This window comes from Esox lucius, chromosome 6, assembly GCF_011004845.1.
Source record: "Esox lucius isolate fEsoLuc1 chromosome 6, fEsoLuc1.pri, whole genome shotgun sequence".
NCBI classification, from domain to species: Eukaryota; Metazoa; Chordata; class Actinopteri; order Esociformes; family Esocidae; genus Esox; species Esox lucius.
Window position 1 is genome coordinate 13,280,999 of NC_047574.1, and position 280,085 is coordinate 13,561,083.

The following is a 280,085-nucleotide window of genomic DNA, read 5'->3' on the forward strand; positions in this document are numbered from 1 at the left end:
GACTTAAATTAAAGTAAATCAGTTGTAAAACACTACATATTAAGACACAGCATGTGACATAGACAAACCGTTTGACATACAGTAGACACAGCACAAGACAAAGTCAGAGCTCATGACACAGCATAAAAAAGCAGTCTGTGCTATAGTGTGGCATTATTTGTCAAATACATAATTTAACAAGAAACAGCTGTTACAACCAAACATTTGGTACAGAATTTGATACACTCAGTCCGTTCTTATGAGCAAAGAGGTATTGGTCTTTTCTCTGTGATGCACACAAGCTTATGAGGAACAGGGTGAAAGTTAGCATCATCATTTCTAGTAGAAAGAAATCGATATTGAACACTGTAAAACAATTGACTATTTTACCAGGCCAATTGACTATTTTACCAGGCCAATTGACTATTTTAACAGGCCTTTCATTTCAATTAAAGTAATCGACTGTACAGTATTCTATGAACCATGCACGCCAGCATCTATTCCCCTTGAACCGCATCTCTTCCCAGAATGCAATCCCCAACAACAACAATAATCGATCTGCATAGCCTTTGTGATAGGCTGAGACATGTAAATGTGCACACACATTACAATACAATATATTTGCTTTGCACAAACTGGAAATAAAGGGTAAAGAGATGCCTTAAGTATGAGTTTCTGACACATTTCTGACAGAACTCATTGTGTCCTGATTAATCTCCCTTGATGAGGGCCAGTAGATGCCTTGCCCTTGAGCAGCAGTCTGGATGGAGGAACAAAGGGGCATCTATGTGTCGCTCTCCAGGTCCACTGTAACTTTCTCACCCCCCTGTTATTGTAAGACAGCGGGAGCAGTTGAAGAACAATATGCCTGGGAGGCTGGAGCTGCCTTCCCTGGGGTTTGTCTCTGACACCCCACAGAGACACAGGAAGAGGGCCAGAGCAATGAGGCTGTCAGCTCTGTTTTTTAGAGTTGCTTCAGGTCACCAGCTCCAAAATGTCCCTTGTCCTCACAGTGCCCTTGTCCTCTCCAGTCAGTCTCCCCTTCAGAGTCTGCGTACGATCGGTGACTGTGATCCGGGGGAACTCAGATAGAGCAAGATTCTCCTTTTCCCTTGAGTGTCAGCCCCTCTCGTTGTCACAAACATGGCCTGTTTGTAGACCCAAGAGCTTCTTCAAGGTCAGAGCAGAATCAGTCAGCAAGAAGCTTCACAAAAGCCTTCAACAGTAATCCACTGAAGCCGTCAGTATGCCCTCCCCAGCCTGAGCCTGGTCATATGAATGGATAAGAGAGCACCAGTCTGTAAAAGGATTTATGCAACCCAATACTTAATACTTCCCAAATAACAATGGACCCAAGGGGAGAGGGATTCATAAGGAGCAAAATCTATGCATAATGTATCAAGTCCCACAGCTACTGTATGTAACCTGCTGTATGTGACCTGCTGTATGTAAACTGCTGTATGGAACATGCTGTATGTAACCTGCTGTATGTGACTTGCTGTATGTTAACTGCTGTATATAACCTGCTATATGAGACCTGCTGTATGTAATCTGCTGTATGTAACCTGCTGCATGTAAACTGCTGTATGTATTCTGCTGTATGTAACCTGCTCTCCTGCTATTGCTTCTTCCTTGTGCTGTTTATATTATTAGTTAAAATTAGAGTTTCTAATGAACGTAGCCACCCTGAATGGCCCTTGGGAGAGACAGTTGCACCATTATAACAAAGATAAATTGCTACAACAACAGGATTCTGGCAGGATTCTGGCTTAGCTGGCCATGTAAGCTATCTTACTGGTAATGATATTGGTAGTGATACTCACTGACCCTCTCTGTGACTGTTATGAATTGGAGATGCCAATTCAAATCAACCTGTTATTATTAGTCATCACATAATGTTTGTGTGTGTGTTTCCCACTCTCATACTTCCCACAGTCCACCACTCAGTCTAACCTGTGTGTGTCTGTGTGTGTGAGTGTTCACGTTTTGGGCATTGTCACGAGGATCGTAAAACAACTAAAATATACCTTGTGGGTATAAACGTTTCTTTCAGGTTTAGGGGTTTAGGCAAAAAGTTACAATAAGGTTAGGGTTACTGTATAAGGTTAGGGTTACTGTATAAGGTTAGGGTGACTGTATAAGGTTAGGGTTACTGTATAAGGTTAGGGTTACTGTATAAGGTTAGGGTGACTGTGTTACTGTATGTACATCATAGCCTTTCGGTCTGATGATACACGCAGAGCCTAATATTCCCTGACTCTGTAATTAAGGAGCAACTTCTGATAATGTCTGGCTAGCCCACTAATATACAGGTGCTGGTCATATAATTAGAATATCATCAAAAAGTTTATTTATTTCAGTAATTCCATTCAAAAAGTGAAACTTGTATAATGTATACATTCATTCCACACAGACTGATATATTTCAAGTGTTTATTTCTTTTAATTTTGATGATTATAATTGAAAACTAATGAAAACCCCAAATTCAGTATCTCAGAAAATTTGAATAAGGTTCAATATTGAAGACACCTGGTGCCACACTATAATCAGCTAATTAACTCAAAACACCTGCAAAGGCCTTTAAATGGTCTCTCAGTCTAGTTCTGTAGGCAACACAATCATGGGGAAGACTGCTGACTTGACAGCTGTCCAAAAGACAACTACTGACACCTTGCACAAGGAGGGCAAGACGCAGCCGTCTACCAGGAAGTTCTTGAGCACTTCATGCTTCCTGCTGCTGACCAACTTTATGGAGATGCAGATTTCATTATCCAACAGGACTTGGCAACTGCACACAGTGCCAAAGAAACCAGTACCTGGTTTAAGGACCATGGTATCCCTGTTCTTAATTGGCCAGCAAACTCGCCTGACCTTAACCCTATAGAAAATCTATGGGGTATTGTGAAGAGGAAGATGCGATATGCCAGACCCAACAATGCAGAATAGCTGAAGGCCACTATCAGAGCAACCTGGGCTCTCATAACACCTGAGCAGTGCCACAGACTGATCGACTCCATGCCACGCCGCATTGCTTCAGTAATTCAGGCAAAAGGAGCCCCAACTAATTATTGAGTGCTGTACATGCCCATAATTTTCATTTTCATACTTTTCAGTTGGCCAACATTTCTGATTTTTTTTTGTATTGGTCTTAAGTAATATTCAAATTTTCTGAGATACTGAATTTGGGATTTTCATTAGTTGTCAGTTATAATCATCACAATTAAAAGAAGTAAACATTTGAAATACATCAGTCTGTGTGCAATGAATGAATAAAATATAACATTTTCACTTTTTGAATGAAATTACTGAAATAAATCAACTTCTTAATACTTGTACATTTCCTGCCCCAACAAAAAGTATATGATTAGCACCTGTATGCCGTACACAAACACCAACAAAAATCCATTGGATTGAAGATGGGCACTATTTTGAATTATTTTATTACATCAAATTATCATGACACCTACATAGAGACTTATAAGGCAATCAATACTATCAGAAAACCCCACAGAATGTGGTTTGCATCCAACAGCAAAGATATGCTACATCAGCACACACACCACATTGGGTAATCTATGTACATTAACATACCCACATAAATCCATCAGACATAGTATAGACCGCACTTTACAATTTGCACCTACATATTTCCGGAGATTGTTCTAATGCAAACCTACCCATCCGTCTATCGTGATGTTCAGGCAGGCGGTGCAGGTCTCTTCGTTCCCGCACCAGCAGGCTCAGGAACAGTTTCTTCCCATCTACTGTTACCCTGCAGAACTCTGTGACCCGACACTAACAATACCCACCCGCCCATTGCTTGGTACTGCCTCTCAGGGACCTTGTTGCACTACGCCCTTGTACTACTGGACTCTGACACTGCCTTGCAAAGTATGATCATTTCTCAGCTGTTACATGTACGTGTCTACCTCAGGAACCTCATTGCTGTTATACCTACATTTCAGTTGCACATGCCACCTTACACCTTCAATTTACTAGCATTGCACATTTAGAATTGACATTGCCTTTTGTACTTGCATTTGCCTCATCGCACAACTGTTCATTTCCCACTTGTACATACATATACTTAATACTTTTCCTGCCCTCCCCTATTTGCCTTCATTGCTCATTTAGAATTGCCATTTGCATTGTATTTGCCCTCATTGCTGTAATGATACCAGATGGAGGCAGGTGGTGTGCTTCCACTCGTGGTGTGGACCGCTTTCATTAATAGCAGGGGCAGGCTGAGGCGCAGTTAGAGGCTGGGGTCAAACACTGAATGGCACAGATACAGGCTGAACCACAAAAGGGGTGGGCAGGTCTCAAAAACACGGGCAGGCAAAAGGTCAATACACGGTAGTCCAAAAGGCAGGTAAATGTACAGACTGGGGCTAGAACAGGAATCAGACTCACAGGTGAACTAGGCAAAAACTGGTCAGTACAAAAGCATCCAATAACGGTTGTAATTCCAGAAAAGGGCTTAGCAAAGTTGCAGTGAGAAACGTTCAATACCCCACAATCAGAAGGCTGGGAGTGAATGAACTAAATATTGGGAGAAAACAAAGCTACAGGTAAGTGACAGGTAATCAGTATTCAGATGATTGTGAGGCAGGAAGAGGGTTGCGTTCAGGTGGAGTGGAAGGTTGAAGTCTGGGAGATGCGCTTATTCCTGGCGAGAAGCGACGTGAACAGGATACAGACCTTACAATTGCCCATCTGTACATTCCACTTGTAACACACACTATACTTAATACTTGTACATTCCCTGCCCTCTTCTATTTGCACTTCTGTTTAGGTGCTAACTGCATTTCATTGTACTGTACTCGTACTGTTCAAAAACAATAAAGTTCAATCTAATCTAATAATTTTCCAACAACATATCCTTCCAATTATAAATCCCTCCCATATCTCTCAAACACATATGAAACACTCCCTCTGGCACCTGACCCTAAAGAAACAGGAGAGTCCATAATAAGTACATTATGTTACCCTGCTATTGGCCTTGTTGCCAGGATACGGGGTTACATGGAATACAAGACTGTGGAAAAATTATTGGAGCCAGATTGGGTGGCATTCTGTTGAGTGGTGTTGAGCACAGATCTGCAGGATTACTGAATGTATGATTACACAGTTTAATGCAGACTAAATACAGTGGGGAGAACAAGTATTTGATACACTGCCAATTTTGTAGGTTTTCCTACTTACAAAGCATGTAGAGGTCTGTCATTTTTATCATAGGTACACTTCAACTTTGACAGACGGAATCCAGAAAATCACATTCTATGATTTTTAAATAATTAATTTATATTTTATTGCATGACATAAGTATTTGATCACTTACCAACCAGTAAGAATTCCGGCTCTCACAGACCTGTTAGTTTTTCTTTAAGAAGCCCTCCTGTTCTCCACTCATTACTTGTATTAACTGCACCTGTTTGAACTCGTTACCTGTATAAAAGACACCTGTCCACACATTAAATCAAACAGACTCCAACCTCTCCACCATGGCCAAGACCAGAGAGCTGTGTAAGGACATCAGGGATAAAATTGTAGACCTGCACAAGGCTGGGATGGGCTACAGGACAATAGGCAAGCAGCTTTGGTGAGAAGGCAACAACTGTTTGTCAGCAGTGTTGTTGTAGTGTTCAAGAAAGGAGCCAAACGCAGGGAGGTAAATGATAATAATGACACCAAACATAGAACAATACCTCACATAGACAAAGTATGAGTACAACCCCAAGAACACCATCCCAACCATGAAGCATGGAGGTGGAAACATCATTCTTTGGGGATGCTTTTCTGCAAAGGGGACAGGACGACTGCACCGTATTGAGGGGAGGATGGATGGGACCATGTATCGCGAGATCTTGGCCAACAATCTCCTTCCCTCAGTAAGAGCATTGAAGATGGGTTGTGGCTGGGTCTTCTAGCATGACAACAACCTGAAACACACAGCCAGGGCAACTAAGGAGTGGCTCCGTAAGAAGCATCTCAAGGTCCTGGAGTGGCCTAGCCTCAGACCTGAACCCAATAGAAAATCTTTGGAGGGAGCTGAAAGTCTGAAAGTTTTGCCCAGCGACTGCCCCAAAACCTGAAGGTCTGTATGGAGGAGTGGGCCAAAATCCCTGCTGCAGTGTGTGCAAACCTAGTCAAGAACTACAGGAAACGTATGATCTCTGTAATTGCAAACAAAGGTTTCAGTACCAAATATTAAGTTCTGCTTTTCTGATGTATCAAATACTGATGTCATGCAATAAAACGCAAATGAATTACTTAAAAATCATACAATGTGATTTTCTGGATTTTTGTTTTAGATTCCGTCACTCACAGTTGAAGAGTACCTATAATAAAAATTACAGCCCTCTACATGCTTTGTAAGTGGGAAAACCTGCAAAATTGGCAGTGTATCAAATACTTGTCCTCCACACTGTATGTCACTTACTACTATTTGGGTGTAAAATCCGATGATAATGTGCTTAACGTGTCTTTAGGGTTACAACTGGATGTGCTATTTTCTGATTGTCACAACGTCTGCTACAGAGATTCCGTTTGAAAGCATATTATTGGAAACGTTCGCTGGTGTTAGAAACGGATCCTCTGATTGTCTAAACAGCAATGCCAAGCATAGGCCAAATTAACTCCAGCAAGGAATTAACACACAACATCAACACATCTGATTACTCCATGTGCTTCTCAATGTGCTTTTGTTTATACGATCATGTATTTCTCCCTGTGGTACATTTACCCAGGGACACAGTAACACACACAAATGCGGAAAGTCAAGCCTATGCTAACTATAAAGACCTCAGTAATGTATTCGTCATTTCAGCCCACGGGAGTCTCTCACATTACAATACAAGCCCACCTCACTCACCTGTATCCACTGGCTTATTCAACCGTGCTCATCGTACTACATCTGCATACACCAAAACGTCTGTACCTCTGTCTCACGAACAGTCCACTACAAGTCTATAAATGTACTCCTAAAATATTACTTACAGCTAGATAATGCTGTTGATTGGTCTAAATAGCCTAAAATGAACTGGGTAATCAGCACTTGCTTTAATATGAAGACCACTCTGATAAAAATACGTTTTGGGGATCTTATATAATGGCTCTGGACTGGTTCTGACCAACATTTTTGTGTACAGCACTCTCTGTGAAAGTTCTCCCCATTTAGTGCTGTCAATGAAGAGGCTGGTTAAGAATGTAGTGAAAAAATCAGTAATGCATTTAATTTATTAATTGAACTTCTACCGCATGTGTGAATATGAATGTAATGTAATTTTGCATTCAGCTTAAAAATGTATTTTCACTTGATATGAAATGCAGAATGCAATACATATATGTACTATAATGTCCAATTCCAACATGCCTATAAAACATCACGTAAATGTGAAATAGCACAAAACCATTATTATATGGAAGGGGGTAGAAAACATTATTGGAAAACAGTATATCTATTGTATAAAAGTAGCAGTTCTTTTCCATGTGGTGCTTCCATTATTCCATCCTCAATTCCATTCCATCCTCTATGCCATTATATATATTGTTGTTACACCATCTGATGATTAAACATTACTCTCTGAGACACATGAGTCCAGGGTCCCGTCAGGACAATTTGGCCACAGTATGAATTGGAAGAAAGTACTGTAGGGACATTTTCAGACATCCTCCAAGGTCTGCATAATTTGGTCAGATCAGATGCAGACTAATAACCTTCCAATAAAAGACAGATTTAACATAACATTCCTTGGCTGGTTAAATGTAGCTAAAAAAAATATTTAGATGTTTGTGTGAGTAATAGAACATACTTTTCGTGTGACTAAAATAAAGTGTTATTTTCTGTCACAGGTCTCTTTTCAACAGCTGCAGATATACCAACCTAAACATGTAATTTACGATAACTCTACCTAACAGACTGAAGGACAAAAATGTGGAGTGTCTGTTGTTGTTAACCCATCTGATGATTAAACATTACTCTCTGAGACACATGAGACCAGGGTCCCATCAGGACAATTTGGCCACACCTTCACTTCAACTACAATAAAAAGGCAGTTTATTTAATTTGATTTCAAGGGCACTTCCTGAAGCCCAACACAGTTGAACAAAACAAGTCATCAAGCAATTTAATGAGAAACTATGATCCATTAAATTAAATTGATGTTGGCTCTTGTTAATGCCTTTGGGGGAAAAAAATGTGTTTACCAAAAGTGAATCATTTGTTATAGGTCAGAAATACAAAAGACCCCTCCTCACCAGAAGACCCCTCCTCACAAGGAGCCCAGAAGACCCCTCCTCGCAAGGAGCCCAGGAGACCCCTCCTCGCAAGGAGCCCAGGAGACCCCTCCTCGCAAGGAGCCCAGGAGACCCCTCCACACAAGGAGCCCAGAAGACCCCTCCTCCTAAATGCCTACAAATACCAGCACCCACAGCCACAGTCTGATCCAGGGTTCATTTTTAGGACTATATATTGAATCGTACAGTACCAGGAGGCAGGTGCTACAAACACATGGGTCAAAGTTGACATCTACCAAATGCTTCTAAAATTCAAGTGGTGGGAGTAAGTGAAATGTGAGGGGGCTGTAAATGTTTAAATGCGTGAGTACTGAATGCATGAGATGGAATTCAGTCAATTTTAATCATATAGGCTACATATGTTTAAGCACGCTAGAGAGAGAGAGATTTAGGTCTACTGCCTGGTACTCAAGTGGAACAATGGTTCCCAGCTGACTGCACCTTCGGGTAAGTCGAAAGCTACCCTTGTGCTCATCTCTGACTTTGTTGGATTCACTGGCATAGTTATTTCTGGAACATATTTGAGAGCTACTGGCCAGGCACCAACACTCTACTGCTTACATCCTCCCTTTCCAACTCTGAATTTGAGTACACCTGTCAGGTGCTCTTCTGTGGCCTCAGGCAGTTGTGAAGAGCTGTTCTGGATAAGGATAGTAAGTTATCAAGTGAGACATAGTTTACCTATACTTGTAGACTCCAGAGCAAGGAAATGTGACTTGGTTAAATAAATAAACAAACCATTTAAATGGAAAACGAATTGTATGTGACACGGCCTCATGATTTAATGTTTAAATACCCTTGCAAGATGAACCTTTATGTAGCTTGCTTTTATTACTCATCTGTATGTGTCACGCATGAGGTTGTGGTAGGACATAGGCGCAGGGTCGATAAAGTGGAAATAACCCATGTTTTATGCAAAAAGAAGGCGAACCAAAACAAAAGCCGCAACCAGTGCCGTGGGCTAGCCTATACAGGGACAAAACCAAAATGAACCACACGGTTGTGGCTACACAAGGAACATAAATAGGGTCCCTAATTGGAGGAAACGATCAACACCTGCCTCCAATTGGGGAGACCAAAAGGGTCAGTGGTGGCTAGAGGTGCCACCTCCTGTCCTGTCCTGACTATGCCCCCAGCCCAGCGCAGAGATGGCTAGGGGCATAGCCAGGACGTGACAGTATGTATCTGGCATATTCTGTCTACAGTTTATTTTCGCTGGCCAACAAAATGGCTGCCATTAGCATTTTGGGCTGGCCTTTTCCTTTAAAAAGCAGGATTTCTGTAGATGAAGAGAGCAAATTGAGAAATGTTTGGGGTGTACCTGGCCAAGACATTCTGCTGAGATTAGACAATTTCTAGACTGCATCTTATATTTTTTTTATAGCGGATTATTAAGCACAAAATGAGCAAGACATGCCAAGGATTACTGTTTTATTTTGGGTTGAATGGGAACTCCATGAATATTATGCCACACAAAGAGACTCTCCTCTCAGCCTGGGTACAAGCAATTGTTCCCACCCTTGAAGGTAGTCATTTTCAAAATGGGATAGGTAAAAAAAAAAACAGATTCTCAAGCCTGCTAGGAAGCAAGTCTTTTCGAGATTTGGAAGAAATGACTGTTTCTGAAAATTCTGGAAACTGAGGTTTTATTACAACAAAGAGATATAGAAAGCATTTTTCGACAAATGGTGTCTAAAAGAAAATCCCCCAACTTTACGATAATATCGGCCTCTACAAAAAGACAATCCCCACTTTCCTTCAGGTGTCACGCCCAGTCCCCACTCATGCCTCGCAGTCCAGTAACTTGGGGGGAATACTATCATATTCTCTGCTTGCCCTCCTCTAACGTGTGGCCAGGGACCTGGACATAAAGTCATCAAATATTGATTACAGAGAACTAGTGACAGCCCTTCTGCTAATACAACACTCTTAAGCATAATCAAAATAAAGCAAATTATAATCGAAAACTCATCAACACACAAATTAGTAATAAAATAGATTACTACAACAAAAAATATGGTGTCTTAGTTATATTCTACTCAGGTGATTTTGACCTTCTGCATGTACTATATATTGCTGATAACATTTTATCTGACCTGGTCTAGATTTTTTTTTTCATTTTGATTTTACCCACATGATCAGTGGACATTTTGTACCTAGCTGGCTTATATTCAGCATATTCAGAGATAACAAGACAACATTGTCCCATTAAGAAAATGCTTCAAAACGCTCTGCACCATACTTTAACAGTGATCTACATTCTATAGAAGCTTACAGTATGGGGGGAACTAGAGAGAAGATAGATGAAACAAAACTATGCATGCCCAGGGCCTTTCACATCATCAGGCTGCAAATGAAGAAGCACTGCACAAAGTACTTTCCTAATCTCAAATCCCATTGGACCCTAAACCCAGATCACTCATGAAATTCTACTTTTCAGTCTAACTAAAACCAAAATCATAAATTACTTTAACTTCAGGCACTGTGTCAAATTCCCTAAAAACTGTCTTGATTGCACCAACCTTGAAAAAACCTGGACCGGACCCCAGCATCCTAAGTAGTTACTGAACAATTTCCAACATGCACTATCAAAGGTCCTACCTTTGATCTCAATACAGCCAGTACCCTACAGCCAGCAATCATGAACCTTCCCTGTCTGGCTTGTGTTCACAGCCCAGAGACAGGCCTGGCTTGGGGTCACAGCCCAGAAACAGGCCTGGCTTGGGGTCACAGCCCAGAGACAGGCCTGGCTTGGGGTCACAGCCCAGAAACAGGCCTGGCTTGGGGTCACAGCCCAGAGACAGGCCTGGCTTGGGGTCACAGCCCAGAAACAGGCCTGGCTTGTGTTCACAGCCCAGAGACAGGCCTGGCTTGGGGTCACAGCCCAGAAACAGGCCTGGCTTGGGGTCACAGCCCAGAGAAAGGCCTGGAGTGTGTTCACAGTCCAAAGACAGGCCTGGTGAGTGTCTCACATCACTTGTATATATCAACATACTCAAGAATGTACTTCTTTTTTTTCTGGAACAGCAATACAGTGGTTTCTCTTCTGTCTTACTGACAGACAACAATAATGTTAGCATTGGCAGTTATTACCCCGGCCAGTCAACTAAGGGGGCCCACATAGCTCTGTTTAGGGGCCACCCCTGTTTTCTATATGTGTTGTCACTTGGTATACTAACTGATCAATCTAACTGAACTTCTTTTTCCATGCTGAAGGCACATCTATCTGAATGTAATGCATGATCTCACAGAGCGAGATGGTCACATTTCAGCTTCACCTGGATATTGAACCACCCGCAGTTTCCCATACCACCAGAGACACTGGTTTCATTTCTTTCTCTAACCTCTAATTTGAATGACACCATTTAACAAAATCAAGAAAGTGTAATTTTGATATCTACATCACGTAGCTGGGTTCAGGTCATTTCTATCCTCTGTGGATACTGAAGAGCTTGTGTATGCCCTGGGAACATCTCTACTTCAATACGGCAATGCACTGCTGACAGGAATATCTGGATGTCTCCTTTCTCAAATTAAGATGATCCAGAATTCAGCTGCCAGGATCAATAATCCTAATCAATGTTATTAAGCCTCCACTGGCTGCATGTTCCATATATTTCTATCTAATTCAAGACTATTCTGCACACCTTTAAAAGGTAATCCAGCCCAGGCAGTGCCGGCTCTAGACCTTTGGGGGCCCTAAGCAAATTACATTTGGGGCCTCCCTCTCCTATCGATCGAGGGCTCCCTAGCAGTCAGAGCCCCCTTAGCATTTGGGGGCCCTATGCAGCCTATGCCTGGAGCCAGCCCCTGTCCACAGGAACACATCGTTATCACTTCTGTCAAGTTGGTAAAAGCTTTTGTTCCATTGGTGGGTAAAATACACGGAAATGTTCCGCATACTTTAACTTCTAAGTTGTCCATTAACATGAAACAAGTGTGGTTTCAAAGTGTATCAAATTGTGGGACAAATTCAGAAGTACATTACACATTGTGAAACCCACAATACAGGGTAGCCTGTCTTCTCTCTCTTTAGCAAGGGGAACATAGGCTGGTCCACCCAACAGGCCGCAGACAGTCAGTCTTCCATCGAGCTATCTTCAGATAAATGTACCTGAATGTCAAGATGACATGGTTTTCGAGCTCAGTGGTATTGAATGCTGCTACCAGGCTATCCAGCATGTCTGTGTCCAAGTCAGACGGGTTGGTTACAAACAGCCATGACTTGTTTTGTTGTCAAAATACGAATGAACCTTACAGTCCACAAGCCACACCCTGAAATATGGGTCACATGGTGTGTTGGCTCATAGTGATTTTCGACATAATGTCCACAGAGTTGAAATATTTGTTGTAGCACTGTAGTGATTGTAGTTTCCTGTGTTATCACACTCTTTCATCCCTCCAACCCTTTTCAAAAAATTTCAGTATACAACCTTATCTACTTAAATATTTAGTAATTTTTTGTGATCTTCTCTTAGGTCCTGATTGATCATAAATAATTGGAAATCTTAGATTCACAGACAGGATCTTCAGATTACCTTTGTCCATCAAACATGTCACATATCAATAATATGCATAAAGTGTATTGAAATTTCAAATGATACATTTTCAAATGTGTTTGACAATACACCCATCAACCCTAACATAATGACCACTGAAAGGTGAAGTGAATAACACTGATTATCTTGTTATCATGGCACCGGTCTGTGGGTGGGATATGTTAGGCAGCAAGTGAACATTCTGTCCTCAAAGTTGATGCGTTAGAAGCAGGAAAAATGGGCAAGCATAGGGATCTGGGCGACTTTGACAAGGGCCAAAATGTGATGGCTAGACGACTGGGTCAGAGAACCTCCAAATCTTCAGCTCTTCTGGGGTGGTCTCGCTCTTTATGACAACGGTATTCCATGATGGCATTGCCCTCTTTCAAGCAGGATAATGAGCCCTGCCACAAGGCAAAAACTGTCTGAACAACAAGTTCAAGGTGTTGACTTAGACTTAGGCATGTGCTGGACAAACAGGTCTGATCCATGGAGGCCCCACCTAACAACTAACAGGACTTAAAGGATCTGCTAACATCTTGTTGCCAGATACCACAGCACACATTCAGAGGTCTAGTAGAGTCCATGCCTTGACGGGTCAGGCCTGTTTTGGCGGCAAAAGGAGCTACACAATATTTGGGCAGGTGGTCATAATGTTATGGCTGATCGGTGTATGTTGAAATGTCCACTTGGTCTGCTCAGAAAAAGAGCAGAGTTGTGCAATTCAGAATCTCCTGAAGGTGCCATATCAATACGATAAAAAAAAAGAAATGTCACACCCGATGACACCTGCAAACCCTTACGACGGGTCAGTGTTGTTGTAATAAGATTTCATTAAGTTTAATTGATCACTGTGTGGTCCTGCATTCACTAATTAGCAAGTGAAGTATGACAGACGGCCAAAACGTACCTTTGATAGTGGTGATACAGTGGCCTTGCACAACATTGTGTACTATTAAGTTGTAACATCCAAGAGGGCACTTTTTGAGGAATATTTCTGCTAGTTAATATGTCCACTTGCCATAATCATGACCCTGAAACAGGTTTTGGTGAAACGCATCTTCTAATTATTTTCATAGGACTTAAAAGTGTTGAGAAGCAGGGTGGGTGAAGTGCAGTTGGGAGAGGGTGCAAAAAAGATTTCCCCAAGCTGAACATTATGCAAATGTGAGGCAATGTTGCAGGGCGAGTAACAAATCTAAGCTCATCATAGCTTCTAACCCCAATTGGATTGACTTAACATGGCTGTTCATTTCTAGCACTATCTAGCCTTCTAGCTAGGTTATTTCTTTTCACTCAAAAGATGGTTTGTGCGCATGCGAGCATGGCCCGGCTGTAAGCAGAGCAGAGCAGAACGTCTGGACACTTCAGGGAGGAAGGTCACGTGCTTGGTTTGAAGCCAGGCAGGAAGAAGCAGCTTGACATCCATTACCAGTGTTGCCTAGTGACTGAGATGAACAGTTTTGCTAAGCTTGACTCTTAAGTTGCAGTTGCATAAGGTTGAGAAGGGAATGTAGCACAGGGTGGTGAGTAAAACGTACTCCATAGCCTTAAGTAAACTGCATCTTTCCCCCAACACTTGAGGAAAACGCCCTAGGAAAATCAAACCAATTCCTCTTTTTTTATTCAATTGAATGTGTTTGTAGTGTACACAAACACATTAAATATTACACAAGATCAATGTATTTTAGCTATGTTATGTTATATTAATTTATATTGTGTGCATATTCTTATTTATTCATTTCTAATGTTTTTATAGTAAAGATAACTTTATTTAGTGTTTTATCTTATATATTAACACTTTAGGAAGCCTCTGTAACAAACATTGTCAACTTTCCCCCATTTCCTAACAAAGATAATATTTTCATGTCTCCTCCCCCTGGGACCTGTAACAGATTCATGTGACCGATCCATGCTAAGCATCATTCCGTATTTAACAACATTTTTGATGAGTTTTTTGTTGTTGCAGGAAGGATAGAGGAGAAAACAAAAGGAAGGATTAGTTACCCAGCTTGCTGATTAAACAAAAGTAAGAATAAAAAGTCAAGGTTGATGACAGAGATGACAAGTTGGCCCAGAAGCAAGACACTTAACCTTAATTGCTCCTATACATTGTTCTGGATAAGGGTAACTGCTGCAATAGCCTATGATTTTCTGTCTCGCTCCATCTGTCTCAAGGATTTCCAAGGGGCAACACAGTTAATGTACAGTACTTGTTAGGATTGCAGACTATAATTTAGTGGAAACCATAGGTTCTATCTAATGGCTGCCTTTGTTTTTAGAGTTTCTAAAACATGCCAATGACCGAACAATGATCCATGGCCACCCACAGTTACTTATTCAACCACATCGGAGGGAAAGTCAGTTTCTCCTTCAAATAACTGTGCAGTGATAATCACTCTTTTTAAAGTTAATGTTCAGTTAACTTGTACTCATGAAGTTGTTGACTTGCTCGATACTAACATTTGGAGCAAAGACATATATTGGAGAAGAGGGGGGAACTTTAAAACCCCCCCTCAAACTTCTAAGTTCTAAGTGTTTTTATATTCTCTTTCATACTCAGATTCTTAGTGGGTATTGATTCCTTCTTCCCAACTTGGAAAAGCTATGTTGGTACGGATCTAGTTCTTTCCCGCTGTTTGTCTCGGTCGCTCACTCAAACTCACAGTGCACAGTTGCTGAGAATAATTATATTTATCACATTTCTACTTTTACGACACATGCTAAGAAGGCATTTAACTAATGAAGTGGGAAAGGAGTGCTTGACTTATAAACATGCAATTAACTGTCTATCTTTAGCACTGCACAGAATTCTGGGAGTGTACACAGTCGTGTGAAGGCCCACATATGGTGGACACACACATTTTTTAAGATAATCTTTTATTTGTTTTGTCTTTTAAACTTTTTAAGCACATCTTTACAGCCACACTTCAGTGCTATTTAAAACACATTATTTCGAACAGGCTATTCAGTATGTTGAACGACCATTCAGTACAATTTTCCCCCTGAGCATGTCTTCGAGTACTTATTGATTTGAGTGTCAGATACACAACACATATGAGCGTATGAACTGGTAAGGATCTTTCAAAACAGCAACGTCGTATGAGCCTAAAGTTAGTTAAGAAGCTCACATTTGAGATGACATATTGGGAGTATGCCTGATCCCTACCCACGACTCTTGATAAGAATTGGACATGCATTTGAGGAATACGGGTCAGAGCCTGTGATGAGCTTTCGGGTGACCAGAGCTGCTGTAGTGCCACAGCTACATTGTGACTAAGTCCAGTGACTACACAACCCCGGTTCCTACAGAAGAGGTGTACAAGGTCATTATTAGACTCCGTGTATGTTCAGCCCACCACCTTGAACCACTTCCTAAGATCACACCAGGAATCTTATAGAACACATGTACTCTATTATTTTATATTGTTGACAAAAACTATAGCTAGGATACTAATTACTAATAGAATATTCTGACCTTAGAACATGGTTCCATCATAGTCCCAGTGATGTTTACCAAACTTTAGGCACTGATGTTTTCATAAGAACAGCGGGTTCTTTCTGCACAACATCCAAATAACTTGTGACCTTAAAATGCAACACTCTTTCGGCAGTTCTCCAATTGTGATCCTTGGATAATATTTTACATCCTGTCCTGTAGAACCACATGATGTGTTATTTGGTTTTCTTCTTTTGTTTTTCATAAAAAGCTAGACAACTAGAGAGGTTGATGTGTTGCAGGCCCTCTGGAAAGTATTTTATATGCCCCTGACGTCTGTGGTGAAGTACACAATGAATTTTTATGCACACGTTTCTCTTCATCTAAGCTACAGGCGAATGCTTTTTCAGGAATGTAATTTCCTAATATTTATTTAAACTTCAATTTGTTAATGTTGTAATACACTTGTCTTCCCTGCAAATCTAACCAATCGTAGTGCCATTCAAAAGAACTACTACAATCCATAGGGTTGTCTATTGTATATCTGTAGGGTTGTATATCGACTACAATATCGCCTGCTCTGATAGGGGGTTCTTGGTCAGGATCTATGTACCCTGTAACAACAAAATGATTAATAACTAAAGACCATCAGCCATTATACTCTTTCTGGTGTTCATTCTACATACGTAATGTCTGCAGATGTGCTATGAAACAATCACTGAAAAACATCACTGAGAAACATGAGTATGTCAGTCCTTCTCTTATTGAGCAATGCAAGAAATCCTAATTGCTTCAGTAAATTAATCTGGATAACAATTTTCCAAATTCCAAAACTGCTAAAATAAGTTTATCTGAGGTATTTATTGGTTTATAGGTCTAAACTTCACGTCAAAAAATGAATGAATTAATTCCTAAGCAATTTTGTACATAACATGCAGGCAAATAGGAAAAACTGACACTACGATAAATAGGAAATCCCTAGCACACAACTATATAACGGAACAGGTAATTTTTTGCAAGACAATCAAAGTTGACATCTGTGTATATGTCTTTTAAAAGTGGTTGTGGATTTGTGGTTTGAGATTGGTCTTTAGATCTTAAATTGTCTTTGAATTTGACTTATGCACACATTTTATACAATCTGTATACACAAACACACATCCACACACAAGTCTTGATAATTGTGGGCATGTGCTTTCCTTGATTTAAGGAACAATTTTGGGATTACCCTCTGAGTTATCCTATCCTTCTGTTCAATGCAAGTGTCCTCAACTTTGAATCACCTGTAGCTTCTTTACGTCCTGGGATAGCTGTTGAAGAGTAAGATAAAGCCAAGCTTACTGCCTAGAGGAAGAGATTGTTTTCAGATAATATTTTTTGTCTGTTCCAAATTCAAATCATAGCTTTGGTTTGAATGTGAAAATAAGAAGAGTAAGCTAACCATAAAAGGCTTGTGTTGAGAATACACCAGTAGCATGTGTTTGTTAACCTAGAAGGACCTTTTTGCTCTACATTATCTAGGTGTCAATGGAATTGTGACCTTGTAGTGAAATGCCCTGTTTTTCTCCTTTTTGTTTTGTCAGTCTGGGGGACTTAAGAGGGGGTAAGGGATTCACTGACAGCACCATGGCAACAGTTACTGTGGAGCCCAGGGAAGCAGGGAACCCATGGGATCTGCTAAAACTGGTTGTAAAGGGCATATACAGCACCACTCATACATTTGGACACACCTACTCATTCAAGGGTACAGTTTTTCTTCCACATTGTAGAATAATAGTGAAGACATCTAAACTATGAAATAACAACCAATTGAAATGGTTTGGTAAGAGTCGGAACACAGAGGGAATAGCGGCCAACCAGTGTTCAGCATGTGGGAACTCCTTGAAAACTGTTGGAAAAGTCTTCCAGACACATCATGGAGCTGGGTAAGAGAATGCCAAGTGTGCAAAGCTGTCATTATGGAAAAGGGTGGCTACTTTCAAGAGTCTAAAATATAACTTGATTTAGATATGTTTAACCCTCGTCACAAGATGATTCCATGTGTTGTTTCATAGTTTTTGTGTCTTCACTATTATCTTGATTTGTGCTAATTGACAGGAGGTTTAGGATCCGTCAAGAACCATTATAATAGCAAGCAACTGAGAGAGGCAGTACATCATTTTAATGAATATGTTCTGTCACTGTGTGACAGTTCATTGTTAAGAATGGGCATATTTCTGTTTCCCATCATACATTTTGATGACATGTTCAGGGCCTTTATCTCTCAGTCATTCAAGGTAACTTGTATTTTCATTTTATTTACCAGTTGTAAAAGCGGATATTTGGATTTCATAGAGTGGGATTTGAGCAAGGCTTATAAAGACATTCTATTATCATGCTTTGTCATCAATTGTTTCACAGAACAAAGGATCACAGACAGACATACTTACTGTCTATAAAGACAACTGTTATTCATTGATTTGTCACAATTCCCAGTCACAGAAGTGTACCATACAATATGTTAGTTTCATATGTATTTCATTGTCATTAAGAGACAGAAAGACATGGGAAGACAAGAGTCAAAGGGCAGAATGCTGGATTCAAACCCATGCCAACTCATGCCTGGGTCAACAGTTTAACCTAGACCACCTCATAATATATCATTTTTCATTGTTGTCATATAATAGACCCACATCCAAATCGACCTACAGTTAGTGACCTGGCGCTGCAACTGTCTGTGTAAATGTGTCTCCGTGTGTGCGATGGCATTAACCTACTCAGTGTCAAGTACAAGTTGAAGATGGGCTTCCAACTGAGTTGGATAATGACCAGAGCCATCTCAAAAACATGTCTGTCATCTCCCATGATTACCACAGGACAGACAAACACGAAAGGCTATTCGTTCATGTGTTTAGCTGTGAGGAGGCAATTCATTTTTCACTTCCCTTCTCAAATGTCCACTCTTCTCGGTTATTCCCCTTAAAATAACCGGGAATGAGAATTCAACTGTCTGACAGATTATCTAACTTTACCCAAAAGAGCATTGGCCACCTAGATTGGTCAGTGTAGTCTGTAACATACATTATAATGCATGGAAAAGGGTGAACGACTGTGCAACAATTCAACAGCCTAGCAATTCATACAGTCCAGTCATACAGAAATGAACCCAATGTCTCCTTCACAGCCAGCCTGTAGGTGCAGGATTGATAGCTCTAATCAGTAATGAGGTTACCACCCAAGCATTCTGAACTACTCTGCTATGTTCCACCTGTGTTCCCCTCTGCTCTATAATGGTTTTTTATATTATTACTTTGTTTAGTTTACTGTAATTGTACAATAATTATATAGGGAAAAAGGTAAGACAAGAAAGTGGTCTATCCCTACAATTGACACTCACTACCAATTGTTTATAATTGCTCCTTTCTGCATACCAAAAATCGAGAGAATAGAGATGGAAAATGAGAGAGATTGAGTGATTGTTTTACATGATAACCTTTTTCATGTGTAGAGAACACCTGTAGATTTACACAGTCTGTGCACATCCAGTGAGAAAAAGGTTGCATCCATCCATCGCAGCCTGTGTGCGTGTGACTGTTAAGTATTCTAAAATGCACTATTCAAATCACCTCCACTTGCCCTCTACTCCACAGTCAATGTATTTAATTAACAGACTTTATCATCAGAGAGAATCTGTGCTCCATTTAAAGTCTTTGAGCAGCATGGCATTGTATAATGAGACACACACTCCACCTGTCATGTTCACTTAATACTCTTCACTATTCCATCCCGTCTCAGCAAATGGGAGAGTCATTAACTTACCGCGCCATTTCTTTGTCAGGTGGCTTTTCCCCTTTACTCTAGCTCTTTTCTCTCCTTTCTCCCTGTTGTTCCAGTCCGTTGTGAAGGAGAGAGAATAGGATCACTTAAGACATCGAAAATAACACCTCTCTCAGCTCTCTTTCTCTCATTTAGTTGCACTTAAATCTGCACTGGTCATCTGAACATTTAGGTTACCATCATCTGTTTTACATCCTAACTATTAAACCTGGATGGCCAGGTTTTAGAGGACGGCAATGTTCCTCAGATCTGGTTCCTTAATGTTGTTTAGTTTCACCCCAGAGAAAGTTCCTTTGTTGGAGATGATTTAAAGGTGAAGTTAAAGGAAAAACTTAAGCTTTTCTCCACTCCCGTTTGAAGATTAATCTTTCTTTCATTGCAAACTGCCCCCCGATTAACCTACCGGCTTCCTTATAACTTCCCCAAAACCTGCAACAACTTCAGTGAAGATTGTTTGGTTTGAAAGTATGGGCTTAAATATTTGAGTCTGTCAATATTTGACTGCATTGGAGTGTCAGGGAATGACATAATCAGGAAATTATGTAATATCACGTGTTTTCCTAATTAAAAAAGTTAGGTTTTCAGGGTGACTCATATGACTCCGAATTAAGCATTTGGACATTGCATTAAAGAGGCTAAATGCTATTTTGGCAGAGTGAGAACTTCTATTAATTGTCAACAAAGGGATCAAGAAATGAAAAAGACAGTCAACAAGGTGGCTTCTTTTCTTGCCTCTGACTTTAACCAGCATTGTGATATAATAATTCATTATACATCTCAGGTGCCAACTGAAGGTAGGAAAGATTTGTTGGTATTTTAATACCTGGTTGCGTTTCACTTAAAGAAGCATGAAAATGGGAAGCTTGTCCAATTTGGGCACAGATAATGTTTTTTTGTTATTATTTTAGTATTTATATAATAATTCAACAACTTGATCTCTAGGATTTTTTCTAATATCTCTTTTTCACTATAAACATGCTCTGTAATATGAGTTTAGAGCACCTTCAGAAAGTATCCCGAACACAGCTTTGAATCCTCTTGGGAATGCTTCTACCAGGTTTGCACTCCTGGATTTCAGCATTTTGTACAATTGTTCCTTGAATATTCTCTCCAGATCTGTCAGATTTTATGAGGAGCATGGTTGAACTGTGATCGTCAGGGGCCGTATTCACAAAACATTTTATCTTACCACTAGGAGGACTCCTAAACAGCACAACAAGTTCCTAGCTAAGAGTTTCCTCTTAAAACCTATTCACAAAGCTGCTAAGATCAACTTTTACTAAGGAATGGGGAGAAGTCTTAAGCTAAGAGAATGGGCGGGGTTGAACCCGTTGCTATGGATGATATCGTGTTCCATGAACAAGACTACTTACAATGCCCACAGTGATTGGCTGATAGGGCAGGGGCATCTGTCAGTGAATTCATCATAGCAATACTCTAGAACGATGTGTCATGTTGCCATATTGAAATAAAGATATAAAAAATGTTGGGTGTCACTGATTAAACATTAAACCAAGAATGATATACTGACTAGTAAAGAAATATTCAGCTAATTGTCAGCCTCTTACATGTCGGGCAGCTTGGAAAGAAATGCTTTGATGGTGCAATAATTTGTGCAATTATGTGTCCCAGTACCAACTACACCAGGTGGTCCAGCTATGCCCATGAAGTCGGCTTTGTTTCTTTGTACTTGGCGGAGGAAACCGAATGATTTGTCAGACGATATGGGGTCTGAAGAGGGTATTTTTAGTTTGATGTAATATTCTACTGACAGATGACTGTGATAGACGTGGTTTGTCTGCACTGTATTTTCCCTGTGGCCAAGTAGCATAGAGTTGTCACAACCTTGATCTCTTACTTTGACTAGCTCTACTATGATCATAATACACTTGCGATTAAGCCGATACCTTTTTAAAAGCTTGGTGTCATTAAGGGTTTCTAAAATATTCACCGGATTACGAGGCGGATTGCCGGCAGCAGCACTTATAGGATTGTTAATGACTTGGTCTTAGTGACTTTGGAGTCCTCTTGACTACTCCTAACTTTTCCCAGATTTAGGAGTGGGTTTTAGCGCTAAAATGCTTTGTGAAATAATCTTAGGCCAAACATTTGCTAGTCCTAAAATTAGGACCAACATGCCCATCAAGTTAGGAACTACTTTTAGCCTTAAGTTGTTTTGTGAATACGGCCCCTTGTCTCCCCATATATTTTCAATGGGGTTCAATTCTGTGATTTGGCTGGGCTAGTCAGGACATTCACAGTAGTCACTCCAGGGTTGTCTCGTCAGTATGCTTTGGGTCATCTTTGTGGTGAAAGTTTAACCTTTGCCGCAGTCGGATGTCCGGTGTGCTCTGGATCAAATTCATCCTTCCCTGTTTCCTGACTAATTTCCCAGTTCCTGCAGCTGAGAAACATCCCCGTAGCCTGATGCTCCCATCACCATACTTAACTGTAGGGATGCTATTATTCAGGTGATGAGCACTACCTGGATAATTGTTTTTGTCAGATATAGCGCTTGGTATTCATGCCAAAATATTTGTTATTGGTCTTATCAGACCAGATCATATTTTTTCATAGGCTTCCACCTAGGCCTGATTGATGGAAAGCTGTAGGGATTGTTGTCCTGTTGTAAGTGTTTGAAAAAAAAATATCTGCAGAGGAACATTGATGCTTGTTAGCGTGGCTATTAGGTTCTTGGTCACCTCCCTGACCAAGGCGTTACTTGCCCAGTTACTTAAGTTGCCTGCTATTTCAAAGTGTCTTGGTGATTCCACACTTCTACCATTTCCCATTAAATTATTTTCAATACTTCAGCAATTTCTTAACTTCCCTTGATTTATGCCCCGACATTATGTATACAAAGACCTAGACATCTACATAGATCACCAGAGCTAAACTTTGTTTAATAAATGCAATACAGCACATATTGCTTCTTGATGTGAAGTTACTGCTCTATTGTAAAACCAAACCATAACAATAAACAAAACACATCTGTACCAGTGATTCATTTCTCTCCTGTAGATCTCATTTTGAGATAAGTACAAACTGCATTTTAGGAAACTGTGTGGGTGTTCATTCAGCAGAGGTTTTATGTGAGTTCTCTGAGTAAATGTGTACCTGATCCAATCAAACTATAAATCCTTTGGGACACGAGGAGAATGAGAAGCATTTGTAAACATTTATAAGCATGAGGGATGTCTTTCCTAAAAGATTACAATCTTCAGTGAGGGAGAACAAAACCTCAAACAAACAAGAAAAGAGCAGCTGGTAGCAAATAGATGTGTTTAATCTCACACTGCTCCCTTACTCTAGCTAATATAATAAATGCTACCGACATGCCTTCGAAGGTGGTTCAGGAGTTTTAAGTGGGCCAGGTCCCATCTGGAGAAAAATATTGGACCAGAATCAAATCAGCTATTCAACTGAAATTATGAAGAACTCTTAAATGTTACACTAGCATGACTTAAAATGTTATGAACTGCATTTATAAAACACATATCTCCTGTGAACTAAATGTTTATCATGTGTGGAATCCCTAAAACAAACACTTGAAATGCCACAAAACAAATGATGACACATGCAAGGCTTTATTGTGAAGGTCAGTGAATACTGAAGTAATCACTGTGCTGCTCCAGTTTCATCGACTTTTCTAAATAGTACAACCCTTCAAGTGATTCTGCAGGTTGATTACTTTTTGATCCAATTTTGTTGACTGGTTGATTGAGTATTAGGCTGTTGGTTGACGAAGATTTCTAGTCGAGCAGTCAAATAATTTATTTTATTACCAGACACCTGTCTGATGCACGTCTGTATAAATGGACTCATTCATTACATTTCACTATACAGTAAGCCAGGCCAGGGGGCTTTAAAGTGCCGGGGTCACAAGATGGTATGGTCCTTTTGAAATCCACATGAAACATCTCACTACTGTATGCCTATGAAAATCTCACTGGCTTCAATATTACAGGACGAAAAGCAGGTATCATGTTCTAGGGAATATTTTATGATCTGAAAGGTCTACGCAGTTGTTAATGAGCACTGCCCTTTAAAGTAAAAAAAAACAGTGGAGAAATGCAAAACCTCAGATACACACGATTAGACTCTATGATTCTTGTAGTTTGGGACACCAGTGACATGATATCCCTACATAACGTTTGTTGTGTAATAGAGTTTTATTTATTTGTGCAGTGATTGAATGAGAAAACTGTAAGTTCATGACCAGGCCCGACTATATAGATCTCTGGTTTCTAATATATTTCGAATATAATGACTTCTCTTGAGTAATTTTTTAAAGAATCAGACAAGAACAATCCATATCTTTGATTTTATTGATTGGGTGTTTTTAGACTATGGAAAAATATCCAGATAACATTTTCGACTAATCCATCGGTCAAAAGAATGATTGACCAATATATAAATATATTTTTTTTATTTCTATATATATATATAAATATATATATAAAATGTGTATATTTATATATATTATTTTGTTGGGGTTAGCCATAATTCTTGTTGTCATCTACCAAGACATATGCAACATTCAGACATACAGCATGCTTATGATAGCATTTTGTGATGTTACTGTGATGGTGACAATCTGTTCTGCCAATGTTTTTGAAATGACTAGGCACATCCCCTCCTTTGACTAAAGTAATGTAATTCAATATGAAAGCTGGCAGATCCGTACAACTGTAGTCAACAGAAGGTTAGTGTTCAGGGCGTGAATTGTCTGCTGTGAGTGCTCTGACTGTGAGTAGGCTTCTTTCACTACTTTTCTCATCCACTGTATCCTGACAGTCCTCCTGTTCCGTGTATTCACAGATAATTACACAGCAGTACTTGAGATTTTTTTTCTCTTACTGTGAAGATAATGATAGCTGTATTATACGTACAGTACATCAAATAAAGGCTTTGTAGTTACAAGCATTTTTTTCAGTGTCTCATTTTCTAAGTACTGCAGCAGCCTATTACTGTTAGATAATGGCAAAAGCTCTTTACATATTCTAAGGCTGATGAATATCTGAGTGACCCCCAGAATCTCTGCCACAGTGCAGCTGGACTGAAGAGTGTTTCTGCAGATTGCTGTGTAGGTATTTGTGTTTATGCCTGAAAGCATGTGCAAGACTTTTCTGCCATCAATCTTATCAGGCATTATTGTTTATTCGTCCAAACAATTCTCCCATTATTATAATTATTAAAGGGGAAACGTGTATATGTTCTGCCTTGTAATGTTGGAAAATGTCCATAAGATATCGGGATTTCGCAATACTTATTCACCCAGAAAATACTTTCTATTGGACAACAATGCTCGACTAGCATATTCCATTGGCGAGACTATTTCATCCTTAAGCACAAACAACAATAGACTGTGTAAAGTGAAATCCCTCTGTAATTTTCAGGTTGCTAAAATTCTACAGAGTTCACTCAGTTTCTGTTCACATGAAACATTAAAACATCGCCTGCTGCGTTCTTAGTGCACCAACGTATTCTTAGTTGGTGTAGGAAAATGCCAGAAGGTGCCTGAACATTCCGGCGGCAGCTAGCGGGGCAAGCCCATCCCCTGCACAGCTGCTTCCCATCAGGATCTCGTTAGAGCGGGTATTTAAGCGGTCCAGATCGGCAGCTAGGGACAGAGGCAGAGACAGATGACGGAGAAACTGAGGACACAACGAGGCGCAGCGCCCAACCACCCTTCATGCTACACTGTTCAAGCAATGCAAAAAAGCTTCTTTAAACTGATGAACCAAAGTAGAAGTAAATCACTAGCACAAGTGAGAAGAAGGTGATGGCGTAGAGTTGGTTTGAATGTAAACTATTGTTGCTGCAATTCACTTAGCTCCCACACGGAGAAAGATTTCTACACATTGATCCTTAAACGTACATACAGAGACTTAAACTTACAAACTGAAACTTATATTAGGCTGCATTCATCACGGTCACTACAGCTGTATATTTAAATAAATCCACAATTTACACAACCAGTCTGCGTAGTACTCAATGGTTACCCGTATGTCTACAACAAATTCCTGGACGCTGTAGAATTCATAAAAATAACATGCTATAGTGGAATGTTCTGATCATTCCTGACCTTCAGAAAACATTTCCTTTTTCATTTCATTTCATTCTCATGATCCATTCTCATGATCCATTCTCATGATCCATTCTCATGCACCATTCTCATGATCCATTCTCATGCTCCATTCTCATGCTCCATTCCACGCCTACCGACTAAGCCAGAAAAACACCCTGTCATCCATTAATGTTTCTGGGTGCATGCTTACATTTCCTGTATAATGTGAAAGCCTTTTGGGTCTGTGCCATCATACCCTGTGTCGACGGAAATTAGAAAGAGCCTGTCCCCTTATCTCCTCCTACTCTACATCTCCATTCACGGCAGTGGGCATCTCTGCACATGACAGCACACAGCTGGGAGTGAAGCCTATGTTCAGATCTCAACCTTTGCAATCCTTTATTAGGACTTTAATGATCATAAAGATTAGTCTTATTAAGATATCCCTTTGTCTATGACGTGGATTGCTGGTCTCCTGGTAGTGCAGACACGCTTGAATGAAGATGAGATTTAATTCACAGCCTCAACAACAGAGCGGCTAACAAAGATAATTAATTAGACCGTTGAGGGAGACAGAACCGGTACTGCTGCCAAATCTGACAATTAATTTGGGATTACCTTATTTGAAGGAAGGAGGCCAATTTCCTGTTGTACTAGCACTTTTCAACGGCATTTGTTTGAAATGTACTGTATCAGAAAGATCTCTCAAGCGCAAAAACCCTTCCTTTGTTTTTGATCAGTGATTCTTAAGTGTCACAGCGGGCGACCTCTTGCAAAACCCAAAACTTTGGGGCAGAACTTTGACACGTTGAGTGGAAGTCTCAGTGATTTTGACGGGGTCCCCTTTGGGCTGGGGGAGTGTCCCGCGGTGCTGTCTAGATCAGTGACAGACTCCCCCAGAAGTGCTGACACCCCCTGCCCTGCACTGTCCACATAGACACACTGTGCATACTGGACTGCTGACATTGGGGCTTTTGCAGCGGTCCAATGACACGCCACAAAGTATAGGCACAACTGCTCCAGTGGAGGTCCTGAATGATGGCGACCTCATTAACCAGTGGGAAAGCAGGGGTCACGCTAACACAGAATTCTATGTTTTTACATGCAGAAAAAAAAAGAAGATGAAACGAAGATGAAACAAAATATTGTATCTTGCTGTGTTTTATGAACACATAAAATGCTACTTATTGCAACTTCTGTTTCAGCTTCATGACCCTGTTTTGTTATTGCAACTCCCAACGCGCTTGGGAGAGTTTAAGATCATGAGTCAAGAAAATCTCTGCTGACTACTACCCCATGACCCAGGCGACGCTTGGCCAATATTCATCGATCAATGAAGGTCCCAAAGCTAGACTGTGGGGGACAGCTTGGCATTACAAAAGAGTGCCTTGCACTCTGCGCTTCTTGAGAGCCCTGGGTTCATTCAAATTCTGTTAGAGGAGAAGTATTTGCTCTCATCTATAGACCAATAAATTCCCCATGAACAGGCGTTCTATAGATCCATAGCTGGTTACACTAATTAAATAAAAAAACACAAGAACTCTAAATACATTACCGTTTATTGTACAATCATTTACTTGCTTTTATATTGCTGTTTGCCTTTGAGAATAAGTGATTTTGATATCATCTGATGAAATTATAGTTACTTTCTGCCAAATGTTACACCGTCATTTATTTTCTGCATATAGAAATTCAAGTTGTTTGCCACTTTTAACCTAGATTAAGATTTTGATTGCTGGGTAGAATTTGAGATCCACAGTAGGGGATCTGTACTTTTTTTGAAGGTCTTTTCAGTTTCTCAACATTTTGTTCTGTTATATATTTACTTTTTAATTAATTCAATACAGCCTTCTGCCATCAATTTACCCACAATACCCCTTGACAAAGCAAAAACACGTTTTTAGAAATCTTTACATATTCATTGAAATCAAAAACTAACTTCTAACTCTAAAATGATCTCATGTACAGTGGGGAGAACAAGTATTTGATACACTGCCGATTTTTCAGGTTTTCCTACTTACAAAGCATGTAGAGGTCTGTCATTTTTAACATAGGTACACTTCAACTGTGAGAGACGGAATCTAAAATAATGCTTTTTTAATAATGAATTTGCATTTTATTGCATGAAATAAGTATTTGATCACCTACCAACCAGTAAGAATTCCGGCTCTCACAGACCTGTTAGTTTTTCTTTAAAAAGCCCTCCTGTTCTCCACTCATTGCCTGTATTAACTGCACCTGTTTACACTCGTTACCTGTACAAAAGACACCTGTCCACACACTCAATCAAACAGACACAGAGAGCTGTGTAAGGACATCAGGGATAAAATTGTAGACCTGGACAAGGCTGGGATGGGCTACAGGACAATAGGCAAGCAGCTTGGTGAGAAGGCAACAACTGTTGGAGCCATTATTAGAAAATGGAAGAAGTTCAAGATGACGGTCAATCTCCCTCGGTCTGGGGCTCCATGCAAGATCTCACCTTGTGGGGCATCAATGATCATGAGGAAGGTGAGGGATCAGCCCAGAACTACACGGCAGGACCTGGTCAATGACCTGAAGAGAGCTGGTACCACAGTCTCAAAGAAAACCATTAGATACACATTATGCCGTCATGGATTAAAATCCTGCAGTGCATGCAAGGTCCCCCTGCTCAAGCCAGCGCATGTCCAGGCCCATCTGAAGTTTGCCAATGACCATCTGGAAGATCCAGAGGAGGAATGGGAGGTCATGTGGTCTGATGAGACAAAAATAGAGCTTTTTGGTCTAAACTCCACTCGCCGTGTTTGGAGGAAAAAGAAGGATGAGTACAACTCCAAGAACACCATCCCAACCGTGAAGCATGGAGGTGGAAACATCATTCTTTGGGGATGCTTTTCTGCAAAGGGGACAGGACGGCTGCACTGTATTAAGGGGAGGATGGATGGGGCCATGTATCGCAAGATCTTGGCCAACAACCTCCTTCCCTCAGTAAGAGCATTGAAGATGGGTCGTGGCTGGGTCTTCCAGCATGACAACGACGCGAAACACACAGCCAGGGCAACTAAGGAGTGGCCCCGTAAGAAGCATCTCATGGTCCTGGAGTGGCCTAGCCAGTCTCCAGACCTGAACCCAATAGAAAATCTTTGGAGGGAGCTGAAAGTCTGTATTGCCCAGCGACAGGTCTGTATGGAGGAGTGGGCTAAAATCCTGTGTGTGCAAACCTGGTCATGAACTACAGGAAACGTATGATCTCTGTAATTGCAAACAAAGGTTTCTGTACCAAATATTAAGTTCTGCTTTTCTGATGTATCAAATACTGATGTCATGCAATAAAATGCTAATTCTTTCCTTAAAAATCATACAATGTGATTTTATGGATTTTTGTTTTAGATTCCGTCACTCATAGTTGAAGAGTACCTATGATAAAGACAACAGACATCTACATGCTTTGTAAGTGGGAAAACCTGCAAAATCGGCAGTGTATCTAATACTTGTTCTCACCACTATATATCAGTATTCAAAACATTTGCCATGACATTCCAAATTGAGTATTCTTGAGATGTCTCTAGGAAAAGACTTGTTCTGATCATCCTTGAGATGTCTTTTCATAGAACTGGCCATCCTGCCAAACCTACTAACTGGGCAACAAGGGGCTTGGTCTGAGAGGTGAACAAGGACCCAATGGCCGCTCTAATAGAACTTCAGAATTTCAATCAAGCATTTAGGGTTAGACAGAAGTCTGATAAAAAGGCTTTTGGCCTGCTGTCTTAAGACTCTGAAAGCATGGGGATGTTTCAGAGAAGCAGGAAGTGGGAGACTGGTCAGGATATATATCCAAGAAAATTCTCATCTGTGAATGCTTCCAAAACCACTTCTATAAGTACAGAAAAAAGGATCTGATTTCCTATGACCATTTCCTATGTAGATATAAAAAAAAAATAATTGGCGAACATTCGTCCTCTGAGGAAACACAGCTGTTTATCTTTGTGGGAAGACAGAGCCCACTTCAATGACAAGCTATCCCTCTCATTGTTGATAGGGCTTCTTGCTTGTGTCACCAAAGCCCTGTCTGATGTTTAACCTTCCCAAGATGTCCCAGGTCACTTTTCTCCTTCGCTCCGCTGATTCCAAGTTAAAACTCACCTCCTGTACAAAACCTGGGTGCTTACCTCCTGGCATTTCCCGGCCATCCCATTCAAAACCCATTTCTGTCCATGCACCCCAGTGGTGCAACCTGCATCCCCTTGAAGCTAGGACAGAAGAGACCCTGCAAATCTAGAGAGAACTTCTGAAACCCTACCTTTTGAAATAGTACCTAAGAGAACTCTTCCTTCTTGCTACTTCACTGAGCGAGGTGTATTACTGATTTGAGTGCTTGTCCCACCTAGCTATCTTAATGTGTGCACTTTGTATATTCTGAGGCAATTTACCTACGTTTGAAAATATCTGGCATGCTGAAACCATAATCAAATTCTAAATTGCACCCATCATATGGGATTCAACTGTAGTGCCTTGCCTGCTGTTACGAATGCTGGTCGGTCACTCGAACTGTGGGGGTTAGGCCACAGCATTATGGGTGGGGGATAGTTGTGAGAGTGAAGGCTTGGAAAGCACACTCCTGATTCCTGTATACTTTCCTACAATTGTTGAGCATTTGAGAAAAAGAAAGAGAACACTGCTGCTGTTCAATATAAAATACAAGTGTTTTTTTGTTTTTTTCATGGTGTACATATAAAAAAATTGACATTTCTGAAAGAATATCCTCTGGAACCAGTCTCCCAGCAGGTAGAACAGTAACCAGAACCAACAAGATGATATTAATATTTGGGCAAGGCACAAATTGCTCCAGCAAGTCACTTGGATAAGAGTCTCTGCTAAATGACTGAAACGTAAATGTACAATGCAGGAAGTGTCAGTTTAACTCTTTCACTGAGGTGCTTCCTAACAGCCAGTTATGGCTTTCTGGGATGTTGGTGTGCCTAGGCAGCCATTAAGATGCAAGCTGCAGGTTCACTGTTAAATAGGGTGAGACAGTCTCATCAGTGCCTTCAGAGAAATGCTGACCTAGTGTGTCGAATAAAAGTGCATTGGTAATGAACTGTGGGAAAGCTGAGCTGTGGATGTCACAGAGGGTGATGAACACTATTTTATAATTCACTATACTCTATAGCCACCCATAAATATAATCACTTAGTTATTTGTGCAACACGTATGGAGTTACTAGAAATTCGGGTAAACCTTCACACATTTCATATTGTGCAGTATTGCCTTGTAAACATTATACTTACAGAAAATTGGGAATTTAGCAGTTTTGAAATCTCAGCAGTATTTCCATTTCTTTCAACATGTTGTAAATAATAATCATTGACTGTCCTCTGTTACCATAGATTGCTTTCTGTACAGATGTTGAATAATTAATAAATGTTTACTTTCAGATAATGCTGAAACATTTTGATGTCAGGAAAATTGCTGTTGATAGATGTTGGCAGAAATCTCCAAAAACCCTAAATAAATCATGCAGTTGTCAACAACATCAATAATTATGCTTTGAGTGTAATGTTGCACAGAAATGAATGTCCTTCAACCCAGACCAATGGCATGTCTCTATTTCCTAATGTAAAAGAGCTGAGCTACATTCATCATCAACTGAAGAATTAGCTAAATATGTCTTTTGACCCCTCTAGAAAAAGAGAGGAGTGCTCAGCTCAATGTCTTTTTGATTGAATTTATTGTTCCACCTCCTATTTTCCCAGTAGTTTGTATCGTTATAGGGAATAAAACTGTAATTTATTTTCAAACCCCAAAAGGACTTCATCTCCTGATTACACATCACAACATACATCATAATCCAGACTGGTACATTATTTACATTATTCATATGCTCAACATTGTGCTTAATTTCAAGGCGCTGTTAGTGGTAGAACAACATAGAAATTGTTTAGCAAGATATTATTACACAAAATCCACTTGATAGTCAAATCAGTGAATGTGCTTTGGTCCACATACATTCATAAAGAGTATATATGATATCACATTTTTGTACAGCTTTGCAATTGTTGTTTACTTAAAAAAATGTAATACACTCTTTACACACATTCCACGTTTACCCCAAGAACTTTAACAAAAACAATGAAAACATACAATAGAAATGTTATCCCAATCTAAACAAAGATGCTCCATCTTGAGTTACTGATGCAAACACAACTTTAAGACAAACACTAACAGAATGTCAGAACTCAAAGTAACACAGCAAGGAGTATTTCGTTAACTGAAGGAATTTCCTTCATCATCCGTTAAGCTGGTAGACAGAGCAATTGGAAAGGCTAATGTTGGGACAGTGTGACAGTAAAAGCTAATACCTGAGGGTTTCCTAAGACTGACCTAACTGTAGTAATTGAGGAGACTTGCTTTTCTCTCCTTTTCTCTGTGGGCTATAACACTCTTCCTGTCCATCTCTCATCCACTCCAGTCCTTCTGAAACTGGGTCCTTGTTACTGCAAGGGGTCTGTCGGTAGATTAAAACACGTATTGTAGGGCGCTAAGAAACCATTCTTGCAATCGCTTGCTTTTCCACGGGCAGAAAAACAAAGGCTTGCCCAGGGGTCAGCAACCATTGTTTTCGGGGTGCCAATGTCCTATTTATCCTACCATTGCTACTGATCTGTGGGCCCACCTAGCTGGAGATAACGAGGCAACCCCTCAGATGCTGAATCCAGCACAGACTTTTAAAAGGCATGTGTACGCATTTCTTCTGCAGGCTACTTTGTTAATTTAACCGTTGTTTTTTGTATTTCTGACAATGTATTAAATGCACCCGTTATTTTGATGTAGGCAATTAGCAAGTTGTCAGCCTACATTTTGCCGGGCTAACTATGGTGTACAGTCTGACATTGACTTGAGTATGCTTTTGTCAAATGAATCCATATTCTTCAGGCGAAATAGCAAAACTCAACAGCGCAGTTTTGAATTTAGTAGGGATGGAAGATGCAAGTTAAGTGGAACTAATAGTTGCACATCATAGACGTTCCGTCTTGATTACCTAATCAAGATACAAATGTTGTGGGAACTATCACCATGCAGTGAAAACCAATGCAATTTCCATCATAGAAATAACTGGTGAAATTAATTATAAAAAAACTAACATTTTAATTAATAATGAATGTTATTATTATCATTAATGTGGAAACTGTCCAATTTTTGCTCATCAACCTACAGTGCCTCACAAAAGTGATCACCCTCCTTGTGCATTTCAACATGTTATTGTGCTGCAACATTAAATCAAAATGGATTTCATTAGTCGTTTTTGACACTGATCATCACAACAAAGTTAATAATGTCAAAGTGAAAAAACAAATCAGCAAATTGTTCAAATTTCACTGCAAATATAAAACAGAAAGTTATTGATTGCCTAAGTATTCACCCCCTTTAGTCGGTATTTGGCAAAGCCTCCTCTAGCTTTGCACATCTGAACAATGCAATTTCTACCAGCTTTCCACACATTCTCAATTGGGTTGACATGTGGGCTTTGCCTCTGTGATTTCCATTGACTGTATATGCAGGCATGACAATGAGCAGCTTTTGATAAAAATCTGTTAAACAGTATCATAATTATATTAATGTATATGCTATTGTCTCACAATCCAGTGAAACCAGGACTGACTCAGTCTTTCTTTAATGAGCAAACACACACACACACACACACACGCACGCACACAAAATCATTCCATCATTCATACACACTCAACTGGTTGCGGATCTGAGCACTTCATATCTCTGTGCTTCATCCCTCCTTGTGTCTGACGCAAGCATATTTTGATTGACAACTTCTGCATGTAACCCTTTGGGCCCTTCTGGATTTTCTAATTTAAAAACTAGCCCAACCTTGGACTCAGAATGGAGAATGTGGGCTCAAGTTGGGTGCATTTTGCCTCTGTCAGCAGACACACTTAGCCGACTGCATACACCAGCCTATATCTCACTATAAGAGGTTTGCCATAGCTGCGCTCTGGGAATGCAAATGCAGGCAGATGTCAGTCTGACAGCTTTATGTTGGTTTCTTCACTCAGCCTCCACAGGAGTTGCGCAGGCCGAAGTTCATCATCTGTCTGACGTGCTCCAGGTGTCTTCAACCAAGTAGGGTGCATTTGCTGAATATCTGGCCTAGGATATCTTGGCCCAAGGAAAGCATCCTTAGAATTTCTTTGGATGAGACCTGTGTGTCCGGACCCTGTCTCAGTCCCTAATTTTTACACTGCAATATTTTTTTTGTCACAGGACTTGGTTCGGTCTGTCCTGTCTCAGTATACATTTTTCACAGTGTTTATGTTTATGTGACTTGGATCTAGATTCAGTCTGAATTCTATGCTGAGGTTTTCTGCTGGATCTAAGGAACGGTCCAAGACATTTTTCCACCTTGTCGCCACAGCACACCTCATCGTCCTTATCCACCTGGTTGGATCTGGATTGTATGGGTAGGTATTGACCATCTGAACATGCAAAAACATCTTGATCAATTTCTCTGAAAAAGCTAGTAAATACTGTTGCTAATTCAAAGAGTTCCTATAGAAGACATCTGAGGCCTAAATGCCAAAGATTCTGACCAAGTTAATGTAAGTTTTATGTTCCTAGATCTGACTCCACCCGTTGTACACTGGCTAAAGTCTGAGGGTGGTTTTGATCTCACTGGCTACAGCCCTGGGGCTCTCTTTATGATGCATAAGTAATTTTACTTTCTCATTACCATTTTCTTCCTCTCTTTTCCGCCCCCCCCCCGCCGCAACCACGGAATGTTACCACAGCAGCCATGATGACCCCTGTCGCAGAGTTGACCTGGAAACATTATCTGGACATGTCTGAAGTGACTAGTGCCTCGGTAAATGTCACTGCTGTTTGCAGTTCGTGTAATGCAGAACGTTCTGTGGCAGAGCCGAGGAGGATACTCTCCCCTTGTGTTCATAACACACAAAGGTTGAGTTTATATAGGACACGTTGCACCTGAGCAGAGCATAAATGCAGCTGTTGCCTGACAGTGCTATTTCCACAACCGGCAGTTAATATTTAAACTATGGCCTTAATTGTGTTACAGTTGTGGAGGTGAGTTGGTGTGGCAGTGGTAATTGGTCCTAGCCCATCTATGATGACCTTGTGATGTACTTGACACTGATTTGTTTGCTTGTTCAGTCTTGGCACAAAATGGTCTACAAAGCATCAAATAGCACACCAATCCTCACCGTACAGTATATTCAACACACATGATGTTCTATGCCTAATCAAAGCTATGTTGACACCCTGTGCTATGAACTACTATCACTCAGTAAAAAAATATAATAATAATAATTGACTACACCAGTGTGTTAAGGAAACTACTGCATCCATGTTTGATCTTTTTCTGAAACTTTTTCTGATGTGAACTTTGACACCATAACTGTATATAGGCTGTATAATCACTGTGGTACCTTTCATACGGACAGAGAAACTCTCAAAACTCTTTTGTTTGATTTTTGTTTATGTTCGCTGGAACATTCTGAAATGACATTTTCATTGTACTCGCTCTTTTTATTTAAAGTACAAACAGGTTGGATGTTAGAAATTGAATGAAAGTGCCTTTCTTTGACTATTTCCGTGACTGTGATATTTTCTCATCCTGGTCTGCTCTCCATGTAATGGTTGAAAAAAGAAAAAAGATTTTCCATATGGTCTCTTTTTTTACCCCTTTTTAGATAGGGGTAATTTTAGATTTTTTTGCTGAACTGAATTTGATAATGTTTATATTGCCTTCCAATTATATGGACAAACGTTTACTCCATTCTTGGCAGCATGCACATTATATATGACCATTCCTGTAGATGGAATTCTGAGAGGTTTGAGGGATTTATACCAGGTTGAATTTACACCAGGGTCAATTCAATGACAACCCAGCGTTGGAAAGCTACAGTACATTTAGAACCATTAACACATGCTGAATGTACAAAAATGTAAACAATAATTCAGTAAATGTTGTTGAAATTTTTTGATACGCAAGTCTTAATTGTGCAAATGTATTTCTTGACTCTATCAGTGACAGAGCTGGACAGGGCTGTAGAAGGGCATCGACCCAGCAGCAGGACCGATATCTGCTACTTTGTGCTTAGAGAAACAGGAGGACCACTGCCAGAGTGGTCTGGTGAGGCATATCCTAGGAGGATTGCATAGACCTCCACACGCTAGCCAGTGATACCCTGACTGTTGTTAGGTACCAGGATGAAATCCTCAGACCCATCGTCAGACCTCACGCTGGTGCAGTTGGCCCTGGGTTTTCTCCTGGTGCAGGGCAATGCCCAGCCTCATGTGGCCAGAATGTGTAGGCAGTTCCTGGATGTTCGCCAGACCTGAATACAACTGAGAACCTCTGTGACGTTATGTATCAGTGCATTGGACGCCGCCAAGTAGTGCTACAGACTGTCCAGGAGCTCACTGATGCATTGATCCAGGTCTGGGAGGAGATCGCCCAGGACACCATCTGCCGTCTCATCAGGAGCATACACAGATTTTTTTGGGACTGCATACAGGCACGGGGGGCCATACATAGCATTGAGTCAAATTATGATTTGCTGTGATGAAATTCATGCCAGTTGGAACAGCCTGTGATTTCAATTGTTTTCGGTGTGAGTTTGAACATTCTGTTCAGTTTGTTCTCAACTAATTGCACAATATACAATAAAGACTTTGATAATTAATGTAAAAAAAAATATTTAGACCACTGCACCTTTTTCTTTCCTTTTCAGAAAAGTTGAAAAGGAAAGTTTTGAGTGAGGAACAGAAGCGTTCAATTTGCAGTGGTCTCTTGATTTTAACCCTTCTGTTCCTCAATCAAAACCTTCCCTTTTGACTTAAAAAAAAGTGCCGTGGTCTCTTAATTTTTTTCCGGAGCTGTATTTCGTTCATTAAGACGCAGTGTGTAATTTAAGTGTTCCCTTAATTTTTTTTAGCAATATATATATTTTGAAAATGCCCTCAAAAGTCTATAGCATGGTGTACATAAGTGGGAAAATAATCCCAATTTAAATGCGTGATACCCTGAGTTACTGACTAAGGGGAATACTTTTTATTGGCACTTCATGGCTGATGTTTGTTTAGCAATGCCTTGCGGTTCAAGACATTGTTTACTGTAATCAATCTGTCATCTCTCAAAGTAATTAAATTACATTTGCTTTGAATTTCTCCTTTCATGACAACTATAATATTTCAACTATAAATATCTTTAGAGTCAAATATAGTGTTCATTCATTTCCATACTCTTGTTGGGATCATTTATGAATGTTTTTGTACGCTTCCTCAAATATGATTACTGAACCGTTTTTTAATAGTCCCCACTGCCAACAGGATTCGCTGGATAGTGAAGCAGCCGCCATTCAAAGTACATTAGGGCCGGTATCCTGCCGAGTTATGACCTTAAATGCTAGTGTGCAGAAAACTACATCCCCTTAAAGTCCATATGATGAGTAATCTGCTGTTAACTGTGCTCTCATCGCCATTGTCATGGGGAGCACTCTCCAAATGGATGTGTGGTTAGGAGAGAAGTAGGCGCCACATGCTTGCACGATTAGCATTGGTTTCAGACATGGAGGTATGAAGAGTTTGAGTTCCAACATTACAACATTGGGCCGTAAAAAGATGTGGGGTCAGTGTGTCTTGGAGAACATTAAAGACTCCAGGCTTCACACATTCCTCAACGTCCACCCACACGTCCCAATCTCCCGGTCACCTCACAACCAGAAAGGCCACCTGCCATGAAGGGATAAGTCCTGATGGTGAGCTGAACTGACTCTGGAAGATGTCTGGAAGGTTTTTGAGGCACGATCACTCACCTACAGTCGGCGGCTGATGTCCACGTTAAGCAAGACATTTGTCATGCAACATGGCACAAGTGGCCTTTGAGGAAGATGTTCTCAATGTGTGTCACATGTCAAACGGCTTCAAGACACACACTGCCAAGGCACATGAGTCATCACGCTCTCTGGAGATGAATGGAATTGCTCATTAGTATCAGTAGCAATCTGTTACCCTGCTGCCATTGCTGTGTTTACCCTCTAGTATGTGGAAATTGTCTGTATATGTGGATTGTTTACAGCAGGGTTGGGATTGCCATAAAATCAAAATGGCATAACCTCCAATGAAATCAACTCACGAATAATGTTCCTAAAAGTAAAATGGATGTGGCAACACTGTGTGAATGTGAATGTATGCTGGGTTAGCATGGTTTTGTGGCACCGTCGATGCCACTCTGGGTTTACCACCATGGTCCAGCTCACTCTTCTTCCTGTCTCAGTACTCTGCCATCTGAGCTGGTTGCAGGCAATGATCAGCTTTAGGGGGAACCCACTTTTCCAAATGTTCATGCTACAGTGTACTAACAATTACAGCATATAATATATACAACAAATTTCTGTCCCAATGCACCACACAATCAATAAGCAACACATAACTGCATATTGATTACATTAAGTTCTTCAACATAATTCTTTCAGCATCATCATAACATTTTCATAAAAAAAAACTGAAAACACTTCCTGCTCCTCAGACAAACTATTTTTTTTTATCACATCCCATGAATGACACAGATGTCAGTGTTTCCAAATTTGAAAAGTACTGTATAATGTTGGTTGCTTACCATTAACATATATGGGCTTGATGTTGTCAAAATCCTCAGGGGATGGTTCATTCAGATCTATTGGTTTTGGGTAGTAAGGCCGGGTCCTGTTAAAAATGGCACAATTAAGGCATTTTGGAACTTTTTACCAATAAAGTGATTGTTTGAAACCTTTTTGCTCTGTTTTAAAGTACCCCAGTCAAAATCTGCCTGTAGAAATCAGGGAATTATTTAAAAAAAAACATATATTTTAAAAATGTCTTTAACCGGGCATTCTTTGCTGTAACGTTTTACTGGTTTGAAACTCATCTTCCAGCAAACAAAGGCACTATACTTATCACCCCTATTTTTACATTTCAAACTCTAGAAAAAATATATACTGTTCAAACTATGACAGAATATGTATTGCAATGTAAAGAAGTCCCTATTCCTCCAGCCATGAGCTGGTGTGGTGATGTCATGCTGATGAGAATGTGCTCCATCCTCAGTTTCCAACTCAGCAACAGAGTTAGTGGTCACCTACAGCTGCTCCCATCGCCAATATTAATCCCTTTTCTGTATTATGGTAGCTCTGTGAGCGTTATTGTCAACAAACGACACGCACATACACATTTAAAACTATTGCCAATATTCTTAAGGCTACCAATATTCTTATGGATAACAGTTTTGGAGTATTTTTTCTCGCAGAAGACCCAGGGGATGGAATTGCCCACCCAGCACATAACAAACAGTATCTGACATTCTACATGCACTGTTATTTTTTATTTTTTTTTATTGTCCTACCATGCTCTCCCTGACACGAGAGATGCACACTTTCGCAGACCATCCATCGCTAAGTCAAGGAGTTAGCACATAGACACCTTTTCATAACGTCAATCTCCAACTAAAAAATTTATTCACCTTGTCTTTAAGTGAACTTATCTTGTCTCAGGCATATCAAATCACCATCAGACACAATCAAAATGAGGTTCAGCTGGGCATGCAGGTTGCTTGGGGAGGGTTGTGCATTGTTGTGATTGTTTCAGTTGTTTTGTCCTTTAAAACAATGATTTGTTCGCAAGGTTTCATTTTTTAGATGGAAAGACATTTCTGATAGACAATTATGTGTTCTGTTGTTCCACTTTAGGTATTAAAGAAACCGTAGTCTGGGAGATTATATGTTAAGATGCCAAGCTATAGGGAAATACAACGCATGATGAGACTATGATGAAAGATGTCACTTTTCCTTATCTACTGTATCTGCTATGACTTTATAGACATGACAACGTCCCATCTAAATGACCGTTTTAACATAGTCCAGGTTTTGCTACCTTCGACAGAAAATCATAGAAAGGTAGACCATATACCGATTGAAACCCACCTGTCCCTTGAAACTCCTGAGTCTCTGTCAACTTGAGCTTTTCCCGAAAAATCTCTGAGGTCTCATGGTGATAATAGTGATAAACGGTGCACAGAGCCGCCGACGTGACAAGACTCACCGCATCTTAAAGCATCTCTTAGATCCCCGTCCAAACTATTATGGTAGCCTACATTATTAAAAAAAATTGGAAAACAATATGTAGGCATATGATGCAATACACTGACTTTACCAAGTTTGCTGAACTGTATACATTAACCCTAAGTTTTCAGATTAGAGCAATGGGAGGGAGGGTCTTAGTGTTGACAGGCACCGCTGCATTGTGCCCAGTAAGCAACGGCAATGTCCATAGACGTTGAAAAGATGTTGCACCTTGGTCTGTGTGCCCTGGATGTGATTTCAACATCCTCAGGTGTCCGGCAAAACTGACCCAGTCAACGATCTTAATGTTTAACAAGTTTGCTGTGCTCTACTGTATTGTGCTCTTCAGGGTATGCTCAGATACAACTAAATGCCTTTAAACTCATTGGACGGTGCTTCTTTAGGCCGCAGGACAATGAACCCAAAAACACTGCCATAGCAATCAAGGATATGCGACCAAATACTAAAAGGTAGATTATATTAATTTGGACAGATATGTCCTAATATTTTTAATACCCTGAAATAGGCCTAACATTTTCTTTAAATGTGTTGTTATTTCTAAATAATGAAACCCACAATAATTTAACCTCATTAAAATGTTGGGATTTGAAATCAAAAGAAGTAAAAAAGGCTTACTAAGCCAGAAATTACAGAGGGCACTGTACACTCACCTAAAGGATTATTAGGAACACCATACTAATACTGTGTCTGACCCCCTTCAGAACTGTCTTAATTCTATGTGGCATTGATTCAACAAGGTGCTGAAAGAATTCTTTAGAAATGTTGGCCCATATTGATAGGATAGCATCTTGCAGTTGATGGAGATTTGTGGGATGCACATCCAGGGCACGAAGCTCCCGTTCCACCACATCCCAAAGATGCTCTATTGGGTTGAGATCTGGTGACTGTGGAGGCCATTTCAGTACAGTGAACTCATTGTCATGTTCAAGAAACCAATTTGAAATGATTCGAGCTTTGTGACATGGTGCATTATCCTGCTGGAAGCAGCCATCAGAGGATGGGTACATGGAGGTCATAAAGGGATGGACATGGTCAGAAACAATGCTCAGGTAGGCCGTGGCATTTAAACCATGCCCAATTGGCACTAAGGGGCCTAAAGTGTGCCAAGAAAACATCCCCCACACCATTACACCACCACAACCAGCCTGCACAGTGATAACAAGGCATGATGGATCCATGTTCTCATTCTGTTTACGCCAAATTCTGACTCTACCATCTGAATGTCTCAACAGAAATCAAGACTCATCAGACCAGGCAACATTCTTCACGTCTTCAACTGTCCAATTTTGGTGAGCTCATGCAAATTGTAGCCTCTTTTTCCTATCTGTAGTGGAGATGAGTGGTACCTGGTGGGGTCTTCTGCTGTTGTAGCCCATCCGCCTCAAGGTTGTGCGTGTTGTGGCTTCACAAATGCTTTGTTGCATACCTTGGTTGTAACGAGTGGTTATTTCAGTCAAAGTTGCTCTTCTATCAGCTTGAATCAATCGGCCCATTCTCCTCTGACCTCTAGCATCAACAAGGCATTTTCACCCACAGGACTGACACATACTGGATGTTTTTCCCTTTTCACACCATTCTTTGTAAACCCTAGAAATGGATGTGCGTGAAAATCCCAGTAACTGAGCAGATGAAATACTCAGACCGGGCCATCTGGCACCAACAACGATGCTACGCTCAAAATTGCTTAAATCACCTTTCTTTCCCATTCTGACATTCAGTTTGGAGTTCAGGAGATTGTCTTAACCAGGACCACACCCCTAAATGCATTGAAGCAACTGCCATGTGATTGGTTGATTAGATAATTGCCATAATGAGAAATTGAACAGGTGTTCCTAATAATCCTTTAGGTGAGTGTATATGTACCACTTATTAACTCATTCTCCATTAATTGATTATTGTTTGGTTGAGGGGTCTGCAGACAAAATTGGAGTCCACTACAATGTTTATAAAATTGAAAATTGTTAATTCTTAAAATTAAAAGTATATATATATATATATATATATATATATATATATATTATATTATATTATTGCCTTCTTATCTTCCAAAAAAGAGTGCTTCTTATCTTCCAAAAACTTGCATAAGGTCTCTTTCTTTCAAAAAAATTTTGTTCTGCACTTCCAAAGAAGCATTCTTTGGTTATAACTGTTTTGGTATAATCCTGTTCTTCCAAAATGAACCATTATTTCTGAGAGCCTGTATGTACAACAACATGTAACAGTCATTGCAAGAACATTTCCTGTAACCATTAATGAGAATATTATTGCAGTAAAATTGTAGTTTATTTTATGTTGGTCTGAAAACCTTGAACATCAAAGCTTGTTCTAAAGCTTTTGAAAAAGCTAACGTGAGCTGGTGAACGATGGGAGATATTTAATATTCCTCAGCCCTACTGCAATCATGTATTTGCTCCATTTTCCTTTCTAAATTGTAATAAAAATGTTTACATGTTATGCTTATTTAAAGTAAATACTTAGGCTATAACCTAGATATCCATAAATGTCAATGTTTGGGCCATATCAAGTATGATTAGGACCAGATGTCTCTGGATGTTCAAATGGACCAAATTAACCAGTCTTAGATCTCTAGTGTATGTATTGCTGAAAACTGGTAGGAGATACAATAATTCAACAAAATACTGTTAAATGTTTTTTAACCTGTACAATAGTTTTGTATTTCAGTTTCTGGAAACTAAGTTATATAAAGCATGAGCGAAATATGTTTTACATTCTTCATCAAAATGATGCTGCTGTACTGCAAGAGCGTGACTAAGACAGTTTGACCATTCGGAAGGGAAGTTTATAAACCCTCTGACAACGTCAGATCCACCCTTTTGGTAAAACGTCTATTCTGTTATCTGTGTGCCACTTCATTGATGAAGGACAGTGCTTTATTGTCTAACTATTTACACTAAGTGTTATTTATATTATGTTTTTCCTATGATATTGCATGATTTTCGTTCCCATCTATTAAACATTAACAACCCCTATAATGATGTCACACTAACGAAACGAACAGAACACGTGATGTTTTGGTATATTCGAAGGTATATTCTAAAAGAAATGTCCATCTTCGCACGATGTCACTGCTGCTGACTTCTGCCTCCATATTTTCAACTTTCATTCAGAACCTGCAAATAACCTAATTTTCACGTCCAGACATACTTCCAAAATACGTCTTAGTAACGTACGTTTGCTCACTAGGTCTTCTAGTTTTCCTACGCTCTCTGAATTTGATGTGGATGTGAGAATATCCAAGCCGAAGAGCTGTGGGAAAGATTGCAACCCGGGAGTTTGTCCGCCTCCACCGAAACAGCCCGCGTTGTGAACTCAGTGTGTGGACTCGGTCTGGGTCTGTTCGTGCACGGAGCTCTGTGGCCACACTTCGAACAGGATAGGTTGAGTGAGCGAAGGAGTGAGTGTGAGAGAGTAGATAAATAATGAAGAAGAACTCTTAGCGCACCTTTTTGTCCTCTGATATGCAGATTTGCTGATAAAGCATCCGCTATCTGGTCATCTCATACAGGTCGTGGAAAACTGCGCGTGCATGGAAATCTTAAACTTTTTTTCATCTCCAGGGTATTTGTCCTTGATTTCGTATAAAACCCAAAACGAATGTGAACAGTAATACTAGGCTGCTGACAGCTCTTGCGGTTTCGTATTGAAATTCTCACGTCTTCTACAACTAGGCTACTATTGCTGACTTCTGCTTGTGGATTTTACCGTTGCGTCTAGGAAAAGGTATGATACTGCTACTATTGTTGTCTTTAGCAGAGCAATATTGTGTATTATTGTGGCACGGTATTTTTTATGGCAACTTGAGTAGCCTACCGGCGATCATCCGAAAGTCGATGGAGCAGTGGGGTCTGCTTACTTCGGGAAGATACTGTTTGGCCGCATGTCGTACAGGCATTATTGTTTCATGCTGCTGTACTGGGACTGGTTTACTATTCTGTCCGAAATTAACCTGGTGAAGCAATTTATGGAGACTTTTTTATATATATATATATATTTTTTTTTTTAGTTGTAGAGAAAACATCGTTTTGTAGGAATTGATTTCCCTTCTTGGGTTTCTTCCCTGCCTGCAAAATAAGATGGGGTCGTTTACGCTAAGCATTGCCCATAATATGCATGCTTCCAAATATGCACGTGAAAGTTATGTAAACGCGGATCGATTTTTTGTGTTGCCAAGACTTACACCGCACATGACCACATACATTCGCTTTACTTTGGAGTTACACATTGCGTCAAAGGCATTCACGTAGCCTATGATGGTAATTGTACAGGTTGTGCCGACGCATTGTGGTAATGGGGTTTTATGCGTATTCCATCTATGGGTAAGGGAATATGGGTTTCCCATGTAATCATCGAGTTCTGTAGGTATAGTAATTTATATGTATGAATTACTTGAACTCATGCGTAGAAAGCAATACAAATCAACAGTCCTTTTACAAGTACAGGCTTTTCTATACTTACCTAAATAGTACAATAAATCCCTATCATTTCTAGGCGCGGGAGCTATTGTATAGGTTACAGCCATGATCGTCCTTTCATAATTTCCTCTTAATAAAGGATTATGCCAGCCGTGGTCCAGCCCTGTGAGCAGTGTCGCATCACTCCCGCTTCACTGGATGCTTCCCTTACCTGAGGTGTATGGGCGCATTTAGCAGACAATGTCTAAATATGTCGTTATCTCATAATTCAAATGATGGACAATCGTCTCTCGCGCGTCCAAAACGTTTTATCGCTTCCACTGTACGGAGAATGATAGCTATTTCCCAATTCAGTTGTACTATCCTTTTGGTTATTTAGCCTCTTGTCGAATGTTCCGGATGCAATCGATCTGTCATATGACAAATGCACATGAAGTATCTGCATAATGTTCCCGACTATGCAAATGAAGTATGTGAAAATTTACTTTTCCCAAAAGAGAATCAATAAAAATTAACCTGCTGCTTTCTCTCTACCTTTCAACTAGTGGTAGACCGCATTGCTATATCTGACCTTAGCCTCTCGTCTGGGAAATAATACTCTGATAGGCATTTAATATGAAATGTGTAATACAGTCATATAACAGCATCGTTAATGTGAACTAGGCTACTCCATAGTTTTACACTATTACTATTATTGTTTTAAAACCTACAATCAAATCAACCCTTTTAATTTCCTTACTCTCTGCAGGTTTAGGGAGCAGCGGAAGAGAACCACTCCAGAATCATGGGACGTTTCCGCGTACTATCACTTGGTCTTCGGCTTGCGGTTGTCGTAGCAATCCTGTTTCTGAAATTCCAACATGTGACGGCTATGTCTTCAGACCTGGACCTGGACCTGTTTGTGTCTCCTACTGCCAGTGGCAATGTTACTCCATGCAATACAGCTGGCACAGCATGTGAAAAGGGGGTGATTCTGCCGGTCTGGGAACCTCAAAATCCCTCTTTCGGGGATAAAGTGGCTCGGGCGACAGTCTATTTCGTGGCTCTGGTGTACATGTTCCTCGGGGTGTCCATCATTGCTGATCGTTTCATGGCGTCCATTGAGGTAATCACCTCTCAGGAGAAAGAGATCACCATCAAGAGACCCAACGGAGAGACCACCACCACCACCGTGCGGATCTGGAATGAGACTGTGTCCAACCTCACGCTTATGGCCCTGGGTTCCAGTGCCCCTGAGATCCTACTGTCTGTCATTGAGGTTTGCGGTCATGGTTTTGATGCGGGGGCCTTGGGTCCCAGCACCATTGTGGGAAGCGCCGCCTTTAACATGTTTGTCATCATCGGCATCTGTGTATATGTGGTCCCGGACGGGGAGGTTCGCAAGGTCAAGCACCTGCGTGTCTTCTTTGTCACAGCCTCCTGGAGCATCTTCGCCTACCTCTGGCTCTATCTGATCCTGGCTGTCATCTCCCCTGGCATAGTGCAGGTGTGGGAAGGCCTGCTCACCCTCTTCTTCTTCCCCATCTGTGTGTTGTTTGCCTGGGTTGCCGACAGGCGCCTGCTCTTCTACAAGTACGTCTACAAGCGCTACCGAACCGGCAAGCAGCGGGGCATGATCATCGAGACGGAAGGCGACCGCCCGCTACCGTCCAAAGTCGACATTGAGATGGACGGAAAGATGCTCAACTCCCATGCCGCGGACTTCCTGGACGGGCCTCTTGGGTTGGAAATAAACGTGAAGGACGTGGACGAGGAGGAGACCCGGCGTGACATGGCCAAGATTCTCAAGGAACTGAAGCAGAAGCATCCCGACAAGGAGGTGGAGCAGCTGATTGAACTGGCCAACTACCAGGTGTTGAGTTCCCAGCAGAAGAGCAGGGCCTTCTACCGCTGCCAGGCCACCCGGCTCATGACTGGTGCAGGCAACATCTTGAAGAAGCATGCGGCCGACCAGGCCCGTAAGGCTGTCAGCCTGCACGAGGTCCGCTCTGACATAGCCGATAATGACCCCGTCTCCAAGATCTACTTTGACCCCGGCTCCTACCAGTGTCTGGAGAACTGTGGCACGGTGGCGGTGAATGTGCTACGGCGAGGCGGTGACCTGAGCAAGACGGTGACGGTGGAGTTCCGCACAGAGGACGGGTCGGCCAACGCCGGCTCGGACTATGAGTTCACCGAGGGGGTGGTGGTGTTCAAACCCGGCGAGACTCAGAAGGAGATCCGTGTGGGCATTATCGATGATGACATCTTCGAGGAGGATGAGAACTTCCTGATCCACCTCAGCAATGTCAAAGTGCTGTTATCAGAAGGGGAGGAGGTGGAGAACTCAGAAACCAATCACGTGGAGGCGGTGGCCTGTCTTGGCATGCCCTCCACGGCAACCGTGACCATCTTTGACGACGACCATGCCGGCATCTTCACGTTCGAGGAGCCAGTGGTGCACGTGAGTGAGAGCGTGGGCATCATGGAGGTGAAGGTGCTGCGCACTTCTGGGGCACGTGGGGTCGTGATAGTGCCCTACAAGACTGTGGAGGGCACGGCACGTGGAGGTGGAGAGGATTTTGAAGACACTCACGGGGTCCTGGAGTTCCAGAATGATGAAATCTTGTAAGTTAATATTTTACCTGTGTACAGTGAATGTTTTTATTAGTGTATTCATTCATTCCATTCGTGGGGCTGACATTACACTGCTTATGAATTTTTTTTTTTTTAGATGAGAACATTTCAAATTGAAATTCTTAACCCCAAATTTCTTAAAAATCATGTGCGATAAAATATGTAGTATGACGACTATGTTTGAGTTTGTAGCCACAAATGCAGTTTATTGTCAGGCTCTTTTGTATTGCATGTTTAGTCAATACTGATGCTGGGCTTTGGTTGTCTGTGAATGCCTGTGATGATAATTATGTGGTGGATGCTCACTGTGTTAGTGTCACGTCGTCGTGCAGTGGACAGCTCATGTGCCAAAGTAGACATCATCAATTCCCTTTGTTTCCACTTCTCTCCCTGCTTCTTCTTTCCTTCATTCTTTCATTTTCTTATTGATGTATTTATCGACTGTGTGATCTCTGCTAAGTTTTCAAGAACAGTGTTTCGAATTGCTATTGGCTATCAGGTTCATCCATGTTGGATTTGCTGCTCATTTGTTTCTGAGGCATAACTCGACTCTCAGCATTGACTATTGCTGACGTGTTTTGAATTGATTTATGTTATTTTTGTTGCTGAATTGCCACTAATGTGGTTTATGTTCATTATCTCATGCCTCCCTGTAATGAATCAAGCTATCTCACAGATTTAGTTATACATGTGGAAAGTTTGTAAAAATAAAATAAAACAACAAAAAATATATACTACCTCAAATACAGTTGCTACTTACCCATGTGTTTGAATAGTAGTTGAAATAGGTTTTTGAAAATCCTTTTAAATTAAATTAGTTTCACTAAAAATAACCATTAAAATAAATAAATAATATTTTGGGCTGTGATTTTGAGAATATTTAAATACACATCAAAAAGGATTATTTAAATTTCATGTACTCTAAGAGTTTCATTTGGGACATTAATTCCTTTCTAAAAGAATAAGAGAAGCTTGCCTCTATCTCTCTATTTCTCTCTTAAACCCACTCTTTCCCCATAATCATGCTCTTTGACATGCAGGGGACAAGTGAGCTAGATTAATGAAAAGGGCTAGTTTTTAAACAGATTCAAAGCAGATGTCTATGTTCAACTTTCCGAAGCCTGTTGCATAGTTTCCATAGTGTAGCTCTCACAGCACTACTAAGTGGATTTTAATAACACTTGTCTAAATGAAATGATGGACTGTCAGAGGCGAAGGGGCAGTGGCTGTGTAGGGTAGGCCTTCCCCATCCTATAGGAACCTGGAGCACCTCTGGGAAATAGCGGAAAAACCTTTTTATTTTCAGGAGTTTTAGTATTGGAATGCGGTTCAGTTAACTGCTTGCTGGCAATGTTGGGGGTGGCAGGTAGTCTAGTTACAGTAGAGGAATATGTTGTTCAGTCCCTGATCAAGGCAGTTAATCCTTTTTGCTCCACAGTCCATAGTTTCCAACATAACGTAGTTATACATTACATTTTAACTTTGAATTCAGTATCGTACCACAGTAACTTCACAGGGTATTAATTTGATTCTAGCAATATTTGGAGCTAAGTATATCCATTTAGAGGGTACAGTAGGAGTCCGTATCACAGTTTTATTTTCAGACGATAAGCAGGCTAAACCTCTTACCACCAGAGAGCTGGAAAAATATGAGTTACACGCCTCCCAACAAGCCCTTGAACACATCCCAGAAGGAGAGAGGACACTTTAACTCTGGAAAAATCATTTACAAAGTAGATGATCTAAATCTGAGTGCCCGGGGGCTGCCTCTACCCTAATTCAGCTGCCAGCTCCCTCCCTTTTTCATGTCACGGTGAAACCAGGAGAAGAAACGTTTTAGCCCTCACCTTTTTCTCCAGCCCTTTACTTTCAGAAAATAAAGTCATTTGTCTCTAGAGTTGGTTGTTAGGGCCTAACCGTTTTTTGAAGTGATGGGCTGGTGTTTGACTGGTGCACTTTGTTTGACTGGTATGGATTGTAAGAAATGACAGCAGAGAATAGGGCATATTTCAATGTTTTGAACTCTTTGCTTTTGGCCTCTGTGGAACGGAAAAAGACAATTAAGTGTGAACAGAAAAGCAAAGGGATGCAGTATGTATAATTATACAATTGCCTTGTGGTAAAGCACTTTCATGCACCTCCATTTTCCATCCGAATTTCAGGTTATTTCTGTCAACGGACGTGTACGCATCCCATCTTATCTTAGCCTCTCATGTCCTTAGAAAATACATGTACTGCATGAATGTGTGCACTTGGCTCCAGCCGAAACTACAGATATCCAGAACGACTGTGGCATAACAGAAACACTGACATAGTGTCTTTCTCTGGGCATGCTCATGTTGAGACTGGGCCGCGACTTCTTCGAAACTCGGGTAATCTGCAACGATGTATGTGCGAGGTCTGTTTTGAGGGCCAGGGTTTGAGAAAGGGGTTAAAGTGCTGTCACAGCAAGGCCAAGGACTAGAGAAGGGCAGTGACCATGGAGATGTGTAATGATTAAGGCTGGAACAATTACAGGATAACTGTAACCACCGGTCATAAGAGCTTAAAACGTATTTATGAGTGGAACGAACAGCTCACTGAGGATGGGAGTGGGGCGGCCTAGTATTGTGCAGTCGAGTTGTTTCGGCTGTATCATGGCGAAACTTTGTTGAGTTAGGAATGAAAATGTATCTCTTTGGCTGATACAAGCAAGCTTTTTTTTCTTTAGAAACAGATCATAGTCGCCACTGTCCTTTGGGGGGGGGCATAACCAACTCCAAAATGCCATGAACATCACAGCATTTGTGAGGTAAAGCCCCCATTCAGCCGATGCTAAATGAATACTCATCAAACACTGGCTGATTGAGAAAATATCCCCTATTGTGTTTTTGAATGTGTTAAATCACTGCACGTACCTGAGAGTGAGCTTCACATGTGCCTTTGTCAGAAAATGACAGTTTGGGTTGAGCAACACATTAGCAAAAACATACTCTGACACACAGGTAATAGCAAAAAAACAAGCAAATTTGTGTTTCCTTAGTACTTAATGCTCTTACATTTCTTACACATGTTAAATGACACTGAACCCTCACTCACTCAGATTCCTAACCCCCACCTATTAAGCTGTTACTCTAACTCTAAAACAAACATCTTATGACACCAAATAAATCCTTTTCATCCAGGGTGGATATCTACCGCCCCTCTGCTCCAAAAACATGAGAACAACCGAAAAGACAGACCTCTCAGTTTCACAGTAAGGGAAGCTGGATAAAGATTTTTATTAACAGATGCATTTCTGTTTGCTCATGCTGCCATACTAGTAACTGATCTGTCCATCCATCCCTTGCAAGTCTTCATCACGTCCAAAGGCGCCGTCAGCCCTGAATTTAGTAGTCCCTCGGTAATGAGGCTTTTGGGAGGTCTTTAGGTCTGTGTTACAGCTTCCCTTCTCTGACAGGCCCGCTGTACCGGAAAACACATTGATTTAATTGGCGTGGCTTATCAGCGGGCAGACATTTTGGAGATGTTCTGTCTGTTTTAGGGTTATGCCAGCGGTTGTTGTGACACCGGTTACCGGAGCTGCTCTTCGGTTGGCTTTACAGATGACGTGACTAGTGGGGGTCAATGAGATGAATGAGCATACGGATTACTGTGACCCTGTGGGCCGGTTTCGCAGACACCGCTTAAGCCTAGTCTGGGACCCGAAAAACGAGCTCAATGGAGTTTTCTATTGAACGTGACTTTTTTGTCCTAGACTAGGCTTAAGCCGTACCTGCGAAAACGGCCTTCTGCTAAGGAACTGAATCCTCAATCCTCTCCTTAAGCTGAACATTTTAGGTTTGTGTATATAAGATAAAGTATGAGATGTGATCTTGGATGCCCTGTATGATCATTTTCTGTGGACCTGCGGCTGTTGGTTCAGTCTGCTTGGTTACTGTGGCTAAAGTACGGAAGGTCCAGTGTGCAGTTAAAGTTTAGATGGGATCCATTTGTAACAGCCCACCTCCGATGTCTGTAAGAGAAGAAACAGGTGGAAATAGCTCCTGCCAAAGTAGTGCTATTACCGTGTCCTCAGTAACCAGAGAACACGTGCCCTTCACTCACATGGTAACCCCTGCTAGTGGTGTCTTTGTGAGGATCTATGGCGTGTGAGTGAGAATGTGATGTGTGGGAGAGTAAATGCATGCATACGTGTGCAATCATTTGGTTTGTCATGGTATTTTTACTGTATCTTTCCAGATCTGTGTGCAGCAGGCTGCTAATTCTCAGGTGTGTGACGGCAGGGGTTTATTCACTGGACTGAATTCCTGGCTTTGTGATCTCCCTGGGCTGTTTCCACCAGCAACATGGCTGTGTGAAATGACCTTACCTGAATTTCACCTTGCTAGTTAGATGCACAACAAGGTCATGGGATATTCTATTTAAAGACAGACTTGGAGCGTGGCGTGTTTGGTAATTGCTTCAAAATACATTACATTTTTGGTTTTCTCTGGCAAAATGTCTTGTCCTCCTGTCTCTGCTCTCTGAACCTCCACCATTTCTTAGTGGATACTGAGGAGAATGAGGCCAGGAACAGAGAAGACATTTCTTTTGCTCTGTCATGTTGTCCTGGTTTTGCGCTGGTTCAGTGAGGCAGCACAGCCCGGTCAGTGGAGAGGGGATGATGAAGAGGGTCAGCCGTTTGACAAATGAGCCCCAACCCGCTGCTCCACAGAAAGGCCATTGCTAAGCAACAGATGAGATGAAGGTGGACTGGAGGACACTTTCAGGTGCATGAAACACACCGGAAGACATAGAAAAGGAGAGAAATGGAAGGACATAACATAGAAAAGGAGAGATACGGAAGGAGCGGGCAAAGAACAGGAGAGACATGGAAGGCGAGAGAGAGAGAGAACATGCAAACACAGAGTGAGAGAGACAGAAAGAGAAGGGGGATGAATAGATTGAGTTAATGAGTAAACTAGAGGCTGAAAGCTGAAACAAATCAGTTGGCATGGATATGAGGCTGGTCTCTGTAGAGGATTAGTGGCTTTAGAAAGTGCTGTTTGGTGGGTTTTTCACTGAGCTGCCACAGGGGACAGATTAGAGTACAGTAACTTGGGTCTTCTGAGCCTCCTACACCTTTTCCATGGGTCCCATGTTAGACTGCTGACAGAGCACAAAGTTCCTCTAATGACATGCTGGATGTAATGGCCATTCCTAGCCGGGCATACACGCATCCTCTCTTTCTCTCTCGCTCCGTTGTCCCCCACTTTACCTCACTTGCTGTCAGTCTCTCAGGCCATTCTTTCTATCTCTCCCTCAGTCACTCACTCTCTCAATCTTGCCCTTTCTCTCTGTACTCCCCCCGTCTCCGTTTTTTCCATCTCTCTCTCTTTGTTCTCCCCCGCTCTCTCTCCCTCTTGCTCCACCCCCATGCGCAATTGCATACACACACCTCAATTCAGTTGTCATGTCGCGATTCATGGGCACCCGAGCGTCAGCACATACATTTGTTGCAATCGTGCTTATACACAATACACACATGCACACATACTGACTGTTGCATGAGCACGCACACACACATAAACACACACATGCTCATGTGCACGTCCACGCAAACGCATTTCTGCCAAGTCGTTAGGTACTTTACTTCCAAACCTCAATCCACTTGTCATGTAACTATTATCTCTGAACTGTCGGTTAGTGGCCTCTTTTTCTGAAGTGGAACTTTTAAGCCTGCCTGGATTTTCTCCTGCTTTCACCAACCGTCTTTCTGACAGGATTAAATATGGTGAGCTGAGAGGTTCCATCCGGACTCCGCTGACTTTCTCTCGCCTCCTGTGCACTTAGTATCTACAGTACGGTGGCTCTGAAGGGACACTTTCTGCAGTGAAATGGGATATGCTAATGCATGATGTCAAATATATCTGATAGTGATTCCTTCAAAAAGCCACTGAATATTCAACAGCCACCTACCAGGACAGTCACATACTGTGGAGCTGACCTCGGTGAGGTTGTATACTGAGGATGGAAAGGGTCTGTTGGGGTCCTTCCCTAACACAACCGTAGTCTGGAGATGGACCGGACACCATTTGTTCAGTCGGCGAGACTTTACTTCTGGTCTCATTTCCAAAACTGATTGGTTCTGGTTCTTTTCCTGAGGTACTTAAAGACCTGGACCTTTTTAAAGGGAGGGACACATGGAGAATCTGTCTTATAAAATGTTTGCTTTGTTTCCATGCCTGCATAGTTAAGTAGGTTTTATAAATGGATTATGGGCCCACTAATGCATTTATTTTCCTATACCACTGTGAGAAGACATGCCATGGTACTAAAGGAATGAGTGTTGGGAACTGTGCCATTATGTATGTATGCATGCAGTATGTATTTACATGTATGTGTGTGTTTGAGTGCCACTTTGTGTTGGCAAATGTGTGCGTTTAAATGATCTGTTGTGTGTTAATGAGAACACATACTGTAGTTGTGGTGTGTGTCTGTGTGTCGTTTTGATCTGAATCAACCTCTGCCAGTAAAGACACCTGCCACTGATGCAAAACCCCCAGCTCAGCTTATTATTCTGTTAGAGGACTGCTGAGTGGAACCACTGTAGAATGTGGACAAGTTTTTCTTCTGTAGTAAAGCTAAAACCATTTCACGCTTTGTTGGGCCTGGGTGCCTTTTATTTGACTGCATTTTCAACATTCCCAGACACAGAGAGAGAGAGAGAGAGAGATAGAGAGACAGAGAGCAGAAATGAGAAAGACAGTATGAAGTAAAATCTGGCTAAATGAGGATATTTGGCCAATCCTCACTGACAAAATAATGTTTTTAAGGCTTTGGGTTAAAGTTAGGGTTTTGCTAGGGATTTGTTTTAGGGTTAAAATAAGAATCAGGGGTCAGATTTAAGGTTAGGGGAAAAAAACAATGTATGGCACTCGATTGCTGGGCCTCAGATATAATAAAACCGTTGTGTGTGTGAGAGTGAAATAATTATATCAGTGCTGCAGCTTTCCGAGCTCAAGTCTCCCTGTTGAATCCATAATGCTGGGTCTTGTCCCAGGCAGATCCAGGACCAAGGGACAGATTCAGACGGGCAACATGGCTCCTCTATTTCCCCCGACCTCTGCCACTCAGCAAGAAGGAGCTCTTCTCTGTTTACATACACCACATATCTGGAATAGTTCCTGTAAATTTGGAACAAGAACGTACCAAAAAAGGCTTTGAGACGTACCCTATGTGATGGGAGATTGGTTTCCTGTGCTAAAAGAGGATGTGGGTCTGTTTTGTCCCTTTATCTGTACTGTGGGTCTTCTTGTCAGTATGTGTTCACACACTTCCTGAATTATGTTTTAAACCCAATGGCTTGAGAGATTTCAGTAGCAGCCCCTGATACCCCCTCCCCTGATACCCCCTCCACTGATACCCCCTCCACTGATAACCCCCCCCCCCCCCCCCCGTCCCCCGTCCCCCGTCCCGTCCCGTCCTTCGAATTGCTGTACATATCTTCCACATGCCTCTGCTCCATGTCCTGTGGCTCGGCGACACCTTCCGTCTCAGACCATCTGTGTCTGGTCCAGTCTCATCTCCTCCTCAGCCGTTTGGATTGCCAGGCATGGAAGGAACCCGTGGGGCCCAGCTGACCTTTCCTACCCGTCAAAGTGTATCTCACTGAAACCCACATCCTTTTCCTGTCCGGTCATACCGTATTACCGAGGTGATGCTGTGTTATGGGGATGACTAATGATGGGAGAGGTAAGGTTTGACCTCTAGCCTCAGTATTCCCATCCATACTGTCACTCCTCAAATAGGGATGCCTGAGGGAATCACACTGTCAATTACACTTGGCAGAGGAGGTGGAACAAATAGAAGCAAACGATTAATTTTTCACATGTGCTTTATGTCAAGGTCATCTTGTTGGATGTGGACCCTGTGTTTTTCCTGATAATGAGTAGGGAGAGCCACATATAGGAATTGCTTTGGTCTTTAATGACTGGGGACTATGACAAGATTTCACCAACAAGATTAGGATGGTCCTGTTTTCAGTCCAGTTGTGTATCACAGATTTCCAAGAATTCCAGTTAACACCTTGGGATCTTCTCTTTTCAGCTAAAGAGTTTTCACCCCCCCACCCCCAAAACACACCAAATAACCTGGTAACTAACTGGGTAGGTTGGTGTTTACACATCTGGAACGGTGACATTTACTGCAGCTGTGAAAGTTCAGGTCATCTGATAACTGTTTCTCCCATAGCCCTTGTTCATAGAGGTCTGCCTCATAGTGAATCACCCACTTACATGTGAGAGAGATAGGTGGGATTGCGAAATAGGGAGAGTGAGCACGAACAAGAACCAGGGAGCAGTAGAGGTAGTGAATAAATGAATGAGCACGTTTGTTGTTGCTGACAGGTAGCAGATTTGTGGAGAAGATGATTATCCTGTATCGTCCTTCTTTCCTCCAGCCTGTCACTATCACAATGAGCCTCCTGAGTGTGATCAGTGAAATATGGAACATTCTTCAAAGCTTTTCTGCCTCTTAATAAATGACTGAGAGTAGCCACTCTGCAGGACTCATCCTGGAGGCTTAATGCATATGAACTGATACACACATACACGCAATCACACACACAAGCATTTCTTTACCTGAAAGCACTTTACCTGAAGAGTGTCTGAGTGTAATCTCCCTGTGTGTGTGTGTGTGTGTGTGTATGGTTTTGTGTGTGTGAGCATTTGTTTGCCTGCTGTATTTGGGATTGTAGGTTTTTCCAGTCTTTTTTCTTTTATTTTACCAGACACATGTTGAGTGCGAACAAATTGATATTCACAGCAATGACCTGGGGAGTAGTTATTCTCCTGGGGAGTAGTTATTCTCCTGGGGAGGCGAGGGAATAAATGGGTGAAATAATATCTTGTGATGCTCATGTTAGACATTTGGCCATGACACTACTCTTACGATCAGGGGGATCTTTAGTGACCACAGGGAATCAGGACACCTGTTTAATGTCCCAGCTGACAGACAGAACCCTACGAAGGGCAATGTCCCAGAGGCAACAGTGCCCCCTCTGGCCCTCCAACGCAACTTCCAGCAGCATCTGGTGTCCCACCCAGAGACCGACAAGGACCGGACATGATTCAATTTGGACCTGAGGAAAACCAGCAGTGAGATGTAGGGTGCTATACTGCTTTATTTTATTTTCCACCCAGAGACTTTCTTTGTGTGTCTGTGTGTGTGTGTGTGCATGAGTGATACACGAACTGACAAATACAGTAACTAACCATCCCCTTAGGGGCTTATATCCACAGGGCAGCCTGGTTCAGGGTAATATAATATTGTCTGGATTACTAAGGCAGGTGGGTGGCAGTCGGCTTCAATGACACAAGTAGCCTATTCTTCATTTTATTATCAGTTATTTGAAAAGTTGAAACATGATCTGCTGCATGCACAAACTGTACCAAGCAATATTTGCTCTATCTCTATTGGCAATTTCTGCTGTCTGACTAGAAATAGGCGGGTTATCGGTTCAGCCGGCTGACATGATTGGATTAGTGTGGCTCACCCGCCTCGCTCCTCTCACTTTAGACACAGATGCTTGGCTCCAGTCCGTGTAGCTCACTCATTCCACGGCATAACTCTGCTATTCGGTGTCTAGCACAAATAGCATTTGTGAATTGTAGGTAGACAGTGTTGCTCTAGTTATCAGTCTGTTTCTATTTCATCGTAACTTTTCGTAATTGTTTACTTGCCTCTGTCCAATATATCCTTCTTAAAAAAAGAGACCGGAGTAGAGCGTTTCTCAGCTGTCCTATTCCAGTCTGTCATTATGCAAATCATTAGGAGATAACACGGCAAAAGGCCTGTTCTCATTCATGAAAGTTAGTGAAAGCTTATGTGCTGCGATTTTCTATTATAAAACATGTTATTGCCCACGCTAATCTTGCAAAAAATTCCTGCCAACCTCTACGAAATGTTTGTATTGTGATTAGGCCCAAACGCAATGTCTAGATAGTATGAAATTCCTTTAACCAGTCGTATTATAATCCTTGAATAATGTCTGGAGCTAAGCTACTACAATGCATTTTCTACATTATGCCAGTTAGCAATGGGTGCAGGCTCCAGATTTCTCCTTTAGCACCCATTAATCGGTCGGCTGAAGGTGAGCTTTTGGAGACCCATGCTCCACTAGTGTGCACGTACCAACTGTTTATGTGTGTTCCTATGTGTGTCCATACGCGTGTCCTACACTTTCCTTTGATAAATTACACTGGGAATTCAGTCAGTAAGATGAAGGCCTATTGGCTGGCGGTCAGTTGAGATGATATCATCCATTAAGGACAACCCACCCACCTGAGGTTATCGCACGTTGATCCACACTCCCTGGGCTTTTTGTGGTAAAGCCTGTCCAAGCTTAGCTCTTATCTTGAGTATATCTCTCTAGTTTTCTCTCCCTTACAGAAATAGTATATATAACATACCACACCTTACTGCTCTTTCCAGGAGTCTGGAATAAACCTAGTCCTACACAGAAATGCTCACCAAGCTCTATGAATATAACAGGGGGATAAGGTCAGTTTTTTAACTTTTTTGTTTATATCCAATTTGTAGTTAGAATTGTTCGTTTACATCCAATTTGCATCTTGGCCACTTCCAACAGACACGTATAGTGGATATATGTTTACCAAAGCACATCCGATTCAGTTGCACAAACGTATGGTGGTGCTCCCTGAACCAGGAAGTCAAGACCATAACCCTTACATACTGGAAAGAACACTCACAGGCACCCAAGCCTCCACAAGGAGTCGCTAGAGCAAGACAACCATATTCAGTTACTGACCCGCCATGACTCAGGGCTGCCCTGTTGCCCCAACCTCAGCCAGATCACTGGGCTAATCCATGCACGGGATTCGAACCTCGGCTTTGCAATGACACAGCTAACTGCGAGTAGGTGACTAATTACCCCAGGTAAGTGCTATTTCAACACATTTCTGTCAGTACAAGTCAATTCTGTTGAAATTCAAACTGACTAGTAAAACATGTTCTGCCCTCTATGTTCCATTAGGGAGCAAGGTTCCAATAAATCTTCTCAGTAGACAGAGATGACATTGAATGGAGCACCTTCTCTGTACTGTAGCAGAGACAAAGTGCACAGCTCTTTGAAGACTGCTGTGTGATTGACATGGCAGACCTGAGTTTGTCAGCCGGTTTGCCTGCCGCTATTCTGAGCTGGTGATTAATTAGTGAATCAGTGTTGTCGTTCCTAATGGCCTCTTTACTTGCCAGTCTTTATTGTCTCTCAAAGGTGCTGAATGATTTTCAGAGGACTGAGGGCAACCCAGTGTCTTCTCTGCATGCCTGCCTGTAGAATAACCTGAAAAAGCATCTGAACTCATTGCAATGTAGCACATGATGTCCCAAGATTGAACGAAAAGTACAAAGTTGAACGAAAAGTACAAAAAGTTATGTCGGGCTGTTCTCTATCTTTCCTTTACTTTCATATTCTATCTCTTATCAACTCTCCTTAGATCTTTCTCTTTCACTCTCACACACACAGATTGACGTGCTGTAGCTAACATGGGAAAGGGTGGGTATGATTCAAGAAAAGATATATGCCTGGGCCCCATCACTTATGGACAACACTGACATTATTAGGATCAGGGGCCCCTGCCAAGCCCTGCTGGATACCTGGCGATGGCCCTGCAGACAGACACACAAAGACACTCACAAACACAGACTCCTGTTTCAGCAGAGCCATTATGATGAGAGCTGTGTTTGGAGACAGAGAGACACCTGATCCTAACACAAGACTAACATTAAGAATACGATGTGTAAACTGTGCCAGCTCTGCCCTCCTCTCCCCTCTCAGCTTGGATCAACAGCATCCCTGTCCAGGCTCTGTGTGTGCTTGTAGTTTAGACCTTTCCCTCTGGCCTTTCTGGGAAAAATTGCTAATCTAGGATCAGTTTGGCTAATAATGATAATAATGAATGACTTTATATGGACAGATTGGGGGTCAGGAATGGGAGACGCTACGTGTAGGCCATTCCGTGCCTCTTCATTACACTGATTTACAAACTTCCTGAGCAAGATGTGGCAGCTAAATTAGATTAACACACTGCACTCTTTTTACCTCAGCATTCACTCAGCTGTCATCTGACCCCGAAACAAATGCTAGCAGACGATGTCCATGCTTTGCCTTTTAAAACAGTTTACAGCAAGCCTTCCAACCTGCCTGCACAGCTGTAGAGGTGTTACAGCATTTATACACAGAATGGATTAGAAATACTCAGAGTCACCATCTACTAAACACCACAGATTGTGTGTGTGTGTGTGTTCCGTGTGTGTTCCGTGTGTGTTCCGTGTGTGTTCCCTGTGTGTGTTCCCTGTGTGTGTTCCCTGTGTGTGTTCCCTATGTGTTCCATGTGCGTTCCATGTGTGTGTTTATGTGTGTAAGCACGCTACTTTTTCTATCTACAGTATACTGGAAGGTCATGTGAGTGTAGAGGCTGTAGGGAGGACTAGGCTGGCTGACTGGTATAAAATATTAATGGCACTGCAGTGTTTAGAGCTTTGTCTCACAGGCAGCACAGCAGTTAGCCTGCTGTATAGCTGGGTTGCTAGCCTCAACAGCTATGTTCAGTTAGACTGCTGTTGGGCAGACTTGTCCATTGTTTAGGCTGTACAAATTGTGTTTGGATGTCAATAAATATAATTTCCTATAAAATTCACTGGTGAAGAATGTTAGTCGATTTTGGCTGAGCAATGTTAGTGCGATATATTATCATGAATGCAACACACTTAAGGTACTTTTGTGTGATTAGCATTAAGACTACAGCTGCTGTAGAGCTGAACGTTAATGTTAAAAGCTTCACCTCTTTTATTATCAACCACAACCGCTTCAGTCTTCAATGCTCCATCATGGTTTGCTCTTCAGAACACCACATTGAAGTTCATGTATTTTTATGGACCCTGAAATAGAGATCCAGTCCTCAGGAAACTATGATCCAAATGGGGAAGACATAGCGTAGAGCACTGGTTCCTGCTGGTTCTCCGCAAATATAAAAATAAATACTTTTCTATACCACTTTTCTATTTTCTCTGTTAAAAATAAGAACAATTTCAGAGTACTAAATGTTTTGAGCAATTGTACATGATTTTTACAATGTAAATGAATTACAGAAATACCATTCTTATTTAAAATAAGAAAAAGATTAATAAGCCTTTAATTTCTAATGTTCACTGAAGAAATGTCAAAGAAATTGTTTGGCAAGATATTTTATATAAAAATAAATCAACATCTGTCCAACTGTTGGTCTGCAAGATCATTAATTGTGATTTTGTGGTCCCTGGAACTGCTGGGGTGACAGGCAACCTAAACCCAACTACTGAGAGTAGGAGCGCGGGCTGTAACAGGGAGCATGCTGTGGTTAATGAAGGACGTCTCAGGGAGGCCTGATTGCAATGAGGAGCCACATGGGGCTTCTCCAATGAGAGAACACCACGCATTCAATCCACATCAGATCCAAAAGAAATAGGCTGCTGACATGCTTGTCAAACACAGGCAACCGGCCCTCCTCAGATGATTCACTTTGTCTCACTCACCATGTTCCCACCCAGTCTGATTAGTATGTCCACTGGGTGAGAGAGCTGGACTGGGTTCAGAGGGAGAATGAGAGGAGGAAAGAGGCTGGAATGCGAAGGGGGAGGGAAAGATACATGAGATTAGTGGAAAGGGGCGAAGGAAGAAAGTTGGAAGGGATAAAGGAGAGAAAGAAGGAAGGGTGGAATGGAGAGGACGTGAGAAAAGCAGAAGAGGGGAAACGAAGATGGATAGACAAGGAAGTGTGTGTGACTGTCAGTTTGTGGCACTCAGCCCATGGACGGTGTATCCCATCATGCAGTGTTTATGCTTGTTGTGGGCTCTGCTCATTCTCTGGGACTGTCTTATTAGGAGGGCAGAGGGACGATGCGAAGCACGATCCGTGTTTGCACTGGTCCTCATTTCATGAGCTAACTCGCTCACCAGGGCTGTAACACTGTATGGAGGGGTAACGGGGGTGGGGGTGGGCGTGGGCGTGGGATGGGTGTCACTGTTTTCCACTGCTTCACCGAGAGAGGGAGAAAGAGAAAAAGAGGGGGAAGAATAACGGAGAAAGTGTGTGGACAAAGGCCATGCAATTAGGTCTTTGATTATGTCGTCTTGGAAGTCATTCTTCCCAATTTGCTGTGTTGAACTTGGCCCCTGGCGTAACTGGGATGTGAGAAAGTGCATATGACATCATGGCGTGTATGAGTGATTGGGTATGTTTCTGTGTGTGTGTGTTGCATTCACACAACCACAGCCGTAAATGCCCACTAACATTAGCTGTGTGTTTCATGGTCTGTGAAGATCAATGCGCAATTAATCACGACCACCTATTGTTTGTCTTATTGACTTGTTCTGTCGGATTTAAAATGTGTGTTATACGCAGGTTACAAATGGAGATTACACGGATCTTTGAGCTAAAATAATAATGGTTGCAATTAAATAAAAAAACACCCAGGATTTTTTTTGTTGACTAGCTGATCCCACACTGTGTCAAGCTGGCTGCAACTGTAGGACACAGGAAGTGGTCATGGATTTTGAAATAAAATCTGATGAAATACAGGATAGTTGTTGTTGTGTCAGAAACAACAATGAAATGAAAATGTGAAAAGCATAAATGGAAAATATAATATGGGAAATGTTTTGACTGGAGATGTAGCTTGTGTCAGATATAATGACCATTCAACTGGAGACTGTTCCTGATCCAAATGATCTCCTCACCACATTTCTATCCTTTTGAGTTCCTTACTAAGGTGCAACATGTCACAGTGGTCTTACAGTCCCCAGTGCAACTATCGAAAGGTTTGATTTTGATTGAAGTTTATTTCTTTTACTCTTCAGAAATCCTTTCTGCTAACAACACATTAGATGTTGGGCAATTCTTCACCACACCAGCCTAACCATGAATAGCTTGCTCATCAAACAAAGTTTTTGCAAGTTAAGTTTTTGCAATGCCATATCATTCCTTTCAAAATGCAACGCAGTAACTATTTTGTTGTGTATGTGTAGCCTTCAGTTCAGGAATAATATAATGTGTTAGGAAACAGCTGCGCAGGTTAATTTAGTGCTTTCTGACGGTCTACTGAGGGATAAGCAGGTGGTAATCTACTGTTACAGTCACTTCAACTACACACAGCGGAGTGGGCTGATCCAGGACCAGTGAGCAGCTGGCCGATCGGGGACCACTGGGGATAGTGTCCCCCTGGGCACCTCCCTCTCCTGTCTCTTCTGGCTGTAGTCTTAGGAGGAATTCAATTCGCTGCTTTGCTGCTTGCTAGCTAACTGCATTTAGAGAGCTGCACCAAATTAAAATAAACTATTATTGCGTTTTTAATGATTGCAGGGCGACATTCTCTTTCAACATTGTTGCTTTTGGGGTTTGGTATAGGCAGCTATTATCTTGTTGGGGCTGTTTGCTCCTTGCTTATTTGGTTTTTATCAAGTCCACTTCTAAACAGTCCTGGTGGTTTATAGGTTTTTTAATAGTGAGAACATTATTCATTTCAGTGATGACCCCAAACGGTGCTTGTAAAATACTTGCACGCAGTCATTCATGTATACAAGTATATCACACACACACCCACACACACACACACACACACACACACACAGTCAAACATATTCTAATATCATAAGTGAAACACTGAGCTAGAACGCAGATCTGCCTCGAGGAAAAAATCAAGGATTGAGTGGCCGTTTAATATTGTTCCATTGGCTCACCTGCTGTGCAGCTCTTTGTGCTTTGCTTTGTGCTATTATCTAAGATATGCACACAAACTGTTTCCAGCCCAAGCGCACTATTTTCTAAGACATGTCAACTCAGTTATAGAATTAAGCAATAAATAAAATGTCCTGGAACAAAGTCCAAAAACACAGGTCCAATGGAGCAGGCAGGAGCCGGAGAAGATGACTGTCTGTACGGAATTTATTTATTGCCGTAATGAAAAGTCTGGAGAGCCCGGGCCACATCATTCCACTGTTCATCCATTTTAGCACTCAGCCTCTGCAGGTTGCCGATGTGGTGCGGTGGCCACAGAGTGCGGTGCCGCGGTGGGGGGCTGCGGCCTTTTATGGGCCGGTGAAATATGACAGCGCGTCGGGGGTCTGCCCAGCAGGGCTTCCACCACAGGATATAACTGGATACTGCTGAAGACCAGAGGAGGATGTTGCTGCGTTCTGAAACCCCTCCATGCAACATCACGCTGACAGTGAACCTCCCAAAGGAATTTTTTCCGATTCCCAAAGATTAAAAAGGGAACTAAGGGCACATGGGTCAGTGTGTGTCAGTTTGTGTAGTGTGTGTGTGTGTGTATGTGTGTTTGTGTGGAGAAAGTGAAGGGGTGCAGGGATTGTTTCCCTCTTATTGATCAGCCATTTCCCCTGTAGTGCTGCTCCATCTTGCGTAATGCGACACTACCCTGGCTAGGGCCGGGACACAACATCTCTCTCTGTCTGTGTCTCTCTCTCTCTACTGTCTTGTCTCTCTTCCTTCTATGTCTTCTGTCTCTCTTTCAATCTCTTCTTGTCTCTTTCTTCTTCACTTACTCCGGTTTTTTTCTATCTGTTTTTGTCCCTCTCTCCCTGTCTCCACCTCTTTCTCTTTTTTGTTCTGTATTTCTCCTTCCATCCTCTCTCGCTTATTCTCTCTGTAATACGGACCAACTGAATATGTTCAATGTTGTGTGTCTAATGCAATAATGTGAATGTACTTCCGGGAGGGTGCTCCATAAATTTAATATTAAAATTAAGAAATATTTTAGGTGTGTGAAGTGCAGTATCTAGCCACTCCACTGAATATAATAGTAACTAACAAACGTGTTGTGAATTGGAATGAAGGTCATTTAAGGGAGACTGCTGAATAGAATAAATTAGAGAGTAGGGTTGCTACATCGAAGAAACCGGTTGTTCTGTCCCTGAGCAAGGCACTTAAAAATATTCCCTTTCCCCAAGTAAAATAGTCTTAAACGTTTGATCTTAAATGCCTTTAATGTTGATATTATACTAAGCCTGAATCCAGCTTTCTGTTTCCAAGAGCCACAGCCTAGTGTAGCCATATAGTCCTCTATTACACAGTGTGAAGATGAATGGCAGGCTCAGGCTGCACCTGTAATAACACCCGCCCCCACACACACACACACACACACACACACACTAACAGCGCTACACCCTTCACTTCCTCTACAACGCTGTTGGTTTTGTATCTGCTAATGACAATTGTGGAGTGATAAATAGCATCTACCTCATGGACCACCAAGCTTCCCAGAGTGTGGCTCTGTTTACTGTTTCCTAGTTGTTCTTGGCAACGCAGCTTTCAAAGTAATTTCCCCCAGAGTGTGTGTGCGTGTGCATGCGTTTGTGTGTGTAGTGACATGGGAAACCAAGGCAATATGGGTGTGAATGTTGCATATTATATAAAATGCCTGCATTAAAGACTCATTGAAATGCTGTTAATTGGGGATTAAATCAAAACAAATAATCCGGCATTATTTTTGTATGTAATTTTGAAAGGACCCCCCCCCAAATGCACACACAAAACATAGTCCCTGCTCTGGTGTTTCATTCATGAACAGTGTGTGTTAGGCAATGGTTCCCGTCATTATTCCTGCTCTAATGGGGGCAACCTTCCCCATCCCAACGGGTCCCAGACTGACCTGCTTTCTCTCCCAATTTCCGTTGTCCTGGTTCAAGTCTTTATTTTTAGCCGTGTGTCACTGAGCTCCTGAGGAGGTGGAAGGCCCTGCTGATGATCGTCATCGTCACCATCAACACACCTCTCCTCAGAGACGAGGGGCTATTGCCAATGGGAACAGGGTGTGGAGATGTAATTGCGTAGCGTGTGGTATTCCTTACTCAATAGATATTGAAACTAAGAATTTCAGTATCTGCTGTGTTTGTGTCCTTTGTTATGGATAATGTGTGTTAGTGTTGAAGTAAAGCACATTTTATGTATTAGCTTTAGATCAGCCTTTTTTTTAAAACCAGTGAAACGTGTATGGGAACCTGCAGTAGATCAATGTCTCTTAAATCCCCAAACCAATGAAATGCTTTTCTCAGCAAGAGATCCAATGGTGCTTACTGGTTAAGGGCAGGTGTAGATGCAACAGTGCACGAGAATTTTAAGAATGTTAACAGTGCACGAGAAGGTTAAGAATGTTAACAGTTCACGAGAATGTTAAGGATGTTAACTGTGCATGAGAATGTTGAGGAAATCACAAATTGAACTAAACTTCATCAATCATGTTTAGATGTATGCCTGTTTTGTACACAAACCTCCTTCTGGTAAAAACAGTTTTTCCTCCAGGATTTCTTCTCATTTCTGCTTTGTGTCCTTCGTACCCCTTCAGAAAACCATGATAACACGTAGAAACAACAGACATGTAAGGGAGCATTTGTGAAATGTAACATCCCATAAACATGCTGCTTCTGGGAGCCAGCAGTCCATTCAAATCAATCGGGCATATTTAAAATGATCCACAACTCCAAGGGCAGCGTGACAATGCTCTGATATGGGGGCTTGGTAATGCAAGGCCAGCTGTAAATCTAAATATCAGATAATTACATATTTGTTTAATTGGAACCCTATGTGTCATGCATTAGTGGTGATTGGCATCAGTCATCAGCCCGGCTGACCGTACGATTGGTAAAACCACACAGTGTTGTTCTACTGCATTATTACTGAGGGATCAGGGGACGCGCATACACACACACACACACACACACACAAACCTCTGTCTCATTCCCTGGCCCAGCCCACTCCCTGTCTCTCCGCTCTCTTCAGGTTGACCTCTAATATGCTAATGCCCTGGGTGTTGAGTGTTTATGAAACGCTGCCTTCTTTGCTTTCCTTCTGTATTAATGACACACAAGCACACACTGGGCACGTTCTGTGTCCCGTACACGCACAAATACACACACGTACATACAGATGCTATATTTTCATTTCACCCAAGTTGTCACAGCGGGAGATAATCCTGCAACGAAAGGACATGTAGATTATTATGTGGCTTATGATTAATTCTGTTTTTTTTTTGTAGCACAGCACGTTTAATGTGACTCTTGCCCAGTGTGTACAGTAAGGGTTCATTCTTTTCCATGTTATATCAACTGTGTGCGTAGGGCTTATAATGTTACACTTCAGCAGTGTTACAGAAAATAACATGTGTAGTGTTATACAGTGTTGGTAACACTAGAATGTGTAAACGGTTCGTGCAAACAGTGTTCCGTAACCACACTTCAGTCATATAGTATTTTAGAAATGCAATGCTATAAAGTCAGTTTAAGTGGGGCATGTTTTACTTTATTAGAGTGGCCTGGGTTGCAAGATTCCAGGGACAAATCAGCTGGCTCACTTGTTTTTGCAACCTAGATCAGTCCTTGGAGAGATGCTCGCAATTAAACAACAAGTTTGGGTATCCTGGCAACCAAAATTCCTTGATATACTTGTCGAATAATTCTGGTACTTTTTCCAGGATTTCTTTTTTTGGGGGAATTTCTGATATTATGGTCGTCAACCAGAATTCAGCAACCTAAACTGCAAGTCACATTATGCTGGCTTGCAAAGTCATGTGTAATTCCTATTGGAATTCAGCCAGAGTCAGGATATCAAACAGCTGGCGTTTATTTTCATCCGCGTTCAAAATGACGGCTGGTGTTAGGAATAATGTGAGGAGAAACCTAAGCCACCTACACAGCAATTTGAGTAACTGGTGCAAAACGAAATCGAACTAACTCATCGGGAAATGTGTTCTTTACATTTGAGTAGCATGAGATCAATCAGTCAATCCATTTACATGAAAAGACCCACAGGCAAATACCCTTATGGTCAGGAGTGTTTTGCCATGAATGGAAAGGTTCCTGGTTATAATCAGCTGACAAGATAAACCCAACCTGTTGTTGAGTCCTTGATTAAAGCAGTTAACCCTAATTGTTCCTGTTCGTAACTCTCGATGAGAACTTCTTACATACGATACGGTCAAGCTGCTCCTACAACAGCTCACTTGGGTTGAGATCCGGTGACTGTGCTGGCCACTCCTTTATAGACAGAATACCAGCTGACTGCTTCTTCCCTAAAGTGTTCTTGCATAGTTAAGAGTCATTGTTCTGTTGTAGGAAGAAAATGGCTCCAATCATGCGCCGTCCACAGGGTATGGCCAATTTGAGCCTGTAATTGAACCCGCAATTGTTGATGCTCCAGATACTCAACGAGTCTAATAAAGGTACTCAACGAGTCTAATAAAAGCAATAAAACCTCTAATAAAGGACAACAGTTTTCTGCTGTGCCAACATAATTGCAGAGTGGTTTTCTAATGATCAATTAGCCATTTAAAATGATCAGCTATGCAAACACAATATGCCATTGGAACACTGGACTGATGGTTGCTGATAATGGGCCTCTGTATGCACATTATTGATAGTCTTCATTTCCAACATTAACAATGTCTACACTGTGTTTCTGATCAATCAGATGTTATTTTAATGAACACATTTTTTTTGGTTTGTCTTTCAAAAACAAGTGATTCCAAACAAGTGACCCCAACCGTCTCAAATCTCCTTGCAGTGGAGAATGACAGGGTGGTTTTAATGGGTTGTTTGGGGTCAAACTGACACAATCACATTTACAATTTTCTTTGCTGATATTTAGACAACAACCAACTTTAGATCCTTTTAAAACCCTATACACAATAAGCTTGCATTTCCTGCCATGCAGTACAACCTCTGCAATGAGGATGTTCCAACTAAGACTTTGGCAAAATGCAAATAGAAAAAAGACAAGCGCTAACATTAATAAAGGCCGCTGCACACTTAAAATTAACACCGCCCTGGTTTTGGTTTCACACGTTGTTCAAATTGCCTTTGTGTGGTTGTTTTTTTTCCCCAGTCAAAAATCTTGAAATGGAATGTGCCATAAATTATGCAGCAGTCTGTCACTCTGCGTGAACAGTGTAGTGACCATAAGGGCCTGAATTTGTGAGAGGAAAATACATTCCCATACAAGTGAAATGTAGTTTATTTTGTGCCTGTGTGATTGAGATGGAGGTGTTATGAAAATCGCAGCTTCAGCTATGAGGCCTTGGGTCTTTGGCTCTTCTTCCACCAGACTGAAGGAGATGGTGATGGTGAACTGTTCTGCTGGAAAAAACGCTCTCTTATGTAATAACTGTGGCTGCAATGTGGAGGACATGCTCAGAGGAAAAGGACATGCACAGAGGAAGAGAAACTGGACCGGCAAAGAGCTAGAATTATTACTGACACCCACACACTATAGGGCCCAGCATACACACAGCCAGCAGGGAGTAGAAGACGCAGCAGCGAATTTGCCTTCCATCTTGTATGAGGAAGAGGTGACGATGGAGGAGGTCTTAGGAGTGATGAAGATGGAGGAAGTCATGGATTGACACTTTAGATTGTGCTGTATTTTATTCTCTCAGGGCTAATATCTGGCAGGGTGAAGATTTGAAGATTTGAGAAGGAAAACCTGAGGGCTCTTAGTTGGTGGCTCATATGTCTGTTATCGCAGGTTTAAGCCAAGGACTTTCATTTGGAATGTTGTATATTTGCTGCTTTAATTAGCCAGGGATGCTATAAGGCTCGTATTTGGCATGGTGTTTGTTTGCTGCTTGTAGCCAGAGATGCTATAAGGCTCGTATTTGGCGTGGTGTTTGTTTGCAGGGTAGAGCCAAAGATATTAGTGAGGAGAGACAGTGATGAGAGAAGGGAAGCTGGAGGGAGTTCCTCTGTAGTTTAATCCTTTTCCACTGCCATACATCTAAGGGTTAGCTCAGCCTCTCTTCCCTCTCCCTCTCTCTCCCTCTCTCTCGCTCTCTCTCGCTCTCTCTCCTTTCTTTCTTTCTGTCTTTCTTTCATATCTCGTTCTGTTTTCCTTTACCTCTCTCTCCATCTTCTGCTCCCTCTGGCGTTACATGTTATCTTGCTGTGCAGGTTGCTTCAGGGTGTATGGCGATGCTCAGCTCCATGCCTGTCTGTCTGTCTGTCGTCTGTTTGTCCGTGGCTCTCATCGCCACCATCTCTCAGCCCAGTTACAGTCACAGCGCAGAGAACAATGCGTTCAGTCTGTCTGTCTGCCAGGTCCTGAACTCTGAAATAATAGAGGCCACAGAAGCAGACATCAAACATATACCCCATTTCAGTTGTATTTCACAGAAAATGGGCCATAGATTAACCCAATTCTCCTGCTAGCGGCCCTCCTATCCACCCATTTGTAAGCAGCCACCGCGGAAAAAAGCATTTCTGGAACATCGTAAGTGTTGTTTATTAAACGCCACAGTAGCTGCCCTACTTTAGGCCAAGTCAATAGCAGCTGACTCCTGCTGCTCTGTGACAAGCATTGCTGCGCCATTAAGAAAGCCGTGGATGTTTTATTGTTCTGATTGGCCTGTAAACAGTGTCTGGTGCCCTGGTCTGCTCTGGCCAGGTCTGGCTGGTATCACTGCTGCTCAGTAGTGTTGCCTGCTCCCTGGGGGAACCATTGTTTGTTCAGAACATGGTAAAAGGCAGGCAGGTGAGAGAGATGGCCTATATAGGAAAGCAGTGTGCTGTGTAAAGTGGCCTCCCCTAGCATGTCCTCCCCCACTGAGTGTTAGGGATTTGTACCTGGGGCTAAGGTGTAGGGACAGGTGGGTGGATGGATGGAGGGCTAGAGGAGGCTGTCTTTATGGCACCTGGTTTATTCACTGTCCAACTTTTATAGCAGTGTGTTTGTATTAGAGAATGATCTGGCCAATAGCTGTAGGCGCTACTTCCCGCTTGAAGTCTTTTTTGTTTGTGTTTGTGAATGTTTTGACTCATACCTGACCCCCCCACACACACATACGCACACACATCCCAATGCCTCCGCCCTACCTTTCTCAATGTGAAAATGTATGTTTGTTCCTTTCACATATAGTTTTGGACACACATACAGACATGTAGTTCTGTTTATAATATGGTATGCATAATATTTTTTAGTTTTTTTTTGTTTTTGGCCAAGTCTGTCTGGAAAATTACATTTTAAATAAATTGTATATACTTTAGAGACTGAAGTACAGCATCCAAGAAAAATCACCTAGGAAGGTCAGAACCAGAAATACAGAGTGACTGAGGTTGTTTTGGGTGACCTGGGTTGAGTTTGTGGTTTGTGAGTTTTGGAGGTGATTCTTGTTGGCTGCACTCTACTTGTGATTGGATGGCCTCGTGTTGTTGAGCTGCAGTGCTAATGCGTCCTCATGGGTGTATTCATAGAAAGGAGTGTGTTTCACTGCAGTGAAAACCTTGAGCTCCAAGTCCCTCCTCTCCCTAACTCTGTCCTTCCTTCTCCTGCCTTCCTCTTTATGTCCTTCTCTCCCTACACTTCCCTATACTCTACATCTCTTTCTCCTTCCCCTTTTCTCTGCATTTCTCTAAGGTGCCTGTCAAGAAATGTTTACAGGACAGCCTATATCCCCTCACCCGAACAATCACTGAGACAAACAGCCATACAGCAGCCAGAGAGGAGGAGGTTTGGGGCACAATTAGGATGATCAGAGGGCAGCCATACCGCCGAGATGGGATCCTCTTATCAACGATCTGCTTCTCCACTGATAACAGCAGACAGTTAGTCTAGAGAGGAGAGGAGAGGGGAGGCGACCAGGATGACGGGGGAGAGAGGAGGAGACATAGATGGGCTCTGCTGAATCAAATACTACACACACCCCCAGCTTATATAGGCATCAGTGCTGGTGATAGTCATACTGTAGTAACCCACACTGTGTATGGGTGATACTTAACCTCTTTCACTGGAAGTACACCAGATGACTCCTATATCTGCTAGATGACTCCTTATACGTTAAATGACTCCTGAATCTGCTAGATGACTTCTGATACACTAGATGTCTCCTGATATGCTAAATGACTCCTGAATCCGCTAGATGACTCGTGTGTAATCAAAGCTGCTGTCCAGTCCAGAGCTGTAATGTTGTGTTCCTGGGTGGCTGATACATTAAGCATCACTGACCTGCTATTCTCACAGACAGGCATGTTCACACAGATTTTACTGAAATGCTGCCAGAGAACGTTAAGATATTGGACATACAGCTATATACAACTGGTCGGTGAGCAAGTAAGTACAAGGATGAGACGAATAAATGACAAACACGGATTGGCTGTCGTTTTACACAGAGTCCACACAGACTTTATAGTGCATCTTGTTGCGGGGAGCTGGGCACAAATGTGCGCACGCGGGCACGCGGAAAACCAAAGCACACATACGTCTCACGCAGTGAACCGGAGCCCCTTCATTAGCATATTCCTCCGCCCCAAAGCCCTGCCGCTGTCCCGATGACTCAGTCCTCTGAATATGAGAGGGAACCAGCACTGTGGCACCAGCGTTGGTGTTTATGCATGGTCTAGCACCAGCAGCATACAGGCTAACTCACCTAGACACTCAGAACACTGCCGCTAAGTCAGAATGAAACTCTGGCATCCAAAGTTGTACTTGGTCTTGTCCGTCTGCCCCCCCCCCCCACTAACTAGTGAACTTGCCACTTTCATTGACTCGGCCTCTCCTTACTCCCCTCTGTGATCACCCCCCTAATCTCCACACTGACATGTTCAACTTACGTCCTGCCTCCTTTCACCTCCTCTCTGGAGGTTGTCTTTGACATCCCCCACTTGCAAAGGCAGAATACGTGACCACGGGACGGTGGGAGACCGGGAGGGACAGATACAGTTCAGGACTATCGTCCTGTTGTGGAATTGTGTTGATGTCTGACCTCTGTTTACAGTATTGTAGGTGTCTAGATACGTTTTTATTTATATGGATTTTGGATGAGTTAGAAAACGATTAGTCGGCTCGTTGTGAATCTCTATTTCTAACTACTCTGTCCCTCCGCCTGGCCTGCGTAACCAGGAGGAGTATTCAGCCTGCTGACTGAGGGAGTTTCTCGTTGAAGTGCGAACTATAACAGGAGGAGCTGTTAATAACATAGTCAACGTTTATTCCTCGCTTTTGCAGGATTCTAAAGAGAACTGTGAAAACTATGTCTGAAATGAATGAATAATACAGATGATAAAACTGAATCTCTGTCAGAGTTATGGGAAACTGGTCTGTCCTGACCTTTGACCTAACTGTATTAGGCAGATGGACAGTAGTTATGGATATTCACTTGATCTTAACTGTATGTCAGTGATCAGCTGCGTGTGTTTCTGTGTTTAGACTGGGGGAGAGACTCCCTCCCTGTCCCCACCCTCCCTGCCTGCCTCCACGCGTCCTCCCTGCCTGCCTTGCGTTCTTGGAAACATATGTCATAACCCCATAGGAAAAATGAACCATCCATGGCTAAATTGCTCCATTCATTTGTGTAATTGAATAATTTAAATGAATACATCCATTTAACAAGTGTTTTAGATTGTGCCTAGAATCATATTGATATATTTATGTAGCCAGTATGGTCTTTGGAGAAGGAAAGGTGTTTTTTTTTCTTCTTGCCTGATGGTTTCACTGACTTTGTATAAACATTCCTTTAGGAATGCCTGGCCCGCTATTTTGTGTGTCTCATAGTTATATATATATATATATATATATATATATATATATGTGTGTGTACGTGTGTGCGCCTGTGTGTCTGTGTGTGGTAATTTTAAGATGGATTTAAATGGTTGTAACGTTTGCGATGTGTGTGGACCTGTGGTGTGGTGTGTTGTGGGCATGTGTGAAGGACTGGACTGAATCACCCTGTCTCTGTCTCCTCCTCGCCTCAGCGTCATTTCATATCTACTATATATGTATGAGTGTGTCTGAACAGGATGTGTCTGCTGGTGTGTGTGTGTGTGTGTCAATGACACCAAAGGACGAACACTCTATCTTTCTAAATTTCCTTCTCCTTCTCTTCCGTCGATTTTAATTTATTTTCAGGGGAATAATCAGCACCCAGTTAGACCCAGTCACATGATGACACCTGTGCTGTCCTGCTTCTCTGTCTCCTTTCCCCCCTTCCCTGGCTCTCTGCTTTCAGCACCTTGGATCTGTGGGCATGGTTGGGCCACTGCAGATGATGGTGTTTTAGCCCAAGACTACAGGGTTCTAATCCCCAGAGATAGACCCTGTGTGGGTCACATCACTGGGCATTATGGGATAGATGTTATCCCTGGGCCGACCAAATTGATTTTGCCGCAGAGCTGTGTGTGTGTGTGTGTGTGTGTGTGTGTGTGTGTGTGCAGGGAGAAAGGGTATTGTGAGGTATTACCAGTAATCTTATCCGGATGTGATATAGATATTTACCTGTGCTTGCCGGCTCCTGATTGTAAATGTGATTTCCCCTCTTTCCTCCTGTCTCTGGGGAGTGAGGATATGGTTCATTTACATGTCAGGATTATAAAAAAAGACTTTGCCAATCATTCCATCCATCTCTCTTTATCCCCTACTCCCTCTGTCCGGCCTAGAGCATATTGTCCAATCAGCTAACTGAGCACTAAATGGCAGGGCATAAGACTGATGTCTGACCTATGACCCCCACCTCTCTGTCTTTTGGTATAAACCTTTAACCCTTCACCCTCCGCCTTGATGTTCCTCTCAACTCTGTCTCCTCTCTCTGTGGGACCTGTAAGCATCCTCCGTGTTTAGATGGGTCATTGTGGTGGTCATTCCGCTGAGTTCTGTTGTGTAGCATTGCAGCCCTGGTGTACTCCAGCCCAGGGGTGTGTAGGCATAGTGGGAACTCCATGACTGCTATACTGGCCTTAAAGTGCTGTCTTATGGAGACATCCAAGCCCAACATACACAGAGTTTTGGATTGTTGACCGACGGCTTGTCCGTTCAGTCCGTCTTGTGAATTGAAATAATGGGGAGGAAAGGTTGATTTTGGTGGCTTTCTGGCGTTGCCGGTTTAAGTGACAATGACGTTGATGCGACACTTTTTGCGGAGCGGAGGTTTCAGGGATGACTCAGGAACAGTGCTTGTGACGCCAACAAGAGGTTTGAAAGTTTAAGCGTTTATCCTCAAGGACAAACATCCATCTGATACTGTAAGTGCTCATTTTAAAAGGTAAATCCCTAATCAAATGATCTCTCAACCTGTCACCGCGCTGGCGGAGGATTACGACGGAGGGGGCGGGCTAAATGGAAGCGGGGCCGCTTGCGAAGAGAGGAAATATGCGGTATTTAGGAGTGGATGAAGTTCAAAGAGGAGAGAAGGAAGCTGTAGTTAGGTGCTGTGTGAGACAGGGCTGTGATTTTAGCTGGAGTGTAATGGATAACCATGTGCTCCCTCTGTCACATCCCATTTGATCATTGCCAGATCCTGCTCCTCTGGCAGCGAGCTGTCTGTGACTGTCTGAACAGAGAGAGAGAGACCAGGGGACTTGTCAACCTCGCTGTCCAACTCTGCTAACACACACTCAAGCAAGTGCAACCACACACACACACACACACACACACACACAAACCCTGTTTATGTTTTTATGAGTTTGTTTATTAACCATGAAGGAGGAGCGGACAATGACTCAGCCTTTGTATTCCTTTCCGTTTATCATCTCTCTGATCATTTCATCTTTTTTTTTCTGTCCTTTCATCTCTCCCTATTTCTCTCTCTCTCCTTTTCTTCATCTTCACCATCTACTCCAGCCTCAACTTTGACCTCAGTCCGATGACGTCAGTCTCTCCCCGCAGCGTATTCAACAGGCTTCTATTTCTGTGTGTCTGCGTGCTCCCCAAAGGCCGTGTCTGTCTTGTGACAATCTGCGTCTGTCTGTTTGGCCTCTGGGTGGTCTCTGCCTCTCACTCTGTCTACAGCAGGTATCTGATTAGCTATGCTAAAGGCGCATTCACTGCTAGCTGGCCACGCTACTCCCATGCCTTTTATGGGCCAGCCACACTCTTAGAAGTAAAGGTGCCTGGGAGAAGCATTTGGGGGTTCTAAAAAATGCTGTGCCAACCTTTCTGTGTGGTGAAGCCACTGCTAAGAAATGTCTTCTTGGAACCTCTATATTAATGTCCAATACCAGAACTGGGTTGTGATGGGAGGCGTGGCTTATTCCAGCCATGGCTTTTAGCGTGAATGTCATTTGTGTTCAAACTGTTGCCTGAATATTTCTGCACGTTTTATATATGTAATATTATAGCATTCATATTAACAGTGCTGTTAATATTTTCTAGGTTCTTAGTTTTCTTTTTCTCTCCACCTCTCCCCCATTTGAAAGGAACATGTGTTATCTCAAATACCTCCTCCGCCATATCCACAAGAATCTTCAGAACCGCATTCCTTCTTTCCAACTCTGAGTCATGTTGACAACCAAGCCAATGTATGTCATTTCTAGTCATTGTAAATGAATACTTTGAAACAACACATTAGTAGGAGCAGACACATTTCTAGTTCCTTGTAGATCCATTCTGTACTTCAGGAGCAGCCATATTAGCTTTCCCCTCTGTCCTACTCAACAACCTTTTTGGCTTCAATATCTTTGGATATCATCCATAGACATTAATAGTAAGACACCAGAAGTGTCTCTTCTCAAACTATCATAAGCTTCAGACCATCTGGTCTTATCAAACACCATCAGAACCACCTTCACCGTCTTTATGTTCTACCGTTAAAGATATTAGTGGACGTGCCAGATATGTCTCCCATTGTAACTCCTTCCGTCACACAACCGTCGCCTCTTCTCTGTGTCCATCTCAGTGCATTCTTGCTGGCTTGAGGCTGAACATTCCATCATCGCCATTTGAGTTCAGGTCAACCCTAACACGTGATGAAAATAAAAAAGAGTAGATGAACGGGAATGACATAGATTCTAATGGGCGGTCATCTGCCTTAAAGCCACGCCCCCTCCGCAGGCTTTCCCATTTACATTACAGTCATTTCCCGGAGCCACATACAGTGGGGGTTACAAACGTATGAGTGATGACTCGTAAACACAAGCCTGCCGTAGCCAGCGCCATGCTTTAACTACGGAGCGACATCACGCCGTTGATAAACGGAACCCTTAAAGGTTCTTGTAAGGATCCCCTTAACTAACCAAAGGTGTGGATGTGAACCGCTGACCAACAATGGTTTGTTGGGGCGTCCTGGAATCCACAATCCTCATTTGAAGGGTTTCGTGACGAGGGTCTGGACGGCCGCGACTCCCCGTGCAGAACAAGGGATTGTGTGCATATGCCCGCCTGTGTGAAGGTGCACGTGCTTGCATGGCTGTGCGACATGCTGTAGGAATGCACTCAAATGGCTGTTAGCCCCTTTCGGCTGCAGAGGGAACCAATGCTATTCCCCCGGGCTTAGTGGTTCCACTGAGGCCTGTTCGATATGTTCTTCGGTTGCATCAGAGACGTGGTAGCGTATGTGATGTTGTCCAGGTCTGGAACTGTCAGGACATAGCCCAGGTTTGGGCAGAAAGGTTGGAAGGACAGGGCCGAGCCGGCCCGGGGGGGGGGGGGGATCCAGCTGCAGACAGGGAGGGAAAGGAGAGGAAGATGGTGTAAAGGCTTGTCTGTTTGTGTGTTTTGGTGTTGTCGCAGCAGAGTGGTGGGTTGCGTGTGTGCGTGGGATGGTTAAAGTAGACCTTTCTGTGTGATGTCTCTTCTTTCTTAAAAGTGTGTGTTTAGGTTATATCAGAGAAGTGTTTCTTGGATGACTCTGACTATATAGACACACACACACAGTGCTAACCTCCCTGAGGCAGGGCCGCTGCTCCCCTCGCTCCTAATTTGTTTGACTTTCCCCTCCTGTGATTCCAGCCTGTCACGTCCCTCTCTGCCCCAAAACCTGAGTCTCTCACTCGCTCTCTCTCGCCCTCACCCTCTCTCCCTCTCTCTCTCTCTCTAGCATTAAAGCACAGACAGATGTTCTGACTGGGGAGGCTCACACACACAGAGACACACACACACACACAGAGACACACACACACACACAGACACACGCACAGAGACACACGCACGCTAACAGACACACGCACCTCTCAGGACGATAGTGGCCAGTGGCCAAAACAGTCTAGTGCGGGAGATGTCTCAATAAAGCAGTCAAGCTGCTAACGCAGAAATAGGGATGATGTTTCCCTGTGCCAGATGTCTGGGAAACCCTTACATCACTTCCCCAATCACATTACCCTGAAAGGGAAATCCAATAGGCTGTCCTGCTCGCAGCTCATTCTGGTCAAACACTGGACGCGTTCATATTGTGAAATAGTAGCTGCTTCTGTCTGGGGAGAAGGAGTATTATAATGTCAAAATAACAAAGCACGTAGCTAACAACATTATGATCAGATGTTCTCCTTCCCCTTCTCTTTTTCCTATGTCCTCTTCCAGTACTTGCTCCGTCTCGCTGGTTCATTCCCTCGCTTGCTGTCTGCAATTTCACTTCCACTGCTTTTCTTCTGCTTTTTTCCCCCTGCCTCCTTGTCCCTCTTTAAATCATCCTAAAGGGCATGAGTCTGAGATTTTCCCTAGACATGACAGAATGTGTGCACAGATTCCTCATAAAGAGATGTACTGATGTACATGTGCCCTAAGGTTACCAAGCATTTTGTTTTTATATTCAGAGTTGAGTTTGGATCTCTTCTGTTAGGGTGTATGTTGGTCTGACTGGACTGTGACAGTCATGTCTCATTCATCCATCTCTTATTTATTATTCTCTAGATTGGGAAGTGTGTCAGACACTAGCCCAGGATGGGCGTGATGTCACATGTGCAGAACACGTGATAAAAAAAAAACTTGTCAGGCCCTGGCTGCCACAGCCCCAGTGCATTATGGGTGACAAAATAACAGGATTGCCTGCGGTCAGCTGATAGACTTGCGTGCAATGAAGTGCAGGGTGTTGGATACAGGCTTCTCCTCTAGTACGTTAACATAGAACAGTCAGGTTTGTCCACATATGACATGACACACTTAATGGTCGTCAGGTATAACTTACTTAAATGGCCTTTTGGTTTCACACACACACACACACACACACACAGCCGAAAGAAACACATGTCTACATGACTCCTGTCAGTTTGATGAACATCCCTGACTCTAACGCTAATCACTTGAGTCTGGCTTTTAGCTAAGCAAACATTGTTATAAATCAGTGAACTATAACCAAGACGTTGGGCTCAGACCGTCAAGAGGGCCCACTTGAAGGAATTGAAAACTTTTGATTGGAGGGAAGTCATGTTTTAGATGAGCCGTCGGTAGCCTTAAGCGTAGGCCGTCTAATTATGTCTATTATTATGCCGGCCTCTATTCTTAACGGGGGCTCCTTCTCCAACATGGGACGTTCGTGAGCGTTGGCCCTGTTTTGCTGCGGCTGCTTCCGCCCTACTCCGTCTGGCGCCACAGGATGCTGTCCCTGGAGGCGCTCATATCACCGGCACTACCACCATGGTGCACAGGCTGACCAGCTTTACACCGCACCTCTCACGGCGACCCCCGACCCCCTCGAACACCGAGTCTCTGTTCCAATCGAGGAAGAGCTTGTGTCGCCCCCCGGGGCTGGGCGCAGCGGATCCACGTGAGATGTTCAGTCGGTGTCTCCGGTGCCATCAGTCTCCATGCTTCCCGTGTGACACCTCCTTTGTGAAGTGACAGTGAGACAGATGCTGCCCGTGAGTATTCAGGAATGTTTGGGTGATGGATATTCCAGATTGGTTTTTCTGGGTTGTGCCGTTTTGCGTGATGAATGTTCACCCGGGGTATTTGTGGGATGTGCACTCGGCATGAGACAGGGGATGATGTATGCGTCGGGTTGTCCGTCATCCCTCTGGAGCTAGGCCGTAATCTGCCCTCCAGCCTCCTGAATATTAGATGAGTGTTCAGTCCTCAATCATCACTCTGACACGGACAGTAATGGCACTCAACATTTCAGTGTGCGCCCCTTATCCAGGAATCATTGTGGAAACTCAGACAAAACATGTTCTGTCTGTTGTCTTGTGCTTTAGGGACTCTCCGATTGAACATTCCATGATCTCTGCCTTAGCCTATGTCTTTTATCGGCTCTTTTTTGCCATTTCAGTCCATATCTATATCGATCACGCTGGCCGCTCTACCTCTCCCTCTCCCTTCCTTATTGTAACGCCTTTTTCCTACCTCTACATGTCAACTCCTCTTTTATCTGCGTTTATCATATCTTTCTTCGGGCTGATGCTGTGGGACATTCTCTCATTTGCATCGGCCTGCTCTGAGACAGGGTTTACGTGAGGTTGTGTGGGTTGGGTTGGTGTGGGAGGCTGTGTTGCTTCCATGACGGTTATGGTTCGCTCGAGTTTGCCTGGAGGCTTTGAGGCTGACGGTACAGGGCTGCGTGCTGCTGTTGTCATACCAAATGAAGCCTAGATGTTGACAATACATTTCCGCACAACAGCTCTCCACCGCATTCAATCTATCTCCCCCTCTTCTCATTCCGATTTCCGAGTCAGGTGAGAGAGAAGCCAAGTACGTTTCTGGCTTTTGGGAAGCATGGTGTTTACAGTATGTCTGCATTTATAAAAGACACGATGAGGAAGTTGTGCGTGGCAGAAAGCTTCTTGTGGGATGAAATGACTCTGTTGTCTTGTCCCACGCCATAGGCTACCTCTCATGAATAAAACATGTACAGTGGCCTTCTGCCCCTGTCATCCCTAATCTGTCCGTCTTAACCCTGCCCTGTACCACAGACGGGTGAGAGCTGCCTGTTACTGTGGCAACCTGCCTTAATTGGCAAGGAATGACTGACACCTGATCTGGACAGAGCAGACGGGGTCCTCAGTGAATAATCAGTTGTGTGAAAATGAGAGTGGCCGGCCATAATTGCCCGGTGATAACTAATGCCAACGCCATCCTCCCATAACCATCAAACCCCTGAGCTTCATCAGGCTTCAGGATCCCTGCCAGTGACTCAGATCAATGACTAACCACAGCAAAACACATCATGCCTAACTGCCATGGACCAACCATGATCCAGATCTGAGTTAGTGAGCAGTGACATTAAGGGATACAGTGCATTTCTATGGCTGTCAAACCACATTGCACATTGTTTGTTAAAGGCCCTTTGTACTTCCACACAGTTTTTTTTCCAGCCCATCCATCATCTCCTAGACTACATGCCTTCATTACATGCTGTAGCTGACATGTTTTGACAGTGGTGCTGGAATAAGTGCATTCTAATCCGGTCTGGGTTCCCCGTTAGGCTCCTATGTCTGTCCGTGATGGTACCTCGTTTCCGTTCATGGTGCGCTAGCTTTGGTCAAAAGCAACGCATTATACAGACAACCGAGTTATTTATGGGACAGAGGCTATTATGTAAATGTCCGCTACTCTCTGCCCAGGTCATGTTCATGTCAGACTGAGAAGACTTGATGGATCAGGGTCTGATACCTGACACCGATCTTTCCCACCCAAACATGTTTCTTTTTTCCACTCGCTCCATTTCTGTCGATTTCAGCGCAAAGGTGTAGCTGTTCGCCTGGCTACGCTCCAAATGAGTCACCCATGAACTCTCTCTAAATCTCCGGTCTCTCTTTTTCCTCTCTCTTGCTCTTTTGGTACCCCAGCCTAACATGGTTTCCACGGAGAAGGTGGTGTTGGAAATGAAATGATCGGTTCTTAAGTGAAGGAAAAATTCAATAAATGAATTGGGAGGTATTGCGCTGAGCGCAGACAGAGATAGGTCAAAGCATTTATTTTTTATGCCTTATTTGAGTTGTCAGAGGTATCTCACAGCTGAACCCTGCACCGATCACGTATGTGTCTTGCTTTCCAGCTCAAGTTTCCAGGCTAAGGCGCACGCTCCAAAAATAAGAAATATTTTCTTCTCTCCCCTTGTGTACAGCACATGTATTGGATATGATTGTCTTGTGAATGACCAGTTACATAATCTATTGATGACTGCAGTCTGCTTCATGCATTACCCATGGACCACTGCTGATGATATCAGCGGAGAGGAAGTTGCTCATGAATGTTTGGTTTTCCTCTTGTTTTTCGTCAAATAGCCCAGCTACCTTGGCCTTCGTGTTCTCTCTCTCTCTCTCTCTCGTATGGGCGGTTGTGGAAAACCCACAGTCCCTGTAGAGATGGTTAAAACATTCCCCTTAGCCCTGGTTCTGTTTCTGGGCTCCCAGTAACAAACACAGTCACTTCTGATTGGTTCCATGTATGGCCCTGGTCCTGATGCCCAAGAAATGACACCACTCTTTCCCCTTCTATCTCTCTCTCTCTCTCCCTATCTCCCTACCTCTGTCTTTCTTGGGATTTTAAAATTCTCTCTTGGTTTTTACCTCTTCCCTGCTCATTGCCATACCTGGTGTATTTTCATAGTCTTTCATCGACCCTCTTTCTGCTCCATGCAGGTTAATAACAGCACAGCAAATGAGCAACCATTCATTTGTTCTCAGCAAGCCAGCTCCAAGAAAAACAGACTGCCCGAATCTTTCCTGTGCTGTTTAATGTGAAGTGAAAAGAGCTTTTATTTAGGATTTAGCCTTAGTTTTCCCTACATCAAATGAATGCAGTGGATTGTATGAGCGGAATTCTCAGTCCAGAGAACAGGGTTTTAGGCAAAGAACCAGAACATGTTTTTATTTGGAGGCCATTCCTCTGTGTCTTTTGTTCTAGATTAAAATCCCAATCGATAGTAGTATGCCGGCATCTGAAAATGTGTGATGTCTCTATTATATTAACATCATGGAGTCGCAATGTTATCTAGGGTCCATAAAGGAAGACTTAGTGTTTATTTAATGTGAAAAACACTGAAACAGTGTGTTTGCTGAGTAAGGTCAACAGGCAGCCAATCAGCCAGCCGGCTCTGGTTATAATACACGTGGAAAGCGCCCCACCGCAGCCAAGGCCAGAGAAAGAATCAGACTGAAGGCGAGTTTTCCCTCACATCTCTTGCTCTTTCCCACCTTCCTAGTGCTCATCTATCTCTCTCTTCCTTCCCATCTCTCTCTACCCACTCCTGACCCCCCCCCCCCCCTTTATTTTATTGGCACAGCTCCTTGTTTTGAAAAGCTACATAAACTTCGGCATATTTTCCATGACTTCAGCCGTGCTCAGAAACCTGCTAGACCCGTCTGGACCAGCAACTGCCCAGACCCGGGTCTGAAGTGGGGAGGGAGGGGGGACACAGTACTGCCCCATATAGACTCAGCCCTGGGAAAATGACGAGAAAAAAAACTGAGGAAAGGAAGAGGGGGTAAGCGGTGCATCACCAGGGCAACCGGAGCCAAGTCAGAACGTTAAATGTTTACGTTAGCCAGAGTCTTCATCATGGAAGGAGATCTCAGTTGTTTACAGGCTGGGGAACGGGACAGGAGAAAGGACTACAGTACTTGTTACATAAACACCTGCGCGCCTCACTGACAGCCACACACCTCGACAGCACAGTCTGGCTGAGGTAAAAATGACAGGGGAAGGAATACGGTCTGTCTGACTCAAGACCTATGGGATGTTTTCCAGTCTGATCTGGCTCAGAGCTCTTCTGTTTTAATTAGTTGGTCTTACAGGATGTTTAAGTTGTCCTTGATTCACGGTTTGTATGCCGTTCTGTTGATTTGTGTGTTTGGGTATAGACAAAACTGGCCTATGGGGAGTATATCAAATCCATGACTATCTATTTATTCAATGTGTAGCCCCAGCAAGGCACCAAACATTTAGCCAACAACACCAGCCCCTTCTTAGTCCCCTGGTCCTATCTTGGAGCTGAGAGTTGTGAGTTAGTGGCTTGGTTAAGGGATTTGTTTCTGGACATATTTTCACTCCCTCTTTATCTTTGATATGGAAATGATGGCTGAAATGAGGTGGGAGTGTGAATTTTAATTTCCTCTGGAGTCATAGACTTAGTGCTGTTCTATCCTGGCGGCAGCTTCAGCCCTTCATTCATCTCTTGCTCTCCCTCTCTCTTCTCTCTCCCTGTCTCTCTCTCTTCCCTCTCTTTCTTCTCCGTCTCTCTTTTAACTCCCTGTCTCTCTCTTCTCTCTCTCTCTTTCTTCTCTGTCTTTCCTCTCTCTGTCCCTCACTCTCTTCTCTCTCTTTCTTCTCTGTATCTATCTTCTCTCCATCTGTCTTTCCTCTCTCATACTATAGCTTGCGTTATTCATCCACATGCTCTTTCTTTCTGGCATAGCCCTATGCTAAATACTGTTCCCTATGAGGCAGGCCTTTTATCTGATAATTCTATGCATCTGCTTACCAGGCGAATCCAGGACAGAAGAAGGAGGAAAACTCATTATCACCAATGAGGTTCTATTTGTGAATTTATGAATGTGTGTGTGTGTGTGTGTGTGTGTTAGTGATGATATAGTAGTCTATAATGTGGTGCCTGTCCTTTCATGTCCCTTCTATCTGTCTGTATCTCTGTGGACCAGATAATTGGCCAGTGTGTTCAGTGTCTGTATTACTATAGAGGAGATAGAGATGGTTGGTTATAATGAGCTCAATGCTGCTGTGTCCTTGTCTCTTTATTAAGACCAACACATTACTGACACTGTAATGTCATAACAGGAGGGCAGAGCTGTACTTTGGTAATCTACTGTGTGTGTGTGTGTGTGTGTCTGTGCCTGTGTGTATGTGTGTGTGCGTGTGTGTGTGTGTTTGTGCCAGGTGGTCCAAACCAGGGTCAGAGAGCAGAATAAGAGGAAAAATGAGCATTTGGAGCTTATGTTAACTCAGTTACACAAAAGTTAAATATCGCAAAGTATCCTTTAACATCACAATCACCTGCACTAATGAGTACGGCCTAAATAAACAAATATAGTGACGTATTTGCGCTCAGAGCAAGTCATTGTAGTTTTTTTTGTGGTGAATTTAATCAGTCACCACAAACACTGCCATGTCGAGTGATGTCAAACCTAACGTGTACTGTACTTCTTGGAGCTCTCAAAAAGCGTTCTGGTTTATTCTCCCACTTGGAGGTCTGAACTTTCCCACTTCACAGTTGCTCATGAAGGCACCTTGCAAAATTGAGCAGTTTCATTCAGTTAAGTACTAGTTGGCTATCTATCGATCAATGACTAGCTAGCATGCCTGCCTGCATATAGTTCGTTCTTGTGGTTGTTCTTTTGTACTCCTGCTAGTGGCTTTGAATGATGTGATGTGTGACGCTGCAAAATCATCAGATTGTGATATTGATTGGTTGTCCATGGTGAATTTGTCATAATGTGTGAACAACAAAGTAACTTTTTTGTTTGGTTTAAGACACACTTTACACTCAAACTTACAAAACAAACTCACTTGTGACCGTAATATATTGACAGTAGCAGGGGCGCAAAGGCCATGGTGGCTGTAGGGAGTACAATGATTTTGGGGGCATCACGGCTGTTGTGAAATTCCTACCCTGGTGGAAACTCCTTCAAGACTGTTGGAAAAGCATTGCAGGTGACTACATGTTGACAGAATGACAAACATGTGCAAAGTTGTCATCAAGGAAAAGGGCGGCTACTTTGGAGAATGTAAAATATGAATGTATTTTAATCTGTTGAACACCTTTGTAATACATGATTTCTTATGTGTAATTTCATAGTTTTGAAGCCTTCACTATTATTCTACAGTGTGGAAAATGATACAGCTTAAGAAATACCCTTGAATGAGTAGGTGTGTACCAACTATTGACTCGCACTGTATAAGCCATAGCCTGTCTGCTACATGCATTCTTACACACTACAAGCCTTTTTCCTCAGGAGGCATGTTGAAGCTTTGTTGACAGTATAAACTATCAACTATCAACTATATGTGGGCCCCACTGAACATGTCGCCTTATTCACTTCACCCACAAACCATTGCACAGAAAATGTGTGCGTGTGCTGTTAAACCGCGAGTGTTGTTAAAGCTGCATACCACAACCACTGACAGTGCAGAGCAGAACAGGGCTCAGGGGGAGTGTGTGGGAGCCAGAGAAATCCCACCACGGAGCAACCCAGAGGGACACGTCCCTCGACGGACCGGACACTTTAACGTCAGCCTCTGGGACGTGAAGGACTTGCAACACTTTAGCAGTCCACGGTTGCATTGTGTCAAGATGATTTATTCAACTTTTTTATAAAATCTGTACGACTCGAAATACCTTCCACGCTACGCCGATTTGCCCGTGTAATTATCAGCGTGGAAGGATACAGTGAGTGCATGGGGCCGAAACCTGGTGTGTATATGCCCTGCGCTCTGAGCCTCATTCATTACTAAGTAGCGTGCAGAAACGGTTGGATCACCTCCAGTAAGAGTGCATTCCTTCTGCGTGAGGACACCCTCCTCACGTAACTGGCCTGAAGAACGGGCCAACGGCCCGGCTTGCAACGCCGGGCAACACAGCCAGGTCCGCCATAAGCGGGGATACGTTGGGAAACAGACGTTTTCATCGCATTGGTCGGCTGAGCTGTACGTAGCGTGAGGCCAGTTCAACTTTAATTTAGTTGGAAAGGTAAATAATCGCCGTAAAGGCTTTGGGGAGGTTTGGTTATACAGATTTAACCATTTCTAGCCTTATGGAGAATTACCATACACTGTACACGTTATAGTCATTTGACAGAATATTCACAAACCATCATTCTGTGCAAACCGCTGTTGGCCATGTAGATAAACACAGTGGTTTCAGACCGCCCGGTTAGGTCAATATTGTAATAGCCAGAACAACAGGGCAACAGCAGGACAGGGCCTGTCCAAACAAAAGAGAAAAATAAATGTCAAACACTCCGCCCTCTCTGCCAGCTCTCTTCTTCCCCCTCTCGATGAGAGCCATTTTTTACTCTGTGATCCGCAGCGTGTGTATCCCAAGTTAAGTCAGTGCTCATTAATGAACGGGGGACATTGTACAGCTCTGTTTGACAAGCGGGGTGGCAGCAGGTTTGCCTCTGCATGGACGGCAGGACTGAGAGTTGTTAGGGCGGGTATAACTGGCTGGAAAGCAGTTCAAAGGGTTCAGCCAGGGCTGGTACCCGTCTTCGTGTCCTCTGTATCTGTGTGACTATCCACTGATGGAAAATGTGGACGCCCCCTCACTCAAAGAACCCCCACCCACCCACCCACCCCCACCCCTGGCTCTGATGTCATGGCTCTCAGTCGGTGCATGAATAATTGAACAAACAAGTTGTTAATTTAATTAAAAGGCCTAAAGACCCTGTTGGCAAGGAGAGTGTCAACGTGGGAATATATGGGGAAAAATAATGGATAGGTGGACGGGTGCCCAGCTGAACCAAGTCAGAACTGGGCAGGGGATGATTCTCACCCATCAGCAACCTATGAACCCAAACTGAACTTCGGCTCAGTGCTTCATTTTACTGTCAGTTTGATTGAGTCAACTACTGTCAAATTCAGTGTGAAATCAACAAAAACACGAATCACGCAAAAAGACTTTGGGAGCAGAGAGAGGGCAGGTATTTGAGAGAGGTATCAGAAAACGTTCCGAGAGGTGTCCCACAGAGGGCGCTGCGATTGGCCAGCGTCATCTGGGTTTGTGTGGTTTGTAATCGAATACGACTGCCTTGCCTCGTCGCACTCCAGTGACTCAATCACTCAGTCGAGGGGGAGTGGCCGGAGACTGCATGCCTTCCGGCGTGCAAGGATTCTGTTGTAGACTTCCCAGTTGAGTAAGCAGTGCCATGAGAACCAAAATGGCTACGAATGTGCACGTGTCTCAACATCGACTGTCCAGTGTCCTATATCATGTGACTGTGCCATGTCCAGTTTCAAGGGACTATTGGAAAGGAAGGTGTGTAGGCATTTGCATGTCTTTCTGTCTGCGGTATGACAGCGCATCCACAGCTTCCCGTTCAAAGCTGGGGCAAAACAGTTCACATCAAAGTCCTGACGAGGAAACCCCCCAAACCAAAGGAAAACAAACGGCATGTGAAATGTTTCCCTCTCCCCTTCGTGTCAGTGAAGGTCTGAATTACACACAAAGAATTTCTCACATACATACATAAATACATACTGACAGGATGTTGAAGTAACCACCGTAACAATTAAAATACATGTCCTCAAAGATGGTGGACAGCCGACATCCAGGGATGTCATGTAAATCGGACCGCTGTGAACAGGAACCAACAGCTGACTACAGGACCAGATCACTCTGGACCAGAACGCCCGCTAAATTACCCAAAAATACCCAATTTATTTGTGGTCGATTTTGACAATATAATACTTACATGTTTCGGAATCTAATCAATGTCACAAACTTTTTATATACATTTTAAATCAAATAACTTTTTGTTCATTCGCTTCGGTTCCAAGCCATCAGTATTATTTCAATAATGGGGTAAGAGAAGAGCACTGGGCATGGAGGGCAAGCAGCGTGCTAACGATGGCAGGCAAAGGGGCCTGATTAAACATTGGTAAGGAGGGCTGAAGTGACATTAGAATGCATCACGTCTGCCATAGGGACCACTGCTGTTGCATTGCTATGCTGTTTGGCTGCCAAAATGGCCACTTCCAAATCAGTGTGTTGCCTCGTTAGTCCCTGAAGGACAGTGACAGTACGTGGCTGTGATGTGCTGTGCTGGGTCTGGGATGTTTTACACTCGGCTCTTTTAGGCTTCTGTGTTACTGTTAGGTAAGACCAGAATATAGGCTACAGTGTGAGAGAGCTCACATTAATATTTGTGACATTCCAGAATATTCTCTTATACCTCCGCATCTGCGTACGTACCAAATCGACCCAAGCAAATCAGAGACACCACCATGGCAGCAACGTTGTGTAATCCTTCCACGAGTATAAATGTTATCCCCAACGTATCCCCAACGTATCCCCAACGTATCCCGCTTTACTTGTCCCCCTTAGCTTCCGACTTCCAGGACCATAACGTTCTGCCTGTGTGGTGGTGGGGGGTGGGGGTGGGGGGGGGTGGGAGAGGGAGAGGGAGGGGGTTGCTGTGGTAAATGGATTTTGGGGGGAGGTAATCACCTTCATGAATTTAGAATAGTTTGTGGAGTACAGAGGCAGAGGGGGAGAGAGATGCTGAGAGAGGCAGAGCAAGAGGCAAAGCAAAAAAAAGACAGAGGCAGGGAGATAGAGGCAAGGAAAGAGAGGAATGAAGAGAAATTGCGAGTCAGGAATAGGTTCCAGGGAACAGCCTTGATGAGAAACTTCAATGAGGAGGAAAACAGGGATGATGTATGTCTCCAGGAACAGAGGGAAGATGAAATTTTAAAAACCATGGAGCATGTTAATTTCAGAACCAGAAATGGTTTCCATCAGTGTGAGTAATGGCTCACTCTCTCACTGGGCCTGTTCTACAGAGACGATTAAACAGGAAGAGAAGAGAAGAGGAGGGAGGGGCAGCATTTAGAAAGGAAAGCCCTGATTGGCTGCCTGTCAACACGACATGTTTAGTTAATTTGCAACAAGATCATAGCATCAAAAGCTACTCCATTGCTGTCTCTTTCTCTCTCACTCTCTCCGTTTGGTTCCCTTTCCTCCCTGTCTTTATCTCATGTGTTGTAGTCTGAGTTTGGAGCAAACAACCAAATCAACAGATTAGTCAACCCAGGAATATATATTGTGGCTAAATGTGAATAACTCATTATTGTTATTATACTGCACTAACAGCCAGCTACAGCAGAGCCAAATAGCCAGACAGTGATCATGTACAGCAATGCTAATGAGTCGAGATGTTTTTTATATTGATTAATTATTCATTTTTACTGATAATGAGGCTATGTAAACATCACAAATATGTGTAGATAGCAAACCTCATAGTCAAGAGTTCACAGAGGCTCTCTTTCTAAGATTCTGATTGGCTGGGATGGGACATCACAGGTGATGACAGGTCATCTCAGTTAGCTGTGTTAATGGACACAGAGGGATTTTTGATTCGGTAATGTCATGACATGTTATGGCAATGTTAAGGCATCTCAAACCTACTGTACCTTCAAAGTCTTGTATGGCATGGACCAGTTTATCGGTTGGTTTTGACTATCCCCTGCACTCCATACATACTCCTGGAAGCAAACACAGCTGAAAAATTGTCTTCCAGAATTTCTGTTTCTGAGTAGCAAACTGTAGTTACAGTGGCTGCTGTCTTTCTGTTTGATCCTAGTGAGAAATCTCCTCTGTAGTTACAGTAGCTGCAGTCTTTCTGCGTGATCCTATTGAGAACTGTCCTCTGTAGTTACAGTAGCTGCTGTCTGTCTGTGTTGTACTTCCTTCTCCAGGGTCAGCTGAGGAGGTTTATGGTAAATCGGATGTCATAACCTCAGCTCAGTGAAACTACATCTCAAACATTAGCTTAGGCTACTGGAGCTTTCATTTGTCAACCTCATCAGACTATTACATCTATCTTTCTCTCTCAGACACACTCTCCCGCTTTCTTTGTCTAAGCTGGCTATGACACAGATCATTCCTTGTCTTTCCCACACAGTGAGATTAGAACGTATCCGGGTCTGGTAACCGGGCCTGGTAACCGAGTCTGCCACAACCATCTGGCCATTGCATGTTCCACTGACTCCAGGATAATGCTCCTGATATGTTTTGGGGTCAGTGACTGCAGATCTACAGAACGCAGCCACAACTACCGGATCAAAGAATCCCAAACAGTGTATGCTATTTCACTGATGGCTTTACCTGACGCATTATGATGTTATCACTAGATCACCGACGACAGGAGAGGTGATACTCTGTAAATAATTACATTTCTGTGACACACACACTGTTTCTTTGGGTGAGGTTTCTGTGGTGGCCAGCTGGTAGTGAATGACCGGATCTCAGTGGTGGTCACCAGAGGCCCGCAGAAGATGAAGTCCCAGCCCCCCCCCACAGGGCTGGGGAAGTCAATTTCTTCCCCAGCCCTGTCTCCAAAACCCTGGAGCAGCAGGTAGAGATATGCTTACTGGAGAAACCACAACACACCAGCAACTGGCAGCATACTCAGCAGGCACACAAGTCACTCGATGGTACAAAAACTGGACATCACAGAATGTTGACAGCGGTTTCGGTTGAAGGTAATGGACTTCAGATGTCAGTGTAAACACGAATATAGCGCATAGTTCCCTTGCTGGGGGGACTGAGTGAAATGTCAGTTTTGGTCTGTATTAGGGGTAACTGTCGTGTCATGCCGCAGCAGTACAACAGAGACAGATCCCGGTCTAACCCGGCGTCTCCCTGTTCTGTTGAGTAATGATATCACTGTGAGGTGAGACCAAATGCTTCTCTTTCTCAGCTCTGCCAATTCAATTACACTGCCCTTGTTTCAGGTCACGGCATTTAGTGGCGTCCCTCTCAAGGTAACGCAAGGAAAGGAGATATGACCGGGCACTCACATTTCTGTTTGGGTTAAGTGTTTGGTTATGTGATTGGAGGAGGCATATACGTTTGCCTGTGTCTTGTGGCGGTTGTAGAAACAGAACACTGTATGTTGTACACAAATAGCTTGGGGGTTATATAGGCTTACGTGAGCTAGGCATTGTATTACAAGACGAGAGTCATGTACTGCATGTTCTAAGGAAAGATAAACATGAGAAGGACAAAGTACCAATGGATTGTACATTTGACTACTTCTGTCAGACAGGCTCCATTAATAGTGGTGTGAGCCCCTCGTCAGGGAACCGAGAAAGTCTCTTGGTTATTGTGTTGGGTCGGTCAGTCGTTTATTTGATCTCAGTCTTCTGTTTAGCTTCACCCTGGTGATGTACATAGAGAATGTTACATATTTGAGGGAGCTTGAAGCTCCACTGCCATTTTATATCAAAAGCATCTCAATATTTCAGGCTGGTCCTGGTCTCTACATTGGCCTGGTACCTGGTTGCAGTTTGTAATCTTGTCTATCTCTTTTCTCTCTGCTCCTGAGTGAATGATTGGGCTTCCACTTTCCAATCCTCCCATACACCACACAAAAAACATCAATCTGAAACATTTTATTTCTCTTTTTGTATCCTGAGGTAATTGAGAGCCATCTGACAAACATATTCTTCTAAACTGAAATGACAACCCATCAGTCATTTTACTGGCAGAACTCAGAGGAACAAATCTGTAAGGGATAGTGTCTTTCAAATTTTGAGGTACAGACTCTTTCAAATTACTGGTAGCAGGCATGATTCTGCATTGGTGATTATTTTTTGTATAAGAGGAGGTTTATTACTTGCCATCCTTCACCTGTGTGGGTGTTTGTACTTGTGTATGTGTGCATATTTGATTGTATGTGCATGTGAACAGGTGCCTCTGGGCATGTGGACTTGAGCTGTATTCAGAGGATGGAATCTCCTCTCTATTCCTCATATATAAGAGCCTGCTGCAGTAGGAGACTCATGACTAAACAGGAACCACGCTGTTTTGTAGGAGCGTTTTGTGTGGTCTATCTGTCCTGTATTATCCTGTCATATTCACAGCAGTCCGGCAGCTTGACAGCAGCTGTGTCCTGGAATTGCCATGGGAACAGCTTAAGAGCCTCTGGGCTTCAGGGATCTGGAAAGACAGAAGTCGACACTTGATCAATGGTCCCACACGTTGACCATATGACCCCTTTATACAACATCACAACATGGCCGTTGAGGGAGCCAAGCAGTTGGAGGAGGTCTCTTGATGCGTAAGAAGGCGAGTGGAGATGAGCTGGCCTGTGACAGCACAATATGACACAAAGAAAGTGCACACCGAGCCACTTTTTCAGAGGACTGAAACAAGAGCCCAGCCCCCTTACTTACTGAAAGTGTCACACACAGAGCAGGAACGGAGGGTGAAGGGAAAGGATGAAAGGAGAATGGGTGGAGAAGTGTGGCGGAGGTTAGAGTATTTTTAAACAAGCTCCCAGTTACGACTTCCTCAATGTATTACATTTACTCTACATTACATTTTCTATACATTGCATTTACTTTACATTACATTTTATCTACCTTACATTTACTCTACATTAAATTTTTTCTTAATTACATTTACTCTACATTACATTTACCCTACATTACATTTTCTCTACATTACATTTACTCTACATTACATTTACTATACATTACATTTACTCTACATTACACATCAGTCAGATAACAGATGTTCTTTTCCAGTGACTGTGTGTGTTTTTTACTTATTTGTGCTGGTCCATATGGGAATTGAACCCGCAAACCTGGAGTTGCAAGCTCTATGCTCCCCCAGCTGAGCAGTAGAACCTCCCAGGTGTGACATGAAATGACAGTACAAGTAATCTTTGAACGGGATCCCAGTTGGTCTGAGTCTGGTGTCCTTCCTGGAGGGGCAGAAACACCCTCATATGTCTTCCCCTTATCTCTGCTGGCCATCGGCAGTTTTGAGGAAAGGAAAGGGCACCATATGAGACGATGAAGATGATGAACAGTTTTCATTTCTGTCTCTTGTTCCAACCCCCGTGTCTCCCTGTACTTTCAGAGAAATCAAAGATGTATTTATCTTTGAGTTTTTCTGTGTTCCGTGTTTTGTCTTTACAGAGCACAGAGACAGGGGCACCACAGCAGTAGATGACTGTATAGGTGAAACACTGGTGGCCTGATCCTGAGCAAGGTGTTGAAACCAAACAAAGCTCACCCACTGACTGTAAGGCCACTCTGTCCTGTGGTAATTCCACTTACCCCTGACCTAATCCCTTGATCCGATTCCCTAATCCTCTGGCATCACTGTCCAGACATTGGAGGACGGTTAGATGAACATTCCTGGCACATGTGTACTTCATCCAATAACCCTTCACTTTCGTTGTATTTCCTTTTGTAGTCTTTTGTCGTATTGCGGTGGCTGGATTTCCCTCTGTCTCTCTCTCTGTCTGTCGGTCCCGCTCTCTCTGTCTGTTTGTCGGTCTGTTTCTCTCTGTCTGTCTCCCTCCTGGCAGGGGTAATCAATAAGAGCAACACTTCCCCCATTCTAATTGTCTTAATGGATCCTTGGTCCCAGTGGAGTCCTGGTTTTAATAGTGCTGGGCTTTACCGTCTGAGCAAGAGCATTGGATCTCATTTGTTTGTGTGTGTCTGTGTGTGTGTGTGTGTGTGTGTGCATGCATGTGTGTGTTTGCCTGTGTCTTTGGTATTATATGCATTTGTCAGTGTTAAATGTAAGTGTTTTTATTTGTCGGTGCGGTAAAGAATAATTAATAGACAGAGAGGATGTTGTCAGCAGTCTAACTATCCACTCTCAAAAGCATTCCTGTCTGTCTGTCTGTCCGTCTGTCTGACACAGTAGGTCAGACCTGTTTGAACTTAAACGCAATGGACAACAAATTAGATTGTGTAAAACAACTCTCTCCCGCTACCTTCTCTCTCTCCCCTTTTTCTCTCAACCTCTCTCTCCCCTGTCTCTTTCTCCCTCTTTCTCTCCCTTTCTCTCTCATCCTCATCCTCCCACTCTCTATCCCGTTCTCTCTTTCCCTCACTCTCTCCCTTACTCTCACTTCCATATTGTTTGTATCAGCTTAATTCAATTAAAGCAGTGACAGCTTTCACAAAGGACCACATTGAAATGCTACAAAAGATTTGTGGAGCTACAAAGAGAGGGAGACATCAGTCAGAGAGAGAAAGAGAGAGGGAAAGAGAGAGAGAGAGAGAGCAGAAAACAAAGCAGGACAGAACTGTTATTTAAGCTCTCTGAAATCATTTTAATCAGCGGCAGGGGCATCAAAGGCTTATCTGGCGAAGCATGTTGCTCTGCTGATGTCATTGTGGAGAAATCCTCCAATATGAAAGGGGGCTACAGTAGTAGTTTAACACCTTGGCTATGTGTCTGGTGGTAACACAATCAGGATTAGGGGGTCAGAGGGCACCGGTCCCAGAGATAAGGGCAGGTCTGCAGTTTGGTTCCTCTTCATTCAAGCAAGTGTTTATTGCTCAGTAATTTTGATCCTATAATACTTTGTTCTTATAGGTGACTCGTGTTTTGGGATGGAATCTGATTATTTTAAGTTTGAGGAAGTCAATAGTCATGTGTTGGGAAAAATCTGTAGTGATGTATTGGGGACAGTCAGTAGTGATGTGTTGGGAACAGTCAGTAGTGATGTGTTGGGGACAGTCATTAGTAATGTGTTAGGGACAGTCTGTTGTGATGTGTTGGGGACAGTCTGTAGTGATGTGTTGAGGACAGTCAGCAGTGATGTGTTGAGGACAGTCTGTTGTGATGTGTTGAGGACAGTCAGTAGTGATGTGTTGAAGACAGTTATGAATTATATGTTGGGAACAGTCTGTAGTGATGTGTTGAGGACAGTCAATAGTGATGTGTTGGGGACAGTCAGTAGTGATGTGTTGAGGACAGTCATTAATGATATGTTGAGGACAGTCAGTAATGATGTGTTGGGGACAGTCATTAGTGATGTGTTGAGGACAGTCATTAATGATATGTTGAGGACAGTCAGTAATGATGTGTTGGGGACAGTCTGTAATGATTTGTAGGGGACAGTCAGTAGTGATGTGTTGAAGACAGTCTGTTGTGATGTGTTGGGGACAGTCAGTAGTGATTTGTTGGGAAAAGTCTGTAGTGATGTGTTGCGGACAGTCTGTAATGATGTGTGGGGGCAGTCTGTAGTGATGTGTTGGGGACAGTCTGTAATGATGTGTTGGGGACAGTCAGTAGTGATGTGTTGAGGACAGTCAGTAATGATGTGTTGGGGATAGTCTGTAATGATGTGTTGGGGACAGTCAGTAGTGATGTGTTGAGGACAGTCAGTAATGATGTGTTGGGGATAGTCAGTAGTGATGTGTTGGGGACAGTCAGTAGTGATGTGTTGAGGACAGTCAGTAATGATGTGTTGGGGACAGTCTGTAGTGATTTGTTAAGGACAATCTGTAGTGATGTGTTGAGGACAGTCAGTAATGATGTGTTGAGGACAGTCTGTAGTGATGTGTTGAGGACAGTCTGTTGTAATGTGTTGAGGACAGTCAGTTGTGATGTGTTGAGGACAGTCTGTTGTAATGTGTTGAGGACAGTCAGTTGTGATGTGTTGAGGACAGTCAGTAATGATGTGTTGAGGACAGTCTGTTGTAATGTGTTGAGGACAGTCAGTTGTGATGTGTTGAGGACAGTCAGTAGTGATGTGTTGAAGACAGTCAGATGTGTTCGGATGTGCCATATTCAAATAGGGTGAAGACTGCTGAACAATCTTTTCACTGACCTTTACAAATCACTTTTGCTAACAGTCTAGAAGTTTTCATGGATCTCTTTTTGCCAATAAAAACATTGAAAACTTTATGTGCAGTTGGCTAGTTGCAGCTTGTACTCCCTAAATGTTCCCACCCTTCATGTTTCTTGCCCGCTGCACTAATTTTATCAACCTGATAATGCAACCCACCTCTACGCTTTTATGCTTCTGAACATTAGAAATGAAACTCCCAAAAAATGAACCTGCAGCTATTTGAACACGCTTAAAATAAACTACGTTTTCTAAGCTAATTTACGTTGTAGGAATAGTATCATAGACAGCATATGATGGGCATTTCCTTCCCTACCTCTGGACAGACACACCGCAGCAGGTTATCAGAGTCTGACAGTGGGCTTGTTGTTTCGGCATGGCCCGCTACCCTGAGTGGGCATTCCCATTCAAACCCGTTCTCTCACCCAGGGCACAGTTTGTGTGTAATCTGGCTTGACACAAACATTAAGTTACTCCGTGTGCTTCCTGGTTTTATTCTGTTTGTTACTCCCCATCAAATGTATTAAATGTGTAAGACCAGCCCGCTGCTTAGACTGCCTACTGCTGTTTGTCCTATCATTGCCTGAGTTAAAGAACACTACTGTGAACAGCCTGCTTAGCTCCTTCAGCCAGAGGCTATGTTTATTTTTAAAATGTTCTATCAAATAGCCGCAATGTTTTTTATTTCAGCTGTTTTATCTCGAATTAGGATAAATGTGAAGTAGAGACATGGGCAACATTATCAGATCGATCTAACCAGAAATGTGAATGGAGTAATTCAGCAGCATATGGGCAAGAGTGGTTAGGGTGAATGAGCTGCCACCAGCTTACCTTGCATAAAGAGAGTAATCGAGGAAGAACACATGCACAGAAGCTTCTAGTTCTTTAGCGAAAAATATACAATTTCTCTAAAGGTCAGGAAAATGGACCTATAGCCACCCTGTAAAAAAAAAAGTTTAAAGGGATACTGTAGGAACCTGCAATGAATTCCGGTTACTAATTTTACTAACCGTAGATAGCAATATTCTTGAAACTGCATGTAGTTCTCCTCTAAATTGCCAAAATGCTGAAGTATCCCTTTAATTGATAGTTTCTCATATACAGTAGGCCCTGTTAGAGACCAACACTGAGTGTTTATCTGGTCTGAGTGGCTGTGTTTGCATCTATGTCTGATCCACATGTCCAGAACCAGAGCTGGAGCTACATTATTCACACATGTGTAACATCTTCAGTCTCCCCAAAGACACTGTTCACTGCTCTAACACTAATAACCACTTACCACTGTGTGTTTGTTCTTGTGTGTGTTTGCGTGTGTGCTCGTAAGTGGAGTCTTGTAAACACAACATGCAATTACAGTAACTAGATTTGTCATAGCTGCTGACCCAAAGCATCTCTAATTGGTTCCACTCTTACCTTAGAAACCTTTGATTAACGTACATTACTATATAATAAACACATGTTCAAATACACACACACAACAGTGCAGAGGAGAGGTGTGTGTTTGTTCCGGAGAGCTCAATGTGTGTGTGCGGCTTATATCTGTGTCTGTGGTTGCGTTGTTCAGATACATGTAATGTACTCACTTGGAGCCTTAGCCCATCTGCACCCCCCCCCCCCCCCCCCACAACCATGTACTGTTCATTCAGCAGTAACCCGAATGAACAGATCTTATCGGTTGCAAACTAATCGCCCAACTGGTGTGTGTGTGTGTGTCGGTGGGTGAGTGCGCCTCACATTCTCGAATCAGTATTCAAAGGAGAGAAAAGTTTAAAAGAAACCGTCTGTATGTGAAGGATGAGAACTAGACGAATAATGTGGTCCCTGTGCAAGGATGGTTTTCAGATGATTTAGGTTCAGTTAGGAATTAAGGTTAGGTTTAGGTATTAAGTTAGGGTTAGGTTTTATGGTTAGGGTTAGGTATTAAGTTAGGGTTAGGTTTTATGGTTAGGGTTAGGTATTAAGTTAGGGTTAGGTTTTATGGTTAGGGTTAGGTATTAAGTTAGGGTTAGGTTTCATGGTTAGGGTTAGGTATTAAGTTAGGGTTAGGTTTTATGGTTAGGGTTAGGTAGTAAGTTAGGGTTAGGTTTTATGGTTAGGGTTAGATATTAAGTTAGGGTTAGGTTTTATGGTTAGGGTTAGGTATTATGTGTTTAAGGTACTGGAGTGTCTGTGAGTGCCTGCATCCTGTGTTCACTCTACTTGTGCTTCATGTAGCTTCAGTAGTAGATCCTTCTAATGATGTACATCTCCATATTTGCATATTCTCCCGTGCTGAGAGGACAGTGTTCAGCAGATGGGCCAACTGCACAGTCATTTAAAGGTTTGTTGATTGCAACAGAATGTGATCATGTACAGAACGTCTCATCTGGCTGTTCTCTACAAAAGCGTTTCAGTACCACACAGCACAATTGGGGTGTGCGTCATTCCGAATGGCTTCAAAGATTTGGCCCAATGCTCAAATCGTTTTGTCATTTTCTTTTGGTTTTCCATTTTCTAATTCAAGGCAGTTCTCAGTATTGTGTGAGACTTTGTGTGTGTTACAAACTTTATGCTTACTGCTTATTTCCATGGCAGTGCTACAGCACCATGGCCTTGCGTCGACAGTAGCACTGCAGTCAATATTGTCTCGTGTCCAATGAAATCCAATAGGCCCTGCGGTCCCCCTGTGGACAAAAACGATCCAGTAGTTAGTACACACCCTGCGGCCCTGTATGTTCAGATTATACCAGCTTCACATTATGAAGAATTATTAGTGACTCTCTATTAGTGATGTGCAGTTTGTGAACGATTCATTATTTTTTTGGACCTTTTTACTGACCTTAAGCCTAAAGCGTAACCCCTAACCCTTATCAAATCTCTAAATCTCAACCAAACCATTACTTCTAATCCTAATTCCAACCACTTGACTTCACAAAAATATTGCCTGAAATGATTGCCTGGGTTGCTATTGTTTTTATGATCTGGTCCTCGCAGGTGTAGTTACATGTGTACATACAACTTCTCCTCACTGAATGAATGGAACACATTTTTCACCCACAACAACACATCTCCATCCCTCTATCAATCAATTATAAAGCCCTTATTACATCAGCAGATATCACAAAGTGCTTTAACAAAACACCTGGTCTTAAACCCCAAGGAGCAAACAACAGTAGTATTGAATTTCAGTGGCTAGGAAAAACTCCCTAAAAATGGCAAAATTTAGGAAGAAACCTAGAGAGGACCCAGGCTCAGAGGGGTGGCCAGTCCTCTTCTGGCTGTGCCAGGTGAACATATTAAGATTACAATTGTAATAATTAATGAATGCATGTGGGCTGAGTCTATAGTCTATTTAAACTTAATCCACGTCGGAAGCATGACCAGATTGAAAAGGAAAGGGACACAGTTGCAGCTGAAATCGTCAGGTATCGTCTCGATCTGCAACACAACCAGAAGGACTCTGGACAGGGACAGCAACTGGTCCCCCAAGCCAGGTACCTCATGTCTCAGGACCTCATGCCCTCCTAATTTCAAAACTGGAGGAGACTGGGAAAATTCAGAAAAAGCATTTCTCATATCATCTAGTGGAGAAGGAGAACTTTGTGGAGGAGGAAAACTGACCCTACTCACCCAGCACAATAATATAGCAGCGTAAGACCTTGGGACTGAGACAGAGGGGGCACTGTGGCCCTATCTGGGGGAGGCCCCGGACAGGGCCCAACAGGAAGGAAATCAATCCACTAAGAATTGCTAAGAATCAACCAAATGGACACCCACCAACCGCAACCACCCTGAATGAGAGCTGAGTATTTCCAGCAGAGTACAGCCCAATGCACAAGTGCGCAAAAGAGAGACAACAACAAGCCAGTGACTCCGCCCCCAAGAGGCATTGGAGGGAGGGCATCCCAGTGGCAATGAGAGCCCATCTGGCAAGACAGCAAGGGTGGACAGTATCAAGCCTTTCTGGTCACCTTCTCACCTCTGGGCCAGACTACACCTAATCATAGACCGTGTTGTAGAGATGAGTCTTTAGCAGACACAGAAGGTGTACCTACCCTGTCTATCAGATGAAATGCCAAGATGGGGTTGTGGCGTGGCCCAGGGGTTTGGAGATTGGTTAGGCCGCTGGATGAAGCTGAATGCATATTAAGAACTGTGCTTTAGATCTAGGGTACTGTTCTTAATGGCTAAGTTACCGACATATTGTGTGCTATACATAGGACAGGTAAATAAATGTCTAAAGTCTGTACAATAGAGCCTGCTCTATTGCCCCATACAGCCTAGGCCCCATTCATCACAGATACAGCGCTCTCCTCAGATATAAAAGCCAGATATTATACTTTATATGAATAATTTGTCATTTGTCCGGTCTTATTTTTTTTACATTTATTTAACCTTTATTCATACTAATAAATCAAGCTGAGGCCTATATATCTTCAACGGTTGAGCCCTGTATTACAGCAACAATAAAATATATTACAAATATTCAGATATGAAATACATTAACATTACACATTAAGCAAAGCTATGGATCAGTGAACCATGAAAGGTAATACATCAAACATTTAAATGGCCTTATAGGCACTAGATTGTCTAGCTTAAGTTACTCTGAAAGTCATTGCATGTGGGGGGCATGGTAGACAAGGGCAGTTTCAGAAAAGCTTCACCAGAACGACGCAGAACCACATGTTATTTAGAATTCCATAGCCATTGAAACTCCTCCCAGGTGGAAGAGGTGTGGTTTTGAGCTCACGACAGGTCAATGTGTTGACCTTGTAGTAGCACCTACATGCTCTGGGTGTTATGTTACGGCTTACCAGACAGCCATAAGGCTGACACGTGGCTCGGTCCAAATGGAATTTTCCACACAATTAACTCTGACAGTAACTTGGTTTTAGAAACTCCTCACTGAGATAATGATTAAACTCTGTCTCTCTCACTCTTTCTCCATCTATTCATGCTGTTAGCCAGGCTGCCCTCCCTGTAATGGATCCCAAACGTTTCATGTGTGGTGCATCACAAGAACATTGTTTTTTGTCTCTAGAGGTAGTTCCTGTTGCTGGTTGTAAGTGTACTTGTGCAGAGAGCTAGAGCGGTGTGGAATTGATTTGTTATTGGATTGCTGTGGCGAGCTGGCATATCATATAGTGTCATCAGGAGGACTGACTGCAGAGACAAGAAGAAACCAGAAGGTATTGCATTCTGGGAACAGATGGATCAGCTTGGCTACTGATTAAGACATTTGTAATGAATCTGGTGTTAAAGGAAGCAATCTTTGAGGCTGTCACATAGAAAGAGAAATACAGTCACAGGTTTATCTAAATGTTTCTGAAATTAAAATTCTTACAGACGTCAAGAAATACAGTTGACTTCCTTCAGAGAGAAACAATTACTGTGAAGTCTACAGATTAGCATTCACACATACTCATTCACCACAAGACATTACGGTCTGGGAAATGTCACTCTCTAGCTCGCAGTGACCTTTTGCTGGTTCAGAGTAAATATTTGACTGTGGTTTTGAAAAGAGTTCTACTTTAGTCCTCAAGCCAGAGGGGGTCGGTCGGGCTTGTTTGGGGCGGCAGTGTCATGTAGTGATTTTCTTAAAGGTCTTTAGCGTTGAAAAATATGTGACATATATGTGATATTAGTGCAAAAAAAGTAACTTCCTGTGTGTTATTGAGCTTTCTTTCATCCTCCTCATGTTCCTGCCGGTGTTTTACTCTATGACTAAGACCCAGTATATCATTGGTTATGGCTACCTTTTACCCCTTAATCCTAATTCAGAAAACATAGAAAGCATAGATTCACAGCTATCCATCAAATGTTTGACCTCACCGGTACATACCAGCCTTATGGCTTTTCCAAGGAGATCCTTATTTCTGAACATCCAAGTGGTTCAGAGGTAACAAAATTACTTTACAAGTGATGTATGACATAAACTTTGAAAACACTAGATAAAACTCTTGTTAAAAAAATTTTATGTAAACATTATGCTAGCGACATCAGAATATTGGAATATACATAATATCTGGCCAAATTAGGCTGACAGCTGCCTCATGGAATAACTGTCTCTTTTCCCTTTATTGATATGTAAAAAGAGAGCTGTTGTGTATTTACCTAGATTTCATTTAGGTGTGCATTGATATACATAGCAGGCTAGTCCTTTTTCAATTGTGATTTTTTTCTACAGTGTTTAGCAATATTTCCATTTGACATGCATAGGTGAGACAAACCACAGATAGCAATTCCCTTGTCATATTTATGGCAATGACATTTTCTGACTTGCACTGTCATATATAGAACCAGAGATCGCCTATAACTTCCTAGACCATAAACTGTGTAGAAGCTAGTAATTTCAACTATAAACCTATTCATTTGATTTCCTCATAGGTGATTCATCTTAGTATATGTTTGGGTGTAAAGCTGACATTGATGCATTGTGGTCATCTGTGACCTTTGTATGGTGTCGAATAGGAAATTGGAAGGGGTCAGATCAATCAATATTTATATTACCAGTCTCTTGACCCGGCACCTCAAGAGGGACCATTGGCATGTCCCTGTTGAGGGTCTTAAGGAAATAGGAAAAGCTTATATTCACTGTAACAGGCTTTTAGCATTATCTGGCAGCGCAGCTGAACAGGTCTCTGTTGAGTTTGCGTGGCGTTGTATAAAGACGCGCGTATGAGCGTCTTTGTTCCTCTATTCTCACTGCTTTTAAGAGGGGGGGGTTGAGTAGTGGTGGGGGGCATTTAAGTGGTTTTCCACCTATTTCTCCAGCTTGCCTTTTTTGTTTGGGCTTAGATGTGTTGGGGCTTTGTGTGTTGTTGCCATGGCAATGAAGTGGTGACCCTAAGTAATGGTTGTCATGTCTATGATGTAGCGTTATGGCAGCGTTAATCTCTGCTTCTCTTACAGGAGCAGTGAAGACTATTACAATATAATTTTATTTTTCTTCTAAAGTTTATGTAAGTTTATGTAAGTGCTAGTTTTCATTAATCATTGCCTTTAATCTATTAGGAGTCATTTACACAGTGGTTATGGGCCTAAAACATATGAGTCATTGTTTATTCTGCTTCATTAGGAGAGTAAATAGGAGTTGGATTGTATTCCATCCCACAGAGACAATGTTGTTTTACCTTAATGAGGACTGATAGCCATTATGTTACTTCATCTCCTCCTTTTCCTTTTCTCGATCTAGTCCAGAGGTGGTCACTACTAGTCCATGTTTCAAATCTATCATACTAACTAAAGAATTCTCATACTAATGTTGATCAATCACAAATGCACTGCAAGCACATTGTATAAAGGACTCTTTCACAAGTCGCTGTCCATAATTACAGGTCATATATGTCCACTACACTCAATGAAATATGAATGAGAGGCTTGCTCACTGGTGGTGTGGTCTGGGCTTTCCTGACTTAAATAAACAAAATCCATCTATAGCTTTTCAAAGTAGTCAAAAATCCCATCACTAAGCTAAGCTCACATGCACGGTAGGAAGGACACATACAGGTACAGAATCAAAGTCATGACTCTTAGGTTGCTGTCTCCTGGAACGGTGCTGCATAGAGCACCTCTGGCAGGACACAGTCCCAATAAGGGATATCAGGCACTTGTAGTCTAAGAGCCTGTGTGTGTTTTTGATATATCGTTGCATCTGCTTATCAATGTCAAGTCTCTATAGATCCTGCCCTAGGCTGTCTCCCTTCTGTCTGCCTGGCAGTGTTGAAGAGTTGATGTACAGCTCTGTGAGAACTCTTTCTCTAGTCTAAATCATGACCCCCGCACACACACACACTCACCCATTATCTATTTTAACCCACAGTGCACTTTTCTATGAGGTGTCAGGGCTTTTGTGTATTCCATCACAAATATTCCTTGTGTGTTTGGAACTGGATGTTGGTAATTTATACCGCTTCACACAGGTTGTGGTAATATTTGTGATGGAATACTTTTAATCATTCAACTCTAAATATTTCCTGAAGCTAGATTGGGTTTTGACGTTTTAGGAACAGTTTCTCTTTTGTGTGCCAAGATTAATTTCTAAAACAGGATGGTTGTACCAGTATGTATGTTAACCTAGAGCAAACCCTTCAAAAATGCTATGTTGATTCATGCATAATCACTGATTGTCATCTTTCCATGCATATTCATATGAACAGAGTGCTCTGTACTGACTCAGTGTCTGTTAGGGCCTATTGGGTTTTTTAATTTTATAGAATAGTCCCTGAGGTGAATGCACTCTTTGACTACTACATCACTCTCACACCCAGGGCTAGTCCCAGATTTCTATTAACCTGGGTCCAGGAAACTGTCTAGACATGTCTGACCATCCCAAATTGATTCATCCCATGAATCTGAGTTAACCATCTTTAATGTCACACATTGCAGTTGGCATTCTGAAACATCCTTTAAATAATATGAATTCTTAAACCTTTCTCTCAGACCTCTCTGACATCGCTGGTATTTCAGTGTCTAAATCTTTATTATAATAAACTGTTCAAACTTAACATTTAAGTTTAAAATTACATTTGTGTCCAGGTGGAATAATTTATTTTATCGGGACTAGGGCTATGCACTGTTCCCAAACACTGTAGTTAACAGTGGATCAGAGGGAGGCTTGAAAAAGGAAGGTATAAGAGGAATATGGTCTACTCTTTGGACTAGGGTACTTTTCTTGTTTTCTCTTCTGAGAAAGTGTAAAGCCTTTCACCTACAGACATTACAGCGCTCCTATTCACTGGCAGATCTCCATGGAGATGTCTAAAGGCAATTTGCCCTCTCTTCTTTGAGATACCTCCACAGGAATTGATGTGGATGTGTCATAAACCTGCACTGCCAAAGTGAGGGAATCATTTGCTGGAGGCGTTGATTGTCAAAGTGTTTTCTTTAACTGCAACCATCACACAGCCAAAGTGCCACTTTATCTCTTTCTGATGGGAATAGCTGGATTGATGTACTATTTGTTTTTCATTCTTAGATTTTTAGCTGGTTACATTTCATCCACACAAATATTCACCTTAAGAATGACACAGCAGAATTAAGGCTCCATTTATGCTACTAGCCGGAGCCATACATTTTCAGTACTCATCACTAGGTTGCCCCAATGCCTGTAGGATTCCTTTCATATTGAATCAAATGTCTTATAATTCACAATATGGTCAAAGGGTTCAGGCTGGATATGAAAGTAACATCACACACCATCCTTCTTCGGTCTTTCTCCTGGCCAGGCCAACTGTTGAGTCATGCCTTGTTTCCCTCCACTGATTTGCTCCCTACCTAAATAGGCACCACTATTTGTAATAGAAATGTGTTGATCTTGATTTTAGTGTAAAGGCCTGTCAGGTCTATATGTCCAAGTCCTGTTCCGGACCTCTTTTACTTCACTAAATGGCAAACATTAGGCTGTTGTTCTAGTTTTACATTAACGTAAACTGCCAATAGGTTCTGTTTCAAGCAGGGAGAGCTTTAAAGATACAAAGCAGAATGTATGTATATAATTTTTTTAAACAAGTAACAGTTCAACTTAACGTTTAAATTATCTGTCACCTTTCCTTTGTGGATCTGGAGTGATTCACAAACAGAAAGAGAATGATTCGGAAAAAACAACAAGACAGCGAGAGAATGTTTTCGACATTGAGAATCAGACGGAGAGAAATTCGGAGACACGCAGAGAGGGAATGATTCAGACGGAGATGCACAGGGAGAGAATGATTCCGACAGAGACAGACAGGTGACTCAGACAGATGCAAGGAGACAGAGGGAGAATGATTCAGACAGAGACACACAGAGAGGGACAGAGACAGATAGATGGGGAGGACTCTCCCAGTTTCATCACTTTTGATTACTCTGTTCTATGTGGCCCATGTTTGTCATTGAACAAGGTCATCCGGACAATTAAGTCTCTCACTCTAGATCTTTCTAGATCACTTTGTTGGACATCCTGTCTTGTTCTTTGATTTGGCCTCTACTCTGCTTTCTCTCTCCTTCTTTCTGTGTCTGTCTCTCTTTCTCTGACACTGACTATTTTCTTCTTTCCAGCCTTTGTCCTTCTCTTTGTGTCTATGATAAGCTGAGCCACCCAAATCCTCTTTGATCACAACTCCCAATTATTTCAGTAGCTTTTATTGCCGTGGGCTGGGTCTTTATACACACAGGGATTCCTTCGTCAGATCACCGTACAGTCGGACCTTCTTAACACACGCCCAAATACTCTCAGACGTAGTATATGCCAAAAAAGGTGACTCTCCTGACAACAGCTGTCTCTGCTGTCTCCTCCTACCATCTTGATGATGATTGGCTGACCTCCATTTGACCCCTTACCACTCCTGTGTGTCTCTCAGGGGCATCTTAAATGCTAATGCTGTTATTCCCGCTCCTCCCTCCAATCCCTCCCCCTCTATGCCTCTCGTCTTTCAAAGTGTGTGCCGGATTGCTCTCTCTTTCCAGAATTTAATTTACTGTGCATGGCTCTGTGCCCACGTGTGCTTGGTGTAATCCTTTAACACCAGCTGACATGCTAACTTTAGCTAGCTGCGGTGGCTGGCAGGTGCCACACAGGTCGCTGTATTGGCTCGTGTGCCGGCATGTTCCCTTGGTAGCCCTGTGCTGGGGTCAGGTTTCCCAGGCGTTCAGAGCATGGTGGCTTTCATAGCAGGAGGTATCACACACAATGCACTTCCCTCTTCACTGGATCTTCACTTCAGAAGCTTTTATCAACTTAGCTCCTATATTAAGTTTAGAAATATGGTATACTACTCATACTATCACTGATTTCTAGGTCTGCAACGAACAGCCATTTTGAAATTTGATTAATCTGACGATTAATACTTTCTAATTTCTACAGCGTTTATTTCAAGTTTCAGTTTCAAGTGTTTTTCTTAGTATTACACAATGAAATACAGAAATTTGCACACTCAGATTAGCTGAGTCCTCTTTAACCTCTGTCGTCATGGCTCCGATGTGTTCTCATAGGTTCCCGTGCACCACTTGTGTCCACCCGTGCCAAGTTCTTTTTTTGCAAATATTGCAGCTATCTGGCTTTCTGCAGTTTCTATATATAGTGCAGAAGACATGGGTTGTACAAAACATCCCAATGATATACCACAGCCACTGCCATTTTTCAACCTTTTTTCTTTTCTTTCTTTGCTGTGTCTCACGTAGACCTAACTAAAGGAGAACTAAATTATTTCACAACAATTTTTTATTGCCAAAATTATTGATTAGTTTTTGCAGCCCCACTGGTGTCTTTGACACTGCACACACATGCATAGAAATGAAACACGATCATTATGTTACATTTCATTGAAAAAGGCAGCGTTTCCACAACTGACGATGTATTTTCAAGGACACTCTCAGTCATTCAGAATATTGAATGGGGAAGCTGAGTATGGCTTTACAGAGGGTCATGTTACCACCTGGGAGTGGCCTCAACAACATCAAATGGAATTGAGGGGAAGGAATTGAGAATTAGTTCATGGTAGTATGGGATAGAGGGAAAGACAAAACCTCTGTCCAGCTCTGTCCAGAGTAACTGTTATAATTGTTGTTTTGCTTATCCATTTACTGGACTGTTGAACATTCTCTTTCAGGATAAATTAAATCCTGTTAATTCATTGTTGGGTATTTATGGACCTCTGGGATAGCCTAGCTGGCCTTTTTGTCTTCTCTCTCACTCTGTGTGTGTTTGTGTGTGTGTGTGTTAATTATTCTGGATGTCCATTGTGTGTCCTGAGCCTTTCAGCTTTGGAAACTGTTTCCATATCAACAGTGTATACATTAATCATGTGTTGATATATGGGCGTGTTAGTATAGAACAGAGGTGACAAGGTCTCACTATAGTTTCACTAAATTGATTTCAGCTGCCAAGAGGACACTAGGCTATATTCACACCCTGACTGTGTCACTGCAGTACTAGTGATTACTGTAGAACCTGGACTATGTTACAGAAATACTGAGTACTGCTGTAGACCCTGTATTAAAAAACTGCAGTACTGACTATTACTTTAGAACCTAGACTATGTTAATGAAACACTTAATATTACTATGGAAACTGGAGTACGTAACTGCAGTACTGACTATTACTTTAGACCCTGCATTACAAATCTGCAGTACTGACGATTACTCTAGAACCTGAACTACAAAACTGCAGTACTGAGTTTTACTGTAGCACTTTGACTACATAACTGCAGTAATGAGTATTACTGTAGAACCTGGACTATGTAACTGCAATACTGAGGATTACTGTAGCTTATAGTGCATTAGACCAGCACAGTATCGCAATGTGCCCAATGATTATGGTAGTTGTAGCAGAGGAGGCTGGTGTTTCAGAATGTTATTGCTTAGTCATATTTACACAGTGGTTATTTGCGGTTCTGCAGAAATAGGTTTTCTCACAGTCTGACTAAAATGTATTCCGTTGTCCATCCAAAGCCGTTAGAGTAATGTGAGAAACCACATTCTAAAATACACAATTCTGTCATACCAACTGTTTAGTTTTATGCCTTAATTTAACCATCTGTTTGGCATTTGGAGCTCAGTAATTGAATCCACAGTGAATGAACTGTTTCAAACCATTTTCATGAAGCCCATCACCATACCCTCATCTGTCTGTGTAGGACAACGTGCTGCTCTTGTTATCATTTTGGATTCTCTGCTTGTATTTGCAGATCATCTCTTGTTTGTTCTACTCTCCTTTTAAATGTGCGTTTGTAAAATACTCGCATAGTCATGTTTTGCGTTGTGTAATGTCTTATGGGGACCATAGAAAGAGTAACTGCTGCCTTTTTGTTGTAGCTAATTGAGATCCTAATATAATATTGATCCTTATAATGTTGATACTGTAGACTGAGACAGAGAGGGAGAGAGAAATAGAGAGATGATCAAAAGCTGGAAGAAAATGTGTGGAAGATAAAGTTCTGGCTGATTGAAGAAGAAGTTTAGAGAAGAAGTTAAAGAGAAATAGACACAAAAAGAAAGAGAGAGAGAGAGCAAAGAACTGAAAGAGTAGAGCAGGAGATTGCCTGTCAGATGGAGAAGGTGTTGGTGTGCCCTGCTGGAGGTTCCTCCATTGTGCAGAGAATCTGAAAGGTTACCTCAATATCAAGAAATTAAAGACTGCAGAGTGCCTACAGGATAGGGGGTCTCGCCCTCATTCTCTCTCTCCTTTTTCTCTCCTTCTTGCTCTCTCTCTCTTTCTCTGTCTTGCTCGCAGCACTAAACCCAGTAACCTTAAACATCAATGTTTCAATGTTGTCTCTAATGTAATGATGTTGCAATGACATTTTCATGCGACGATGATAACGGAAATTGGATCTGCTGATACTGTCTGAATCAACTGGCTGATTTAAAGAAGAAACGACAAAAGAAGGCACTCATAACTTCCTAATCATATGAACTGTCATGTTTAATCTTCTGCTATAATGATGTTTACATCCCAGATATGACGTCAGTGGGTCTGCTGTGTGTCTCAATGTGCCTGTCTGTGATTGGCTGTCCCTTGGGTATGTGTGGCTGTTGATTGGTGAACTGTGTGACAAGGACTGGTTTATCTCCATGGAGATCTGTAATGACAGACAGTCTGTCCACCTGCCAGTTGATGTGTTTGTCTTTATGTACAGTGTGTGTGTGTGTGTGTGTGTGTGTGTGTGTGCGCGCAAATGTGGTTAGTCATTGTATATGGGTGTGTGTTGGGGGGGCAGTGGAGGGGGCACATGTGTGTTTGGCATGGCTGCTCAACTGCTACCCAACTGCTTTATTCCAAAATCACTGGTCAGAGCTCTGCGCAGTCATTAATATAATATAGTAGTTAGTCCCCTCTATCACAGTGGTCCTGGTCCCTGTCACACACTGGCCAACCACAGGTCACATTAACGCCAGTCAGTCAGCGACTTGGGCAGCTATGAATGGACGACTTGACAGGGTCAGAGACCACACATTGCCCTTGTCCTGGTCCCAGTCTGTGTGTGGAAGGACTCGGTCAGTTTCCGCCAGGGGCGTGGACAGTAGGATGGTCTGTCCGGCTTCATTGACGTCTTTTCTTTCAAATGCTAATGTCTTCTGTTTCGATGACAGACAGAGACAAAGAGAGAAGAAAGAGTGTTAACCATCCAGTTGGTGAATTAGTAAGTCAGTTAGAGTGTTTGAGAACAGGATAGGCCTGTGTGATCATAATGGAAAGAGGAAATGGTATAGTCTATTTGAGTCACAGGAGCACAATACCACATATTATTTATTTGTAAGTTCTTCAATAGCAGCTGGTTAAGAATAGCTCCAGGTTGGCAGTGTGGCAACTCATGGGGGAACCAGCTGCTATACTTTTGGAAGTCAGCAAGATTCTGTCCTGTAAATCCTGCCTTTATACTGTAAGCCAGTGTTTCCCTGACCATGGCTCAGACTTGGATAACTCTGGGATACCCCACTATATTTCCCCCTTTTCCCTGCTGATTATCGACTCTCTGCCCCATGAATATAGCCGTGTGTCATCTTGGCAGCTGAAATCAATTTAGTGAAACTATAGTGAGACCTCGTCGCCTCTAGTAATGTTTTATTTTTGTGCCACAGGTCAGCCTGCACTCACACAAGATGTGCCACTGAATGACTTGATTATAAACTATGGATTCCAGTCATATTTGAAGTGTATATAGACATGATACAAGCTACGCAGTGTTAGTTAATGTTGAAAGGCAAGTAGCAGGAAGATGGCCTGGGGGCATAGAAAGAAGGGGGCATGGCCGAAGAGGGAGCCTACTGGTTAACAGGATGGAGAGAGGCAGGCGTGTCTGTGTGTAGGTCTTAACTGTCACCTGTGTGTCTGTGTGTAGGTCTTAACTGTCGGCTGTGTGTCTGTGTGTAGGTCTTAACTGTCTCCTGTGTGTCTTTGTGTAGGTCTTAACTGTCGGCTGTGTGTCTGTGTGTAGGTCTTAACTGTCGTCTGTGTGTCTGTGTGTAGGTCTTAACTGTCTCCTGTGTGTCTTTGTGTAGGTCTTAACTGTCACCTGTGTGTCTGTGTGTAGGTCTTAACTGTCGCCTGTGTGTCTGTGTGTAGGTCTTAACTGTCACCTGTGTGTCTGTGTGTAGGTCTTAACTGTCGCCTGTGTGTCTGTGTGTAGGTCTTAACTGTCACCTGTGTGTTTCTGTGTAGGTCTTAACAGTCACCTGTGTGTCTGTGTGTAGGTCTTAACAGTCACCTGTGTGTCTGTGTGTAGGTCTTAACTGTCGCCTGTGTGTAGGTCTTAACTGTCTCCTGTGTGTCTTTGTGTAGGTCTTAACTGTCACCTGTGTGTCTGTGTGTAGGTCTTAACTGTCGCCTGTGTGTCTGTGTGTAGGTCTTAACTGTCACCTGTGTGTCTGTGTGTAGGTCTTAACTGTCGCCTGTGTGTCTGTGTGTAGGTCTTAACTGTCACCTGTGTGTTTCTGTGTAGGTCTTAACAGTCACCTGTGTGTCTGTGTGTAGGTCTTAACTGTCGCCTGTGTGTAGGTCTTAACTGTCACCTGTGTGTCTGTGTGTAGGTCTTAACTGTCGCTTGTGTGTCTGTGTGTAGGTCTTAACTGTCATCTGTGTGTCTTTGTGTAGGTCTTAACTGTCGCCTGTGTGTCTGTATGTAGGTCTTAACTGTCACCTGTGTGTCTGTGTGTAGGTCTTAACTGTCACCTGTGTGTCTGTATGTAGGTCTTAACAGTCACCTGTGTGTCTGTGTGTAGGTCTTAACTGTCGCCTGTGTGTCTGTGTGTAGGTCTTAAATGTCACCTGTGTGTCTGTATGTAGGTCTTAACTGTCACCTGTGTGTCTGTGTGTAGGTCTTAACTGTCACCTGTGTGTCTGTGTGTAGGTCTTAACTGTCGGCTGTGTGTCTGTGTGTAGGTCTTAACTGTCACCTGTGTGTCTGTGTGTAGGTCTTAACTGTCGCCTGTGTGTCTGTGTGTAGGTCTTAAATGTCACCTGTGTGTCTGTGTGTAGGTCTTAAGTGTCGCCTGTGTGTAGGTCTTAACTGTCGCCTGTGTGTCTGTGTGTAGGTCTTAACTGTCACCTGTGTGTCTGTGTGTAGGTCTTAACTGTCGCCTGTGTGTCTGTGTGTAGGTCTTAACTGTCACCTGTGTGTTTCTGTGTAGGTCTTAACAGTCACCTGTGTGTCTGTGTGTAGGTCTTAACAGTCACCTGTGTGTCTGTGTGTAGGTCTTAACTGTCGCCTGTGTGTAGGTCTTAACTGTCACCTGTGTGTCTGTGTGTAGGTCTTAACTGTCACCTGTGTGTCTGTGTGTAGGTCTTAACTGTCACCTGTGTGTCTGTGTGTAGGTCTTAACTGTCGCTTGTGTGTCTGTGTGTAGGTCTTAACTGTCATCTGTGTGTCTTTGTGTAGGTCTTAACTGTCGCCTGTGTGTCTGTATGTAGGTCTTAACTGTCACCTGTGTGTCTGTGTGTAGGTCTTAACTGTCACCTGTGTGTCTGTGTGTAGGTCTTAACTGTCGGCTGTGGGTCTGTGTGTAGGTCTTAACTGTCTCCTGTGTGTCTTTGTGTAGGTCTTAACTGTCGGCTGTGTGTCTGTGTGTAGGTCTTAACTGTCGTCTGTGTGTCTGTGTGTAGGTCTTAACTGTCTCCTGTGTGTCTTTGTGTAGGTCTTAACTGTCACCTGTGTGTCTGTGTGTAGGTCTTAACTGTCGCCTGTGTGTCTGTGTGTAGGTCTTAACTGTCACCTGTGTGTCTGTGTGTAGGTCTTAACTGTCGCCTGTGTGTCTGTGTGTAGGTCTTAACTGTCACCTGTGTGTTTCTGTGTAGGTCTTAACAGTCACCTGTGTGTCTGTGTGTAGGTCTTAACAGTCACCTGTGTGTCTGTGTGTAGGTCTTAACTGTCGCCTGTGTGTAGGTCTTAACTGTCTCCTGTGTGTCTTTGTGTAGGTCTTAACTGTCACCTGTGTGTCTGTGTGTAGGTCTTAACTGTCGCCTGTGTGTCTGTGTGTAGGTCTTAACTGTCACCTGTGTGTCTGTGTGTAGGTCTTAACTGTCGCCTGTGTGTCTGTGTGTAGGTCTTAACTGTCACCTGTGTGTTTCTGTGTAGGTCTTAACAGTCACCTGTGTGTCTGTGTGTAGGTCTTAACAGTCACCTGTGTGTCTGTGTGTAGGTCTTAACTGTCGCCTGTGTGTAGGTCTTAACTGTCTCCTGTGTGTTTTTGTGTAGGTCTTAACTGTCACCTGTGTGTCTGTGTGTAGGTCTTAACTGTCGCCTGTGTGTCTGTGTGTAGGTCTTAACTGTCACCTGTGTGTCTGTGTGTAGGTCTTAACTGTCGCCTGTGTGTCTGTGTGTAGGTCTTAACTGTCACCTGTGTGTTTCTGTGTAGGTCTTAACAGTCACCTGTGTGTCTGTGTGTAGGTCTTAACTGTCGCCTGTGTGTAGGTCTTAACTGTCACCTGTGTGTCTGTGTGTAGGTCTTAACTGTCACCTGTGTGTCTGTGTGTAGGTCTTAACTGTCACCTGTGTGTCTGTGTGTAGGTCTTAACTGTCACCTGTGTGTCTGTGTGTAGGTCTTAACTGTCGCTTGTGTGTCTGTGTGTAGGTCTTAACTGTCATCTGTGTGTCTTTGTGTAGGTCTTAACTGTCGCCTGTGTGTCTGTATGTAGGTCTTAACTGTCACCTGTGTGTCTGTGTGTAGGTCTTAACTGTCACCTGTGTGTCTGTGTGTAGGTCTTAACTGTCGCTTGTGTGTCTGTGTGTAGGTCTTAACTGTCTCCTGTGTGTCTTTGTGTAGGTCTTAACTGTCGGCTGTGTGTCTGTGTGTAGGTCTTAACTGTCGTCTGTGTGTCTGTGTGTAGGTCTTAACTGTCTCCTGTGTGTCTTTGTGTAGGTCTTAACTGTCACCTGTGTGTCTGTGTGTAGGTCTTAACTGTCGGCTGTGTGTCTTTGTGTAGGTCTTAACTGTCGGCTGTGTGTCTGTGTGTAGGTCTTAACTGTCGCCTGTGTGTCTGTGTGTAGGTCTTAACTGTCTCCTGTGTGTCTTTGTGTAGGTCTTAACTGTCGGCTGTGTGTCTGTGTGTAGGTCTTAACTGTCGTCTTTGTGTCTGTGTGGAGATATTAACTGTCGTCTGTTTCTTTTCAGAGTCTTTCTCTATGGTCTCATTATATATATCTCTATCCATCTCTTTGTATCTCTCTCTCTCTCTGTTGACTCCCTGTGACTTTGAGTATGTGCCATGAACGGCATCTTTTTTTCTCTTTCTCTACTGGATCATTCTCTGTCTCCCAGTTCTTCCTTGTTTTAAACAGGGCAGTTAAGCATGGTCAATGTAAACACAGTTGATAGTGGCAGGTTATTAATGTTTAGATGTGTAAACACAGAGATATAACCGTACCACACCGGACCACAGCCTTGTCTTTCTCATAGTGTGATATTAAACACACACCTGGAGTGTCTGACACACCACAGTCCCCTGTCTACAGCAACACTTACTGCAACACTCTGTCACTCTGCTGAATTTTGGACTAACATAACTGTGTGTGTGTGTGTGTGTTTGCGTGTGTGTGGTGTGTGTGTGTGTGCTGTACGTTACAAGGAAGACTCCAACTTAAAAACCTATTTTGTGTTTTTCCGTCTCCCTTTATGATTATGATTTGAGGTGTTTCAGGCATAATTATGCACCACAGAAGCACCTTAAAGATGTTGCAGGATACCCAGGTTCAAGCATTTTCTCTGTCTCTGTTAAGAGTACAGCCTGAAGGGAGCCCTGTTCCCAAACACGAAGGCGGGCTTCTCAAAACAGGGACCGTACCAGTTTTTACAGACCCTGAGGAGCTTGCTTGGTGCTGAGATGGAAGTGTGAATGAAGTTTCTGGGTCTCTGTAAAACCGATGGCCAGTGTCTCTGCAGCTGTCCATTGTGACGAATAGCTGCGGTAGATCTCTGTGAACGGCCTGGCTGTTTCCCAGGCTGACTGATTGATGTGTCTCCAGGTTTTAACTGGGCTTTACTCCCCTGGTGGAGCCCTCTCAGGGGAGGTGCTTAGACATGGAGCGCGGTGGCTGACTGACTCTGCTCTCAGTACCGGGAGCAAGAATCCCGATCACATCTGTATGGACGTTGAGCTATAGGATTACAGGCTACCGCAGTCATGAATAAGAATTAGGTGGAGGTCTGCAGCAAACTCTTGATTTTGACTGTGTTAGCCTAGCCGTAGCACATCGCATAGTATGCATTGGACGCTGTGTGGTGGTAAGCTAACTCCCTGCCAGTGGAATGAGAGGTTTCAGTCCACAGGCTGGGGAGGAGAGGATCAACTGCAGCTCCTGGGGGTGCTACATAATTAATGATCATCTAAACAAGCCCCATCAGTGTGTACATGCTTTTATCTCCACCAATATTAATGGGAGTTTGGCAGCATTGTTGCAGTGAGTGGAAACTGGTTTAATTTGAATTAAGTTACTTAAAGTGTGCCACTTAAACTCAAAGACTTTTCCCTAAAGTGCCTCTTTTTAACAAAGTCTAGGCAAAAGGAAGAGAGCGAAACCAAGACAGCGGAGAGAGGAGTTGGAGACCTAGCCAGAGAAGATGTTTGTGCCAATATCAATGCACTACTTCCTTTTCTGATATACAGATATATAAATATCTATTAGTAAGGTCACACGCACGATTGTGCATGTACACACAAACACAGACAGTGAGAGTTAAGCCAGGCTGTCATCTTGGCTTAAGGTAGCTTCCCTTAGGGAGGTGGATTGAGGCAGTGTCTTGAGCAGCTGACAAACACACACACACACATATACACCCACTGTCCCTCGAGACTGGAGTTTTCCCAAAATACTGATTGAAGGATCCTACTTATTCTCTCTTTATTCTGAAAATCCCCAAACTGGGATTTTGGGAATACCAGAGAATTGACTGAAGTTCGGAGAATTGGTTGAGCAACATTTCTATTGACGCAGTTGGTGACGGGCTCGAGTCTGTGTGGAGAAATAACTCTTGTGACTGTCCAGCTCCATGTGCTCATCCTCTCTGGGACATAAGTGATGCTCAGCCCTGTCAGTATTGTATAATGCAAAGCAAAGTGAAATTGATGCAAAATGGTGCTAAGCAGTTTAATGACAGGGCCATATTAGATTCACATCCCACCTGCTAACCGGAGGAACCGTGTGTGTACTATATGTGAGTGCGTGGTGGAGAGGAGCAGAGAGCTGCTCCAGAGGAGAGGCAAGGAGAGAAGAGTTACAGCGGAGAGGCACAGAGGAGAGAGGAGCGGATAGCAGACGCATAAACAAAAGCCATAAATGAATGTGAGTGCTCACTTTCAGTGGTCAGTCCTTAATAGGCTTCTCACACCACATGTTGAGACAGCTCTTCAACATGTCTCTCTTCCTGTCCCTCCATCTTTCCCTCATGTCTTCCCTTCACCAGTCCCTCACTCTCCCTCCTGTCTGAATCCTCCCTGTGATACTTGCCCCCTGCCTCCATCTCTGTCTGTTTTCCTGCATTATGTAAAGATAGTGTTGATGTATATCGTAAGCCCCTGTCATAACCCCCTGTCATAACCCCCATCATAATCTTCTACCATAACCCCCTGTCATAACTCTCTATCATAACCCCCTGTCATAACCCCCATCATAATCTTCTACCATAACCCCCTGTCATAACTCTCTATCATAACCCCCTGGCATAACCCTTTATCATAACCCCCTGTTATAACCCCCTATCATAACCCCCTGTCATAACTCTCTATCATAACCCCCTGGCATAACCCTTTATCATAACCCCCTGTTATAACCCCCTATCATAACCCCCTGTCATAACTCTCTATCATAACCCCCTGGCATAACCCTTTATCATTACCCCCTGTTATAACCCCCTATCATAACCCCATGTTATAACCCCCTATCATAACCCCCTATAATAACCCACTATCATAACCCCCATCATAATCCTCTACCATAACCCTCTGTCATAACAATCTATCATAACCCCCTGGCATAACCCTTTATCATAACCCCCTGTTATAACCCCCTATCATAACCCCATGTTATAACCCCCTATCATAACCCCCTGTAATAACCCACTATCATTACCCCATCATAATCCTCTATCATAACCCCCTGTTATAACCCCCTATCATAACCCAATGTTATATCCCTCTATCACAACCCCCTGTAATAACCCACTATCATTACCCCATCATAATCCTCTATCATAACACCCTGTCATAATCCTCTATCATAACCCCCTGTCTTAACCCTCTATCATAACCCCATGTCATAATCCTTTATCATAACCCTGTTATAACCCACTGTCAAAACCCTATATCATAACCCCCTGTCATAATCCTTTATCATAACACCCTGTTATAACCCCTATCATAACCCCCTGTCACAACCCACTATCATAACCCCCTGTCATAATCCTTTATCATAACACCCTGTTATAACCCACTGTTATAACCCACTATTATTACCCCATCATAATCCTCTATCATAACACCCTGTCATAATCCTTTATCATAACACCCTGTTATAATCCCCAAGCATAACCCCCTATTTTAACCCACTATTATAATCCCCTGTCATAACCCCCTGTCATAACCCTCAAATAATAACCCCCATAATAACCCACTATCATAACCCCGTCATAACCCTCAAATAATAACCCCCATAATAACCCACTATCATAACCCCGTCATAACCCTCTATCATAACCCCCATTATAACCCACTATCATAACCCCCTGTGATAATCCTCCATCATAAATATATTGCCCTGTATCATAACTCTCTATCTTTACCATTTATTATAACTCTTTATCATAACCTACTGTCATAACCTTCTATTACAACTTTATGTCATAACCCCCTATCTCTGTCGGAGTGCTATGTAAATTTGTGTTTAATCTAATGCTGTGACTGACTGACTGCCCATGCACAGCTTAGCAAAGCTTAGTAGGAAAACATCTGAGTCATAATCGGCAAAAAATATATATTTCAGGGAGGAACATGTTAATGCAAATTCACACTCAGTCAATAGTAAACAGGCTTACTGTAGTCTATTCTGGGACGGCTAACTAGATGTAATTTACATGATGTATGGAGGTAGCTTAGCTCGCCTCTCTTGCTCTTCCTTTCAGGAATTCTTCAAAGAAACTGGTCACATCAGTTTTTCCTTGTTTTCCTTTAAGTCCCATCAGTACAGTTACAGCTTATTCAGCACAAACTCAGGGCGTCCTCTTACATGAAAATAAATGTATGTGAATAGATAAGAGATCAATACCTTGAGTAAGATTGTATAGTGATCTGCTCTGCCCTCACTGTTTCTCTAATGAGATTGCATATCGGTGTCCCCTTTCCATTCTTTACACCCAGACTCTATTGATTTGTGCTCCTATTCCCATTGTGGCAAGTTATTGGGCTGTGACAGCTGATGAAGTGTGTGTGTCTTTCTAGGGTCACAAGAAATAAGAGCCTATTGTATGTGTGTGTGTGTGTGTGTGTGTGTTTGTAAAATGTGCAGTATGTTCCTGGATAGATGGAACAATGAAGGATAAACTCGACCATGCTCATCCAATCTCCCTTACAAACATGTTTCATTTTCTTTATTTCATTCTGTCCATCCATGTGTGTGTGTATGTGTGTGTGTGTGTGTGTGTGGGGGGGTGTGCGGACAGGTTGATTAACGTCTGATAATTTCCCACTATTTGCTCTATCTTCTCGCTATGATTACAAGTTCAATCAGCCAGTGTCTGTTCATTGGTTTTGCCTTCATCCCTCTGCTCCACTGTACGCTAGTCAGTCTGCACTGAGCATCCAACTACACTGGAGAACCTGTCGGTCCACCCCACTCATGACTCTGGGACGGTCTGCAGGGTCAGCAGGATCAGCCGGGTACAATCAGGGGCCAAAATGATAAGGTCTTTTTTTCAGTAAGAGGCGTTTAAAAAGAAAAGCTGGCGTTGCAGTCGGTTTGGGTTGGGGCTGTATTTTTGGTTAACTGCGTGATGTCCCCGGGCAGATTTGATAATAGTGACTGTTCAGCTAACTGGAATGGTCCGTCAGTGACGGCCTGCCAGAGGTGTGTCTGTTGAGGAAACCTTCAGTGGATAGTAATGCCACTCAGTCCAGTAAGTTCCTATTTCTTAACAAAACTATTCGCATGCATTTCTGTCCATACAAACCACATGCCTGCATTCTACCGATTCGCATTTGGTTGACTAGATTTAATGTACTGCTTGCTCTCTCTCATTCTCTTCCTCTCTGCCCCTGTTTGCTTTTGTTTTGGCTCCTCTCTCTTTCATTTTTGATTTTATCACTTATCCATAACTCTCACTTGGCTCTGTCGGGTTGTTACACCTCTCCATCTCCACAACTCTCTCTCGCTATGGCCTTACTGTCTGAGAATCCAGATTCCCATTTGGGATATTGGGGGCTATAGTAAATGTAAGTAGCTAAGTATTGACTTTTCTGAAGAAAAACACAGATGAGAAACAGAAGAGAGCAGGAAAAGATCCATCTTGCACCATTAGTCTCCCTCCTCATTATGGATGTTCTCTACTGGCCTTTGCAGCCAGGGGTTGTAGGGATGAGGCCAAGCAGGAGATCATATGTAGAAATTCATCCAGGAGAATTTGGACTGGGACACAAACATGATAGCTATGAGGGGAACTAATCTGAGGATTCCAAATGGATTTCTGGCCACTGCTGAGTCCCTCTAATGATTTTACGCTGCCAGTCGGGATCAAGAGATCTGATATGCACGCACACATATACACAAGCAGACACTTAGTGTGTTTGTATTCAAACACTCGTGGTCAAACACTCGCCCAGCATGTAATTCCTAAAGGGTGGATGGCAAAGATTTGCGCCTGTTTCAATAATAATCTGTGTATATCTGGTCTATTTTGGCATATGTACGTGGTTGCTAGGCAGGCCAGGGGTGATTCTAGGGAGGGGTTTCTATTTTGCCATATATTTGGGTGTCTGTCAAGTAACTCCTTCTTGAACTGTGAATGAGAAACCACCAACAGTCTTTGTTGAGTAAAACCTATCGTGGAAGTGTAAAATACTTTAGGGTTTACCTGTTTAAGCTGTTACCCGAAGCACAATTGAACCAATGGCGGTCTTGTCTTTCACCAGTTAATCACTTCTGTTAGGATATAAATATAGCATACTTGGGGTATTTACTGTAGAGTGGTTAATAAATGTAATACAAGATGACCCTCGGCCCTCCTGAGATCTGGCCATCCGGTCAGCCATGCGGTTCCAGGTGTTCTGGCACACCAGATTATATTTAATTGGTGGATCCGGAGTGGTTCGACCAACGAGGGTGCATAAGACGCTCCTGGCTTTCCGTCACAGCGGTTTACCTTGACCACAGTGACTGAGATATCAGTGTTGACAGGGCAGGACAGGACTCCGATTGGTGTTGACAGGTGAAGATGTGTTGTGCTACACTGTGTCTCGGTTAAGTACAGACGTCACCTTGACCCAGTTGGAACAGAACAGCAGATGGACTTGTAGCCTTCTGGGACTCGTCCAACTCCACATGTGATGACTGGGATGATTGGGATGACTGTACTCCCTCCCAGGCATCCTGTCAACAGAAAAACACAAAATATATGAGCACCTCGCCACGCACAGCCAGTAGCAGCCGCCCCATGTAGAGCCTAGCCAGCCGCCTGACAGCCCTGCTTTAGTTTCCGTTGGCTGACGGAGACGATCTCAACGCTAGCCATTCCTGGTTAAAGCTTTGAGGATGATAGTTAGGATATCTAACTTGGAGTGCCCTTGAATGTTTGTAAATGCGCTGGTGGTTAAATAGCTGAGCACTCTCTGGCATCTCACCCCAGTGTTGAGGACCAGTTTGGAGACGGCTGGGGTGGGTAGAGTTTCGTTCAGAAGAGTCTGATTTGAATAGGAAATAGGGAATTAGGAAAGGGATGGGTTCAGTTGCCTTTATACATTTTGCCTGGTTATTATTGAGAGCTATAACATGTCAGTTTGATATAGTTCTGGTTATAGTAGATCTCCTTTGTATCACAATTTCATAATATGGCTTAGTCATACATGGTCATCATTCCAGTGTCCAATGCAAGGGTCTGGTGCTCTGCATGAGATTTGTGAGCTAATGTATGTCCTAGTGTGTGAATTAGTGGGTGAGCTAGTGTATGAGTTAGCGTGTGAGCTAGTGTGTGAGCTAGCGTGCGAGCTAGCGTGACCATGTGACCGGCTCAGGGTCTACTCCCCTGAGGCTTGATTGTTCACACACTTTTGCCCCGCCCTTTGAGCATGGTCTACGGTTAAGGATTCTGTTAGTTTACTGGTGCTCCTTTTGTTCGATCGGCTTGTGTTTGTTGTGTAATATGTAACAACCACATCCCATGAATCACTGTTCATTACTGTACATTTGATCCCAATCCTTTCCTAAGAAGACCTATGGGAAGTTTGCCGTCAATCAGTCCATCCCCTGAAGACGAGAGTTACTCATGCCTGGTCTGACTGCTGTACCACTGATGGCTGTTCAGTTGTGTGTTGTCCATTGTGTGATTTTCCTCTGTGTGTTGTCCGTTGTGTGATTTTGCTCCTGTGTGTTGTCTGTTGTGTGAGGTTCTCCAGGAGACCTGTGGGAGGAGGACCAAGCAATATATTATGCGCTTCTTCAGTTTTCTGGGAGGGAGTGTGTTAGGAAAGTGGGCCAGCAAACATTTATGTAAGGCTGTGATGAGGGATTCAGTAGGCCCCAAGCATTTCCCACAAGTCCCTGCTCTAACAAGGCTTTTTACTCTGGGATATGTTGAACTGTTAGCACAAAAAACTGAATCGTTTTTCAAAATGAGATGAAGTCTCCATGAAACAGACTACTCATCCAATTAACAACCTTGAAACAGGCTCACTGGGACATTGTTACACACAGCACCGTTGGACCAAAATATTTCATTAAAAGGCTGATTTTCTGTGTTAAGAAAGCATTATCAACGCTTTTCACGCTGTGTTTAAATCAAATAAATATAGGTAACACACAGACATTTTCCTAATGCTGATTGAAAAACCCATGTCTGTTGGTGAGTCCTTTCTTGTTTGTGGAGCCGCGTTTTTCTGTGAGAGGGAGTGCGTGTGCTTGCTTGTGAGTTGTGTGTCTGACACGGTAACTGACCAGTATTGGTGACTGGGTTCTACTGGTGGTGTCATGTTACAACTGATGTTGTAAACCGTGGGATCGTCTCTCACTCTGGGATCCTTATTAGGGCAACTCCTTCAAGGGGAAAAGGAAAAAGATGGAGAGATAGAAAGAGTGGAGGAAAAGGGAGAGAACTTATTCTGGTTACGGTCACCTTTATCCCAGACTATAGTGATTAGACCTAGCCATCAATCTGAGAACAGACAGCTAAGGAGTTTGTACTGACTTAAAGAGGCAATTTTAGGTCTGATGCAACATTGTGTTATTATATGTGTGTTATTGTGCCAAAGTAGAAACTACCTCCCAAAGACAGGAACGTTCATTAAATTTAACAGATTGTTCACTTACCGTGGTCATGCTTCTCCATTAATGTTCTCTAGCATTCTAGATTCACATCCATTCTGCAATCTATAAGCATGAGAAGTCTAAAAACAGACAGAAAGAAAAACACAAAGTGTTTCCAAGAAATGACCAGCTGCTATGAGAATTAAAGGATGCTCATTTAGACCCCGGAATACGTTGAGAGTAAAAAAAGAAATGCAGTTGATTTTGCATTATAATACACACGGGTTATTCATATCAATAATATTGTCTTATTGTCTTCTCCCATAGTCATATGCAACGATCAATTCACACATATCTCGTTCTTTTTCTGGATGATTCTGTGACCATCCATTTCCCTGAGGGTTAATAGTACCGCCCCCTTTCTGGGAAGGATAACAATACTGTTTTAACTGTATCTGCCACCGCTGTGGATTCATATTGAGTTTAACAGTACCAATAATGTTCTTGTCGTGGCCTAAGCATGGACTGCTTTCAGGCTGAGAGAGGACCACAGTTATAATTCAAAGATTATTGGACTAGTTATGCCATATTAAACCACAACATGAAATCAGAACACCCCCCGCACTCAAACTTTGCACCTACACTCACGCATGCACACTCTTTAGCCTTTGTTTTGTCTGAATCTAACATCCGCCCACCCGCAATCTGCTCGCACAAACACCAACATTTAATGGATTAGCCGCCCCAATGGCCAACCTTTGTGAAAATGCAGCTACTTGATGGTAGGTTTTTCGTTGGACAAGGATTGGGTTGTGTTTTATTACTGGGCCATTAAAATGTCTGGTTGAAACCTCAGTAAATACGGAGAGCCACTAGCAGCCTGTGGTGTGGTCAACATGACGGAATACTGTCTAGCCTAGGTGAAAGCACTTACAAGCCTGAGGAACACCAAACTGACACACTGCATTTTTTCCAAGCTTAAAAAAAAAAAAGTGTTCCTTTCTAACCTGAATTTTCCGATCCAAATACGTCCCGATCTGTTGTGTGTTATGTTTTATTGCTTCCTGTGTGTGACAAGGGAAACTCCTAGCTCCTGCTCTGGAGAGAACTGACTCCCTCGCCTGCCTGCATGCTGCCTGCTAACGCTCACAGCACCATGGCAACAAGCTGGACAAACCACAGGGCCTGGCTCCCTCTCTCTCTCCCCCTCCCTCTCTCACTTTCTCTCCCTCACATATTGGTCCCTCTCTCTTCTCTTTCCTTCTCTTACCCCCCCTTCTCTCCCTCACTCTCCCCCTATCTCCCCTTCATTCTCCCTTCCTCCTTCTCTCCTCTCTTTGCTCACCCACTTACTGATCTCTCTCTCTCTCTCTTTTGTGGAGTCGGGAAGGTGTGTGTCAGCATTTGAATTAGTGTTTCATTAGCATAGTGCAGTCATACTATATCATAGTAGTAATCTGTTTTATAAGTGTTGTGGGGCTGTTACAGTTATTGTTTGGTTTGGCTAGTCTGCTGTAGTGGTGGCCTGAGGTTAGCTCCTCGTTTGGCTAATTGTGTTTTGCCAGTACTAGCTAAATGTGTAACTTGTATGGCTAGTATTATTCATATTTATGTAGCAATTAGAAGTACGGTCCTGTGGGTTTCACCTTAGTGGTTCTGTCTGTATGGTTAAAATGTTTGACAGTGTGTCTGTGTGGATCGTCTGTCTGTCAGTGTAGACTGTCTGTCTCTGTGTTACGTCTTTCTGTCTGTGTGGTACACCTGTCTGTCTGTGTGGTAGGTCTGTCTGTCTGTGTGATATGTCTGTCCACGTGGGAGTTAGTGTTGGGTCTATGTTATGTGATGGTTTGTGTTGGGTCTATGTTATGGGATGGTTTGGGTAGGGTCTATATTATGTGATGGTTTGCATTGGGTCTATTCCTAGCCATCCCATAAGGCATGTGTGGGGATGTCATCTAGCGTCCTCTTAGCCCAGCGTTGTCTGAAATGCGGTTGCAGTGTGTGTGTGTGTGTCACACACTTGACAGGGTATATTCCTCAGACACCAATGTCTCCCGGACACAATGCTATGATATTGACATGCTGCTCATTTCTGAACACTTTGGGCTCTCTGTGGGAAAAGGGCTTTCAAATGAATAACGTCAAATGCAGCAAATGCAGCTCCTGAGGAAAATGGGAGAGGATGTGGTTGCTGTGGATATTTGGGGTGTCCAAAAGTCAGCTGAAGGTTTGCAGTCCATTGCTGTGTGTGTGTGTGTGTGTGTGTGTGCATTTGTGTTTGTGGTGGCTGTGATCCCCTTGAAGCACGGAAGGGCAGTGTGCCGCCCGAGTGGTACCACACTAGGGGTCAGAGGTTGATTATCCTCCCGGCCACGCCTGTCTCAATGTCACTCTATAAAAATATCCCTGTTTGAGTCCAGCTGACAGCAGCACAGACACAGAGACAGACAGGCAGAGAGGGAGATTAGCAGACAGACAGACTGTGTGGAAACATGTAGCCTACTCTGGGATTTTACACAAGCTCAAAACTGCTTTCATTATGTATACTGATAAAAATTGGCCAGATGAAAAGGGGATGTGACTGATGATATTTTAATTAAGCTTTGAAATCAAGCCAAACCCTTTATTGACTGTCTTGTCTAGACTAATTAATGATTGGGCTGGACAAAAAAACGTCCTTACTTGCTGTGCTTGATTTTTAATCTTTTTTAAATCCAAAGTTTACAGGCACCAAAAGGGAACATGACCTGTACCAAACTCTTATGGGCTGTGTGTATTTCTCCTGTATAGATAAATACCATAACCAAATGGGTTTCCGTCTAAATAAACATTATGCCCAACCAAAATAAAGCCCCTGGAGCATGAAATAACTTTGACTTAATATTAATTTAATATCTAAATGGATCTGAACCTGACCAATTTTTCTTCAACTACATTAATACTCCTACTATGTTCTTATCTGCCCTCCTACCGCCACACATCAACTCAGTACTGCTCCTCCCTGAATACAGTATATAGCCAGGCTATTCCTATTTGTATCGTGGATTTATTTGATATTCAGACTTGTCATTGGTTTCACTCTGTACATATTCCTGATGTTACTGCTTTTTTTTTTTCACCTTTTTAATTCTGCATTGTTTTGGAAAGAGTCCATTAGTCAGCAGTTCACTGTTTGTCACACCTGTTGAATTAAATAATTAAAAATAATAAAAAAGTTTCATTTGAACAGATATGTTTTTGGAGCTCCAAAAAGGTACTTTAAGGTTGTCACATGCAGGTACCATTATACAATATATAGTACAGTGAATAATTTAGAATGTGTATTTTATAAATTCATGTTAAAATTGTGTGTGTATATATATATGTGTATATATATATATATATTTGGAGAGGTGTTCTCTTCACGGTTGAATCCCGGTTTTCACTGTACAGGGCAGATGGCAGACGTGTATGGCGTCGTGTGGGTGAGCGGTTTGCTGATGTCAACGTTGTGGATCGAGTGGCCCATGGTGGTGGTGGGGTTATGGTATGGGCAGGCGTGTGTTATGGACAACAAACACAGGTGCATTTTATTGATGGCATTTTGAATGCACAGAGATACCGTGACCAGATCCTGAGGCCCATTGTTGTGCCATTCATCCACAACCATCACCTCATGTTGCAGCATGATAATGCACGGCCCCATGTTGCAAGGATCTGTACACAATTCCTGGAAGTTGAAAACATCTCAGTTCTTGCATGGCCAGCATAATCACCGGACATGTCACCCATTGAGCACGTTTGGGATGCTCTGGATCTGCGTATAAAACAGCGTGTGGACCAACATTCCACAGGCCACAATCAACAACCTGATCAACTCCATGCGAAGGAGATGTGTTGCATTGCGTGAGGCAAATGGTGGTCCCACCAGATTCTGACTGGTTTTTGGACTCCCCTGGACATCCCCGGACCCCCACCAATACATTGAAACTGCACATTTTAGAGTGGCCTTTTATTGTGGCCAGCGTAAGGCACACCTGTGCAATAATCATGCTGTCTAATCAGCATCTTGATATGCCACACCTGTGAGGTGGATGGATTATCTCGGCAAAGGAGAAGTGCTCACTAACACAGATTAAGACAGATTTTAACAATATTTGAGAGAAATAGGCCTTTTGTGTACACAGAGAAAGTCTTAGATCTTTGAGTTCAGCTCATGATAAATGGGGGCAAAAACAAACGTGTGGCGTTTATAATTTTGTTCAGTGTATATTTAAATATATATATACGTATATATGTACATCCACACATACATACATATTCAAATGGGACACAATTCCTTCATAAAATAATGAACAAAAATACATTATTTAACATATACTTTATGTATTAATTGGTGTTTGTCTGTTTGTGCGTATATACATTATATATTTACACACAGACGTGTGTGTCTTCTCCAGTAGATGTGAAAGCTTTCTCATTAAGTATTCATGAAGACTGGGGCTGTCTTGCAAGAGTCCCTGTATCTGACCCATATTCTTTCTGAGGAAGCCCAGCGTTGTATGTTCTGTGTGTATGTGTGTGTTTGTGTGTTAATACGCTGTCATGCTGATCCAATCACAACAAATTATAAATGATCAGAACAACCTTTTGTAGCAGTATAGTGAGAGTGGGCCTTAGTAGTTACCGGTGCCAATAAAGGCATTGGATTGGTGATTGTGAGGGAACTTTGCAAGGCAACATTTCCCGGGGATGTTATTCTTACTGATCAATATGAGAAACTTGGAATTGAGGCAGTGGAGATGCTGAATTTCAAAGGATTTGAAGTTACTTACCTCTTGGAAATGAGGCAGTGGAAAGAGGCAGTGGAGATGAAGTTGCTTACCAGTGGAGCAACTTCTTTCTCACGTCCATAGATGGAACAGCTACAGCAGTGTGTGTAGACGTGTAGAGGATTGTGTCATGTGATTTCCTTCCATGCGGACCAAGAGGAGCTGTGATCACGTTGGTGAACAACACCCTGCACACCTTTAATATTTCATCATCATATCAGACCTAGCAAAGCTCCACACCTGTGTGTTTCTACACAGGAACACGTTCCCAGCACCCCCACCCCCACCACCCCCAAACACACGCACACACACTCAGCCCTGAGTTAGAACTGGAGATTAGCAAGGAACTGCACACACACACATTATAACAATCTCACTCTCTCCTAGTCTGATGTTGTTTTCTGCTGTGGGACTCCAGGGCCGTTTTGCCAAATCTGGAAACAATCTTCACTAGAGCTGTTTTGGTGGCCAAACACAGCGTTGCCGTGACAACCCAGGGATGTACTGTAAAGTGCATGAATCTGTCACAAAAAGGAATTAATCTGAAAAACATTCACTTATTTATGAATCCACAGATTGGGTTTCTCTGCGCTGCAGAGCACGGTGACGTCGTTTTGAGGCTGCGACTTTCCACCTCTGCTCTCAAATACTGTAACACCAGTGACAGATGGTCCTAGCATCAATCCGTTTAACACATGGATATTCTCAATCTCCATTCCAGGATTACCTGCCAGACAAATAACATACTACAAAATGCAGTATTGTTGAAGAGAAGGGTAAAGGTATGGAGCTTTGTTATGCAAAAGCTTTTATTGCGGTTATTATTTAACATATCCAGAGGAATACAGATTTGATTTAAGGTTTGACTTCAAAGAACGCAGCCTTTTTGGATAATGGATCTAATTTGATGAGCATGCCTTTCACCTGCTAGCTCCAAGAGCTTGACTCAGTGAAGGGAGACAAACAGCAGACAATAAAAAGCAGAAACCTTGACAGTCTTGTCAGGTGGCTGCAGGAAAAGAAAAAGTTATAAACTCTGGTCAGCAGAACGTTTACAGTGCAAAGCACACACAGGGATGAAAAAAAACAAATAATGCGCGCCTCAAATGAAGCTCTCGCCTTACATGTTCAGCAATCAACACTCTGACAAAACTGGATGACTAGGAAGTCAATTATTGTTGTTCTTGTGACATTGTGAGGGTGGGGGTCAGAGCCATTTTATGAAGGGCTTTCCTGTCAAGAACCTTTGTGATTCTGGGCTGCCTTCACTGTAGTCCCAGTATGAGGCCAATCAAACTGCAGGGTTTCTGTGATTTGAATAACCGCTGCGGCCTGATGCGAGTCTCGTTCTGACAACTTTCACAGCATGAAAAGCGGGGGCAGACGCACAGCCAGTGTGAGTTCACAGCTTTTCAGATGTTTAGGACAAAGTGTAATCATGAATTATTTCAAAACAGAATGTTCGTTGTGTGGAGTCGTTCATCAAGCAGCTAAGAAATGTAGGAGGTTTCTGTAAGTTGTATGCTTGGGCCTGTATGTTCCAGTCTGTCTGTATTTACAGATCATTTGATTTACTGTATATCACCATTGGTCAATCCTGGACCAATTGGAAGAGGCTCTGGTTCATGCTGTAGCCAATTGCTACTGTCCTTCCTGATAACAGTCTACTGGCTCGCCATGACTACTGCCAAAACTAAAACTGGCAGGTCCTCCATGCTCAGAAGGGCGCAGATTGATTCAGTCTCAATGCCTTCAGTGTGACATGTAATCTGGTGTGTTCCTGTATAACAGCTGACCGTGTGGTGTGTTTCGTGGGAATTCTTCTGAAGAGGAAGTACTTAGAAGTCTGGGGGGGCCCAGATGGGAAGGGGTTGGTTATTACCCAGGGAGGTTTTGTAGAGGTACAGGAACGTCCAGGGCCTTGCAGAGGCTAGCAATGATTTGAAGCAGCGCAGAGGAACTTTGTTGAGTGCCAGCGTCGAGGATTAAGTCGGTCAGAGGAGAATTTGGATGAAGATGGCCATGCAATGCAATTTATAATAGTTGTCCTTCAGGGATTCAGCTTCGACGTGAATTGGCTCACAAATGTAATGCGTAACGTGTACGCACCTGCCGATTTTAACGGGACAGCGTGGCGGAGATGGTCACCGTTACACCGGGCAGATCCATGTTTGGTCCGGGGTGGTTAGAAGAGCGCTGCTGGTAACGACGTATGAAGCTTGGTTCACACAGACTCTGACTGGAAATGTAAACTGTTATTTGCATTAATGGACACTGTTGGAGGCTTTGATGCATTTCTGTTATGGCAAATCAAGCCCGACGTTTTGAAGGGTTTGTGTTTTAAGCCTCACTATGTTGAAAACACATCCTACATCAGGACGATTAGCTTCGCTGTGGTATGTGTCGTAACTATGGACTGGTGTTCTATGTAGAGGGGAGGTCTTTACCACTGTGTCACAATTTGGATTGTTATGTATGGGTCCAGTTTCAGCTCAGCGGTTCTATGATCAGTGCGTCTCTTAGCCGCCTTTACGAACGGCTAGGTCTCTTCACCTCACACACACACACACACACATCTTCTTGGAAAAAGTTCATCTTTGATGCCCGACCTCAGCAAATGTGTGTGTGCGTGCGCGTCTTTGTAAGGTCTTTGAGTCTGGTGATTGCTTGGTTTGAGGGTGACATGTGATTGTGATGTTAGTCACCAGATATCCATTTTCCGTCATCTATCAGAACATGTGAATCATCTCCGTTTTATTCTCCTCCTCCTGCCCGCCTGTTCACTGTGTCTGGCCGGCTGGCTGCATGCTGCATGTTCTGTCTCTTTCCTCCTTTTAAACTCCATCCTGTCATTTCCTCACTGTCTCTTCCTTCTCTTCTCTTCTTCTCTTCCTTTAGCAAAATGATTAAGATCAGAATCATTGACGACGAGGAGTATGAGAAAAACAAGACCTTCTACGTGGAGATCGGAGAGCCTCGCCTGATGGAGACCAATGAGAGTAAAGGTGGGGGAGATAGTGTCGGGTGGTACAGGTGGAAGAGTCAGACCCTTCAACCCTGACCTCTGACCCTGGTCCCGGCGTCTGCTGCGTCGAGCCGCACTGCATGTTCACACCAGCAGGGGGCACAAGGATGGGCTGGGAGGATGCTGGGTAGAAATGATTCACACTGAAGAGTAGGACCACCAGTTAAAGCTGGCCCACTAAAACACACATAGACACACACATACACAGCATTTACTCAGATCAGCGTGTTCCTCTCCTACTCAGTGTGCCCTCAGTGGACGTGAACATGCAGAAAACCCACTCGTGTCACCTCCACCTCTCATTCCCACAACTGGTCAGGTGTACGTGCGTGTGTGTTTGTCCCTGTGTGTGTGTGTGCGTGTGTTTTAACATGCATGGTTCCAACCCCCTGCGTTGTTGTCTTGTGTCCCTGCAGGAAGACCATAGCCATTAGAATACTTGACCGTGAGGAGTATGATAAGCAGTGCTACTTCACCATAGAGCTGCAGACGCCACACTGGAGAAGGAGAGGCTGGACAGGTGTGAGAGCGCTGAAAACCAAACACCCAGGAGCTCACCTAGCTCCTCTTTTTTCTCTCTACCTCCTTTGTGTCGTGGCTTTTCTGTTTCCGATCTGTTCTCCCGCTCCTCCACAGACAGCTCTGTTTGACTCAGTGTACTCACACCTTTCCTCCTCTCCTTCTCCCAGCCTGGCTAACTGGCATTCTCACTTTTGCTCGGCTTCCTGTGTCGGATTGACTCAACAGAAATCGCACTCCACAATGCCATGCTGAATCCCAAATAGATCCCATCCGACCTGCCGTCCGCCGTGTTCACGCGCGCCTCTGACGTTGGCGAGTGTCCATGGTGGGGGTCCCTACTGTATATGATTCTGGGTTTTTTTTTTCTCCATTTTCACTCAAGAGAATGGATCGGCGTGCCTAATTGTGACACGTGCATATGTTTATATCTGATTTCAAGACTCGACACATTACAAAACAAAATACCTCTTATACGAAATGAAAGGCATTCTAAAACAATAGGAGGGATTTGTTCATTTGAATTGCATGCTCATTTGATTAATTAAAAGTTGATCATGAACTGCATCCTTCAAGTCCTGAAGAGTGTACCTGAGTTGATGTGCAGGTCCCCCCTGCCACTCTCAGAAAGTCACACTGTGAGTTGTGTCATCAATATGGGACAATGGAGGACACTCCGAACAAATGCATAGGACAAAGGGGCTGGCTTGGAATGCACTGTTAGTCTCAGTGGGCCGAATATATTACATCAACATGCTTACAGGATATACTTCCCATAAAGTTACATTATCACATATTTAATAGGAAGTAATAGCAGAAATAAATTGAGGTAGAAATGGAACAGATTAGATAGTGTATACTGCCTGATATCACATATTAGTTTGTATTTCGCAAAATAAATCATTATTAGACAAGTGTGTGTGAGTTTTCCTGGTGCACTAGCAGTCTCTCACCACTCTGAAAAACTCGTGAATGTAACCCCCCTAATAGGTTACACATAATTTATGGTTTTGAATGAATCTCAGTCTACCTATTACAGTAATATTGCCATGTTTATGATACAACCTGATCAAGATTTATGACTCTAATGGAGGGAGATTTAATTACAAATGATTACAGGATTCAGATCAAACAGAGGACAATCAGGACAACCTGTCATAAACGATATGTCAAATCAGATATGATTATATGTATTTACATACATTTTCCATTTCTCATTTTAATGTCTTATACTGTAGTTAGTGTATTCATCTTTCGAAAACCATATACAGTACATGTGCAATAGTCTTATGCACCTGAAAGTCTAACTAAAGTCATTTATTTGGATAGCAAGTGTTTATTTGTAAAGAAGGTTTCTATGTGGAAAAGGTTAGTAACCATTTATTTGACATCACATAAAATCACTGAGATTATAATCTGGTGCACCAAAACTGTTGCAAATTATTTGAAAGTCATTAGAGTGATTTGGATGGGTCTAGCCTTCCATAAAACCTGGGCAAGTTTGGTCTTAACCATATGGGTGTGTGGTAACATCAATCAGAGGTCAAAATACATGCCGTCAAAAGAATACTTATTGATGCCCATCAGTCTGGGAGGGGTTACAAAGCCATTTCTAAGCAATATGTAATATCCAGAACATTGGCAATCTACCAAATGCAGGCCCAGAGCTGACCAAAAGATTATCATTAAAATCTCTAAGAACCTGTTATGGAATACATCTCTATCACAAACCACCGGGAAACATGAAGGGATCTGTCTTGCCACAGTCAATGTCAAAATGCAAGAGTGAACTTTCAGAAGGAGACTGCATCAGTAAGGAAGAAGCCTCTGCTCTAACAAAAAAATAAATAATAGAATATCACAGCTGAAGATTGACAGATAATACTTGGGTAACGACCAAACCTACTGGAACAATGTGCTCTGGACAGATCAGTCAAGTGTGGAGGTGTTTGGCTGCAATGCCAGACACCACATTTGGTGACAACAAAACTATGCCTGTGAACAGTATCTCACGCCAACTGTAAAGTGTGGCATTGTGGCTTGGAGTTGCATTGCTGCCACAGTGCCTTGCCAAATTGCCATTACCGAGTCTGCCATAAATTCCATATTGTACCAGAGAATTCTTAAGGGGATTGTCAAATCTTGTGTGTTTTGACCATCTGTCAAAAAGCTAAACCTGAACCGAACATGGATCGTGCAACAGGACAATGATCCAAAACACACAAGCAAAGCTACAACAGAATGGCTGAAAATGAAGAAATGGAGGGTTATGGAATTCCAGAGTCAAAGCCCAGATGTCAATCCTGTCTAAATGCCATCAGAAGACTCGATGCAGGCCATGCATGCAAGAAAGCCAGTTGATGTTAAACACTGATAGACAGGTACAAGAAATGACATGTAATTATTTAGGCCAATAGGAGCAAACGCTAGCTATTGAAACTTATGTTGATTCTAGATGAATAAATGATTGCACAGTATGTGTGTCTTTTGTTAAGCTACATTACTTAACATTTTCAATAGTGTTAAACTGAAAATGAACATATCCATTTACAGAGTAGTATGAGGATTTACTTACTTTTCCACATGACTCTACGCGCAGCCACAGATGTAGTCCATGAATCCCCAGGAGGCCTATAGAGGCAGTGATCATAATGAATGGGCAATAACTGACTGATTGAGCCCAACAAGCTAACACTAATTAGCTTTGCTCTGCCTCCTCTTTCAACTGAGCCCCGTCGACACTGTTAGCACAGCTAGCTCCATTAGCATCATTAACCTCCACTTGCGGGGAGGAAGACAAAGGAGAGACGGTGTTCAAGGCCCACTGACACGGCAGAGGCTCCTTGCCGAAGTGGAGGCCAACAGCTGTCGTCCTTGAAGTAGCTGCACTTCCTTTGACAAACACAGCCTCTAATTAACGTCAAACTTTGATTGCTTGAGAGGGAATCAAGACCAAAAAAAAGATTTAAGGCGCTCAATGTGTTTGTTTACTTTTTATTTTGCCTTTATTTTAACAGGAAAAACCCATTGAGCAATCTTGGGAGATTATAAAAGCAGCAGCCTGCTGGACCATGTTCAGTAACTACTTAGTGCAATGTTAAGGAGGCTACAAAGATAACTGGGCATTTACAAGACTGCCTAGTAGATAAAAACCCACAAATGAAATTGTCTGTGTGAAGCTAGAGAAGGCCACCATTTTCTATGCAGGGATGATGCTGCATGCATGTACAGCAAATCCCCATAGTCAATCAAAGATAAAAAGGTGGCTTGAACAAGTTTCTTTGTAGCATCAGAAGGGAAACAGGACTTATTACTAAAACAAAAACCAAATTTTGGACTAAATTACCTGTTATTTACTTTGAGCTTAGTAGGGTACTACTTCAGATATTTGCAATCACCATTGCCAAAACGGAGCTGGGTGATACCTACATTCTGTCAATCATAAACCATTCTTGGCTGGGGGTGGTCCTGTCTTGGTTGGAGGCGGACCTGTCTTGGCCGGGGGGTGGTCCAGCGCTGAGCTGCAGCATGGGTTTGATCTCTATTCAAAGGCATTTAAACAATACCCCCCCCAAAAAACGGTGTGTCTGGTATACAGTGCCTTGGCAAAGTATTTGTACTTTTGACTAATTCTCTCATTTTATTGAATTACAAATGGTGCATGGAAATTGCTTCCTGTTAGATTTTTAAATAAATTATTGTAATTTGCATTTTTATGTTGTTGAATTTTGGTTAGAGAAAAAAACTGAAATATGTTGCAAGCATATGTATTCTACACCATATACATTATTATTTGGTATAGAAACTTTACCCCCAATATTCATTATCGATTATAGAACCACCTTTTGCCGAAATAACAGCTTTAAGTCTTTTGGTATGAGCTTTGATTTTGGCTCATTCGTTCACTCATTCACTCATTTGCTCCAGGTCATTTAGGTTGGTTATTGGCAATTTTGACTCTGCCACTAGGAAATGTACCTATTTGTTCTTGAGACACTATAATATTGCTTTGGCCATGTGTTTGGGATCATTGTCCTTCTGAAAGTTAAATTTCCTCCCAAGCTTCAGATTTTTAAAGGACTTGACCAAAAACCTCCATCTTGGTCTAATCTGAGCACAAAACCTTTTTCCCACATTGCGGCTGGGATACTCTCATGCTTTCAGGTGGTACTCTCTGAGTAATGGCTTCATTCCAGCCACTTTCCAATACAGTGTCATGCAGAGCCATTGATATGGTTGACTTGTGCACCATCACTCCACTCTTAACCACTGTACCCTTCACTGTTGGCCTCAGGCTTCTTTGTTTGACTGCTGAGTTTTGAGGGACAGCCTTTTCTTGGCAGTGCCAGGGTAGAGGGATACAGCTCCCACTCTCTCTCTTTGCTTTTCGGGGATATTCAAACACTTCATATTCATTTAGTATCTTGTCCAAATCTATGCGGTTGTATTACTTAATCTCTAACTTCTGTAAAATGATCTTTGGTCTTAATTTTCCTTCAGATTCTCAGTTTGACTTCAATACATTTGATCCTTCAACATTATTTTTTTTGTACTGGATATGTGAATACTTTAATGGTTCAGAGGTTATGATCAAAATTAAAGTAACAGTGTCCTCATGAGGCCAATTTATTTCATCTGTGTGAATTGAGAGCTTTCATAGCACGGTGGTTGACTTCTGATGCAAGCAATATATTTCATATTTTTTCTTTTTCTTTCCCGTGTTTCCCACGATAAAACCAATTCCTCCTTACAATAATTGAATTGAAATATGAAAAAAAGCGCAATTAGAATGTACCATTTGTAATTCAGAAAAGTTTGAGAATTGGCCAGGGATTGAATTATTTTGCAAGGTTCTGTGTATTTGCTTTGTATATTTGGTAATAGTAATGCGTTACACAGAAAGACAGACAGATAGCATTGCTTTCTTAATAGCCTCATAAAGCCTCATAAAGGTAATTTACCAATGTCACTGAAATATTTTGAAAGCAGAATCAGTAGATTCAATAAAAGTGTAATTAATGACAAAAGCCTTACAATCAAGCAATTGGCATTATTTGTGATTAACTATGCCACCAGTTTGTGGCCAAAATATTTACTTTAATTTCATTTTATATTGAAAGTTTGTCAAATGTTATTATAGGAAGGACTTTTCATTGAAACGCTCAACCCCATATTAAACAACAAATGGCAATCACTGAGTTGATGGTTTATATTTAATGTAGGATAATGTTTTACAGCCCATCATGCTAACCTCTAGGCCGCCATAAAACCATGAAAGCTTTTTAAATGTTTCTTCTACATGAGAGTGCCTTGATTACTACTAAAAGGCTTGTTGTCCTTAATGAAGTTTCAATTTATTTTTGTCCTGTGAGGCTGTTTCTCCAGATATATGGCATAAAACCCTCAAAAGTTACACAACTTCTAGTAATATTTTCAGTAATATACTGTGCTCCCTATGCTACCCGATCATCTTTCTGCCTGACGGCTCCAAAGGGTTGGAAAGCATGCCCCCTCTGCTGGGTGACTGATGTGTCCTGACAGCAGCCTGGTTTGGTGTTGCGTTGCTGCATGTCACTGGAGTGTCCTCTGCTTCCCCTCCGTCGTCTGCATGCATTTCATCCCTGTTTTTCCGGCACTTTCTTTTTCCTGTCTCTGTTTAATCTGTTCTCCATTGTTTTCCATTGTGTTCTCAAGTGGGTTTTATTGGGAATGTACCGCAGGCTTGTATGTGTAAAAGCAGTGGTGTGAAACTAGTGTCTGGTGGATTTATGGCTACTGACTTGGATAGCGTAATTATGTTCTCTTAGTGACAGGTCACAATGAAATATGACCATATGCCAGTCTTCTGTATGAGTCCCCTGTATTCAGCTAATGAGTTTGAAAATGTGTGGGTTCATTAATTACACTTAGACTCTGTTAGTAGCATGGGTAATGTAAATATGCATTTACCCTGTGAGATCTGTAAATGTGTGGGTAGACTAATTACAGCCACCACATTAAAGAGACAGGGATGGTAAATGTTTTGGTCTACGGTTAATTGTCTGGACTGAAGATGGAGTTTTACTTAGTTGCCTTGGACTGTTAGTCTACACAGTCTGGCTGGGTCATATTGGACAAATGAATGTCAAGGGGTCAATCCACTGAGATTCTTGAGGATACAAAACCCTCTGAGAAACTGTGGCTATGTAAGAGCATTGCTATTGTGCTGGGAAATTAGTTAATGTGCATTATGTAGTATTTGTGTACTGTACTTGTCAGTGAATACGTGAATGGCTATGTCTTTAACCAATACGCCACTGAGCCTCATGAATTGCTTGGAAATGGCTATGCCTCTTGACATTTTATAATTTTGTTAAAGCATTAACATCATGCCTAGTCTGAGTATTTCATTAGACATCATTAACCACGGTGTTAAACTAAGTAATGTTTCTTATTAAGTTTACTTCCACCACAAATAGCATCTATGAACTGAATTACTTTTGCCACTGGCCGTTTTAAAAGCTTGTTAGCTAGTATTATGTCATCAGGCAACATAAGCACTGTGTTGAACTGAGTAACGTTTCTTGTTAAGTTTACTTCCACCACAAATAGCATCTATAAATTGCATGGCTTTTGCCACTGGCCATTTTAATAGCTTATTAGCCATTTGTGAATGACATTGATACAGTAACTACTGTAACAATATAAGTGACGATAACAGACTTTTTTGGCAAGTGAAAAGACGAGAGAATCGTGTAGTCTGCAAAGTTTTTGTCTATCCTGAACAAATCCTGAGGCATAAATCGAAAATCCGCCAGAAATAGTCGCAATATAACAGTAAACAGTTTCATTTTAGGCTTCCTATAACGTAGCTACTAAAGGGTTGTAGCCAGTGAGGTTTTTGTGTATCCTGAACAAATCCTCTTTTCCCACCAGCTGTTGTAACTGCTAAGTAGCCATTCGTGAATGACACTGATACAGTATCTATCAAAATAGGTGACGATAACTGACTTTTTCGTCAAGTGAAAAGACGAGAGAATCATGTAGCCAGCGAATTGTTTGTTTATCCTGAACAAATCCTAATATCCACCAGAACTGTTTCATTTTAGGCTTCCTATTAAATATCTACTGAAGGTTGTAGCTAGCAAAGCTTTTTTCTGTCCTGAATAAACAACGTGTTTTGACTGTGACGGGAGTCAGACGCGGGACCTGCATAGACTGCATCGCACACTTTTAACAAGAAGCAGTTAGTCACTCCCTCCCCCGCTCATCCACACAGTCAGTCAGTCAATCAGTCAGTCAATAAGAGATATTCGCTCTTCTAGGCCGGCTCCGCTTTACGTGGTCCGGCAAAAAAGCAAGTGCATCCTTGTCTCTCCACCATTCAGTAATGTCACAGTGTCCTCCGTAGTTTAGGAAGGCAGCTGAAAATATACTTAGAAATATTTCAAAGGCATTTCAAAATGGTGCAGTAACCCCAGACATCAGACCACTAAGTGTCCTCGGAAGTACAGTACGATACAGTTTCATCAAAGAGGGTTAAGTATGAAGGTACGCATAAAAGGCATCTTCGGTCGAGGCGATGTAATGGTGACTTGGCACAGCTTGTGCGTAGAAATACATAATAGGGTCTATTTCAAACGTGTAATTATGCCGCTTTCAAGTGGTTGCGGTAATGAAAGTTTCCACAACTTAAAGGGGAACCACGGCACATTTAAGGAAATTTGTCAAGGAACCTGAATATGATGGGCTGTGTGTCACTGTAAACAGCTCCCTCACTCTGGAAAAGCAGGTCTACGTGACATCCCCCCCTCACTGCAGTGCTACTATCTGCTCCATGCAGCTTTGTGGACTAACACTGGTCTACTGAAGCATTTGTACGTTTTATCACAGCGGAAATACTTTCTTAGACCAATGGAGATATGCCGTATACATTGAATGTGATTAATTTGGGTCATGAAGAAAAGAAAGGAGGAGAATCAATCTGCCATAGGGCTGAACGGGGCGGTGTGCTGTGCAGTGCTTCGGTTGTGTTCTGTCTCCGGGTTAATGCTTTGAAAGAGAGATGTTCAAAAAAACAGGCTACTACCGAGGCCTGATGACACTTCTGTTCAACATAAATATTCCTCATGAAGCCATTTTTTACGTCAGCAGTTGTCAGATATGACTTATTGTAAAAACCTGACAGTGACAGCCTAGTGTTTAGGAGAAACTCCCACTGATTCTGTGTAAGCCTGGACTGGCTGATAACATCCGCCTTTAAATTCCTCGGGATTCAAATGTGTCAGATTAAATGTACCTATGTGCTTTATCTCACAATCAATTGGGCCTCCTGAATAATTGTGACAGAACATATTTTTTTCTTGTTGTAAATGCCTAATTCCACAAAGTTATATGTAGCGCATAGTAGCACTGCAGTGAGGGGGAGGGTGCATGTGACACGAGCTCTAGCGCTTCCCCGTTCTCCTGGACTGGGAGCTGTGCACAGTGACTCACAGCCCAACACTGGCTCAGAGAGATTCAGGTACTTTGAAACACTTCCAAAATGTGTGTGGTCCCTGAGACAATGGCTTGAATTGAGTTCCTGTTAGCGTGCAGGCTTTAACTGTTTTGTTTATTAGCATGTCATGCATTCTTATCAAAACCTAATTTCCCTCACTTTCCTCCAGGCTTTTAATAGTTTGAGATTTTGAATTTAGATTTTGATTAAATTAACAACGACCTGAGAAACCCCACCCTCTATTGGGCATCAACTGATTTGGACTTCCATTTACCAAACAGGGGCTGTGTTTGATTCCCATGGAGAAGCTCTAAGCTAAAAGCTAAACAAATGACAGGGCTACATATGTCTAAACACAACCTAATGAGAGCTGAACAGACAGTACACACAAATGGAAGCGTACATGCACACACACACAAACACACACACAAAAACACACAGATTGCGTATTGCGTATCTCCTCTAGAGACACAGGGTGGCCTTGTAGAGGTTTTTGTTACAACCCTCTCCTGCTACACTTGTCTTCTCACTTAGTCTAGATGCTCTCTGTTCTCCTCTGAAACCAGATTATCAAAGCTTGCTAACCCAACCTTTCCATGGTCCGCGGCCATCAGCTCGAATGTAGCCTTCTACATTCCACACACTTCCTCCAAAAGAGAAGTCATTGAGAATACAGCATTCTCACAAAAAGGAGAATCTGCATGACTCAACTCTACGCGTCCACGGGCGCTGGATCGATCAAAACACAGTGAATATATACACTGAGAAACGCAGAGGAGTGAAGAAGTGATGTAGGAGAGATGAAAACAAGGAGAGAAAGACACAAAAGAGGAAAGGTCTATAACCAAACATCTCTCCTGGATGATTGACAGCTCCCTCCTTGCCCCTCCCTCCCTCCATCCCTCTCCGGAATATTCCACCAGTGTTAGTGAGAGGTGCTCTGCAGCAGTACGGGGCATTAGTGGCCGCTCCGGGGACGGGGATGGATAACAAGGTTACTGAGTCGGTAGTAATTACAGCTGAGACTCACCTCCCTTCTGATTGAGGTTATTAAGTCACTCATTACGTTCGGTTAACACCTCAGTCTGGTGGGGCTCCAGCAGGCGTGACTGGCCCTCAGAACCATTTGAAACAAATTCACAACTGCCAGTCGGTTTCAGCCTATGTGGAAGGGCTTCCATTCGTATGAAAACGTCTTAACAGCACACTTATCGATCTGAGCTGTTGCTGTGAGATTAAGAAGCACATTTTTTACGCCGTCCATAATCCAGAGACCTTCATATACAGTGTCAGTCAATGAAAACCGCTACGGCATCCTCCTTCACATTCCTTGGCCCCGCTACCTCAGCCCTTGTATGGTCGTAGCTGTGTGACTGGGTTCCAAAGTGTCCATGCTGGGGCTATCAAGGGGAACAAATGGCTTTGGAGTTGACGCTAGCCCAAAAGCCCAAAGTACACTGCACTGGACTGGAAACAAAATTTTGAATGGTTCCCCTCGCACCCAGGTAGATCTCGGCACTGGGCCGTGGGACAGCAGTGATTCTGAATTACAGCTATGCGCCCAAGAGACTTTCGAAATAAAGGAAAGAGAGAGAGGGAGGGAGGGAGGGAAGAAGTGAGAGAAGTAGTCAGAGAAGTAGTGGGAGAAGGAGGAGTGAGGGAGGAGAGACAGAGAAGGGGAGAGGAGGGAGGTAAAGAGTGAGAAGGGGAGTTAGAGAAGGAGCGAAAGAGAGAGAGAATGAAGAAGATAGGACTGGAAAGGGAGCAAGAGAATGAAAGCCAGCAAGACAGCATAGAGGCATTAGAAGCCTCTGTGATTCAAATTAAATAATAGCATGAATTATTTTTGTTTTGTCCCAAACATTATACCAAGTATACAAGACAGTCTTTTTCATCATCATGATCATGTTGTTTTTGAATTCACACATTTTAATAGAGTCACAGTAGGCCCATATATTTCTATATTTTCAAGTCGCATCCACTTATACTGATGTTCTCTAGGGCCCTCTGGGCTCATGGACGGACACTAGGTTGTAGGTTCGACATCGTATTCCTTTCACATCATGGCACATTTCAGAACACCCTTCCAGTCTCACTGAGCACATGTAGAACGCTGAACACTGTAGACAAATTCAGTGACGGCATGTTGGCTCTGAAAATTCACGGAGAACGCTCTTTGATGTTGATTGTATAACGCTTGTGCTGAAGATCTTCTGTCCTCCCACCACTATTAGCCATCCACTGTTAACAGACCTAGGAAGCAGCGCAGTGTTATTATGCTACTCACCCCTGGGCACAGACACTCAGGTTGTCACAGTAGCATGTCTGTTCATGACCTGGACACCAGTGAGAAGTCCTCCACCAAATACACCCCTGAAAAACCTAATGGGCCGGACACAGCTGGATATTCCTACGCCACCATGCGCATAACAGCCCCTAATGGTCCTAACACGGTGGAGAATACCTCCTCAAATGGGCTTTAATCATCTCATTATTTAACCACACTTGATAAGGTATAATAAAATCAAGTCATAATGGCTTTACATTCCCTTATACATCATTTGAGGGCTTACATAAGGTACTTACTGCATAGCTTAATGATCAGTGTGCTGCATTGTCTTGCGTCAGATGGGCTGACATCCAGAGGGCGGCAAGGGAATAAATAAACCCACTTGTGACTTGAATGATTCAATTTATGTTCCGTTTTTAAATAATAAAAGAAGCATGAAATTGAAATGTACAACGTAGGCCCTATTGTTGCTTTAGGATATACACCTCAGTAACAATTGTATGTTTAATTTAGGACAAATTCACGTCATAACATTAGCCACTATAATCCATTATTTTATCTGTGAAAAAAGTTTTTCTGAAATAACGTGGTGCCTTGGGGGATTCCACTTCATTCATGAAGGCTGCATGGTTGCAGACCTGCTGGAATGGGCCGCTGGGATTGGGAAACAAAACATCAAGCTGGGGGGGACTGTCAAGTCGGAAGTGGAAAAAGCTCTTCTATTCGAAGCAAGTCATCTTAACTGAGTTATAGATGTGGAGCACCTGCCAACACACATGAAGTTGTGCAAGTGCTCATGAATAAACCACTGCAGTGCCGGAATTGCAAGAAGGCCACGAACCAAGTGTGGACCAGGAGAATCGATGTACAGAAGAATCTGATGATGTACATAACAGCAATTATAATGGGTGTCACGTTGCAGAATTCACAGAGGGCCCTGCTTGGGTAAAAGAGGTTGAAGGGTGTGAGCTGTACAGCAGGTTTCCTACAGGGAGACGGAGACATGGGTAAGATACTCCTCAGCTTGTTCTGAGTCAGAATGGTGTTCACCAGCTGATACAAACACACTGATTGTAAAGGAGCTAGATTTTGTTAGTTACACTATTCCTTAGACTATTAGTGGGTTTAGAAATGAAGGAGTTAAAGGAGTTAAAAGATAAATTATATTTATTCATGATCTTTCCCCCTTTCAGGAGCATGAACCTGTGTAAGGATGTGATTTGGAATGAACATTCATTGATTTAAGTGTTTGAAATAGCTATTTAGGGCGTTATACCAGAGACGAAAAAGAGGCAGCAGAAGAAGAAAAATAAATCTCTAAAAAACAAGAGCAGTTAATAGATGACATTGAACTGCAGCCTTGACCTTTGACAGGGATGTAGCTTGTTACAATGTCTTGTCAGCTATGTCGTCATATGCAGCAAAAGGGTTTATCTAATATTATTCACTGAAGAACAGCAAAAAGGGATAGTAACATTTTAGAATTTTAATACAGAATATTGTAGCTTACATTTTTTTGTTTTTTAGTGGTGGTTGTTAGTTATGAGGCAGATCAGTGCACACGTCTGTCGTAAGACCATGGCTGAATCCCAAATTAGCCCCTTGTCGTCAGCCCTTCGTTTGCGCAATCAACCGTCTCTGACATTTACACAAGTGTCCCAAAGCTGAGGGATTGAAAATGATAAAGTGTGTTGGTGCTAATTACAACCTCAAGTGTCCCCATTGATGCAGCCATCAGGAGTTAAGTGGAATCTCATAAGACACAACATTGTTTTTTAACTTGGAACAATTTTACACATTAGGCGTGTGTAATTACATGACATGAGTATTTTGATTTAGAGACTTGTCACATTTAAAGCATGTAATACTTCCTTAATCCAATGTTTTTGTTTGACTATTTAAAAATGGAACATTTCATCATTTAAGTCACAAGTGTGTCCTGATCTTGATGGACTTATTTATCCTTTCGTTACTCTCTGGAAGTCACCCAATGGGTCCCGTCATCAACAAGAAAATGGAGGAACAAGGTGGCAGGGGTAGAGCTGAGGGTCTGGTTTGCTATTCATGGATTAAGGATTAGTGTGCATTTTGAAAATGTTTAATGTCTTAAATAGACATATTTAGTTCAATTTTCAGTTACATTTATTAGATCTTCCAAATACATACCTTTATATTTTTAAAGAACTTGTGATGTGCTGCTAATGTTTTGGTCCAGTTGCCTGCTGTGAAATCCAGCTCTCCTTCATTTCATCTTTAAATAGGCAGGAAGTCCCATTGACTCCAAATAATCTTATAAAAGTAGCCTGCAGATTCACCAGACTGTCGCTATGACATACACTGTCCTGGTTCTGCACTGATCCATTTTAGGGTGTCTGTGATAAATCTGACATTAAAAGGCAACGAGACTGGCACGATCTGTCTTTTCCACCCTGGTCTTGATCTCTTCTGAGACCCTTTCACTGTGACATTGAAGGTAATCCCCTTCCAGACAGGAGACATGGAACCAAACAAAAGAGAGACATGGAGGAAAGAAAGTCCAGATTAGACTGCCTCCTTCTTCCCATGTGACTTGTCTCTCTTAATCTGTGTCTCTCCCACACATCCTGCTTCGTCATTTGATCAATCACGTAAGCTCAGATCTTTGGTCAGCTGTCCAATCCTGTGTGGGTGCTAATAGTCCAGCATGCCCATTTACCAGAATTAGGAAAACATTTAAAATGAAACCAAAATAAATATTCCCACAACCCTTGACTAATAATGATAAGAAATGTTTATCGTCAAAGCCATTATGACGCAACACACAGATAGCGAATCCCAGGGTTAGCATGTTTTTCATGCAGCCAAGACTCCCACACATTCAGTATACACACCCCTGTTAAAATGCCAGGTTCTTGTGATGTAAAATAATGAGACAAAGATAAATCATGTCAGAACTTTTTCCACCTTTAATGTGACCTATAATGTGAACAATTCAATTGAAAAACCAACTGAAATCTTTGAGAGGAAAAAATAGAAAATAAAAAACTCACAATAACCTGGCTTAAACTAATACTTTGTTGAAGCACCTTTTGATTTTATTACAGCACTCAGTCTTTTTGGGTAGGAGTCTATTAGCATGGCACATCTTGACGTGGCAATATGTGCCCACTCTTCTTTGCAAAAGCACTCCAAATCTGTCAGATTGCGAGGACATCTCCTGTGCACAGCCCTCTTCAGATCACCCCACAGATGTTCAATTGGATACAGGTCTGGGCTCTGGCTGGGCCATTCCAAACCACTAATCTTCTTCTGTTGAAGCCATGCTTTTGTGAATTTGTATGTGTGCTTTGGGTCGTTGAACTTCATCTTCAGCTTTCTACGGTGAACTTCATCTTCAGCTTTCTAACGGACATCTGAAAGGTTTTGTGCTTTAATTGCCTGGTATTTGGAACTGTTCATAATTCCCTACACCCTGACTAAGGCACCGGTTCCAGTTGAAGAAAAACAGCCCAAAAGCATGATGCTGCCACCACCATGCTTCCCTGTGGGTATGGTGTTCTTTGAGTGATGTGCAGTGTTGTTTTTGCGTCAAACATACCTTCTGGAATTATGGCCAAAAAGTTCAACCTTATTTTTAACAGACCATAACACATTTTTTCACAGTTTTTTGGGAGACTTCATGATTGTTTTTGCAAACTTCAGCCGGGCTTGGATGTTTTTCTTTATAGGAAAAGGCTTCCATCTTGCCACCCTACCCCATAGCACATTCATATGAAGAATACTGGAGATTGTTGTTACATGTAGCACACAGCCAGTACTTGCCAGAAATTCCTGGAGTTCCTTTAATGTTGCTGTAGGCGTCTTGGAAGCCTCCCTGACCAGTTTTCCTCTTTTTAGAGGGATGTCCAGTTCTTGGTAATGTCTCTGTTGTGCCATATTTTCTCCACTTGATGATAAATCTCTTCACTGTGTTCCATTATCTTTGTCTCATTTTTTCACATCACAAAAACCTGGCATTCTAACAGGGGTGTGTAGACTTTTAATATCCACTGTAGTGATCATCGAATGGCTTAGACGGGATGGCTTTGTAGCAGTGCTGGTTTTATTTGTCTTTCACCTTTTGTGTGTTACGCGTGTGTGGATCAGTGGTTTTACCACTGAAGCCACTGATGTTGTTTAACCTGCCAACACCCTCCTGGTCTAATCCTTGTTACTCCCCCATCACCTCAGAAACCATTACCAGCCTTTCCTACTCCCCCCTCCTGTCACCACTCTGAAACAGCCCTTTCAATCAGGGACAGGACTACTTGAAGGTGTTGAACAAGAGGGGTGGAAGAAAGGAGTAGAGGGTCCAACAGCTTTCACTGTTATCTGTACAATTACCTGTTATTCTTCAAGAGGATGGGAAGTGCTGGAACAGTGCCGACTAGCCCGAACAGGGCCCTAAGCAGAATTTCATTTGGGGCCCCCTCTCCCCTATCGATCGGGGGCTCCCTAGCAGTCAGGGGCCCTAAGTGACAGCTTACAGTATGTCCTGAGTTGGAACAATGTTGGTTTTTTGTGTGTACATATATTTACTTGGTAAAGGGACTGAGTAAATGTTTGTACTGTAAGATGCGTAGAAGTCCAAATTATAGTAAATCTGCAGCAATGGTGGAATGATAGTGTTTTACAAATATATTTAATATTTTGGATGCATACAAAAGCCTGGCTTTAAATAAGGCACAATCTTCTCTCCTCAGTTCACTTGGTTTATATGTGAGAAAACAAGCACTGACGACTGACCAAAAGTTAAAATACAACTTTCAACTTTCAGAGTTGAGAAGAGAGTTGGTTTGAATGCGCTGTTGCTCTAAGTTAGAAAGCTTCCATGAAGGGGGAACAAATTTAGGATATTTTAAAGAAACAAATGCATCTGTGAAAAAAAATATTTTCTGTTTCAGTTTTTTTTTTTGCTGTCAGCTAATAAACCTCATTAACCTGTTACCAAACAATTAAATGACGTGACTTACAGTAAATGGAAGACAGCTGGCTTCCATTGGTTTTGACAACGCATTTACCCGAGGCACTTTCTGTTCAGAGGATTTGAAGTACATTTCTCTGATACTTTAATACATATTAAAATTAAAAATTTTTAAACTCTCTGTTGATTGTTGGCGGTAGTCTTCCACTGTTGATGTGGTACATCATACTGGTGGAAATACCACTGTATAATGGAAATTAAACATTTCAAGGGCTGCATTAAAATTCTTCTTTTAAACCAAAGTGGTCCCAACACAGAGTAGCTTCATCTTGGCGCACTTCACATGTTTCCTGAGCCACACTGAGCCAAGCTTACATTGGCAAGGCCTCTGGTAGACGCAAATGCACATGAGTGCACCGTTGGTTCTATAGCTCCCTCTCAAGGTTAACATTTGTTTTCGCAAAGACAAAAACTCACACAGAAATCGCACTCCACAAAATTATACTAATGAAGGTACGGATCAATAAGCACGACCGGTCAAATGTAACGTTGGAGGCTAACAAACCAACACCACTCAACATGTCTGTTGTCATGGGTGTCAATTACAATCTATTTTGGCTCTTCTATCGCTCAGCTGCGGAGGCGGCTGTGAAGGAGGTGGAAGAAGAGGTGCCGCTGACAGGAGAGGATGACGAGGAGCAACGCATTGCTGACATGGGCCGACCCATGCTTGGGGATCACGTCAAGCTTGAAATCATCATTGAAGAATCCTACGAATTTAAGGTTTGTACCTAATCTACTCCTCAGACTTCTCAGTTGGACATAGACCATAGAGTGATTTACATATAAAGATGTGCGCATTATGCTCTCTTCAGCCCACACACTCTTCAGGCAAACATTGATGTGATTTTCCTGAATATTTGTGTGTGTGTGTGTGTGTGTGTGTGTTTGCTTGCGTGTTTATTCTGGGTGGGTGGGTGTATGTGTGGGTGGTTCAATGTGTCTGTGTCTGTGTGTGTGTGTGTGTTTGTGCATGCTCTTTGCTCCCTCTCTCTCCCACACACACTGTTCCGTCAGACATCGACAGATAGGTTGGTGCTTGTGTGCACTTGACGGATCGTGTCCTGTTCTCACTGTGAGGTTGGTTGGCAGGCTGAGGAAGTTTAACTGTGCCTAACCTTAGAGAGTCATGGCAAGTGGCTGTTTCAAATGAGCTTCAACTTTTAGACAGCGGTCAGAAACTTCCTTCCAGAGTAAAGTTAACTAATATCAAAACTGGGTCCTTTCTAAAACAGAATGGAATATACAGTGGGGAGAACAAGTATTTGATACACTGCCGATTTTGCAGGGTTTCCCACTTACAAAGCATTTAGAAGTCTGTCATGTTTATCATTGGTACTCTTCAATTGTGAGTGACGGAATCTAAAATTAAAATCCGGAAAATCACATTGTATGATTTTTAAGTAATTAATTTGCATTTTATTGCATGACATAAGTATTTGATACATCAGAAAAGCTAACTTAATATTTGGTACAGAAACCTTTGTTTGCAATTACACAGATCGTATGTTTCCTGTAGTTCTTGACCAGGTTTCCTGTAGTTCTTGACCTTAGTTGCCTTGGCTGTGTGTTTCGCGTCGTTGTCATGCTGGAAGACCCAGCCACGACCCATCTTCAATGGTCTTACTGAGGGAAGGAGGTTGTTGGCCAAGTTCTCGCGATACATGGCCCCATCCATCCTCCCCTCAATATGGGGCAGTCGTCCTGTCCCCTTTGCAGAAAAGCCTCTATGCTTCACGGTTGGGATGGTGTTCTTGGGGTTGTACTCATCCTTCTTCTTCCTCCAAACACGACGAGTGGAGTTTAGACCAAAAAGTTCTATTTTTGTCTCATCAGACCACATGACCTTCTCCCATTCCTCCTCAGGATCATCCAGATGGTCATTGGCAAACTTCAGACGGGCCTGGGCATACGCTGGCTTGAGCAGGGGGACCTTGCGTGCGCTGCAGGATTTTAATCCATGACGGCGTAGTTTGTTACTAATGGTTTTCTTTGAGACTGTGGTACCAGCTCTCTTCAGGTCATTGACCAGGTCCTGCCATGTAGTTCTGGGCTGATCCCTCACCTTCTTCATGATCGTTGATGCCCTACGAGGTGAGATCTTGCATGGAGCCCCAGACTGAGGGAGATTGACCGTCATCTTGAACTTCTTCCCTTTTCTAATAATTACCAAGCTGCTTGCCTATTGTCTTGTAGCATATCCCTGATGTCCTTACACAGCTCTCTGGTCTTGGCCATTGTGGAGAGGTTGGAGTCTGTTAGATTGAGTGTTTGGACAGGTGTCTTTTATACAGGTAAGGAGTTCAAACAGGTGCAGTTAATACAGGTAATGAGTGGAGAACAGGAGGGCTTCTTAAAGAAAAACTAACAGGTCTGTGAGAGCCGGAATTCTTACTGGTTGGTAGGTGATCAAATACTTAATTTGCAATAAAATGCAAATTAATTATTTAAAAATCATACAAAATTTCTGTACATGCTTTGTAAGTAGGAAAACCTGCAAAATCGGCAGTGTATCAAATGCTTGTTCTCCCCACTTTATATTGCCACTCTATAAGATTCCCCCTCTACTCCTCTCTGTTCTTCGGGGGCTGAAAGACCTCAGACCATCTACCTTGGGTTAGTGCAGTGGATTCATTCAGGAAAGTCAGGAACATCTTTAAAATCAATAAATTATTTCAGAGGCCCAGGCAGAACTGGCGAGAGTAGTGTAGTTGTACATTACTGAATATACCAGAGTACAAACCATCCCACAGTTGACATTCCAGAGTTTTGGTTAACTCAATTACCTTTGAAGTTTCTTTCCAAAGAAAATATGGACGTATTGGATTTTCCTTCTGATTGTGATTGAAGAGATAGGGCCTCTTGAGGAATTGGGTTCCTTCCAGCTGTCATCTCAGTTGCTAGTTAATAGATTCGTCTACAGGAAGACATGGAGGGATATATCGAGAAGTAGGAGCAGGGGCGTCCTTTTTCTGGGATAGAAATACATTTTTTCCAGTTTGGTAATTTATACAGACTGTGATGAGGATTGATTTCCTCAGCATGCTAGGAAGAGAACCTGCCTATCAAAGACACGGTTGCTTATGGATGCAGCTAAAAGGCCAAACTTTTGGTCTCTGACTGCCTGGTCCACAATATGATCATAGTATGTGGAAATTAACACTGATATATTAACACCGATTAATATAGTTATTATAGAAGATGACCTACAGTTAGGTCCAGAAATATTTGGGCACTGACACAATGTTCATAATTGTGGCTCTGTACGCCACCACAATGGATTTGAAATGAAACAACTGAGATGCAATTGAAGTAAAGACTTTCTGCTTTGATTTAAGAGGTTGAACAAAAATATTGTATAAAACGTTTAGGAATTGCAACCATTTTACACAGTCTCCTTATTTCACGGGTTCAAATGTAATTGGACATATTAACACAATTATAAATAAAATGTTCATTTTTAATACTTTGTCAAGAATCCTTTATAGGCAATGACTGCTTGAAGTCTGGAACACATGGACATCACCAAACGCTGGATTACCTCCTTTGTGATGCTTACCAGGCCTTTACTGAAGCTGTCTTCAGTTGTTGTTTGTTCATGGGTCTTTCTGCCTAAGTTTTGTCTTCAGCAAGTGAAATGCATGCTCGATTGGGTTGAGATCAGATGATTGACACGGCCATTACAGAATATTCCAGTTCTTTGCCTTAAAAAGTCCTGGGTTGCTTTCACAGTATGATTTGGGTTATTATCCATCTGTAAAGTGAAGCGCAGTCCAATCAATTTTGTTGAATTTGGCTGAATCTGAGCATACAATATATCCCTATACACTTCAGAATTCATCCGGCTGCTTCTGTCTTCTGTCACATTATCAATAAACACTAGTGACCCAATGCCATTGGAAGCCATGAATGGCCATTTTTCCTTCCCATCATTCTGGTACAGGTGGATCTTAGTTTCTTCTGTCCAAAGAATGCTGTTTCTGAACTGAGCTGTCTTTTTAGTTGTTTTTTGGCAAAGTCTAATCTGGCCTTTCTATTCTTGTGGCTTATGAAGGCATTGAACCTTGTGGTGAGCCCTCTGTTTTTGCTCTTGTGAAGTCTTCTCTTTATGGTAGACTTGGATAATGATATGCCTATATCCTGTTCTTCTTTACCATGGAAAGGATCCTACAATCATCCACCACTGTTGTCTTCCATGGACGTCCAGGCCTTTTGTGTTGCAGAGCACACCAATGCGTTCTTTTTTTCTCAAAATGTACCAAACTGTTGATTTCGCCACTCCTAATGTTCCTGCTATTGCTCTGATATATTTTTTGTTAGTTTTTGCAGCTAAAATAACAAAACTTGTGTCAGTGTCCAATTATTTGTTATTATTTGTATGGGCAGAGCTAACAATATACAGTGGATATAAAAAGTCTATATATAAAAAAATGGTGGGTTTTTGTGATGTAAAAGAATCAAAGATAAATCATGTCAGAACTTTTTCCACTTTTAATGTGACCTATAATGTGAACAAATCAATTGATAAACAAACAAATCTTCGAGGTGAATTTTTTTTAAATAAAAACCTTACAACCTGGTTGCATAAGTGTGCAACCAGGTTAATTCTGTATTCAGAATTAACCAATCACATTCAAACTCATGTTAAATAGAAGTCATTACACACCTGCCATCATTTAAAGTAACTCTGATTAATCACAAATAAAATGTAACTGTTGTAGTAAGAATTTCCAGACATTTTCTTAGTTGCTTCTCAGAGCAAAAGCCATGGACCTCAAAGAGCTTCCAAAGCATCAGAGGGATCTCATTGTTGAAAGATATCAGTCAGGAGAATGGTACAAAATAATTTCCAAAGCATTAGATATACCATGGAACACAGTGAAGACAGTTATCTTCAAGTAGAGAAAATATGGCACAACAGAGACATTACCAAGAACTGGACGTCCATCCAAAATTTATGAAAAGGCAAGATTCAGGGAGGCTTCCAAGAGGCCTACAGCAACATTAAAGGAACTGCAGGAATTTCTGGCAAGTACTGACTGTGTGCTACATGTGACAACAATCTCCCGTATTCTTCATATGAATGGGCTATGGGGTAGGGTGGCAAGACGGAATCATTTTCTTACAAAGAAAAACATCCAAGCCTGGCTGAAGTTTGCAAAGACAAACATCAAGTCTTCCAAAAGCACGTGGGAAAATGTGTTATGGTCTGATGAAAACAAGGTTGAACTTTGTGGCCATAATTCCAAAAGGTATGTTTGCGGAAAAACAACACCATACCCACAGTGAAGCATGGTGGTGGCAGCATCATGCTTTTGGGCTGTTTTTCTCCAGCTGGAACCGGGGCCTTAGTCAGGGTGGAGGGAATTATGAACAGTTCCAAATACCAGGCAATTAAAGCACAAAACCTTCAGACGTCCGTTAGAAAGAGGAAGATGAAGAGGAAGTTCACCTTTCAGCACGACAATGACCCAAAGCACACAAAAGCACCAGAAGAAGATTAGCGGTTTGGAATGGCCCAGCCAAAGCCCAGACCTGAATCCAATTGAACATCTGTGGGGTGATCTGAAGAGGGCTGTGCACAGGAGATGTCCTCGCAATCTGACAGATTTGGAGTGCTTATGCAAAGAAGAGTAGGAAAATATTGCCATGTCAAGATGTGCCATGCTAATAGACTCCTACCCAAAAAGAGTGCTGTAATAAAATCAAAAGGTGCTTCAACAAAGTATTATTTTAAGGGTGTGCACACTTATGCAATCAGGCTATTGCTATTGTTGAAATTTTTCCCCCTCAAAGATTTCAGTTTGTTTTTCAATTGAATTGTTCACGTTATAGGTCACATTCAAGGGGGAAAAAGTTCTGACGTGATTTATCTTTGTCTGATTATTTTACATTACAAGAACCTGGCAGGGGTGTGTATAATTTTTACATCCACTTCAGTTAAATCGGACAGGGTTTCAGAAGGGCTTCGGTTATGGCACAGCTGTATTTGTAAAGGCACTCTACGGCTTGTCAAATGGCGACAGAACCTTCTTCTGTTCCTGCTGTACTCTCTCGTAAAAAATTTGCTCAAACAAATCGAAATAATTGTTCATGAAATTTAAAGTTATATGTTTGTAGAACTAACAGATTTGGGGTAAGTTAAACATATATCTTTTACCAACTGCTTAAAATATCGAGAAACCATGAACAAATCTTTTCAACCAGATTTGAGTTGTACTAGCTAAAATGAATTGTGAAATATACTAAACCCCAAACCCAATATAATTGCCATTTTCAGTGAACTCTAGAGTTACCATGCATGACTTTTTGTTAATGACACAGACATGGTTATTGAACTCATTCATTTTTGATAATTTTTCCTTCATGTGAGTTCCTAGACAATTGTTTTAAATGTTTAACTCTGAATGCCTTACATACCCAATGAAGTATTGCTTTGCATAGTGCAGTGGCCAGAAAGTCCTGGTTTCTTGAAAAAAAAAATCAGAACATTATCAGTTACCGCTATCAACATGCTTCTTTAGCGGTATTTAATATCTGAAAAATGTTATTCAATATTTGTCCTATTTAAGCTTGTAGACTAAGTGTAGGGCAGCAGTCCTAGTGGTTAGAGTACTTGTTTGAATTCCAGAGTGGACAAAGTGACAGATCTGTCATTGTGCCTTAGGCATGGCACTTAACACTGACTGCTTCTATAAGTCATTCTGGATAAGATTCTAAATCACTAGAATGGAATCACTAATGTATGCCATGATTCCCTATATGCGCTACTACAGTAAGCACTTCCTTAACTCCTTATGGTTTTTGTTCCCTGTTCAGAACACTGTGGACAAGCTGATAAAGAAGACTAACCTGGCCCTGCTGGTGGGGACAAACAGCTGGAGAGATCAGTTCATTGAGGCCATCACTGTCAGCGCTGGTGAGTTGAACATTTAAAACACATCTATCCGGGAATGTGAATTTGTTCAGTGACCATTTTAGGTGTGTGGTCAGCCTGGTGAAGGCATTAGCAAAATATGTTCAGCCAGGAGTGGCTTCTATTAGAAGCTGTACATGCCAGGATTATACAAGCAATGTCTTTTATTAACTAATTAGAGTTTAATTATGTAATAACCCATTTATTACTAATACTTTGTGACATAGGCAACATCTAGTATTGCTGACAAATGACAGTGATTAACATCTCTTTGCTTGCTCTTCTGGGTTTTAGGCTAGTGTCTGTATGTTCATCTTATTTTAGCTGTATTAAATCCATTTAATTGCTATTTAAAATAAGTTTGATTGATTGTTTGATTTGAGAGGAATACGCTTATAACCCTGAAAACAAAATATTGTTAGTGTTTATGTGTCAGAGTGTGTGTGTTTGTATGTGTGTGGTGCGTACGTATATGAAACTGTGAATAGATGTGTGTGTGCGAGTGTGTGTGTGTGTGTGAGCATTTGATCTAAAGAGAATTTGGCAGCTAGCTTAACAGGGTGGTCACTGAGGCATTACGTTATTGTGTCATGTGTGGAGACAAGTTTGGTTTAAGGATGAATGTGTTTTGTGTGTGCATTTTTCTTTATCTATAGAAGTGTGTTGAAAACATTGTGTTGAAGTGTGTGTGTGTGTGTGTGTGTGTGTCAGTGTGTGTGTGTCTGTGTGTCTTGGTGCTCTAGTTAGCCATTGTGTTGTTTAATCTCTGTTCCCTTTCTGGCTCAATTACAGTCATGACAATCCTTGTATCATCACTCTGATCTGGGATTAGGCACTGCGTTGACGTTTTGACTGCAGCGGAGTGTGTGTGTGAGAGAATGTGTGCCTGAGCATGTACACACACGTGCTACTGTATGTGTCTATGTTAGTGAGATAGAGAGACATTAAGAGAAGGAGAGGGAGGGAGAGAGAGAGAAAGAGCAAGGTGTGTAACTTGTGAAAGATGGTTTCCAAGAGGAAGAGGCTCCCTCAAAAGCAAGCATAGCATTATCTTAGACATATGGTGAACTTGCAGTACAGACATAACCGAAACAAAGTACCTTGATCCGAGTCAGACCAAAAACAGACTGTCCCCATGTCCACATTGTAGGTGGTAATCCTTCAGTTTCTTACCATGTAGCCACTTAGCCTCTTGAAAATGTGGCATTTTAACATTGAGTCCTAACACTCAGTGGTTGTTGAATTTTTGCATTCTTTGTTATTTTCATAGTACAATCGTACTACCACGGCCACGGCCCCTTTAAAGCACAGGCTAAAGCTAGTGCCCCAGGACATTGAAAAAAAGTATATACACATATCTTATTAGATAAAAAAAAAACAAGATATGCCAAAACAAAAAGCCCAAACTTATTTCAGTAAGCCAGCCAGTTCCCAAGTTCCACTCAGCCACTGACTGGGAGTGAAAGTGCCACGACCACTTAGATAATCCATCAGCAAAAAATAGGCTATCTACTATTTAGCCTGGATCACGTCACAACGGCATCAGATGACCTCACAGCGGAGGGCCAAGATTGGATCCCTTTAAGGGGTTCTCCCAAACACATGGGCAGTGTACAGTGTATAGGAGTTAACTTCATTTACCATGGCCAGAGGGACAGAGCTCATGTTAGTAGCCTAATGTACAATTCAACATTGCATGTGGGATTACTAATAATGTTTAGGTGTGGTGCTGTTTCTTTCATTTAAGACCTGCCGGGAGCGACGTGTTATCACATTGGCTAAATAAATACAAGTGGGGACATTGTGTCTTCGTTTTTAGGGAGCTTTCCGAGCCCTTGATTTTTCAAGACACCCACAATGCATCTGTGCTCCGATGTGAAGGAAATTTGGGCAAATCAGCAAACTGCACTTTGCTTCATGTAATACTTTGATATAAGCTACCAAATGCCGTGTGGGGGGGCTCATAAATGTCTGTATCCCAGGGGATTTACCCCGACCAGGTTAAAACAGCCCTGCCTTCAGTAGCATAACATCCAACACCCCCAGCACTTGGGTCACATGGATGTTCTGGTCAATAGTTGCACATGGTCACATGGATGTGACACAGTCTGTTCTGCTGGTCTGTCAGCACAATCTATCTTCTACCATGTACCTTACCCCACAGGATGTATTTAAGAAAACTTAGTAAAAATGTATTTAATGTGGCACAATACGTCATCTGTTTTTATCAGCACAGTCTGTGACCTAAGAGTTAGGTGAAGAGGCACATTAAACAGAGCTGTTAACCTCAAGTCTACTCTGAACAGCCCCCAGACACAGCCCTGACCTTCCCAGCCATTAGAGCCCAATGCCAGTAGAGCATGTTCCTGTCTCTACCCTAAGCTATTGTCCTACAGCAGACCTTATTTTAGTCCGATTCGACTTAGCCTCCTGGCTCACCCAGGCACCAACTTGTCACACTCCTTTTGTTTTTCTGCTAAAAGCTGCTTTGCTGTCAGTGTAACTATGTCTGTGTGTGTGTGTGTCCTCTTTTGTGTGTGTGGTTGTGTGTGTATGTTGCATGCATGATTGTGTGTGTTTGCGTGCATGATTGTGTGTGTGTGTGTGTGTTTGCATGTGTGTTTGCATGTGTGGTTGTGTGGTGTGTTTGTGTGTGTGTTTGCGTGTTTGGTTGTGTGCATGGTTGTCTGTGTTGTTGTGTGTGTTTTTCGTGTGTGGTTGTGTGTGTGGTTGTGTGTGTGTTTGTGTGTGTGTGGCTGTGTGGGTGTGTTTGCGTGTGTGGTTGTGTGTGTAGTTGTGTGTGTGGTTGGGTGTGTGTGTGGGTGTGTGCGTGGTTGTGTGTGTGGTTGTGTGTGTGTGGTTGTGTATGTGCGTGTGTGGTGGTGTGCGTGTGGTTGTGTGCATGCATCACTCTCCCTCTGGACCAGCTGCTGTTTAAAATGCACATACAGTCATGAATTACTGATCCCCCTCGCTTCTCCTTCCCTCTTTCCTTTTCTTTCCTTCGCACTGCAGACCCTCCGATTATATTTACACTGACGCCAGTGGAGAGGGAGAGTGTCAGGCCGCGCTGAATTTGCAGCGTTAGCCTACTCACAAGTTAGTTAAAGACAAATCATTGGCTTCACATAGTGACTTGGCCCAGGGCCTTGACGAAGACCGGGTGTGACACTTTCTCCGGTCGCTGGGTTAGTGGCTCCTCTAGACCTGAGAGCCTCTTGGAATCTGTGTGTGTGTGTGTGTTTGGGTGTTATTTAACAAAGTGACCTTAAAGAAAATGTAGATGATGTTGGTGAATTGGGTGTTTGTGGTTGTAAGGTATTTGCACCACACAATAGGCCTATACAGTGTCTAAATACCTGTCCAAAACCTGTCTTGAAAATAAAACGTTATACATTATACTGTAGTTGAACAGTTACACAGGTCAACAACAAATGCTAGAATTTGTGCACCTCGTATTTCTTGACAAACTCTACATAATGAAGTCACTTTTTTACAAAAACTCTATACACTACCTATACAATAGGTTGAACGAGTGGTCATAGTAAATCAAATTACCAGCACAGCACAACCCATTGACTATACATTAGAATTAGCTAATTATCATTATTGGAATTCTAAGCAGTTCTCATTACTAAAGACAGACCTTTAAAATGATGTGGTAAAGATAAATGTGTGTTTTGGTAATGAGGCCCTTAAAATGTGTGTTTAGGTAGTGAAGCTCAATCTACAATTAATAGTACAAAGCCATTATAGGTCAACAATTGATCAAATAACTAAAACCCATTCAGGCCTTCGTGATTGGTAATGGGATCACAGATTTGTTCTCAGTTTGAGAGTTTTGGTATAGAGATGCCAAGGGTTGATTTACTTTTTGTATAGAATCTGAACCTTATCCTAAAGACACATGTCCAGTGTGTGTCAGTCTAAGAGTCTCAGAGAAAAGCCTGACAGTCAGCAATAACTCCCACGACCGTCTTTGTGATTTCGTTTGATTAATCTGTCCGGTGTTTTGGCCATTGGAGGATGCATGTGAGTGTGTATGTACAGTATAACTGTCCTCTCTGTGACCTGTCAGGGACAGCCACACTACTGAGCTGCTGCAATGCTAGATGATTCATTTATTTGACCACCACCACCACCACTGAAGAGGGGAGAGACTGCCGAGTTGTGACAAGAAAACAGGGACTGAATGACTGCAGAAGGCCTCCCTAGGCCAATCTCAGTTAACTTCAGTGACACAGCAGCGTATGTGCTCTTCACAGCCTGTCAAAGACAAATGATTACTGATGAACTCTTTGATGACAAACCTCCATCCAACGCTGAGTAGTCGTAATACAGACTGAGTCATTGATGAAGTTTAGGGTGAGGAGTTGGCAGGGACACAGATATGCCTTTAGTAGCCAGGGGAGAGGGGAAACACCAGCAAGCTTCTGCATATAGGAAAGTGTGTTCCTAACATGATAGAGAAAGAGAGAGAGACAGAGAGAGACAAAGACAGAGAGAGACAAAGACAGAGAGAGAGACAAAGACAGAGATGGAGACAAAGGCAGAGACAGAGATAGAGACCGAGATAAGAGACAGCGATGGAGACAGATACAGATACAGGCAGAGAGACAGACAGACAGAATGCGAAATAGAGAATAGTTACTGTATGTTACTTTCTTGTTTGTTTTTGTGGCAGATTTGCAGTCATCCCGCAGGATTCATCCAATTAACTGTGACTGCATGGGGAGAGATCGTCTCAGTCTTATCTCTTTGCCTCAACTAACTGGTTTACTGGCTCAGTTAGCCTATGGATCATTTAACCTATGACTCGGTTAGCCTCCAGATCGGTAGTGTTTAGTTTGGCAGACTGGCTGGCTTTAATGCTAGGGCCTGGACCACCTTGATCCATGGTTGGAGTTTCAGCTGAAAATGTAATATTGGCGTCCCTCATCTGGTATGTGAACACACACAGTTAGAGGTCTCTTGCCTTCTCTCTATCTACTCCCTCTACCTCTCTCTCTCTAACCTCTACTTCCTCTGGCTTAACATGGTAACTGAACAGCCGGGACAGTGAAGTCTGTGGATTTAAACGTTCAGTGTGAATTTAGTACTCCAGTCCTGTGCCTGTCCTGACCGGGCCTGGCAGTAATAGATAGTTCATAACAATCACCCCCCTTCACTGACTTACCACCGTCATCAACAACCTGCAGACCCTTGCAGGTGGCCAGAATTAGGCCAGAGATTCAGTTTTCCTGCTTTGTACAGTATTTCTCTCGTTCTCCAGCTCATGGTTTTGCATTTGTCAGCGCAATTGAGTGTGTTGGCATCTGTGTGCTCATGCCGGTGTGCATAATTTGTATATGTGTATGCGTGTCCTGTAGCATATGCTGTGTTTGTGGACCAGGTGTGACCAGCACAGCAGTGTCCAGCGTATTTTACGCCCTTCCAGTCTGCCACACTACCTGCACACAAACCGGCTACTAGAATGTCTGGGGATATTGCCTGACCTCACCCCTGTCAACACATCTCACAAAGGAGAATTAGTAGGGTTCAGACTTACATCACGGCTAGCTATATGCTAAAACAGACAGACAGCAGCCTTCGGTATGTTATCTTGGACGTTGTTGTTGGTGTTAAGGTTGACCCACTCCCTTCCCACCAGGTGAACATTGCAGTGATGGTCTATTATAATTCCTACAAGCTGTTTGTCATTTTAGAAATGAGAAACTTTTCAAATGCCCACAGGCACATGGCTGGGCAGGGAGTGGGTTGAGGTAGCCGTGGCTAATGAAGAATTCTCCTCAGATAAAGTGTTTGGTGCCTGCAGGAAAGAAAACCAGTCTATTTACTTGTGCTTCGTGTGGACGTGTGTGTGTCTTTGTGTGTGTGAGTTTTAAAAAGGTGAAATCACATTTCCTTCCTATCTGTTTTTTGTCAATATGCTGTGGAGTATCTCTCCATCGTACTCTCTCACTCTCTGTCTCTTATTATGTGTTTCAGTTGTCAGAACAGTTGATATCTATTTTGACAGACTGCACACATCATTTCGACCGAGCGTTTCCAGTCCTCCATCTCGCTCTCCCAGCCTTAGGAACATTACCAGCAGTAGAACCCAGAGGATAATGGTTCCCTCTCGTCATCTCTGTCTCTTTCTTTCTGTCAACTGTGTGTGTTTAATGATGGAAAACCACAGGCAGGGATGAGAGCCCCAGAGTAGAGCTCTCTAAGGTTAGAAAGCAATTTGCTGCTCCTGGCCTGGCCACTGTTGGTCTACTGTATAGCTCCAGTCACTATAACTATCCTGCGTTTCTTCTAGGAGCCCCTCCACTTCATTCTCATTTATATTACTAGCTTCATGTTTCGCTCCTACTCGATTATCTACCTCGACTTGTGAAAGAACAGCTGATGGATTTGAAATGGTGAAAGGAAAGAAATGGATGTAGAAAGGGGAAAAGGGTTAATTGCAGGGAGCACAGTTTGAAAGGAGTGGTCGATAGACAGATTAGAGGAAATGATAAGGGAGGAGAGGAGAGAGGCAGCAGCAGAAAGACAGATGGGATGAAGGGGGTTACGGGCCGATGAGAGGAGTGGGAAGGGGTACAGAGTGATGGATGACGAGACAGGAGATGCCGGTTGTAAAGATTAGGACTGTAGTGGCGTAGGAGGTTGGATGTCATGAGAGACCCCTCCCCCTACTGACTGGCTCAGGTCTCCTCCACACTCTACTAAACACTAATTACTAACAACACACCACCAACATTCATCTTCTGTCAATGCGTGCTTAGGTGTGTGTGCGTGTGCAGGTTGTAATAAAGTGTGTTCTACCATTACTCCTTTAAAGGTTTTTATTTGCTTTAGAGTGAGAATGAAAGGGGGGTGTCTTTGTGTGTGAGTGTGAGTGTGTGTGGGTGTGTATGAGAGAGAATGGCCTACTGTCTAACCCAATCCACTTGCCTGACTGCTCAAACTGAAATGTTCTGACTGCTCGGACTGAATTCATTCACAACATATTTCAATGTTCTTATTCCATTTCAGATTTTAGACAGGTAAAACGTGTCCTGAATAGTTATGAGTAACTGGCAAGGGTTATGTGACAAAAAGTTACCAGTATTTGCCACTTATCAACAAAACAAAACACTATTATAATAATATAACTATTATAATAGACAGTGGGTTGTGTGGTAATAATATCTATATTTGATGTATTATTCACATTTTGAAAAGCTTATGACATGTCATGCACTACGATTCTTGTGTACTTACTGTAGCACTGGCTACTTATTTTAGCTAACTACTGCTATGTGTGTAGTGATCTGCGCACTTTGATTATATACGATTGTAAAAATAGACTAAGCTAAATGATTGTGATTGAATAACAACATGGTCCGACCAACCAGCGAGTGTTGCATCAATCATAACTAGATTTTGTAATGATGTGCTCTAATGATACTTTCTTCAAGTTTGAGCGTAAGCTTCAGGGACCACATTAGCATCATCATGTTTTATCGAACATGTCAAAGCATTAGGATGAAGTAGAGATCAAGTCAAATGTAAACATTAAGTCTGTAATGTAAGCATTAGTCCAACCAGGTTTAACCAAGTGAGCCAAAAAAAGACACTTCAACCATTCTCAACTGGCCACACAACCATTGTAAACGAGCTACCCCTGCTGTTGATCTGAGCCCAAATACTGATCCGGGAATGGCAGCATTTGAGCCGACGTCAGTGGGCTGCTGCTAACAGCTTAGCTTCCTCCACTGACAATCTGCCTGCCCCACACGGGGCACAACCTAGTGATCCTCTGCTACACAACATGCCTGAATGCCATCCTTGACAACATTCTAACTATTTGAGCTATACAAAGGGTACCAATAACAGCTCCCCATTGCTGTGGAGTTTGCTTCTAGTACATTCTTAGGTCAGTTACACAGGCGAAAGAGTTACATTCCTGTAGTTTAAATACCTAGCTACTTTAAAAGCACTACTGATGTGCATCACAAAAAACACATTGTGTAATGAGATTTCAAACATTCAATTTTGATTGGAATCCTGGGGAGACTCACGTGTGAGCTACTGTGCTTGTCAGCCCATCTGGCTGCTGAGATTTGGAGAGAAGACAGGGTCTCTGTCAGCAAAGTGGCAGAGTAACTCTGGCATGCTAATGCCCAGATGTGCATGCTAGGAAGGGAAATGGCATCTAGCTTGTAGCTTGTAGTTGTATTGTAGTATTTGCCTTTAGATTCTTTCTTTATTGATCTCTTGTTATGGCTATGAGGCCACAGCTTTGAATTATGTAAATCCTCCCCCTCCTCTGCCTTTATGATAGCTGGATGAGTGCCTTCTTTATCATCCTTATGCATATTTTTCATCAGGCACTTCTGTAGCCAGCCAGGAAGAAGGGCTGTACATCATCTCAGTAAGGACCTTCTTGTCATCTGGCAGCCGTCCTCCCTTTAGCAAGATCTCTTCCCAGCATGCCCAGTAACTGCCTAAAATGACTATCTTCCTTCTCTGACTGTTACTCTGCCTTTTAGTTCCTTTGTCCTTCCGCCAAACTCTGTAATAGAACCCTTCACAACCCCCTTGAAGCTCTGATAAACCCTTATCGTCTCCTGCCTTGTTCCACACCGCTACCTGTACCAGCTCTCAGAGGAGAGCACCCAGATGCACCCCGGTCTATCAGAGAAGAGTGCCCCGTTACATTCATTGAGCAGCAGTAGACACACCTCACAAATACATCTGCCAGCTCCTGACATAAGACAACCTCCTGGGAATGATTCCTTCCTCATAAAATCCTGTGAAGTGGATTTCCCTCCTTATTTCTCCCTGTGGTGTCTCTGTGAGAGCTAGTTTGGGAGTGCTCACTGTTAACACCAGCCTCTCAGGCGGTTAGCACATGGTGCCTCACTGTTGATGTTCTCCCTCAGGGAGATGGCATAACAGACTGACTGACAGGCAAGTAGGCAGGCAGCCAATTACGCATTCAGACAGGTGGACAGACAGATCACCGAAAGGAGCCGGGGTATAGTGCTGTAGAATCAAAAGTAGATGGGGAAACATGCCATATTATATTCATACCTCACCATCTTATGAATTTGACTGATTATGTCTACTATACGGGGAAGAGTTAATGGTGATTTAGAAGCCCTGTGTGAAAGGTTCACCTTCGGGTGTCTGTCCTCTCCGTTAACTATCACTGCTCAGAAAACATGAAGCTGTTGCATGACTGGGTCCTTAACTCTGACCCAATTCAGATGTTCAAAACTCCTTGGTTTGGACAGGGACAAGCTAGCACACCCCTCACCTGCAATAGTTTGCCCCCTTTGTGGTACTTCTGCAGATTTCAGTTGCAGTTAATTCCTTAGTTTTGCTTATCCATAAATGCATGTTTTGTGGAAAACTCTGTGTAAAATAGTAATGGTAGAGGAATGTTTTGTTAGTACTGGGAGGCTCACTGCTGTGTGTGAGAGCAGCAGAGGAGAAATTAATATATAGTGAGCTGTCATGTAATCATTACATGTACTCTCCCATTAGCATGGAAACATAAAGATGTCTGTGGGATAGGCACAGATGCTGTGTAATGGAAATGGATTATGTACCTGGGCAGTAGCTCCTGCGGTGTCGAATCTCTCTGTATTACACACCCACACAACTACAAACACGTTATCACATAGCCATTCTATTACACACACATTATCACATGCCCACAGTATTACAAACCCATTATCACATGCACAGAGGATTACACACACGCACATTATCACATGCCCCCACTATTACACTCACACTATGACATGCCCACAGTATTATTGGGGTGATTAGTTGGCAATGTTGGTATAAAGCCCGATGGGAAATGTAGCCATGACACCTGGGTTAAAACCCCTACCTTTATGATAAGACCCACCAGCTCTTTACTCACCAGGGAGTTAGGAGTCCGGTTTAACATCCTACCCAGAAGATGACACCCTACACAAGACAATGCTTCCAATAACAGAGTGTAAAGGAGTGAGACACTAGGGTACCAAGAGTAAAGTAAAAAATAAATAAAGGGAAAACAAGGAAGAATTAAATATATACAGGGGTTGAGAAATCAATTAGCAGATATGAAAAAAGTTAGAGAAAGGAACATGCCTGTGGACCTGTGAAAGGACGCAATATTCAAATAAACATCAGTCTCTCTGTCTTTCTCACTGTGTCCCTCTCATTTTCTCTCTCCCTCTCTCTCTCTCTCCCTCTCATTCTCTCAGTTTTTCTCACACACTCTCTAGTTCTTTCTCTCTTCCTATTTGGCTGGTTATATATGGGATTGAAAATTGTTCTTGACATTTGTCAAATTTATGGCATTGTGCGTTTGATCTGCCCTTTCACAGTGCATCACTGTGTGAACATGCTCAAATGGCTCTATTGGTCTCTTGAGATTGTCGTTCATGCCATTTAAGGATGCATCATTATGATAGTTAAATGCCAGAAGAAAATTGTATGTCTAGCTGTGTGTGTGTTTCTGTGTGTGTTTTATTTGTCCACAGCTTGCCAGTGTGTGAACAAGTGCAGTCTTTGATGTGAATGGCTGACATGCTATCAGTAAGCTGAGGGTTTTAGCAGAACTACAGGAGTTAGGCCCTTACATTTATCCTCTAGGGTACACACACTAACACAAATCACACACGCTCACACACACACCCTTACACACACAGACACACACAAATGTGTATCTGTTACTGAGAACTGGCTACTGACCAAGCCCTCAAGCCTTGATTACACTCTGACAGATCAGCTCAGATGTTTGAAGCAGCTCAACCTCATCACAAATCACATGACTTTGGCTATTTTATTTCACTAAACATTGTAGAGCAAATGAATTATCAATGCAGGTAATAAGTAAACGTTACCGTCAGAATATCGTTCTGTCTTAACTAAAGTCAACATAACCTCACCCGTTCAGATCCCTCAACATCACATTATTTTCCCTCCCCCCGTTCTCTCTGTCTGACCAGGTGAGGACGATGAGGACGAAGAGTGCGGCGAAGAGAAGCTGCCGTCCTGCTTCGACTACGTCATGCACTTCCTCACGGTCTTCTGGAAGGTTCTGTTCGCGTTCGTCCCCCCGACGGACTACTGGAACGGCTGGGCCTGCTTTGTGGTGTCCATCTGCATGATTGGCCTGCTCACAGCATTCATCGGCGACCTGGCCTCCCACTTCGGCTGCACCGTGGGCCTCAAGGACTCGGTCACCGCCGTGGTGTTTGTGGCTCTGGGGACCTCTGTGCCAGGTGACTCACAGCGCACTAGTGTTCACACTACATTCACTTGCTCTGACTGTACTGCTTCTACTATAGAATTTACATTACATCTAGACTTGCAGTACTGTTATGTAATGACACACATCTCCTATCACTTCCAGGGTTCAGTTATGTGTGTTTCAGAGAGATTGGAATAAAGCAGAGGTCTCATTTCTGTCAGCCTCTTTTTGTTTCCATTTAACAGACCCGATGACCAGTCAGTCATTGTAAGTCAGTCAGGGCTCAGGACTTGGTCCACCTCTCTGACTCTGTAAATCCTACTGGACGACTACTACTACACAACACTACTGTAAATTCACAATACTACTGTAACACGGTTACCCTGTACTATTACCTTACCCTGTATTATTACCTTACCCTGCACTATTACCTTACCCTGCACTATTACCTTACCCTGCGCTATTACCTTACCCTGTACTATTACCTTACCCTGTATCATTACCTTACCCTGTATCATTACCTTACCCTGCGCTATTACCTTACCCTGTACTATTACCTTACCCTGTATTATTACCTTACCCTGTACTATTACCTTACCCTGTATTATTACCTTACCCTGCACTATTACCTTACCCTGCGCTATTACCTTACCCTGTACTATTACCTTACCCTGTATCATTACCTTACCCTGTATCATTACCTTACCCTGCACTATTACCTTACCCTGCACTATTACCTTACCCTGCGCTATTACCTTACCCTGCACTATTACCTTACCCTGCACTATTACCTTACCCTGTATTATTAACAGAAAATGAAAAGTTACAAATCCAGAAGAAGTTTGTGTGGTACCAAACCCCTTTAAATTATTACGGGATCAAAACAAAATAATTAATCGGATTATCCTGACGAAAAATCTAACATAGTGATAGTAAGGGAGAAGAACAAAGAAATATGAAAGTTTGTCAAAGATAGAACACTACCAACAAAAGATTGTGTTTCAGATCTCCTGAGAGAAGATAGTAGACAGGTTCCACAGCCGGATCTCAACAAACCAAAGAGGGGTATTCCATCACACATGAAAGTGACGTCCACTGTTTTCAACCACATATTATTGTGTCCAGCACCGTACCAATGTGTAAATACTGTTAGACTAGAAATGGAATGGGTCTGAAGTACAAATATATGCAATAGACACAATGACTGCAAAGAGTACTACATGTGAAGAGCAAACAACAAGCTGCAGATTTACCCAGTGCTGCAATGTCAAAGTCAATTCACAGCCATTTTGAAAAAGCAGGCGACAAAGGTGACTAAAATGCAAAAATACAACCCTCCACGTGATTCGATACATTTCGAATAGCTTGACTGTAAAAGCAGCGGGACCATAACACGGTGATATTTAACTTAGAATTTCAGGCTTGAAACCCATCCGGGCTGCATACCAAACGATCTGAGCAGCAGTTGCCCCCTTGAACGCATTTCAACCCCACAGCTAACCTTCACATGCTAACATACATCCACACACACACCACCGTGCTGCTCCACCACCCGTGTTGATTAGCATTGAGTTATTAGTCATGGAGATGAGGTGTGTGCTGTGCGCCGCTGCTTAGTGTCCATGGGGAGGGGTATGATGTGTTACATTACACGCAAGTGTAAACAATAACCTAGGGGCTTTAGCTAGCGTTAGCCGGCGTAGTGCTGTGCTGTGCTGTGTACCTTAAACGGACCCCTCTGGAGCCTTCTCACTACACCTCTCACCCCACTCTAACTATAGTCAATACGACGGCGCTCACGGCCACACGCTTCAATGAGTCTCATTTGTCACGGTTAGTGAACTAGAAAAGAACATCTGCAGCCTAAACAAAATAGAACATAAAAGATGGTTCCTTTGTGTGTTCGTGACAAATTGTATATAAATGAATAGAGAGAGTGTTAAGGAGGATATGTAAATCGCTGCGTTTAGTCATGCAATACAACAGTGACCCTTGTATTTAGATTTAGACCCTTGTAGTCTCAAGGGTCTTTACCATTTAACCTGTGGCTACGCTAGTGTAAGGTTAGATTAATACACAGGGTGACTGTGGAAAAACACTTACCAGGCATACTGCTGGCAAACTGCCCTTTCTGGTCTGTTTCTCTCTCACACACACACAAACACACACACACACACATGCAGTTCATCTGAATATGTGGCAGAGGTTAACAGAACAAACCTCTACAAACAAGACTTTCCTCTGAAAGTGCCCATTTTTAATATAGGTCCACTTGTTGTCCCCTCCCAATCTCCGGGCCAATTAGCACATCCACGTGAGTCTTTCTGGTTTGATCTTATACTGTGCTACTTTCATTTGTGTAATGGGATACTGACTGAATGTTATCAGAAAGTGACTGTTTATTCGTCCTCAGTGTAGGTAGAACCCAAGTTCACTGCCTTAATATACCATAATGGGTAAGGGTGTCCAAACCTCTGACTGTAATGTAGTTGTCTATTACCAGGGAGGACTTCTCTATAGGTCGTTATTAGGTAAAGAGCCAATGGTGGACAGAACGCTTGATCCTTAGCATGACATTTATTATTGGTTTATTACATGCGTCAGAATCACAGTCATCCATGTGGCGGGGGAGCAGCACGAGGGGGAAGCACTCGACCGTTCCCACCCACCCATTCAGACCACTGCTAGATAGTATTGATGCGGGAGTATCGATTCATCTAAGAAACACTCCCAGCATCATGCCAGTAACCGAAAGGTTGCTGGATCAAATCCCTGACATGAAATCAGTCCATGAGTAAGGTGGTTAATCCTTTTGGCCCCAGGGTTGCCGTCAATAATGGCTGACGCCCTGGCCGTGGAGGAGGGGACCTTGGGGAGAGTGGAATAAGCAAAAAACTACATTCCTGTCTGCACATGTTTATAATACACACTGTTTATGTGTGAAAAGGCATTCATAAAAACATTCCATCTAATTTTGTATGATATTATCCACACCACGTCGTCCTGGCCTTGTCAGGGAAAGACAGCGGCGACGCCATAGTAACCGATACAGCCATTAGCGGCAGCTGCGGCTGAGATGGGCTGTGGCTCCATGTTAATAGGGCCGGAGAGAGCAGCAGATGTTAGGAAGGCAGTTAAATGGCTGTGATTGTAGGGCTTGTCAAAGACCAGTCTCCACTACCACTGTGTGATGTCACAGCCAGGAAGTGATTAGCAGTCAAGCTGTTGTCCTACAGTACAGATGGAGCCGGGAGGCGTAAAGCAGAGCTTTCGACGGCTGGCAGACCATTTTCTTGGAGGTAAAGAGGACCCAGATTTGAGGGATGGCTCTTGGTAGGGCAGAGAGGATTTAATATGCACTGTTCACACACAGGGAGAGAAAAGCTTTAAGATGGCCAACAGGTGGGATACTGCATCTCTGCCAGTAGCACACGATGATCACACACACACACCCACACAGACACGCATTCTCAGTCCGAGCAGTGCACGTAGCTTGGCCGACAGAAGCTTCCTGTGCGTTGTTCCCCCTTCCCCTGGACAGCAGATAGCATACGGGAAGCAATGGAATCTCAGAGCTTTCAAGGTCATTGCGACCTTGAACAAGGCAGTCATCCATGACTGCTCCCCAGGCGCCTTATGTGGCAGCCCCTTGCCATGCCCCAAGAAACCTTTTGGATGGGCCTTGTATGTGCAATTAACAACTAAAACAATGTAATCCTAATCCCCATCCAATGTCTTCTCCCATTCCATAGCTCCCTCACGTGTGTCTCTGTCCATCCCGCTCCCTGCACTGTTGGCACAGAGGGTCTTAAGTCCCACCGCATCAATACAGCTCCCCTGCCAACACCGGGCTCGGTCAGCTCTGCTGCAGCGCTCACTCTCACAGACGTCTCAACACACCAAACACACCAACATCCAGCTGGCTAGAGCAGACAGTGTAGCCTGTGGAGGAGAAGGGGTGCCCTCGAACAGCTAAAAAGCCAGAATCAGTTGTTGCTCAAATTTAACCAATCAATTCATTAGGAAAGACCAAGAGAACTAGGAAAAGTCCTGTTGAGTTAAACTGTAGTGTGGCTGCTTTATGACCGATATCCATATATATGTGTTCATGTCGACCACACTGTGGCGCTATAAAGGCTATGCTTTTATATCTCCTACACCATTTGACATAGGGACCTAGATCGCTGGAATATAAATCAGTGGAAGACATGAGAACATTGTTTCGGATGGGTCCAATGGTAAGTCCTGAATGTCTTTGAAAACTGTAGATAATGGAACAAAAGTTTGTTGCATTTTCCTTTCGTTGTTTAATTGTGATGTTTTGGCAAGCGCAGTAAGGAGTAGAGAAGAAGTTAATTACAGGGAATTGTCTAATGTCACAGTGTTGCCACAGTGAGCACATTGCCAAAACCCTGAAATGTTGCTTGCAACATTGATTTTCCATCATATTTCTTCCTGGGTCTTGGTCCAGAGTTGCCGGTCGGCAGGCCGGGGATGAAAGAGAGTCCAGAGCGTAACTATCCACAGTCACTAGACCTGAGATGGATTGCTTTTAAGGAATAAATCTGTCCCAACCTATTTGAAAATGTGTTTCTGGCATCAAATTTAAAATGGGCATGTATTTTCAAAGTTTAATGTGTTGTCTTCGTACTATTTTCAATTAAATATAGGGATACATGATTTGCACTTCTCTGCATTCTGTATTTATTAGCATTTTATGCAGCATCCCAACTTTTTGGAAACAGGAAGTGACACTGACTGAAGTCTGGAACACATGGACCAAACGCTGTGTTTCCTCTTTTGTGATGCTTCGCCAGGCCTTTACTGCAGCTGTCTTCAGTTTTTGTTTGCTAGTGGGTCTTTCTGCCTTAAGCTTTGTCTTCAGCAAGTGAAATACATGCTCAATCGGGTTGAGATCAGGTGACTTGGCCATTGCAGAAAATTCCACTTCCTTGCCTTAAATAATTCCTGGGTTGCTTTCACAGTAAGTTATGAGTCATTGTTCATCTGTAAAGTGAAGTGCCATCCAATCAACTTTGCTAATTTGGCTGAATCTGTCTGCCTCTGTCTTCTGTCACATCATCAATATTAGATTAGATTCAAGATTAGAATAGATTCAACTTTATTGTGATTGAACAAGTACAAGTACAGTACAATGAAATGCAGTTTGTGTCTAACCAGAAGTGCAAATAGAGGTGGGCAGAAAAGTATTAAGAATATGTATGTACAAGTGGAATGTATAGATGTGCAATTAATAAAAATGAATTACATATGGCAATTCTAAATGTGGAATGGAAGCAAACAGAAAATGTACAAGTCTAATCTGGCCTTTCTATTCTTGAGGCTTATGAATGGTTTGCACTTTGTGGTGAACCCTCTGTTTTTGCTCTTGTGAAGTCTTCTCTTTATGGTAGACTTGGATAATGATATGCCTACCTCCTGGAGAGTGTTCTTCACTTGGCTGGATGTTGTGAAGGGGTTTTTCTTTACCATGGAAAGGATCCTACGATCATCCACCACTGTTGTCTTCCATGGACGTCCAGGCCTTTTGGTGTTGCAGAGCTCACCAGTTTTTTTCTCAATGTACCAAACTGTTGATTTGGCCACTCCTCATGTTCCTGCTATCTCTTTGATAGATTTTTTTGCCGCGTAAGGATGGCCAGTTTCTCTTGTATTGAGAGCTCCTTTGAGCTTCAGACCTTTTACCTGCTTAAATGATGAAGAAATAATGAAGGAACAGCCCACACCTGTCCATGAAACAGCTTTTAGAGTGAATTGTCCAATTACTTTTGGTCCCTTGAAAAACAGAGGCCTTCATATCAATGAGCTGTAATTCCTGAACCCTTTCTCCAATTTGGATGTGAATACCCTCAAATTACAGCTGACAAACTGCCATTTAAGCCCATATTCATAATTTAACTGTAACTTGAAAATATTTTGGTAAACAGCCAAAATAACACAACTTGTGTCTCTATTTGGCTTTTTCTCCACTCTGTCATCTATAGACTGTCTCCCGTCCCACTCTCTCCTCCCTCTCCAGTCTCTCTCCTCCCCTAGTCTCTCTCTCCTCCACCGATACCCTCTTCTTTTTAACTTCTTATTTGGCCAGAGACCATCTCTGGGGCTTTCTCTGATAAGGATGCCATGAAAAGGACAGGGGAAGTTGGGAAGGTCTGAGGGACAGAAAGGGGAACAACACATGAGTGCCATGTCACTTTCTAAAGAAAGACCTATTAAAAATTACACTGGTTGACCTGAATTTCAATGTATTCCAGACAAGGTAACTGTAACTTAGCACAAATGTCTCATCTTGCCGCTCTTCTTACTAGAACGGACCAGCTAAATCCAGTCACATAGGCTGTCATTTATAGCCAGGATTGTGCTTGCCTCAGGTATTGATTTAGGTCTGGGGGGAAATGAGACTCAGACAGGAGATTTCTGCTGAGACTGAGGTCCTGTCACTGTAATGGTGCCAGTTTTGCTCCCTAATTATAGTTCGCCGACGTAATGTTGAATTATGTCTTATGAAACCATGCTGTCCAATGTTCTCTATTCTTTGAATTAAAGTTTTTTTTTTTCCTTTATGATTTGTCTTTTAACTTTCACCCACACTCCCTCCCTCTTTCCCATACTCCCCATCATCATTCGTTCACTTTCTCCAATAACCTTTTCCCATTCTTCACCCCCCCCCCTCCCCCCCTTCCCTCAGACACCTTTGCCAGTAAGGTGGCGGCCATCCAGGACCAATACGCTGACGCCTCCATTGGCAACGTGACGGGCAGCAACGCTGTCAACGTGTTCCTGGGCATCGGCGTGGCCTGGTCCATCGCTGCCATCTTCCACAACTCCAAGGGCAACGACTTCAGGGTGGACCCCGGGAATCTGGCCTTCTCCGTCACCCTCTTCACCATCTTCGCCTTCATCTGCGTGGGCGTGCTGATGTACCGGAGGCGGCCTTCGATCGGCGGCGAGCTGGGGGGTCCGCGGACTCCTAAGATACTGACCACCATGTTGTTTGTCAGCCTGTGGCTGCTGTACATTCTCTTCTCATCGCTAGAGGCTTACTGTCACTTCCAGGGCTTCTAAACAGACTCGAGGCCCGTCGGGAGACAAGACGAAGGCAACAGCAGGGTTGAAAAAACATTTTTCCTCTTGTCGTTAATGATCCCAAACCCGCTACTCCACCCGTTGCCCCCCTTTTAAGAAGTGAAAGACCTGTCCACCCCCTCCTCCCGCAGCCTATCCACCCTCTCCATGGCCCCTATGGTCTAGTACTTAAGGGATGGGACTGGTTCCTCAGGCGAGGAGTGGCCTGTCAAGGCAGGGACAGAGACCCCTCTGATGTCTGTAGAATGCCAGTTCAGTGTGTGGGTGGGTGTGTTTGTTTTCCCATCCTGAAGAGGGAGCTGTTTGACATGTCTCCTACCACTCAACAACCCTACAGAAACGGCATCGTCCCACGCCTGTGGCTGGTTTCTGACTAAAAACAACACATCTGAGTGAAATCCTTTAATTCCCCCGCCATCATCATTGATATGTATATGCATGAAGATCCATTCAAAATAAAAAGATATAGCTGTTTGCAAATGCTGCAGGTGAAAAATTACAGATACTGTTGAAGGCCTCTTCTATAGTGCTGATTACGCCATGACATTTGGGGGGCTTCTCTATTTCGGGCCTAATAGTAAATTTTCTTTTACGGTAAAAACGAATAACCGTTTATTGTGGCATGACACAACCAGTCAGGATGTTTTTCATCTGACTGTCAAACCAATCACTTGGAGGCTACCTGTGCACGTCCGCCCCAAAACAACGCCATTATTGAAACAAAAACAGTGTTCTGGGCGCCCACACAGGAAGAGAACACCATGCGCTTGTTTTCAGACTCAAAATCAAACAGTGACTAGGACGGGCAGTTGTAAAAACCAATTGGACAACTATTCTTACTGACTTGGTAGTCATGGCTCGTTTTTTCCTGAGTGACTCATTTTAGTTGTCCGTTTGACCTGTTGGCTGCTCTTAGCTTGTACAACAGGATTAATATTATCTACTCCAGCTCAGTGGCAACTAACGCAGGATCCAAATAGCAACTGTCTAGTATGCGACAGCGTAGGGACAAAGATACAGGTTTAAAACAAGTAATTGACTATTGATTATTGAATGTTATCAATGGACAGCTTTGTAGAACCAAAACAGGCTCCCCAAACAGCCTTTGCTGAGCACTTGAAACATTTCTTTCTGCACACAATATTGTGGTAATCAAACTGGCCTTGCAGTCAAGCAGCCAGCAACGTAAAAAATGAATGGTTTCAACCACGACAGAAGTTTGGAAGTTTGTATTTTAATTTCTACAACTATGAAATATTGTTTAGCACTGTAATTAAAAGACATAGGAGGAAATAACTTATTTAGATACATTTAGATAAGCCCTTCACCTCTAACCCTTTGTAGTTGCCACCTTAGCCAGTTCTGAACCCAAGTAGAACCTGTTTGCTCTGTTTGTTATCTTGCTGTAGATGGTTGTGTTAAAGACAAATATCAAGATGTTAAGCATACTATTACCTTTAAGGCCATTTTGTGACTAAATGGCCAGCATTACAAGTTTATCAGTGAACTTCATTTCAACATAAATTATAATTTTCAAAACATGATTACATTTTCTAGTTTAGTCAATTGTAGTATCATCAACACTACGCTTTTCCTCAATACCATTTCACCACAAGCTATTCAGCAGCCACTCCCACTGGTCCTTTGTATCAATCCCAAATCTTAAGGGCTCTACAGACTATTTTTAACCAATAACACAAGTAACCTACCCCTTGGCCTTTCCTAAACGTATCCTTAACCCTAACCAGTAACGTACCTCTTCCCGTATCCGAAACTCACACTCAACACTAGCCCTAGCCAAAAGACCCTATCCAGAAGCGTACCCCATGGCCTTTCCTAAACCCACCCACTACACTAACCCCCGTTTCTCTTCTTCTCCGCTGAGCTGCACATCGTCATTATCCAACGTTAAATATTTAATCGAACAGTATTTTACAATAAAAACCTGGTAATAGTGGACAGAAGTCTGAGGCCTGGATTTATTGAGAAAATGTAGGCGTTGTAGCGTTTAAAGGCAATGTTAATGGAGATTATAATTTAAGGTAAATGCTATAGATTTTGGCTCAATCAGAAATTGCCTTTAAAAGCTTCACTGCCTAAAAAAATCATTTTGGAATGGGATACAGATTCTATATTAAACAGTTTTTATAATGCAGTAGCCCTAAAGGGACATTTTACAGGCGTTCAAAGTAATGCTGGGATAGAAAATACAATGGCTGGGTATTTCTTCTTTTCTGAGGGAAAAGGCTTTTGTCTTAATGATGCAATCTTTTTAATCCACCTTACTTACTGCCAGTCTCCAGACGTAGGGGTTTACATTCAAGACTGTTAATACATATCCAATTTAGACAAATCAGACTAATCAATCAGTGTGTGAAAGAGGAAGACCCTCCGCATTTACACCTTCTATAGATTATTTTTTTTTATGTTGAAGGGATGATGAATATCCTGAGTTTCCTAATGAGTTTCTTTTATACAATATACTTGATGTTTAGCGTAATAAAGAAATAATCTTAGACTTTATTATTTCATACTGAAGAAAGAAATCTTACAATTCTGGTTTGGAAAATCGTGAACCTGGCAATATTTTTTTATTTTCATGTGGTTTCTCACCACAGAATCTTAGCCCTCAAAAGGTTCTAGATTAGAGTAATTAGTACACGGAAGCCAAGTGCAGTTTACTCCTCTTTCGCCAAAGGCAACTATTTCTAATGGAAGCTTCTGTAAAGGTTCAATCAGAATAGTCACTGGTTTTCGAAAAAAAAAACGAAATTTCTTAACAACACCAAATAGGTCCCTCTACGGTTCTAAAAGCATTTATTGTTTTACCGAACATTTCCAATGAGTAATTTAAAATGAGAAATGTTCGTCTCTTAGGGGATGTGTTGTGTGTTTGTACCCCTCCTTACCTGGTCTGAAGTGAACTTGTTCACGAACGAACAACCATTGGAAGGGCTGTTAAGGTTATTCTACCATGGTTTGGCGTGTGGCTTTGTGGTAGAGTAGCCGGAGGTTTATTGTAAAGGAGGCAGGACATCAAGCTGTGAAGAAGCTCTCCTTGCAGGATGACAGTGGAGGGGTTTGGATTTAAGGAAAAACGTTGCACTGGTTCCCATGTTTTAAATGACATTTATGACATTGCTTATATGCTGATGATGACCCTGCTGTTACGTGATTTTATGACCTTTCTCTGACCTGAAAACTTTACTATGACAATGAAATACTAAAAAAAAAGACCTATCCTAAAACACTAATATCAAGTTAACCAACTACAAATAAAAAAAAAAAAGAGTTAGAATAATAAAAACAAAAAAAAATACGAAGTACAGCCATACATTGTGTACTGGTGCAGTGAGGCGAGAGGACTTCTCCTGCCCAGCATGTGTTTGCTATGGTGTGTGTCTGCACCTAGAATGTGCAGCATCTCTCTGTATCCTCTGCCCTACGCCATGTCCATATTTTGGAATGTTAATGTGCTACTTGTTCACACTGTGCATGAATGATAACATGTCTGTAAATAGTAAGCAGTATCCCATTCGTTCGTTGATGTTGACAGAGGTTTGAATGTTGTATAGATTTGGACTTGTTTTTTTCTCCCCACTCCCGCTCCCCCCTACACGAACTTGTACCAGAACCTGATGTTATTTTTTAAGTTGAATGATGTCTTTGGTATCTTGCACACAAAAAAAAGGCAATATCTGTTGTTGAAAAAGGGCGAGAACTTAAAGAATTACGCATCTTAGGGGAGTTGCATGGGTATTTGTACAAAAAAAACCACTGCTTGCTTAAAATGACATGGCTGGTTATAGTATATGACAGTGTAAGAGAACTATGTACATCAAAGGCTATTTTGTCATTGAGGAGATCATATGTATATACTGTACAGTGTTGCCAGAGAGAGGTCTACCACCTCCACTTCTTAGAGAATTATACATATTTATTTAAAAACCCTCGCCAAACTCAAGAATGACAAATATTGCCTTTTTGGAGAAGTATAGTTTGCTTCAATGCTTGTTTGGCTCTCTATCGTCGCTCTCTTCGTTCCATGCTGAGCAGTGTTTGGTCTTTGATATCTGAGTCTGTCATTTCTCCATGAAGGGTGGCTTAATTCTTAACATGAAGGTCTGTCCGTCTGTCCGTCTGTCTGTCTTTCATTGCTATAGGTGTGTCATTCGATTACACAGCCACCACAACCCCACTGCTCAGATGGACAGTAGTTTTTCAGGGTTCTAATATTTCTCACTTTCTCTCTTTTACCTCCTTGCATTCCATGTCATGCTCTCTAGATCTTTCTTCCCTACAGCTTTCTCTCAAACACACCCTCTTGATTTCCTTGCTGTCTCTCTTACAGGGTTTAGTTTGCAATTTGTTTTGTCTTGATTTTGTTTGATTATAATTGATAGAATATCATAATTTTGTCTTCTTTCTTTGACTTTATAGTTTTTTTTCTTTGTGTTGCACACAAACTAATAGGAAGAAAGTACACTAACTGTGATTGCTCTACATGGTACACTTCTGACACGGAAAATAAAGTTTGGGATACCCTGTTTCAAAGACCACTGAATGGAGTTGTTTTATGGTTCTGCACGTGGAGTCGACTGTTATTTTTGTATGGCTGCAGGGCTCGACATTGGCACCCAGCCACCTGCCAAATGCGGGTGGAATTCGGCTGTGGCAGGTAACGCAGTCACTCTTACAAGCCACTTTTGGCGGGTGGCATTCCATATCTATACACAGGGTTTTTCCATTTTTCCAAAACTCAAAGGCGACAGCCTTCCCAAAATTTCGCACCGCCTCTGTCTGTTGGCATGGTAAAACATGAATTTGCGTGGGAGAACAGCCGTACTGTCAATGAAATCTGTCAACCTTGCATACAGGACCACACGGCAGAGATGGGGACAAGTCACACATGGTCAAGTCCAAGCAAGTCTCAAGTCTTAACCATCAAGTCTCGAGTCAAGTCTCAAGTCACAGTTCAGATAAATCAAGCAAGTCAAGTCAAGTCAAGGGTTCACCCTAAGCAAGTCAAGTCGAGTCCTTATAAGTTTCAAGTCAGGTCAAGTCACAGTACTAAAGAGATGAACACACACACACTGTCCTCTGTTTCTGACGTGCGCTCGGTGCGAAGCTCGATTTCAAAATCAAATATTTTTCTCCTCCGCGGTACAATTTTTTGGGGGGACAAAGCGGAGAGATCTTGAATCAGCCTGAAGGGGTTGTATTCGCTATAACAACCGCCTCGCTATACCTTATCCCGCTTATTACATGGCTACCTACCAAATAAATCTATAATTTCACACAAAATATTGATTTCAAAAGGAATTTATTGATTTAAAAACGATTGTATTGCTTCCTCTAAAGAAAATAGTCCGTTCCGTCTCTGGTTAGAATCCTGCTGCGTCCATAGCAACGCGCTGTTTTTCATGGCAACGGTCTGTTATCAAGAAATAACATGCATTCTGCACTGGTATTCAGCCAATCCATGTAATAAGGGCTAATAATAACAACCTTATAAATTAATTATTGTGACTGAAAAACTGCCTAATATGTAATTACGCTGTAATTATTCTTGTCTGTATGAGTAAAAAAAAAAAATGTTTTGGTGCTAGTAATCCCATCGGCGCCTCCATGTTAGCCTTTCATGCAGTAAAGTTAACTGTTATGGAGTAAGCACAATGCTTTTTAGTTTCCACACGCAGTCCACAAACACTTGAAAATGCCCACATTTAATACAGACCTTATAGCCTACGTGTAATAATATACATTCCCGCTCATTTTAAGATGCCCATCAACATTAAAATTCAGGCTATGCCACTGTTATAGTCAAATTCCCTTACATCTATTTACCAGACGTATTCAGTAATGATAATGGTCACATTTCTAACAAGAAAAAAATATATATATAATATGCAACCAAGGCCAAATTATGACAAACAAAAGATTAATTCAATACATTAGTAACTTAATCGTTATAGATCTTAGTGAAACTGAATATAAAGAGATTATTTTCTTACCTTTCCTTGTGGTTCTTAAGATAACGAATGAAATTTGACATTGTTGCATATTTTGCATCTGGCAAATCTTTTTTTATTCACACGGTCCAGTTCAAATTCCTTGTATCCAAACGATACTATTTGTGGAGCTCGACTAACGTTACTGTCTGCCATGTTTGGCGCGGTTTGAATTGTGCAGCGTTAAAGGCACATACGCTGATTATTGGTGCTGATGTCACAACATATAAAATCATTTTATTGCTGTTTGTTTATTATAAGTTCAAGTCATTGTCGAGTCTTCCACTTCAAGTCAAGTCAAGTCTCAAGTAACTTGTTCTCAAGTCAAAGTCAAGTCAAGTCATTTTCATACTTTAATCAAGCAAGTCACAAGTCCTGAAAATTGTGCCTCGAGTCAGACTCGAGTCAAGTCATGTGACTCGAGTCCCCCACCTCTGCCACACGGGTCCAGACCTCTGCCACACTGGTCCAGAGAAGAGTAACGTCGGAAATACATGTGGATCCTAGTTTTCTTTTACACCCAAGCATGTAAAAATATTTCAATAAAACATAATAACCTTAAAACTACATCCAATCCGCATATATTTTTTTTTCTTTTCAGGTGACTTCTAGTCTACAATTAGAGGACAAATGAAGATGACAGGTGAAAAGATCATCAGATTAGAGTATGTACTGACACCATAAACATTGGGCTATATAATAAATATACAGTGAAAAAAATATACGATTAACATATTTAAGTCACTAAGAATATAAATACATGAACGTGAAGACTTTGGATCAGCGACGGCAGCAGAGCCTAGTACAGCTGAAGGAAGTCGAGAGAGGGGGAGATTAACGATGTGGCGTCAAGTCAAGGATGGAGGAAAAATATTTGGTGACATTTACGTGTTTCGTTTTTTGCAAGTCTAGATTAGCATGAATATAGCATAACAACGAAAATAGACAACAATAATATTGACTGCTATTCATTATATAGCTGATGAGTGAGTTCATATTTCATTTTAAATAACATGCTAATAGGACTATGTTAAGAATTAATATATTGCGTATATATAGGTGCTGGTCATACAATTTGAATATCATCAAAAAGTAGATTTATTTCAGTAATTCCATTCCAAAAGTGAAACTTGTATATTATATTCATTCATTACACACAGATTGATATATTTCAAATGTTTATTTCTTTTAAATGTGATGATTATAACTGACAACTAATGAAAATCCCAAATTCAGTATCTCAGAAAATTAGAATATTACTTAAGACCAATACAAAAAATGATTGTTGGCCAACTGAAAAGTATGAACATGAAAAGTATGAGCATGTACAGCACTCAATACTTAGTTGGGGCTCCTTTTACCTGAATTACTGCAGCAATGCGGCGTGGCATGGAGTCGATCAGTCTGTGGCACTGCTCAGGTGTTATGAGGGCCTAGGTTGCTTTGATAGTGTCCTTCAGCTATTCTGCATTGTTGGGTCTGGCGTATCGCATCTTCCTCTTCACAATACCCCATAGATTTTCTATAGGGTTAAGGTCAGGCGAGTTTGCTGGCCAATTAAGAACAGGGATACCATGGTCCTTAAATCAGATACTGGTAGCTTTGGCACTGTGTGCAGGTGCCAAGTCCTGTTGGAAAATGAAATCTGCATCTCCATGAAGTTGATCAGCAGCAGGAAGCATGAAGTGCTCTAAAACTTCCTGGTAGACGGCTGCATTGACCTTGGACCTCAGAAAACACAGTGGACCAACACAAGCAGATGACTTGGCTCCCCAAATCATCACTGACTGTGGAAACTTTACACTGGACTTCAAGCAACGTGAGTTCTGTGCCTCTACTCTCTTCCTCCAGACTCTGGGACCTTGATTTCCAAAGGAAATGCAAAATGTACTTTAATCAGAGAACATAAATCAGCAGCAGTCCAGTCGTTTTAGTCTTTAGCCCAGGCGAGACGCTTCTGACGCTGTGTCTTGTTCAAGAGTGGCTTGACACAAGGAATGCGACAGCTGAAACCCCTGTCTTGCATATGTCTGTGCGTGGTGGTTCTTGAAGCACTGACTCCAGCTGCAGTCCACTCTTTGTGAATCTCCCCCACATTTTTGAATGGGTTTTGTTTCACAATCCTCTCCAGGGTGAGGTTTATCCCTATTGCTTGTACACTTTTTTCTACCACATCTTTTCCTTTCCTTCGCCTCTCTATTAATGTGCTTGGACACAGAGCTATGTGAACAGCCAGCCTCTTTAGCTATGACCTTTTGTGTCTTGCCCTCCTTGTGCAAGGTGTCAATGGTCATCTTTAGGACAGCTGTCAAGTCATCAGTCTTCCCCATGATTGTGTTGCCTACAGAACTAGAATGGGAGACCATGTAAAGGCCTTTGCAGGTGTTTTGAGTTGATTAGCTGATTAGATTGTGGTACCAGGTATCTTCAATATTGAACCTTTTCACAATATTCAAATTTTCGGAGATACTGAATTTGGGGTTTTCATTAGTTGTCAGTGATAATCATCAAAATTAAAATAAATAAAAACAAATAAGATGATTAATTAAACATCCAAAACATGCATTTGTCTAAAGTAATCCAATCCTTAAGTCAAACATATATTTTGCACCCACTACTGAAATGATAGTAACAATGACATAAAATGTCCATCTTTGTATCAGACTTTCTGGTTCCAATAGGAATTATGCATTCCATTGCAAGCCAATGCCTTGTGGGTAACTTTCGAAACTCTGCCGAAGTTCCCAGGATTTCCAGAAATCTTAGCGGAGGTGTTAATTTTTATTTTGAAAATCTGAGAATTTTTATAAATGTTCTTTAAACATGTCTTTCTAGCCACTGTGCTAGGATTTCAATCATCTGTTTCACAGCATATTTTGACAGCATCTGAAATGAACAGTTCATAAGCTCGTGGTGGGGGGCTTACAAGACTACAATATAAGGATTTATGAATATGTTAAATATTCATGGAATTGAGAAAAGGAATAAATGTGTTCAATAATCATGTCTCAGGCATAAACAAATACAGTCATGGGTGGTAACTCTAGAGTTCATTTAAAGGGCAATGCATATTGGGAAATTTTCTTCTATATTTTATGTACAGTAAACTTGAAATACAAATATAAACAATCTTAACTATTAAGTTCCAATACATTTACATTTTTAAGTACTTAATATTCATATTTTGATGTAATCCGTTTCCACAAAAGTTATTAGGTTTTACAGTGTAGAGTGCAATAGTTGGGGTACCACCTTTGCCTAATTGTCACTAGCCAATATATATATATATATACAGTGGGGAGAACAAGTATTTGATACACTGCAGATTTTGCAGGTTTTCCTACTTACAAAGCAGGTAGAGGTCTGTAAATTTATCATAGGTACACTTCAACTGTGAGAGACGGAATCTAAAACAAATATCCAGAAAATCACATTGTGTGATTTTTTTATAATTAATTAGCATTTTATTGCATGACATAAGTATTTGATCACCTGTCAACCAGTAATAATTCCAGCTCTCACAGACCTGTTATTTTTTTTAAGAAGCCCTCCTGTTCTCCACTCATTACCTGTTTGAACTCGTTATCTGTAGAAAAGACACCTGTCCACACACTCAATCAAACAGACTCCAACCTCTCCACAATGGCCAAGACCAGAGAGCTGTATAAAGACATCAAGGATAAAATTGTAGACCTGCACAAGGCTGGGCTGGGCTACAGGACAATAGGCAAGCTGCTTGGTAAGAAGGCAACAACTGTTGGCGCAATTATTAGAAAATGGAAGAAGTTCAAGATGACGGTCAATCTCCCTCGGTCTGGGGCTCCATGCAAGATCTCACCTCGTGGGGAATCAATGATCATGAGGAAGGTGAGGCATCAGCCCAGAACTACACAGCAAGACCTGGTCAATGACCAGAAGAGAGCTGGGACCGTAGTCTCAAAGAAAACCATTAGTAACACACTGCACCATCATGGATTAAAATCCTGCAGCGCACGCAAGGTCCCCCTGCTCAAGCCAGCGTATGCCCAGGCCCGTCTGAAGTTTGCCAATGACCATCTGGATGATCCAGAGGAGGAATGGGAGAAGGTCATGTGGTCTTAACTCCACTCGCCGTGTTTGGAGGAAGAAGAAGGATGAGTACAACCCGAAGAACACCATCCCAACCGTGAAGCATGGAGGCTTTTCTGCAAAGGGGACAGGACGACTGCATAGTATTGAGGGGAGGATGGATGGGGCCATGTATCGCGAGAACTTGGCCAACAACCTCCTTCCCTCAGTAAGACCATTGAAGATGGGTCGTGGCTGGGTCTTCCAGCATGACAACGACCCGAAACACACAGCCAGGCAGAGGTGTAAAAAGTACAAAGTAAAAGTACTCAACTGGGTTCGGCTGTGTTCACCACTTTTGGGAAGTATCTAATTAAGATCTAAATAACCAGGTAAAGGGAGTTCAAAACTAACTAGTGATCAATTAAGTAAAAAGGAAGAGTGTAAATTATCAATTAAGGACTCTGATGAGTTATGAACTCTGTTTACATGGTCATTTAACCCTTCTTTAGGAACTTCCCAAAACTGGTGAACACAGCCGAGTACTTCTACTTTGTACTTTTTACACCCCTGCAGCCAGGGCAACTAAGGAGTGGCTCCATAAGAAGCATCTTAAGGTCCTGGAGTGCCCTAGCCAGTCTCCAGACCTGAACCCAATAAAAAATCTTCGGAGGGAGCTGAAAGTCCGTATTGCCCAGTGACAGCCCAGAAACCTGAAGGATCTGGAGAAGGTCTGTATGGAGGTGTGGGCGAAAATCCCTGCTGCAGTGTGTGCAAACCTGGTCAGGAACTACAGGAAACGTATGATCTCTGTAATTGCAAACAAAGGTTTCTGTACCAAATATTAAGTTCTGCTTTTCTGATATGTCAAATACTTATGTCATGCAATAAAATCCTAATTAATTACTTAAAAATCATACAATGTGATTTTCTGGATTTTAAAAATTACAGACTTTTACATGCTTGGTAAGTGGGAAAACCTGCAAAATCGTCAGTGTTTCAAATACTTCTCACTGTATGTATGGTGGCTAGTGAAAATGTAACTTTGGAGTGGCTAGTAACTTTGGAAAACCACTGGACACAGTGGCTGGTGAGCCAAAATGTTAATGTCAAGTGCTGTATGGATGTAATGATCACCAACGCACATCCAGACTCAAATGTTTAAGATAATTTGAGTGCATCGGTCTGCAAGAACCTAAGCTGCCCATTAATGTAAGAGATTTTGATTAAATAGGCAGTTTACTAACTTTTCTGCTGAAACTAATGTGTACTTCCTTTCTACCCATCGAAAATAAAATGATACGTCCCTCGAATTCAGTGAAGACCCAACATGTTACTGCTTTGACTGTTTTACGTTTACAAGTAATGGTGGAACATGCCAAACAATTCTAGAGAATATCAGTCAAATTGTGCAGGGGACAGTTTTACATCGCTGTACCTACAATAAACCACCTGCTTATCCTAGCTTCGATTTTATTTTGATGGTTCAAGGTTCCCCATTAATAGTTCTGGGAGTTTGGCTTCAGACAATAAATGTGCATGGTCATGTTTAGATGGGTTAAAGTAATAATATAATTAAAAAGACAGCAACCTTTTGCAAAAACTTGAAGCGTTGCATGGATCACTCTGTTGAAAATGTAAACGGCATAAAAAATGAATTTGAGACCGATGAAAAGTAAAAGTTGTGTTATTTATTTTGTGGCAATGTGACTTTTATTTTCTTATAGAAAAATATGGATAGATTACTAGCTCAAACATTGCAAAAGGACAAGTTAACTTTTGGGAGAATTTAGATCTTGTCATTACAAAAAGCATTGCCTACTTTCTGATGTTTTTTAAAACTTTTGTGCACATTGGTCATTTGACCCCAAATCAGATCTTCTCATATCCAATTGGGATGCTTGTCTATACAGTAGGACTTCTTCAATCCTAAATTCACACATTGATATCATTTTCCCCCTCTTGAATTCAAGCACCAAAGCACCTGGTATAAAGTGGACTCTGTGTAACCTTCCAGTTTGCGCAATGTTTAAAAGTGTATTCGGCTGTGTGAATGTGTGTGCACACGCGGGCACGCACATGTTTTGGTGACCTTTTGCTCAGCAGAATATTTTTTTTCTAAAAGACATAGAGGGTTCACTCTTGGGATGTCTGAGTCACTCAACGGCAAAACAGTTAAGCAATCTGAGTGTGAAATTGGGCGTCACACTCTGTTTCTCACAGAATACTTTTAATTATTGCAGTAAATAGAGAACCTTGTTCCTCTCCCTCTCTTTCTTTTCCCCATTTCCCTCTATTTTCATCCCTCCCCTCTGTGGGGAGTGGGTATTCTGACCCGAGTTAGGTCAAAGATGCTCAGCAAAGGAACTTTTGACTTCAAGGAGAATTTGGTAAATTCCTCCCTCTAGCGTATGCTAGGGGAATAGCAGAAACAGTGTATTAACAACATTAGGAAGGTCAGGCTACGTATTCCTCCATTGCTTGAAAGGGATTGCTGTATTTTAGGGATTGCTGTATTTCTCCAGAGCATTATTACAATTTCTTTAAGACCAGCAATGCAAAAAGACAAGACGAAAAGAAACAATAGCAAAATATAGGAAAGACACCGACTCTATGAACGAGAGCATTCAGACAGTAAGATGAACGAAGAATGGACAAGATGCTAGAAAAAATTTGGTTTGGTGTTTTCATTTGTGAAAAAAAAGAACATACATTTCGATACCTGACTGCATCTATGTGAATATTCTCTAGCTTCCAATAGCTTCTAATATTCTATAGCTTCTAATATTTACTCTTGAGACTAATGAGAGGTGCCTAGGAAAAATTTCTTATTTGTAATATTTCACATCAACAGACAGTTTAATTCTCATGTTCTTCTTTGTAAAAAAGAAGAAATAACTGTCTCTGCTAATTTTCTTCCACAATATTGAAATTAACAATTTTCTTGTACGTTACATTGTTTCGGGTCATGTTTTTTTTAATTTTTAAACACTTAACTCGGAATACAAGTGCGTTAGAATAACTGCAGGTTAGCGATACATTGATGGTTTGAGATATAATTAATTAATACATCATTTGTATAATTTTTTATGACATTAAAGATCTTTATTCTTATAATGCAATTCAATATTTTCTTCAAGAACAAGAAAGGAAACAAAAATGTGAATTTATTATATAATTTTCTTTTATTCTTGATATCACAAATAAAAATCTTTATCATGAATTAAATCTTAACATATTCTCATTTTATGAGAATATGTTACAATGAATTGCCAACTGTGATCTCTGTTGGGTGGATGTCTTTAACTATTACTGATGAAACATGATTCCAAACTTGCTTGTCTTGTTTTTTGTTGTTGTTAGTCTGCACAAAATATGTTATGTGTTAAGTGACTTGACTTTTCATAGCTGGTCCCAGTTAAGATGGCAGAACTATTGAGACTTCAGATAGAACTAATTCCCATCTATGCTTCATGTATATGGTCCTGAACCTGTCATCACTAAAGATTTCATGGCACTGATTGTAAGAGAGAATGTGTTCTTAGTCGACTTACCTAGTAAAATAATGGTAAATAAATGAATTAAAAAAAAAAAACATTTAAAAAGCTATTTTATTTATTTTATCTGTTGCTGCTTTCTTGTGTGAAACAACGGTTATATATAAAGTAATATGTTTTAATAAAACTAATCTCTTCAATTTTGAAAGTAAGCTTGTCTTTGCATGTGTTTTAGAAACCGCTGAGACACTCATTTTGTCAGGGGGTGTAGATGTTGACTGCATGTGGTTCTTTAAAAGGATTTGGAAAAATAGAAAAAACAGAATTAATTGAAACTCCTCAGAACCTACATTCTGTTTGTGAAATACAAATGAGTGCAACACATTTAAATGGACATATTTAGTAAAACCTGAGGACAGAGGAAGCATGAATTAAAACATGCCAGGGATAGTATTGGCTGTTGTGTTACTATTCATTAAGTGTCCCTTCGGCTCATTTGCGTGCGGATGCTCGGTTGTCTGATCTAGCTCGGCTGTCACTTTGGATTTCCAGACGGGCACCTCAAAGGACGCCCAGGCTTTTATCTACAGGAAGCACAGACATCTGTCTGACACATCGAGATAAATGTCATCTCGAAAAAATAAAAACATTCACCGTCAAGAAATGCTTGCTCAAATTTCAGTTTTAAGTTGTCTTTCAACTCCCATGACTGACATTTGTCATCATTTTCTGCACATCTATTATTCTATTGTTTTCTTCTAACGGATGAGAAATGTAGTAAATAGACAGTCTAGCTGGAGGAAAATGGTTTAATCACAGAAAAGCCCCTAAGGTCCCCTTTAAGACATACTGCTGTGTCACAGGCCAACCCCTATAGCCGAGCTGAGACTGGTTATTATTCCCTCATATATCAAGCTCCTCGAACCAAATGGCATTTATGTGATGGAAATGCCAAACATCGATGAGAAAGCTGGGCCAGGTTTGAGTAAACAGGTCACGTTTCTGTGCTGTGGCTGTTACGGGCTGGACTACTTCTATGGGTCTTTCTCCCCCAGTGTCTGGACATTGACAACTGCTCTGAGACTGAAGGTCTACCTTATGAAAAGTTAACTCAAGGACAACTCAAGGACTCAGCAGCAACACGCTTTAGAACACAGATGGCATCAGGAAATACTGATGATGTACCTTCCCATTTTGGTAATTTAGCCGCTACTTATCCAGACGGTCTTACAGTAAGGGCACACATCTTAAGATTGCCAGGTGGGACAACCACTAACTACTGAAGTAGCTATTTGCAGAGTCATGGCCCAAAAACAGCACAGCTTTAGTTAAGGAAAGGCGACTGTGTTCTTTTCTTTTTGTGGAATTATTGGAATTATTTGGCCTGGACATGGTTGACCAGAGGTTGCAGAACCAAGCGTTTGTTAGAGAGGTAGTGCTGGAGAATAGCCTGAAGGGACATTAGTGAGAGCCAGTCATTTGGGATAGGAGCAGCAACGTGTGCGGATTCTGAGATTCCCACCAGGGAGAATGTGGCATGGAGGATCTGACGGTTCACAGGATTTAAGGCAGCGGATGGATCTAGAAGAACAGTGAAGAGAGTCAGCATAGACAGTCCCTATGACACAGACCAGAGGGGTCTTGGTTAACACGTGACCTTGACACCTGACTGGTTAGTCCTGAGGAGACTGTTCTGGGAAACATTGTAGAGGAGTTGGTCCGATACTGCAGGCTTCAAGACGCAGTCTGGGACTTCAGCAATCAACATTTTATTTTTATTTTAAAAATACATTTTGGACAGGATGTGGAATATTATGTCTACATCTGAATTATCTTTAAATGGAACCACTGTCAAATCTCATTTAGCAATGAAATTCCAAGTTTTAAAGTGATTGGTTTTGCTGAAATGGGACACATTGGCACAAACATGACGTAATTTTCGCATACCCTTTTTGGCTTGACTAAGCCATTTTTACAACTTGGCAGAAAATGGCAGACTGTGTCTTCAAATGTTTTGGGAGGAAACACGGTATAACAGTCTGTACTTTTTGACATCCATTGAGGAATGGGAGTTCTCCATAGATGGTCAGGAGAAGGGAAGATGGGCTTTAGCTTCGTCTAATGTTTTGTTCTTGAACTGCAGGGGAAACATTCATCTACATAAAGAGAGACTGAGATTTAAGTACATGTACTGAGTGACAAGGAACACAGAGGAGGAGGGGGAGGGGCAGTAGTATGATGCTTTTACAGTTGTAGTAGCAGGTGTTTAGGACACATGCAGAGGAAATGCCAACCAAATGTCACACTTTGATCCTTGCTCTATGCTCAGCGATGCTGTCATCTGCTGATAAAATACCCGATGCTGTTGTGACAATGGATTATTTTTCTTTCTGGCAAATGTACCCTGTATGTACTAATGATTAGAGAAGCAAAGACGAGGTCGCTTCTCACTGTTAGATGCTTGCAATATTCAAGGGCTGGGAATAATCCAAGCTGGCAACAATATGCAGTAATTATCCTGTACCCACACACACTACGAATTCTGAAAAGGTAAAGCATGCCTGTGACCCATGTGGGGTCGTCTCCCTGGTGATAGATGTTAGGATTATAAAGGTCACAAGACAAGTCTTTGCCATAATTCGACCATAGGAAAAGGCACTACCACGTAAATAATTCCCAGAGGATTGTATTGAATTGATTGCAAGTATGTTTATTGTGGCAAAATAAGCACAACAGTGTTAACTTAAAAAACATTCTACCGCACGGTGTAGATTTGCAGTGTAACATGACCTATCAGCCAATACCAGTGACATCCTTAGTTCCATCTACAGATTTCAGAAGAGGGAGGATAGTTAAAGTGGAGTGACTGGAGGGGGGTTTTACATGACGTGTGCAGTGATTTCTCCTGGCATCTGGCCCAGCCTCACCAATACCACAGTTCACCTGGGTCGTCATGTAAAAGAGCTGGGAAGACTGGCACTGGTGGGTGTGGCCTGTGTCTGTGTGCCCCGCATGTGTGTCTGTTGTAGAGGTCTCGTCATCAATCACAGCAACGCCGGAGAGAAAACCGGGGAAATATGAGGCTAATGAAGAGAAAACGAAGAGAGATGGTGTTAATGAAAACAGAGCACAGCTCCGGAGGAGCTTCAAGACCAAGGCCGAAAACGTGGCCGCATAAGTGAACATCACCTGTCATTACCTCAGTCCCTCTAGAGAGCCATCTGGCCATGAGAGGGAGGGAGGTCAGGGATGAGACAGAAAATCTGTAACTTTCATTTGAAAGAATGATACCCTCTGCAACATAATTCCAACAGTACAAAACAAATATTATTTCTTGCTTGTTAAATGCATACTTTCTCAACTACTCAAAGATAACAACAACAAAAAAGGAATAGTCATAAAAATAAATACAAACAATAGACAAATAGCAACACAAGGAATATACAATTATGAATGGCTATCTTATGTATACAAGGAACACCAGGACTGGGTCGTTGTTCAATGGAACCATGTGGTTGAAGTTCATGCACAAACTGTAGGTGGGGCAAGTCACTAGGCTAGAGGACAGTAATAAACAGTTGTGGCAGGTAGAATACATGTACAATATAAAAGATTTAAAGTGTTTGTGTGTGTGTGTGTGTGTGTGTGTGTGTGTGGCATCAGCCTATGTGACCAGTGTAAATTGCCACTGTGTTGTGTTTTTGTTCAGCTAAAAGATTACTTAGGACTGGTCTAATGATGTCCGCATGTCAGCAGTACTATAAGTTTAGTGCAAAAGGGGAACATGCCAGCCGCCTTGATGATCCCCCTACAACCACGATGAATGCTATGATGTTCTGTACATAAGGAAGACAATGAACCTCCTCCCCCATAACATCACCCCCTGGCTAATGTTTTCAATAAGAATGGTTTCTTAATCAGCATGCCTGGTTAATTATCAGTCAACTAGCCTGGTTACACATCAGTAACACATCTTTAAAAATCAGAGAGTGTGTGCATGACCCTTGTTCATATATCAGTGACGTGTACTGTATAACGGGGAGATTGAAACCGTCGACCCAGGCCCTGCCTTCCACCCCATCAGTGTGGATTGGGGCTCACCCAGAAAAAGCCCTGGACAGCTGGAGTATGTGTCCTGGTATTGCTGATGTAAACCTGTTTAAAAGACATCCATCAACTACAGACAGTGAGAGAACACTGTTGGCCAGAACTGGTGGTGCTTCATAAGACTGGATCATTTAGACAGGAAACAATTTAAAAGCTTCCCTGTCAATTCCTGGTCTTTATCTACACTACAGGACTTTCTTTCACTTCAAAAAATACTTATATAACAATCATTTTAATGTATCATATATAATCTACAGGGATTATTAATTTGATGATTATCCACACTGCTCAGATTTGCAACAAAATGCATGTCTTCCCATATTGGCCAATTCCAAATGGCAGGAGATTAGAAATTGAATCCTTTTATCTTGATTAAGATATGGCTCTTCTGATTTAACGCATGGAATTTAATTTTTCAGTTAATGATCTTTTAATAATTTTTGTATTAATAACTTTATTTTAGAACCGTAAGACCACCAGTGACACACGCACACCGCCATACTCCCACAGTCATTTTTCTTTCTCTCACACTGACTCATCAAACATAAATTTGGGAAGGACGTTACATTCATTAGGTGACTGTTTATAACAAAATGTGGGATTTGATAACAAATGATCAATATTATTTGAAAATACAGAATGGCAACTACTATTTGAGGTTATTTCAAAAGTAGTTGTTTTACCATTTTGTGAGCACTTTGTGTACATGTATATAGTTCCCCCATTTAAATAAATTATTATAAAGTATTAGGCCAAGTTCAATTATAGTGACACAGTACAAGAATTCAATCTAGAATTCAAATCTGGATCTACAGATTATAAAATAGATGAAAGTACTCATATATAAAATAGGACTGACCTTAGAGAGATGTCTGAACTCAAATATTGTCTAATTTATTGATAAATCTCAAACATTTCCCCCAACAGTGGACAACAACATTGCTGTCATTTCAATAATAGAAAATATTACTGTCCTCTGACAAGCTGCGTTCTTCCATTAAAATGTTTAGTATCACTAGCACTCCCATTTTTAAGAGAAGATATTAAGGACAGATGTGTGTCCTGAGTCATACTCAAATACTCATACTATAAAGAAAAAAAACAGACCATCTTGGAAAAATGTTATCCATTATACATACCCAATGACCTCCAACGTACTCTAAAACAAACTTGAGTTTATAAACAGATTCTTATTGGTTTGAAATGTTGTTGTTTGTTGGTGCATGAGTAAAGTAAGTGAACAACTGAAGAAAGTAGGTCAATTATAACAGTTCTAAAGCATCTACAGTGGATATAAAAAGTCTACACACCACTGATATTTGTGATGTAAAAGAATGAGACAAAGATATATCATGCCAAACTTTTTCCACTTTTAATGTGACCTATAATGTGAAAAACAATCTGAAATCTTTGAGGGGGTAAAATGTAAAATAAAAAAATTAATAAAAAAAAACCTTACAATAACCTGGTTACATAAGTGTGCAAACCCTCTTATAACTGAGGATGTGGCTGTGTTCAGAATTAACCAATCACATTCAAACTCATGTTAAATAGAAGTCATTACACACCTATCATCATTTAAAGTGACTGATTAATCACAAATAAAGTTCAGCTGTTCTAGTAGGATTTTCCTGACATTTTCTTAGTTGCATCTCAGAGCAAAAGCCATGGTCCGCAGAGAGCTTCCAAAGCATCAGAGGGATCTCATTGTTGAAAGATATCAGTACAAAACAATTTCCAAAACATTAGATATACTATGGAACACAGTGAAGACACTCATCTTCAAGTGGAGAAAATATGGCATTACAGAGACATTACCAAGAACTGGATGTCCCTCCAAAATGTATTAAAAGCCGAGAAGAAAACTGGTCAGGGAGGCTTCCAAGAGGCCTACAGCAACATTAAAGGAACTGCAGGAATTTCTGGCAAGTACTGGCTGTGTGCTACATGTGACAACAATCTTCCGTGTTCTTCATATGAATGGGCTATGGGGTAGGGTGGCAAGATAGAAGCCTTTTCTTACAGAAAAGCAAGAAAAACAACCAAGCCTGGCTGAAGTTTTTATAAACAAACATCAAGTCCCCCAAATGCATGTTGGAAAATGTGTTATGGTTTTATGAAACCAAGGTTGAACTATTTGGCCATAATTCCAAAAGGTATGTTTGGCGTAAAAACAACACCACAGGTCACTCAAAAAACACCATACCCACAGTGAAGCATGATGGTGGCAGCATCATACTTTGGGGCTGTTTTTCTTCAGCTGGAACCGGGGCCTTAGTCAGGGTGGAGGGAATTATGAACAGTACCAAATACCAGGAAACGTTGGCACAAAACCTTCAGGCGTCCATTAGACAGCTGAAGATGAAGAGGAAGTTCACCTTTCACCACGACAACCCAAAGCACACATCCAAATCCACAAAAGCATGGCTTCACCAGAAGAAGATTCATGTTTTGGAATGGCCCAGCCAGAGCCCAGACCTGAATCCAATTGAACATCTGTGGGGTGATCTGAAGAGGGCTGTGCACAGGAGATGTCTTCGCAATCTGACAGATTTGGAGCGCTTTTGCAAAGAAGAGTGGGAAAATATTGCCACGTCAAGATGTGCCATGCTAACAGACTCCTACCCAAAATACTGAGTGCTGTAATAAAATCAAAAGGTGCTTAAACAAAGTATTAGTTTAAGGGTGTGCACACAACCAGGTTATTGTGAGGTTATTTTATTTTCACCAAGCAGTTGTGTATTTAGAGTGGACGGACAAGGAAAGCTACAAATACCCCAGGCATCACCTGCACATCAACGCCCAGCAAACCAATATGCCGCATGCAGAACCATGACACAAATTCACTGAGGTGTTAAATGAAACACAGAGAAAGCTAAGGGAGATCAGTTTTAATCAAATACGGCTTGGCTGTAAAAGAAAGCAATGCCAGCCCTGATAAAGAAATTATTCTACATTGGCAAAGAGCGGCAGAAGGCTCAGTGGCCATCTCACCACCAAACAGTACCATGTGGAAAAGGGTTGTGAGCACCAAACAGGCTCAAGCGTGTGACTGAAGACCCAAGAACAGACAGAAAACACCACAAATATTTATGGGGAAACAGACATGAGGCAACAAATGTTGCATGATGCTCTACACAACAGTACACACCCTCTCTGCAAAGATAGCACTACCACTACAGAGGATGACATTGATGACTTGATAAAACCACATGCTATGGACTTTTTAAAAACATGATATATAAAACATTACATGTGACAGCCTAGGGTATCTCTGCGGGGTCCGAAAAGTTATGTGACTTTTTACCACTCGGATTAACTTGACATTTACCTACATAGGTTGCCATCTTTGATGGTACATCTCTTAGTCCCTTAAAAACCCAGAGGGAGGGGAAAAAGACAACTCCGGAAAGGTCTGGAGTGAGAAAATAGAAAGTGATGGACAGAGAGAAGGAGACTAGAACTAAGACCTGGATTACATTTCTATTGCTGAACCGTTAAAGTTGATAAACATGTAAAGGTCATTTGAGATGAGATATGCAGAGTTTACAATGAATGCAATCTACTTCAGTAACACTGCTTTTGCACTTCAATCACACTGTAATGCTGAAGTTCAGCACTGCAGATTGACTCCAGGCCTAAGTGGCAGAGGCTTGGAAGGGTATGAGTGCAGAGTACTAATCACAGTAATCATGTAGCATTAGCAGAGCAGCTCTGTCGCTCGTTGCCACTTGCAATTGTAGCAATGAAGTGTGACTCATGACATTCGATTTGACAGGCCTCAGTAAAAGCTGGACACATTCCCAGAATGACATTCTGCCACGGACACAGCCTAACCATTAAGAGTCTTTTCAGAAAATCAGCCTTTGCTTCCGAGCACTCTACAAAGCTGCAGAAAAGGCTTTTTGACCTGAAATAAGAACAAAGTGAGAAAGAACCACTTTCCCAAAGCATGATGAAATCTATTAAAACCTGCAAACTCAATTGAAGCGTCCTTTTAAAAGCATATGCAATTAAGTACCCTGGTCAAGTTTTGCCATTCACATTTGCAAAATTACTTTCTAAAATTATAATTTGTTATAAAGTTTAGTTGGGAAACACTAGTATAGAAAATTATTATTTTTATTTAACACCACCGCATAACGGATGGTTTTTAAACATCAAACAGGAATAACAAATATAAATTGTTTTCAATAGTTCTGTGGATTTATATAGTCCTCTTGTCTAGTTGTGCCTGAAAGTCGACATTTGCTGTAGTAGTGTTCAGGTTCTCTCTTCTTTCTAAGGGTTCTGTTTCCACTACGCTCAGCCTCTCGTTGGGGTCAGTTGGCTCTCGTAGCATTAATTTCTGGCTTAGAGTCTCTGTGCTGTTGATAAAGTACCTCTCCAGCTCTGCTATAGGGCCCTGATGAGAGAACAGGTGCTCTAAATAGGCCTGAGCACAGACATCTGAAGGAATCAGGTCAATGCCAAATGGGGCATCCTCGGGTAGTGGTACTCTCACACTCCTCCCTAACTCCCTGTCTACCAGAGTGAACCCGGTCACACTCCCTTCACTCAGAGGATCCTCCCCAGGCCGTAGCCCCCCCCTACACTTTATCACCGTCACCGTACTGGCTTTGTACTGTTTGTACACCGGTAAAATCTCTTTAAAGTCCTCCTGATACTGCTCCATAGCTGCCTGGACGACCAGGGGGTCCCCTCTCTGCTCTAGCCTGGTCAGGTGCAGCAGCATCTGGGTGTGGAAGGCAGCTCCGCTGGCCCAGTGTTTCAGGCCCTTTGAACTGGGGCCCTCCCTGAGCATGACATTCTTCAGCTGGGTCAGTAGGTAGCTCAGCTGGCCCTCCAGGCGCTGGGTGTCTTCTTTAAGCTTCTGCTCGTCATTCAAGTGCATCCGGCAGCGCTTTAGATATTCCTCCATAATGTCCTGGAGCTCCGCCCTGCATTTTTCGATTTGGCATCCCCCCGACCCCGCCGACCCCCTGGAAGAGGCATATGCCGTCTCCGCCACCATGGAGATCACCAAGCCCACCAGGGCTGCTAACTTGGGCTCGTCAGAGAAAGCGACCAGGCGGCTGATCAGCTCCTTCAGATAGGTGGGTGCCCGGTTACCCACATGCCCCTGCAGCTGGCGGAGGTGGTCCTGGAGGCGGGCCCTGGAGTCAAGGCTCTCTGGGTTACTTAGTAGGGTGTGATCAATGGCCACATCAGGCAGAGCCCCAGCTTTCAACATGGCGGAGTAGAGCAGTGAGCCAACAGCAGCCTGAGCCGCTGACTGTTCCTGCACCGAGCCCAACACCTGCCCCATCAGGAATGCCAGAGGTGTCTGGTATGGAGGTTTGTTATTGCTTTGAGAGCAGCAGAGGAAAGCCTGAGGGAAGAGAGTAGAAAGCAGAAGAATATTTATGTGAACTGAAGGGTTGCACAAACAACCAACCTTTCAGATTGGTTTCAGAAACAGATGGGTTGGACCATAGCCAATGTGGCTAAAGCAACATTTTGAAATGTTGCCATTGAGTTTGATACTCTGATTGGTAAGACATCATCCAATTGTTGGTGTCATTGTTTTGTACAAGATCCCTTATTTTTAATTCACCTGGACATCTTCAATGGAAGGAGTCAAACTTAAATCCATTCTGAATGCAATCACACTCTGAGTCACTTTGAGTATAGATGTCCTGGAACAGGAGCAACAGCAAGTTCCCAACAACCTCTGAACAATGTCATTGTATGCATGCAAATAGTTGTTTATAGAGCTTTACATTTAAATTGGTCTTTGGAAAACCCATATGACCTCACAATGATAAATGTGTATGCACCTGAATGTGAAAAAACATCTCTAAAAGCTGCAGCTTTATTCTACTTAAGTCTGAAAATGATTGAAATCAGAGTGTAGCACAAAACTGAATTTAATAGAAATTCTAAAATAGTTTGAGAACCTTGTTTGCATGTCCTTAACTATGATCAGTATCTGCCAAAGTTAGGTCAAATCAAAAGGGTTGTTAAAATAAATTGATTCAAATGGAATTAGTTTATTTAGTGGATTCAAATGAATTTCTCCCACCTGTAAATATTGTACATCAGTTTCACTCTAAAGTGTACTGTAAACTTCTGCTAATTGAGTTGTTTATGTACATCCGATTTGAAAATTAAACAGGGAATTATTTTCCTTAGCCTAATGTAGTTACATGATTCATATATTTAAGCAATTAGTTACATACATAAACAATGTAAACGCTTCAAAACTGTATGAACAGATTCATTCAATACTGTATGTTCATAATGCAGCAAAATATCGCTTAATTCCTTTACAATATAGGTGGTGCAAATGCAAGCTAGTATAGCTATAGTAACACAAACGATTAACAGCACGAACGGACCAGACTTGAGAAGTTTCCGTAATAACTGTAAAACAATTCAATACTTAAATGTAATATGTTGTTTCCGCTATTTTTCTATTTTAACCGTAAATATGGTTGAAAAAGAAATGCTGTAAACACCTTTTAACTGGGTGGTGTACAGACTAGAGTGTACAGCAGAAGCATCGTTAAAATTAATGTACAGAACGTAGAAAATAGGTGATCAAATTTATCATATCTCTAAGTATGAAACACAACCAAACACTTGACTCATCCACTGTTTGTTTAGCTCGGTCCTTACCCTGGCCTAGCATCTAGCTGCTCGCTGATATGACAGCGAATACCGCAGTACAACTTCCAAGACAACAAGAATAGATATAAACTAGGTCAGTGGAAAAACTAGAGCTCCCCCTGCTGACATTTGTAGGGTCATGCAATTATTAAGGCTTTCTATTAAAAATGAGCCACTGCCGCAAACCCAAAGCCTTTGAGTCCTATAACTCATCTATTAAGTATATTATTTTACAGTAGACTCGGTTGCAGAAAAACTGTCATTATTGTAAATAATTAGTGTTATTGTAAATAATTACTGAACCATTTGGGTGGTTTTATGAGCACATGTTCATCACAGGCATCTCAAACGCCCATGTTCCGGCAGACCAGAGAGCAAGTAGGACCTACTAGAGGATGGATGGAGGTCTGGTCTTCCTGCCTCCCTCCTCCATCCCACCCGACATGCTGCCTGCTTTGAGTTGATTTGTGTCCTCTGAATCACATGGTGCTCAGAAGTGTAGAAAAGCACATCGGTGCTGGTTAGTTCCAGACCAGAGACACCGCTCCCTGGCCAGATGTGGCTGTGTCTGTGCAGCGCTGACGCTCAGGTCTGGTGTCAGTTGGTCACCATGTACCATTGCCCCAAACCCTCCTCACCACCGGGCCTCCGCACTGCAATGCTCATTTAGCTGTGAGCCAGAGCTGGCCAGAAAATTTATCCTTGTGTCAATCTTTCAGCTGTTATGCTGAAGGGCATGACTTAATTAGAATTCAAACGATCATGCACAAACAAACACATAGAGATAGCGCATGTAGGCTACATAAATAGACACACTCAGAGTTGTATACTCTTACAAACACACTGATACACACTGATAACTGGAGTTAAAAGAAAAAGACTTGAGTTATCTCTTGCTTCTGTGATTGTTGCCCACCTCAGTGAATTTGGGAATGGGTCAATGTTCGTACGCATGACAGATTAACATTTCAGACATCCCTAGATTGATTTCGACTGAACTTGGGTGAATGACTTTTCGTGCCATAGATCTTTCATTTCTAAGATGTCGATGATTGGCCAAAGGGCGGCGCTAAGGGAAACTACAGAAAATGCTGATATTGCAGGGTTACACCTCTCACCCTCTCACCCCTTACAGTCATGACATTTTGTAGATACGCTGCTTCTCACAAGGAACACATTTGCCTCAAGAACCCAAAAGGTCTGCCATGATGGATAACAGTCCAGAGGTTGATATCCCTTTCTGTCTGTGTGACTCAAGATTTCTGGCATTTGGGATTAGTATTGCTAACCAGCACAAAAACCCAAACACCACTGGCATAATCTTGACTGGATTCAGGTGAATGTTGCATCTTTTCATAGAGATCTGGCATTTATGAAATCAATCTGCTACAGGGAGGCAGGGCATCATTCACACGGAACAATGTCCTATTTGTATTTTTTTCATTCACATTAATTACAGCTTTCTCCATTCACAATTTTGTGATGTCTCATCTGCGATAACGGATCTGACCTCTCTTGGACCCTCAACGCCCCAACCCCGTTCAAAAAGGAGCAGCAGCCTTTTTGAGGAGGCTGAGGAAGGGCCGCCTGTCTCCCAAGATCCTTGTGAATTTTTGCACCGCTGCACAATCGGGAGCATTCTGACTAAATGCGCAACAGTGTGTTTTGGCAGATGCGATGTGGCTACCAGAAGGCCCTAGAATGGGTGGTGAAAACTGCCCAGTGCATCACTGGTGCTCAGCTCCCAGACATCGTAGACCTCCAGTGCAAGCGATGCCTGCATAGGGCGCGCTGCATCACCAGGGACCCTTCACTTCCATGCCACAAATTGTTTGCCCTCCTACCCTCAGGCAGGCGGTACATGTCTCTTCATTTCCACACCAGCAGGCTCAGGAACAGTTTCTTTCCATCTACTGTAACCCTGCTGAACTCTGTGACCCATCACTAACCACACCCACCCACCGTTTAGTACCGCCTCTCAGGGACCTTGCACTACTTTCTTTGTACCACTGGACTGTGACATTGCTTTGCAAAGTCTGATAAGGATGTTTTCAGTTGTTACATGTACATGTCTACCTCAGGAACCTCGCTGCTGCTATCCCTGCATTTCAGTTTGCAGGGATAGCAAAACTGAAACGCACCTTCAATTTGCCTTCATTGAACATTTAGAATTGCCATTTGTACTTGCATTTGCCTTCATTGCACATTTATACATCCCACCTATTGTTCTTGGTTCTTTCAAATTCTTGTAAATTTTCTGCAATCTTCTATTTGCACTTTTGGTAAGATGCATTTTGTTGAACTGTACTTGTACTTCAATGACAATAAATTTGAATCTAATCTTACCTAAACAGGACTTGGTACACACACATACTTGAGGGAAATACATTCCCCAGCTTACAACCATCAATGAGCTTTTCAGCCACCAAACCTACCACAAGGAGTATGGCGTGATGAGAGAGCACTCCCCAACATTCCACCAATCAGGGCTGTGCAGAGACAGTTTCCCCAGCTGGACCTCAGGGCACTGACGGCATGATGCAATCCTATGTCAACAGTTTCCCTTAGCCTATGCTGGACCTCAGGGGATTGATGGCATGATAAAAATCTAAATTCAAACAACTTCTCACAATGCCCAGTTGTAGGGCAAGACAGTAACTTCTCCTTATTAGCGATTTAATTTTTTGTTGTTGTTTCGTTCAATGTTTTTCTTGCTGAAGGGTAAGTACATAAAGTAACATTGGATGATTCTTATTTCAGAGTTAGCTGAAGACATGTGTGGGAATGGCCAAAGGCACTGCAGGCTTTACAGAATGTAACGACAAGTCTGTAAATTAAAAAATAAAATGTACAGGCAAAAAGAGAAAACATTCTTGCTGAATAAATAATATTTTGGTATTTTGTGGATTTGCCTTGCTTTGAAGTCGAAACACTTTCCTTCTGCTTTTACTTAAGGGAGGCTCTGGTTGTCATGTCTAAGCCCATTACTGTGGAAGCCTGCCAAACTGTCAAATATTATGGGTTTTGTATGCGACAGACAAACAACAGCCGAGTCTATATCCATCACAGTCAAGTGAACAGATGAGCAAGGGCTTATGTTCCACACTGCCAACATCGGATGTCTTGCAGCATCAAATTACCTTTTAATTGCATGATAATTGTGCCTTAATTCCCTCCTCAATCCCTGGTGAAAAGTGCTTAATTGTCATATAAGGATTGTTTGGAAGCGGTTTGTTGGTGGACACAGGCCATACCAAATAACACTTAATAATTCAGAAGGGCAAAGACAACCTTTTTTTTTTTTCTTTTTTTTTTTTACAACACAGGAATTTAACCACTTCTGTGCTGGACGTACTCAGTTGTTAACTAAAGAGTGACACCAACAAATATGTACACTGAAGCGTTATTTTACAGATATAGCCTGTTCTATATTTGTAAGGAGGCAGAATAAATAACATACTATTACCTTTATCCTATGTGCGTTGGGATGTGAGTCCGTGTTTTGATTCCTTTTCTAATGATTCTGTACTAGGCCTGGAATGCAATGTTAATCAGTGCACTGCAGCAGGGTACAGATGTTTACCGAGCTTAAAACCCTGAAGCATTTCATAAGGATGGCTGTTAAAGAAGACATTTGTAAGATTTCCACCATAAAAACATTCAATGCAAATTATAATGTAAAGAGTATTCATTGAAAATGTTGTTTGAAATGGAGCGGGGCAGGCTACTTCATAAATATGTTACTGTCGGTGTACAGTGTCTTTTTAATAGTCGCTGTCTATTGTCTATTTTCATCCGGTATTTTCAATTGCGTTCTCAAAAAATACACTGGGAAATGAAATTATTGCGACAACTCAAAAATAGGTATTGCTTTCAAGCGATGATGGAATGCACGGATGCTATTTATCTTGCAGGTAAGCTCCATAGGTAGCAAGCTAGCCAACCAGCAGCTAGAGCTAGCTACCCGCTAGCTACACTGGCCTGAGATAGGAAAAACTAAAATCGTTTGCTCGTTTATTGTTGCACTACAGCCAGGTTAGGCTATAGTCTACAATTCTTCAAACTCTTAAAGACGCTAGAGTGAGAAATTTACCAATTTCACATTTAAACTCATCATCGCTCCCCATCTCTCACTTTTTTCTCACTCTTTCACCACCCTTTCTCTCTTGGTCTCACTCGGTCACAGGTTCCATCCGTCCCTGTCTCTCCCTCCATTTTCCTCCTCGCCATCCCGTTTTGTCTAAGGAGAATCAGTTATCCGTGTTGTGCGTGACCTGAAGCGCTCTCACACTCGGTGATGAGTAAATATTTAAGTGTGCTTTTGTCACACATATACTTGCATGCATCAAATGAAACTCAAGCAATGTGTGCCAGAAAAACAACAGACTACCATGTGCTGTAGTAAACCAACACATCCCATTCATTGTGTGAAACCAATCTGTAGGCTATTTGACCTTTATGCATCTGTTGTATTTTCCTGCCCTAGTGTTTCCATTATAATATAAACCAGAGTGAGGTTTATATCCTGCCTGGATCTTTGCTCTTACAAACACCTTAAATCTCTGGGGGAACTTTTGTCTTTGATACTTGTACTGTAATTGTAATACTCACTTTATATATTAAATTCATATGTTACATTTATTCATTGACTATTTGGAATTCATCTTAAATGGGTCAAAACCCAGGTCCTTATTTTGAGGAATCTTCTGCCAATCAAAATATTTAGCTAACTGATTGACTGGATGAATTGAATGAGATAGGAATACCAGTCAGACAGTGACCATAGAGTTGGTCATGTCCACTCGATCAATCGCGACTATAGCTGCCAGGTCAGTTCTCAATCTCTGGCCCAGGGGGCAGGAGCCACTCCCAAAAAGGCCCCCTCACTGTGTCCAAAAAGACATGTCACACTCACTGCAGGTGAGGGAACACCATGCAGAAACCATGGCTACAAACATGATCAGCTGCATATTGTTCATCTTGTCTGGACCCTATGCATCTGCTCCTGTCCTAAATCCTTCTGGTATTGTGCACTCCTGTCACGTCTTGGCTGTCTCTCTCTCTCATCCTGTTCCTGTTCTACCGTCAAATTGAAAGGTCTCATTTCCATTGTGAACATGAAGTGGAGAGGCGGTGTGCTACAAGTGCTGAACAGAAGAGAAGCTTAGCAGGGAGCCAAGCATGGAAATGGGCTCAAACCCTGTAATCACGATGAGTCAGCCACCTTCACATTGAATGTGCTCAGTCATTACCCAGACTCTGGGTCCAATCACACCTGGCTATTTAGTGACATTTCAACTGATTACGCCTCTTAAGCTCCCGCTTTGAATGCAAATCACCTATTGACTCAAATGCAAGTTTTGAGTGTATATTGTACTGTTGATTTGTCACTGTATGTCGACAGTTGATTTGAAAAATATTTCACTTTTACTTTCAAACCAAGGAACTTGTCCAGTTAAGGAATATAGCAAATGATCAGTACAATGAAGGCTAGATCATTTAGTTGTGTTTTCATACTGTATCTGAGCCAGCTTCTGACCACTCCCATCATCAATCTACAATTTACCTGTCTACAAACAAATCTGCCCTCTATTACAAGTCTATAGACAAACCCAGATTGAATTCATGTGTCAACACTGATTTTGTTTACACAGCAAATGTAAAAACTGGATTTAAGGATCATGTATTGAAACATGCAAATGAAAGAGGGTTCAGGTAGAGCAAGAGGGATGAGGAGCAATGTTTCTTGTCATCACATCTCTGAGTGCTTTGGCTTGTAAAGTGCACGTTAAAAAAGAGTCTATAGGAATGAGACATTAAGAGTTATGAAGTTAAATGTTGAAGAATTATGCAAACTGGTTTATTTGGCCCTTGGTTTCCAATCAGGCGTACAATTACAGACCCCATAGAGATGAACACTGCTTATCAAAAATGTATCAAACAATGGTCTGATGTTGATGGTGAAAATATCTCATGCAGACTTTACTTCGACCCTAGTGGTGCATAAATATTTCACAACTAATATGGAGTAATTAGCTGTTTCTCTTTGCAGCCTCTCACGCATTTAGTCCTCTGTACTATCCTGTCCCTTCTTTGTTTTATGGGGCGTAGAAAATAAAAACAAGTTTATGCACAGTGATAGATCATGTAAGTTCTGAGGCTGGTCCAACATTTTAAACAATGTAGCATTTAAATATGAGAGTACAGCTAATAATTTCAAATGGCAGCTTGTGAAAGACTATTAATGTTTAGTTTCTACATGAATACATCCAATATTACGCACTGATGAAGAGAGTCTGAAATTAAAATTTAAACACAAATAATTAGGAGACAAAACAGAGAGGAGGCCTAAATTAACAATGTAAAGGTGTTTTTCAAATACAACATTAATTCATGAGATGCGCATAAGAAATACTTTTTGTACACAGAAATATGGGACCATATAAAATGTGCTGTCATTTATAAATGGTTTATCCAGTATGGATTCAATTAAATCAGTCTGACTGCACTTTCACTCTGTAGTCATTGTATAATTTCAAAAATGTGTCATGGTTTAAATACTTCTGGACTTTATTGTATAGTATGTCAAGTATGTTATGTCATTTCTCAGCAGAAAACCTGCAAACAAATGTCAGTGGAACATTCTGTCGCAGAAAATAAATTAATTCTAGAAATTCTACAATTAATCATAGTTTTCGTGGAAGCTTATCAATAGTACAGTATGTCCAATTTAGAATTGATGCATTTTATTTGCATTTTATTTGGGAGTCATCTAAATTATTAAATCTACATGAAAAAACATAAGCAACTCTGGCACAGTACACGAAGTCATTGAAATATTTGTAAGAGCATTGATCGTTATAACCATAGATACTAGATTGTAACTATTCTCAAATGTGTAATAGACATTATTTTGTAGTACAAGAGCGATCTCTGCTGGTCACAGGTGAAACAACCCCCGTACACCCCTTTCCCTTTACTGTTTTCTTTCCCGTCCTCGGGCTCCATGTAAAACGGTGTAAACAAACTAGCATGACAGCATGGTGATCTGTTCCTCGAAAAAAAGCTGGACCTAGTAAGAACAAGGCCGTGACCTTGAAGAAATGATTTCAAAATAAATGTCGCACAGTGAAAACCGTGAAAAAATCGTAAGACTTTGCATTGGGGCAGGGTCGGATCCAGGAGTAAGCGACATAAGCGGTTGCTTAGGACCCCCGACCGCTAGGGCCTCTGACTGCAAGGGAGCCCTCGACGGGAGAGGGGGCCACAAATAAAAATTTGCATAGGGACCCCAAAAGGTTAAAGCCGGCACTGATTGGAGGCTTAGCCATCCAACAACAAATGTGTTGTTGGATGTAGCACACAGTGCCTGGTTTGACACCATATTTAGACTCTGCACACTTTCCAGAGTAATTCTTAGAATGCATTCACCGCGGCGTCTATAATACCTTTCCTGAATAAGGCAAAATGTAGTCAGCGACTTTTATTTTGAAATATTTAAATCATCCGTGACCCGGAAGTACTCCTGTCACGTTACTCTCAATACATGGTTAAGTACCAGTTGGTATGGTGCATTTGTATTCGTACTTTTATAGATTTTAACGAAAAGCCTAGCATTTAGAAAGTAATCCTTATGAACAACTCCAACTGTCAGCCGTGTGCTCTAAAATTCTATTGCACTGCTGGTAACGGTATGGAGTATTTCCTGCTTCAGGAGGTGAAGACCAAACTTGCAGCCCAAGATGTGAGTCTACAGTACTAGCTACAGTAGTACTATATTAAAGATAGTACTGTATAGTACTGTAATGGCAAACCGTTTTCAAATGTTTTCACTGGAACTTACTAGACATTATTTCAAAGTTGCGAGTACTTATTCTATTCCTGTTGTTAGTAGTAACTATTTCATTTTTGAAAATTCAGTAAAGTTGAATTACATAATACATAAGACTAGTCAATATCTTAATGTAACTAGTTACTATTTAATAAATACTAGTTGTATTTCAGCAACTGCTAATCCCTAATTTGAACTAAGATAACATTTTCCTGTTTTACTAGTAAGAGTTATTACTAATAATCAGGCACATGCACAGAGAGACCACAGGGCGACATGAGCGCCTGCCCTTTTCTCATCAGACTCAACAAGTGCCCACTTGGCCAGTGTTTAGTAATTGGCTGTGGTTGTCACAAAGTCATGGAATCATTTAGCAACCAATATAAATATATATACATATGTACAGCCCGGAAGAAGTTAAGATACAACTGCACCTTTTTCTTTCCTTTCCAAAAAAGTTGAAAAGGTAAGGTTTGATTGACGAACAGAAGCGTTCAATTTGCAGTGGTGTCTTAATTTTAACCCTGCTGTTCCTCACTCACAACCTTCCTTTTCAACTTTTTTGGAAAGGAAAGAAAAAGGTGTACTGGTCTCAACTCAAACAAGAACCAGTTGAGTATGGTACATTATGCTCAGCCAGGCAAATGATAACCTAGAACCCTCAGACTGAACACAGGACCTTGAAGCCACTTCCACTTCATGTTTCTTGTCAACCCTCTAATCAGGGACTGACTTAGCACCAGGTGGGTGGAATTACAGATGTGGTAGAACAGGAAATAAAAGCAGGCTCTGGACTTTGTCTGGAAGCAGTTGAATACCCCTGACCTTTAATCAAAGCAGAGAGAACATGGCAGAACAAATTTTGGTCACTGATCCTGAGTGGATGTGGTGTGTGCTAATTGTTGAAATGTCTGCAGAAACCTTTTATTAGTACTTGATCTGCAAAACTATTGTACAGTGTTTTCAGATTTCAACATTTGCAGACCTGGCTATTGAGAATTTGAATTAGAGAGATCCTGCGTGTGAATGGAGGATCTGTCATTCACGTTCTCTTGCCCAGACAAGCTAGGTATTGCTCCAGATGTGACTTCAGCAATGTCTTCAGCGTGATGTTGAGTTATTGTAATCTTCTACTTTAATAATGTTGTTCAGGTGGATCACATCCCTGGAAAAGTGTTCTTCACTACAACATTTGGAGTAGAACATGTGAGGGAGCTGAAGTCTGCAGAGAGACTGTTTTTACTTCTTAAGCGATACGTTCCTCTCTCTCCCCGTACAGGTAGCAAATATTCTGTCTGTCCTCTCATTTAAAGAATTACAATTAGCTTTTGTATGGCACTGAACTTTATTTCCAGTGATAGTGTGTTCATGTTTCTATGCCACACTCAGCTATGACAGCACCTGAGATCCATTCAAGGCTCATGGGTGATGGGAGTGACTGGACCAGAGCTGTACTGTCCTGGAAACAGCTGCAGAGGGAGCTGACAAGAAGCGACCAAACAGCGAGCATGGTCCTGGCAGGAAGAAAAAGAAAGAGGAAGGAGGAGGAAGAGGGTGCGGTTGAGGGGTCTCCGCCTGACAAACCAAATGTGACCCCAAAACGGGCCCTAGTTGGTGAGAGCCAGGAGATAGGACTGAGAAAAGATCACTTGTCCTCAACAGAAGACTGTGAGAGTGGGAACTGTGTCGGCGGGGACACAGCTGAAGTGGATGATATTGACTGTGACCGTGATGGTGGGCTTCAAAGTGATGCCGGGGGTAGATTCAGTCACCAGGCGCCACCAGTGTCCTTCAGAGTGAGCTGCCGGTGCAGCGGAGCCCTGTCCCGGCGATTCACCCCCCAGGTACGCGCCTTTGAGGAGAGGAGCTTTACGTCTCGACCCAGCCGGTTGACTTGGGATTGTATGCAATAGCACAGGGGCTTTTTGAAAAACAGGATTTGACTCGGCCCTGTTTGTAGTTCTGTCTAATGCGGCGTCTGTCCCTCCAGGATGTCAGTAGGATTCTTGGGACAGCAGCGAGCCGACAGCTCGGCTGGAGAGTAGACCTGAGGAGACCAGATCTGGAGGTAATGGTCATCACCCTAACCATAATTAGATGATTACCGCAACGTGTGAGAAGATTGTACGATTTCTTTGCCTGAACTTCATGTTTATGTATTTTAATTCTGTGGCAATGTGACGCAAAATAATTCCTTGTTATGTCTGTTGTAATTGCAGTAAAATCCCAACTGTATACATTTCTCACAAAATGATCAAACAAAATAGAATTGATGTCTGTCAAGGTTTGCTAAACTCTACTCAGGCAGCCACAGATGTCAATTTTGTTAAACACTTGATTAAATTAGTCAACAAAGCCCCTAGTCCTTGACTAATTGAATCAGATGGGAGGAGAATGTCTACAATTACAATTGCCATAACATGGAATTAGCCTTAGCCTATAATCAGCATTTAAATTATACGTTTAAGTAATTCAACATATGCTTTTATCCCACTCAATGTCAATAGCCGATAATGATTCTGATAAAAAAAAAAAAGCCTTTTGACACCCAACCATTTCTCAAAAAAGTCATATAGCATTGGATCTTGGATTGAAACTGGGTGCTATGGTCAGTTGAAGCTCTTTGGCCTCAAAATAAACAATGATGCTTGTAATTTTAACAATTAATTTAATTTGAAATAAATTTATAATTGACCTAACTGTTTTAGGGATGTTCTATTGCTTGTCACTTATCTTCATAACTAACACTGGGAGATGAATAGTATACACATAGACCTTTAAAGATATTGAGGATTTGAGTATTATTTAAAAATTATACATTTTATTTCTGAATGCTCAGGTTTACTTTTGGTCAAACTTGCCCTAATGGCTTTTTTGTCTGGTTAACTTAGCGTTTCTCTGTCCCCCTTTGCAACTGTGTTAAAGTATGTTTTCTATTGTAGGTCAATGTTTATATAAGTGATGACCACTGTGTCCTTGGAATACCTCTCCTCAGGTTGGTGACATCCTCAAAATGTCCTGTTGCCCTGTGGGTTGACAACCATTTTCAGTGTTTAGGGTTAATTCTTTATCTCCGTTAGTCAAGCTTCTAATATTTGTCCCCCACAATGGAAACGACTGGGGGCAGTGGATCAGTTTAAATGAATAATACATAATTTGTTATGTTTTCCTTTTATTGGCTGCATCGTTTGTGGGCATGACATGTTACTGTTGCCATGTTCACGGTTTCCATTCTTGCTTTTCAGTCTCCCTTTAGCCAACCGTAGTTATATGAAAATTACTGGGCTTAGATCCACTGTAGCATGGGCCATGGCCTCTCTGTCTGACGTCAAGGTAGCTATGTCTGGTTTTGCTCTGAGGTTTGGTACGAACTTAAAAAGGACCAAATACCTTGTTTTTTTCTTCCTTCATTCCCTTGGCCTGGTGTGCTCTGAATGTCATTTCTCGTTTAATCAGCCTGGCTCTCGTGTATTAGACCCAATGTGTGGAGTGGGAACTATTCTGTTGGAAGCCGCCCATGAATATCAGGTAAGATATTTAAATTAAACCTGTGTACCTATCCAATTTAATGCCATTCTGTTGAACTATGTCATGTTAATCATGTCATGTTTAAGTATTTTAATTCTGTGGCAATGTGACACAAAATAGTAACTGACAAAATGACTTTCGAAAGTCTGCTTTGATAAGGAATTCTCACACACTAAAGAGGTTTGAGATGGCATGCTTAACAGATGAGGTTAAAGTCTGAAATGAAGTGTTCATGCGTGCACCTGGCACACAAGCAAGTGGCCACATTTTATTTATTTACTCAAATTGCTATTTTTAGCTAAAAGAATACTGAATTCATGAGTGCAGTTATATTCTGACATTAACCTATCAGTCTTTGGCAGGTCACTACACCACATAGAAACAGTATTACGAGTATGTTATGTTGTTCATTCCTGACAGAACTATAATATACAGTTGTCCTCATAAGTTTGCATACCCTGGCAGAAATTGTGACATTTTGGCATTGATTTTGAAAATATGACTGATCATGTCTTTTATTTTAGGATAGTGATCATATGAAGCCATTTATTATCGCATAGTAGTTTGCCTCCTTTTTGAATCTAATGATAACAGAAATCACCCAAATGGCCCTGACAAAAAGTTCACATACCCTTGAATGTTTGTCCTTGTTACAGACACACAAGGTGACACACGGGTGGAAATGGCAATTAAATCCACACCTGTGGCTTTTTAAATTGCAATTAGTGTCTGTGTATAAATAGTCAATGTGTTTGTTAGCTCTCACGTGGATGCACTGAGCAGGTTAGATATTGAGCCATGGGGAGCAGAAAATAACTGTCAATAGACCTGGCACAAGGGGCACACTACAGTGATACTTGAACAAAAATGAGCTGCATGTTCGAGTTGCCAGAAAGAAGCCTTTACTACACCAATGACACAAAAAATCCTAAATGCCCGACAACACCTTGACACGCCTCACAGCCTCTGACACACTGTAATTTGGAGTGACGAGACCAAAATAGAGCTTTATGGTCACAACCATAAGTGCTATGTTTGGAGAGGGGTCAACAAGGCCTATAGTGGACAGAATACCATCCCCACTGTGAAGCATGGTGGTGACTCACTGATGTTTTGGAGGTGTGTGAGCTCTAAAGACATTGGGAATCTTTTGAAAATTGATGGCAAGTTGAATGCAGCACGTTATCAGAAAATACTGGCAATTTGCATTCTTCTGCACGGAAGCTGCGCATGGGATGCTCTTTGACTTTCCAGCACGACAATGACCCTAAGCACAAGGCCAAGTTGACCCTCTAGTGGTTACAGCAGAAAAAGGTGAAGGTTCTGGAGTGGCCATCACAGTCTCCTGACCTTAATGTCATCGAGCCACTCTGGGGAGATCTCAAACGTGCGCTTCATGCAAGATGACCAAAGACTTTGCATGACCTGGAGGCAATTTGCCAAGAGGAATGGGCAGCTATACCACCTGCAATAATTTGGAGCTTCATAAACAACTATTACAAAAGACTGCACTCTATCATTGATTCTAAAGGGGGCAAAAGACAATAATAAGAACTTAGGGTATGCAGCCTTTTAAACAGGGGTCAGTACATGTTGCCATGTTTTGTTTTATGATTGTGCCATTCTGTTATCACCTACAGTTGAATGTGAATCCCATAAGAAATAAAAGACGTGTTTTGCCTGCTCACTCATGTTTTCTTTACAAATGGTACATATATTACCAATTCTCCAAGGGAATGCAAACATTTGAGCACAACTGTATTACTGTAGCATTAGTCAGCTTTAGGAATCCTATTACTGCTACATATCTACCTGGCTAGACAGCTTAATGAGGTAAACTTAGGGGAAAGTAGCTATGTGTTGAACATATCTGTATGCTGAAGACAGTTTTTGTTCCATGTACAGGGTGTGAACCTAGCTAGCTAATCAGTTGTAGGTGCTATACATTATGTTCTGCCAATAGTTTTCCCTCAATGCGGTCTAGATATGTGAACATCTCTTTAATTTTGCGGTACTACTGGTTACGGAAGCAAAATAAATTGCCCTTGGCTTTGGTTTGGGTCCTCTAGAGTTGGTGTATTGATACTTTTACATCAGATACTACTTCAGTGAGTTTGAGGCCACTTCTCACAATGCATATAACGGAATAGTCTTGGTTTGTTTGGGTCTGAAATTCATAGCGTTTCTTCTATGTACAGGATGCCTTTTTCATGGGTATGGACATTGATGAGTCTCAGCTGTTTAAAGCTTGTCAGAATGTGGAGTTTGCAAAGCTCAGGGATCAGATGCAACTTCTTCAGGCATCATGCAAGGGTATGTCAATCCACATCCAATTCACACTGTGCCTTTTATGTAGGACCTTTTTATGCCTGGTATGACTTGCATGAAAATTGTATGATGCATTCATATTTTTTATTTAAGATATCAAATGAAGATGTTTTTAGTTAATGTACCAGTTGTACTTGCATTATGTTTTTTATTTAGCCCTCCTTTTTTATTCCTTCTTTTTCTCTTTTCTTTTAAGATATTCCACTACCTTCAAGTAGTGTGGATGCCATTGTCTGTGATGTCCCTTTTGGGAAGAAGTTTGGCAGCAAAACTGACATGGTTGCCTCTCTGCCAGTGATTGTAAATGAGATGGAAAGGTAACTGAATTAAACCCCATCCCCATTTCAAAATTGCACAGATAAACATTGAGTATGGAGGAAATGTTACGATAGGAATTTTTCCCGATGTGGATTTTGCTTTTCTCAGAACTTGACTATTTTCTGGGCATGTATGGATCACTTTCTTCCCATATGTTTCTTCCTCCCTTGACTTTTAGGTACCTTTGTTTACGATTCTCTCTTTACATTACCATTTAAACAACATGGTGTAATCTTTGAAACTGGAATAATCTTTGAAACTGGAATAAAACCTGGCAGCTACTTAGACATCCATTGTACACTAACATTTTCGGTCTGAACATCCTGTCATCTACAGACTTTGACCTGTTGTAGAAGACACCAAAGGTGTTTTTTGTAACTTGTGGACCATTACGAACACAAACTTGATGACAAACAGGCAGTCTATTTAGGCAATCCGTTTTAATCAAATGCCTGTGCCTGGTCGGGGTGATTTCTCAGAGTTCTCCGTGTGGGTGGGACCCTTGTTCTGCTGCTTAGTCCCCAGCTCTCCTGCCTGCTGAAGAAGATCATAACCCTGCAGCCTGTACCATCACATACCCAGGAAGAGGACCCTGGGCTAGGAGGTGGTATGGACCTTTTCCAGTCTCTGCAGCCTCAAAGCTACCACAGGGTGAGCCTGGGAGCGATAGACGCTATCATCCATAAGTACGTCAAGATACTGACTACTAGGTGCACTCTCAGTGGTCCTGACTCCATGCACATTCATACTCAACCCCTACATTGTGGACCTCGAAAAGATTTTTAGAGATTTTTAGAAATGTATGCACTGAATTCAATAGAGACATCAAATACAACACCACAGATATGAATTCTATCAGCATTACTACCACAATGTAAATCACAATTCATAAATGTCAAACTCTCTTCTGTTAATACTTTTTTGGTACCACTATCTCACCTTTAATCACCTTGAATCACCTTTAAACTTAGTAAATAAACATATATTTAGAATTTGTTTTGGAATTTGTTCTTAGTGTGAGATAACAGATCCCCATATGCACAAAATGCACTAAATTCACCCTGAGTTGACATGTTGATACAAAATGGGAGTTGAGCATATCAGATAATGGGATGTGATTGATAAGTATGTAACATGGACTTACTGTTGATGTGCACTGTCCATTTGGGAAAATATCCAGACACTTTCACCTTCAAATTATGTTGTTTATATGAATCTATTTCATGGGTCCCCTGCATGGCAGTCCGTGTCTCTAACCACTACGCTATGTAAGGGTCAGTCCGTGTCTCTAACCACTACACTATGTAAGGGTCAGTCCCTGTCTCTAACCACTACACTATGTAAGGGTCAGTCCCTGTCTCTAACCACTACGCTATGTAAGGGTCAGTCCGTGTCTCTAACCACTACGCTATGTAAGGGTCAGTCCCTGTCTCTAACCACTACACTATGTAAGGGTCAGTCCCTGTCTCTAACCACTACGCTATGTAAGGGTCAGTCCCTGTCTCTAACCACTACGCTATGTAAGGGTCAGTCCCTGTCTCTAACCACTACGCTATGTAAGGGTCAGTCCCTGTCTCTAACCACTACGCTATGTAAGGGTCAGTCCCTGTCTCTAACCACTACACTATGTAAGGGTCAGTCCCTGTCTCTAACCACTACGTTATGTAAGGGTCAGTCCGTGTCTCTAACCACTACGCTATGTAAGGGTCAGACCGTGTCTCTAACCACTACGTTATGTAAGGGTCAGACCGTGTCTCTAGCCACTACACTATGTAAGGGTCAGTCTGTGTCTCTAACCACTACACTATGTAAGGGTCAGTCCCTGTCTCTAACCACTACGCTATGTAAGGGTCAGTCCCTGTCTCTAACCACTACACTATGTAAGGGTCAGGCCGTGTCTCTAACCACTACACTATGTAAGGGTCAGGCCGTGTCTCTAACCACTACGCTATGTAAGGGTCAGTCCCTGTCTCTAACCACTACGCTATGTAAGGGTCAGTCCCTGTCTCTAACCACTACACTATGTAAGGGTCAGTCCGTGTCTCTAACCACTACGCTATGTAAGGGTCAGTCCCTGTCTCTAACCACTACACTATGTAAGGGTCAGTCCCTGTCTCTAACCACTACGCTATGTAAGGGTCAGTCCCTGTCTCTAACCACTACGCTATGTAAGGGTCAGTCCCTGTCTCTAACCACTACGTTATGTAAGGGTCAGACCGTGTCTCTAACCACTACGCTATGTAAGGGTCAGTCCCTGTCTCTAACCACTACGTTATGTAAGGGTCAGACCGTGTCTCTAACCACTACGCTATGTAAGGGTCAGTCCCTGTCTCTAACCACTACACTATGTAAGGGTCAGACCGTGTCTCTAACCACTACACTATGTAAGGGTCAGTCCGTGTCTCTAACCACTACGCTATGTAAGGGTCAGTCCCTGTCTCTAACCACTACGTTATGTAAGGGTCAGACCGTGTCTCTAACCACTACACTATGTAAGGGTCAGACCGTGTCTCTAACCACTACACTATGTAAGGGTCAGACCGTGTCTCTAACCACTACGCTATGTAAGGGTCAGTCCCTGTCTCTAACCACTACGCTATGTAAGGGTCAGTCCCTGTCTCTAACCACTACACTATGTAAGGGTCAGTCCCTGTCTCTAACCACTACACTATGTAAGGGTCAGTCCGTGTCTCTAACCACTACACTATGTAAGGGTCAGTCCCTGTCTCTAACCACTACGTTATGTAAGGGTCAGACCGTGTCTCTAACCACTACACTATGTAAGGGTCAGACCGTGTCTCTAACCACTACACTATGTAAGGGTCAGACCGTGTCTCTAACCACTACGCTATGTAAGGGTCAGTCCCTGTCTCTAACCACTACGCTATGTAAGGGTCAGTCCTTGTCTCTAACCACTACACTATGTAAGGGTCAGTCCCTGTCTCTAACCACTACACTATGTAAGGGTCAGTCCCTGTCTCTAACCACTACACTATGTAAGGGTCAGTCCCTGTCTCTAACCACTACGCTATGTAAGGGTCAGACCGTGTCTCTAACCACTACGCTATGTAAGGGTCAGACCGTGTCTCTAACCACTACGCTATGTAAGGGTCAGTCCGTGTCTCTAACCACTACACTATGTAAGGGTCAGTCCCTGTCTCTAACCACTACGCTATGTAAGGGTCAGTCCGTGTCTCTAACCACTACACTATGTAAGGGTCAGTCCCTGTCTCTAACCACTACGCTATGTAAGGGTCAGTCCGTGTCTCTAACCACTACACTATGTAAGGGACAGTCCGTGTCTCTAACCACTACGTTATGTAAGGGTCAGTCCCTGTCTCTAACCACTACGCTAGGGAAGGGACAGTCCGTGTCTCTAACCACTACGATATGTAAGGGTCAGTCCCTGTCTCTAACCACTACGCTATGTAAGGGACAGTCCGTGTCTCTAACCACTACGCTATGTAAGGGTCAGTCCCTGTCTCTAACCACTACGCTATGTAAGGGTCAGTCCGTGTCTCTAACCACTACACTATGTAAGGGACAGTCCGTGTCTCTAACCACTACGTTATGTAAGGGTCAGTCCCTGTCTCTAACCACTACACTATGTAAGGGTCAGTATGTGTCTCTAACCACTACACTATGTAAGGGACAGTCCGTGTCTCTAACCACTACACTATGTAAGGGTCAGTCTGTGTCTCTAACCACTACACTATGTAAGGGTCAGTCTGTGTCTCTAACCACTACACTATGTAAGGGTCAGTCTGTGTCTCTAACCACTACACTATGTAAGGGTCAGACCGTGTCTCTAACCACTACGCTATGTAAGGGTCAGTCCGTGTCTCTAACCACTACACTATGTAAGGGTCAGTCCCTGTCTCTAACCACTACGCTATGTAAGGGTCAGTCCGTGTCTCTAACCACTACACTATGTAAGGGTCAGTCCCTGTCTCTAACCACTACGCTATGTAAGGGTCAGTCCGTGTCTCTAACCACTACACTATGTAAGGGACAGTCCGTGTCTCTAACCACTACGTTATGTAAGGGTCAGTCCCTGTCTCTAACCACTACGCTAGGGAAGGGACAGTCCGTGTCTCTAACCACTACGCTATGTAAGGGTCAGTCCCTGTCTCTAACCACTACGCTATGTAAGGGACAGTCCGTGTCTCTAACCACTACGCTATGTAAGGGTCAGTCCCTGTCTCTAACCACTACGCTATGTAAGGGTCAGTCCGTGTCTCTAACCACTACACTATGTAAGGGACAGTCCGTGTCTCTAACCACTACGTTATGTAAGGGTCAGTCCCTGTCTCTAACCACTACACTATGTAAGGGTCAGTATGTGTCTCTAACCACTACACTATGTAAGGGACAGTCCGTGTCTCTAACCACTACACTATGTAAGGGTCAGTCTGTGTCTCTAACCACTACACTATGTAAGGGTCAGTCTGTGTCTCTAACCACTACACTATGTAAGGGTCAGTCTGTGTCTCTAACCACTACACTATGTAAGGGACAGACGAATGGTCGGGTCACTCAGTAAGAGATATTCGCTCTTCTTGGCTGGCTCCGCTGACGCGCCCCGGCATAATCAGTAAAACCAAAACCTCTTCATTCTATAACAGACTTCAAATTGAATATACAAATCACAGAGCTTCATCCCTAAAAATATTTGAGAATTCTACAGATATTATTGCTGTGGGGGGGGCTAAGCCCCAAATGTATTGTGATCCTAGCATGCCTCTGTGATCCTGGCATGCCTCTGTGATCCTAGCATGCCTCTGTGATCCTTGCATGCCTCTGTGATCCTTGCAGGCCTCTGTGATCCCGGCATCCCTCTGTGCATGCAGATGATACAATTACCAGTTGCAAAAAATGACCTTCACCAGATTGACTGGTCAGTATTTAGACGTCAGTTGAGACACCGGTTAAAAATGTGTCTGGTCCAAACTGTAGTGATGCACCAATATATCAGCGACCAATCAGTTTGGGCTGATTATATGTAAAAATGTAATAAACACAATCGGACAATTTCCTATACAGTAAATTTGGCTGATCTGAATATGCCAATGTGCTACAGTAATTTCTATAAAATGTTTGCTCGATTCATTTGTCTTATTATTTTATTGTTATTTTTTCACTGTTGCAGTTTTGTTGATTAAGTCTTTTACCTTAGTATGTTTATTTCCAGGCATTATACTATGTAAAATTACAGAGAGTGTATTTATTATCATAAAATGTTTCATTATCAACCTTATTTTAATTTTTTAATCTAAATATATTCAACAATAACATTTGAATGATCTTATTTACACTTTAAATTAGAAGTATAATAAGAAGCAAGATTTTTATTTAATTAATGCCCAAAAATCATCTGTATCAACGTCAGCCGATTGTGTAATATGTTTATTACACAATCAGCCATCATTTTCTTATCGCTGTATCCCTCACCTTGTTATGGTTGAACAATAAACTGGTTGCTTTGCAGGCAATGACTGCTTGAAGTTTGGAACACATGGACATCACCAAACGCAGGGTTTTCTCCTTTGCAATGCTTTGCCAGGCCTTTACTGCAGCCTTCTTCAGTTGTTGTTTGTTTGTCTTTCTGCCATACGTTTTGTCTTGAGCAAGTGAAATGCATGCTTGTTTGGGTTGAGATCAGGTGATTGTCTCGGCCATTGCAGAAAATTCCACATCTTTGCCTTAAAAAACTCCTGGGTTGCTTTTGCAGTAAGGTTTGGGTCATTGTCCATCTGTAAAGTGAAGCGCCATCCAATCAGCTTCACTGAATTTGGCTGAATCTGAGAAGACAATATATACCTATACACTTCAGAATGAATCTGGCTGCTTCTGTCTTCTGTCCATTATCAATAAACACTAGTGACCCAGTGTCAATGGAAGCCATGCATGCCAATGCCATCACACTGCCTCCACTGTGTTTTACAGATGATGTGGTATTTTTCGGATCATGAACAGTTCCACGCCTTCTCCACACTTTTTTCTTCCCATCATTCTGGTACAGGTGGATCTTAGTTTCACCTGTCCAAAGAATGCTCTTGCAGGACTGGGCTGGCTTTTTTAGATTATTTTTGGCAGAATCTGGCCATTCTATTCTAGAGGTTCATGAATGGTTTGAACCTTGGGTGTGAGCCCTCTGTATTTGCTCTCATGAAATCTTCTCTTTATGGTAGACTTGAATAATGGGACACTATTGGGAGGAATGCCTACCTCCAGGAGAGTGTTCTTCACTTGGCTGGATGTTTTGAAGGTGTTTACCTTTACCATGGAAAGGATCCTACCATCATCCACCACTGTTCTTTCTTTCTCAGAATTGTATTTGCAGCTTAAGGATGGCCTGTTTCACTTGTTTGAAAGCTCCTTTGACTGCATGTTGTGGGTTATCAGCAACAGGTTCCAAATGCGAATGCCACACCTGAAATCAACTCTTTTACCTGCTTAACTTATGAAGAAATAATGAAGGAATAGCCCACACCTGTACATGAAACTGCTTTTGGTCCTTTGAAAAAGAGGGGGCTACATATTAAAGTGCTGTAATTCCTAAACTCTTCTTTCAATTTGTATGCGAATACCCTCAAATTAACGCTGAGAGACAGCATTTTAAGCCCACATTCATTATTTAACTGTAACTTGAATATATTGTGGTAAACAGCCAAAGTAAGTGTCAGTGTCCAGTTATATCTGGATCTAGCTGTATTACTAACTGTATAACTTCATAGTACTGTATATACATACAGTGCCCTCCATAAGCATTGGGACAATAAAGACAAAATTGCTATTTTTGCTGTACACTCAAGACATATGAAAAAAATATTAAACTATTAAAATTCTGATTTTCATGACAGAATCAAAAATACTAACTAACATAAAACAACACAGTTAGATAAGGCAGCTTTACACATTCATAATTCAGCCCAACCCTGTTCTAGCACCTGCGTGCTTGGGTAGTTTAGTTACATTAGCAATCAAGCTTCATCAAGCCTGCAATGATTACAGGCTTCTTTTTTGCCCTTTCACAACCAATTGATTATGAGTATGTGCCTGGCAATGTAAGACATTCATGAATAATCATTGAATTCAGGTGTGGTAAACACACGTTTTTCCAAAAAATTATAATCCTACCCGCTAACACTAAACCTAACCGTAACAACCTAATCTTATGCATAAACATAACCTAGCCCATAAACCTACTCCAAAGAATAAGAAATTTGATTAGATCAATGTAGACAGCATCAGGCAACAATCAACCAACATCAAATATCAAACATTTCTAAGTCAAGTTCATTCCAGACAGGTCCATTTGTGAGAAGCATCTTGAGGCAGGCACTCTCCACCAACCTGAAGTGGGCAAGCCACCATTTTCCGATTAAGGACTATGGCCTCGGATTTGGAGGTACTGATTCTCATCCCCACTGCTTCACACTCGGCTGCAAACCATCCCTGTGCATGCTGAAGGTCCTGGTTTGAAGGGGCCAACACGACAACATCATCCGCAAAGAGCAGAGACGAAATCGTGTGGTCCCCAAACCTGAAATCCTCTGGCCCCTGGCTGCGCCTAGAAATTCTGTCCATAAAAATTACGAACAGAACCGGCGACAAAGGGCAGCCCTGCCGGAGTCCAACATGCACTGGGAACAACTCTGACTTACTGCTGGCAATGCGGACCAAGCTCCTGCTTCGGTCGTACAGGGACCTGACAGCCCTTAGCAAAGGACCCAGGACCCCATATTCCCGAAGCACTCTCCACAGGATGCCGCGAGGGACACAGTCGAATGCCTTCTCCAAATCCACAAAACACATGTGGATTGGTTGGGCAAACTCCCATGAACCCTCCAACACCCCGTAGAGGGTATAGAGCTGGTCCAGTGTTCCACGGCCCGGACGAAAACCACACTGTTCCTCCTGAATCCGAGGTTCTACTATCGGCCGTATTCTCCTCTCCAGAACCATGGCATAGACTTTCCCGGGGAGGCTGAGAAGAGGTGTGGGAAATTAATTCTTTTATTGCCATTTTCACCTGTGTGTGTCACCTTGTGTCTGTTACAAGGCTAAACATTCAAGGGTATGTAAACTTTTGATCAGGGCCATTTGGGAGATCTGTTCTCATTACGATTTAAAAAGGAGCCAAACCACTATGTGATAATAAATGGCTTCATATGATCACTATTCTCAAAGAAAACACAGTTGTTTTGCATGATCAGTCATATTTTCAAAATCAATGCCAACATTTCACAATTTCTGCCAGTGTATACTAACTTATGAGCACAACTGTACAAATGTCATTTGACACGTTTGGGAGAGCACTTTTCAGTTGTTAAGATACATATTACTTCATATTACTGTGTATACATACAGAACCCTCCATAACATTGGGAAAGTAAAGACAAAATTGCAATTTTAGCTATAAAGGGAAAACAAAAAACAGCTGTTCCTGCCTATGAAATTAAATTAAATATTCATTTAAAACAGAACTTCAACAAGAGTGCATAGTTCAGCAACTTATATCAATACTAACATAGCAGTGCCTAAAACAAAATATGACCACTTGAAACATGTTGCTTCATTGTGGTTATAATCAAGCCAAAAAACACTTGCATGTAATTTGATTGCATCAATGTAGACAGCATCAGGCGACAGTCAGCCAACATCAAATATCAAACATTTCTAATAGTGGTGGTCTTTTCAAGTCAAGTTCATCCCAGACAGGTCAATTTGTGAGAATCATCCAAAGACAAAAGGCCTAACTTCATTTTGGTGTCGTAGGTTTGCTTTTCACCCTTTATGGTGATGTTCTCTTTGTCATGGTAATGTAAGCACTGTGGCCAGGATCTCCCTGAAGAGCTGTGTATGTGTCATCCTGTACGTTAACATACTCATCAGGGTCAGCATAGATATTTTCTCTACTCTCACTCTCATTCACAATGGTTGTTGAGACATGACTTCTGACAGAGTGTCCTCTCTGGGTATCAGAATGTAATGTCTGTGTATCAGCTCTGAGTTGGCTTTCTCTGCCGTGTCGTCTCTTCAGTATGTAGTAGCCAAAGACTAGAAGAGTTCCAGTAGTTAGGACAGCCACGACCACCAGTACAGAAATCATTAAAGGCGATTGTGTAACATCTTCGACTATGTCCCAGGTAGAGTTTTGAGCTCCAATCTTATTATGAGCCTCACAAAAGTACTGGTCCTTCAGACTGACAGCTGAGTTTATGAACCTTTTTGTTTCTCCCTGTAAAACGCTGACTGCAGATCCATTCCGTTTGTACCAGATGTATTTATCTACAGGTGGGTTGGCATCACTGTCACAGGTCAGAATTACTGAACTGCTTCCCAAAACTGTCTTCTGTGACCGGCTGACTTTCACAGTGGTGGACCTTGGAGGATAGTTCACAATGAGCGTAGCTGCAAGGGCACGGTAATGCTCAAGGCCTACTAATGCACAAGAATAAATGCCTGCATCATCACTGCTGACTGGATTAAGATTCATCCATTCTTTGTCTAGAAGGGGCAGGTGAACGTTGTCTTTATAGAAGATGAAACCAGTAGAGTTGCGCTTTGGAATGCAGGACACTTTGCAATAGATCCAGACTGGCTCTCCCTCTGTGGCGACACTAGGATTAATCATTACTTGTATGTCAGTGACAGACAGAGTTACCTTAAATGGGCCACTGTAACTCATCTGTTGTGTTTTGAAGCTGAAACTGTACTTGGCTGAGTCGCTCTTTCTCAGCTCTTTGAGTCTCAGGGTGCAGTCAGTCTCATTATCCCCATGGTACTGCACAACATCTCCATACTCCAAGTCTTTAGGCGTCCTGCTTGAATCCACTGTTTTTGACCAAAGAGTCTGTGTGATGGTCTGACCACTGGGGTATGTATAAGTGCAAGGCAGGTCCACAGATGACCCCTCTATGGCACAGATTGTCTTATTGTATCTCACATCCCAACAGTTATCCAGGAGACAAAGTGCTGGAGAATGGATGTCATTTACAGCACAGGTGTAACTGCCAGAATCCATAGTGCTGAATGAATCTAGGTACAGGCTGTTATTTATGGTCCTTAAGTTGGTTAGTCGTTGTCCATTCTTGTACCAGATGTAAGTCGGGTTGGAGTTGCCACTCAGAGTACATTTAGTGTCACAGGTGAGTGTTACTCTCTGTCCTTCTTGCACGGTGTCTGGATTAATCCTCACCTTCAGACCAGTGAAATCAACAGTTGATCCATAATCACTGTTCTTCCATCCTGATGTATAGGTGTTAATTCTACACTTGTAATCACCAGAGTCTGTGGGTCTTAAATCTGTGATAACAAGCATAAGTCTATAACCACCACCTGCCACACCACTACGCTGCAAACGTCCGTAATACTCTTCATCTTCTGACACAGACTCTGGAATGGTTGTGTCCTTCCATTTCATCTTGTTGTTGGTGTTAAAAAAGAAGACTTCTTTTATTCCGTCATTTTTAATAGAAAAACTGCAGGACACTTCTACAGATGATCCTTCTAAGACACAAAACTGATTTTTCTTACCAAATTCAACCACCCCATCTGCAAATAGACCAGGAATAAACAGGAGAAGTGTGGCAAACATACTTGTTGACAATGTCCACAGATACCTAGATATTCTGGACGCACAGTTAAACTAAATGTTATGTGATGCAGTAAATTTTTGTGGTAGGCAGAGGGAACTCTTCTTGTGCAAGTCTCACTTCCTTCCGTTAAGATAAAGAGGGCTTGAAATTTGTTGAAAACATAAGTATGAGTGTGCTTCCAGTGTATTTCATGACCAGCCCATGTTCCAGATGTCACATTATGTTTTCATCATTATACCATTAAAAACCCACTACAATACCAAGAAAAGCAACCAGTCAATCCCAGATTGGCCTGCCTGCGATTAGAAGGAATTAATGTTATTGCCCTCGCTGAATTCAAATCAGGGTCTCCTATTTTACCTGCTCTGTCTTTAACCACCACACCACAAAGCTATACATGTGCCAATTGTCGTATACTTCTGCATTGTTAAGCCAGTTAGTCAAAACTCCATGGTTCTCAAAACTAGTTCCCTAAATTAACTAACATCCAAACCAACAACAGGTATAAATGGGTTGCTACAGGTACTTGTATGTGAATATAATTCCTCGTCCTGTCAAATCGAAACAAGCAGAATCACGAAACACATTTGTTTGAAACACATTCCGTTATTTTGTATTTTTAAATTTTTACAGATTTTTACTTTTATTTCATCAAATTTTTTACACATAAACCAAATGACAAACTGCTAGTTCAGTTTTCCTCACGTGGGTGGCAGGATGGTGACATGATGCAGTTTGAAAAATAACAATAATAAGAATCTCATCAACTTGGGAAGTGAGCCAAAATGAGAATGGGCACATCTGCAATACACACAACTGTTTTTTTTTTTATTCTGCAGATTAAAACCTTAGTGAAAATGTCCCTTTGTTTTGGACTATAGTATGTCTTCATGCAGTGAATGTTATCCACATGTCAATTTAGTGTACCACTGTTGGGTAACTGCATATCATATTAAAGTAAAATGAATCATAAAGATGTCCTGTGGTCCTTCAAGTATGACATGGCAGCCTATCATGGAGCATCTAATCAGTAAAAGGTCTGTCTCTATCTGTCAGCAAAGTATTAAATCACCCAGGATTTTGCTGACAAAGAGGATGTTCTCATGCTTTCCAGGTACACAAGGGGAGGGATGACCTAGGAATGTTGTATGAACAGTTTATTAGGTTACAGATTACGTATTTTTTGGTTGATTTAATTTAATTACAAAAAGAAGTGAAAATCAGTAATGATCAGCTAGCTCTAGCCATTGCTGTCACAGATTAATAATGACTGTGAGGGTTCACCCTGTACATGCTTGACTTACTCAGAGATTCTGGAATATCTTGTTACACTGCTTCTAGAATTTTAGGGTTTAATTGCACACATTTCAGGGATCATTATTAACTGAATCTCTTCATTTAGTCAGACTCCGTCATACCATTTGTCCAGAGTTGACAGTAGTATAGATTGTGTTGGGTAGGCTTATCCATCAGCACATCCAATCTTCTGAATTGCCAGGTACCTCTTACTGAATGCACAGAGGAGTTGTCTTGTTGCATCTAATGGTTTGTTTTCTTATACTCTCATTACACCATTTAGTCTGGGGGTAGGTTTTATTGGTGTGGTTTGGAAAAGGCATATTTGGATCATTTGGTGTTTAGTGCCACCTGGTTAGAAGACCTACCAAACCTAAAGACCTACCGGTGGTGACCCTCATCTCAATATTTATTTCCACTGGAGCCCTGAAAGTCAGACAACATCCAAGATAACAAAGGCCCTGTTTGTCTCTCCCCCAGTGCCGCCTGCCTCAGACTTCTGTCTTCAATTCTCTCTTTATGCCAGCGTTACTGAGTGGGTGCTTTGCTCCTACAAAAGGTTGAAAGCAAGGGTTTATACTCAGGAGGATATATATTAAAACATTTCACCTTACAGTAGAATAACTACTCAACCACAGAAAAGGAAATGCTCACTTTGGTGCCAGTGGTTTGGTTCTTCAAATGTATCAGCTTTTCTTGCAGTATTACTATTCTAATTGCAGTTTGTAGATACACTCTATTCTCTGAAACAGGTCTCAGGGTGATGGTTGGACAACAGACAATTTAATGAACTTACATGTAACTTAATATTTTAGATAAATATCAAGGTCTTTATTTTCTTGATGATTAATATGTGACTGCAATTTGACAAATCCAGATAATCTCCTCGACACCATCAAGCAATGCAAAATATCAGTTCTGTGAAAATGTGTGTATTTTCTTCACGCGGGTGATTGCATTAATGTCTGTTGCCAACTGAACTGACACCCAGCTGGTTATTTTACAGAGCCAAACTATGACTTCTCTTGCTCATGGTACTACTAATGTTGGTTCTCGCTAGAACCATGTAGAGTATAGCAAAAATGTAGTCAATGTACTTTCAGTTGTTTTGAATAAAAGCATATATCAAAATACATTTCTTAAAAGTAGACATTATTTTTACTCCAGTTGCTTTTCCCTTTACTAAAACTTTGTATTTTTCCTTTTTACTTGTTCACCATCTTGTGAATTATTTTTCAGTTCTTTCTTACCAATGACTCTTCAACATTAGTTTTCTCTTGTCCTATGCAGCACACATGGAAGAAACATGCTTAGGACATTATATTGCAGCCCCAGTGCTGTAAGAAAGTACACCCCCTGAAAGGTTGTATTGTTTCCAGTTTTTGCATAGATTTCCTAGTGTTTTGGATCACTGTCATGTTGCAAGAATTTTATTTGGTTCAGCTTCAACCTTTTTTTGAGTGGCCTCACGTTCTCATGTCGAATCGTTGATTCACTTGTATGTGATTCTTCTGGTTAAAGGCAGTGGGTTTTTTTTTAACAACAATGTCTGGCATTGTGGCAAATTGACTCAAACAACACCTTTTGACTTGTCTGTACCAACCACATAGTTCCAGTAGTCTTGATCTTCACCAGGGTGTTCAGTGGCAAAAATTCAGCCTTTCATTTGGAATTCTTTGAGAGCATGCTGAACTTTTCTGACCTCCCATGTCGACCAGGTTTTTGTCTCTTGTCTCTTTTTGACAGTTGACTACTTTGAAATGAATTGTGGGAAGAGCTACCTGTAAATCCCTTGATGTTACTCTGGAGTTCTTAGATACGTCTTTCCTTATATGTAACAAAGACACTGGTGTTCTTTGAAATCATTTCCTAAAATGTAACAAAGACACAATTTAAGAGGTGATTACTTATTCACAGCACTGTATAGAGTTGCAAATAAAAGGCTATACACACTCAGCACAGAACACCCTTAGTATAAAATAAATATTGTACACACTACAGAGTGATTTTGTGGAAGCACCTTTGACAGTCATTACAACTGTTAATTATGTGGTTGGGAGTCTCAGATTTGTTTGAAGCAGATTTGACTTATTATGGACAGACTGGACAATTCAATACCTCTTAGAAACACATTCTGTCTTTGGCATTAGCATGTGTGCGTTACTTCTTTTTAGGAATTACAATGGCCTGTTCTGCTTCAATTATGTTTTTGACCTGGCACACTCTTCAGTCTAAGCTGGTGACAAACATACCATAACATAATACTGTAACCACAATTCTTCAGAAAAGTGATCCACAACATTGCATTCTCTAAACATCAGTGGCATGTAAGATCACTGATTAAAAAATCCATTCAAACTATCACTTCGCAACAATGCAATTAATGCTGAAAAACACTGACAAATATGTGTAGGCCTAAATCAGTAAAACTTCATTACAGTTAATTATAGTTATGGGTCAGAGTGGAACTCAATAAATATTTTTCCAATGTAAAATGGAAAGAAAACCCACCTGAGTCTTCTGTAAACTTAACTCTTGTCACGTCCTGGCTGTGCCCCTAGCCATCTCTGCGCTGGGCTCGGGGCATTGCCAGGACAGGACAGGAGGTGGGCTTTAGCCACCTCTAATCCTTTTTTTGGTTTCCCCAATTGGAGGCAGGTGTTAGTTATTGCCTCCAATTGGGGACCCTATTTAAGTTCAGTTTGTAGGGCACAGAGGTGTGGTTCATTTTGGTTTTGTTTATCCTGTGTAAGGAATACCCACGGCACTGGTTGCTGCCTTTTGTTTTGTTGGAGTCTTTCTTTTATTTTCATTAAACATGGATTACCTTCACTACCTATACTCTGCGCCTGTGTCCTTCTCATCCCACGACCGTGACAACCCTGGAATACAGTTCTACTATTCAGCAAGACAATATATACGCTTGTACAGTATATGTTTCTTTAATGGAGATGGGCTTAATTGAAAGAGCTGCTCTTTTATGCAATGGTTCCAATGACTGTTAAATGGTTGGATAGATCTTTCAAGTATTCCTCAGTTTCCTTTTATAAAAGGATTAGTCTGAAATGCTTCAGCTCTACATATCGAATCTCAGCATGTGAATCATGTACAACAAAGACCCACTGTGGGAATAGTGCAAATGTTCAATGATACATGTGAGAAAACATCCACTAAAACAAGGGTGAAGAGTTGGGGTTAGAGTTAATATCTAGCAGAAACGTCCACATGGAGTTAGTTGCATGTACACAGGGGTTTGGTCAGTGTCTGTTAATAAGATCATTCATGAATATCCACAGATGGGTTTTCCTTAGTTTTGGTTGGAGGTCCACTATTGTACCACATGACGGTCTTGAGAAAGAAACAAGGAGGAAACTGTGTTTCTCAGTGTTCTCATCACTGTTAAATCAATCCACTGAATGTGCAGAAGGTAGAATGCATTTGCCTTGTGTTTGTCCAAAGGCAGAAGCCTTTGTCTTTGTTGCCCTGTAAAATTTGAACTTTTATTTTACACTTAAGAATCAAACAAGAAGACACGTAGATTGAAGATTTCTTTTAAAATGCAGACACCACAAAAAACATGCATTTTTCACACATGGGATAGACATCAGGGAATATGTTATGTATCATAGTTATGATATTGGAGTAATGTAGTCGATCTTAAATGCTGTGAATGTATTCCAAGGTATTTTGCCTAATATGACATTCTACAGGGCTCTCAGAAATATGTTTTTACAACATGAAATCAAAATTGATTTAATAAGAATTTTTAAAGGGGGTTAACACAATAAAATGTGTAAATGTCCAAGGGAGAATGCTCTTGAGAGATGCTGTATATATTCTGATGGGTCGGTTATGATTAGAGTAGATGTCCATCTTTAATCAAGTTCTTTCTTATTTTCTATTGTGATTTGTATAGAACACCCTCCTCCTCCCACACAGGATATACAGTGTAATATGCAGAGGCAGTCGTGGGCTGAATACAAAGTGCACAAAGACCACCAAAAAGCCTGAAGGCATGGGAGTAGCTGACATTAATACTTCCATAATTCTATTCATAATTCTTTTCAGATGTTTTTTAGACAGAAAACGCAGGACTGGGTGTTACTCCTGCGGACTGCTGACAGGTGTCAGACCGATATGGTCTTGGTCTGGAGGCCCTCGCTGCCGCTCCGATGCTGCAAGGTGTCCATCAGACCCCAGCCCCGGCCTGCAGACCCCTGCTAGGGCCCTGAGTGTGATTTTTTCACACAGGTCGGTTTCGTGAAACACTGCGTCACACGCCACCACCGGGGGAGGCCTTGCCCTGCCGGACCTTGGCGCTGTGACAGCTGAGGACTGGGAAGGTGGTGCACAGACACCCAGACGCGACGGTCAGCCCCAGGCTGAGCCAGGCACAGAAGCTGGACCAGCTGTAGCCGTGCTCCACGTCAGCAGGCAGCCCGTAGATGAAGGGAGGGACCCTGGCCAGGTCGTAGGACACGTTGGCTGCGTAGGTACACAGGGAGATGGTGCAGAAGATCCCTAAGAAGCCAAAGGAAGAGCAAGCCAGGGGTTCGGGAGTGTGGGAGAGAGACGGAAAGCAGTGGTCGTTTACAAAGGAAAATATTCCTTCCCCGTTCACGTTCAGGTGTGTCGAAAGTATATTTTTGGCCTAGGGGTTACTTAGGGCATTTCTATTAGGAATGATGTTTGAGTCACCACAGGGTCACCACAGGGTCACCACAGGGATAGGAAACCGTGTGTGCATACTTCCTGTCTTTGTGAGGAGTAATAATGGCTGAAGTGGGCTCTGTGGAATAGAAACGCTTTAGAAAACAATGTTTTTAAACACTTCCCAGGCAGCCAGCTCCAACCCCAGGCCCTCTACCTGAACTCCAAACACCCGAAGTCACATGGACCAAAACAGAAGGGAGAACAGCAGGGAACCTCCACACAGAGGCCATTCCTCACGTTTCGAGACAGCGTCACACACACTCTCACACACAATCGCATGGGGCCTGGGTCGTGTGTGTGTGTGTGTGTGTGTTGACAGTACCTGCCATGAGGAAGAGCAGTCCAGAGACATGCTGAGTAAGACTCCTCTCCCAGGTGAAGCTGACAGATGCCAGGATGCAGCCACACAACAGGACAGCGGCCGCCATGCCCAGAAACCCTGCTGTGATCCGTCGCAGGTCTGACGCCACGAACGAGAGGAGAGGTTGAGCCATCATGCAAAATACACCGTTCCCCTCTCTAAACACTGTATGTTCTAGTTTCAACTTAACGGAAAAACAGTAAATGAGCATCTGTCTCGCTTTAAAAGGGAAGGTGGTGGAAGTGGAAAGGCTCATTAAGGGAATCAGTGTCATAATGAGAATGGGTTGTTACGTAAGAGGTGCCACTCATCCTGCTGGATGGTACGGGTTAAGTTCAGAGGGATGTTGCGGAGCCGGATGGGCTGGGAGAAATGGTACTTGATGTTGGTGCAGCGCTGGGCTATACCTGCAAAGAGACAAGAACTGGTGTGAACAAACTGTTGTCAGGGCAGGTGTTTCTGAATGAGACTTGTCTAATATCTATGGCTGTACTGCTTTTAGACTTGTTGTTTTCCAAAGGGGTCTACTTATACTTTGATTTATTTTTCGTCACTCTCATTGAATATTGTTATGTAATTACTTGCAGTACTCACTATAGCCTGCATGTTAAGGCTTTGATAGTCTGCATGGCACTGAAACAGACTTCGTAATAGGATTTCAGGATGTATGTTTGTATCTTCCCCACAAGATGGCAGCTTTTATATAGATTCCTCTGAACTATAAGCAGAAAGGGACCAATTCAACATGGTGCAAGGACATTTTAGCATGGACTTTTGAAGCCATTGAGGGCATTTATTATTTTAAAGCAGTCAGTGGGGTGGACCTGTATTGGCTGATCCCTCATGACAAACCATGACTCCCAATTGGGTGAAAAGTAGGGACCAGACAATCTTTTTTAATTGATGTCAAGTCTATGGGGCAGCAGTCTAAGCAGAGATGCCCAGACATCCCTCTCCCTAGACACTTCCTCCAGCTCTTCCGGGGGGACACTGAGGCGTTCCCAGGCCAGCCGGGAGACATAGTCCCTCCAGCGTGTCCTAGGTCTTCCCCGGGGTCTCCTCCCGGTGGGACAGGACCGGAACACCTTCCCAGGAAGGCGTTCCGGAGGCATCCGAAACAGATGCCCAAGCCACCTCAGCTTACCCCTCTCGATGTGGAGGAGCAGTGGCTCTACTCTGAGCTCCTCCCGGGTGACCGAGCTTCTCACACTATCTCTAAGGGATCGCCCAGTTACCCTGCGGAGTAAGCTCATTTCGGCCGTCTGTATCCGGGATCTTGTCCTTTCGGTCATGACCCAAAGCTCATGACCATAGGTGAGAGTAGGAACGTAGATTGACCGGTAAATCGAGAGCTTCGCCTTGCGGCTCAGCTCTTTCTTCACCACGACAGACCGATACATCGACCGCATTACTGCATGAGCTGCACCGATCCGTCTGTCAATCTCCCGTTCCATCCTTCCCTCACTCGTGAACAAGACCCCTAGATACTTAAACTCCTCCACTTGAGGCAGGCACTCTCCACCAACCTGAAGTGGGCAAGCCACCCTTTTCCGATTGAGGACCATGGCCTCGGATTTGAAGGTACTGATTCTCATCCCCACCGCTTCACACTTGGCTGCAAACTGTCCCAGTGCATGCTGAAGGTCCTGGTTTGAAGGGGCCAACACGACAACAACATCCGCAAAGAGCAGAGACGAAATCGTGTGTTCTCCAAACCTGACACCCTCCGGCCCCTGGCTACGCCTAGAAATTCTGTCCATAAATATTACGAACAGAACCGGCGACAAAGGGCAGCTCTGCCGGAGTCCAACATGCACTGGGAACAAGTCTGACTTACTGCCGGCAATGCGGACCAAGCTCCTGCTTCGGTCGTACAGGGACCTGACAGCCCTTAGCAAAGGACCCAGGACCCCATATTCCCGAAGCACTCTCCACAGGATGCCGCGAGGGACACAGTCGAATGCCTTCTCCAAATCCACAAAACACATGTGGATTGGTTGGGCAAACTCCCATGAACCCTCCAGCACCCCGTAGAGGGTATAGAGCTGGTCCAGTGTTCCACGGCCCGGACGAAAACCACACTGTTCCTCCTGAATCCAAGGTTCTACTATCGGCCATATTCTCCTCTCCAGAACCCTGGCATAGACTTTCCCGGGGAGGCTGAGAAGAGGTGTGGGAAATTCATTATTTTATTGCCATTTTCACCTGTGTGTGTCACCATGTGTCTGTTACAAGGCTAAACATTCAAGGGTATGTAAACTTTTGATCAGGGAGATTTGGGAGATCTGTTCTCATTACGATTTAAAAAGGAGCCAAACCACTATGTGATAATAAATGGCTTCATATGATCACTATTCTCAAAGAAAACACAGTTGTTTTGCATGATCAGTCATTTTTTCAAAATCAATGCCAACATTTCACAATTTCTGCCAGTGTATACAAACTTATGAGCACAACTGTACAAATGTCATTTGACACATTTGGGAGAGCACTTTTCAGTTGGTAAGATACATATTACTTCATATTACTGTGTATACATACAGTGCCCTCCATAACATTGGGAATGTAAAGACAAAATTGCAATTTTAGCTATAAAGGGAAAACAAAAAACAGCTGTTCCTGCCTATGAAATGAAATAAAATATTCATTTAAAACAGAACTTCAACAAGAGTGCATAGTTCAGCAACTTATATCAATACTAACATAGCAGTGCTTTAAACAAAATATGACCACTTGAAACATGTTGCTTTATTGTGGTAATAATCAAGCCTAAGAAAACTTGCATTAATTTGATTGCATCAATGTAGACAGCATCAGGCGACAATCAGCCAACATCAAATATCAAACATTACTAATAGTGGTGGTCTTTTCAAGTCAAGTTCATCACAGACAGGTCAATTTGTGAGAATCATCCAAAGACAAAAGGCCTAACTTCATTTTGGTGTCGTAGGTTTGCTTTTCACCCTTTATGGTGATGTTCTCTTTGTCATGGTATTGTACGCACTGTGGCCAGGATCTCCCTGAAGAGCTGTGTATGTGTCATCCTGTACGTTAACATACTCATCAGGGTCAGCATAGATATTTTCTCTACTCTCACTCTCATTCACAATGGTTGTTGAGACATGACTTCTGACAGAGTGTCCTCTCTGGGTATCAGAATGTAATGTCTGTGTATCAGCTCTGAGTTGGCTTTCTCTGTGGTGTCGTCTCTTCAGTATGTAGTAGCCAAAGACTAGAAGAGTTCCAGTAGTTAGGACAGCCACGACCACCAGTACAGAAATCATTAAAGGCGATTGTGTAACATCTTCGACTATGTCCCAGGTAGAGTTTTGAGCTCCAATCTTATTATGAGCCTCACAAAAGTACTGGTCCTTCAGACTGACAGCTGAGTTTATGTACCTTTTTGTTTCTCCCTGTAAAACGCTGACTGCAGATCCATTCCGTTTGTACCAGATGTATTTATCTACAGGTGGGTTGGCATCACTGTCACAGGTCAGAATTACTGAACTGCTTCCCAAAACTGTCTTCTGTGACCGGCTGACTTTCACAGTGGTGGACCTTGGAGGATAGTTCACAATGAGCGTAGCTGCAAGGGCACGGTAATGCTCAAGGCCTAACAATGCCCAGGAGTAAATGCCTGCATCATCACTGCTGACTGGATTAAGATTCATCCATCCTTTGTCTAGAAGGGGCAGGCGAACGTTGTCCTTATAGAAGATGAAACCAGTAGAGTTGTGCTTTGGAATGCAGGACACTTTGCAATAGATCCTGACTGACTCTCCCTCTATGGCGAAACTAGGTTTAATCATTACTTTTATGTCAGTGACAGACAGAGTTACCTTAAATGGGCACCTGTAACTCATCTGTTGTGTTTTGAAGCTGAAACTGTACTTGGCTGAGTCGCTCTTTCTCAGCTCTTTGAGTCTCAGGGTGCAGTCATTCTCATTATCCCCATGGTACTGCACAACATCTCCATACTCCAAGTCTTTAGGCGTCCTGCTTGAATCCACTGTTTTTGACCAAAGAGTCTGTGTGATGGTCTGACCACTGGGATATGTATAAGTGCAAGGCAGGTCCACAGATGACCCCTCTATGGCACAGATTGTCTTATTGTATCTCACATCCCAACAGTTATCCAGGAGACAAAGTGCTGGAGAATGGATGTCATTTACAACACAGGTGTAACTGCCAGAATCCATAGTGCTGAATGAATCTAGGTACAGGCTGTTATTTATGGTCCTTAAGTTGGTCAGTCGTTGTCCATTCTTGTACCAGATGTAAGTCGGGTTGGAGTTGCCACTCAGAGTACATTTAGTGTCACAGGTGAGTGTTACTCTCTGTCCTTCTTGCACGGTGTCTGGATTACTCCTCACCTTCAGACCAGTGACATCAACAGTTGATCCATATTCACTGTTCTTCCATCCTGATGTATAGGTGTTCATTTTACACTTATAATCACCAGAGTCTGTTGGTCTTAAATCTGTGATAACAAGCATCTCTCTATAACCACCACCTGCCACACCACTACGCTGCAAACGTCCGTAATACTCTTCATCTTCCGACACAGACTCTGGAATGGTTGTGTCCTTCCATTTCATCTTGTTGTTGGTGTTAAAAAAGAAGACTTCTTTTATTCCGTCATTTTTAATAGAAAAACTGCAGGACACTTTTACAGATGATCCTTCTAAGACACAAAACTGTTTTTTCTTACCAATCTCAAACACCCAATCTGCAAATAGACCAGGAATAAACAGGAGAAGTGTGGCAAACATACTTGCTGACAATGTCCACATATACCTAGATATTCTGGACGCGCCGTTAAACTAAATGTTATGTGATGCAGTTAATTTTTGTGGTAGGCAGAGGGAACTCTTCTTGTGCAAGTCTTACTTCCTTCCGTTAGATAAAGAGGGCTTGAAATTTGTTGAAAACATAAGTATGAGTGTGCTTCCAGTGTATTTCATGACCAGCCTATGTTCCAGATGTCACAATATGTTTTCATCATTATACCATTAAAAACCCACTACAATACCAAGAAAAGCAACCAGTCAATCCCAGATCGGCCTGCCTGCGATTAGAAGGAATTAATGTTATTGCCCTCGCTGAATTCAATTCAGGGTCTCCTATTTGACCTGCTCTGTCTTTAACCACCACACCACAAAGCTATACATGTGCCAATTGTCAAATACTTCTGCATTGTTAAGCCAGTTAGTCAAAACTCCACGGTTCTTTAAACTAGTTCCCTAAATTAGCTAACATCCAAACCAACAACAGGTATAACAGGGTTGCTACAGGTACGTGTATGTGAATATAATTCCTCGTCCTGTCAAATCGAAACAAGCAGAATCACGAAACACATTTGTTTGAAAAACATTCCGTTATTTCGTATTTTTACATAAACAGATTTTTACTTTTATTTCATCTCATTTTTTACACATAAACCAAATGTCAAACAGCTAGTTCAATTTTCCTCACGTGGGTGGCAGGGTGGTGACATGATGCAGTTTGACAAATAACAATAATTAGAATCTCATCAACTTGGGAAGTGAGCCAAAATGAGAATGGGCACATCTGCAATATACACAACTGTTTTTTTTTTATTCTGCAGATTAAAACCTTAGTGAAAATGTCCCTTTGTTTTGGACTACAGTATGTCTTCATGAAGTGAATGTTATCCACATGTCAATTTAGTGTACCACTGTTGGGTAACTGCATATCATATTCAAGTAAAATGAATAATAAAGATGTCCTGTGGTCCTTCAAGTATGACAGGGCAGCCTATCATGGAGCATCTAATCAGTAAAAGGTCTCTATCTGTCAGCAAAGCATTAAATCACCCAGGATGTTGCTGATAATGAGGATGTTCTCATGCTTTCCGGGTACACAAGGGGGAGGGATGACCTAGGAACGTTGTATGAACAGTTTATTAGGTTACAGATTACGTATTTTTTTGTTGATTTAATTTAATTAAAAAAAGAAGTGAAAATCAGTAATGATCAGCTAGCTCTAGCCATTGCTGTCACAGATTAATCAAGACTGTGAGGGTTCACCCTGTACATGCTTGAGTTACTCAGAGATTCTGGAATATCTTGTTACACTGCTTCTAGACTTTTAGGGTTTAATTTCACACATTTCAGGGATCATTATTAAATGAATCCCTTCATTTAGTCAGACTCCATCATACCCTTTGTCCAGAGTTGACATTAGTGTAGATTGTGTTGGGTAGGCTCATCCATCAGCACATCCAATCTTCTGAATTGCCAGGTACCTCTTACTGAATGCACAGAGGAGTTGTCTTGTTGCATCTAATGGTTTGTTTTCCTATGCTCTCATTACTCCATTTAGTCTGGGGGTAGGTTTTATCGGTGTGGTTTGGAAAAGGCATATTTGGATCATTTGGTGTTTAGTGCCACCTGGTTAGAAGACCTACCAAACCTAAAGACCTACCGGTGGTGACCCTCGTCTCAATGTTTCTTTACACTGGAGCCCTGAAAGTCAGACAACATCCAAGATAACAAAGGCCCTGTTTGTCTCTCCCCCAGTGCCGCCTGCCTCAGACTTCTGTCTTCAATTCTCTCTTTATGCCAGCGTTACTGAGTGGGTGCTTTGCTCCTACAAAAGGTTGAAAGCAAGGGTTTATACTCAGGAGGGTATATATTAAAACATTTTACCTTACAGTAGAATAACTTCTCAACCACAGAAAAGGAAATGCTCACTTTGGTGCCAGTGGTTTGGTTCTTCAAATGTATCAGCTTTTCTTGTGTTACTATTACTATTCTAATTGCAGTTTGTAGATACACTCTATTCTCTGAAACAAGTCTCAGGGCGATGGTTGGACAACAGACAATTTAATGAGCTTACATGTAACTTAATATTTTAGATAAAAATCAAGGTCTTTATTTTCTTGATGATTAATATGTGACTGCAATTTGACAAATCCAGATAATCTCATCGACACCATCAAGCAATGCAAAATGTCAGTTCGGTGAAAATGTGTGTATTTTCTTCACGCGGGTGATTGCATTAATGTCTGTTGCCAACTGAACTGACACCCAGCTGGTTATTTTACAGAGCCAAACTAGGACTTCTCTTGCTCATGGTACTACTAATGTTGGTTCTCGCTAGAACCATGTAGAGTATAGCAAAAATGTAGTCAATGTACTTTCAGTTGTTTTGAATAAAAGCATATATCAAAATACATTTCTTAAAAGTAGACATTATTTTTACTCCAGTTGCTTTTCCCTTTACTAAAACTTTGTATTTTTCCTTTTTACTTGTTTACCATCTTCTTTTGAATTATTTTTCAGTTCTTTCTTACCAATGACTCTTCAACATTAGTTTTCTCTTGTCCTATGCAGCACACATGGAAGAAACATGCTTAGGACATTATATTGCAGCCCCAGTGCTGTAAGTACACCCCCTGAAAGGTTGTATTGTTTGCATCGATTTTCTAGTGTTTTGGATCACTGTCATGTTGCAAGAATTTTATTTGGTTCAGCTTTAACCTTTTTTTGAGTGGCCTCACGTTCTCATGTCGAATCGTTGATTCACTTGTATGTGATTCTTCTGGTTAAAGGCAGTGGTTTTTTTTTAACAACAATGTCTGGCATTGTGGCAAATTGACTCAAACAACACCTTTTGACTTGTCTGTACCAACCACATAGTTCCAGTAGTCTTGATCTTCACCCGGGTGTTCAGTGGCAAAAATTCAGCCTTTCATTTAGAATTCTTTGAGAGCATACTGAACTTTTCTGACCTCCCATGTCGACCAGGTTTTTGTCTCTTGTCTCTTTGTGACAGTTGACTACTCTGAAATGAATTGTGGGAAAAGCTACCTGTAGATCCCTTGATGTTACTCTAGAGTTCTTAGATACGTCTTTCCTTATATGTAACAAAGACACTGGTGTTCTTTGAAATATATTCCTAATATGTAACAAAGACACAATTTAAGAGGTGATCACTTGTTCGAAGCACTGTATAGAGTTGCAAACAAAAGGCTATACACACTCAGCACAGAACACCCTTAGTATAAAATAAATATTGTACACACTACAGAGTGATTTTGTGGAAGCACCTTTGACAGTCATTACAACTGTTAATTATGTGACAAACATACCATAACATAATACTGCAACCACAATTCTTCAGAAAAGTGATCCACAACATTGCATTCTCTCAACATCAGTGGCATGTAAGATCCATTCAAACTATCACTTCGCAACAATGCAATTAATGCAGAAAAACACTGACAAATATGTGTAGACCTAAATCAGTAACACTTCATTACAGTTAATTTTTGTTATGGGTCAAAGTGGAACTCAATAAGTATTTTTCCAATGTAAAATGGAAAGAAAACCCACCTGAGTCTTCTGTAAACTTAACCCTGGAATACAGTTCTACTATTCAGCAAGACAATATATACGCTTGTACAGTATATGTTTCTTTAATGGAGATGGGCTTCATTGAAAGAGCTACTCTTTTAAGCGATGGTTCCAATGACTGTGCAAATGGTTGGATAGATCTTTCAAGTATTCCTCAGTTTCCTTTTATAAAAGGACTAGTCTGAAATGATTCAGCTCTACTTATCGAATCTCAGCATGTGAATCATGTACAACAAAGACCCACTGTGGGAATAGTGCAAATGTTCAATGGTACATGTGAGAAAACATCCACTGAAACAAGGGTGAAGAGTCCACTGGGGTTAGGGTTAATATCTAGCAGAAACGTCCACATGGAGTTAGTTGCATGTACACAGGGGTTTGGTCAGTGTCCGTTAATAAGATCATTCATGAATATCCACAGATGGGTTTTCCTTAGTTTTGGTTGGAGGTCCACTATTGTACCACATGACGGTCTTGAGAAAGAAACAAGGAAGAAACTGTGTTTCTCAGTGTTCTCATCACTGTTAAATCAATCCACTGAATATGCAGAAGGTAGGATGCATTTGCCTTGTGTTTGTCCAAAGGCAGAAGTCTTTCTCTTTGTTGCCCTGTAAAATTTGACCTTTTTTTTTACACTTAAGAATCAAACAAGAAGACACGTAGATTGAAGATTTCTTTTAAAATGCAGACACCACAAAAAACATGCATTTTTCACACATGGGATAGACATCAGGGAATATGTTATGTATCATAGTTATGATATTGGAGTAATGTAGTCGATCTTAAATGTTGTGAATGTATTCCAAGGCATTTTGCCTAATATCACAGTCTACAGGACTCTCAGAAATATGTTTTTATGACATGAAATCAAAATTGATTTAATAAGAATTTTTAAAGGGGGTTAACACAATAAAATGTGTAAATGTCCATGGGAGAATGCTTCTGAGAGCTGCTGTATATATTCTGATAGGTCGGTTTTGATTAGAGTAGATGTCCATCTTTAATCAAGTTCTTTCTTATTTTCTATTGTGATTTGTATAGAACACCCTCCTCCTCCCCACACAGGATATACAGTATAATATGCAGAGGCAGTCGTGGGCTGAATCACAGACAAAAGTGCACAAAGACCACCAAAAAGCCTGAAGGCATGGGAGTAGCTGACATTAATGCTTCCATAATTCTATTCAGAGTTCTATTCAGATGTTTTTTAGACAGAAAAGGGTGTTACTCCTACGGACTGCTGACAGGTGTCAGACCGATATGGTCTTGGTCTGGAGGCCCTCACTGCCGCTCCGATGCTGCAAGGTGTCCATCAGACCCAGCCCCGGCCTGCAGACCCCTGCTAGGGCCCTGAGTGTGAGCGTTTCACAAGGATCGGTTTCGTGTAAAACACTGCATCACACGCCGCCACCGGGGGAGGCCTTGCCCTGCCGGACCTTGGCGCTGTGACAGCTGAGGACTGGGAAGGTGGTGCACAGACACCCAGACGCGACGGTCAGCCCCAGGCTGAGCCAGGCACAGAAGCTGGACCAGCTGTAGCCATGCTCCACGTCAGCAGGCAGCCCGTAGATGAAGGGAGGGACCCTGGCCAGGTCGTAGGACACGTTGGCTGCGTAGGTACACAGGGAGATGGTGCAGAAGATCCCTAAGAAGCCAAAGGAAGAGCAAGCCAGGGGTTCGGGAGTGTGGGAGAGAGACGGAAAGCAGTGGTCGTTTACAAAGGAAAATATTCAGTTCACGTTCAGGTGTGTCGAAAGTATATTTTTGGCCTAGGGGTTACTTATTAGGAACGATGTTTGAGTCACCACAGGGTCACCACAGGGTCACCACAGGGATAGGAAACCGTGTGTGCATACTTCCTGTCTTTGTGAGGAGTAATAATGGCTGAAGTGGGCTCTGTGGGATAGAAACGCTTTAGAAAACAATGTTTTTAAACACTTCCCAGGCAGCCAGCTCCAACCCCAGGCCCTCCACCTGAACTACAAACACCCGAAGTCACATGGACCAAAACAGAAGGGAGAACAGCAGGGAACCTCCACACAGAGGCCATTCCTCACGTTTCGAGACAGCGTCACACACACTCTCACACACAATCGCATGGGGCCTGGGTCGTGTGTGTGTGTGTGTGTGTGTTGACAGTACCTGCCATGAGGAAGAGCAGCCCAGAGACATGCTGAGTAAGACTCCTCTCCCAGGTGAAGCTGACAGATGCCAGGATGCAGCCACACAACAGGACAGCGGCCGCCATGCCCAGAAACCCTGCTGTGATTCGTCGCAGGTCTGACGCCACGAACGAGAGGAGAGGTTGAGCCATCATGCAAAATACACCGTTCCCCTCTCTAAACACTGTATGTTCTAGATTCAACTTAACGGAAAAACAGTAAATGAGCATCTGTCTCGCTTTAAAAGGGAAGGTGGTGGAAGTGGAAAGGCTCATTAAGGGAATCAGTGTCATAATGAGAATGGGTTGTTACGTAAGAGGTGCCACTCATCCTGCTGGATGGTACGGGTTAAGTTCAGAGGGATGTTGCGGAGCCGGATGGGCTGGGAGAAATGGTACTTGATGTTGGTGCAGCGCTGGGCTATACCTGCACAGAGACAAGAACTGGTGTGAACAAACTGTTGTCAGGGCAGGTGTTTCTGAATGAGACTTGTCTAATATCTATGGCTGTACTCCTTTTAGACTTGGGGGTCTACTTATACTTTGATTTATTTTTCGTCACTCTCATTGAATATTGTTATGTAATTACTTGCATTACTCACTATAGCCTGCATGTTAAGGCTTTGATAGTCTGCATGGCACTGAAACAGACTTCGTAATAGGATTTCAGGATGTATGTTTGTATCTTCCCCACAAGATGGCAGCTTTTATATAGATTCCTCTGAACTGTGAGCAGAAAGGGACAAATTCAACATGGTGCAAGGACATTTTAGCATGGACTTTTGAAGCCATTGAGGGCATTTATTATTTTAAAGCAGTCAGTGGGGTGGAACTGTATTGGCTGATCCCTCATGACAAACCATGACTCCCAATTGGGTGAAAAGTAGGGACCAGACAATCTTTTTTAATTGATGTCAAGTCTATGGGGCAGCAGTCTAAGCAGAGATGCCCAGACATCCCTCTCCCTAGACACTTCCTCCAGCTCTTCCGGGGGGACACTGAGGCGTTCCCAGGCCAGCCGGGAGACATAGTCCCTCCAGCGTGTCCTACGTCTTCCCCGGGGTCTCCTCCCGGTGGGACAGGACCGGAACACCTTCCCAGGAAGGCGTTCCGGAGGCATCCGAAACAGATGCCCAAGCCACCGCAGCTTACCCCTCTCGATTTGGAGGAGCAGTGGCTCTACTCTGAGCTCCTCCCTGATGACCGAGCTTCTCACCCTATCTCTAAGGGATCGCCCAGCCACTCTGCGGAGTAAGCTCATTTCGGCCGCCTGTATCCGGGATCTTGTCCTTTCGGTCATGACCCAAAGCTCATGACCATAGGTGAGAGTAGGAACGTAGATTGACCGGTAAATCGAGAGCTTCGCCTTGCGGCTCAGCTCTTTCTTCACCACGACAGACCGATACATCGACCGCATTACTGCATGAGCTGCACCGATCCGTCTGTCAATCTCCCGTTCCATCCTTCCCTCACTCGTGAACAAGACCCCTAGATACTTAAACTCCTCCACTTGAGGCAGGCACTCTCCACCAACCTGAAGTGGGCAAGCCACCCTTTTCTGACTGAGGACCATGGCCTCAGATTTGAAGGTACTGATTCTCATCCCCACCGCTTCACACTTGGCTGCAAACTGTCCCAGTGCATGCTGAAGGTCCTGGTTTGAAGGGGCCAACACGACAACATCATCCGCAAAGAGCAGAGACGAAATCGTGTGGTCCCCAAACCTGAAATCCTCCGGCCCCTGGCTGCGCCTAGAAATTCTGTCCATAAAAATTACGAACAGAACCGGCGACAAAGGGCAGCTCTGCCGGAGTCCAACATGCACTGGGAACAAGTCTGACTTACTGCCGGCAATGCGGACCAAGCTCCTGCTTCGGTCGTACAGGGACCTGACAGCCCTTAGCAAAGGACCCAGGACCCCATATTCCCGAAGCACTCTCCACAGGATGCCGCGAGGGACACAGTCGAATGCCTTCTCCAAATCCACAAAACACATGTGGATTGGTTGGGCAAACTCCCATGAACCCTCCAGCACCCCGTAGAGGGTATAGAGCTGGTCCAGTGTTCCACGGCCCGGACGAAAACCACACTGTTCCTCCTGAATCCAAGGTTCTACTATCGGCCATATTCTCCTCTCCAGAACCCTGGCATAGACTTTCCCGGGGAGGCTGAGAAGAGGTGTGGGAAATTCATTATTTTATTGCCATTTTCACCTGTGTGTGTCACCATGTGTCTGTTACAAGGCTAAACATTGTAAACTTTTGATCAGGGAGATTTGGGAGATCTGTTCTCATTACGATTTAAAAAGGAGCCAAACCACTATGTGATAATAAATGGCTTCATATGATCACTATTCTCAAAGAAAACACAGTTGTTTTGCATGATCAGTCATATTTTCAAAATCAATGCCAACATTTCACAATTTCTGCCAGTGTATACAAACTTATGAGCACAACTGTACAAATGTCATTTGACACATTTGGGAGAGCACTTTTCAGTTGGTAAGATACATATTACTTCATATTACTGTGTATACATACAGTGCCCTCCATAACATTGGGAATGTAAAGACAAAATTGCAATTTTAGCTATAAAGGGAAAACAAAAAACAGCTGTTCCTGCCTATGAAATGAAATAAAATATTCATTTAAAACAGAACTTCAACAAGAGTGCATAGTTCAGCAACTTATATCAATACTAACATAGCAGTGCTTTAAACAAAATATGACCACTTGAAACATGTTGCTTCATTGTGGTAATAATCAAGCCAAAAAACACTTGCATGTAATGTGATTACATCAATGTAGACAGCATCAGGCGACAGTCAGCCAACATCAAATATCAAACATTTCTAATAGTGGTGGTCTTTTCAAGTCAAGTTCATCCCAGACAGGTCAATTTGTGAGAATCATCCAAAGACGAAAGGCCTAACTTCATTTTGGTGTCGTAGGTTTGCTTTTCACTCTTTATGGTGATGTTCTCTTTGTCATGGTAATGTAAGCACTGTGGCCAGGATCTCCCTGAAGAGCTGTGTATGTGTCATCCTGTACGTTAACATACTCATCAGGGTCAGCATTGATATTTTCTCTACTCTCACTCTCATTCATAATGGTTGTTGAGGCATGACTTCTGACATAGTGTCCTCTCTGGGTATCAGAATGTAATGTCTGTGTATCAGCTCTGAGTTGGCTTTCTCTGCCGTGTCGTCTCTTCAGTATGTAGTAGCCAAAGACTAGAAGAGTTCCAGTAGTTAGGACAGCCACGACCACCAGTACAGAAATCATTAAAGACGATTGTGTAACATCTTCGACTATGTCCCAGGTAGAGTTTTGAGCTCCAATCTTATTATGAGCCTCACAAAAGTACTGGTCCTTCAGACTGACAACTGAGTTTATGTACCTTTTTGTTTCTCCCTGTAAAACGCTGACTGCAGATCCATTCCGTTTGTACCAGATGTATTTATCTACAGGTGGGTTGGCATCACTGTCACAGGTCAGAATTACTGAACTGCTTCCCAAAACTGTCTTCTGAGACCGGCTGACTTTCACAGTGGTGGACCTTGGAGGATAGTTCACAATGAGTGTAGCTGCAAGGGCACGGTAATTCTCAAGGCCTACCAATGCACAGGAGTAAATGCCTGCATCATCACTGCTGACTGGATTAAGATTCATCCATCTTTTGTCTAGAAGGTGCAGGCGAACGTTGTCCTTATAGAAGATGAAACCAGTAGAGTTGCGCTTTGGAATGCAGGACACTTTGCAATAGATCCAGACTGGCTCTCCCTCTATGGCGACACTAGGATTAATCATTACTTGTATGTCAGTGACAGACAGAGTTACCTTTAATGGGCCACTGTAACTCATCTGTTGTGTTTTGAAGCTGAAACTGTACTTGGCTGAGTCGCTCTTTCTCAGCTCTTTGAGTCTCAGGGTGCAGTCAGTCTCATTATCCCCATGGTACTGCACAACATCTCCATACTCCAAGTCTTCAGGCGTCCTGCTTGGATCCACTGTTTTTGACCAAAGAGTCTGTGTGATGGTCTGACCACTGGGGTATGTGTAAGTGCAAGGCAGGTCCACAGATGACCCCTCTATGGCACAGATTGTCTTATTGTATCCCACATCCCAACAGTTATCCAGGAGACAAAGTGCTGGAGAATGGATGTCATTTACAGCACAGGTGTAACTGCCAGAATCCATAGTGCTGAACGAATCTAGGTACAGGCTGTTATTTATGGTCCTTGAGTTGGTAAGTTGTTGTCCATTCTTGTACCAGATGTAAGTCTGGTTGGAGTTGTCACTCAGAGTACATTTAGTGTCACAGGTGAGTGTTACTTTCTGTCCTTCTTGCACGGTGTCTAGATTACTCCTCACCTTCAGACCAGTGACATCAACAGTTGATCCATATTCACTGTTCTTCCATCCTGATGTATAGGTGTTAATTCTACACTTATAATCACCAGAGTCTGTGGGTCTTAAATCTGTGATAACAAGCGTCTGTGTATAACTACCACCAGCTCCCATACCACTAGCTTGCAAACGTCCGTAATACTCTTTATCTTCCAACAGAGACTCTGGAATGGTTGTGTCCTTCCATTTCATCTTGTTGTTGGTGTTAAAAAAGAAGAATTCTTTAAATCTGTCATTTTTAATATAAAAATGGCAGGACACTTTTACAGATGATCCTTCTAAGACACAAAATTGATTTTCCTTACCAAACTCAACCACCTCATCTGCAAATAGACCAGGAAAAAACAGGAGAAGTGTGGCAAACATACTTGCTGACAATGTCCACAGATACCTAGATATTCTGGATGCGCAGTTAAACTAAATGTGATGTGATGCTCTTAATTTTGTGTGGTAGGCAGAGTGAACTCATCTTGCGCAAGTCTTACTTCCTTCCGTTAAGATAAAGAGAGCTTGAAATTTGTTGAAAACATTAGTATGAGTGAGATAAAGAGGGTTGATCTGTTGAACCTTCCAGTGTATTTCATGACCAGCCCATGTTCCAGATGTCATAATATGTTTTCATCATTATACCATTAAAAACCTACTACAATACCAAGAAAAGCAACCAGGCAATCCAAGATCAGCCCGCCTGTATTAGCAGGAATACATGTTATTACCCTCACTGGATTTGAACCAGGGTCTCCTATGTGACCGGCTGTGTCTTTAACCACCATGCCACAAAGTTATACATGTGCCAGTTGTCGTATACATCTGCATTGTTAAGTCAAAACTCCACGGTTCTCAAAACGAGTTCCCTTAATTAGCTAACATCCAAACCAACAACAGGTATAACAGGGTTGCTACAGGTACGTGTATGTGAATATAATTCCTCGTCCTGTCAAATCGAAACAAGCAGAATCACAAAACACATTTGTTTATCCGTTATTTCGTATCTTTACATAAACTGATTTTTACTTCTATTTCATCAGTTTTTATACACATAGACCATATGAGGTCCTGATAGTTACATTTTCCTCACGTGGGTGGCAGGGTGATTACGTGATGCAGTTTGACAAATAACAATAATAGAATCTCATCAACTTGGGAAGTGAGCCAAAATGAGAATGGGCACATCTGCAATATACACAACTGTTTGTTTTTTTATTCTGCAGATTAAAACCTTAGTGAAAAAGTCCCTTTTATTTGAACTACAGTATGTCTTCATGCTGTGAATGTTATCCACATGTCAATTTAGTGTACCACTGTTGGGTAACTGCATATCATATTAAAGTAAAATGAATAATAAACATGTCCTGTGGTCCTACAAGTATGACATGGCAGCCTATCATGGAGCATCTAATCAGTAAAAGGTCTGTCTCTATCTGTCAGCAAAGTATTAAATCACCCAGGATGTTGCTGATAATGAGGATGTTCTCATGCTTTCCGGGTACACAAGGGGAGGGATGACCTTCGAAAGTTGTATGAACAGTTTATTAGGTTACAGATTACGTTTTTTGTTGTTAATTTTTCAATTAAAAAAAGAAGTGGAAATCGGTAATGATCAGCTAACTCTAGCCATTGCTGTCACAGATTAATCAAGACTGTGAGGGTTCGCCCTTTACATGCTTGAGTTACTCAGAGATTCTAATAAAATCTTGTTCCACTGCTTCTAGTATTTTAGGGATTAATCTCACACATTTCAGGGATCATTATTAACTGAATCCCTTCATTTAGTCAGACTCCGTCATACCCTTTGTCCAGAGTTGACAATAGTGTAGATTGTGTTGGGTATGCTTAGTACATCAGCAAATCCAATCTTCTGAATTGCCAGGTACCTCTTACTGAATGCACAGAGGAGTTGTCTTGTTGCATCTAATGGTTTGTTTACCTATTGTACTCTTATTACTCCATTTAGTCTGGGGGTAGGTTTTATTGGTGTGGTTTGGAAAAGGCATATTTGGATCATTTGGTGTTTAGTGCCACCTGGTTAGAAGACCTACCAAACCTAAAGACCTACCGGTGGTGACCCTCGTCTCAATATTTATTTCCGCTGGAGCCCTGAAAGTCAGACAACATCCAAGATAACAAAGGCCCTGTTTGTCTCTCCCCCAGTGCCGGCTGCCTCAGACTTCTGTCGTGAATTCTCTCTTTATGCCAGCGTTACTGAGTGGGTGCTTTGCTCCTACAAAAGGGTGAAAGCAAGGGTTTGTACTCAGGGGGATGTATATTAAAACATTTCACCTTATAGTAGAATAACTACTCAACCACAGAAAAGGAAATGCTCACTTTGGTGCCAGTGGTTTGGTTCTTCAAATGTATCAGCTTTTCTTGTGGTATTACTATTCTAATTGCAGTTTGTAGATACACTCTATTCTCTGAAACAGGTCTCAGGGTGATGGTTGGACAACAGACAATTTAATGAACTTACATGTAACTTAATATTTTAGATAAAAATCAAGGTCTTTATTTTCTTGATGATTAATATGTAACTGCAATTTGACATATCCAGATAATCTCATCGACACCATCATGCAATGCAAAATGTCAGTTCGGTGAAAATGTGTGTATTTTCTTCACGCGGGTGATTGCATTAATGTCTGTTGCCAACTGAACTGACACCCAGCTGGTTATTTTACAGAGCCAGACTATGACTATGTTGCTCATGGTACTACTAATGTTGGTTCTCGCTAGAACCATGTAGAGTATAGCAAAAATGTAGTCAATGTACTTTCAGTTGTTTTGAATAAAAGCATATATCAAAATACTAGTAGACATTATTTTTACTCCAGTTGCTTTTCCCTTTACTAAAACTTTGTATTTTTTCTTTTTACTTGTTCACCATCTTGTAAATTCTTTTTCAGTTCTTTCTTACCAATGACTCTTCAACATTAGTTTTCTCTTGTCCTATGCAGCACACATGGAAGAAACATGCTTAGGACATTATATTGCAGCCCCAGTGCTGTAAGAATGTACACCCCCTGAAAGGTTGTATTGTTTGCATAGATTTCCTAGTGTTTTGGATCACTGTCATGTTGCAAGAATTTTATTTGGTTCAGCTTCAACCTTTTTTTGAGTGGCCTCACGTTCTCATGTTGAATCGTTGATTCACTTGTATGTGATTCTTCTAGTTAAAAACAGGGTTTTGTTTTCAACAACAATGTCTGGCATTGTGGCAAATTAACTCAAACAACACCTTTTGACTTGTCTGTACCAACCACATAGTTCCAGTAGTCTTGATCTTCACCCGGGTGTTCAGTGGCAAAAATTCAGCCTTTCATTTAGAATTCTTTGAGAGCATACTGAACTTTTCTGACCTCCCATGTCGACCAGGTTTTTGTCTCTTGTCTCTTTGTGACAGTTGACTACTCTGAAATGAATTGTGGGAAAAGCTACCTGTAGATCCCTTGATGTTACTCTAGAGTTCTTAGATACGTCTTTCCTTATATGTAACAAAGACACTGGTGTTCTTTGAAATATATTCCTAATATGTAACAAAGACACAATTTAAGAGGTGATCACTTGTTCGAAGCACTGTATAGAGTTGCAAACAAAAGGCTATACACACTCAGCACAGAACACCCTTAGTATAAAATAAATATTGTACACACTACAGAGTGATTTTGTGGAAGCACCTTTGACAGTCATTACAACTGTTAATTATGTGACAAACATACCATAACATAATACTGCAACCACAATTCTTCAGAAAAGTGATCCACAACATTGCATTCTCTCAACATCAGTGGCATGTAAGATCCATTCAAACTATCACTTCGCAACAATGCAATTAATGCAGAAAAACACTGACAAATATGTGTAGACCTAAATCAGTAACACTTCATTACAGTTAATTTTTGTTATGGGTCAAAGTGGAACTCAATAAGTATTTTTCCAATGTAAAATGGAAAGAAAACCCACCTGAGTCTTCTGTAAACTTAACCCTGGAATACAGTTCTACTATTCAGCAAGACAATATATACGCTTGTACAGTATATGTTTCTTTAATGGAGATGGGCTTCATTGAAAGAGCTACTCTTTTATGCAATGGTTCCAATGACTGTGCAAATGGTTGGATAGATCTTTCAAGTATTCCTCAGTTTCCTTTTATAAAAGGACTAGTCTGAAATGATTCAGCTCTACTTATCGAATCTCAGCATGTGAATCATGTACAACAAAGACCCACTGTGGGAATAGTGCAAATGTTCAATGATACATGTGAGAAAACATCCACTGAAACAAGGGTGAAGAGTCCACTGGGGTTAGGGTTAATATCTAGCAGAAACGTCCACATGGAGTTAGTTGCATGTACACAGGGGTTTGGTCAGTGTCCGTTAATAAGATCATTCATGAATATCCACAGATGGGTTTTCCTTAGTTTTGGTTGGAGGTCCACTATTGTACCACATGACGGTCTTGAGAAAGAAACAAGGAAGAAACTGTGTTTCTCAGTGTTCTCATCACTGTTAAATCAATCCACTGAATATGCAGAAGGTAGGATGCATTTGTCTTGTGTTTATCCAAAGGCAGAAGTCTTTCTCTTTGTTGCCCTGTAAAATTTGACCTTTTTTTTTACACTTAAGAATCAAACAAGAAGACACGTAGATTGAAGATTTCTTTTAAAATGCAGACACCACAAAAAACATGCATTTTTCACACATGGGATAGACATCAGGGAATATGTTATGTATCATAGTTATGATATTGGAGTAATGTAGTCGATCTTAAATGTTGTGAATGTATTCCAAGGCATTTTGCCTAATATCACAGTCTACAGGACTCTCAGAAATATGTTTTTATGACATGAAATCAAAATTGATTTAATAAGAATTTTTAAAGGGGGTTAACACAATAAAATGTGTAAATGTCCATGGGAGAATGCTTCTGAGAGCTGCTGTATATATTCTGATAGGTCGGTTTTGATTAGAGTAGATGTCCATCTTTAATCAAGTTCTTTCTTATTTTCTATTGTGATTTGTATAGAACACCCTCCTCCTCCCCACACAGGATATACAGTATAATATGCAGAGGCAGTCGTGGGCTGAATCACAGACAAAAGTGCACAAAGACCACCAAAAAGCCTGAAGGCATGGGAGTAGCTGACATTAATGCTTCCATAATTCTATTCAGAGTTCTATTCAGATGTTTTTTAGACAGAAAAGGGTGTTACTCCTACGGACTGCTGACAGGTGTCAGACCGATATGGTCTTGGTCTGGAGGCCCTCACTGCCGCTCCGATGCTGCAAGGTGTCCATCAGACCCAGCCCCGGCCTGCAGACCCCTGCTAGGGCCCTGAGTGTGAGCGTTTCACAAGGATCGGTTTCGTGTAAAACACTGCATCACACGCCGCCACCGGGGGAGGCCTTGCCCTGCCGGACCTTGGCGCTGTGACAGCTGAGGACTGGGAAGGTGGTGCACAGACACCCAGACGCGACGGTCAGCCCCAGGCTGAGCCAGGCACAGAAGCTGGACCAGCTGTAGCCATGCTCCACGTCAGCAGGCAGCCCGTAGATGAAGGGAGGGACCCTGGCCAGGTCGTAGGACACGTTGGCTGCGTAGGTACACAGGGAGATGGTGCAGAAGATCCCTAAGAAGCCAAAGGAAGAGCAAGCCAGGGGTTCGGGAGTGTGGGAGAGAGACGGAAAGCAGTGGTCGTTTACAAAGGAAAATATTCCGTCCCCGTTCACGTTCAGGTGTGTCGAAAGTATATTTTTGGCCTAGGGGTTACTTAGGGCATTTTTATTAGGAATGATGTTTGAGTCACCACAGGGTCACCACAGGGTCACCACAGGGTCACCACAGGGATAGGAAACCGTGTGTGCATACTTCCTGTCTTTGTGAGGAGTAATAATGGCTGAAGTGGGCTCGGTGGAATAGAAACGCTTTAGAAAACAATGTTTTTAAACACTTCCCAGGCAGCCAGCTCCAACCCCAGGCCCTCTACCTGAACTCCAAACACCCGAAGTCACATGGACCAAAACAGAAGGGAGAACAGCAGGGAACCTCCACACAGAGGCCATTCCTCACGTTTCGAGACAGCGTCACACACACTCTCACACACAATCGCATGGGGCCTGGGTCGTGTGTGTGTGTGTGTGTATGTGTTGACAGTACCTGCCATGAGGAAGAGCAGCCCAGAGACATGCTGAGTAAGACTCCTCTCCCAGGCGAAGCTGACAGATGCCAGGATGCAGCCACACAACAGGACAGCGGCCGCCATGCCCAGAAACCCTGCTGTGATCCGTCGCAGGTCTGACGCCACGAACGAGAGGAGAGGTTGAGCCATCATGCAAAATACACCGTTCCCCTCTCTAAACACTGTAAGTTCTAGTTTCAACTTAACGGAAAAACAGTAAATGAGCATCTGTCTCGCTTTAAAAGGGAAGGTGGTGGAAGTGGAACGGCTCATTAAGGCAATCAGTGTCATAATTAGAATGGGTTGTTACGTAAGAGGTGCCACTCATCCTGCTGGATGGTACGGGTCAAGTTCAGAGGGATGTTGCGGAGCCGGATGGGCTGGGAGAAATGGTACTTGATGTTGGTGCAGCGCTGGGCTATACCTGCACAGAGACAAGAACTGGTGTGAACAAACTGTTGTCAGGGCAGTTGTTTCTGAATGAGACTTGTCTAATATCTATGGCTGTACTCCTTTTAGACTTGGCTGTGTCCTGTTGTTTTCCAAAGGGGTCTACTTTTACTTTGATTTATTTTTCGTCACTCTCATTGAATATCGTTATGTTATTACTTGCAGTAGTCAATATAGCCTGCATGTTAAGGCTTTGATAGTGTGCATGGCACTGAAACAGACTTCGTAATAGGATTTCAGGATGTATGTTTGTATCTTCCCCACAAGATGGCAGCTTTTATACAGATTCCTCTGAACTGTAAGAGGAAAGAGACAAATTCAACATGGTGCAAGCACATTATAGCATGGACTTTTGAAGCCATTGAGGGCATTTACTATTTTAAAGCAGTCAGTGGGGTGGAACTGTATTGGCTGATCCCTCATGACAAACCATGACTCCCAATTGGGTGATAAGGAGGGACCAGCCAATCTTTTTTAATTGATGTCTAGCCAAGTCTATGGTAAAAGCCAATGATCTGTCCTAGAAAGCCCCTGCAAGTCATGCTGCTGTTTATCAAGTAAAACTGGCAGCTTTTTAACTACTTTTCAGATTTGAAACAAAAAGACAATCATAACATACAGTCAGGTCCAGATAAATTGCTGTATTTAATTAACTACACTGTTAATGAGCTTCTTATATAGTCATTTTCCAACATGAAGAATATGTTGTACTTTGCTAATGATTGAAAGGAGTCAACCGAAATGACAATTGTCAAATTGTAAATGTATTTTCCAGAAGATTATGTATCATGTATCAAACTTATTGAAACCCCTTTTGCATCCTACACTTGCAGAAATAACAGCACTACTCCCTTTTCCTATAATTTGATGAGATTGTAGAACAATTTGGAAGAGATCTTAAACCATTCGTCTATATAAAATCTTTACCGATCCTTCAGATCTTTTAGTCTGTACTTATGGACCTTATATTTCAGGTTGTAAATTTAAGACTGGTACATTGGTTGCTTCCTCCAGACACTGTTTTAGTTTCAATTAACCAACATTTTGGGAAAACTTCCGTCAATACAATCAAACTATTGAAGGCAGTGATCACAAATCAGTTGTAATGTCACTGCTTTGCAAATGTTAGAAAGTCAAATTACACTGGTCACTATCCAAAATATCTTTGAGCAACTGAGAATTTACTATTGTTACACAACAAATGAACATCCAAAAAAAGGTCTAAAGAAAAATTCCTCTAAATGTTTTCCTCTTAGCAATTAGTGAATCTGAGATTGCTTATTCAAATCGCCAAGCAGCCATGTTATGTTTTCATACACGACAGCTATCAGTAAATGCAAACAGGGAGTGCACATACTTATATTTGATATTAATGTTAATTATGTTTTCGCAGGTTTGGGAGGGAGCTTACACTGGAATCTGATTTAGGGGGGCTTATTCTGGAATCTCATTTTACATATATTAATCTTGACTTCAGGTTTTATTTTGATAAAAGTGATATTTACATGGGTCAGGGGATGTGTGCATGGAATGTCAATAATTTTGAAAATGTTAGTGTAATTCCATACAGTATCATTTTCCTTATAGTTTTACTGTAACTTACATTTCTAAATCCCTTAACTTTAGAAATGTGTCCCTTCTGGACAAGACTATCCAGTTTTTCAACAATCCCTGATAGAACAAGGCCCGTTATTATTTCACTAAAGATACACTTGCCGGATGTTAATGGGGCAGTCTGCAGTTGTTACACCAAATTAATTACATATAAATTAATTGTTAATACACTACCCATTTCTTATGTAAGTAATAAGGCAACAGCGGTTGTGGTATATGGTCAATATACCACGGCTAAGGACTGTTCTCATGTTGATGTAATGTGGAGATACTGGATTGCCTATAACACAAAGCCCAGAGGTGCCTTACAATTACACCAATGAACACAATTAGAACTGTACAACTTCATAACTGTTCTATACAGTATGACAAACCAAAGCTTCCAACCAATCACTATTTAGGGTTCAAATCACTGTTTATAAGAAAGAACATACCTTAGAAATGCCTCAAATATAAACTGCCATCAGAACATACAATGTACTTTTTTCATTACAATGTAAAAAATAGACAACTGTAATACTGATATACTGTAGTATACGTCCTTGCATCTACAGCTCTAGCTGTCTTGAATTTCCGAGTGGTTTCATTGCTCCAGGCCCATCTGGTTTTTACCAAAACAGAGGTGGATAAGGCTTTGTTATTGTTTTTAACTATGGATTGTTTACATCTAGAAGGGTGCGGTTTTACTGCACTGCACAGGACCGGGTAAAATGGAAAAGTATGAACGGGATCCTTGCGATTTACTACTGATGTCAGATCACTAAAATGGAAATGTAAAATGTTTAGGTTTAAGGCAGGGACGTCCCAAGTGTCCCGGAATAGCCTGATAGCACCAACCTGAGTCAAATTCTCCAGAACATCTCTTACCCTTGGCAATGAGGTTGTCGATGTCCCTGTCCTTACCGAGCTGATAACACTTCTTCCAAAGTCCAGAGTAAGTGGAGAAAAGAGGTCGCCCACATTCAGTTTCTAAAATTCCCATTCCCAAAATTGACCTCCAGTTTTCCAGGAGCTCCTCCTCTCTACTCCCGACATGTATGGCCCGGAGTAACGCTTGGTTTCTTCGAGGATGGCTGCTGTCCATGAGTGGCAGGTGATAGATGGGCATTAGCCGGTTCTTTTGGTCGTTTGCGTCCGGCCCGAACTGATCGCAATTTTGTCTGTGCCGTGTGGTGTCCGTCTCGTACCAGTGGTCGGTCATGATAGCTGCGATGAGAAGCGCCATTGACGCCAGGCTCATGGACAAACTGATAGCCGTCACCAAGGTCTGTTTCTCCATCCTGTGGTCGTTAACATCAGAAAAGTCGGTAAAGGGAGCCACTCCATCCACTTCACTTCTCATCAGTACCGGCTTGCATGGCTTCATCCGGTCCTACAGGATACTGAATAAGCTGTATAAACGGTCTGGGCATCTCCGGCTGGGTTCAGGACAGGCGCACGAATAACCTGTCGGGGTTCTGTTCTACTTTGTCGACTCCTGGACTGGCATATCCTATCCTATGAAAATGGGGTTGACCAGAAGCCTATCAGTAATCCTGTGCGCGGGCAAGTCTGTATGCGCGGCTTCGGATCTCGAGGCTAAAGGAAAGCAGAGAGGCGCGGCGCACGGAGCGCACAATGAAAGTCAGAGCAGTCACGCATTCTGACAGCGCAGCTGCACGTAGCCTACCAATAAAAAAACCTGGCATTATAGGGAAATGTTTTCCAAAATGACTACTAGCCTATGATGATTATATTTCAAAGCAACAATGTTTCTGTCATATAGATAACGTACTTCGTTCATCATAATGCCTTAGTTGAAACAGAACAAAACACTTTAAGACTGTGGTGGTAGGCTTGAGATAAACGTGGGTTTCTGGAATGTTCAGATACCTTTAAACCACCCGCTATTCAATTCAGTCCGTAGCCTACAATTTAGTTGAAAAAATGTTTTGGAAGGGGGAAAAACTGTCCAATCTTAAATGTTTAAAACTAGATAAGAATTAAGTAGATTTCCGTTCTTGGTGCTTAAATGTTTTAATAGTCTAACTGCTATTTTCGGGCCCGCAAATTGATTGAGGATAACGAACCGTAGCCTACATTACAAAACAAATTTGTGGCTGCAGTGAAAGCAGGCAGGGTGGACGTGGAACCCACAGGAATAGCTAACAAAGATAAAACATACATTACGTGTATATTTTACTTCTCATTTAGAGGGTGATGTTGAAATGCACAGCAGGTCTTGGTTCGTGAAAGGGACCTCAGTAAAGTAAGTTAATACCATGTCTATCGTTAACATAGGGCCTAGGCCTAGAGAACCTTCAATATAAAAAAGAATTTGCACTCACGGATATGCATGATTAATCTCTTTCCTGATGTTGAACAACCACTCTTAATATTCTAAGACTGATTATTTCTTTGCTGCAGTATTTTAAAAAAGTCAGGTATTCTATTAGGCATAAAATGAGGGCATGTTCATGTTTCCCTGTTGTTGTATTTTTCAAGGCTTCCCTCACATTTTAGTGTTGATTAAATAAATGGTAGTGTATTCTAATAAAAATTATAAAAGCAATTATGGAGTGTGTTTAATTGGTCATTGTCTGTGTAATACAGTACAACTAATAAAAAAGTATCATGTCTGGATGTAAAATTAGAAAGAGGTGTAGCCTATGAATCAGAAGTGATTATTCATAAAATAGTAGGCCTAGTTAGAATGTGGTTGACAAGCCCCAGAATATTATGTGCCATTCATATTAAAATTGGGCTCCAAAAGACTAGTTATTAAAATACAGTAGACAAATTTGATTCTAAAATGTTCTAAAATTGACCTGCAAAAGGTTGACGGAGTCTCCATTCCGGTCTTCCTTGGAAGATGTCCTTCTTGAATCTATGGCTTGAACATGTGTTGAATGGTGAAAAATTGATAGGTTCTACAAAAATTCAGTTAGCCCAAGTGTTCTTATGTAACCCAAAAATATGACAAAGCATGGTCTCAGCTGCATAATCAGAATAGTGTTGTAGCACAGCAGTACACACACCCACACAGTTTTTCTATCCTTGCGATGGGACTGAAATGCTGACCCTTTTAACCTCAATAACCTAAACGTTATGATTACACTTGCCCTAGCACCTAAACCTAAACCTGTAATGCGCCCTAGCACCTAAACCTAAACCTGTAATGCGCCCTAGCACCTAAACCTGTAATGCGCCCTAGCACCTAAACCTGTAATGCGCCCTAGCACCTAAACCTGTAATGCGCCCTAGCACCTAAACCTGTAATGCGCCCTAGCACCTAAACCTGTAATGCGCCCTAGCACCTAAACCTGTAATGCGCCCTAGCACCTAAACCTGTAATGAGCCCTAGCACCTAAACCTGTAATGCCTAAATCTAAAAGTATAACACCAATTCTAACACTATGACGAATTGTAGGTTTTTCCTAAATATTTTTCCAATTTGGCAGGTTTCACTATCTTTGTGAAGTGATTTGGTCCCCAAATGAACACATCTTTTTATCCTTGTTGGGACCAGATCACTTATTACTTATTTCCCTTACCCTAAACCTAAAATCTGGTCCCCATTCGTTTAGCTAATCCAGAATAAAACACTCTCACACACACACACACACACAATCATGACATCTGCTCTTGCTTATTACCCCTTCAACTATTCAACCCATCCCTCTTGTCATCAATCCTTGAACTAAAACTGAGTAATTATCAGTTGAAGTCATCCAGTGTGGCGTTTGAGACCTATATAATTATTTTCGGCCCATAAACTATTTCATTCTTCGTAATCTTTTATCTCCCGCTTGGTCTTTATCGTCAGCCAACCATCTCCTAGTACACTGCCGCCGTTGTAAGCTGCTGCACACTTTCCCCCAGACTGCTTTTTCATGGAGAACGTAAACTATATTTGTGCGCATGCCTATTGCGCATTGGAAGCCATGTTGAAGTTTCAGTGGAGGCTGGCTTTGATTTTCTGACGTTGTATGTTTTTAGGTTTGTTTGTTTTGTTCAATTTTTAGTATTGGTGTAGTTCAATAACACTATTCGGATCCATACACCGGAGTTCTGAAGATGAATTCCAGTGTCGACCTATCCAGGCGCAATCCGCAGGAGGATTTCGAGCTGATACAGCGGATAGGAAGCGGCACATACGGAGATGTCTACAAGGTAACTGCTGCAATAGCAGCAGAAGCTAACTTGTTTAGCTATTTTGATACATCGTTACAATAAAACCAGCAACATGCACGTCACATTTTGTCAACATACCGTATTCAAATTGACCTAAGCTTAGGAGACTATAAGGCACAACGGGGTTTGACAAGTGTTTGACAAATTGTTGATAATGCTTGGAGACGTGGAAGGCACCTTGCTGGAATTTCTTATCGCGAAAACACTAAAACACAATTCCTGTCTTGTTCTGCTTTGATGTACAAAGCTACTTTTCCCGTCACCACCCTTGGATATTATTGGCTTTCTTCCTTATTTGCGTGCCTGTTTGTTTGTGTCGTCTTATTCGTCTGGTTCCTCACAACAGACAAGGCCCAGAGTAGCCTATATAGAAACATTCGGGCTGGGCAAGGCTAATGGATATTCCAGTTAAATTCGATTTTAGCCCAGGAAACGACATAGTATTGCATGAATGATACGTGGAAGCTGTTTTGGGACCTTGCAATACAGCTATTGTGTTAAATTGTTGTTATTTATGTTGTTGCGTTTTAGTACGCTTAAACAGTTTACTCCTACTTGTTAGAAATGAACAACAATATACCTGTTGTACAACAATATACATTGCCAGCCATTTACATTTTATTTAACTATTAAACCACACTGAATTCTTATGCAGGTTGGATGAAGGTTCATGTAATCTGAAGTATTTTAGCAGTTTGTTTAGTATCATGACCATTCAGGAGGCCTACGCCCACAATCTTGCTTAGATGGCGCAAGTGGTTTTGAGGATTGGTATTTTGAGAATTGGATGACTGTTCGTTGTATTAAGTGGAATTTAAAGGCCTACTGTGTGAAGACTTCAAAGTATACATTTACAGCACAATTTAACTTATACAGAGAATAGCTAATGTAGAGCACAACAAACCTCTGGCTATAGAAGTAAGTTAATGGCATGTACATGGTTTGAAGAATGGATATGTTTTCTCCTTAGTCATAGTGAATGCTTGTTAAGTGTGTTTTGCACATCTGGGTAGGCTTGGTCTGGAATGCAGTGGTAGTGTGTGTATTCATGTCTGTGTGGGGGTGGATCTGTGTGTGTGTGTGTGTGTGTGTGTGTGTCTGTGTGTGTGTGTGTCTGTGTGTCTGTGTGTCTGTGTGTGTGTGTGCGCGCGCACAATCCATTGTTTAAGGTTGATCCTGTAAAGGAAGAGGTAGAGTAGAAAATCCTGGTCAGATTCTCAGCTGAACCTATTCACAATCAGACCGTGCAGAACTGTTTGCAGTGTCCATCCTGTTTGGGCCTGATTGTTCTGTTTTCCTCCAGTTGTTTGGTCATTAAACTGTTGGAATTAAGCCCCAGCTTGTTTTATCTTCAAGAATGTTCCTTAACTTTTCGTGTCTTTTGTACCAGTTTATTGTCTATAGCAACAGCCTAATGCGTTTGCCTTAAATTATTGAGAATACATAACACAGTAGGCTGTCATTTACCTAGCCAAGGATTTCAATTCCCCTTAAGGTAATTCTATGTTGCTGACTATTGTAATTGTACTGAGGATATAATCTGCTTACTGTGCAGATCTGACCGGTACAAGTTCTGGACAGTGGAGCGAGAATCCGGAGACGGTGGCGCAGTGGTGATGTCGTCCACCCATCCAAATAAGAACTTGTTTGTTGTGCACTACAGTACCTCACTGTTTTTGTCAGCTGTCAGTCAGATAGCAGTGCTTCTCTTTGGAAATGATGTCACCTCTCAATATCAGTGCCCATTGGTTAAGATGTTATACAACATGCATTAATGACTGTCAGGATGCCTTCCTTTATTTGAATAATGAGGCATATTATTCTAGACTACACGTTTTACAGGCCTTGTCCATGCTAACCGTTTTTGATAGGGGAGGTCAGAAACGTGTTCGACTGTTGTTGTTGGGATTGGAAGCAGAGCTCTATCAGGTTGGCAGCTAGGTTGTTAATTAGTTGTGAGCAGGTTTCATATTGTTGGCCTGTTGTCTTGGATGACAGTGTAAGCAGATGAGATGCGCCCAGCAGAAGATTGTTTTCCTTGGCTTCCACAGGAGTTTAGCGTTTCCTCCTCGTCCGAGCGATGAACTGTGTGTATCTGTTGACACACTGTCCAAACTTAGCGCCGCTCGTAAAGTGTGGAATATGAAACTTCATCAGACTGCGAAGAGGGGTTTTGAAGAAGCCGTTTGTGAAGTGAGGTTCTGCTGGTTGCTTTATGTGCAGACCACAGAGTTGTCAACGTACTGCCCATGCTTTTCAGGCTGCTTTTTTGGCTTTGCACAAGCTGCCGGTTGCCGGAGTTCCTTGCAAGGTTCCTGGAGCAGCAGACGACCTCGGAAGCTCTGCTGTCACTAGTGATGTGCCGTTTGCGAACGATCAATTCATTTTGAACAGTTTTTTTCCTGACTCGAGATTTGCAAGAACTTTTTAGTTACTCGTTCTAGGGTATCGTTCAGTTGAACGGTTTGCGGACGATTTCTACATCAGTGGTTTCATGTGCTGTTGTCAAGCTAAGCGCTCGGCCCAAAGGCGGTTTACGTTCGCAGAGAATAATGTATCAAGCCAGGCAGAATTTTAAATGCATGTTTGTAGCGCGTCATTGAATGCGGGTTGCAATAATTAATTTAGACAATTGGTCATTGCTTGTGATGGTACACACACATTTATATAAAAACATAAGACGGAGGTTTTGTTAAAAAATACTTGAATGACTGACATGTTACATTATATGATTCATTTGAACGACTGTTTCGTTCATTCCAACGGCTGGCAGCAGATATCTACACATCGTCAACAGCAGGATTCATACGCTGTCCTCCAGCTCAGTGCTGCATCCAACAGCTGTTTGTTTTATGTTCGCAAATGAACATTCATCAATCCAACAGCGTTATAAAGATGTTTATAACTGATAATTAGGCGCAGGGTGCAATAATGAATGCAGTTAACTGGTTATTGATTGTGACGATACACACATTTATAGGAAAACACTGAGTTTTTGTTAAGTGTCAAGAACGACTGACTCAGTTCGGTTTCATAGTTCATTTAAACTGTTTAGTTCATTCGAACGCCTGGCATTATACAATATCACTGACTGTGTTCATACGCAATATGAGTTCCTATTTACTGTTATTAAAGTGCACTTTTCTGTAATGACTTGTGCTATTTTGTGCGTGTCTGTATGTGGACAGGTGGAGCACTTCTCTCTCACGGGTTATATTTCAGGGTGGGCCTACATGGAGGTGGTTAGGGGAAGTTATGTCTTTAAATGCAGTTGCTCGGGTCTGTTTATTTTGATTTAATTCAGGCTATTTTTACTGTTTGGCTCAAACTTTGGAGATCTGTTTTTGGTTTCTGTATGTATGGCCTGGCCCAGGCACTGGCTTCATTGACCTAGTTTTCCCAGGATAAGCCTGGATTTTAATGCTGGCTGCCTGGGCTGTGAGGAAGCCAAACCCTCGGATCACATTTGAACCCTATACGGAATGAGATTACTTGATATGCCATGTTTTCACCATGTGTTCATTACCTCAATGACACGGCGCTGTTTAACGAACCATAATGTGAAAATATCACTCAATGCACAACCAATGGAGGGCCAGTTGTCAAGAAACAAAATAGCTTTCAAACCCTTTGTTTTGAATTGCAATGTGTGGTCTCCAAGCGCAGGCAAAGGATGTCATAGACCTGGAAGGATTCTGTATGGAGGAATGGTCTACGATGAACTTTTTAGAAATGGGCTCCGTAATGTTATTCTCTCATGGTCACCTTGAAACTGTTAACTGCTCTCAGCTCTGCTCATCTCCATGCATCGACATTATATTTGCATATTCTGTAACTTTTTTTTAAATATGTGCATCATCTGTAAATTGATGTATATTATATACACACCACTCTGTGGTTTGTCAAATTTGGAGGATGGTTTGAGACACTGTTTAAGATTGCCGAAGATGTTTGAATCTTGGGATCACCAAGTCACCAAAACTACAATTTGACACCACCTCCATGCCAGCAAGCTATTTGGACATCTTGCCAGAAGGCTGCCTCTACTACAAATTCCAGCAATTACTTAACATCATTGGAACTTTTATTGAAACCCAGTTTCGTGGTCAGATGGCAACGATAATATATTGGGAGGTGCACACGTAAAATAAATCAAATCAAATAATGTGGTGCTTATATGATTTTGTTGTGTTTCAAACACACCCTAGAGCAAAATCCTGCAGCCTTTGCCATGTGGGTAAACTGTGTAGTTGTTGGATCTTCTGGCAGGACAATGATCTGAAGAAATCTTACAAGCAATTATTAGGTCAGAAGGGGCTGAGGAGGGGTTGGATCAGGTCGGGCGGGGCTGAGGAGGGGTTGGATCAGGTCGGGCGGGGCTGAGGAGGGGTTGGATCAGGTCGGGCGGGGCTGAGGAGGGGTTGGATCAGGTCGGACGGGGCTGAGGAGGGGCTGGATCAGGTCGGACGGGGCTGAGGAGGGGCTGGATCAGGTCGGACGGGGCTGAGGAGGGGCTGGATCAGGTCGGACGGGGCTGAGGAGGGGCTGGATCAGGTCGGACGGGGCTGAGGAGGGGCTGGATCAGGTCGGACGGGGCTGAGGAGGGGCTGGATCAGGTCGGACGGGGCTGAGGAGGGGCTGGATCAGGTCGGACGGGGCTGAGGAGGGGTTGGATATGGTCGGACGGGGCTGAGGAGGGGTTGGATCAGGTCGGACGGGGCTGAGGAGGGGTTGGATATGGTCGGACCGGGCTGAGGAGTCGTTGGATCAGGTCGGACCGGGCTGAGGAGGGGTTGGATCAGGTCGGACCGGGCTGAGGAGGGGTTGGATCAGGTCGGACCGGGCTGAGGAGGGGTTGGATTTGATTAAAGGTATACTGGAAATCATTTTGGATTGGTTGGATATAATTTTGGTTGGTTGGTCAACTCTTTCTTTGCATTGCGTTATTCTACTATCAGTAGTTATATTTCCCTTTGTTGCATGCAATAAAGCTCAATGATTTCATGTTATATTTTTGTTGATTTTTACTTATTTTTTTAACTGTGGAAAATTCTCAGAGCCCGACTAAATCACCACAAGAGCCCGCCTAGATCACAGACACGTCTGAGACACAGGAGACACACACACTTCTATCGTGATTAGCCAACTGTCTCCTCTCCAGTGTGTGTGCTGTGTTTGATGTCTTGCTGCACATTCATTTGGCTGTGTTTTGAGACCAAGCTGCACTCAAATTGCTATGAGCTATGTGGCTAATTTTCCTTGTCATTTGTCTTCCTCTGAACGGACTGTAATACTCCTCCAGTATGACGTGAGCTTGCAGTTGATTTGGCATTCGTGCTCATGGGATCTATAGTTTATTGCTTAAGTATTCACCTTTTTAGCTTTTTCAAAAATGTTGTGTTTCAAAGTGTGATTTAAGTTTATAATACTAATATTTGATTAGATACTTATTCCCCTTCCCTGAAACCATTGCATTACGTTGCACAATGAGATTGCGCCATATTTTTGTTTCCAATATTTTTCCCGAAATACTTCAGGCTGTCAAATAGTGGGGGATCATGGGATGGATCACTCAGACATTCACTGTATTCTTGGTAGAGGACTCCAGTGTAGATTTGGCATTGTGTTGCTGGTTATTTTCCTCCTAGAAGGTGAATTCCTCTCTAAGTATCTGATGTCAAGCGGACGGAAACAGGTTTTTCTCTAGATTTTTGCCTGTACTCATCTGCATGTTTTTTCTGCAACTCCCTCGTCTTTGCCGATGACAACTATACTCATACTATGTTTCAGCCACCGCCCTGTCAGTAAATAAGGCAGTTACTCAATAATGTGTTGTTTTGGATTTCTCTCAAATGTAAAGCAATATTGCATTAGTGCCTCGTTGTGTTTGGATTACAAAATGTTCTTTGCCGTAACTTTGGTAATTGTATTAAAAAGCAATAGTTTCTTAAATTATGCTAGCTTCATGTAAAACTCGTTTATTTTTATTATTATAACACTGACAGTACTGGAAATCAAATGGCAATGTGATTCTATGATGTAAGATGTACCGTGTGCTGCATTTCAGAGAGGGCATGTTTAGAGACCTATATGTTGTCTTGGTGGATATTGTTTTGCAGTTATGTTTCCTTTCAAATGTGTTTAAAAGAGACAAAATAAGATAAATGCAATTCCATTGCAGGTCCAACTGCCACCCCCCTCAGGTTCAACACGCATTTTACAAAAGGACCATGTCAGTCTGGCACTTCATACGATTTCCTCAGACTGTCTCTCAGCAGGTTGGAGTCAAGGGGAGTATATTCATTTATTTGACATTCATGGGTTTCTAAAATGATTGATGAAGATCCTGCTGAATGTGAAGGCAGCAGGTGAAACGCATCCATTCTGCAGAACCACAATGATGGCATTTTTATCGGCTACATGAGGGAGCTGTTGACAATGGGAGGCCCATTGGTGATTGTTGAAAACAAAGACACTACCGAACAGCCAGCAGAAGGCATGTCGTCTGTCCTCTCTTTAGCTTTTTCAGTAGTCAGGTGAGATGCGCTATAACGTTTAGAGTTTTCTTGGGTTGCATTGTTGTATTTCCTTCTTCAGTGTTGTGGTTTTTACTCTGTGTTTCTCTAAAGGCGTTTCTATAAAGGGCTGAGTCGAAAAACAAGTGGAATTTATCATTTATGATCTCCTACCAGTGTGCTTAATTCCATTCCTAAATACGCATTTTGGATCTTTTTTATGCAATATTGATAAATGAGGCGCCTGGACTGTGCAGTTTTATCTCATTTGTCTTTACAGAAGAGTTGAAGCTCTGTCAAATTACAAGGGGATCTCCTGTGCGTAGGCCTCTAGGTCAGTCCAAAGATTGTTTTCTAGGATTGTGGAATGTGCCAACATGTTGCTCCAGCAGCCACTGTCATTCCTCCCCTCTGCTCCTGCCAGGCCTAGGCCAATATTGTAACCAACAAATATGGTTACATCTTTGCCGGAGTGTGTGTCTGCGGTTCTCCGTTCCTCCCAGTGTCTCCTCTTCCATACAAATACCTGGTTTTCCATGCGTAAAAGTACCAGGTTTTCCCATGTAGTGCGTCCTTGCTTTTCCACACACACACCCGTTTTTTCCAGACCATGATGTCGATGCACTCCACAGCCCCTCATGCATATTGCAGTGTTGGACTCCTGGAGCTGTTTCCCCCCCCCGGTCACAGCCAGTCGGTTACAGCGCTTCTAGCAGCAACTGCCATTTCTATTTTTAGATTAGACCCAGTGCTGGGAAAAGGCCGGCTGCCTTGGGCAGTCTACATCAGTGTGTTGTGTATGGACACGCCTTGTGTAGCTCAGCATTAATGACATGGGGCCTCGTGTAGACCTAGCCGGATTCCCATTGATGTTCTTCTCCTTATAAGAAATGTTGTCCTGCCACTGATTCTACAGAGAACGTATCGCAGCCCTGTGACCATTTCCACTCGTCGTGACTCATCAGGCACTTGTCTGTCCGTTGTCTGACTGGTAGCTCTTCATGTCGCCGTTATTTTTCCCCTTTATACTTCCCATGGGTGTACAGTGGCTTCTGTCTCTCCCTGTCTCCCTCGTCTGTCCCGCCCCTCTTCCTGCCATTCACGCTGTCACTGGTGACATCATATGAAACCTTTTAAGGCAGCCTGCTTGCTATTCTAGGATTGTGCATTCGTATAGGTCACTGATCATATGGTGAATAACATGGCTTTGTTCGCTATGCTCAGTAAGGCCTGAGTGTTTCGTTGTGAACGGGTGGACTGGTGATTCTAACGAGACAGATGTTCCATGACTGGCTGTAGTTCAAAGCAAGGGTCAATATATGCGGGTAAATCATGTCGCATGGCTTCTCTGTCAGTCTTCCTGCTTTCTTCCACACTGTCTCGTGAGTGTAGTAGAGTTCTGTGGTATTCCTTTTCTATGGTAGTTCAGTCTTTCACTTGAAACAGATTATTCTTGATGACTGTTCTGAGAGGGGTGTTCAATCAATGAAATTACATTCACATGTTATTCATTTATCCAGCGCAATTAGAAGTGTGTGTGTCTGTGTTAGGATGGACACGATTTAGTAGATGGATCAATTGTTTGGTCGGTAGGCTCTTGGTTGCTCCGGGTTTTTATAGTCGCCCTGTCAAAAAGGATGTATTGTTCCGAGACCCCTGTGGGATTCATGCCTGTCTCAGTAGGCGTCTTCAGGCTGCTAGTCTGCTTCATCTCAAAGTGTGTGTGTGTGTGTGTGTGTGTGTGGGGGGGGGGGATATAGCCAATGTATGTCATCATAGAATAAGCTTGAATAGTCTACTTATCAAAAACATCTTGCCCATCTTGTGCTTGTTCAGGACTTACGAGTTACATGTTTTGATCAGTGAGCAGCATTGGCTTGCACACTTTGTCTTGATTATTGACCAGAAACTCTCATACTCTTTTTCTTTCTATGGAACATGTTACATCTTACAGTATCTGTGAGTTGAAAAGCAACAAGCACTGCTCTCCACAGTGATAATGCTCTGTGGAGATGCAGAGTGGAGATGACTGTGTCCAGACTGGTTGTTTTTGTCAGGAACCGCCCTGTTTTGGGTCCAGATTGGTTGTACCATCTGTCTTGAGTGTGTAGTTTGTATGCTCCTCCGATTAGTCTTTTTAGACACTAGTATATCCTTCTCTTTTGTCCACGCTGTTATGGTAACATCAAAGTTACATTTGACTATATCACTGAGACGCGTCCAGAGCCTGAGGTGTGTTACTGATATAAAGGCAATTTCAGAAACATTGATGTCTTGCAGAAAGGGCAAAGATATAAATTAAACTTGTCTGTGTGTTTCTGTACCACCCTTGTAGTTGAGTGTTTACCAACAAAAATATCTTATTACTATAAGTATTGATCTGTTGGAGAAATTGCGTGTTTTAGATGTTACAGTATATACAATTTTGGGTGACATTGAACATGGCCAATGTCTTGTTTTGTAAATCTTCGGTCAAGACATGAATGGCCATTTTGCAACCGATTTTTGGTTAATTACAGAACATGTTTTTATGACCTGTTTTTATGTTGTTGTAGCCATCAGTTGTCAACTTAACGTAGAATTTAGCTATTTTACCACTATGTTAAAATTAGCTGTAGTTTATAAATGGACCCATGCATTACAGTTTTACAGTTTGGCCATAAACTACTTTCAGGGTAAGGAATTGTCTTGCTGTAAAATAATGGAAGTCGCCTTTAATATCACTTCATATATATATTTTGTAAACTACTTTTTATTTAGTTTCTCATACTATTACAGCAAGGATCCAGTTTGCTGCAGTAAGTGAACATGTGTACAATACTTTGTTATATAAAGAATACAATAGCCTAAAACCTGGATATCTGGGTTTAAAGTAAACAACTAGTGCTGGCGATCATGAGTGGATTGCGTTATGACACTCCTGTCTTCAGTTTGTTTAGCATCTGGGGAATAGCATGCAAAGGGCAGCATATACACAAAGGAATTCACACATAGGAATTCACACAAACTTAAATCTTATACCTTTTTTTATTGTCTCTGGAGCAAAGATTCCACTTAAAAACTGTCAAAAGGTTATGACGAGTTAATCAACATGGAGCACGGCTGTGTTGCATGGGATTCCCTATTTTCTATATCAAATTGTATCTTCAATTTCAACATCATCAAGTGCTATGCTTTTTAGTTTAGTTCTTGTTTATATGTGTGATTTTTACTGTACTACCAGCATTAATGAAAGCATGTATTACCAGCAGATATATGCAGTTGATGTTCTAAGTTAATGTTGAAAATAGGTTTATCTATTAAATCATTTTCAGTGCCTGAGATATTCCCCAATTACACTTTTTTGCCAGTCCATCTATCAGTTTGCAGTGAAGTGACTTCTCATATTCTCCTCAGCCACTTGTTACTAACACCCCCCCCCCCCCAACCAATAACTTATAAGGTTACTGTTGATATTTTAAAGGCCTGTTTTTCTTCCCATTTTGATTTAAAAGAGTGGGAGGGGAGTTGACAGATTGAATTGCAGCGACCTTTAAATCAGACCACTCTAAACAAGGTGAACTACACGCAAGATGAGAATGAGTTATGAGGAATTCCATGGAAACGGACTGCTGCTGAGAATCCAGCAGAATGACAACGTGGATCCCTGATCTGTGTCATACCAAAATGCCTATTATAAATGTCATTAGTCTCTTTGTGGGCACGTGTCCTGAATATGTAAACAGAAGTTATAAAATGCGATATCTTTATTTGCATTTTCGGTTGGAGCATGATTCCCCGGTTTGGGCACAGTGGTGACGGCACAGTATTTCTACTGTACTGCGCTTCACCTACTTAAGGGCTCAGAAGTCTAGAATTTGCCTTGAGAGCACATGAACATGGCTTTAACCATGGAGAATAGGACATCTGCGTTAGCAACATTTTCTCTCAGCCTCATGGCAAAATATGTGCATCACCATTTAGTATTTTTTAGATAGCAGTACTTCCTGTGGTCCAAACAGAAATCAAAAAACAACACGTTAATGAATTGCCTAATATGCTGCATTGTACTGCACTTTACTCCATTGTAAAGTGTATAATAAATGTGATTGCGTAAGCTTTGACTAGGTCATTCAAGGAGACTCGGTTCCCTGTGTTAAAACCAATCATTGCTTTTTGCCATGCATAATGTTTTGCATTTAGGCCAAACGTTTAAAATTTGGACCCATCCAACCTTTTGCCACATTTAGTGGATACCACATGACACATTTTCTGCAATGGCTTTCTCTGTGTCACTCTTCAATATAGCCTAATTTTGTGAGCTTTTGTATTACCAAAGTAGTATTATTACCAAAGTAGTAGTTGACGCTTATAAACTGTCCTACTTTTTGAAAGAAAATCACCTTTTTGTCCATTAAAATAACATAAAATTGATCAGAAATGATGTTAATGATGAAAATGACTACTATAGCTGTAAACATCAGATTGTTTATTGAATGTCTACATTCCGGAATCAAATAACTTTATTTTGTGATTTCTCCGTCTGTTGTTGTTTGGAGAGATGAAGGCTATTACGTGAGAAACAGAAGATTCCATCCAACGGTGTGTTCTCCTCCCTTAACAGAACAGCGCTAACTGGCTCTAACCTGAATAGAATGAGGAGTGGGAGGCCCTGGTGCACACCTGAGCAGGACAACAAATGCATTAGTGTCTAGTTTGAGAAACAGACCCCTAGTTCTTTGACGAAAGCAAAGTTTGTAGGACAAATGTATTATTTCATTTAAAAATCATTATTTCAAACCTACTCAATGAGATTTCCTGTTCATTTTGCTAGATTTCCTATTCATTTCAATGTGTTCACGGAAAACAAGGGCATTTTGAAGTGATTCCAAACCTTTGAACTTTAGTGTATTTGCATCAAGCCTTCATGGTTGTTTGGATGTGATAGGTCTGAAGTCATCTTCAGCTGCAGTGGTCAATGTTTCAGACACTTCTGCCATGTTTCATCGTCCTCACTGTCAACTAAAGCAGTTATAATGTGTGCGTTCGTGCATTAACAGGAACTTTGTGAGAGGACTCCAATGTATAATTATCTAAGCCCCCATCACCATGTCTACAAAATCACTGTGTTTATTTCACTGTGTTTTGAACAAATTAACATCATGTATTATTTACATGAGCCTCCTATGGCCCTTGAAAAGCTGTCTGACCATGTGATTTCTTTTTCTGTTAGTATTTTTTTTATTTTTTTTATTTTTGTAGGTCTTTAGGGCTGCTCCTTGACTAGACTACTTTGTGGTGAGTTTGTGGCAATTTTGTTAGCTAGTCTGTAGCTAATGTTTGTAGAAAGAAAGAAAGGCCAAATTATACTGTGTGTCGTTACCGGCTTACATCAGCAAATCGTGCGCAAGGAGAACAGGCACAGGCTTTATTTCGGCCCGCCCCCATGGGGGTCCCTGCAGAAAAGTATGAATAACACTCTTACCACAAATAAAACATTTGTTAAATGATCGTCTGTCCGAAACCCAATGTGTTCTCTCTGACTGACAGCTGGCTAATACATGCTTGCTTGTTCTCTCTCTCCTCTCTCATCTCCAGGCCCGTAATGTCAACACTGGTGAACTGGCTGCCATTAAAGTCATTAAGCTGGAACCTGGTAAGCCATGTCATCGTAACTACCGTTTCCCTCTCCCTTGGTCTTCCTTCCTCCCCTTCTCTCTCTCCACTCATCCCTGTCATCCAGCGGCTGAAGTCTTTCCCAAAGCCATTTACAGTAAGCCGTCATATATTTGGTCTGTTGTTTTGATGCCGTTTAGAAATTGTATTTTCGCGAACCTTATTTAACCGCTGTCACCAGCAGCTGAATCTCTTAGAAGCACAAGGTATTGTCTCTGTCTTTGTTGAACCATTTGCTGATCTTATGTTGTATGCCTTTTTATGACGTGCTCTCCTTATCTGTCACGATTCCTTCGGAATTTTGGTTTGCACTCACAGTACTCTGAATTTATCTAGATTTGTGCTTTTGAGCCAAAGGAAACTAGTGTGTGCTGTCCCAGTTTCCTCTTTCTCCTCCAAATACCTTTTCTATCCACAAACAGCCACTCACAATCGTGTGTGTGTGTGTGTGTGTGTGTGTGTGTGTGTGTGTGTGTGTGTGTGTGTGTGTGTGTGTGTGTGTGTGTGTGTGTGTGTGTGTGTGTGTGTGTGTGTGTGTGTGTGTGTGTGTGTGTGTGTGTGTGTGTGTGTGTGTGTGTGTGTGTGTGTGTGTGTGTGTGTGTGTGTGTGTGTGTGTGTGGCTCTTTTCATATGCGATATACAAGCATGTCTTTACCATTACACCAAAGTTTATCTCTGTTGCACAGCGTGAATGTATTTTTGTTGAGCACATTAATCATTCTTCCAATATAAAGGGGATTAGAGTTTTTGAGATAATGTCTCTGTGTCTGTTGTTTTAGTTGAAGTGGAGGAAATCATTATTATTTTCTCCTCTTAAGAGATGCAGCTGTAGATAAGTGTGCCAGTAGTTTGTCTGCTGTACCAATATGCTTTCTAGACACTGTTTCTGTCTTGTTTGTCTGCGAAGCATCAATATGCGTCTAAACATGACGAAGCTTGTTGAAAAAGCTTTTAAGTGGCTTTTCATCAAGTGTAAGTGTTGCGGCATATCAATTGAGTCGTTCCCACAAACCTGCGTTATTGTTAATAAATTACATTCCCTTGGGTCACTGAGATTAATCGAGAATATTATGCCTTTTACCACAATTTCCAGAACAACCAGTGCTTGCTCCTTGGGGTTTCAGGCTGAGTGTTTTGTTTTGTAAAAGCACTTGGTCACAACTGCTAATGTAAAAAGGGCTTTATAAATACATTTGATAGATTTTTGCAACAGTTTTCAAATTCCCTCAAAATGATATATAATATTAACATTGCTCCTTTATTGAAACTGCCTCAGTTAAGCACTGGGGGAATCGAACATGTACAATTACACCCGCTTGTTTCAAAACTTTAGAAAACTACAGAACATAGTCTTCAGCATTGTTGTTGATTTTTACATATTCGTCATGGTTTTGTAACGGTTCTTGTTACAGTCATGTTTAACAAATCCGCTGTCTTTTTAAAGCCCTTTTTACATCAGCAGTTGTCACCAAATGTCCCAACCTTAAACCCCAAGTGCTAGATTTTCTTTTCTTTTTTTAGCAACGCATCTAAGAACCTTTCGGCTGTAAATAAATGTCAGTTTAGTTTTCATAGCCGGGCGGTGGACAGGGACCCGCAGGAGTCATTTGAAGAGAACCGGACCAGGACCCCGGCCCGTTGGACTGCATACAGGAAGAGGTTGTCAGGCCAGGTAGTCCTGGTTGTGCTAGGAGCTTTAAACAAAATGTATGTTAGAGCACAGGGTGTCTACGTCACATTGATGTATGGGGGTTTTTTTGTCCATGAAATTGCCTGCATACCTGACTAGGCAACTTCTGCAAATGTTTTAAGGGCTGCGTAGGAATGATCCTGTACTTTGAAAGATTGATAGTAATAAATACCACTTTGATGCAAACCAAATAATAGTGATTTTGTTAAGATGCGTTCCAGGATTTTTGGACACTAGTTGTGAAAGGGGGAATGCAAAGTCAAAAGGGAACCCTGAAAATTGCATGTCATTAATGTAAAAAAAAGTAGTTAATTTAGCCAAAGTCACATTTCTCCATATCGTAACATGCCTGTAGTGTCAACTTTCATGTTCACTTTGATAGACAATTACAGAAGGACACCCTGGATTGTTCCTAACCGTATGAGTCTGTTGGCTATTGTTAACGTTTCCAGCAGAACACACACAAGCTCATAATTATTATCTGTTTCTCTGAATTGACTTTAAGGTCATATTATAGAACAAGGATGGTTGTTGGCAATAGAACAAGGTTTCAGAGTTTTCCCGCCTGACCTCGATTCAGATTTATGATGGGTTGCTGTGTGATTGCATCGACAAGAACAGTAATTCCGTTTATTTTTTATTTTTTATATAAAGCCCTTTTTACATGAGCAGTTGTCACAAAGTGCTTTTGTCAACGAAACGATAACCACACAATGTGGTTTTAATGGTGTGATGGCAGAGAAAGCATGGCTTTCTCCAAACCAAACATTTCCAAGGGTCCTTTATCTAGGGACAGTTAAAACTGTAAAAAGAAGGCCTTTTCATTGAACAGTGCACTGAAATTACTGTGCACGCGTGTCTAACTGTGCACGCGTGTCTAACTGTGCACGCGTGTCTAACTGTGCACGCGTGTCTAACTGTGTCTAAGTCCTCTCACTCAAACTATTGTTATTGTTCGGTGCACCTATCCTTCCAATTAGTAAGGATATTCTTATGTTGCTGAATGTTTTCAAACTATTTTCAGACTGCTTTATCAAGAAACACAGCAGAAAGTCAAGTATATGGGAAATGTAAATGTCATTTTTGGTCACAGGCGCATCAGCTCCCACTTCAGCACACTCTGCATCATTGCTTTACACACAAGGCGATTGTGCTGTCACATATCGTTTGTGCAGCTAGGCTGAGCACCACATTGTTCAACTCTCCCTTAACAATCTGCCTGGAAACCCTGCTCACCTCCCATCTGTAAACCATTTGGACGATACTTTATTGATGGCGGGATTGGAGAGCAGCGTGGGTGGTTTTAATGCCCATTTAAAACCGTACAGACATTTTAAATGTAGACTATGAAAAGGTTACACAATTTCCCATCTATAGATGTTCTATAGATATATTGTGTTGAATGCAGGTTGATATTACTATCAATTGATAAGCACCTGCTAGCTAATGTTAGGGTTAGGTTAAGAAGGTTTAGGGTTAAGGGTTCGGGTTGAGGTTAGTAGATTGTTAGTAAAAATGTTGCTGTAAGTCTGTAGATAAACTGTAGAGCATCTACAGACACTTCTGGGACCCTCAAAATGAAGTGTTACTAAAAAGCTGACTGCCTGCAGTTTTTAAATAGGGTTTCAGATCAAATCAATTATTTGTCCCATGCTTAAAAAAGAAAAGGTGTAGACTGATTGTGAAAGATTGGTCTGCACCTGGGAAAGTGACAAATGGGAATAGACAATAAAAAATGTAAAATAAATATTAAAATATAGTAAGATATCGCAGCAGGAGTAATCACCCAATGATAATTTCAGTGAGATTAACCAGACTTCTGAAATTTGTGTTGTCATTTTTTTTAACATGTATACCATATTAAGTTCCTGAGGTAACATGCTAGAATTCTGCAAGATACAGCCCCCCCCCCCCCACTGATCACTGCAGCGTAAGTATATTGACACTGCATTGTAAGTATTTTGTTCGCCCATTGAGTGTTGTAATCACAAATGTGGTGACATAAAATAGGGTTCAAACTACGAGGTTACAGTTTTCTAAAAGGAACTGGGCCAAGATGCACAACACGCCACATAATTTGAGAAATATTGGGTGTTATGGCTTGGGTAAATATGGCTCACACTCTTCTTTGATGTAACTTCTGAAGGCAGCCACAGGATGAATTCTAATGTGTGCAGAAACGTCTTCTCAAATAAACTACGACGGCTACACTCCTGGACTGGCAGGGCGTCAGCAGACAACATACTTTGTATGGTGGCGGCCATTGGGTCACAGGCAGTGTTTGAATGCAAAGGGTATGCAACCAGTTCTAACTGTGTGGTGCAGAGTTAGTTTTCAGTGCCCCACCCCCCACCTTTTGGAAAGGGTTTGTTTGTTCATGTGTTTCTCAGGCCCTACTGTGCCTTGGGTGACTAAACTTGGGTGAATTATATGTACTTGGGTGTATATTATTTCCATCTGATCCTAAAACCTTTGCTTTGTATAGGTTGGGTTTTATTATTTGCTCATTTTAGACTACATAGAAGTAACATGATATCCCTATAGATAATAGGTGATGCTAAACATGATTGACTTTCAGACACATCTAAAGCATACCTTACATTATAAACATTAATTGGTGTTCATTGCAGCTTAATAGCGAGGTACATTTGAGCAGCAGTTCTTTGCCTGTGTGCGTGTTTGTTCATGTGATGTAAATGGCAGCTTCCAAAGTGTTATGGAGAATCTTTGAAGGATCATGTGCTGTTATCTTGATCTCTAGTTGGTAATATAATAATAAAAGAATGAGTAATGATATTTTGTAATTCAATGCACTTTTAAAAACACCAGACAAGGTGAGTGTAGAATATATAGTTGATTTTATTAAAACATTTTTGTTGTATGGAATATACATATTTGAAAATGTCTACCATCAAAAGAACTCAACTAATTCTTTAACAAACATATATTTTCAAATGATTTCAATCATATTTTAGTTTAAATTTAGTTTTTTAATAGGTCGTAAGTAACAGGATAAGTAGCAGTACTAGTGGTTGCAGCCTGTATGTTTTTATTTCACAAATTGATTTAGGACATGCAACGTGAAAGATTGGCCCCTAGAAGGTTTTTAGGGACCAATTTTAGGATTTACTTTTAGGTTTGGTAGGTTTAGGTGAATGATTCAAAAAGGTTAGGTTATTGGTTTTGGGGTGAGATTTAGGGGCTATGGGATCGGGAACGTAGATTTCAGAGCGAGGGTTGGGTTTCAGGTCCCCACCAGGGTAGAAAGTAACTAACGGGTGCACACACGGACACGCAGGGGTTACTTCAAAAAGCGGCCAACCAGTCCATGTAGCATTGGGTAGTCATGTTGTACATTCACAAGGCTGGGGGGTGGAAGCTACACCAGGTCCTGTTGGTTCATGATGCTCTGCTACTGCTTGCCATGCAGTATTATAGAGCAAAGTTTTTCCAACAAGGTACCAGAAAGGGTCAAGTTGGGTGTTTTAAAACCTTTCCAGGTCTTTGATGCCAAGTGACTCGGCCCCAGGGATGATCTCCGCAGGGTTGCCCCACGCCCATGCCGTGATGCCAACGGTGAAGGTGCTCAGTGTTTGCGGCTACATACGTGAGGATTTGCGGACATAATGCCCTGCCTCTTGACTGGTTTGAGGCGCGGCTGTGACCTTATTATGACTGTGTGAATGTGTGTGGACACACACACACCCCCCCCCCCCCCCCCCCCCCGCCACCTGCCTGCCAGGCTGATTTTGTTCTCTTATTAGGCTTTGTGTAAGTAAACTCCAGTGAAATGTTGTGGTCACAGTTGTTGGAATGTGATGTTCTGTACAGCAAGAGCATCATTTATTTTCTCTTAAGAGCGTTTGAAGCACTGCACTTAGAAATGTCTCTTAATTCTTGCCTCTGTCCGCGCAATCATTCTCCTATCTTTTTTTTAAAATTATTATATGGGGTTAGCGTTAATGTTAGATTATGGGTTAGGTTATTTTTAGGGTTTGGAAATTGGTAATACTACAGTTTCAGTGTTCACTATGATAGCAAATCAAAATTGTCATCTACCCGCTCAGGGTATTTAAGCTGTGGCTGTGATGCCACTTTCAGTATCTTCTGACCACTGTGTTTAATCTTTAAACATGATGTCTACTATACTGGTAGTAAATGATGCATGTTTATTAACATTAGATTAAAGCTAAATCAAGACACAGGACCTGATCTGAATATGCACAGAAGTTTTTGGAAGCTCTGAAACATTAAGTCCTGCATGGTGAAAAACCTGTAAAAGATCCACAAGCACTCCATACTTATAATTCCTCCTTAAGTTTGGAGATGTGTACAGAAAGGGATGACTACTAACAAGCTTATGGAGTTTGCTTTCAGGGGATAGAACATGTCATACTTAAGACTTGTGCTTTTTTACATGCTGCAAGATTTCTCCTCAAATGTTCCTTCTGTTGACAACTGCTTTGAAGAAAGGCCTTTAGCTTTGATGAATTTAGACAGTTCTCAAACTGTAAACTGGAATAAGAAGCTGAAATTGGGTGTTTTTTATATCCATCCAAGCTTAAATCCTGGCATGTCTCTCTGTCTTAACAAACACTGCTGCCATCCATTTTATTTAGAAGAGAGTTTGTGACTTTTAGTTTTGACTACTTTGTCAGGACGTGGAACATTCTGCAGGAAAAACTGCTAATGAAATCAGACAGATTTAAACATATTGCCTTCCATTGTCACTGGAACAACCAGTGCCCATTTTCTTCAAGTTAGGTATCTGTCCAGTTTTTTGCACTCCAATGGGATTAAATGGAAATAAAGAAAATTAAGAGGAAGATGAGACCTGATTTAGATGATTCTTCCGTTTCATTCATTCTATTCCTAAACATTAAATCCCAGCTGATAGCTGAGTAATTTTTTAGAAACTATCACCTATGTATGGGAAAAGCTTGTTTTGCATTTAGGACTGGTTCACTTATCAGAATGTTTGTCTTTTTAAAGTAGATTTGTTTTGTTTAAAAACTAGTTTGTGATAAAGATCTGTTTGGACATCAACTAGGCTGCTATTAATTCTAGATGTTTTTTTTGTTTTTTTATGGCCTCATACACTCACCTAAAGGATTATTATGAACACCTGTTCAATTTCTCATGAATGCAATTATTTAATCAACCAATCACATGGCAGTTTCTTCAATGCATTTAGGGGTGTGGTCCTGGTCAAGACAATCTCCTGAACTCCAAACTGAATGTCAGAATGGGAAAGAAAGGTGACTTAAACAATTTTGCGCATGGCATGGTTGTTGGTGTCAGACGGGCCGGTCTGAGTATTTCACAATCTGCTCAGTTACTGGGACTTTCACACACAACCATTTCTAGGGTTTACAAAGAATGGTATGAAAAGGGAAAATCATTCAGTATGCGGCAGTCCTGTGGGCGAAAATGCCTGGTTGATGCTAGAGGTCAGAGGAGAATGGGCCGACTGATTCAAGCTGATAGAAGAGCAACTTTGACTGAAATAACCACTCATTACAAGCTTTTGTGAAGCCACAACACGCACAACCTTGAGGCGGATGGGCTACAACAGCAGAAGACCCCACCGGGTACCACTCATCTCCACTACAAATAGGGAAAAGAGGCTACAATTTGCACAAGCTCACCAAAATTGGACAGTTGAAGACTGGAAGAATGTTGCCTGGTCTGATGAGTCTCGATTTCTGTTGAGACATTCAGATGGTTGAGTAAGATTTTGGCGTAAATAGAATGAGAACATGGATCCATCATGCCTTGTTACCACTGTGCAGGCTGGTGGTGGTGGTGTAATGGTGTGGGGGATGTTTTCTTGTCACACTTTAGGCCCCTTAGTGCCAATTGGGCATCGTTTAAATGCCACGGCCTTCCTGAGCATTGTTTCTGACCATGTCCATCCCTTTATGACCACCATGTACCCATCCTCTGAGGGCTATTTCCAGCAGGATAATGCACCATGTCACAAAGCTCGAATCATTTCAAATTGGTTTCTTAAACATGACAATTAATTCACTGTACTGAAATGGCCCCCACAGTCACCATATCTCAACCCAATAGAACTTCTTTGGGATGTGGTGGAACGGGAGCTTCGTGCCCTGGATGTGCATCCCACAAATCTCCATCAACTGCAAGATGCTATCCTATCAATATGGGCCAACATTTCTAAAGAATGCTTTCAGCACCTTGTTGAATCAATGCCACATAGAATTAAGGCAGTTCTGAAGGCGAAAGGTGGTCAAACACAGTATTAGTATGGTGTTCCTAATAATCCTTTAGGTGAGTGTATGTAGTTACAGGTTGTATGGATCCCCAGTAGTGTATATTTCAGATCAAAGTGTTCAGTATTGTAAACTTAGGATCAGATGAGATTTTAGCACAGTGTTCAATGATTTGTTGTGAGAAATGTGTTATGCAGGGAAAAGGGTGTGATTGGCTGGCACAGGATTTCACAGGCCGGGAACCAGTGGCTGAACTCTTGTGAGGATTATCAATCCTACTGGAATGTTTATTTCATGTTGAATATGTCCTGTCCAATTGAAATGTATTTTTCTCTCTACTCTTCCCAGTGATTATGAACTCCCCCACCGGTAAGCTGTATAACATTGTATTAGAACAGTTTATTCGAAAATACTTTGATAAACGTTTGGTCTGGTGCAGACAATAGACGACCAAAATGATTGGTTGAAAACACAGCGCTGTGTTTCTGCGCATTTTATGTCTCCTAGGGTGATTTGCATACACAACTCAGTTTTAATGTCAATGTCCAATTGACAACATTGCATGATTTAGGCAGGCTGTAAACAGCTCTTTGATCTCATTCAGGATTTGCCACACATTCCTTATTTTACCTCTGTGCTGTAGCCTTTGATTTTCCCGTATTTTCCTCTTATGCGAAGCGGCCTGATGTGAGAACTGAGTGATCCACCAGAGCCATCTCTGACATGGAGCCAAGCTGTCATGCTGCTACGTCTGGGTGTAAACCATGTAGCCTAGCTAGCATATCAATAAGCATGCTGTATTAGTTAGCATCACTTTATAAACGTCCAGGGAAACAAAGTTTGCTGTAAAATTGAGTTGATTACTTCAAAAATAATCTAACAAAATTTCGCAAAAATGTAGTAGATACATTTCTTTTGTGTAAAATTGTCAGAATGTTTACTAATGTTTTTATTTCCCAGAGACCTCTGAAAACAGCCCAGCATGACTTAGTGACACTTCCTCTGCAAACATTTGAAGTTGGATTTGTTCTGAACTTTTTAAGTAAAATAGTATTAACAAATCAGTGAAATTAAATGTATTATTTATTAAGTAGTTGTTGGGGTTTCTTTTTAAAAATAAATTTACTTAACCCCAGGATATGTTTTATACGTGGATGGCGTTAATACATGGATGGGGTTTTCGCTACTGACCACACATTCATTTGTATTTAGTCACCGCAAACTCATACAGCTCTTCATATGTAACTAGTTTATTAATGCAGATGGCCATTGTGCTGACCGGAGACAGAGGCCAATGCCAGGTACACCATCAGACACCAGGGTTTCACCTCATGATCATAGGTTACCACAGAGATCAAACGGGTATGATGGCTTCAACAACTGCATGACTTGCTCTTTGGAGTTCATAAATGTTTTGTAGATCTTTGTGTGGTGATACCAACCCTGCAATATTCTGTCAGAGCTTTTCAGAATATTAGGCCTATCTCAAACATTCTGACGGAGATGGTTCTGAGTATCTGTTCATGTGTGTGGATTGTATGGGTATCTGTCGCTCACACCGCTTGTACATTTAAAGGCTATGGAACGACCTACTAAAATAGTTTTCACATTTTAAGATATTTATTGTAAGTTGGCACACAATTGAAACTGTTGTCTTACTGAGCGAGGCTATTTCATCCAAGCTGAGATGTTCTCTCATTGCATGAGCTTTTAGTCACGGCACTGATTTTGAGACATGGCAAAAATATCTATATCTGATGCCCTTACATCTGTCTTCATCCATATATTTACTGTCCATACTGGGGGTGTAACTGTAGGCATTCGTACCGGGTTACAAGGCCGCTTGGTTTAGTCTGCCAACTGAATCCCACTATATCAAATAAAAACAATTATGAATATAAACACGTCAAAAGTGATTGCTACGTTTGTAGCCATGGATATTGTATGCTCGTGTCATGTTAATAACCTTTGTCTCGTCCACATTTCAGCGAATGGCCAGTAGTCTTCTCATCAGAGTCACGAGTGTGCATCTAGGGTGGATATGTTTTGCAAAAAGAGACATTGTGGTTTCAGTTAATTGATTTAATCAAGCAAAACAGAAACGAGGGACCTAACTTCTCACTGGTCATTTACATCGTATCGGTGTTCACAGTGCGGAATGAATCGGCTTTCATCACAGTTCGGTACATACACGTGCTGCGTTACATCCCTAGTAAACACTACAAGCCTTCGCCCGCACAAAGCTAAAGATCAAAACAAGTTTTTAACCGTCTGCATGGAATTGAAATGACTGTTGTGTTAATGTCTGTATCCTGAGGTGAATGCTCAGGTGTAGTGACCCTGGTAGCCATGTCTGTTAATGCTTAAGCTGACCTATCAGCTGTCGTCTGGCACGAGAGGAACAGATAAGAGAGACCTAGCCACCAGGTAAAGGCTTTATGGTTTGATTTGGTTGTGGACCTGACTGGCTGACTGACTGTTTGATTAACAGGTGAGGACTTTGAGGTGGTGCAGCAAGAGATCATCATGATGAAGGACTGTAAACACTCCAACATTGTTGCCTACTTTGGCAGCTACCTCAGGTAAGACCAAATAGATCTCGGGTATGGATTAGCAATGCATCTCTCTGACGTTAAGCTGAAATAATATAGGCGCTTAAAAAATATATAAAAAAAAAAAAAAGGCTATTTCAAGCAGCTGTGCCCCAAAATGGACCGTCTTTATCATTTCGGTCGGAGATACATTTGATGTACAGCTAAAATCTCCGTCTTTATTTTCCGATTGAACCGTGTTGTGTGGCTGATGCTGCGAGTCTGTCGGTCTGTTGGGAGGGGTTTTGACAGCGGATCACTTCCCTTCTTCTTCAGGAGAGATAAATTATGGATAAGCATGGAGTACTGCGGAGGAGGATCTCTGCAGGATATTTATCACGGTAGAGAACACTGGCCGTCTCTCACGCACCGTCTTTCACACACCGTCTTTCAAGCAAATACACACACACACACACTTATACATTCGCTCCGGGTGTGAAACCATGCCATCACCTTTACAATAGCTGTGGTTTCATCTGAAAACGGACCCTAAAGCACAATAAATGAAAGATCGTTACAATCAATGTCCCTACTGAAATCACGTAAGCTGTTCGCTAACAATGACATAACATGACATGGTGTTATTCAGTTTAAATGCAGGTCTCTTGTGTTGAACTCCGGTTTGTGTATGAAATATCAGAGACTTTAAATTGCTCTGAACACTTCCTCCTCCTCTGTCTCCCACATATTTAGTGACGGGGCCCCTGTCCGAGTCTCAGATTGCGTATATGTCACGGGAGACCCTCCAGGTGTGTGGTTTCTATATGCTGCTGTGTGATTCAGGTGGGTTATCTGACATGACGAATCTGTGACACTGATATGTTTGTCTTTGGTTCCTGACAGGGTTTGTACTATCTCCACAACAAAGGCAAAATGCACAGAGACATTAAGGTAATGTCAGAGACGGTCGTGTAGACCATCTCCTTTCAAACCTTACTTTTATTTTGAAAACATAGCCAGAAATATTTGATAGATTTTGGTCGTTTTTGCTTGACCCTAACTTTTTCTCATAGGGAGCAAATATTCTACTGACAGAGAACGGCTATGTGAAATTAGGTAAGGTGACTACACTTCCCCTCAGCCTGACTGGTTTCACTTAAAGAAGCCTCATGTTACCTAGGCTATTCATATCAAATCTATCACTGCATTTCTCTTTTGCTTGCTACCTCTTCCTTCCCCTGCCTCTGTAGCTGACTTTGGAGTATCAGCACAGATTACTGCCACGCTGGCCAAGAGGAAGTCTTTCATTGGGACACCATACTGGTGAGTTTCACTCCCAGACTGCCACTCACCGGCACACGCTCTCTGGCTTCTGACTCAACGTTGCGGCTGACTAATTCATCTAAAGATGGACCCATGCATATTGCTCCGGACTGTGATGTCTGCGTTACAACAGTATTTGATTGTCTCTCGCTAAGTCGTTGTTCTTTGCCTCCCTCCGTCTCACCCAGGATGGCTCCAGAGGTGGCAGCGGTGGAGAGGAAAGGGGGATACAACCAGCTGTGTGATATCTGGGCTGTGGGCATTACCGCTATTGAGCTCGCCGAGCTGCAGCCTCCCATGTTCGACCTGCACCCCATGAGGTGAGACTGACACACTGGTGTAGATATTGCTAATAAGCGAGTACAAGCCGAGTCTCAAGTATGTTTTAGACCATTTGTCTGTCATAGAAACTACATTTTTCTTTCTCGCCAGGGCCCTTTTCTTGATGACGAAGAGTAATTTCCAGCCTCCAAAACTGAAAGACAAAGTGAAGTGGTCAGTGTTCACACGCTCCATTCTAAATACTGTAGTAAGGACCATGTTTACTTCTCAGTCAAACCATGAATGCCCTAACTGATTCTGTTTCCCCCTATAACAGGGGAAACAATTTCCATCATTTTGTGAAACTGTCCCTGACGAAGAACCCCAAGAAGAGGCCGACCGCGGAGAAACTTTTACAGGTATTCCAACAAGTCTAGAAACTCTGGCTAGTGGTGTTTGTCAGTAAAACGCCATTATCAGCCGGTCATCAATGGCCGCTGAACATGTAGTTGTAGGCCAGAGCCGTCTCGTAGGCTGTGAACTCACATTCTCTTCCACTGTCTGCAGCACCCGTTTGTGTCGCAGCCTCTCAGTCGAACACTGGCCATCGAGCTGCTGGACAAAGCCAGCAACCCGGACCACAGCACCTACAATGACTTTGACGACGATGACCCTGAGCCAGAGGTACAGTAACCCCTCACACGTTTCGCTAGGACTGGATCCAACATTCCAGTTGTATCCAGTCAAATTGCAGGGTGAAGAAGACCTTTCGTCATTGGTCTCTACGTGTGGTGTTTGTCATTTCGACGTCTGTATTGTTGGAGGTTCTGCGTCTTCCCGCCCTCACCCCCCACCCCCCATGTCCTTCTCTTCCTCAGTTTAAATATAGGGGCCACTTCCTTCCAATCACCCCGGGTGCTCGACGTGCACCTCGCTTTGCCATGCGCAAGAAGGTACCGCTGTGGCCCGAAATGGAGTGCGCCGGTACCGCTATGGTATCTGTGTTAATGGACTACTAACACTTGACAGTGTGTCCTCCTCAGTTAGACTGGACTGGGTCATTAAAACCTGCTTATGGGAGTTGCTGTTTGTTCTTGTAATCTGCCTGCATGAGGGATCATGTAGTGTGTTGGGTCTGTTTTGGGTCTCATGAAGGTACATGCTGAGAATGAGTTGAGAGGACATCTACTGTGAATTAAAAATATTCCCCCCAAGGGACATTGGCACATTTTCTGGTGTTACAGTCTGGAACAGGGAGAATTGGGTGCTCTGTCACTGATGTACGCAGTATTAAATAACACCAGACCAGGCAGTGCTCCGAAAATGAATGACTGGGCTAGTTGTGACGGTGGTCAGAGGCAACTAAGGGAGCTTTGTGACCAAATTTTAAAACAATGTGAAAAAGTCTTTGAGGAATGAATACTTGTGCACTGTGAAACTTGGGTTGTTGTGGGGAGGGGGTGCTATACATGGGATATAGATTTTTCTTGAATAAGTTAGCATTGTAATTTTAATGTTTGGTAAGCGGCAGAGAGGTCAAGTTGAATTGGCACACAGGACTCTTCCATCTGGGTTGAGTAGGGTCTAAGTTAGTATGCCTTTGGTCTCACAGAAAAACATGGAAATGTGTTCTTTTGCTTAAGTGCATTTGCGCTCTCCTTGATCTGCATGTGGTGTTGTTGCTGTTCAACAACTCCTATCTTGTGTTGCCATGGTTTAATTGCCTGTTTGCAGTGCTTTCTCTCTGTGTTCTCTAGTGTTGTTGTTGTCACTTGTTTTACCAGACTCTGGTTAGAACAGGTCAAGCATTTTGTCACCCTAAAACAACTATCTGGGTTTCATACTTCTGAATAAAAAATATCCAATAAAGGGACATTTCAAACACCTCTTAGTGACAGGATGATATCAAACACCTCTTAGTGGCAGGATGATATCAAACACCTCTTAGTGGCGGGATGATATCAAACACCTCTCAGTGGCGGGATGATATCAAACACCTCTCAGTGGCGGGATGATATCAAACACCTCTCAGTGGCGGGATGATATCAAACACCTCTCAGTGGCGGGATGATATCAAACACCTCTCAGTGGCGGGATGATATCAAACACCTCTCAGTGGCGGGATGAT

General features: G+C 42.1%; 7 protein-coding genes across 25 annotated transcripts in view; 3 read left to right on the plus strand and 4 right to left on the minus strand.

Moving 5' to 3' along the window:
* The first annotated feature begins 43,428 nt into the window (after window positions 1–43,428).
* On the plus strand, window positions 43,429–175,651 carry slc8a1b (solute carrier family 8 member 1b). 3 transcript variants are annotated; one of them, XM_010889118.5, is made up of 7 exons: window positions 43,429–44,010; window positions 45,451–47,309; window positions 129,971–130,074; window positions 146,419–146,567; window positions 152,664–152,763; window positions 163,743–164,018; window positions 170,697–175,651. In XM_010889118.5, exons 2-7 carry the CDS (start codon window positions 45,487–45,489, stop codon window positions 171,071–171,073), a joined length of 2,829 nt encoding a protein of 942 aa, XP_010887420.2. In that variant the 5' UTR covers window positions 43,429–44,010; window positions 45,451–45,486; the 3' UTR covers window positions 171,074–175,651. The 3 variants fall into 3 exon arrangements, with proteins under 3 accessions (XP_010887420.2, XP_010887419.2, XP_019903158.2); XM_010889117.5 differs by lacking the exon at window positions 129,971–130,074 and adding an exon at window positions 129,428–129,534 and having other exon boundaries at window positions 43,430–44,010; XM_020047599.3 differs by lacking the exon at window positions 129,971–130,074 and adding an exon at window positions 129,428–129,534 and having other exon boundaries at window positions 43,430–43,684.
* Window positions 175,652–192,864: 17,213 nt separating this feature from the next.
* Window positions 192,865–195,477, minus strand: LOC105021442. Of its 3 annotated transcripts, XM_020047082.1 has the most exons (3): window positions 195,257–195,409; window positions 194,353–194,434; window positions 192,865–194,127 (listed from the first exon to the last, which is right to left on the minus strand). In XM_020047082.1, exons 2-3 carry the CDS (start codon window positions 194,389–194,391, stop codon window positions 192,964–192,966), a joined length of 1,203 nt encoding a protein of 400 aa, XP_019902641.1. In that variant the 5' UTR covers window positions 194,392–194,434; window positions 195,257–195,409; the 3' UTR covers window positions 192,865–192,963. The 3 variants fall into 3 exon arrangements, with proteins under 3 accessions (XP_019902641.1, XP_010887424.1, XP_010887425.1); XM_010889122.2 differs by lacking the exons at window positions 194,353–194,434; window positions 195,257–195,409 and adding an exon at window positions 195,417–195,477; XM_010889123.2 differs by lacking the exon at window positions 194,353–194,434.
* Window positions 195,478–202,945: 7,468 nt separating this feature from the next.
* thumpd2 (THUMP domain containing 2) lies at window positions 202,946–216,778 on the plus strand. 5 transcript variants are annotated; one of them, XM_029120200.2, is made up of 11 exons: window positions 202,946–203,151; window positions 204,391–204,517; window positions 204,628–205,082; window positions 205,229–205,306; window positions 206,181–206,233; window positions 206,484–206,571; window positions 206,695–206,766; window positions 208,965–209,079; window positions 209,291–209,411; window positions 209,892–210,063; window positions 216,725–216,778. In XM_029120200.2, exons 1-11 carry the CDS (start codon window positions 203,041–203,043, stop codon window positions 216,734–216,736), a joined length of 1,404 nt encoding a protein of 467 aa, XP_028976033.1. In that variant the 5' UTR covers window positions 202,946–203,040; the 3' UTR covers window positions 216,737–216,778. The 5 variants fall into 5 exon arrangements, with proteins under 5 accessions (XP_028976033.1, XP_028976032.1, XP_010887426.3 ...); XM_029120199.2 differs by lacking the exon at window positions 216,725–216,778 and adding an exon at window positions 214,228–214,931; XM_010889124.4 differs by lacking the exon at window positions 216,725–216,778 and having other exon boundaries at window positions 209,892–210,720.
* An 8,800-nt stretch (window positions 216,779–225,578) lies between these two features.
* Window positions 225,579–227,094, minus strand: LOC114839408 (transmembrane protein 178A-like). Of its 2 annotated transcripts, XM_029120168.2 has the most exons (4): window positions 226,981–227,094; window positions 226,680–226,793; window positions 226,348–226,485; window positions 225,579–225,833 (listed from the first exon to the last, which is right to left on the minus strand). In XM_029120168.2, the coding sequence occupies exons 3-4, from the start codon at window positions 226,451–226,453 to the stop codon at window positions 225,586–225,588; spliced, it is 354 nt and encodes a 117-aa protein (XP_028976001.2). In that variant the 5' UTR covers window positions 226,454–226,485; window positions 226,680–226,793; window positions 226,981–227,094; the 3' UTR covers window positions 225,579–225,585. The 2 variants fall into 2 exon arrangements, with proteins under 2 accessions (XP_028976001.2, XP_034148450.1); XM_034292559.1 differs by having other exon boundaries at window positions 226,348–226,793.
* A 7,249-nt stretch (window positions 227,095–234,343) lies between these two features.
* Window positions 234,344–237,015, minus strand: LOC114839437 (transmembrane protein 178A-like). The gene is made up of 2 exons (XM_034292560.1): window positions 236,910–237,015; window positions 234,344–236,412 (listed from the first exon to the last, which is right to left on the minus strand). Exons 1-2 carry the CDS (start codon window positions 237,013–237,015, stop codon window positions 236,165–236,167), a joined length of 354 nt encoding a protein of 117 aa, XP_034148451.1. The 3' UTR covers window positions 234,344–236,164.
* An 8,960-nt stretch (window positions 237,016–245,975) lies between these two features.
* LOC105006889 (transmembrane protein 178A) lies at window positions 245,976–251,274 on the minus strand. Its single transcript, XM_029120166.2, has 4 exons — window positions 250,441–251,274; window positions 247,820–247,933; window positions 247,488–247,625; window positions 245,976–246,960 (listed from the first exon to the last, which is right to left on the minus strand). Exons 1-4 carry the CDS (start codon window positions 250,937–250,939, stop codon window positions 246,713–246,715), a joined length of 999 nt encoding a protein of 332 aa, XP_028975999.1. The 5' UTR covers window positions 250,940–251,274; the 3' UTR covers window positions 245,976–246,712.
* A 2,195-nt stretch (window positions 251,275–253,469) lies between these two features.
* LOC105006890 (mitogen-activated protein kinase kinase kinase kinase 3) overlaps window positions 253,470–280,085 on the plus strand; it is a 43,222-nt gene continuing 16,606 nt past the window's right edge. For 7 of the 10 annotated variants that reach the window (XM_020047467.3, XM_020047473.3, XM_020047474.3 and 4 more), the window contains exons 1-12: window positions 253,471–253,725; window positions 265,839–265,896; window positions 276,334–276,424; window positions 276,710–276,774; window positions 277,127–277,182; window positions 277,277–277,324; window positions 277,447–277,489; window positions 277,624–277,696; window positions 277,885–278,016; window positions 278,129–278,191; window positions 278,295–278,376; window positions 278,525–278,641. In XM_020047467.3, coding sequence (XP_019903026.1) covers window positions 253,630–253,725; window positions 265,839–265,896; window positions 276,334–276,424; window positions 276,710–276,774; window positions 277,127–277,182; window positions 277,277–277,324; window positions 277,447–277,489; window positions 277,624–277,696; window positions 277,885–278,016; window positions 278,129–278,191; window positions 278,295–278,376; window positions 278,525–278,641 — 924 coding nt within the window. In that variant the 5' untranslated portion in view covers window positions 253,471–253,629. Of the gene's footprint in view, window positions 253,726–265,838; window positions 265,897–276,333; window positions 276,425–276,709; window positions 276,775–277,126; window positions 277,183–277,276; window positions 277,325–277,446; window positions 277,490–277,623; window positions 277,697–277,884; window positions 278,017–278,128; window positions 278,192–278,294; window positions 278,377–278,524; window positions 278,642–280,085 lie in introns of all 10 variants that reach the window. The other 3 variants (XM_020047466.3, XM_020047470.3, XM_010865613.4) reach the window with 2 other exon arrangements.

What these genes read in the sequence shown, in the direction of transcription:
- slc8a1b (XM_010889117.5), top strand. Translation starts at nt 45,487, where the DNA reads ATGGGACGTTTCCGCGTACTATCACTTGGTCTTCGGCTTGCGGTTGTC. An exon ending in AAGAATCCTACGAATTTAAG is followed by an intron (nt 146,568 to 152,663) that starts GTTTGTACCTAA and finishes TTCCCTGTTCAG; the next exon opens with AACACTGTGGACAAGCTGAT. An exon ending in TCTGGGGACCTCTGTGCCAG is followed by an intron (nt 164,019 to 170,696) that starts GTGACTCACAGC and finishes CCCTTCCCTCAG; the next exon opens with ACACCTTTGCCAGTAAGGTG.
- LOC105021442 (XM_020047082.1), bottom strand. Translation starts at nt 194,391, where the DNA reads ATGGATTTAAGTTTGACTCCTTCCATTGAAGATGTCCAG. An exon ending in CTTCCATTGAAGATGTCCAG is followed by an intron (nt 194,128 to 194,352) that starts GTGAATTAAAAA and finishes CTCTTCCCTCAG; the next exon opens with GCTTTCCTCTGCTGCTCTCA.
- thumpd2 (XM_010889124.4), top strand. Translation starts at nt 203,041, where the DNA reads ATGAACAACTCCAACTGTCAGCCGTGTGCTCTAAAATTCTATTGCACT. An exon ending in CCTCTCTGTCTGACGTCAAG is followed by an intron (nt 206,572 to 206,694) that starts GTAGCTATGTCT and finishes TCGTTTAATCAG; the next exon opens with CCTGGCTCTCGTGTATTAGA. An exon ending in AAGCCGCCCATGAATATCAG is followed by an intron (nt 206,767 to 208,964) that starts GTAAGATATTTA and finishes TTCTATGTACAG; the next exon opens with GATGCCTTTTTCATGGGTAT.
- LOC114839408 (XM_034292559.1), bottom strand. Translation starts at nt 226,660, where the DNA reads ATGACACTGATTCCCTTAATGAGCCTTTCCACTTCCACCACCTTCCCT. An exon ending in ACTGCTCTTCCTCATGGCAG is followed by an intron (nt 225,834 to 226,347) that starts GTACTGTCAACA and finishes TTGGCTTCTTAG; the next exon opens with GGATCTTCTGCACCATCTCC.
- LOC114839437 (XM_034292560.1), bottom strand. Translation starts at nt 237,015, where the DNA reads ATGGCGGCCGCTGTCCTGTTGTGTGGCTGCATCCTGGCATCTGTCAGC. An exon ending in GCTGCTCTTCCTCATGGCAG is followed by an intron (nt 236,413 to 236,909) that starts GTACTGTCAACA and finishes TTGGCTTCTTAG; the next exon opens with GGATCTTCTGCACCATCTCC.
- LOC105006889 (XM_029120166.2), bottom strand. Translation starts at nt 250,939, where the DNA reads ATGAAGCCATGCAAGCCGGTACTGATGAGAAGTGAAGTGGATGGAGTG. An exon ending in GGATGAGTGGCACCTCTTAC is followed by an intron (nt 247,626 to 247,819) that starts GTAACAACCCAT and finishes TCGTGGCGTCAG; the next exon opens with ACCTGCGACGGATCACAGCA. An exon ending in GCTGCTCTTCCTCATGGCAG is followed by an intron (nt 246,961 to 247,487) that starts GTACTGTCAACA and finishes TTGGCTTCTTAG; the next exon opens with GGATCTTCTGCACCATCTCC.